A 233,136-nucleotide genomic window follows, 5' to 3' on the forward strand; every position below is an offset into this window, starting at 1 on the left:
GCAAGTATATGAAGTTACGCTGCATGCCAAAAATTTTTGCAGTCATATATTTGTTGATCTCCTTAAAGATCCATTATTGAAAAGAGGTTTGCACGGTATTTCATGAATGTCATACTATATACGCGAATTTAGTAAAATATTTACAAAGTTATGCAGGTTTCAGTTACTGGAGGTTCACAAATTTGGTTATGCAAACTTTGTGAGGCCCACAAAAAAATGTGTGATCTATATTTTAGAATTTGCAATATCAAGAGGTCCACAAATGTGGTTATGTGAATTTAGTATAGTATTTGCCAAGTTACACAAGTTTCAATTATGAGATGTTTGCAAATTTGGTTATGAAAACTTCATGAAGCCAAAAAAAAAAACATGTGAATCTACATTTTAGTGAGAGTTTGTGATACCAGAAGAGCGTACCAACATATTGCACAAACCTCAAGAGGTTCGCTTGTGCGAAGGGTAAACGTCCTAAAGAAATTGAGCATTTATAAATTTGAGCATAGGGCAAATTTAAAAAATTGTGGGGCATTTTGGAAAACATGCTATTTTTTGTTGTACAGTACAATCATTTTTCGAAAAAACTAGGCCTTGATCGTTAATAGTAGCTGCACCAAACGATAGAGTTGGGCCCAAGTAGTACAATCGCAGGCAAGACTTCTCCTGTTTGCTCAAAAACACAATTTTTTTTCTTGAGAAAATCATGTTTGGCAAGTTCGACGAGGTTGTATGGCAGACCCGTTTAGTTTTAAAAGCCTTTGCTTGGCATGGAAGGCTGTTGTATGTTTAAACAAGGGACAGTTTGCCTTGTGTTGTTGGTAAGGGTGTCAACAGGTTTGGTTTGACCCGAACCCAATCTGTACCAAATTCTAAAGGGTTAGTGTTTGGTGATAAATTCGATTAGAATCTGGTTCAGACATGAAGGGTCCGGTCATTATATAAAGCTGGGTATGGTTTGTGAAATTTCATACCAGACTTGAGTCTTACCCAAGTTTTGGTTAAGACCTGTGAATTTTCAATGTAAAAAGATAAATAAAACAAATTATTTTATCACGTAGTATGAATCGGGTCTGGCTCATGTAATCCTTATAGGATTCGGGTATGGTTTTTCTTATGATAGACCCTATTGGACCTGGTACCATCACCTCAACTTAGATCCAGATTTGAACCTGAGTCTGAACCAGACCCAACCCGTTGACACCCCTAGTTATTGGTCTTCTCAAAATGAAAAAGTTTATCAAATTTAATAAACTTTTAACGTCTAAACACACACACACAGTCACATACACCGATACACATAATTGCACGAGTGAAGTTTCACTCATCCCCTATCTCATCTCCCATCTTCATACCCCTATTAAATATTATGATGGAAGTTGTTTTGATCAAATCTGATTCAACAAATTGGATTGAGCATGATTGATTTAATAAGAATCAACCCTTGGATTGTATTTTCAACAAAAAAAATATAATTTTTTAAATCACAAAATTTTATATCTTGTCAACCATTGATTTTTTACTCACCAAAATATCCTGCACACAAGTCGGATTTTGGTGATTTAAATGTTGATCTTCACTAAATGAATGATAAGATGACATCCATGGAGTCCAATTTGATCCAAACAACTTGCATCAATGAAATCCCAAGAAGGGGTATGAAGATATAGATGACATAGGAGATGAGTGGATCCTATTTGCATATACATACCCTTGAGTCCAATGCGCTCAAGCTTACACATTATCTGATTGAGTACGTCTCTAGATATGATCTCTCTCACTCATAGAGCTCAATTGTAAACCCCTCCAACGATTTCGTCAGAGAGAATAACCGTTAAAAAAAAAAAGAGAGACGGTTCCCCATTTAGGGAAACTGCCTTCGATAAACTGAAAAGGGGTGAGGATAAACCTCACCCCCAAAATCCGCGTGAGGGGGTGAGGTTCATCCTCAACCCCTCACCCTGCGTGAGGGCTATAAAAACCTTAACGCATGCCCTATTCCCCCACCCTGCATCGAGAGCGAGAGATAGAGGAAGTAGCAGAGAATGAGGGAGAGAAGAAAAAAAATCGTAGGGCACTTACCAGATTTTGACGTCGACGCTGAAGTAAGCTTCTATCTCTTATCCTTCTCCTTCTTCTTCTTTGTTTTCTTGTTTTTTCGATGGGTTGAGGGTCGTCAGCCATGACTGTCAGCGAAGCTGTAGAAAAGAAAAGGTGTGTGTGTGTGTGTGTGAGAGAGAGAGAGAGAGAGAGAGAGGAGGAGGAGGGAGTCGGCCGACCAATGTCGATGGTTGGCCCCTCTGCCACAAGAAGGAAGGAGGGAGAGGGCCGACATCGGCCGACCCTCTGCATATGTAAAAACAGAATAGGCAGAGCCCCTTCCGCTTTTAGGTTTTTACGGGGGGATCTTCTCGGTTCGACTGTGACCTAAACCGAACTGGGTCGGTCTGGGTCGCACCCAAACCGAGCCAACTTTAAAAAAAAAGTCAAAAAGGTTCAGGTTGAGTAAGTTCATAATGAACTAGGTTTAGATCTGGTCAGTTCAGATCGAACCGGTTCTAGCCAAACCAGTTCAGGTTAAGTTGGTTTAGACCAAATCGATTTGGATCAACCCAGGTCAGACCAAACTGGTTCGATCCAACTAGATCTCGGTCCTTAGTTCGGATCCAGTTTGATCAGGATCAGACCAATTCTGGATTCAGTTAACCTAGACAGACCCAATTAGACTCGAATCCAAAGAGATCTGAGTCTGGATCTAGACCAACTCTTTTGGATCAAGAACAAAACTGGATCTGATTTGGATCAGTTTTAGGTCCAGATCACAATTGAATCTGATTGGATCAGTTCTGGATCTAGATTAGAACTGGGTCTAGATCCAGTCAAACAGTTCTGGATCCAAATGAGTTATGGATCTGAACCTAGTCAGACAACTTTGAATCCAGATCAACATTGGACCTGAATCGGGTTAGGATTATTTTTGAATTTTAAGAATAAAATCAAAATAACTAAAATACCTTTAGGTGTACTTGAGATCTATTTTGATAAAATGAATGTAACTTTGCACCCCGAACTCGAAATTGAGTGAGGTTTGGTGCGTTGGACTTGTATCACGAAGAGAAGTCTACTTGTATATTGGTTTTGATAAAATTAATGATACAAAAATTGAGGTTTTATGAGTCAATTTGAGAGAGGTATTTTGGTAATTTTATGAGAATATAAGAGATTTTGTGCATTAATATGAATATACTTATATAATGACTAGATTCTACTGTCAGAGCATCTTGAGTCTCGATTGTGACTAGAGCACAATATTTGTACTTGAGGTAAAGGATATTATAAGTAATTTTAGATGTGAATAAACATTTTTACGTTGCATGTTGTTATAAATTAATATGAATAGCATGATGGCTTTTAAGTGTGAAAATGATATGCATAAATTGACCATGCATGATATTATGAAATGATTACATACATATGTTAATTGTGGAATACATGTTAGTTGTTGTATGTCATGCATGTTAGAAAGATTATTCTTGTGATAACATATCTATATGATAAACTTCTAATGACATGCATTGTGATGAGATTGTATTTAGACTTGAGTCTCATTATTTATTCTATTCATGTTGTATGAATAGATATATTGAGATTAACATGCATAACTCATTAAATCCTGGAAGTGACGACCTGTGATAAGAGCTATCTGGTTCACAACCAGAGTGCAGTCACTATAGAGAATAGGCCACCGATGATTTAACGATGTGGAGACCCTACATCGTTGCGTGCTTATTATGAGATAAGTGTGAGTCCTAATGTCATCATGAGATTAAAGAATGAGATATGTCATGATCATTTCACGATATCACTCGTGAGAGAATGAGTGAAATACGAGTTTGAGAATGTGAATCTATGTATTGAACTTAGCCTATGACTTAGGGGTACACTCACACAGTGGTTGGAAACTCTAGACGACCATAGATGGTTAAGAATCATCATAATTAAGATATAACATGAACTATACCAAGATTGAGATTGAACCTGACCTCTCGGTTAGTTACTGACAATTTTTTTTTGTTTCATTGTAGTGCCTGGTGGTCCGAGGACCACTGAGAGTATATAGTTCATTGTCTGACCAACATATAGAATTGAGGTATTCTACGCGGGTTGCTATGCCCATAGACGACTATGACCGTTATAACCGACCTAGGATTAGTTTGGTGTGACAGAGTGTTTAAAAGAGTTAATGAAAGATAATTAAAATATATAAACTTGTGTGGTGTGTCAAAAACTAAACTCAGATTAGGAGCTTAGAGCTCATTACAATTGTAAGTTTAAATGTTTACTTATAATTATTTCTTACTACGTTATAGACCCACCAACCCCCTATTTAATTACAATTGTAGGTTTCAGGCACACTAGCACAGACAGAACTTGATCGACTACTTCGACAGAACACTTGGTAGTTTTTACTTTCTTGTCATTAAACACATATGTAATTGTTATCTTCTTTTGTTATGAATAATGAACAATCTATTGAAAAATAATGAAAAAAGAATGAAAAAAAAATTTAACCATGTTTTCTCAGTATGAACTCTATACACTTTCCCTCTGAAAAGTAATATCAACCGAACTCGGACTCTCGAGGTCCTAGATCGGGGTGTTACATCAATGATATTCAATCATTTTTCTCATAATACCAATCCAACCAAAAAGCATGTGAGTAGTGAAGTGGAAGCAGGAATTTGATTTCTTTCCAGTTTGGGACCATAGTTGTTTACTTCCCCATAATATGAGTTTGCTTTGCAGCCTCATAAAGGGCACAACTATTATCCAAGAATGTTAAAACACAGTAAGCACAAGTTGATAGCATGGTTTTTGCAGCCAGAATTTTAGGTGGTGGTTGTGCAATTTTGCACTCTTATCAAAACATATTACTTGCCACTAAACAATTAAAACACTGAAAATCAACCAAAAAGCCTAGACACGACACTGGTGCCAACAATAGTCAAGTTATAGTATGCAGTAACATCCAACCCAGTGCCAAGCACTAGTTGTGTTCGGCAATTTGAGACGCATCCCAAGCCCAAGCATCTGGTCCACCGCAGATGCGGTTCTGCAACTGCTCCATGCTCATAGTCTGCTGCATTGACATGCTACCATCTGATTTAGTCTTAATGCTTGAATTATCACTCTCAGTTCCAATGGTTGCAGCTCCAGCTGCTGCTGATATACCTTGATAACTGTCACTGTCAAGCACTGCTGGGATGTCAAATGGCCGACATAGATTCCAGGAGCTAAGTGGTGGGGTGAGGAGGGTTTGTTGCAGAATCTGCTGGTTTACAATGTCGGCAAGAGGTCCTCTGGCAACCAACTCCTGTGCCATCTTTACCTGAAAATATGATGGAACACGGGGGGGGGGGGGGGGGGGGTGTCAATTGCATGAACAATTACATCATTAAATTGTACCACCGATCATATGACATAAAAAGAGAGCATCTCCTATGGAGCGTAAGGTGTTGTGGCCCTAGTTGGATTGTGCACATATGGGGGATCATCTAGAAATGGGCTTGCAGGGTTCAACTTTCTATGGATATGATTTTAAGCGAAAAATCAATTTACTAAAGTGAAAACCTAAGTTGATGGTGCAGCTGTGTAGCTATTTCACATGGATAGGGTCATTTTTTATGAAGTTTCTAGTATGACTTGTATATAAGGAGATACGGAATGAGAGTCAAAATGGAGTATCTGTGTGACATAGCTGGATAGGGTATACTCATATTGATCATGTTGGTGATCCCAACCTAAAAACCTACATTCGCATAAGATAGTTCTCTAACCTAGAAGCCACCTGGTTTGAGTCAATCTATGTACGTGTAGCAAGCTGGGGAATAGCTCCCATGGGATTCTAACCCTAGTAAATTCATATTTACTTACTATACTACACCTTTTACTTGGGTCTCTTTAAGAGACCTACATTAGATGGCTGTCAATAGCATGAAGTTCCATTCCATATGGAATTGAATGGTTCCGTGTGCCAAATATTTTGAAAAACCTTCTGCTTAAAGAGAAAGGCCAAGAAGGAGCCCAAAAGCTGGAAACTTAGAGTAGGCTCGTCGGTTTTTCTGTGTCCGAGTGATGGTTGGGCAGGTCGCTTCAGAAACTGATGATCCAGATCACTGCAGGTGACATGCTTTTATAACAGATGAGCAGGCCATGATTTCAGGGGCCGCATCATAGTGATATGAAGTATATCATATGTCCAGACAAGCAAGGGATGACCAGTCGATGTCATGTGATATGCTGGTTAGCTTACCATGCTTATGTGCTGTTCATCTACAGAAATCAATAAGTTCATGAACTTGATGCTCTCAGCTAATTGACTTTTATAGAAGAAAGAGAAGAATAAACAGGTCTCATAATGAATCATACCGTTGCTCTTAAGGCTTCAACATCTGACTTTAGAACATGGTTGTTGGTCGCTGCATTTTCACATTGCTGGCTGATTTCAGTCAGTTGCTTGTATAATGACGAATTCTCACCTCTTAATTGATCCACCTGAACAATTTGTTTACAAGTTGAAGAATTAGAGGCATGCATACATTCACAAGGATCAAAGTTAGAGGAACACACACACCAGAGGAAGAGGGTTAGCATGACTAGACTTATTATGACAGGTACTATTTCAGATGGCCTTTGTAAACTACAGTAGAATCTATAGTAGAATCATTGTTTCAGTAGTTACAATTACTAATGGATGCTCTGACCGTTTCACCAGCTAATTCACACTAGTGTTTGGAGCATCCTCATGAACGAACTTTAAGACTCTTAACTTGGCCCAAGTGCACATATTGGGTAACAAAAGCTCGGGTAACTATGTGACTGATGCTGACATGAACTGACTTGGACCAATACAAATAAATCTCATTGAACATTATATCTTTGACTCTCACCTACGTAAGTACATTGAAATGCATTCTTGACCAACAAGTTTGCTGATAGAATGGTGTTAGCTCAATGTACCAAACTGATATCATTAATTAATCCTTTACTGCATGACCTGTTTACTTGATTAACATAATAGAATTGCCTTCTTTATTCAATATATTCAATTTCAGGCACATTGTCATTCACATTATCCATGGATCAGGTACCAGACGAAAAAAGTACAGAAATTATCTACCTGTAACTCCAGTTCAGTTAAATGTGCTTGCTTTCTTCTTCTTGATCGCCTAGCAGACTCCCTATTAGACACCATCCTGGGCAAGACAGCAACAAAGCTACAATAAGCATCACACATGTATGACATAGGTATTCTTGCAACAAAATCTAAAATTTTTATGTCTTTTTAGTTTGTTAAAGAGGCCATTGCTAGAAATTCTGTTGTTTCTTGATGGCCTTGAGATTAAGCATGAGGCTGTGTCTACTTTCATTTACACTAGACAATTGCACATATATCAGAGGCTATTTTTTTTGGGAGATCATACATATGTGCTACCTTTCCAATATCATTAATATATATCCTAGATATCTGATCACCAGTTGAAATGAAGATGAAAGTTATAGATACATAAACATGGATTTATACTATGATCACATATTTCTATTTGTGTTTGAGGTATACTTTCCCATTACATGAAATGAAAATCCATATTATGATCCAAAGATTGAAATAAATTGATGAAATTGGATGACATCATATTTAGACAATTTTCATTTTTGTTGACCTAAATTCATTTTTGAATGGATTTTTATATTCATATTGGTTTGTACTTGTTAAGACTTCTAGTCTCCTTTGTTTTAGATGAATGATTAATAGGTGGTACATGTCCAAACCACATTTAACATCCTTTAGCTAAGCCTTTTATTTCCTTAAGCAGTAGTAATTATGTGTGCTACAAAATTGACAAAAATAAAATGGCAATGTGAAATGCAGGTTCCACTTTGCTGTGGTAAATGAATCAATAACAATTTACAGGGAAACAAAAAAAGGCTTTATTAAACCTACATAAGCCATTTGCGAAAATTGAGAGCATCCAAGCTGCACAGACAATACAATCTTGGCCTAAGAGGTATGGGATAAAGATGTGATCTATTATAGGTCAGTAAAGTTGACGCTGGGAACAGAAACAATGGAGGAATTGCACTTGCCGTCTCATGTGTTTCAACTCATTGTTGCCCATGCTTTGTTCGCTTGGCCCAGCTTCAGTTTCCATGTCATCATCTTCATCGGACTGCTCCCCCGAGTTCTTGCATCCATATGTTAAATCACTCACCATAGATGCTGGACCTATAACAACAGAACACATAAACAGGTCTTTTATTTTAATTAATGGCTGGGTCTCTGCAGGTATAATAGGTATCCATTCATATCACTTAAGCATAAGCAGCCATCCAACTCACATATTGAAGACTCAAGCAAATACATGTAGGAGTTATTAGGGAAGACATGGAAGATCCATATGACAACCACCATAACCATTTGCATTTTTGAAGCAATTAAAACCTGTCAATCTAAGTAATTGGAAGAGAGGTGAGCTTTTGTTTAAACATCTCACTATTTCTTTGTTTCAGGGTTGCTTTACATCTCATCCGCGCAAGCCAAATTGTTCTTATCAAATCTGTTTTCAATTCTATTCCTATCTATTGGATGGTCTGCTATCAGCTACCCTGTAAAATCATCCAATCTTTGAATTGATCGTGTGAAATTTTATGATGTGCTGATATTGAGAAGAAAGCTCAGCAATTCCTTAGCTGGGATGAGGTGTGCCAACCAATTCGTGGACTTGATGACATGAATTTGGGTCCTTTAGCAAGACTTGGTTGGATCTTAGCTAATGAATCTGACAATGAATGGTGCAATCTTCTGCATGTCAACTTCTCTTTGGTTTTGTTGGACTCGTAGCATTGTTTTGAGAGGTTGGCAAAGTATCAAAGCTTCTATTCTCATTATCGCAAAAGCCTCAATTTGGGAAGTTTGGTAATGGTTAGAAAAGTGATTTCTGGTTTGACCCCTTGATTGGCCAGTATATCTTAATCTCCTGCACACAATTTAATTTTACTATAGGATTTCTATAAAGAGTGTTGCAGAGTTAAGCTACCAGATTATCTTGACGAGTCCCATCAGTATTAGTATGTAACATGGACACTTCTAAAAGAGCAACACACCGGTGTCACACTCGCACCGATGAGGGTGAGACACTTGAACATGGTTTCTTTTGTTTCAGGTGAAGTACCGAGGTCCATTTCTATTTGAAAGTGGATTTGGTTAACCTTAACAAAGTGTTAATGTTCTGTGTCGCACCCTCGCACCTGCACCTATGTGACATAGGTGCATTATTGTAAGATCAAAAGTAATTTCTGCAGGCTATCAGTTAAGGATTTAATTACCAACACCCAAGGGACTCTTTTAGGGTCAACAAACTTGTATGGAGAAATGCTCAATTGTTCTTCACAATATCAACATGGGATTTAACTCATATGCGTGCAAGCAACCTTCCTTTAAGCAAATTCATATGGTGCAAATATCCGTGATCTGCAATCACCTTGAGATTGGCAATAATATGAAGATTATTATCACTAGACAAATTAAAAAGAGTGGGTTTCTCTATCCCTAACCGATGCTACTAATGCCTAAAGCAGAACGAATCTATAAACTGTAAAAGAAAACAATAAAAGAAGAACATAACACAAAACCAACACTTTTATAGAGGTTCGGCTACGTCCTCTTTTCTCTTCTCCCTCTGATGTTCAAAAGGAGAGAGAGAGAGCCCTCCATTAAATAGATTTTCTCAATACAAAATGTGGATCCTTGATTTTAGGATCAGATTTCATACAATGGGAAGGGTTTCCAGAAACTGAATTTGGTTGTAATGAATAGCAGTTCTTCCCTAATCTGAAAGGGTCTGTTTGAGAAATATGATCTGGCGCCTCTTCATGAGTTTCTGTTTGTGTAACAGAAACGTGACCTATCACACCTTTATAATTATCTTTAACATTTCCCCTCAAGCCAATCTCCTCAAGATTGAGCTTGGATATGAAGTAATTGAATTGAGGACCGGCAAGAGCCTTAGTAAAGATATATGCGACCTGTTGTTCAGATGTGACAAATTTTACATCTAATTCTTGACTAGCAATTTTTTCCCGAACAAAGTGATAGTTTGCAGAGAGATAAGTGGCTCCCAAATTATCACACCACAAAGTAGGTCTCTGATTATCTCTTAATCCTAATTCATGCAAAAGATGCTTCAACCAGATCACTTCTGATGCAGCTCCTGCTAGAGCTTTGTATTCTGCCTCAGTAGAAGATTTTGCAACAGTTCTTTGTTTGGATGAAGACCAAGATATAGCTGATTGGACAAGAAAGGTAACATATCCACTGGTAGATCGTCTGTCATCTGGACATCCTGCCCAATCTGCATTTGAGAAAGCGGAGATCTTGAGATTTGTTCCTTGTGAAAAGATAAGACCATAATGGATAGTGCCTTTGAGATACGTAATATGCGTTTGACATATTTCCAATGTGTTTCGGTGAGATCTTGCATGAATTGGCATGCTTTGTTTCCGACATACATTATGTCTGGACGAGTAAGTGTAGCATACTGCAGAACTCCGACAATACTTCTATAGAGAGCTCCATCTTCTAGTTTTTCCCCATCATATTTGGATAAAGTGACTTTGCTGGCTGCAGGAGTTCCAATAGATTTGCATTATGACATATGAGCTTTGGCTAAAAGATCAAGAATATATTGTCTTTGAGTCAATATGAGTTGATGTTCCTTTTTGATAGCCTCTATTCCTAAGAAGAAATTTAGAGGTTTGAGATCTCTGATGGAGAACTCTTTTCCAAAATCATTCACCAACTTTTGAAGTCTTGAGTTGTTCCCTGTGACAATTATATTATCAACATATATCAAGACATATAAGCTGTCAGTAGAATTCAGTTTAATAAATAGAGAGGGATCTGATTGTGACTCATGAAACCTTTGTTTAACAAGATATGATTTGAGCCTTTCGAACCAAGCTCTAGGGGCCTGTTTAAGGCCATAGATAGCCTTGTTAAGCTTACAAACATACTGAGGACAAGAAGCATCTTTAAAACCGGGAGGTTGACTCATGAGAACCGATTCTTTAAGTACCCCATGAAGAAAGGCATTGTTGACGTCTAATTGCCGTATAGGCCAGTTCTTAGCTACAACAATGGCAGTGATTGTTCGAACTGTAGTAGGCTTTACAACTGGGCTAAATGTTTCTGTATAATCAACCCCTTCTTGTTAATTATATCCTTTAGCAACCAATCTAGCTTTATATCGGGCTATGGTCCCATCTGAGTTTCGCTTGATTTTAAAAACCCATCTGCATCCAACAATGTTATCTGATTCAGTTGGAGGAACTAAGACCCATGTTTTGTTACTGTGAAGAGCCAAGATTTCTTCCGTCATGGCTTGCACCCAATTAAGGTTAGACGAAGCTTCAATATAATCACTTGGTTCTATAATTTTTGGATCATTTTTGTGAGCCAAGAAAAATTTTGGTCTTCGGGTTTCATCCATGTTTCTCATAATCATGTGGTGTGTCCGTGTGGATGGTTCTATTTGCAGATCGTTCGCAGATGAGAACATATGGATCTCTTCTTCATGCAATGATGTAGATTCATCTTCTAAGGGTCTTTCATCAAAAAATGGGTTTCCTGCACTAGTGAAATCAGATTTAGAATCAAGCATATTTGGTAAGACAATATTAGGTGCTTCATTGAGTTGTTCTTCTTGTTGCCTGACAATAGGCGTAGAGGAGTCTGATATAGGATCTGATGCTTGCCTTTGTTTGATCCACTTAGATATTTGTTGTTCTGTAAGAGGTTCCCGAGACCCTTCAAACAAAAAATTTTCATCATAAAAAATGACATGTGATATAAAAATTCGCTTTGTCACAAGATCTAGACATATATATCCCTTGTGTTGAGATCCATATCCCACAAAAACACATGGTTTAGATTTAGGCTCCATTTTGTGTTTTCTATAGGGTACAAGAAGAGGGTAGCAAGTACACCCAAAAACTTGAAGATCATTGTAAGAAGGGATCTTTTTGAGAAGACGCTCATAAGGAGTTTGTCCCTTTAAACTTTGACTAGGCATTCTGTTTATGAGATGTACTGCGGTTCTAAAAGCATTAACCCAAAAACTAAGATTTAATCCACCATCATGCTCATTCCGGTTTCAACATGTCTATTTTTACGTTCTACCACATCATTCTGTTGAGGAGTATGAAGACATGTGACCCATCGTTGGATTCCATTTTTTGATAAAAATGATGAGAAATCATTACTCATAAACTCTCCTCCTGAATCAGAGTGAATTTTTTTTATAGCAAATCCTACTTGTTTTTCCACTATAGTTTTGAAAGTTTCAAAGCACGCTTGAGTGTCAAACTTAGTTTTCAGAGGAAAGATCCATGAGAAGCGTGAGAAATCATCAACAATTAACAAGAAATATATGTATCCTCCATGGGATTGATAAGGGGCTGGTCCCCAAAGATCAACATGAAGAAGTTCAAGAGGATGGGAGGCATGGAACTCAACATGACTAAAAGGTAACTGATGTGCTTTGCAAATAGAGCAACTAGAACAAAATAAATGTTGTTTGGAATTTAAACAACGATCAAAATAAATCAACTGCTTATTTTTTAAAGACATCATAACTTTATAGCTGGGATGACCGAGTCGACAATGCCAAATCTCGGCATTCCTTTTATTTACTCTTTCAACTAAATTTGCTTCATGTTTGTCTTGGTTCTTCCATTGATAGAGCCCATTGCTAGTTTTTCCTTTGTGCAACACATTCCCTGTCTGAGAGTTCTTCACGGCAAATAAGATGGATGAAACTCAAAAATGTAGTTATTGTCCTTAGTAAAACGAGTATCTGAAAGTAAATTTTTTGTGATAGCAGGAACATGTAGAACATTTCTTAAAATGAAGGACTTGCTGTTAGAGGGAAGATCCATAGTACATCTTCCATTGATGGCAACTGACGACCCATTAGCAACATTAACCCTGTCTGAACCATTGTAGTTAGAGGTATCTCGCATGTTGGCGGCATCTGCGGTCATATGATGTGTTGCTCTTGTGTCCGGATACCAAGCAGAATCTTCACTATTGTTCATGGACCATGCCGCAAATGCTTTAGGAATATCATAACATTGTCTTGCTGTATGATTTCGCCGCCCACAATATTGACAAATAACTTGAGTTTGATTCTGAAAATTCTGATTTCTATTGAAGGTTTGGCTACCACCTTTATAATCACTTTGATATGAGTGATTATTAGATCTGTTTCGACCTCTTCCTCTATTATTATTCCATCGTCCTCGTCCTCTTTGGGACATAAAAGCAATAACATTTGATTGAGTTGATTCTTGTTCAACAGTTTTATATGAATCAACTCTTTTTTCTTAATTAAGCAACAAATCATAAACTTCAGAAAATGAAGGAAGCGATTTAAAAGTTGTTACAGTTCTAACAAGACTTTCATAGTCATGTGATAGACCATTAAGAGTGTATAAGGTAAGATCTTTATCAGAAATTTCTTCATTAACAACACCAAGAAAATCTGAGAGAAATTTTACCTCTGTGAAATAATCAATCATAGATCTCGAACCTTTCTTTATATTTTGCATATCCCGTTTGAGTTGTAGAATTCTCATACTTGAAGATGAAGCATAGGACTGCTCCAGAGTGACCCATGCTTCCCTAGCCGACGCAGTTCGAACAATTCGGCTAAGAATAGCTTCACTAACTGTTGCTTTGATCCAACTCAAAGCCAGCTGATCAGCCTTCTTCCATGTTACAAATTCTAGATTAGGCATCTGTTTCCCATCAATAGTTATGATGGAAGGAGGAGCTTCGAAAGAACCATCAATATATTTAACCAAATCTTAGAAAAACATCACAGATTCAATATGTGACCTCCATAGCAAATAATTTGTTTGATTTAATTTGATAGATACCAGACTAGCTACGACATTCCATTGAACCGCTCCGGTATTGGATGCTCCAGTTGCATATGATGAGGCCATGATCAACGGATAACGGAACTGTTAATCATGTTCCAGTTGCTCGTGATGATAGCAGCAGCAACGTCAATGGTGCTGGAAGCAGAGAGAAGAAGAAGAATACAAACCTTCTCAAATCCGAAGATCAGTCTTCAGATTGACTTTGATACCATGTAAAAGAAAACAATAAAAGAAGAACATAACACAAAACCAACACTTTTATAGAGGTTCGGATGAAGCCTACGTCCTCTTTTCTCTTCTCTCTCTGATGTTCAAAAGGAGAGAGAGAGAGACCTCCATTAAATAGATTTTCTCAATACAAAATGTGGATCCTTGATTTTAGGATCAGATTTCATACAATGGGAAGGGTTTCCAGTAACTGAATTCGGTTGTAATGAATAGCAGTTCTTCCCTAATCTGAAAGGGTCTGTTTGAGAAATATGATCTGGCGCCTCTTCATGAGTTTCTGTTTGTGTAACAGAAACGTGACCTGTCACACCTTTATAATTATCTTTAACATAAACCATCCTTTTATGCAACGCATCTTGCTGTAACTATGTGGAAGCTGATATATTCATTTTCAATAAAATGCCCATTGTCACATGGATGCGGATGCGGGAGCAGGACATGATGCAGATTCTCTCGGTACAATTTGATAATTATCAGTAATTAGGACACAGGGACACGGCTAAACAAACACATAGATGTATGTATGTATAAAACAACAATTATAAATTGCTATAATTAGGAACATCAAATAAACTAAAATTGAAATTTAATGTAATTGAAGACAATAAAAAAATTTAAGTGAATGTGACATAAGTAAATAAGATTAAAAAAAACAGATAAAGTTAATGACACAATGTTGACTCTGTGAAACTAGTTTGACTGTGCCTATGAAGTATCATGTCGTGTTCATGAAGTATCCGAGTGTAGTATCGATACATGATATGCAAGCTAAGTGAAGTGTCCTTGTGACAAAGGTTTATTTAGCTTTGCTAGTTTCCTTCTGAATTTCTAGGGAACAAAGTTTTGTTTCAGAATAGCCATGAACCTAAGCAGTTGATGCTTATTGATCTGGTGAATGTAGTATTGATAACCATCTAACTCGTATCCCTGAGTAAATCACATCCACTCACTATAGAAAATTATAATTTTTGAGTTTCCACTTAAAACTACCACATTGTCTAGCCAACGTCCTCAGACATTGAAGAGAACAACAAAGCATCAAGGTATTAGTGGCAGACATGATATGCATTTCCAATGTTTTAGAGAGTGATTCTCAGAGCTGGGAGTTTGACACTGACACTGTTACGGTAACACCTAGCTCAAAATTACCAGATCTCCATAGTAGCTTATGTTAAAAGAGAGCTATATATAGTATTTGGTAAAGATGGGTAACTGGAATATGTTTACCAGCAAAACATGTTTGCTGGTATGAACTGAGATTTTCATAGTTTTTTTTTTATTTTTTTCTAAAATTTCACTGTATAGATGTGATCTAGATGCTTGATTTTATAGAAACACTCTTGGATCATCCGATTACCATGTATAAGAAGGATCTTTTAAGGGTTGAAAATCAATGACTCAGAATTTTCATAAATGTTCAAGCACAAAACATCGCATTTCTCCATCCGATTACAATGATCCAACAGTTGATTCCTAGCAAATGGACCACGCCGAATGTATCTGCAGGGTTAGATTTGCAAAAAAAACATAGGAAATGCCTAGTTCATACCAGAAAACATGTTTTGCTGGTAAACATATTACAGTTTCCTGGTAAAGACAAACTAAAAGCCAACAAATGAATCAGTGAAAACCATAGCATTTGGAACTAAAACTATGCAACATTACTTGAGCCACTGGGAACTGGAGAGGGAGACCATCCGAGCCTTGAAAACTGTCCGCAGCTTGAAAAGTTGTCCATAGTACCCTGGCTTCAAAAATAACAACAGGTTCTTACAACTCTCAGACATCGAATGAACATAGCATGATATTACGCACAACAGCAAGCTACAGATAAGAGGAGTCTACTTGAATTGTGCTGACTAAGCCCACCTGGATGGGTCATGTAAGTAGGGCTGGTAGACGAGCTAAACAAACTGAACAGAAGGTGTTCAAGCTCAGCTCATTCTTCTGGTGAGCCGAGCTCGAGCTGGATCATTTACAAAAGGAACACATTTCTCAAAATTAAAGAATTAAAAAGAGCCAAGCTCAGACTGGCTCATTACAAAATAAATACATTGTTTCAAATCTGTAAGCAATAGAATATGAACTCTAAGCTTATTGCTTGCAAGCCAAATACTTCAGCGATCCACAGTTTGTGATATAGAAATATATGTGAAAGATAATCACTAATAGTTAGTGAGTCGATACGAGCCAAGCGAAACACCTGTTTCTTCTGTTTAGCTTGTGAAGCCTATTTCATGAGTTCGAACGAGCTCTTATAAGCTGACATGAGCTGCACTACGATCGACTCATCTGGTTTTGCCCCAAATGTAATTCCATCCTTCCCCCTTGACTCAAGTAAGTTTCATTCATATGTTCCATCTTGTCTGGAATCTGGATGGATTTTAGAAGACTCTCCAAAGTTGAAGGTCTATGGAACCTACTTGGCTGAGACCCTGGACTGCCAAAATAACACGTCAAGGACTTAATTTCTGGTTTATGAGTGCACCTAGTCGGATGATCATTGCTCATTCAAAGAAGCAACGAGGAGAAGGGATGAAAACAATGTGTAGTGAGATCCTGGAAGATATACACTAATAAAAGATCATCAGCTTTAAGTCCTTGAAGTGAGTACTCTAAAGTACTTGGTGATTATATATATATATATATATATATATATATATATATATATATAGAGAGAGAGAGAGAGAGAGAGAGAGAGAGAGTAGCTGCCTGCAGCTTACACTAAGCGACATGGGGCGGAGGTTTCTGAGTTATTTTTCTCAAATCTGACCATACAAATGCTTTTGGCATGGTCGATTTGCTAAGAAATGACACTTGGCTAGTCTTTGTTAGATTATTTTTTAAGCCTTGAATATTTTTGATATTTATAAAAAATTTACACCATAGATTTTCAAACATTACAAAAACCTATCTGGACGTCGGAATCGAATGATGCAAGAGTCCATTCCTATAAAATCCAACTCAGTACGGTCAGATTCGAGAAAAACTTAGAAATGAACCCTCTTCAAAAGCCTCTTAAGCAGTGGTAGGCACGGATAGGAGTAGGCATCTCTCTCTCTCTCTCTCTCTCTCTCTCTCTCTCTCTCTCTCTCTCTCTATATATATATATATATATATATATATATATATATATATATATATATATATATATATACACACCCATTTGATGCAAAACCGCGTGCTAAATAGGCTTTTCGGGCTTTTTCATTTTATTTTAAAATTCTGACCTTACGGATGTGATCTATGTACTTGACTTTATAGGGATTGTTAAAATGTAAAATTGTACATATATGTATATATAATAATATTATATTATTATATATATATATAAATACATTTTTAATTTCTTTCTTTTCTGTATTTTTTTTCCTTTATTTTTATTTTTTGTCTTTATGTCATCTAGTTCAGTTTGAACTAGAATGACTGTTGCTAGTCAAGTCCTGTCCAGACTTGACTAGCAATAGAGCTGTTGGACTGACACAGTCCAACAGCTCTTAATAGAGCTGTTGGACTGACACATTCCAACAGCTCTAAATAGAGCTGTTGGACTGTGCCCAACAGCTCTATTGAGTCCTCTTTCAGCTGTGTATATAAAGGGGTGCAGCCCCTCTTGTATTTTACTCCAATGCTTCTTAAGCAATTGGTTTTTCATATCAATAAAGAATACATTTTTATTTTTATTTTGTTTCCAATTATACCCTTTTTAAGGGTTATGCTTTAGTGTCATTCTTGACACTTGCTCTTGTTAATCAAAGCTCGTGTTTCGAAGATCCCCATTTCATTTCATGGTATCAGAGCCGCGGAAGTACTAAATCTTGAGGAAAAGCTGCCTCGGTTTCCGTGCCCGTTTGCAAAAGTGTTCGCCACTTGAAGAGAAGTGTTTTATCACTTCATTGGAGAAGATTTCACATCTTGTTGTATTGTTTTTTTTTCTTTCTTTCTCATTTTCCTTCTTGTTTCTCTTCTATCCCTATTCTTTCTCTCCTTGTAATCGATGGATGACAATGATAAAGTCACCATCATGCCTATGAAACTAAGCGATACGAACTATGTAACATGGGCTTCAATCATGAAGCACCATATATGGGGAAAAGGCTTATGGGGGATTGTGGATGGTTCCGATTCGGAACCTAAGCTATCTCTTACTAAAAAGGAGGGAGATAAAGACGTCCCTCTATCGGAAGAAGAGAAAATCAAGGCTATTGCCTCATACGAGAAGAAATGGAAAGAATGGAGAATATCTCATGCGAAGATAATGTCATGGCTTATCAATAGCGTTGACATTAAAAAATGCTCATGTCTTGCCAAATTTGATCATGCCGATAAGGCATGGGAATACCTTAAGAATATGTATTCCCTTAAAGATATTGCACACGTGTGCAACCTCCAAGAAAAAGTTCGAATGATGACACAAGGAGACAAAACTATTCGTGAATATTACAATGGGTTGTCCGAACTTTGGGAAGAACTTTCCCTTTTAGAACCAAAGTGGCATTGTGCCGAAGACATCGAGCTTCGTCAGAAACAACTCGATGTTGAACATTTTTACCAGTTTATCACTGGATTAAGGCCGGAATTTGAAACCACTAAATCGGCCCTACTTCACCGGGGAAAAATTCCTTCTATTGTTGAAACTATTGAAGAGTTAACAATGGAAGAAAATCGTCTCCGGAAAGGTTCTTTAAAAATTGAAGATGATTCCGTTTTAGCCGTGTCTAGACCAGGGAATCATGTTCGATCATATAGGCCTCCTCACTTTAACCGACAAAATGGTGACTATGATAAGAAGAAAGTTATTTGTCATCACTGTCATGAACCGGGACACTACAGGCCACAATGTCCCAAACTTAAGGAGCTGAGAGAAAAAAGAGCTGCAATTGCTGGATCGGAGCCTAAAGATCAGGATGCACCAGTTTCCCTGGCCCAACTAATGGAGATCCTTCAGCCTCTCATCAAAGGTGCCTCTTCCTCATCTGAAGCTTCAACCGGCGCAGCAGCCTCATCTTTTTCTGATTTAGGTAAAATTTCTTGGCTTCTTGACTCCGGTGCATCTTTTCATATGACCCCAAATAATCAAAGTCTATCCAAATGTGTTAAAAATAAAACAAGTGTGTCAAAGGTCTTTACTGCTGATGGGACTTCTCTTGAAATAGAAGGAATAGGAGATTTTGAAAAAATTTATAAAACAAATTTTTTTTTTATTCCAGAAATTAGACATGTTCCCAAATTAAATTTAAATCTTTTATCTGTATCTCAAATTTCTGATTATGGGTGTAATATTTCTTTTTCTTCTCATGGTTGTTGGGTACAGGATCGCCAGTCAGGCAAGCTGATTGGGGAAGGCCATAGAGAAGGAGGACTCTATTACATGGATTTTTTGGAAATGCCGAAGAAAGCTTTTTGTTATAATATTCAAAAAATAGAGTTGGAACTGTGGCATAAGAGACTTGGTCACCCACATATAGCCAAAATCCAACATTTTCCAAATCTAGGGAAATTTTGTAACTCTGAATCATTTGATTGTAAAGATTGTATTCTCGGCAAAATGAAAAGATTACCATTTCAGAACAGAACCTTTTTCTCTTCAAGACCACTTGAATTAATACACTCGGATGTTTGGGGTCCTGCACCAGTAATTTCTAAAGGAGGATTTGTTTACTATGTTATTTTTGTCGATGATTTCTCCCGACATACGTGGATGTACTTTCTCAAACATAAGTCTGAAGTATTTTCATACTTTCAAACTTTTTCATAATATGGTTAAAAACAAATTTCAAAATGATATTACTATTTTTCGCACAGATTCAGGGGGAGAGTTTTTATCCACAGATTTTCAAAATTATCTTAAATTGCATGGCATCACACATCAAAGATCTTGTCCTTATACACCTCAACAAAATGGACTGGCAGAACGAAAACATCGCCATATTATAGAAACCACTAGAACTTTATTAATAGCAAATCAAGTCCCTAAAGACTTTTGGGCAGAAGCTGCCTTAACTGCCACCTATCTCATTAATAGGATGCCATCTTCTTCGTTACAAAATATCACTCCCATTGAAAAACTTATGAACATTTCTCCAGACTACTCTAGATTAAGAATATTTGGGTGCAAATGTTTCATATTTACTGACAAAAATGATAAACTTTCTCCTCGTGCGATTCCCTGTGCCTTTTTAGGATATGCTGAAAACCAGAAAGGTTATAGATGTTTTGACTTCAAAAATAATAAACTATATGTGTCTAGAAATGTTTTCTTTCTTGAAAAGGAGAGCTTCTTTGATTTTAGAAAATTAAAAGACGTCACTGAGTACTCCTTTTTGCTAGATCTAACATCAACATCTGATGAATATGACCTTGATTGTAACTTTGATGATGATCCAAGAATTATTGATCTTAATGTTGAAAATGAAGAAGTTCATAGAGATACTAGTATTCAATATTCCAGGCGACAAGAGTCTAATACTCCATGTGCACTTGAGAAATATTCTAACATTCCAACTAGACAATCATCCCGAATCTCGAGGCCTCCAGAAAAGTTTGTATCATACGAGTCTTTCTCACCCACATATAGGGCAGTTATTGCATTAATTCACTCATATGAAGAACCATCCACATATTTTCAAGCAAAAAATGATATCAAATGGATAGAAGCCATGAAAGTTGAATTAGATGCACTTGAAAAGGCTTCTACATGGAATATTCAAGATCTTCCTCCAGGGAAGAAAACTATAGGATGTCGATGGGTTTATAAAATTAAAACCAAGAGTGATGGTACTCTTGAAAGATATAAAGCCCGTTTAGTAGCCAAAGGTTATGCCCAAGAATATGGGATTGATTATGAAGAAACCTTTGCTCCGGTGGCTCGTATGACTACTGTCCGAACCTTAATTGCCTTAGCTTCTATCAAAAAATGGTCTATTTTTCAAATGGATGTCAAAAATGCTTTTTTAAATGGAAAGCTAGTTGAAGAAGTATATATGGAACCCCCTCCTGGTCTAAGTATTCCTAAGGGTAAAGTCCTTCGCTTAGAAAAAGCTCTTTATGGACTTAAACAAGCACCAAAAGCTTGGTATGATAGGTTTAGTCGTGTTATGATTGATATTGGTTTTCAATTCTGTTTAACTGACACTGCTATGTTTATTAAGAATTCTGATGCAGGGATCATTGTGCTTCTTCTCTATGTGGATGATATGATCATCACCGGAAGCGATAAACAGGGAGTTGAAACAATCAAAACACTTCTTAAATCTCATTTTGAAATGACTGATTTGGGCTTGTTGAGATATTTTTTAGGCATTGAAGTTGCTTATTCTCCTAGAGGATATTTATTATCTCAGACTAAATTTGCTTTTGATATTGTTTTCAGGTCTGGTATTACTGGTGATAAGAAAGTTGACACTCCAGAAGTTGTTAATGTTAAAATGAAGATTGATGATGGAGAACTTCTTGCAGACCCTACTCCTTACAGACAACTTGTCGGGGCACTTTCCTATCTATCCATTACCAGACCAGATATAGCACATTGCTGTTCACACAGCAAATCAATTTCAACATGCTCCTACTTATGTTTATATGAGAGCAGTCATGCGTATTATCAGATACATCAAGTCCTCTCTTTCACGAGAACTTTTCTTATCTTCCTCCTCTTCTCTTGATTTAATTGCATATACTGATGCTGATTGAGGAGGTGATCCCAATAACAGACACTCAACCACTGGCTTTTTGTGTCTTTTTAGGGGAATCATTGATCTCGTGGAGGTGTAAAAAGCAGCAGAAGGTATCTCTCTCATCCACCGAAGCTGAATACAGAGCCATGGCAACCACGACCATGGAAGTAGTTTGGCTCCGACGACTGCTTGCTGACATGGGAGTTGAAGCAACAAAGGCTTCACAAATGTGTTGTGACAACAAAAGTGCGATCTATATTGCCAGTAACAGAACATTCCACGAACGCACCAAACACATCGAAATGGATTGTCACTACGTCAGAGAGGAATATCTACACGGGATAATTGATCTGCCATATGTCACTTCAGAATATCAGTTAGCAGACCTCTTTACAAAGCCTCTCGCTGCTCCCCGATTTCACTTTCTCTTAGACAAACTTTCGCTCATTGTACCGTAAGTTTGAGGGGGAGTGTTAAAATGTAAAACTGTACATATATGTATATATAATAATATTATATTATTATATATATATATATAAATACATTTTTAATTTCTTTCTTTTCTGTATTTTTTTTCCTTTATTTTTATTTTTTGTCTTTATGTCATCTAGTTCAGTTTGAACTAGAATGACTGTTGCTAGTCAAGTCCTGTCCAGACTTGACTAGCAATAGAGCTGTTGGACTGACACAGTCCAACAGCTCTTAATAGAGCTGTTGGACTGACACATTCCAACAGCTCTAAATAGAGTTGTTGGACTGTGCCCAACAGCTCTATTGAGTCCTCTTTCAGCTGTGTATATAAAGGGGTGCAGCCCCTCTTGTATTTTACTCCAATGCTTCTTAAGCAATTGGTTTTTCATATCAATAAAGAATACATTTTTATTTTTATTTTGTTTCCAATTATACCCTTTTTAAGGGTTATGCTTTAGTGTCATTCTTGACACTTGCTCTTGTTAATCAAAGCTCGTGTTTCGAAGATCCCCATTTCATTTCAGGGATCAGCTCTTGAAGCGCCTGATTCCAACATATGGGTGGGTTTTTATAAAGTTTGAAAAATCAACTGTCCAAAATCTGTATAAATTTTTTAGGCTTCAAACATCATTTTTTTCGTGGAAAACACATGATCCTGTGGATTCTTAGTAAATCGACCATGCCTAACACATTTATAGGGTCTAAACCGGATAAAAAGCACCAGAGAAACTGAAAAACCCATTTAGCACGGGTTTAGCACCAAATGGGTTTAGGACTGACCAAGGTTGCCAAACTAGGAAGCGAAAGCGGGAAACGATATGGGAAGCGGAAGCGAGAAGCAAGGCATTTTAAAATTTATACGAAGCCGGAAGCGAAGTTTCAATTTAAAAGTGAAATATGAATAAAAAATGAAGCAATATGGAATCAAACAAGAAACAAATAAAAACTAAAATAAAATTGATCATTCTTATATTAAAAGAGTTAAATTTTTGTTAAAATCTAACAATGATGGTTACCAATTTAAAGAAAGTACATGAAAAGTGAGTGCGTGAGAGAAAATACATGAAAAAGAAAGAAACATGAGAAAAATATATAGTTTGCATAGACCAATGTGCATGAGAAGCATAAAAGCGTGGGAGAATCGAGCTTTCCACGAAGTTTCGGAAGCGAGTTTCCCACCTACCTAAGAAGCTTCCTGTAACAACTCTGGAACTGATTATATATATATATATATATAAACACCAAGAATCAAACAAGAGAAGCTACGACGTGACATATAGAAGAGACCCTCAAGGTAAGTTCCACCATGCTTGACTTACCAACAAAATAAAAGGAGTACTTTTCGTGCACATCTTTAACATCGGAGGATAGATCTATCAGGGCTTGACTTCAAAACTCACTCAGAGAGTGGTAAGCTGGCTTGTGAAAATCTCAAACCATGTGGTATAGAAGGGGGAAAGCCTTAGGAAAAGAACAACCAGCTTCACAGGTGTCGGTCAAACAAGAAGATGACTTTTGTTTGATTATAACTCGAGGATAGGTAATCATTGTTTAATTATTAATCTCCAAAATGTTTAAAAACAAAACGGGATACGATTATTCATTAAAAAAAATAACAAACCCCTCGTAATTCACTTTCCAAAAATGACAACTATATCCCGAAGATCGACTCAGTAGATCTCTAGTTAGATCACTCAGCTTGATTATTTCACTATTCAACTCTCGTACCATTAATTCATCAGCAAATCTCAATTAAATCACTCGCTTAGATTATTAGTTGATCTCAATTATGAGCTAAACGAACTAATTAAATCGGAAATAAACGGGAGAGAGAAAGCTCACCCGTTCGGAGGGTTTCTCGGGGAAGAAAGCGCTAGGGTCGTCGCCAGCGGGGATCTTCACGGCCTTGATTCCGACGTCCCCGTCGGGGCCCTCGCCCTCGCCCTCGTCCTTGTCGCTCATGCATAAGAAGGCCTCGAAGTTTAGCTCCGACTCGCTTCTCTTCATCCCTTGGAAGCTGTCTCCGGCGATCTCGATGGCATCCGGCACGCCTGAGTCGGCCGATCTCCCACCGGAGATCGGATTCTGTGAGTCATCGAAATTCCGGCCCATACTTGTCCTCTCTCTCTTGCAGAAGAGACGGGACACCGATTCCTTCGTGAAGAAGACGACGAAGGCGAAGAGTAGGTGAGAGAGTGAGGGTGGTGGGAAGGAAAAAGACGGAGGCCCGTTCTTTCCTCTTCCGAAATTGTTCTCCTTTTCAGTAGCTAATTACGAAAACGCCACTTGTTCACGTGCCTCCACTGGTCTTAAGTGCAGGAGACATTCGAAAAGTACTTTTTTTCATGCCACGCTTGGAGCAAGGACGTCTCACCCACCGTTAACATCAGCTGCAATGTTGTGTGAAGACCCACGGCCCCGTGCAGTGGAGGAACCTTGGCCGCTAGAATGGTGCTAAGAATTCCATTCTCATCAGTGTCAAGCTCCTTGGGTTGGGTTAATGAGGCCCAGAAATAAGCATTTGCTCAGTCTAAGCTCGGTGACTCCCTTGGAGCAATGAGAAAGTGACCACAAGCTTAGGTCTCTGATCCCAAGGATAGTTTTCCTGTCCATCAGAAAGATGTGTTGTTGCACCTCGGGTGTTGAGTGTTCCTCCCAGGAACACGACCGTGCGTGTTTCGGGGTCTCTACTGAACGCGTTATGTGGTGCTCAATGGGATGTACAGGGAGCCGTGCAGGCCTGCATGATGTATGGCTCCCCGTACACCCTATTGAGCGTCATGCGGCACTCACTGGAAACTCAGAAACACGCAATGTAGCTACAGTGCATGTTTCTGGGAGAAACATATAACCTGACCCCCTCACTATATGCTGTCATGCTCTCCCACCTGACATATTATTTCTAAAACATGAATTGTAACAAGGTGCAGCAGTATATAAATGTTGCACCGTTATTAATCTAATGGCGAGATGGACTCCATCATGAATGTGTTGTCCCCGCACACATGTCACCATTACAGATATATCTTTAGTGGTGACATTATCTCGCCATTAAATATTGTGAATACAACACTTTAGCGATAATATTTAATGACCAAATAATATTGTTGTTAAAGATAAATAACAGTGATATATAAATGTCATTGTCATAGAGTTTACTCTATAACAATGACTTTGTATATCACTCTTAAAGATATGTTTTTAACGAAAACATGTGTGGCCATTAAATATTACCGTTAACATTTTTACGGTAATATTTAACGTCCATAGAATAATGGTGACATATACCAGTATTGTTGTGATAGGGTTTACTCTATAACGACGACACACTACAAGAAAAACCCTGATTAACGACGGATATTTGTGACAGATTTTTTTTATCGCAACTTAGCGACGGACTTAGCGAGAGAACATTATCCGTCGTCAATCTTTGAAATATTTTTGAAATTACCGATGGTACAAATTCTGTCTCAAATCCGTCCCTAATTATCGACAGATCGGCGACAAAAAATTTTCGTCGCAAAAACTGTAGGAAATTAGTGAAGGCATTTTTTCGTCGCTAATTAGCGATGGAAAAAATCCCTCACTAATTCTGTCGCTAATTTTTTATTTAAACCGTCCCACCTAAGGCGCAAAATTTTCCCTCTCTCTCCCGTTCGAAATTTAAACTGATGTTTGATTTAAATTGTTCTCAAATAAGCGTTCTTGTGAGCAATTTCTCTGCCTCCGTCTTGATCTTTCCCTTCAGCCCCATCGGATCCCTGGCGTCGAGGAGGTCAAGCGACCACTGGCAAGGCTTGTCGAACGATCCTGCTGGCCGATGATCCCGCTGGTCGATGAAGCGAAGCTTCGTGCTCGCTGTCGTAAGGCTCGCTGGACGATCCCGTTGGCCGATGTCGACCGCTGCGACGACCATCGAGCCGTCGCCCAACTCCAACGCAGCAGAGGAGGGCGGGGGAATCTCGATGAAGGGCATGCGGATAGCGGGGCGGACGCTGTACCTGGACATGCAGGCGACATCGTCGGTGGACCCGCAGGTGCTGGACGCGATGTTGCCCTTCTTCACTGGCCGCTTCGGCAACCCCTATTCCCGCACTCACCTCTACGGCTGGGAGTCGGATGAGGCAGTCGAGCGCGCCAGGGAGCATGTCGCTTCCACGCCACCTACCTCCCTGTCGGCTCCAACGGCCTCCTCGACCTCGACTGCCTCCGCAACGCCATCCGCCCTGACACCGGCCTCATCTCCGTCATGGCCGTCAACAATGAGATTGGTCCATTCCGACCTCTGCGAGTCCCAATTGAAGATCTTAGGGCTGAGGGAGTACGGCTTGCTGAGATCCGGTGGTGGGTCATCTTCCTCCTCCTCCGCCGCCGACAAATCGGTCCAAGTCTGGCCTATTGCTACCGGAATACCGCCCGGTAGGGAGCAATTTTTTTTATTTTTTTTTTTAAATTTAGCGATGGATTAGTTACGGATATTATCCGTCACTAATTTAAAATAGCGAAGGACTCACAACGGATATTATCCATCGCTAAATTAAAATAGTGACAGACTCGCGACAGATCATTTCTGTCGCTAATCCATCACAAATTAGCGACGGATAAGTTTTGTCGCTACTTAGCATCAAAAAATTCATGATGGAAACTATCTGTCTCTAATCCGACGCTAATCCGTTGCTAAACTGTTTAGCGATGGATTAGCGAAAGATTTAGGTCATCGATAATCCACAGACTTCTTGTAGTGACATGAAATATCATTGTTATAGGTTTTACTTTATAACAATGACCACTACAAGAAAATTGTTAATTAGCGACGAAAATTAGCGACAGATTAGCTAGAGATAGAATCTGTCGCTAATTCGCGACGGATTAGCGAAGAAACAAATTTTATCGCTAATCTGTCGCTACTTAGCGACGGATTAGCGACTAAATTTTTTGTCGCTACTTTTTATTACAAGAACACCATTTTAGCGATGGATTTAGAGAGGGAACTCTGTCGTCGCTAATCCGTCGCTAATTAGCGACGGAGTAGCGACAGTATATATTCCGTCGCGGTTTTTGTATTTTGATTTAGCGACGACTTAGCGACGGAATGTTTCCGTCGCTAAGCCGTCGCTAAATATCGCGTAAATCCCTAATCCCATCCCTCTTTCTCTTTTTCCTGTTTCGCTGTATTGCTCCCGCCCGCCGCCCTCTCCCTCCCGCCGCCCGTCGGCTCTCGCCACCGTCCGGCCGCCGCCGCCTCGCCGGCGATCCTCGCTGCCGACCTCCCTGCTTGGCTAGCGGCTGCGCCAGGGACCCCGAGCACCGGCGACCCGCCGCCGACTTCTTCCTCCTCCCTGCTGTTCCTCCCTGTGGCTGCTGTCGGGAGGTGTTGTCTCCCCTTCGCCGGCGACTCGCAACCGGCGTCCTCAGCCGCCGACGACCGACGATCCTCCCTGCAGCCACCTGTTCGCCTCCGCTCTGAGTTCCGGCGACCCAGTGGCCCCCGAGCTTCGCTCCAGGTCTCCCCCTCTCTGCTGTCGACTGCGCCGGCCACCGGCGACCTCGCCAACCGCCGCTCCCCGTGCTTTCCGGCAGGGGGGTCGACCCCCTGCGTTTCCGGCAGGGGGGGTCGACCCCCTGCCGGAAAGGCATGGGGGGTCGACCCCCTGCGTTTCCGGCAGGGGTGGTCGACCCCCTGCCGGAAAGGCATGGGGGGTCGACCCCCTGCCGAAAACGCAGGGGGTCGACCCCCCCTGCCGTAAAGGCACGGCAGGGGGTCAACCCCCCATGCCGGAACTGCCTTTCCGGCAGGGGGTTTAACCCCCTTCCCTGCCGGAAAGGCAGGTGGTTTAACTGGCTAGGTTGAGATTTAAAATTCAAAAAAAAAATTAATTATAAAAAAAAAATTCAAATCGAAATCAACTGGCTAGGTTGAAATTTAATCAACTGTGGTTAGTTAGAGTATTTCATAAATTTTTATCAATTTGTTAGTTTGTTCTAGTTAGAGTAGTTCATAAATTTTTATCAATTTGTTAGTTTGTTAATGTCTACTGGTAGTTAGTTTTACTTCAATTTGTTTTCTTGAAATCTGGTTAGTTAGAGTATTTCAATCTATTAGTCTTTTATAATTATATTTTTCTTAGATAGATTGGTATTTAATGTTCTAACAATCAGTTAGTTAGATTAGGGCTATTTGAATTCTTTATGATAGTGGTGGTTAAACGGAGTTCACATCTTTTCTAGTAAACTAATTGATTGATTTACTATTCCTTTGCTAAGTAGTTCAGATTAGAAATTATCTATGACTTTATGTTAGTCGACTGGTTCAACATGTTATAGCTGGTTTGTTAAATTAGCATCTTCTAGTTAGATTTGGCTTAACATATATATTATTTTTCTTTTCTCTTCTTTCAATTAGTTAGAGTTGTTTTAATTTGTTTTAATTTTTTTAGTTAGTGTTTCATCTTGTTTCATGATTAGTTAGTTTGTTACTTAATTTGTTTTGTTTTTGTGCAGATTTTTCAACGGAACCAACTCGTGCTCGGCCACCTGTGGTAAGTAAATGACAAAAACAATGCAAATCGGGTAAATACCCGTGGTGAGTAAGTGATGCAAACGTATCACATGTTATTTAATTTATTGAATGCAACACTTTATTGTTCACACACTCACTTAGTTGTTGATATCTAGGACTGCTTTGTTGGAGTTCGGAGATCATGCTGAGCATGATTTTAATGTAGAAATATGGAAGTGTTCTTATTTTTGGAGTACGGAGTCCATGCTAAGCATGGTAGTAGTTAGTGGGATATTGAAGTGTGTTTGCTGCAGGTACATGTTTGCCATTTATTTGATATGAATGATTATGATGTATTGCAATGTTTGATGTAATTGTATCCATGCTTGCATGTAGTTACTTTCAATTTGATTTTGACTTCCATGTGAAATTTTATAATAAAAGCATGCTTCAAATGATTGTATCATGTCATTAATAGTTTGCACATGAAAATATTAAGTTATCAATGCATGCATCAAAATTCTTGTTATTGTTTGACATAGTATATTGCATGATAAATTTGATATTTTCTTCATCGTAGCATTCTGATTGTTTTTTTCTTAATTCGTTAGGATACTATTCGTAACATCATGCGACAGAATGACTGCAAACCGTGAATGGATGTACCGTAGGATAGTGGACAATGAGTTATCGCATGAATATATGGATGGTGTCGATAGTTTTATTGAATTTGCAACGGCGAGTGTCAGTACGGTAGATCCCACAGGTCGGATTAGGTGTCCCTGCAAGATTTGTAAGAATAATCGATTTGTAGAACCTCATGGCGTTAGACATCACCTATACAGGAAAGGTTTTGTGAGTGATTATCAGAACTGGGCGTTTCATGGAGAAGAATTTAGAAACGATTTTGATGCACGGGTGAATGTGGTGCACGATAATCCATATACGAATTTGATATTTGATGCTGCAGGAACAGAACTGGGTTCTGCTATGAGTTCTAGTGATGTAAGAACTGTCGTAGATGAAGAATCACCAAACGATGCAGCTAGTAGATTTTATGATTTACTTAAAGATGCTGATGAGCCACTTTGGAACGGTTGTGAGAGTCACACTATCTTGTCTGCAGTTCTTCAACTAATGAATTTGAAGTCCGAGTATAATTTGAGTCAATCATGTTTTGACCGTTTGTGCATGATTGTGAAGAGTATGTTGCCTAAAGATGAGAAATTGCCACAAAATTTCTATCGTGCGAAAGTTATGGTCAACGCTCTAGGTATGGGTTACAAAAAGATTGATGCTTGTCCAAATCACTGCATGTTGTATTTCAAGGAGCAGGAAAACGACATATCATGCCCGTCATGTGGGCATCCTCGGTTCAAGCCAAAGACAAGAGGCAATGGTAGCACGAGATCAAAGAAAGTTTCATACAAGTCGCTCCGCTACTTTCCTATCACTCCTAGATTGCAGCGATTGTATATGTCTTCAAAGACAGCTAAACACATGAGATGGCATGCAAATAAAGTTCGACACGATGAAAACAAGATCACGCATCCTGTTGACGCTGAAGCTTGGAAGCACTTTGATCGTACTCATCAAAACTTCGCAATGGAAGTGCGAAATGTTAGACTCGATCTATGTACAGATGGATTTAATCCATTTGGGGGTAGATCAACTCTATACTCATGCTGGCCAGTATTTGTAACTCCATACAACCTTCCACCAAGCTTGTGTATGAAACGTCCAAATCTTTTCTTGTCTCTGTTGATCTCTGGTCCGACCTCACCTGGCCAAAATCTTGATGTATATCTAAGGCCATTGATTGATGAATTAAAAGTACTGTGGGATGACGGTGTTACCACGTATGATGCCCACAAAAAACAAAATTTCAACATGAAGGCCGTTGTTCTATGGACAATCAGTGACTTCCCTGCATATGGTATGTTATCTGGTTGGAGCACACATGGGAGGTTGGCTTGTCCGTACTGCATGGAGGATTCCAAAGCTTTTAGATTGAGGCATGGAAGGAAGCCTTGCTGGTTTGATTGCCATCGTCGATTTCTACCCAGCGATCATCCGTTCCGACGTCAAAAGAATGCATTTACAGCAGGCACAACTGAAATGGAAGGTTCATCCTCAAGATTGTCTGGCATAGAGATTTTAAGAAGATTGCGATACTTTCCAGATGTATTAACAGATGCCCGCAGTCCTACACCCTTCCGTGGATTTGGGAAGGAACACAATTGGACGAAAAAATCTATTTTTTGGGAACTACCGTATTGGCCGACCCTATTGATACGACATAATTTGGATGTGATGCATGTAGAGAAAAATGTGTTTGATAATGTGTTCAATACAGTAATGAATATTAAAGGAAAAACGAAGGATAATCCGAAGGCCCGTATGGATTTAAAATTAATATGTAAAAGACCAGAATTGGAACTCAAAGAGTATAATGGCAAAGTACTGAAACCAAAGGCGAAATACGTGCTCGGACCTGATCAAATAAAACATGTATGTCAATGGTTGAGACAACTGAGATTTCCAGATGGATATGTCTCTAACATTGCTCGGGCTGTGAAGATTGACGATGGACAGTTATATGGGTTGAAGAGCCATGATTGTCATATCTTTATGCAACGATTGATACCCCTAGCATTCCATGATATGTTAGACAAACCTATATGGGGTGTATTGTCTGAGTTGAGCGGATTTTTCAGAACATTGTGCGCATCGGAGGTCATTGTATCAGATGTAAAGAATCTCGAGGACTCTGTCATCACCACTGTTTGTCTGTTAGAAAAGATATTTACGCCAGCATTTTTCGATGTTATGGAACATTTGATCATACATTTGCCATATGAACTAAGGGTTGGTGGCCCTGTGCAATATCGATGGATGTACCCATTTGAAAGGTATATGTTTTTTTATATTTGTCTCTTTAATGACAGATATTTAAAATTTGAAATGTATATTCTTGTCAGATGCATGTTCGACCTAAAAAAAAAGGTTCGTAATAAAAGCAAGAGTAGAAGGCTCTATTTGTGAGGCGTACACTTTAGAAGAGATTTCAAATTTCTCATCTATGTACTTCGAACCTCATATTTCAACACGTTACACATGCCCGCCCCGTAACGATGATGGAGAACAAGTAACTGTAGCTGACAAGCTGTCGATATTTCAACGACTTGGGCATGCATTTGGTAGTTGCCGATCAAGGCTATTGACAGATCGAGAGCAAGATGCAGCACACATCTATATTTTTTTTAATTGTTCAGCGATCGACCCATACATCGAGTAAGTATATGTATATGCAACTCAATTATAAATCCTTATATGTATGATCAGTTACAAGAAGATGAGTTAGCTGAAGACAGTGATTACTATCAATCAGATGATGTCTGTGACTTCGCTTATGGTCACGATGTTGCGCATGATATGCATGTCATATCTCCATTGGCTGATGAAACATTCATAGAGGAATGTGATCCAAATGATGTACCAAGTGGATGGGCAAACAATGAAGAAGAAGAAGAAGAAGAAGAAAGTCAAACTAGTGACGAGGAAGAATTCTCAAGCTAGTGAGCAAAATCTTATACTACAAACCTCTATTTAAATGCATTGTAATACTTGATGTGAGTTGTATTGCAATACTTGGTGTGAATGATTAAAAATTTTATTTCAATGTATTGTAATACTTGATACGAATGATTCGAATGCATTGTAATACTTAATGTGAATGATTTCAATTATCTGAATGTATTATAATTTATGCAATTAACGAATGATTTGAATTAGTGCAATACTTGATGTCAATGATTTGAATTATTTGAATGCATTGCAATGCTTGATGTGAATGACTTGAATGCATTGTAATACTTGATGTGAATTATTTGAATATATTGTATGACATATGTTATTTGTTAGAATATGGTTCGTGGAGGTTATAGTGGTCGCTCATCCAGTAGTAGCCAGGCTCAACCTTCATCTTCACGGGCTCCTGTGATAGGTATATCATATAACTAATTAGATGCTTGATTAGTTCAAATGCACATTCTGAGAACTTGGTGTGTATTTTTTTATAGATGATGTTGCGCCTGTACACGACCCACCTACACCAGTTGATCGCACAAGTCAACAGCCAACACAGGAAACATGGTCTTCTCAGGCTGGCACAAGAAGACTCATTCGAATAGTATATATCGATAATCGACCATAAGTATTTTGTTTTCAATTATTGCATATCTTTTAAATATTTTATATTGATATTTACTGTGTAACAATTCATGTGCAGCACGAGGTTTGAGACACAAGAAGTAGTACGAGAGATTAGGAATTCACTTCTTCAACATCTACCAGGACCAGTTGCTCAATGGAAAGAGTACCCAAAGGAGGTGTTAGACAGATTGTGGTCCTTATTCATGGTATACAGTTGTTCCTCATAGTTAATGTGTTTCATATTTAATTTATTTAAGCAATGTCTACTAACTTTCTGAAAATATTTGTAGGCTTCGAATCGCTTTGCAACTACGGTGGAAGAAAATGATGCAAGGAAGGTGTGGCAGAAGGTGGCTGCCAATCGATTTGCAGACATGCTGCACACTATGAAGACTGCAGCAAAAAAAGCATCTGGCGTAGTAGATGATCCATTACTGTGGAAGGGTCATGGTCCTATTACTATCAGGAGAGATTACTGGGATGAAATGTGCGATATGTGGGCGGGAGATGCATTTAAAAATCGCTCTGCGAAGGCTTCACAAAATCGATCGAAGATGCCCGAAGCCCATCTACACACAGGTGGATCTAAGACATTTGGGAGCCACCTAAAGAAAATGGTAACTCATCAATATATAATATTAATTTTATAAGTATTGTTGCAAATTTGTGTACTAAATCTTTTGTCATTTAACTTCGCAGGAAGCAGAAAAAGGAGGCAGTGTACCATATAAGGATGTGTTTGTAGAAACACATAAACGGAAGACCACGGGAGTCTTCGTATCAGAGAAGGCGAGAACGACAACGGTATGTATTAATTCTATTAATAATCATTGCAATATATATGCAAGTCATCATAATGTTATCATTAATTATTAATGAATACTTTAAACATTATTTTGTAGGAGGCATATGAGCAACAAATGGTAGAGCGATATGGCGAAGACGCTACTCAGCATCCATCATTTGATCCTACAGCATGGGTGACTGCAGCAGGTGAACCCAAAAAAGGTCGCGTGTTCGGGTTTGGGAGTAATATGAACACTTCACCAGTTATTGGTTCTTCCAGTTATGGCTCACCAACTTCTTGCGCCGACATAAGCTCCAAGCAGCCGACTATTCTTTCCGGTGATGATGTACGCGAGATCATTAATGAATCACTGAATAACTACTTCCAATACACTGTCGCCCCCTTTCTCCGAAATGAGATCAAGGCCGCTGTTCAGGATAGGGGATCTTCGATTCCAGGTCCCTCTCAGGTATAATCACATATATAGTTTTTTTTACTGTCTTAAAGCACATCTGAGCATGGTAGAATCACATATAGAGTTTTTCTAGATGCCTTAGAACACATATGAACATGCTATAATCACATATTCAATTTTTTTACTGCCTTAGCACACATATAAGCATGATAGAATCACATATATATATATATATATATATATATATATATATATATAACTTTTTGTCTGTCTTAGAGCACATATGAGCATGATAGAATCACATATAAAGTTTTTTTGATTGCATTAGAACACATAAGCATGTTATAATCACATATTCAGTTTTTTTACTGCCTAAGAACACATATGAGCATATTATAATCACATATTCTGTTTTTTGACTGCCTTAGCACACATATGAACATGCTATAATAACATATAGAGTTTTTTAACTGCCTTAGAACACATATGAACATGTTATATATCATTTATGATAGAATCACATATAAAATTTTTGGCTTTGCCTGCCTTAGAGCACATATGAGCATGCTATATTCACATATTCAATTTTTTTACTGCCTCAGCACACATACGAGCATGATCGAATCACATATATAGTTTTTTGCCTGCCTTAAAGCACATCTGAGCATGGTAGAATCACATATAGAGTTTTTTTATATGCCTTAGAACACATATGAACATGCTATAATCACATATTCAATTTTTTGACTGCCTTAGCACACATATGAGCATGATAGAATCACATATCGAGTTTTTTTATTGCCTTAGATCACACATGAGCACATGATAGAATCACATATAGTGTGTAATTTATTTCATTATATTTTGTTTATCAATACTGACTGTTCTTTTCTTGTGTAGGCTGCTAGCGATAATCAGGGTAGTGGAGCTGAAGGGACAGATAAAGACAATGAACAAGAAGACGCACAAAATCTTGGCGATGATTAGAGGACTGTGTTGAAGAAGTTCTATTTTTTTTATTTTTCCTAATTGTAATTGTTGAATTGTAAATAATTAAACTTCTTAGTTTTAAGGTGGAACGATTAATTATTATAGATACTTGTTATATGAATTTTTTTGTGTGGTTTGTTTTTTATTTACAGGAAATATAAATTGTACAGGAAATATAAATTGTACAGTTCTCGGTAATTAATTTTTAAATATTTTTTTTTGATTTTTTTTCGTTTTTGCGACGGATTAGCGACGGATGATTCCGTCGCTATTCATATTAATCTAGCGACGGCTTAGCGACGGAATTAAATCCGTCGCCACGCCGTGGTCGTCGTTTAGTACCGGCGGATTGGCGACGGAATATAGCGCTCGTTATTCCGTCGCAATTAGCGACGGACTTGGCGACGGAATTATTCCGTCGCCAGTTAGCGTCGAAATATTTGCGACGTAAGCATACTGTCGCCGCGTTGTCGCTAATCCGTCGCTAACATGGTTAGCGACGGATTAGCGACGGAATGTGGTCGTCGCTAATCTACTGCTTTGTTGTAGTGGACTTTTATGTCAACCTATAAACAATGATATTTATGTTATTGTTACAGAGCCTATAATTAGGGCTTGATGAGTTCTTTTTAATTTTTTTCTTTCTTTCTCTCTCTCTATCTATATATGTATCTATCTATCTCCTTGCTCAGGTGACAGTTTGACTGCCTCCTCCCTTCTCTCTCTGCTCGGGTGACTGTTGCACCACCTCCTCCTCCCTCCCTTCTCGGGTGATGTTGTTGAACCAAGGACCGGTCCTCTTTCTCTCTCTCCCATCGATGGTATGCATCTCTCTCTTTATGTCTCACACTCTCACTCAGCCTTTTTTTATCTCTCACTCTCGATTTCCACTGAAAATGAGCATGATAAACAATCTAACGATTCAAATATATCATAAAAAACTACAAAACCATGGGGCGGAATGAGATGTACACTGATAACAATGAAAGACAAGAGAAGGGGAGAGAGGGAAAGAGAGAGAATGATAGAGAGGGAGCAAGGGGTAACTCTTCTACCTCTTCCTTTTTTGTGTTCCGTCACCCCTCCTTCAGAGAGAGAGAGAGACTTGGCCAAACTTGAGGTGTGGTATTTGACGTGTGATTCATTAAGGGAATTGCCTGATTCTATGGGTAACATGAAAAATCTAGCCAAACTTAAACTTTGTTATAAAAGCATTGAAGAGCTTCCTGATTCTATTAGAAACTATCAAATGCTCAGGCATTTGATCTTAATGGATTGTGAACAGCTGAAAGCTTAAACAAACTTTAAAATTTAGTTGTGCAACGTTGCAAGTCCATAAGAAGAATGCTTGACTTTATTAATTACATAGAAAACCAATCCCAGATTGACATCTCTAGATCTAGCATTGAAATGCTTCCCAACTCCATAGGATTTCTTAAGAAGACGGAGAAGATATATATATATATATATATATATATATATATATATATATATATATATATATATATATATATATATATATATATATATATATATATAGGAATGAAAACCTCCCCAATAAAAAAAATTTGATGTTTTTTTTTTTAAATTCTGACCATACAGATTTGTTCAACATGATTGATTTACTATAAATCGATACTTAAATCATGAATTTTGAATTAAAAAATGGTATTTAAATTTTTACACTTTTTATTTTGAAACTTATAAAAACCTATCCATGCATTAGAATCAAATGCACCAAGGACTGGTTCCTATAAAAACAAGCATATAGATCACATTTGTACCGTCTATATATTGCCCTCCTTTTTTCTCCAAGTACATCTCCCCCTTTTCTCTCTCTCTCTATCTATCTATTTATCTATATATATATATATATATATATATATATATATATATATATATATATATATATATATATATATAGTTTATGCAAATATATTGAATGTGAGCTATATCTAAGAGAACACAGATAGATAATCCATAGCTTGTACAATAATGTTTAGGAAGCTATAATACGACATGACTAGAAGTTCACAAGTTGATTTCTACAAAATCACGATGTTGCTTCTTCAGAATTATGAATTCTCGTAAGAGGACCTGAACACGAATCATAGTCCTATCAAATTTGTGTTGTAAATGAAATTATGTTTCATACACAGTCTCACGGTGAAGAGTGTAGTTCTCAGAACAGTGGGATAACAGTTACATGTGAAGCCGATGTAGGGCGGCTGATGTAGACTATTATGGTGTTCTAAAAGATATTATCAAATTTAAATATATATGACAAAATTGGGTGTACACGTTTAGATGTAATTGGTTCGATAATAGGCACATACGTAAGGACAAATACTTTACATATGTCAACATGTCTAACACAACATACCAGGAGGATACTTTTATTTTAGCCTCTCGATCTATGCAAATATTTTATATTAGAGATCCCACAAAGAATGAAATGCATATAACACAAAAGATAATACAAAAAAATGTGTACGAGATTCTATCATATTTATCTGAACAGAACAAAGAACATGACAATGATGCGTAATAGGAGGATAATTATGAAGGGGTTGATTCATTATCCCTCTACACCATCGACGAAGATTCTATGTTGTTACACTGAGATGATTTAGAGGATGACTGATAAATATACCAAAGTGTAATTTTGTAAAAGACAGATTGTAACTAAATCCAAATATCATCACTACAACTAGACTGACTTTTGTGCATCAGAAGCAAATCAAGCAACAAAAGGCTTCAGTAACTATCAAGCCTAGTATGACGAAAGACTTCATACCTCGAGAGCTATCATATGAGGATAAGTTTTTTATTTCCTAATTTTTTTCATATAGTATAGTATCAAATTTGTTTGATCTAATATATTCTTAATTTGTTGTTTACAGACTAAAATAGATGGTTAGAAACCGACGACAAGTGCATTCTATAAACTAATGGATCGTCTTCGTACCTTCAAAGCTATCATACAAAGGTAAATTTCTTATTTCATAAGTTTATTTTTTTTCAAAAAATATAATGCTAAATATTAATAGTATATATTTATATTTGAATTGATGTTTAAAGTGTATATTTATATTTGAATGGGTGTATGTTTGAGGAGGTTGAAAAAATATATATTTATATTTGAATGTATATGCTTGAAATATCAATTCAAATATAAGCATAAATATAAACATATACGACTAATGTATGTTTATATTTGAATTGATGTTTGAAGTATATGTTTATATTTGAATGAATATATGAAAATAGATGTTTTGTTAATATTATCTTTATATTTTTTTAATTCTTATAAAAGTGCAAGAAAAGATGAAAGCATTATCGAGCCTTCAATTGTAATGTGATTAAAATAACTGTAAGTTATTAGACTGAATTTTCATACTGCTATCATTATCATTAACATTGTTATAATTGTTTCTTTTTATAATTGTTTTTGAATTATCATATTTAAGTGTGTAGGTTTAAGGAGGATATAGGAGAGGGGTTTGAAGATGATGTATGTTAATTTTTTGAAGTGTTTTTATCGTAGGTTTAGAGAGAATGTAAGAGAAAGAGTTGAAAATTATATATGTTTATTTTTTAAAGTGTGTTTGTTGCAGGTTTGGAGAGAATGTAGGAGAGAGAATTGGAGATGCTGTATGTTTGTTTTTTGAAGTGTGTTTGTTGCAGGTTTAGAGAGGATGTAGGTAAAATGGTTGGAGAGGATGAATGTTTGTTTTTTGAGAAGTGTGTTTGTTGAAGGTTTGGAGATGATGTATGGGAGGGGGTTGGAGATGATGTATGTTTATTTTTTGAAGTATATTTTTTGAAGTGTATATTTATATTTGTTGTTTGAAGTATGTTTATTTTTTGAAGTGTAAATTTGGCTGTTGTTACTCAATTAAGGCAAAAAATTGGTGACCATTTTTTGTCGTCATTTAACTTATAACGGTGATAAATAGGGCAATAACGGTGAGAAAAGTCGATGCTAAACGCTATTGACCCTCATCCTTATAGTGAGATATGGTAACTGTAGATACAACAGTCTAAGACCAGTATGAACAGGTTTTCAATCCAAAATGAAGTTTTTTCCCTAAAATAAGGGGTGGACATCAGGCCAGCCTTATAAGAGCCCAAGTGGCCTGACCAGTATTGAGGCCCAAGCCTGGTCTGATCCAGTTACAATCAGGCTCGGGTTGAGTCGGGCTGAATCCTTTAAACCTGACCCAGTAAATGGGTCAGGCTTGTTGGGTCCTATGCATTTTGGACATGGCCCCAGGCCGAATAGTATAATCTGGCCGGGCTCGGCCTGCAGATTGGGGCCGAGTACCCGAAGCCTGACAGACCGCCAGGCCCGATGTTTTACCTATAATAAACAAAAATAAATAAATTCGTCGTAGCATTTTTGTAAAATACCAAAGATTGACTCGGCATTTTAAACGTTACAGAAATTGTTTGTTGGGTTGTTTTTTTTTAATAACTGGAAAAAATATCTCTATCACTGAGTTTATTTATGTAAAATTCCAAATCCTCCTTGTCCACCAAAGAGTACACCAGCTTTGACCTCCCAACAAGCAACACACATCTTTGAGTTTTGAACCCGTGACGTCTCGTCAATTTGCTGAGGTTCAAAGTTGCCTCTAGCAGATAATTAGAGACCTGGTACGTACTTATAAGTAAAGCTTGTCTTTTTTCTTTATGGCTATGTTTTTCATTCTGACTCGTAATGATATTAAAATGCAAATATTATGATTTTATCACAATATTTGCCTTTTTATCGTCCATTCTTCAGAAAAATAATGATTTTATTGTTCTCTTCTCAGATATATTTTTATTTTTTAATTATTTTTGCTAACATTTTGATGATAAAATGCGGGTTACTATGATAGTTATGCTAGATCCTATATATATATATATATTCCAAACTCCCATCACAACAGCTAGATTCCAAACAACCACTGCCATGTTAGTTTGACCAAGTTGTTGCCAAATAGACAAACTTTCATACGAGTTACTAGTTCTTAAACTGGATCTATTTTGGTTATTTGGATTTCTTGTATTTATTTAATTTGGATTTTAGTTTAGGATTTTGTTTTGAACTTTATTTTATATAGGATCTATCTTATATCCATATTGATTCTTGAGTCATGTTTGGATTATGATTTCATATGTGATCTATCTTAGATCCATCTTAAGATTATGGTTTCTAGGGTTTTCTTTTTTTCATTATAAATATATATTGTAAGGAGACAAACAGTTAGAGATGAATGAATTATGAGCGCTTTTTGTGATTTTCTTTCAATTTTCTACCAATTTCCTGCTTTTTGTAGTTTTCTAGTTTCGTAGTTGCCTTAAAGTGCAGATTGGTGCAGGGTTTAAGAGTGACCCTAAACTAAGATTCAAATTAAATAAATCCAAATAACCAAAATAGATCAAATTAAACCATTTTTTTTTACCTTGGTTTTGTGCTCCATTCCTGCATCACAAAGACACTTGAACTTGAGGATGCTTGGCGTGGATTAAACTCAAAAAAAACATTTTTTTTGATATTTTGATGTAAAAATTACATTTTTATCAAAATGGAACTTCAAACATTAACAAATAATATTAAAATATTGTTCAGACGTGTCTCTGTCTCGGTGTCCATGTGTTTGAGTGTGTCCACTCGTGTCATCAGGAACACCCCCAAAATGGCATGTCCCTATGACAGTCTTAGACAATGTTGTGAAAATTGATTCAGTGGGTGAATCCGCTTTTACGGAGACCAAAATTGACACAAATTGAATTAAATCAAGTCAATTTTGAAATTGAATCATTTAATTTTTTTTATTTTTAATAAAAAATCAGAAAAATAAGAAAATTCAAGAAAAAATGAGAAATTATGTATATGAGCACTGGGTATGCACATATAAAGATCATCCATAGAAGGCTGTTCTGTTTTGGTAAACTTTGATTCAGTAAAGTTGATCCAGACTTATGTGTCTCACAGCTACTAATTAAGAATATGAGAAGCACCACCAGACATGCCAGTGCCAGTGGCATTCTGTTATTTATGGCAAAAGCAAAGGCATTCCAGAAGGCACGGGATAAATGGGAAGGGAATGGGAATGCACTCACTTTTATAATGATGCTGGAATCCATGAGCAAGCCCTTCTCTTTTCCTTGGCCCTTTTTCCTCATCTTTCTGTCATGTTGACGAAAATGCCCCTTACTTTAAAATTTTACCTAATTGTCCTGCTTCTGTTACAAGCAATGTTGTCATTGTCAGTATCGGTATCGGGCCTGTATATTTTGGCCAACGATTCAGGTGAATGGGCCAATACCGATACTCAAGTTAATCGTTCTTAATCAGTCAAAAAACAATTAAAAATATTACATGTCAATCAAAACGTGACATGTGTTAAAGCCATTAAAATAATATTTTAAAATAATATTTTAAAATAATTTTAAGTATTTTTATATTTATTAAAAAATAGCCAATTCAGGAGTGAATCATATCAATTTTTTGCTGATACTATAAGTATAGGCCGATACACACCAATACTGATAACATTGGGTACAAGGGCCTTTTTTTTTATGACAAGTCTCGTCGATGATTGGGCTGCATCTCAAATCCTCTTCTCAAGGGGGTTATAGCTCCTGTATTTTTACACAAAGTCAAGGAATCTGGTAGGGGTCTGCCTAACCCCAACTAGACTTAAAAAAAAAAACCCTGCCAAATTAGTTTCACCAAACTCTAGCCCAATTCTTTAATTAATGTGTCACCTATCATGTTCCAAACAGAGACTTTTAAACCAATGGAGTTTTACATTAACAATGTAAACCTTGTTATAAGTCACCTTCAAAGTCCCAAGGTCCCATTAATGGTCAACTAAAGACAAAAAAATGGTCACTTCATCAGTTAGCCTGCTTACTATCCATAGTACTTGTGTTGGCGCAAAACCAAAAGAGAACACTACTTACCGAAAGTCATCATCGTCAGTCCAGTCTAAGCTTGCATAGACGTTGGTGGTTGGCGTTTTCCTCAGTCTATCGGCATTTTCGATGAACCCAAGCCATCAAGTCGAAAGGTGAACAGAACCCTTGAACCCAATGAGAAAGAGATCACCTTGATAGTTCTCATCAAGCTACCATAAATCTCTATATATAGTGAGAGGAGAGTGGAGGTTACATGCATGTGAACCTCTCACATTCCCATATTGAATGTGAGCTCTTCACATCCACGTAACAACCCCTCCACTTTAATTGCAACTCTTAGTGTGACATGTGTCAAACCAGGTTACATTTGGTTGGACCTGCTTCAAAAGGTCAAATATTCTCTCAATTGACCCATTGACACGAAAAAACACATAATCGAGGTTTTTTACCGTTATCTTGATTCAATTTTCATGTATGTTTACATGTTATTCTGTATCACAAGAATAAATCATATGAGTCATAGAGATGAATACCTTTATATGCAATATCATATTTTCATGCACTATAATATTATTCAATTTTAATGTTTTAACATGTTAAGATTACCTTTATGAATGGGTTGGTCTCTAACCCATTATATTAGTCTTTTTAATATTGTTATTATGATATTCTCTCTTTCCAAATAAGAGATATTTTACACAGAATCAACAATGTATAAAACCATAGATAATCAATTTAGTTTCATAAATATGATCACATATAACCATAATGTATTGTCATACATTAGAAAGAATCAAATAGATCCATCCCCATTACATATTGAGAATATAATCCTGGTGCTAAGCCTTTAGTAAGATGATCCACAGTCATTTCCTTTGTACTTATTGTATCAATACATACTAAATTATTCTTAATCACTTCTTTAACAACAAAGCATTTTAACTCCATGTGTCGACTCGAGGTGAAGTTCTTATTGTTATTCAAGAAGAACACAACAACTTTATTATCACACAAGCTCTTTAGTGGTCTCTCAATAGAGTTTACTATACCAAGACCCATAATAAAATTTCTGATCTATATGACCTAAGATTAAGTTTTTTTTTTAGCAATAAATTCTACCTTCATGGTATGAGCTACAGCTTTCTTCTTCTCCATGAGATGACATCACCAGCCAGTAGGAAGACATATACAATAGTAGACTTTCTACTATCGATACATCCTCTTAAATCTGCATCAGAGTATCCAACGACCTCTAGATGGTCAATTTTTTTGTATGTCAACATATAGTCTTTCGTTTCTTGTAAATAGCACATGACTTTCTTTGTCGTCTTTCAGTGCACAATGTCTGGATTAAACTAATATTTACTACACATACTTCCGCAACATAGATAAGTAAAATATGTTGTGAATTCGAGGCAAAAAAGGTATCAAAGTCAGTCTGTATGTTGTCTGACCAACTCTCGCGAGTATCTCGAAGGATCCAATATACCTTGGATTTATTTTTTCTCTTCGACTAAAATGCATCACTCCCTTAAAAGGAGATATCTTCAAAAATACATGATCAGCTTGTTCAAATTCTAACTCACGACGTCTTTAGTCTGCATAACTTTTCTATCTACTCTGAGCAGCCAGAAGACGTTCTCAAATAAATCTCACAGAGTCTGTCATCCGCTATACTATATCAGGCTCCAACAATCATTCTTTCCCCGACCTCATCCTAACACAAGGGTGTTTGACACCGTCGACCATATAGTGTCTCAAATTGAGTTATGCTTATACTTGCTTAAAATCTATTGTTGTAGGCAAACTTCATCAAAGGTAGAATATCATTCCACGAGTCACTATACTCTAAAGTACATGCACGCAACATGTCTTCCAGGGTCTGAATGATTCACTCTGACTGTCCATCTGACTGAGGGTAAAATGTTGTGTTCATCTTTAATTGTGTCCTCATAGCTTCTTGAAAACTCTGTCGGAATCGTGACGTGAACTTCGAGTATTTATCAGAAACTTAAGGTTGAAAATACAGTACATTGTAAGTTGTTGAATTTTCATCCCTCATAAAAGACACACATTGGAAAAAAACTTGATCGAAAGACTGGTTTCAACTAAGCCAAACATGCAGACGACATTTGGAGGGTCAAATATGTAAAAAAAAAAAACAGAGTTTTTCACTAGGAGGTTTGGAGCCCATGAAGGCAACAAACATTATCCCTTATACATAGATTATTTGTTTATGTATGGTTTTTAACGGCCTAAAGTTTTGCTTTGAATCCAGATACCATGTATTGATGTAGTTTTGGAAGATAATGATATAGCCAAGGCCATCGTTGAGTACGTTACCAACTCTGCAACTGAAAATCTTGTACTGGCTGCATCAAACAAAGGTGGTTTCTTAAGGTAATTTCTTTATTCAATTAGTTATCGTGTTAGTAGTAACCACGTATGAATCTTATACACTATAAACACAGCTACGAATACGTGGATACGTCCTGGCATGGTTATGTAAACATGACCAAACTTCTAAATTGTACTCCTTTTTCTTGAAAATGGTTTATGTTTTTAAGCACCTAGATGCATATATTCACTGTCTCAGCTTAATAATATGCTTTGTGCTTAATCCTTCATTCATGCAATACACCTGAATTTACAAAATTAACAATTTGCTGGCAGAAGATTTAAGAGCACAGACATTCCAACTACTGTTTCCAAAAGTGCACCGGATTTTGCACTGTATACATCATTTCCAAAGGCAAGATCGCCTCTGTTCGGTCAGCTGTGAGGCCAGCGCCATCGATCCCACGGCAACCTCCCACTCCCCAACCAAGTCAGAAGCCTGAGCCCATGGCCATGGAGACCAGATCTCTAACTAGCTCAAGACAGGTTCTGTCATAATTTGTTTTTTTGTTTACATTTTCCCAGAGTTTCACTATTCCAAAGTATTGTCTTTCATTTAATCAGATTAGATGACTTTTTTTTTTCTTTATTTGAATTTTACAGCTCCTAGTGAGGGCATGGATACAATCAAGTATGCATGGTATGTTGTGTTGTTGACATTCAGTTGGTCTTTTTTGGAAGTTCATATACACAATTGTTATGGAAACCACAAACAAACGCTAAGCAAAAACAAGATAAAGAGAAGAGGGAAACAATAGAAGACGAGATTGGTTCGGCACTCAGACCTACGTCCATGGGCAAAGGAGAAACAAAAATCCACAAGAAAGATGTGAAGGCATACAATATCAAGATACAAAGTTCTCAAATCCCTAATCCTCAATACACCCGAAAACTCTCAAGCCCAATGCTCAAAAGAAGCAGCTATAAGTATGGCAAAAGAATAATACCCTAGCCGGTACAAAAGAAAAATTACAAAACTAGTCAGGTCCATACCGTGGGGGCTCCACCCCTGGGAGAGGTTTGTGGTGGGCTCTGGTCTCACACCGCCTCTACTACCACCATAAACCTCATTCAAAATTTCCATTGTATGGTCACAAAAATATTTTCAGATAGGATCAGATCCACAATTCAAGATACCCACAACAATTTGTTGAAGACATTGCAAGAGTGCAAGCAAGCTAAGACCTAGTGGCTAAGGGGTTTAACACAACCAATAAAAGCAAAGCATAAGGTTCATTTGGATCACCACTCAAGTCCCTGTGGGCTCAGGCTAATTAATTGGCAATATGTCCTAGCTAGTTGCCCCTTGGCTCAAGATAGATAACCCAGTTATCACATGACTTGAAACTTAGATTGGCTATGGTCTAATTGTCATGAGACTCAGTTGTGTCTTTCATTATCAATAATTGGTTGAGTCATAAGGTAACCCAGTTGGACTAATTTTTTGGCGAACTTAGAATATAAATCAGTATGGAATTGAATTAAACCTTGAGAAGCATTTGAACTTGTTTTGGTGCAATCAGGTCTCCATTCACCAGAGGAGGGAGAAGCGCAGGTGGACGTTGCCGGAGACCGACATATCCTTTGTTAGTAGCAGTACACACAGCACAGAGAGACTGTCCCTTTCATTGTATGAACATCTTGAATCAACAGGGCCTTCAAGGCTATCTAATGGCCACCGCAGTATTGATGAGGACTCCATGTCCTCTGATTATAATAGAAGCTTCAAATCGCCGTTCTGTCACCCTCAAAAGTCTATTGATTACAATGCTGTTGAGATGGATCATTCCTATGTTTCTCATGGCAGTGGCACTTCTTGGTCATCACAGATGGCGGTGAGTGCATGCAACAGAAACAGAGTAGAAACAGCGGAAGAAACTTAGTCATTGCTCATCAACTCTTTCCTTTACATGAATAATGTGCTTTGGTTTTCATTTTATAGGAGGATGTGGAAGCTGAGATGAAGAGATTGAGGCTTGAATTGAAGCAAACAATGGATATGTATAGTAACGCATGCAAAGATGCACTATCTGCAAAACAGAAGGTACATAGCAATCACACAGTCAGTGTTTCCAATTGAGCAAGCAATTCTAGCACTAAAATTTTTGGAGATAAGCACAACTGTGTTAGGAAGGACATGCTTGGCAGGTTACACCAACTGTAATTTACTTATAGAGATAAGTTACTATATGACATCATCCTTATGCAAAGTGGAGTGAGTTTCATCAACGTCAAATATCAGAGAGCAACCAAAATTTTCATTTTCTCTTGTTTGTAATCCAGGAGTATCTTTCTAAACATCTTGTGCAACCTACATGATGTGGCTTCTTTTAGCTACTTCAAAAACACTTACTAAACAGTCAGTTGCTCTAAAACAAATTTTCCTGTGAACATATTTTTAAAAATATTTCAAGTGGTAGGGAAAAATGATTTATCAGTTTCCTTTGAAAGTATGTATAAAGTATAATCTATAAATAAATAGTTAAATACTGTCGAGTATGGACGGACTTCAAATGGTGCACGACAAAGGCCTAATTGTACAACTTATATGGAATATATTGGCAGTCTTGAAGTATCAACTTGATAATAGTCCTTTGACAAATGAATTTAATTTTTTCTTTTACTTGAAAAATAATGGTAATTATCAGTCGCCATGGTAATGGTAGCACTAAAAGTGCATGGCATTCATAGAAAGGTTTCCTTCCATGATACTTACATGCACATCATTGTGGTCATGCATTGGAATAGGCACTAGAACTCCATCGTTGGAAATTGGAGGAAGAACATATGTTGGAGGAGGCAAGGTCAGCTGAGGAAGCAGCTTTAGCCCTTGCAGAGAAGGAGAAGGCAAAGTGTAAAACAGCTTTGGAGGCAGCAGGGGCCGCTCAGCGGATAGCGGAACTCGAAGCACAGAAGACAGTAACTGCAGAGATTAAAGCACTCAAAGAAGCAGAAGAAAAGAGGAAGGCATTAAATGTATTAGTGCACACAGACATTGGATACAGAAGGTACACCAATGAAGAGATTGAAGCTGTTACAGAGTTCTTCTCGGAAGCAAGAAAAATCGGAGAAGGTGGATAATGGCCCTGTGTACAGATGCTATTTGGACCATACACCGGTTGCAATCAAAATTCTGAGACCTGATGCAGCTCAAGGGAGGGCACAGTTCCAACAAGAGGTAATAACATGCCATTGCTGATGTCTTTTCTTTGATGATTTCTAGTGCTAGGGACTGAAAAAAGGAGTGTTCTTAGTACGCCATTATTGAATTTTGAACTCATTTCATATGTTTTATCATATCAAATCAAAATATAATTGCAACCATCAATTTGGTGCAGGTTGAAATTTTGAGTTGTATAAGACATCCCAACATGGTTCTGCTTCTTGGTGCATGCCCAGAATATGGCTGCCTTGTCTATGAGTACATGGCCAATGGCAGCTTGGAAGATCGTCTCTTCAGGCGAGGAAACACTCTGCCTCACTCTTGGCAACTTCGATTCAGAATTGCAGCAGAGATCGCGACCGGCCTGCTCTTCCTGCACCAGACCAAACCAGAGCCGCTGGTCCATCGTGATCTTAAGCCAGCAAATATCTTGCTTGACAGGAACTTTGTTAGCAAGATCAGTGACGTCGGACTAGCTAGACTTGTACCCCCCAGTGTAGCTAACAATGTGACTCAGTATAGGATGACCTCCACAGCCGGTACATTCTGTTACATTGATCCAGAATATCGACAAACAGGGATGCTTGGCATAAAGTCAGACATATACTCCCTTGGGGTCATGCTACTGCAACTTATCACAGGAAAGCCACCAATGGGTCTAACACACCATGTCGAATGGACAATCGGCAATCGACAAGGGGAGATTTGCAGATATGCTGGATCCAGTAGTTCCTGACTGGCCTGTGGAAGAAGCCTTGAAATTTGCTAAGTTGGCTCTCAAATGCGCAGAATTGAGGAAGGACAGGCCTGATCTTGGCTTAGTGGTCTTACCTGAGCTTGATAGGTTAAGAGATCTAGCAGAAAAAAGCATGATGCCTTATATGTTGGGCGGAAGTGTTAGTGCCAGTGCTTCTCCTAGCCATAGCATAGCTATGATCCGCCAGGTAAACTTGAAGGGAGCTGCCATTTTATCTTCCATTGAAATAGTTATTTGCTTATCGTTATTAGACAAGCCATTTTTTTCTTTTCTTTTTTTCTATTAAGCAGTTCAGATTCAGAATAACTTTGGTGAAACTTCAAAATCTTCATTCAAACATTGGTGTGCATATACAAGCACCAACAAACATATCGGAACTTCTTCAAATGAAAAATCATGTCCCATGCTTCAAGGATTCAGTAGTTCAATTTTTTGTTACAGTTTTTGGGTAGCAGGATCATACTTTCTTGGTCTTTTTTCCTTTGCAGGAAGTGATTAGTGATGCATCTGGATATACAAATGAAGAGAGTTTGAAGAGCCATTCAAGCATATCATCCTTACCTGGAAGGAGAGCTTTATAGAAATAGAGGAAAAGGATGCAATCTACCAGCCAGTTTACCTAGATTTCATGAGGTTGTTACCTAAACTTGAAGAGACAAATGACTCTCTAACCTGTCAATTTTCATCCCATGTTCACCAACCAACCAGATGAATTGAGTTGCTCTGTAACTTGGCTAACTTTGTTTGAGCATCTGTTTAAAAGAGAGGATCCCTAGCTTAGCCTAAAATGTTGCATATGTACTTGATCATGTTGGAGCAATTCATGGGAACTTAGTTGTATATATGTCTGCAAGATTGTTCACAGGGCATCAACTTGGTCAAGTTAATGGAAGAAACTTGGTTTGGCATGTTGTTGAATGAGATGAATTGATGGACACAACCAGAATGTCTTAGCTACCAACTTTGTTGAATCTCCATTAGTTTTAACTAAGTTGGTTCCTAAGGACACCATCAAGGCTCATCAACTCCACTTAGTAAGGTGGGATTATCTCACTGTTTTCTTAAATATTTAAAGCTCCTAAAAAGCTAAAATCTACCAATGAAATTCTAGCGCATAAAATCTTAAAATTTGCACCTTTATTAGTTTTTCTTTTGTAACAGCTCAACCCGGGACATCTGGAGTCCGGGTTCGTAGGTATTACTTTCCAGAGAGAAATACCAAAGTAGTGCACAGAAACATAGCACCAATTTTTTTTTCTAAATAAACAATCATCAATTAATGTCAAATAAATAAATCTCACACAAGCCACAAGGGCTACATCCTCTCAAGTTCAATAAGTAAAAAAAAGGAAACTGCTCTGTCACAAGATGAAGCTACCTACGTCTTGAAGAAGGCTAACAACATCCTAACACCAATTCTCGTCTCACAAAGTCACCTAAAACATACAGTTGTAATAATTATAAGAATGAGTCTACAACTCAGTAAGAATAAATTACAAGCAAAATAAACTCAGATTTACATGTGGGCTCTAAGCTCCTAGTCTTATTTTAGTTTTCAATCACACAACATGTATATGTTTGTGCCTTTTATATCCCCTAATTTCTTACTCAATTCTCACAAGTTAACTGGTAATAGCAACCACTCTCTAATGCAGCTGAAGAATCACAAATACATGAAATCATTCATGGCATCATGACTAATTTACATGCATTCATTTTATAATAAAAAAATATATTTCTAATATGCAATTGAAAAATCAATAGAACACAAATATGATTTCAAGTAAACATGATTTCATGTAGTCTAATTCATAAATACATCAGCATACAATGTATTATTAACTAAAATGCTTCATTTTTCTTACCTCGAATGCAAACATTGTAATCTAGTCTGCAGTCAAGTCTCTCATAGCTACAATAGTAGAATTTGATCATCATACAAGTATATTCGTATTAATAAACAAATATGCTTTATCAAAATACTCATCTTAAGGTGGTCTAATAGACCTCGATTTTTGTGTCATTGGTTTGTTCAGAAATATAGGACAAACAAATTTTTCTCTATGACACAAATCCAATGCACCAAACCTCACTCAATTCGGAGTCTATGTGCGATGTTATGCCTATTTTACTAATATGATATTGGGTTATACAAACAAGGGTAATTTGGTTATTTTAACTCACTATGGTCTAAACTCACTCAACCCTAGTCAGATCACGCTCGGTCTGAGTTTAGAATGTTGGGTTTACTAAACCTAGTTTGGACTCAACTAGGTTTGGGTTCAAACCCATTTGAACTCTCTAAATCCCATATCAGATCTGCTCAATAAGTGATGCTGATTCATATCTAGTTTGGTGTAATTGGTCTAGATCCGATATGTTCCAACTGAAAACAAACTGGGTTGGTTTAATTCTATCCCAGTCAAAGACAACCTGAATTGGTTCAGTTCAGTTTCAGTTAGAAACATATTGGACTAAATCCAGTTCAGTTCTAGTCAAAGAACAGACTAGACTGGATTCTGTTTAGTTTTAGTCAGGATCCAAAACTAATCTAGTCAAGAACAAACTCGATTTGATCCAATTCAGTTCTAGTCCGAATCTAGAACTGATCCATCTAGTTGCAGACTGGATCCAAACCTAAATCTGATTTGGATTCATAAATGATCCATCTAGTCACAGACTGGATCTAGACCCAGTTCAGTCTGGGTTTGGTCCAACCTGAACCAGTCCAAACCAACTGGATTGAACTGGACCCAGACCCAATCCGGTCCAGTTCAATCCAAACCCATCATAAGGAAACCAAGACAGGGTCCAACCCGACCCTTCTTGGTTCTCTTTTTTATTTATACTCTCCAGATTCGGCCTGGCTAGACCCAGACCAAGTTGGTCCTTAATTAGGCTCGACCTGGTTTGGTTCTCTTTTTTTTTGAGTTGGTTCGGTCTGGGTCTCACAGACCAACCTATCAAATCTTGAACAGACTCGACTCAGTTTGGTTTACACTATTGGATTCTGGTATGGATCCAGTGTGACCAAATGGGTCTCACATGGAATCCAATGACCCACTTAGTGGGCCATTGAGATATACACCACCAGGATCATGGTGAGGCTCATCAACATATTTGAAAATTCAATGAGACAATTAGGCTGGATAACGACTACCCATAGGAGGTTAAATTCTCCAGCCCCCTGCCTCTACAGGATAATCTGAAGAGGTTCAAGAAACCCTAGGGGTCGTTAATCACTTCCCTAAAAATACGCAGACAGCCATGGCTGCTGGCCTTCTTAAAAAAACAAGAGGGAGTTGCTTACTTGTGGTGGCAGTTCTTTCCATTGGTGATGCCCCGGCGGACCTCCTCCCTCTTTCTCGTACTCAACCCCCTCAATCTCTCCCTCTTTTTTTATCCTCTGGGTGGGGTAGAATGGTGCACCATGAGAGTCCTCACGGTGAGTAAGGATAAACCTCAAACCACCCGACGATCGTGAGGGGGGGGGGGGGGGGGGGGGGAGACCACCTTTGACAATGGGGGAGGCAGTTCCTCATTTGGGGAAACCATCTTCCCCATTTTTTTCAAAGTTTTTTTATGCTTATCTCTCTCAACCTGGCTGGGGTTCGAGCCCACCCAGCTCAGTTGGGCCGGATTTTACATCCTTTTTTTTTTGAAATAAATGACAAAATATACATGATTGAACCAATTAACATCTTTCCCATATAAAAAAATCAAGAGATAATCACGCGGTGTTGGAACCAATGTCAGTATTAGTGCGTATCGACCGATGCATATCATATCGCCAAAAAATCGATACGATATTGACCTGAATGGGCTATTTTTTAATAAATATAAAAAATAGCTTAAAATTAATTTTTTAATATTATTTAAATAGTTTTAACACGTGACATATAATATTTTTTAATTATTTTTTGGTCGATTCAGAATGACACTTTAGTATCGGTATTGGTGGTATTGGCCGATACACTATGCAGGTCCGATTCCGATACTGACAACATTGGTTGAAACCATAATACACTAAAGCAGATCACAGGTCATATACATCTTTTCCTTTTATTAGTTTCCTTTTGTTTTTTTCTAGAAAATTATGTCCCAAAACGACATTAGATAATCATAAGAAAAGGGGTGAACTAGTATTAAATCAGCTATATGGACAGGTTTGTCATTGGGTATGCAAAATTCGATGATAAGACTTCATTCGGGCCTCCAACTCAGTTCTGGCCACGTAATCAATAACCGTGAGGGATCAATGAAAATGTGGTGGGCTTAAAAATAAAAAAAGTACCTTTTAGGGTGCAACAGTTCAGATCAGGAACAACTAAATACATAGGGATTCGAAACAATAAAAAAAAGGACAAAACCTCACTCCTTAATCTGACCCATTTGCAAAAGTAGTCTATGACTACATCCGGCTGCAGTTTGGTCAGCTTTTGAGGTGTGCTAAGCTAGGACCCATCAACAGGTTTGGATTGAGACCTCTTAGCTAAACTTTGTATTTCAAACTTGGACCTTTTGGAGTGAGTTCAATCGAATGTGACCCGGTTTGACACAGGGCACACCAAGAGCTGCAATTAGAGTGGATGGGTTGTTACCTGGATGTGAAGAGTTCACATTGAATATAAGAATGTGAGAGGTTCATGTACCCTTACACAGACTCTCTCTCTCCTCCCACTATGTATAAACAATTATGATAGTTTGATGAGAACTACCAAGGTGATCGTTCAAGGGTTTTACTCACCTTTTGATATGACATTTTGGGCTTATCGAGGGCATTGATGGGTTGAGGAGAACGCCGACCACCCATGTCTAGGCAAGCTTAGATCGGACCGACGAAGGTGGCTTCCAGTAAATAGCATTCTCTTTTAATTTTGCGCAAGCATTGAGTCATGGGCCCACTCTCCATGCTACCGCTGCACGTGTGGGTGCATCGACAGTCAGCCCGTACTTGTTGGAATACAGGTTTTAAAGCCCCTGTTAAAGTCGGTATCAGCCAAACTTGGGCTGGTTGTTACTTTGCCGGTATGATGAACCTGACAACTGCAGCTGGCCGGCGGCGACCGACTGTTGCCAATGGCGGTGGAGGCCGGCCGCCTGAGGCAATCACTCTTGGCTGTGACTATAGGTATACGTCGGGGTTAGGGGGCATAACCCTGTTTTCACAACAGAGTTGTCGGACGATGACTGTTTTCGATGACTTCCATTCGTCAGAGTCGGGCCGTCACTGGCAGACACCATGGCAGGTTGGCATCGGCATCTATGGCTGACCATTGGTGGCAGCGGCTGTTGCAGGGGATAGCGGGAAGGGGAGGTACATTGAAAAACCAGATTTTTTCGGTTTTCCAGGGCCACAACCTGGCTCCCATTGCCGAAATAGAGTCGAGGTCGACGACGGCCGACCCTTTAAGGCCAACCATCGCCTGTGGTGCCAGTGGCTGGTCCTGGTGGCATCGGGTGTGGTTTAAGGGAACAAGGGCATGTTCCCTAATGGTGGCTTTCCACCGCCGCAACCACCGGCGGAGGCCGCTAGGGAAGAGTGTGTAAACCCTCTGCAAACAAAAAAAATACGAGCTTGAAGGTTGGTTGTAGGGATTCCACTGTGGCCCGACTGGGGTGGGCGCCCGTCTGAACCCGATCCTAGGTTTCCAGGTGGATTGGGTCTCTGTCATTTCGGGCGGAGGGGGACCCAATCCAGACCCGGATCCATTGTTTGGACCGAGTAGATTGGGTCTGCACCCGACCTGGTCAGCACCCAATCTGGACCCAGACCCATTGTTAATTTGGACCAAGTGGATCGGGTCTACACCCAAACCTGTCAGAGACCTGATCCGGACCCGAACCAATTAGGGGCTTTGGGTCTGTGTTAGGACCCGATCCGGTGAGGTTTGGTCTAGGGTTCAGACCCAACCCGGGGTTCCGGACAGACCAAGTTCGAGTCTAACCTATTTGGCCCGATCCAAAACCCGGGACTCGATTGGACCGGGTATGGATTGTGGGATCCAACCCAATATCCGATTTGGATTTGGACCGAGTTTGTGGGTAGTGTCATGTGTACAAGTAAACATGCAACTATTGAAATAGGGATGTACCACAATTTTATACGAATCACATTAAATATTCTCAACATTCAATTGAAATCATTGTACCACAATTTCAATTCTAATAGACATGTATCACTACACATTAAAAGCAAAGATTTAAGTTTGGTAACATTGTACCACGAGTCCAGTAACATACATCATCTTTCGGGTGTACCCAAAACTCAAGAAATTCAGTAACATATATTGTATTTTAGGTATACCAAGAATCCCAAATTTTAATTAAGAGTGTTTACATCAGTTTGTATGTTAATTGGTACGTGTCACAACACCTCACAGGAATATTGTAATTCCAACCCGCACTCAGGTGAAACCAAATGACAACACGTCTGACCTAGTGCGAATAAGACACACGGACAATAATCCACAAACCACAGGCTCATGTTCACCAAACACTCTTTCATTAAATGTCAAGTCATTTTGACAATTCAAATGTACATGACTGTGTCATGTCATTTTATAAATTTTGCCAGATCTTCTCTAGCACCATACGGTTTCGACAAAACCATAAATTCATTTCTGAGTTTTAGAAATGCAGAGCATTCTCCTTCAGGGTACAATTGATTTAACATTGACATTAATTGATATTCCGATTGTGAACACCTTATGTGAATTCTCAAAACTTGAGATGCGATATGAGAGTCCATTCAAATTTTTCTCCTTCAACTTTGCATGTCTCGACATATATAAGTATATATATATACATATATAAGTATATATATATATAGTGCTTGACTTACATAGATCGGGCTATACAGACCTCCTTTGGTCTATTCATGTACCTATCCTGAATGGGAGTTAGGTTGTCCATCGTAGCAATTTATCGATTTGCTTACTCATTTGTTATTTTTCAGTTATAATTTTACTGCAGCAAGTCCATGACGGGCTATAATCCCACTAATGATACCAGTCGGTCACTCGTTCACTAAAGGTGAGTATCGACAATGACAACAACAATCAAACCGGTTAACCATCTATTTTCCTTTTTATTTTGAAAGGCAACGACAGACCCCATTGAGACAACATATAGTGTTGTTCTGGTCTACAATTTATTTTTTTGCAACACATCGCACATGCGTGTTGTTTGATAGTCAAGCTGGGGTTGCGGCAGACCCCATTGAGACAACATGATGTTCAAGTCTGCAACACCCATCAAAACACAATATATATTTTTTTAAACAATAAGCTGGGCTGCGGCAGAACCCATTGAGACATGTTATTCGGGTCTGCAGCGCCCAACACAACACCATATTTTTTTTGAAAGGTAAGCTGGGTTGTGGTATAACCCATTGAGACAACATGATGTTCGGGTCTACAGCGCCCAGCACAATATATTTCTTTGAAAGGCAACTTGGGCTGCAGCAGAACCCATTGAGACGGTTGTTCGGGTCTGCAGCGCCTGGTACAATATATTTTTTTAAAAAGGCAAGCTGGTAGAACCCATTGAGACAGTTGTTCGGGTCTACAGCGCCCAACACAATATATTTTTTTTGAAAGGCAAACTGGGCTACGATATAACCCATTGAGACAACTATTCGAGTGTGCAGCGCCGAGCATAATATATTTTTTCTTTTATTTTGATAGTCACAAGTCAGTTTACATGGGTATATGTTGAAGCAACCAATTCATGGTTTACATACGAAAAATCAATATACCAAAATGTCTCACAATGACATGAAATGACAATCATTTTCTATACACGGTTTCTGATAGTATTATGACAAAAATCAATGTATACAATCATGAACAATATATCCTACATTGTCATCACGTATGCATTGTTATCATTAAAATGAAACAAATCGATGTACATGGCATGAATTGTTTATTAAACATGAAATTGAAATTCCAAAATTAAGTCATGAATGACACTTAGATCTACAACATCTCAAACTCATTGAAACGAATTTTTCTATCTCAAAACACACGCATATAGTTGCGTTTTAAAATCATACGATAAGACCGATATTGCATACAAATTTTTTTTAATTATATCAAACAGTGAGTCACGCTAGATGCTTGTTCATGTCTATTTTATATTGTTTTTCTTGAATCATAACTGACATACCCTACCTCTAAGCAACACATTCGGATATATCTAGATCTATATATATTTTATTTTCTTTAGAAAACTCTCATCTCAACACATGCACATCAGATTGGCTTTTGAACAAAAATACATGCTTCATCAATGTTTTCTTTTGTCCATCAATAATACATATGCTTTTATAAAAAAAAAACTAGTCCTTATTCCATAATACTTTATACATATATTTAAGTGAATCCGATATAAGGTTTATGCTATTGATCCCACGGTTTTGGAGTGGGTCGATGCATAAACCAAGACATGTTCCAGCATCACTCTGTATGCTACACGTTATTCACCTATCTACGGTTGGTTTGAATGATGATCAGCCATGTCTATAACCTACGACTGAATTATGTATTTTCATATAGATAATCGGGCAGTAGGATGAATACGTGTATCACACATCCCTACGCACACACATAGAAAGAAAGTATGTATCAAACCCCTCATATGTTATCCAATATGAAGCAGTCGAAGTACAACTGGACTTGACGATGGAAGAGAGACCAGTAGAGATTATAGACCGCCAGGAGAAAATACTTCGGAGTAGGACAATTTTGTTGGTGAAAATGCGGTGGCAATATCATAGACTGGACGAGTGACCCTTTGAGCCTGAGACCGATATGCACAAACATTACCCACATTTATTCGTTATGTTGTAATTTCATAGACGAAATTCTTTTAAGAGGGTAGTGATGTAATATCTCTTAAACTTTTGCCAAGTTATATATTAATAAACAATTTTTTTTAATCATATATGTATCTTGTTACCTATATCAATAGAATGTTGCTTACTCAAGCTGGTTGTAGTCTGACTTTTTATCTTTTTCATTTTCCAAGGAAGCCAATGAATTGCACATAGCATATTACGAGCATCGTTGTGAACAGAGCCATGAGATCAAACCTTTTGTAGTGCTACGGATCTCTAATGAACTTTATGATACATGATTTTTAATTATTCATGTAATAATGTTAAACAATTATTTTATTAGAATAGTATGGAATGATATTGAAATGACATAGAATTCTTTATTATCATTTGTAACTCGCCTAATTTATTTAACCGAAGGGTTAATAAAATATTCCGTTGTGATTAAAAAATTTTATTCCAAAATTTTTGAGTTAAATATTTGGGATGCTACATACAATATCTTCCTCTTTTATAAAATGTGCTAATGGCGCTTCCTTTTGTCTTGTTTCAGTGAAACAACCATAATATTCATCACCTCTATCAGACCTAACTACTATTATTACTTCATTATATTTTTCTACTTTTTTCTTGAAATCCTTAAAAACTTGAAAGACTTTAGATGTCTCAAATAATAAATAGAGATACATATACCATGAGTAATCGTCTATAAAGGTGACAAAATATTTTTCACCTGTGTTACATGTGAAAAAAGGCTCGTAAACATCAGTATGCATAATATCTAATTTTTCATCGATGTATTTGGCATATTTCTTATATGTGTTGGATTGTTTAGCTTTTATGCAATCAATATATGGTTTTATATCCATGAAGTTAAGGGATCTCAGAATCTCCTCTTTCATAAGTCTTTGGACTCTCTCTTTCGAGATGTGTCCTAACCTTCGATACCAAAGCAAATATTATTGATCATTCTTTAGGCCACATTTATTGTCAATCATTGTATTCTCAATGAAGCAAGATTCTTGGATTTGAAATTTGGTTTTAAATGATACAAATTATCACACACATATGCAAAACCAAAAAGAATAAAAATTTTAACAATAATAAGCTTGGAGTTTTCAAACTTAAATGCAAAATCAAACTTATCAAGTTTTAAAATAGAAATAAGGTTCTGGATATAGGATGAAACGTGAAATATATCAACCAAATCCAAATTGAATTCAAACTCCAACACGACTATGTAGGTTCCAACGTTCTTGACATGCAAACACATCATGTTTCCTGAGAACATGCTTCTTTCATGATTCGTTAGTTCTCTTTTGTTCAAAAATGCCTGCAAAGAGTTGACAATGTGCACTGCAACACCAAAATCAATCCAGCAACAATGCAATAGAATATGAATTAAATTATACTCATGAGATACTCATTACCTTTATTCTCAAATATTTTTTTATGCTTCAAGCAATTCACCTTCTTATGTCCCTTCTTCTTATAGAAGAAGCACTTTATAGAATAACCGCTACTCTGAGAGTTGAAACTCTCCCCAGAAGTTTTCTTCTTGTTATTTTTCTTGAATGAACCCTTCTTTGCCCCCGACCTATACTTTCTCTGATGAAAAGTCATATGTGGATTCAACACTTTCTCACCTTTCAATCTTTATTTCTCTTCAACACACTTAGTCAAAAGGTCATTGAATGATTATTCATTATTATATGTGTTGTAAGAGATCTTGAAGGGTCTGTATTCAGTAGACGATAAGGTCAAAATCAAATAGGCTAGAAAAGATTCTGAAATGGAAAACTTCATGTCATTCAACTGAGATGCAATATTTTTCATTTACAAAATATGCTATCGAATGTGACTTTCACCAGAATATTTCATAGACATCAATATGGATATCAGGGTACTGGCCCTAGCCTTATTAGAACTGACAAATTGAGCCTCAATGGCTCCAAGGAATTCCTTCATTATCCTGTAGTGAGGGATGATGTCTTTAATGTTCTTCATCACTCTTGATTGCAAAAGCAACATGCTAAGTCTATTTGAGTGATCCCATTTCTCATGAACAACCTTTTGATTGGGTGTGCTTTGCTCTGTAAGAGCCGAAAGTTTGTTAGTTCTAAGAGTCATATCTATGTTCATGTAACCTAGAGCGAATGATACTATTTTTTTCAATCTGAAAAATCGGATCCATCTAAGATGGGAATATTATTAGAACCGTCAATGATCAATGAACCTGGTACTGCAAAAACGAAATGAAAAGACCATATAAATACTCAAACGTGACTCATGTTGAAAAGATAAAATTGAGATCACTTATTATTCACTTTTCTAAGACAAGCATAATAGGGTCACTATCGTTTCACTTTGGTGGAAACGATAATATTCAAAGTTGATTAGACTCCTTAGTTCTCAAATAATTAAATTCAATTGATGAAACTAGCAGATCATGTGATTAGAGGCAATTTGGCATTATATATTTGGGCATGAACATGCTTTGTGGGCTAGTATACGTGCCTATTATCATACCGTGTGTAAATTTGAAATACAATGACCTATCTTTGGGTAGAATCATTGTTTCATGGTCACACACAATCACAATACCGAATTTTAATACAATTTAAAGAATCATCAATCAACACAACTCAGATCACTTTGATGATTGCATGAGTCAGTTAATCGGGATCTTTTACCATAAACATATTTGTATTATAGAGCATACCCATGCACTCATGATAATGCATGTATATTCATGACAAACTATGTATAATAACATCAAAAACACAAACTCATGTTGCATCTCAAATGCACAAATAAAATTTTAATAAAACACATCATATATGTCATGAATTTAGTAATAATTCACGCTTAGCTAACACAAAGCAACATCAAATGCATGCAAAAGTCATGAATCCATGATAAAATTACACATAAAAGTATGATTAAGATGACAAAGACATGCTTTTATAGGTAATACCCAGGGTCTCCGTACTGAAACCAATAAAAAAGTACTCTAAACTGGTCTGAAATGGCCTCAAACCGGTCAAAAAGGTCTCTGGACCGGTTTGAAAACGGTCAAACCAGTCCGATACATGTACTAAAGCATATAAACCCCTAAAAATGGATGAGAAAACCCTTGTTGTTTCTTAGATACAAGACAACATAGTCTCCTCAGAACCGGTTAGAAAAGTTAGAAAAGGCTCTAATCCGGTCCCAAAATGCACCGTATCGGTCATGAAACTAGTTCTGCACCTTAAAAAGGGTAGGATCCAGTTTCATACATGATCTGACTTAGTTCGGATCCATGTTCAGACTTAATGGGTCCTGAGTCGGATCTCATGAACCAAACCCAATCCGAATCCAAACCCGATTCAAAATGGATCCCAAGTTGGATCTCATGACCCAAACCCGGTCCAAATCCAAACCCTATCCAAACCAGATACTGGGTTGGATCTCATAATGCTGGTATATTTTAAGGTTAGAAAATGAATTTTCAATTAACGCATTAGGTGAAAATCCCTATGTCACGTAAAAAAGTATAGCATCAAGCATTTGATATTTCAAAATTAATTCCTGGATTCGTTTTATTCACCCGAACAGTTTTTTGAAAAACCATTGTTATCCTTTCATCTCTTCAGATTTCTCCATTGAAGATTTTATTACGAATGGCACCAATTTGTGATATCGATAATTTTTACAACAGTATGAAGAAATATGACTTTAGCAAAATCTAAAAACTGCTGGTAAAATCATAATCTGATCTCACGTTCCAATCTTGCTGTATGAACACACTTTTTTCGTGCAGGCCCAACCTTTGCTATTGAACCACTAGTTAGTTTAGTTAATTCTAGAGCTCACCCCTGCCAGACTCTGAAACATCTCTCTCTCTCTCTCTCTCTCTCTCTCTCTCTCTCTCTCTCTCTCTCTCTCTCTCTCTCTCTCTCTCGCTCTCTCTCTCTCTCTCTCTCTCTCCGGTCTTTCTAGTGGATTAGTGGCACAAAACAAAAAGTGCCTCTAAGGTTTCTTGATGGAGTAACATCTTATAATTTATTAGTCTTTTTTAAGACTAATTAATAAGAGGCCGTGCAATTCCCAGGAGAATGAAGCAAGTCAAGCGAGGCGGGATTGAAGCTCCATACGACGAGAAAGAACAAAAATAAATAACAATGATTTCATCTTGAGAGACAATTTTATCAGCAATCCTGTCTTTTTTCTGCTTCGTTGTGTTCGAATATTTTTTTTATTTTAAGTGAGATTTTTCCAATGGCAACTAAGAAAAATGAACATTTTGAAGATCTCTCCAAAAATCCATAGCCGTTACTGGTCAGGGCGCAGATCAGGTCATGCTGAACATGAGCGACTTTGCTCATGCTGACATCGTGGCCGTCTGTTTGCATTTTGGATGAATGACACGTGGTTTTGTTGACTTTTGAACTTTTTAAAATGCAAATCGGATGGCCACGATGTCAGCATGAGCAAAATCGCTCATGTTCAGCATGACCTGACCGCTTCCTACTGGTCACTGTCTTGGGCTTATCAGGCGCATCAATCAACTCAAATTTACCATAATATTTTATATAGATAACCAAAGGGTAAATACTGGCTACTAATGAAGGTACGGAACTAATGAGTAGAAATCACTGTTTTCTTTTTTTTAGATCAAATGTTACTGTTTGTTTAGTAGGAAGGGGTCCAAAAATCAACAGCTACAATGTGCCAAAATTTCATAACTCAAAAGATCACATTTTTACATCAAAAACCATGATCCAAGGCTTGATCCTTAGCAAACAAACCATGCTGAGCACATCTATGTGGTTAGATTGAGTTTGCGCCTATGATTTCTAGCTCATTAGTTCCGTACCTTCATTACTTGCCAATATTTACCCATAACCAAATGCCTATGGCCTAGAGCTCAAAAACGAACATCAAATCTTGAACAGAGTCCGTAGAAAACATGAGACGGTATGGAAAAATTCAAGTTTGAATGGCACACCTCAGTTCTTGCCATCTCTAGTTCATCTACTAACATCAATGAGGGTGGTATTCAGGATCAATAATCAAAAGATTCCTGTACTGCAGCAACAATATGAAGAGAGCCAGTAACGACGATAAGACCATGACTATCCTCTGTTCTACTTTTAAGCAGTGTAGATGCTAAAGTTATCGGCTTCTTCACGGACTCGCTTTCACATCCCACAAAACACACCACATTTTTGTCAACATTAGAAGGTGGTTGATTCTCATGCTTAATCATCCCCAAGTCCTGAAAATCTATTTCCAGTTTCTTAGCTGCCTGCACCCATGCCTCCTTTAATGAAGATACTGGAGTCGAGCGAGACTTTGCCCCAGCAATACTGACTTCTGTGAAGATCACAATATCCGGTCTAACACCTGAAAAAATCCAAAATCAATTTATATACGCATGGCTGCCGTCATTCCTTTGCTACTTTCCTTAAAGTAAGAAATATAGTACACACAGAACAAACAATAAACAAAGTATTGCACTGATATTGCCAAATGATTGAATGCAGCAATAGCGTCTGAAAAAGCTGCCTGGCATTTGAAAAGGTGCAGATTTGCAACCCAAGAAAGTAGCACAGACTTTAAGGTATGGTTAAATTTTTCATGGCCGTAACTAAAAGATGTCCATCTTCATGGTGATCTCAATAAATTCCATAACTGTTCTGGCCCTCAGAAACCACCACATATAAATTTGTTGCAGAAAACATTTACAAGCTATTAATGTATGCCCATGGCCTTGGAAATCAACACCTTTACCACAATTTTATAGCAAATTTAAAAATAAGGTAAATTGATGCATTGTCACCATAATGGGCATTTCTTAGTTCTATAAGAGAACACATAGAAAGCACCATGCATTTCTAAAGTACAGCTAATAAATTGTCATCCACTAAATAAATTAATCTATTCAATAAAATTATAGTGACAATTAATCCATCAAAACGGTTTCATTTTTAAGTTTGTTAAGTGCATAGATTAGTGATAGATATGCTAATATCAATGAAAGACCATATATAGACAATAACTCCCTTGAGATTCTCACACTTACATGATCTAGAATAGTATGTAACCATGTGTTGATCTGTTATTATCCTCTATAAATATATAACTGTCACAGAAAAAGTGTATATATGTCTAGACAGCTTAACTTCAAAGTCGCAGAAAAAGTGCATATATATCTAGACAACTTAACTTCAAATGCATGTTGTAGGAAAAGGATGAATCTGAAATACAACAAATAAGTGGGGGTCTATCCAAGTCTCCGGTCTACCCCACTTGTCTAGATGAACTCATGACCACACTAATGCAGAGATATCTAATGATTCTAATATATCCATTGTCAAAAGTGAAAAGCTATGTCACATGGGTGCGGGTACGGGTGTGACACGGGTGCGGAGCAATTTTAAAAAATTTGGACATGGGGACACGGCTATATATATATATATATATATATATATATATATATATATATATATATATATATATATATATATATATATATATATATATATATATATATAAAAGATTGTAAATTTTAAAGCAAAAATAAAAAATTAATTATGTTGAAGTAACAACACCAACTTACCAAATTATTTTTAATAAATGGACAAAAATAGACTCGGTCAAAGTTGACAGAATCCAAAATGTGGACGGACTCAGCCCCGGTGCGTTGACTGAGTCCGACACTTAGTTGACTGTGTCCAAAGCCGCACCCGTGTCGGGGCGTGTCGAAGCGGGTGCACCGGCCTTTTAGCCGAGTCCGTGTGACTTGGGTGAAAAGCCTTCAGTTGTCTAACTCAATTCAGAATGGATTCATCCAAGTAGGGTCTGCAAGGCTTAGTTGATTACTCCAGCCTAGAAAAAACCAACATATACAGAGTTGACATATTTAAGAAGCATTCAATTTAATGATCACAATACATATACAAATAATCTAAATTTGTAGGGTTCAATTTTTTGTGTTTTGGGATCGTAGTACATAAAACACATTGACATGCAACCCTACCTTTGAAAGCTTCAGCTTCACCTTCATATGGACTTGATGCATCAATTTGCATGCATGAAAAGTTCAATTTAGCAAATCAAAAAGCAAGTCACATTTTATATATACATTTTCCTAGATATCTTGGTCCTTGGATTCACATTTATTACAAGTATGGAAAGTTTAAACCCAGTCCACAAGTCTCCTAGAAGATCCACATGAAGATGCTCACTTTGAGACAATCTATAAGTATAATTTGTTAGTCATTTCTTTTGGGTTTTGCTTGTGCTCTCTTCTTTCGTTAATTTGTTTCATTGTAATAAAAAAACTTGGTGTAAGGCTGTAATTAGCAATGTTCTCAGAAACCTGTATCAATTGGGGCACAAATTTGAGAGTCCTGGTTGTGTTTATGATTATCAACAGAAAGAATTTTCTTCTTGCTATAGCATACAAGATATTATTGGATATTGCTAACCAATTATGGGTGCCACGGTGTAGTCAGGCAATCTCTGGAATGTCTGTGCCCAACTGTTCATCATGATTGGTCATGCAAGGAGTAAGTCCTTACCATCAAAGAATCCATGGAGTCCATTGTGTACTGAAAGATGTGACAATGAAAAACAAAGCCAGCAGAAGCAGTGAGGAAAAAATTACCTGACAAAAGCTGGTACGCAAAAGCTGAATGGTCTTTGTCACTTGCCATAGCAACCACTAAAGCTGACTTGTGATCCACCTGTGTCATCTTAATCATGTTTGCTAAACCCACAGCAGACGCTTCAGTGTGTGCTGGAAGATCATTTCAAGTCATCAGGAAAGTTCAAAATTGAATGAAAAAATATAGATCAATCTGTTTAGCACCATACCTCCATCAACCAGTACAGAGGTTCCAGAAATCCCTAGCAACTCGACCTCTTTGTGTGTAAGAAATTGGGATCTCCCAAGCAAGAAAGTATCTTCCAATCCAGCACGGATGGATTCATCAGATATGTCCCATCCTAGCATTTCAAATAGTATCAATAAGAATGGTAGTACCAGCATTTCAAAAAAGAAAGAATGGTGGTACCAACACAGAGATTACACTCATTTCCCCAGTGATATACTTCTAGCACTGCAAATAGAAATAGCTTAAACTGATAAAAATGCATTGTTGAATATATATATATATATATATATATATATATATATATATATATATATATATATCGAGAGACTCTTATTTATAAAACATCCTCATGGGTTAAAAAAGTATATGCATGTGTTTGTTCAATCTGAGCTTACAGTTGCTGTAAAAATTGATGACAATAAAATCAAATTTTCTGGTTAAAATTGACTTTATCTAAAGCAAGACTTTCAGTGACTAAAGTTACTAAACAATGATAAATACACCTATAGGTTTAGATTAAAATGTTATATCAATTTCTTATCCATGATTGATAAAGTCTCTTTGAGATCAAGGAATAGCAAAAAGACCTTTTTCTTCCAAATCTTCATCACTGTATGGATAGATCTCATTGTGAAAAAACCTATATGCACATGGAAGACAGCTTGATTTCCTCTGTTGAAAATTTGTGGAGAGAACACGAGAGAAACTGTGGACATTTCGCAAAGTTGCATAATGTGTGTGCATGTGAACATGTAGTTTGAGAGAAATTATAAAGCAATTAATTCTCATATATGTTTTCCAATTTAACATCAGGTGGTATATTAAAGTAAAAAATCAAAGTGTATTTAAGGCAGATACACATGTAATGAATGTGACTACCTTTTTACAACAAAACTAAGGCTCTGTTTGAGAGCCTTGCATTGGGATGAAATCACCATTTTCATGTATTGCCAAAATATAGTGCTAGAGGATATAGTTGCCAAAAACATCCTCTTATGAATGGTGTTGAAATGTGGTGTTGGGGCTGCCAACACCATTTCCAATGCATTGTTTTGACAAGACCACTGCTCCCAAACAGCAGAAAGCAAGAGAGCACATTGGGGAAACCGCAATACACCTCTGTTTCAAAGTTACCAAACAGAGCCTAAATGGCCTCACTAAATGTAACCATTAGACAGATGTACTATTGATTAAGATAACATCCTCAACAGTCAAAACTAGCAGTTGATTTAACCTTCTTGAAGAAAAGCCTCACAAACTATAGGTCCAGATGGTCAGCTTCAAATGTACGTGAACTTACTGAATTGATCATAATGGTTGAGGTCTAATATTGTCCTCATCAGACAACTAATTCAAGAGACAAGTTCTCTTGGGCTTTGATTGAGCAATTGAGCCTCACAGAGCCTGGCCCAAACCGTGTAAAGCATTTGAAACTCTCAATAGTCATATTCCATCCTTTAGCCTCATAGCTGTTTAGAAGAGTACAGGATTCATATAGAAAGAAGAAATACTTTTCAACCATCTAGAAGAGAATAATAAGGAAGCCCTTTAGTTATACATAATGCATACTTTAATTCAAGAGCGAAGAACAAAATAAAATACCAATGTAGGCAACAAAAAAGGAGAAAGATAAGCATATCACTATTCAGGTGTAAGTATGTAAACAAAGTAAAATACTCTTACCTCTTAAAAGTTCTCACCTTGATTGCGCAGAAAGAGTGCAACACAAGTAGCTGTAACAGCATTTTGAAGCTGGTGGCATCCAAGCATTTGCAACTTAAGATCAAATAATTCAATGATCTGCATACGAAATAGCCATACTTTTTCTTAAGATTCCCAGTGAAGACAGAATTATGCTTTCAAGGCAGGCCATTAAATGTGATTACAACACTTATACAGTGATGCATTTATACCGCATTCATAAAATCAAGCTGTGACTGTTAAAATAAGCACAGACATACCATCTGCAGGCCTAAATGTCTGATGACTATATCACATAATTGATAAAATTTTCCATCTTTGGTCAAAAATCCCTTTAAAATGCTGCGCATTCCAGTGTCAGATGCAGAGACTAATGGTGAACCCATTATGGCAGCTTTCTCACGAAGAATTTGCTCAATATGTGGTAGAAATGGACCACCAATCACTACCTGATCATCAAACATTAAGAGATCAGGATAAAGATTTTAAACATAAAAAAAGGACTACTCCAAGAATCAATTAAGTATTACAATAAAAAATTCAGTGGAAGGAAAAAAAGGATTTTGGTAACCTGAAGATTTATAAGAATATATTTTCATGAAGAACACAGCAATTGGCATTACGAGGAAATCACCAAAAGTTACCCACACAAATGAAATATAAATCCAAGCTGTAAAAAGTATGGGCAATGTGTGTAGACAGGTCCAGATGGTTACTTCATATAGCTACCTGCTTTTGAAATAACTCCTGTTGCTACATAAATTGATGAATTTTTTCCATGGTCATGCACCACATAGAGTCATGGACTAATGATTAGTTTTCAGATAATTGAGCATGATGCATTGATGCCATTTCACGAACTTGTTTATATTTGAATTTGTTCTAGTTGATAGATGACATGTAAACTAGTATTGGGAGTGTGCCATACACATGCAAGGGAGAAAGCAAGGGGGAAATGGAGAGAAGGCTTCGCTGCACATGCAACACCATAAAATTTAAATCAGGAAACTTATCTGGATCTGAATTTAAACCCAGCGAGCTAGATCCTCGACACACACCCTCAAAGTATGCATGGGTGACAACCATAGTGTAACACTTGTAAATTTTATCACCTAAATAGACTTGAATTTCATGGTCAAAATGTGGTATGAGAATATTTTCATTTCTATTCTTTTTATTTAAATTGGATCTCGGATATCTTGTTCAGATCTTCGATATTGGATCCTGGATATCTTATTTGGATCTTCGATATTGGATCCTGGATATCCTATTTGGATCTTGATATCAGATCCCTGATATCCTATTTGGATCTTTGATATTGGATCTTGGATATCTTATTTGGATCTTCAAAATTGGATCTCGGATATCCTATTTGGATCTTCAATATCGGATATCCTATTTGAATCTTTGATATTGGATCCTGGATATTTTTCAGATCTTCGATATCAGATTCTAGAAACCTTGGTTGGATATCCGATACTAGATCCAAAATGCGTTGTTTGGATCTTTAACATCGGATTTCCAACATCTTAGTATAGATTTTACATCGAAATTGTAATGGTCCAATTAAAATTTTAATGTTGGATCCATATCGAAAGTTTGAAGCTCTAATTTTAATACTAGAAAATTCGGATCTTTGGATGGACCCGGATACTCCATACATGAATCCAAAAACATAATGGATCGCGGATGCCCGTGTAGAAGATCCAAACTCGCGATCTTTTTTAAAGCACACACTATCACGCGTGAGGGCCATGGCGAAATTAAAAAAAATAAAATAAAAATGGGGCGTTATACGTGAAAGGGGTTCATTGTTGAACCCTAATAACGTGATACATAAAATGAAAAAAAAAATGTGAAACCCAAAAAGAAAAGGAAAAGTGGGGGGCGTGAAAACCCCTATTCACGCAATGGGGGGGAGAAAAGAGGGGAACCGACCCCCACCTCTCACCCACGACCCTTCTTTTTCCCCATTTCTTCTCCAACCTCCTCTCACGAAAACCCTTAAAAGAAAATTCCCAGTAGGCGTGAACCACTCTCTCCTTCACCTCTCCTTCATCTCTCTCTCTTACACGGTCCGGTTAAAGGCTTCACGAGATCACGGCGGCAGGAGGAGGAAAACCAGTGAAAAAATGTAGGATTTCTATTCTGTATTTTGTTTAATGTTCAAGGATGTGGTGCTCTGCATTTTCAAGATGTTTCTGAGTATGTTCTGCATTTTCAATACACATCTAAATTTGTTCTGCGTTTTCAATACACATCTAAATGTGTTCTGTGTTTTCAATACACCTCTGAATGTGCACTGTGTTTTCAAGATGCTTCCGAGTATGTTTTGCGTTTTCAATACACATTTAAATGTGTTTTGGGTTTTCAATACACCTCTGAATGTGCTCGGCATTCTCAATATGCATCTGAAACTAAAAGAAAAACAAAAGATTAGAAACCTGCGCAATTTGCTATGAGGCATGATTTTATTTATTTTTGTCAGGATGATTCTGTGCCAAAAACATTCCGTCGTGTTTCTGCTAGGGGTCCTGCATTTTCTTTTATGTACAGAAACCTGGTGTTACATTAAAAAATGTATGTGTTTTATGTTTCATTAGATGGTTAATTTTTTTGTATGTTAATGGATATGATCACTGCAGCTGTGTGTTTTTGCTTTTGCTGGAAATCTGCAAATACACCTGATATGCATTTCCAACATTGGGGAAAATTTTGATACGTGTGTTTGACAGTGAAAAAGATATAATATGTTGAAATCATGGTATCTGCGTGTTTTTGTTTTTTATGAAAACTGCAAATAAACCTAATATGCATTACCAGCCTAGGGAAAATTTTTGATATGCGGATTTGGCATTGAGGGAAAAAAATATATAATAAGTTGAAATCCCTACATCTACATGTTTTTGCTTCTGATGATAATCTGCAAGTTTATCTGATATGCCTTTCCAACATTAAAAAAAATTATAGGCTTAATAATCTAATACGTGTGTTTGACAAAAAGAATAATCACGTAGAAATCCCTACTTTGCATGTTTTCGGTTTTGATGATTTTTTGTATTAAGGATACAACAACAACAACAACAACTACGCTTTCATCCCAAAACAATTGGGGTCAGCGATATGAACCAAAAAAGAAATTCATTTTGGGTCTTCCACATGAATCCTTTTCCTCCAATCATTTCTATCCAACGCCATGTCCTCGGTGAGGTTCAAAGCATTCATATCCTTTCCTATCATCTCCATCCAAGTCTTCCTAGGCCTACCCCGACCTCTTTTAACTAATATATTTTCCCATTTCTCCAACCTTCTAACTGCAGCATCATTAGGCCTTCGTCGAATATGTCCAAACCACCGTAAACGATTCTCTCGCATCTTATTTTCAATGGGTGCAACACCTACCTTCTTACGTATCTCTTCGTTCCGAATCTTATCTTTTATTGTATTTCCACACATCCATCTAAGCATCCGCATCTCAGCTACACTCATTTTTTGAATATGATGTCTCTTGGCAGCCCAACATTCCGTACCATATAGTAAAGCGGGTCTAATAGTCGTCCTATAAAACTTTCCCTTCAACCGCAATGACATTCTACGATCGCACAACACTCCAGATGCACTTTTCCATTTCATCCACCCAACCTTTATTCTATGATTTACATCTCCATCAATTTCTCCATACTTTTGAATGATAAATCTCAAATATTTGAAACAATCATCCACCGGTATTTCTTGCTCACCAAACTTCACTACACTCCCATCACTACTTCGTTGCTTACTAAACCGACATTCCATATATTTTGTCTTACTCTTACTCAACTTAAAACCTCTTGCTTCCAATGTCCGTCTCCATAATTCTAATTTAGCATTAACCCCAGCTCTAGACTCATCAATCAAAACAATATCATCAACAAACAACATACACCACGGCACATTTTCTTGAATTGATCTCGTAAGCTCATCCATCACTATAGCAAATAGGAAAGGGCTTAATGTAGATCCTTGATGTAACTCAACCGTTATAGGAAAATTGGTAGTCACCCTTGCATAAGTGCGGACATTTGTTACTACTCCTTCGTACATATCTTTAATTATACTAATGTACTTGAGAGAAACACCTTTCTTCATCATTGTCCACCAGAGAACATCCCTAGGTACTCTATCGTATACCTTCTCCAAATCAATAAAAACGATATGCAAATCTTTGTTCCTCTCTCTATTTCTCTCAATAAGTTGTCTAAGAAGATGTATAGCTTTCATAGTTGATCTTCCAGGCATAAAACCAAATTGATTCTCCGATATCATGACAACCTTCCTCAACCTATACTCAATCACCCTCTCCCAAAGTTTCATAGTATGACTCATGAGTTTTATACCACGATAGTTTATGCAATCTTGTATATCACCCTTATTCTTATATAGAGGCACCAAAGTACTCTTCCTCCACTCATTAGGCATCTTATTTGTCCGCCAAATCTTGTTAAAAAGATTTGTCAACCATTTTAAACCTTTCTCACCCAAGCATTTTCAAGCCTCGATAGGTATACCATCTGGGCCAACTGCCCTTCTTGATTTCATTTTCTTCAAAGCCTCTGCAATATCTTTCTTTTGAATCTTGCACATGAAGTCACGATTTATCTCATGAAAAGGAATGGAGAAGTCTCCAAGATCTTGAGCATGACTATCATTAAATAGCTTATCAAAATAATCTTTCCATCTCTCCTTAATCTCCTCATCTTTGACTAAAACCCTTTGCGTTTCATCTTTGATACATCTAACCATACCCAAATCCTTCGATTTCCTATCTCTCATCTTTGCAAGCCTATAAATATCCTTCTCGCCTTCTTTGGTATCCAACTTGTCATAAACCTCCTTATATACCTTAGCCCTCGCGTTTCGAACAACTTTTTTAGCTTCCTTCTTTGCTATCATATACTTCTCCAAATTCTCATTATCACGACTCTTACTTAGATTTCTATAACACTCTCTTTTAACCTTAATAGCTAATTTGACATCCTCGTTCCACCATGATGTATCCTTACCTAGTGGTGCACCGCCTTTAGACTCACCCAATACCTCCTTAGCTACTTTTCTCATACCACCCGCTATCTTATTCCACATTGATTCTGAATCCTCCTCGAGACACCAATCAACTTCCTTAACTACCTGCTCTACAAACATTCCGTGTTTAGCTCCTTTCAGTGCCCACCACTTAATTCTAGGATCTATCCTATGTCTATCCCTTTTGCGGCATTGTCTAATTCTAAGATCTAAAATTAAGACTCTATGTTGTGTAGCTACACTTTCTCCTGGTATAACCTTACAATCGATGCAACAACCCCTATCTCTCTTTCTAAGTAGGAAAAAATCTATCTGACTCGTATTAACCCCACTTTTAAATGTTACTAGGTGAGACTCCCTCTTCCTAAACCAAGTGTTTGCTAAGATCATATCATAGGACAAACAAAAATCTAAAATCCTTTCTCCACTTTCATTTCTTTCTCCTATACCATAGCCTCCATGGATATTCTCAAATCCATCCCTACTAATGCCTACATGTCCATTAAGGTCACCGCCGATGAAAAGCTTTTCTCTATAAGATGTCTCTTGTACTACTCCATCTAAATCTTCCCAAAATTGATGCTTAATGGAATCATCTAAACCTACTTGAGGTGCATAAACACTAATAATATTAATAATATCCGTACCTAATACTAATTTAATAAGTAAAATTCTATCACCCTTCCTACGGACCTCAACTACATTATCTATAAACTGACGACTCATAACAATCCCTACTCCATTCCTATTCCTATTTATTCCTGTATACCAAATCTTATATCCCCAAGGTTCTATCACTTTAGCTTTCTCACCTACCCATTTGGTCTCTTGAAGACATAAAATATCAATCTTTCTCCTACACATAACATCTACTAACTCTACCAACTTACCAGTTAAAGACCCTATGTTCCAAGTGGCTAACCTAATTTTATGGTCTTGGACTAACTTCTTTACCCCCACCCGTCCAACAAAGTGAGGGAACCCTTGCCTATTTGACACCACACCCGGGCGCCGGTGTGACGCGTCGCTTCTGGGCGACGACCTAGCAACCCTTGCACATTTATCACTGCCTCCGGGCCTAGAGAGTACAGCGCGTCGCTCAGTAGGGAACGCCCCAACGAAATTCTCATATTGGTTCATTTTCATAGGATATGACAAAGTTTTTATGCTGGCTGTCACAGGCCTACCGCAACCCTCCTCCTTTATCCGGGCTTGGGACCGGCAGTGTATAACTACACATTTTTGTATTAAGGATATTGACAGAAATTTATTTATGTTAAGATCCATAACAGGATATAGATGTATTAAGCCTAATGACAGTTTTGAATTTTTGTATTAAGCACATTGACAGAAAGTGATCTCTGTGTTAAGTTCCAGGGCAGTTTTGATTCTTTTGGTATTAGTTTCAATGACAAAAAATTTATTTTCAAAAACCAATTTCTGCAGTTAGTTCAATGATAATTTTTAATTGCTATGTTAAATGCAATTACAGTTTTGAAAGTCGATCTTGAGTACTTTGACAGAAACTGATATTTGCATTTAATTCCATAACAATTGGGATTAATATCTATAATATTCTTAATAACAGTAATTTATCTTCAAGAATCACTCTCTACAGTTAGCTCAACAATAGTAGTGATTTTCCATGTTAATTGTATTGACAAAAATTATTTGGGATTAAGTTCAAGAACGGTAGATTTGCTTTGTTAAGTTTAATGATGGTTTTGAATTTCTACATTAAGTACCCGGACTGAAAGTGATTTTTGTGTAAGGTTATTGATAAAATGTTTTCTGTGTTGAGTCCAATGACAGAAATCGTTGACTGCATAGTTATTAAACTTGGTGATTTTAATATTGGACTCCATGGTTAAAAATCTATGTTTGTATAATTAATTTTTAGTTCTTGCTTATAAGACTTGTACATTATACACGATACCAATAGTAAAATCCTGTTTATAAATACTTTAATGCGAAGGACTGATTGTACATGCCCTGCTCATATAAGTGTTAAGTTCATGATTGAGTAATCATAGAATTGTGCCTTATGAAATTACTGTTATGAAGTTTTACAATTACTTTTAGGTAATTGACTTGAAAGTGAAACTTACCTACAATTCTCAAAGAATAAACTCATAACCGAGCTTGCGGGTCGGTTTGGTGCTCGCAAATGAATTGCCAAGCCAAGAAATTGAGGGTTCCACATTGACACCTCGAGTTTTGTAAAGTTAATACATAAGTAAATGTATTTTTTATATTTTTGCCTGACTAGTTTAAAGGTACCAAGGCACTCGTGCTCGATGGTTTAAAGGTATTGGAGTACACTGAGTGGGATTGCACGAATAAATTGTTATTTGGTAACTTACCTACATAAAGTGGGAATATTTGGGAACAGCTACTTCGGTGGTATGATTTGTTACTTATGTGAGTACCTGTAACATTGAGCGACTGGGTTTCAGTCATGTAGAATCCCTGAGAGGTCAGGTAATAAAATTTATAAGAAAAATAACTCACTCATACTCGGGCTTACCTTGGATAGGGTAGGTGGTACACCTGGAGACGTGTTGTTTTGCTTCGAGCGGCAATGGCTCGTTGGCCCCCAGTCCTCGGAGTTAGGGGACCCGGACTACCAATTTATCCTAGGTGGTAAATTCAAGTTTTTCTGCAGAAGTTAAAGATGCATCATGTTACTTTGACCTTTGGGAGGTTTTCTCGGTTATTAGACCACTCCCTTAGGATTTCAGTTTCAGTTAGATGCTCGAATTAATAAAACACATAGCATAACAAACCCTTGAGTGCTCTTTTCTGTTATGGTTGCCTCGGCTTGCGAGTACCTACAGAAAAATTAAAAAAAAAAACTTAACTTCATTATAGTATATTCTTTGTTCATGTGGAACTGGTGAGATACTAAGACTGAATATGCTTATAATGGACCATGTTTATTCATATTTCAAAAATGAATCATGACATTGATTGTTTATAGTGACATGCAATTAGTTAAGATAATGAGAATGATTGTTTTGTTAAATTTCAATTGATCATGACATGATATGTCATAGTTTAATTATTGAAAATTCATAGTATCATATTTCCTTGTTACAATGAACTTATAAACAAGTATAGAAATTCTACTGCTTAGACTGGTTATAGTCCGATCCAATTATTTTATCATTTTTAGGTGAAGAATAGATAACACAAAGTGATTGCAAGATGATATAAGGACCATGATGCACGAATTTTTGATGTTCCTAGGACAACCTGATATAACTTAGTTATTTTCATTTCTGCTTTTATTATGATCTTAACATTTTAATTAATGCTGAATTTTATTAGTAATGGAATGGATAGTGTTGCTTTGATTTCCCTGTAATGTACCCGAGATGTTTAACCAGGAGTGGATTGAGTTGTTCCGCTGTGTTTAAAAAAGAAATCCTCAAAAAATTGGTTAAGTTTCGGGATGTTACACATAGACAGTTTGCCTTTCAATAACCAATGGTGATAGGTAGACAGTAGCTTCAAGACTAGATCTGCAGTTTGATCCTCTCTCTCAAATGAGAAGAGGTAGAATCTCTTGGTCTTCCAGTTTTTTTCGCAGAAAATGTTGATTCAGCTCTGCATGCTTCATTTTCCTATGCTGAACAGGATTAATAGATATAGTCGTTGTACTTCTATTTTCACAAATACAACAAAGATCTACTAATGGGCTGGTGTAAAGTAGAAAGTAAGTGGTTAATCCATAATATTTCTATATTGATTGCAGCCATAGTGTCTGCATTTGTGCTAGATCTCACAATTGTCCTCTGCCATTTACTCAACCAAGAAACAAGATGAAATCCACTATAACCTATTACCGATCTTATCATGCCCCAAAACAAACCCATGATCATGTCTAAAAATATGACTATTGAGTCATTCATTTTCTTTTGTTGAGTTTTTTTTAATAAAATAAACCCAATAGAATCTTAGGAAAAAATCAAGAATATGAACATTACATGGCATAACTGTTAAATAAATATAAATAAATATATATATATATATAATTACTCCAAAATACCTAATAGGGGTATTTTGATCTTTTCACAGTGCAATATAAGTTGTGTATAACTTATTTAGGTTTTTTATTTTCTTAATTTTTATTTTTCTCCTTTTTTATTTTTCATCTTATTGGGACCATTAGGGGCCCCACTTGTATAGACGTTGGGGTCCCCAACGGTCATTAATATGCCGTTGGGGCTCCCTAATGATCATTATATTGGGAGCCCCAATGGCCTCCCTTAGTCTTCTTCTTCCATTATGTATATATAGGGGTCTTTTCCTTCATTCATGTATGGGTTCTCACACTCTCTTAATAAAATTATTTCCTTTTAGCCTTTTGGCATTACCCCTTTGTGGGTTTATATATTTGCACTTTATGTGCATGTAATTTCCCTTTTGTGGGTTTATGCATTTGCACTTTATGGGCTTGTGTTTTTTTGTCCATTATTGGACCTTCAAGTGTTATCACTTGTTATTTGTATTTCCGCCTATTTCCTTACAATAACATCCAACTCTATTAAATAGCACAATTTTAATTAAATTCCTCGTTACAAGTCAAATTATGACCTGCAAATGATTACAATGCCTTTCAAAAGATAAACAGATAGATTGCCGACTAAAATGTAGGTTAAAAAGAAAAAAATTTGCAGTAACTTGAACGACATATCTTAAACAAGGGTTTTAAAGGCATGAGGTATAATGAGGTGCTTTTGAAAAGTATGAATGAGATGTTTGAGGTGTAATGAGGTGTAAACCTCAATATGTTTAAGGTAAAAATATAAAAAATATACAACTACTAAAATAGAGTATTTCATTAACTATAAAGCATAAATTCACAACAACCATCGGAAATAATCACAAACAAGAAAAGATCTATATTCCAAGTCTTTACTAAATGAAATGGATGATGGGTTACAGGCAGAGTTACAAGAAGCTTCATAGATAGGTGGGAAGCACGCTTCCTCGAAACTCGCTTCAGAAGCGCAAAACTTCTCGCTTCCGAAACTTGGTAGGAATCTCGATTCTCCCACGCTTCTATGCTTCCCACACATTTCTACCCCACTTCCCTACATGATTTCTATACGCTTCTCTCACGCTTCTTTTTATGTTTTTCATGTGCTTCCTGTTAAAATGTATACTCAAAAACATTATTGTAAGTATAAATATATATACTTATATACATAGAGATACGTATACATATGTTATATGTATACGTATCTCTATATATAAGTATATATATTTATACATTTTTTCTATTTTTACCCGAAAAGGGTATTTTAGTCCTTTTACATTTTGCGCATATTTCATTTGGAATATGCTGTAATTTTTTCCTTTATTTTTTAATTCCTTTTATTTTTATTTTTTCCTTTTTGTATTTCCAAAAAGGTGCATTGGGGGTCTCCCCAATAGAGTTGTTGGGGAGCCCCCAACGGTCACAATTGTGACCGTTGGGAGCTCCCCAACGACTCCTTTGGGGAGTCACCTCTTGCACCTCTCCTTTCTTGTATAAATAGGGGTGTTACCCCTTGTTGTAACATAAGCTTGAGAGTCTCAAGCATTTGCTTTTATTTATGAAATACATGCATTATTGCATGTTTATTATTTATACGCTTTTTGCGTATTTTGTTAAAGTGTTGTGAGAGTGCTTTCGTGCACTTCTTTTATAAAGTATTTGTGCTTGTATGCGTATTGTCTCTTTGTAGACAATTTCACATGGTATCAAAGCTCGGTTGGTGATTGAAGATCGTGGGATCCTCCCTTGTTCGAGTGCCTCGAAAACCGTGCCTTCAGATCTTTAGAGATTGAAGTGGTGGATCTTGCTTCTCAAATATTTTAGAAGGATCTTGTGCAAACTAGAAGTTGAAACATTGTATTGGTACGCCTTTTTTCTCCTTCTCTTTACGCATTAATGGGTGAGAAAGAGTCTCACTTTGCCCTTGGCTTCAAGTTGAATGGGTCCAACTATCATATTTGGGCCGGGAATATGGAGGCTCACATAAAAGGAAAAGGATTGTGGGGTTATGTGCAAGGAATAATTCCGGAACCGGAACCCAAGATAACTGTAATGGACGGAAGTGAAATCAAGATTCTTGAGGGAGAGGAAAGGATCAAAGCTCTTGAAGAATACTCCAAGAAGCACGACGAATGGGAAATGAAGAACTTCAAGATTCTTTCTTGTTTCTTCGCATCCGTCGAAACAAAGATTAATGCCAACATTATCAAATTCAAAAAAGCATCGGAAGCTTGGCATTATCTCGAGAAAATGTATACATCAAGAGATCTATCCCATAAGTATTACCTTCAAAAGAAGGCCCTCTCCCTTACTCAAGGTGAAATGTCTATTAGGGAATATTTTGCCGATCTTTCCTCTATTTGGGATGAGCTCTTTATGCTTAAACCAAAATGGAGTGGAGAGGCAATTAAACTCCGCCACAAGCAACTTGAAGAAGATAGTTTCTTCAATTTTTTGAATGGGTTGAGACCGGAATTTGAGCAAATAAGGTCATCACTTCTATCCTCATTTACTCCTCCCTCTCTTGAAGATGTTCTCACCAAATTAAGTGGTGAGGAGACTCGTATGAGTTTATGTAAACAAGGATCAAGTGTTCTTATGGTTCCTTGTAATCATGAAAAAAACAATGAGGTTAATGTTGTATCAAGACCCGGAAATAATGTAAAGACCTATTGTCTTCCTCATTTTAAATTCCAAAATCAATGAGGAGATGGTGGACAAAGAGGAAAGAGGGACTATAGCAAGACTATATGTCATTTTTGTAAAGAACCGGGGCATATCAAGCCCGTATGTCCCAAATGGAAGAAGCTTCTCGCTATGGCCACCACCGGTGCACCACAAAAGGAAGAGGCATCATCAAGTGGGTCACTCTCGTTGAACCAAATAATGGAAGCCCTTCAACCTCTTCTCAAGGGAGCTACATCCGGTGCCGCCGTGTCTACTTCTTCCATTCCAGGTAAAGTCTCTTGGCTTTTGGACTCAGGTGCATCTTTTCATATGTCCCCAAACATGTTTTCACTTTCCGATTATTCAAAAAATGTTTCTCCGTCCTTTGTTTCCACTGCGGATGGAACCTCTCTTGAAATTAAAGGAATAGGTAATTTTGAAACTCAAGATTTTTTTATTCCAAAAATTAGATTTATACCTAAACTTAACTTAAATCTTCTCTCTGTTTCTCAACTCTCGGACCATGGCTGTGATATTAAATTTTCACGTGATAAATGTTTAATACAGGATCGCCTGTCCGGGAAATTGATTGGGGAAGGCTTTAGAAAAGGCGATTTATACTATATGGAATCTCTTCAAGTTTCAAAATCTTTTTGTAATGTTGCCCGAAACAAAGATATAAATGTGTGGCACAAAAGACTTGGTCATCCTAATATCATCAAGTTATCTTATTTGCATTTTGCAAAGGACCTATGTAAAAGTTCTTTTTCTTGTAATGATTGTATTCTCGGAAAAATGCAAAGTTTACCTTTTGAGCAAAGAACTATGTTCTCATCTAAACCCTTTGAAATTGTTCATTCCGATGTTTGGGGACCCGCACCTGTTGTCTCAAAAGGAGGCTTTTCTTATTATGTTATTTTTGTGGATGATTTCTCTAGATATTCATGGATCTTTTTTCTTAAATTCAAACATGAAGTTTTTTCGTGCTTTATAACCTTCCATTCAATGATCAAGAATCAATTTAACATTAACATAAAGATTTTTAGAAGTGATTCTGGAGGAGAATATCTCTCCAACCAATTTAAAATATATCTTGAAGATCACGGAATCATTCACCAAAGATCTTGTCCTAAAACCCCTCAACAGAATGGGTTGGCCGAAAGAAAACATAGGCATATCATTGAGACCACTAGAACCCTTCTTATTTCCCAAAACATCCCTAAAAATTTTTGGGCTGAAGCAGCTCTTGCTTCTGTTTATCTGATAAATCGCTTGCCTTCTAGAATATTAGGAAAAATATCCCCTTTTGAGATTTTATATAAACTCGAACCGGATTATAATAGGTTACGAGTCTTCGGGTGTAAGTGTTTCATACTTACGGATAAGAATGACAAACTCTCTCCCAAGGCTATCCCCTGCACTTTTCTTGGATATTCTGAAACTCAAAAGGGATTTCGGTGTTATGATCTTCGAGAAGATAAGTTATATGTCTCTAGAAATGTAACTTTTTTGGAAAATGAAAGCGGATTTGAAAAAAATGTTTCTCAACAAGAAAATTTTGATTATTCCTTCCTTTTTGACTTATTGTCTAGTAATGATGATACATCTAGTGATGATGATGTATCATCAAACCATGATGAGGACATTGAGGGTGATGTCGAAGAGCATAACCAACAAGAAGGCAGGATTTCAAGTGATCCAATAACATACTCACGCAGAAACCAAGACACCTTTAGAAGTGCTATTGATCAATATATTGAACTTGTTCCTGTTCTCGATCACCGAAGATCTGAGAGGAATAGGAGACCTCCCACTTGTTTTGTCTCCTTTGATTCCTTTTCACCCCGATATAGGGCTTGTCTTAGTGCCATTCATTCTTATTTTGAACCAAGAAATTTTGAAGAAGCAAAAAAATGTATAGAATGGCAAGAAGCTATGCAAAATGAACTTAATGCTCTTAAAAGGGCTGAAACTTGGGATTTCCAAACTCTACCCATAGGAAAGAAAACTATAGGCTGTCGATGGGTTTTTAAAGTTAAAACTAAGAGCGACGGATCCCTTGAAAGGTATAAGGCTCGCTTAGTTGCAAAAGGGTATGGGCAAGAGTATGGAATTGATTATGAAGAAACTTTTGCTCCTGTAGCCCGAATGGTTACAGTTAGATGTCTTATCACTATTGCATCTATTAAAAATTGAAATATTTTTCAAATGGATGTGAAAAATGCCTTTTTAAATGGTGATCTTAATGAAGAAGTGTATATGGATGCTCCACCTGGCATGGAGATCCCTAAAGATAAAGTTCTTCGTCTTCGAAAGGCCTTTTATGGTTTGAAACAGGCCCCCAAAGCCTGGTATGACAGATTTACCAGTGTAATGCTGGAAAATGATTTCTCCTCATGTTATACTGACACTGCTCTATTTACTAGAAAATCTAAGGCAGGGATTGTAATATTATTACTATATGTTGATGACATGTTAATTACAGGTGATGATGTTCAAGGAGTCAAGGGTATTAAGTCCGTCTTGACTTCAAAATTTGAGATGTCAGACTTAGGTTTTCTGACATATTTTCTTGGAATTGAGGTTGCCTATTCGCAACGTGGTTATTTTTTATCTCAGTCTAAGCTTGCTTGTGAGATTATTGACAGATCAGGAATTTCTGATGACAAAGTATGTGAAACCCCTGAAGTTGTGGGAGCAAAAATTAAGATTAACGACGGTGTTCCTCTAATCGATCATATTCCTTACAGACAGTTGGTAGGTTCTTTAATGTATCTCAGCATTACTCGACCCGATTTGTCACATGCTATACATATCGCCAGCCAGTTTCAGCATGCTCCTACAACCGTTCATATGAGTGTTATGTTTCGCATCATCAGATATTTGAAGGGAACGGTAAGGGAGTATTCTTATCCTCTTCTTCTGAATTAAAATTGATTGCTTATATTCACTCAGATTGGGGAGGTGACCCTAGTAACCGTCACTCCACCACTGGTTTTTGTATTTTCTTAGGAGAATCTTTGATCTCGTGGCGATGTAAAAAGCAACAGAAGGTCTCCTTATCATCCACTGAAGCTGAATACAGAGCCATGGCATCTACCACCATGGAAATAGTATGGATTCGACGTCTTTTGGAAGATATGGGAGTAGTTGTCAAAGAACCAACAAAGCTATGCTGTGACAATAAAAGTGTAATCTACATTGCCAAGAACCACACATTTCACGAGCGAACAAAGCATATAGAGATGGACTGCCATTATGTCAGGGAAGAATACTTGAAGAAGGTCATTGATCTACCATACGTGACGTCTGGGTATCAACTTGCGGACTTCTTCACAAAAGCTCTTTGTTCGCCTAGATTTCATTTTCTTCTTGACAAACTTGCTGTTATCACACCGTAAGTTTGAGGGGGGGTGTTAAAATGTATACTCAAAAACATTATTGTAAGTATAAATATATATACTTATATACATAGAGATACGTATACATATGTTATATGTATACGTATCTCTATATATAAGTATATATATTTATACATTTTTCTCTTTTTACCCGAAAAGGGTATTTTAGTCCTTTTATATTTTGCGCATATTCCATTTGGAATATGCTGTAATTTTTCCCTTTATTTTTTAATTCCTTTTATTTTTATTTTTTCCTTTTTGTATTTCCAAAAAGGTGCATTGGGGGTCTCCCCAATAGAGTCGTTGGGGAGCCCCCAACGGTCACAATTGTGACCGTTGGGAGCTCCCCAACGACTCCTTTGGGGAGCCCCCTCTTGCACCTCTCCTTTCTTGTATAAATAGGGGTGTTACCCCTTGTTGTAACATAAGCTTGAGAGTCTCAAGCATTTGCTTTTATTTATGAAATACATGCATTATTGCATGTTTATTATTTATACGCTTTTTGCGTATTTTGTTCAAGTGTTGTGAGAGTGCTTTCATGCACTTCTTTTATAAAGTATTTGTGCTTGTATGCGTATTGTCTCTTCGTAGACAATTTCACACTTCCTTTCATGCTTCCCGCTCACTTCTCATGTAATTTATTTAAATTGGCAACTATCATTTTTAAATTTGAGAAGAATTTAATTCTTACACTATGAAATCACAAAATTTAAGAATAATCATTTTTATTTTAGTTTTTATTTCTTTCTCATTTGATTTGTATTTTTCTTCCTATTTGATCCCATATTACTTCCTCTTTTATTCCTATTTCGTTTTTAAATTGATTCCTCACTTCCCGCTTCTTATAAATTTTGAAATATCTTGCTTCTCGCTTCCGCTTCTTGTTTCCCGTTTTCGCTTCCTAGTCTGGTAACCTTGGTTATGAGTAGACTGTTGGACCTTCGACTATTCCCTTATAGTGAGGATTTCATGCACAAAGAGGCCGAACCTATAAGCTCCAGCTGGATCAATGTTATGTAAAACACATAGTCATCATGTATCAAACATTTTCATGATACTTCCCAAGGTTAGGCTTGGATCCACAACATGGTTAGGATTATGCTGATTTATTACATACAATTTACTTATTTAGTTCATAAATTTAATTTTGATTTTTTTTATAGATAGCTTTATCATTGAGCTACTATTATAAGCATTTCCATTCTCACTATGTATGATTATAACTACTATTGGCAAGTACAGTTATCTTTTTTGGTAAATATAAAATAAACAACCAAGATCATAAGAGAAACAGATAAAGTTAGGGATACGATGTTGACCATGTTCAACACAGGTTTTTATGTTCATGAAGTGACGTGGTGTGTCTACTGTCATATTGTGCCCACACAAGATACACATGCTAAGTGAAGTATTCAGTGACATAGCTCAATGCTATTAGGGGGCTCAATCAAAGAACAAGCCCACAACAAGCTGATGTATATTGCCTCAATCTTTTCTCATTTGTTCTCATCGTCTAGTGGCATATCCCTCCCTTTATTGTTGACAAAAGTGCCCCTCAAACATTGTTGTCAACAGGCAGGCATTTGTTTTATTATCCATAGAAACTCTGAGTCTATAGATAAATACTCTTTTCATCCCACTCCTTGATGCCCCCTGGAAGGCCTTGTGAATATTTTGTGATGGAAACAAAAAATTAAAGACAAACATTCTTGAACCTATTTAGGATTATTAACTTGCAGTTGAACCCCTCCATTGGCCCTACCTTTTCGTCTCTCCATGTCTGAATCTTTTACTCTCCCTCCACAAGACCCTACTTGTCTTTCTTGCCAAAGCCATGATAAAGAAGCATTTTATTTTCCTTTTTCATATAAACAAGCCTCCCTTTCATGAATGATTTTCAATGTTATACACCATAGTGAGAAATACCGACTTCCTATGCACCACACCAGTACCTCAAAAGGAGGTGCTCCCTATAATGCTAATGGTGGCTGCCCATTGCATTATTTCAGGAATAGTTAGGATGCAAAGAAAGTTTGACCTCTAGAAAAACTATTGTATATAACAGCTAATGCAAATGTAGGAATAAAAGAATCCATACAGCTTGTCTATATAATCACAAGACACATTTTCCAATACAGTAATCAGGAAAGCATTAATAAACCAACCTTGTCAATTTACTGAAATTTAAATATGCAAAATTCACATAAATATTCACCGGGCGTCCTTGTTTGATGATACCAGACTTTGCTATAGCAATGCTTTCCAAGGAACCTCCCAGTGCACTCAAATGTTCCTCACCAATTGTGGTTATAACTGAAGCAGCAATACCAGTGCCATGTAGAACGTTTGTTGCATCACGTGCTCCCCCAAGGCCCGCCTGTCATCCAAGAGAGAATATAGTGATGTTAGATTAATTCATTAGGCTTCTACATGACATGGTCAGTGATCACATAAAGATAAAAGGGATCGAAAGAACAACCCTATTCCAGAAGAAACTCTATCATAGAAGAACTAGATGAGAAGATTCAAGTACTCATGGGATATATCACGTAATGTATGTACAACTTGAAAGCCAGACCGGAGCTGTAAATGGTATGAGATTGTAGAAACAAAGGAAATTCATTAATTATTAGCACAAAAGTAATTAACTTTGTGTTTATCCTCATAAGGAATAAACTAAACTGTGTTGAAGAAGAAATCAAAATGTCAAAAGCACAACAAACGATGCAAAATGAAAAAGAGAAATCTACATAATGCATAAAGAAAAGGAAAAAGGGCATCAATGTTGTCACCATCATAGTCACAAATCTCGCCGATATATTAAATTTCTCGCAAATTAAACACAATATAATAAAAAAAGATATACGTAAAAACTTCTTCTTTATCAGAAGTCATTCAATGCTGAGTTGGCATTGGGTGACGCATGTTGGCAGCATTGGAATGCTACATGCTTGCCTTGCACGGTACGATAGCAAATCCTTATGGGGGGGGGACCCTCCTTTCATAACAGGTGAGAGGGCCCTCCCGCCCCTACTCCCTTCAATATGAGACTATTCATGCAGCCCATTAAACTCTAAAGATTGTATCTTATATGTTATTTTCTTGTAAACTTTCCTCGTCTCATTAACTAAGCCACCGTATATTATATGGTATTTTGTAAAATGCCCCTCACCCCATTGCTCAAACTACTTTATGTTGTATAGTATTTTCATAAACACCCTTTACATCATTTCCAAAACCACCTTCTCTCTCTCTCTCTCTCTCTCTCTCTCTCTCTCTCTCTCTCTCTCTCTCTCTCTCTCTCTCTCTCTATATATATATATATATATATATATATATATATATATATATATATATATATATATATATATATATATATATATATGTGTGTGTGTGTGTGTGTGTGTGTGTGTGTTATTTTTCAACTTGCCGAGATTTTTTCAAATTTTTTTTTGAGAAAAACTCACTTTTTGAAAATCTCCCGAGATATTCCCTTGCCGAGAATATCTCGAGAACGAGATTTGTGACTATAGTCACCATAATATGAATACAAAAATGAGATACAATAGATTTTGGTTTTGACCCAAACCAACCAACTTTTTTCAATTCTTCAGTACTGCTCAGATCTGGACTGTGCCTTAGTAGGGTATTTTTTACTATAGTTACAAATGTAGATCTCAGCTATATCGGCGAAATCCTAGGATATTTATAGGTTTCAATAAATCTCACAAAAATCTCAAATTTTAGAAATAAAATGAAATAATTGAAAAAAAGGATAAAACAGAAAATATGTATAAACATAAAAAATATGAAGGATTGCACATTGCAGAGAACTCTGTATAAGTTAAAGCCAGCTCACAAGCTTGGTTCTCTCATCTAAGTGATTTTCTCTAGTTATTGGGTTTTACAGGGGCCAAAACTGATAGTTTTCTATTTATATTAAAAAATGAAACGTGGTGTATATTCTCATTTATGTGGATGATATCATAATAACTGGGAACTCAACTGAATATATCCAACAACACATATCCAAATTGGGAACTGAATTTGCTCTAAAAAATCTAGGTCCTCTTCACCATGTTCTTTAGTATAGAAGCTACTCATACCAAACATGGTCTTGTATAGCATTGACACCACCTTCGTTTGCAGCTACTGGATCTAAATTTAATAATCCTACATTGTATAGAAGTATTGTGAGTGCCTTGCAATAGGAGGCCACGACTAGACCAAATATTACGGGTGGGCAACGTCCAACTGGCCCGCTAATGGCCCAGGCCAACCGGGCCAGGCTGGCCAATTGGGAAATCCTTGGCCCACAACCCGCCCGTTAGGCCTGTGGGCCTAATTGGATCTGGTCAGGTCGGGCCGGGCAGGATATATATACATAAAAATTCACACACACACACACACACACACACACACACACACACACACACACACACACACACACACACACACACACACACACATATATATATATATATATGTGTGTGTGTGTGTGTGTGTGTGTGTGTGTGTGTGTGTGTGTGTTCAGGCCAAACCAGGCCCAAATTTAGATGCCCAGGTCTGGCCCATGGCGGGCTGGCCTACGGGTTACCCAGCCCATTGCCTGTGAAGACTATTGTGTGCCTCCGTTTGTGTGTCCTTCTGCACAAAGAAAATAGAGAAGAAAGAAAAGAATAGGAGATGAACTGAGTTCGTGCCCTAGCAGGGACGCCTCTCTTGAATATATATTAAGTGAGAAAAATACATGACAAAATACAATAATACCCTTTTGGTATGAACTAATTTACAACACAGAGAAATACCCATAATACCCTCACGTGTATTTCTAACAGCCCCCCCTCAAACTGTGCATGGTTGTTGAATGACCATGGACAGTTTGCATTTAAGAAACCAATGACGTAAGGATGAGAGGGCTTTGGTGAAGAAATCTGTCACTTGATCCTCACCACGGATAAACATCGGTTGGATCTCTTTACTTTCTACCTTTGCCCGCACAAAATGTTGATCAATCTTCACATGTTTCATTTTTCCAAGCTGCACGGGATTAGTGGCAATGGCTACGGCACTCCGGTTATCACAATAGAGAAGTGAGAGATCTTTTGGCATAGATTAATCAACAAGTGCCTAGTCCACAAAACTTCGGTTGTGACGGCTGTCATAGCATGGTATTTTGCTTCTATACAGGACAGGGCAACGGTCTTCTGTGTCGCTGACTAGACCAAGAAATGAGGTGTTGTCCCAAAAAGATTGCATAACCTATGACAGATCGTCGGGAAGAAGGATCACTGGTCCAATCCACATTTGAGTAAGCAAGGATAACAAGATCCACCCATCATGAAGGCTAGGAGTGTGCCTCTTATAAACCAGCCCATCATTGATTGTGCCCTTCACATAACACAGAATCTGTTTTGTTGCTTCCATGTGACTGTGCCGAAGAGACTGCATAAAACAAGAGACTTGATTGGTAGCAAATACCAAGTCAGGCCTCGTAAAGGTTAGATACTGGAGGGCTCCAACTAGACTTCGGAACTGTTCGGGATGAGACAGGAGAGGGTCCTGAGGGTTATTATCTACAAACTTAATGCTGACTGCGGTGGAAGTAAGAACTGGTTTACATTCTACCATCCCAAAGCGAGAAAGGATGTCTAGAGCATATTTTCACTGAGATAGAACAAGAGAACGGTTTTTGTGATCAACCTCAATACTGAGAAAATACCTCAAGTCTTTCATATGAAACTGCTTATTAAGCATGGATTTCACCTCAGTAATTTTGGTTGCATCACTGTATGTAATAACAAGATCATCCAATATAGACAAGAATGATGGTAATGTAAAGTTGATTTGAATGTACAAATAAAGAATAATTACACTAGCTTCGAACAAAACCAAAGAATCGAACAACGGCACTAGAAGTCTCAAACCACGCACGAGAGGCTTGCTTCAGACTATAGATGGCCTTTCGTACGCGAAGAACCATGGTCTTGGGATTAGCCTCGGGATACCCAGGGGGTGTTCCACGAACACTTCTTCATGTAATGCACCATGTAGAAACTCCTTTTTTACATCCATCTGACTAAGGTTTCATCCATATATAGTGGCTAGAGAGAGAACCACACGAATAGTACCCATGCGCACAACAGAACTAAATGTCTCATCAAAATCTAGGTCATGTTCTTGAGTATACCCTTTTGCCACTAATCTTGCCTTGTACTACTCAATGCTACCATCAGCCGTATATTTGATTTTATAGATGCAGCGAGATCCAACAATATTCTTATTGATAGGCTTGGGCACTACTTCCCAAGTATCACACTCATGAAGCGCTAAAATTTCATCGATCATGGCTTCAATCCATTTGGGGTGATGCCGAGCTTCATGATAAAATTTGGGTTCTTGATCAGAGTCAAGGGTTGCAGCAAAAACATGAAACTCAATAGAGAAAGAATTATAGCTTACCCAAGAGTGTGGTGGATGTCTAACTCGAGCAAACGGTATAGGCTGATCGGAATGAGAGACATGTCCTAGCTCAACTACAGCAAGGGATGGATATTCTGATAATAGAGGAGGTATGTATTAGACGGTGTACTTGTTTTGTATTTAAGTTTGGATCCAGATCCGGATCCAAACTACTTGTATGTACCATGTCCACAACATAATGGCATACTTGTAAATACCCTCAACTTGTCAGGGTTATTGTGAAGGCTATGTATTAGGGCTTTTGCCTATATATTTTTGGTTGCATGTGTTATGTTCATATTGACTCTTCTCTGCGAAACAAATTTCAGGTTAAGGCATCCAAGTGTAGATTTGTCGGATATGCAAATCACCACAAAGGGTACAGGTGATCCTGACAGCAGACGAATTAAGATATCTAGGAATGTAGTTTTTGATGAAAATGATTTTGGAGATGGAGAATATGTTTCTGCTCAAACCAATATGAATGCGCTATTTTATGATCCATGGCTCAGTGCAGAGCTCTTCCTTGCAACCAACAATGAGTGTTCTTCTTCCTGTGCTCAATGAACATCCTGTCAAGATGAATACAGTGGCATACAGGAACTTGAAATAGAACATCCTCCAGAGATTAACAAATTTGTTGGGCAAGTTTATAGGAGAAGAGAAAGGGACTCACTCTTGACTTTGGATGATATTGAACAAGAAGAGCCTATGTTTCATCTATCCAACGACATTACTTCTCCAATTTCTAATACAGTAGCAATTCTGATCAGACGATCTGAAAAAGCTCGGCATCCTATTGAAAGGTGGGTTAGTTATGAGAATTTCACCATGGATTTTCAGTTATTTTGTCACAGATTGAGAAAGAGACAGAGCCTAGACATTTTCATCAAGCCATTAATTCCAAAAAATGGATTCAAGCTATGAATGAAGAGATAGAAGCTTTGTATCAGTGTCAAACATGGACAGTTGTCCCTCGACCTCCAGATAAAAATGTTGTTGGCTCACGATGGGTCTACAAGATCAAATACAAACCGGATGGGAGTGTTGAACGATACAAAGCTCGTCTCGTAGCAAAGGGATTCACTCAAGAGTTTGGACAGGACTATGATGAAACTTTTAGTCCAGTTGTGAAAATGGGCACAATTCGCATTGTTCTTTCATTGGTTGTAGATTATGGTTGGAGAACAAGTCAGCTAGATGTGAAGAATGCCTTTCTTCATGAGGATTTGAAGGAAGAAGTATACATGGAACAACCGCCAGGATATACAGAAGGAGATTCAAAGGAGTATGTATGCAGATTAAATCGAGCACTTTATGGACTGAAACAAGCATCTTGATCTTGATTTGAGAGTTTCTCTTTAGAAATTCAAAGACATGGTTTCTATCAATCGCAATTGGATCACTCCCTCTTTATTCTTCGAGGTAACGAGTTTACTACCTTCTTGTTCATATATGTTGATGATATAATTATTACAGGAAGTAGTGAGAATCATGTTCAAGAAACTAAAGATTTTCTGAGTCAAAGGTTCAAAATGAAGGACCTTGAAAACCTTCGGTACTTTCTTGGAGTAGAGGTGGATAATCAAGGAAATAAACTTACTTTGACCCATCATAAATACACCGTGGATCTCTTAGAAAATGGTGGAATGAAAGATTGCAAGCCTCTTGCTACTCCTAGTGTGCTTAACCAGAAACTAAGTGTGCAAGACAGAGACTTGTATCATGATCCCACCAAATATCGGAGTCTAGTGGGAATGCTTCAATATCTTACTTTTACCAGGCCCGATATTACATATTCAGTTAATCAAGTTTATCAATTCATGCATGAGCCAAGGACGGGATACATGGATGCAGTAAAAAAGATATTGAGGTACTTGAAGAGTACTGTTGGAGATGGACTTTTGTACACCAAAAAGCAGATCCATGAATGTTGCTCATGACATCATTGCTTATTCAGATGCAGACTGGAGCGGAGATCCTGATGATCGAAAGTCAGTTTCAGGGTATGGCGTTTTCATTGGTGTCAATCTTGTTTCCTGGAGTAGTAGAAAACAGAAAGCAGTGGCTAGATCTAGCACAGAAGCAGAATACAGGGCGATGGCTGCTGCTACAGCAGAAGTAACATGGACTAGATATTTGTTAACAGAGCTAAAAGAGCCGATTGCTAGTCGTTCTCTCTTTTGTGACAACCAAAGTGCTATTCAAATATCTCTTAATCTCATTCATCACAGCAAGACCAAGCACATTGAGATTGATCAGCATTTTATCAGGTAGAAGATTGAAGAAAAAGATATTGAGCCCCATTATATTAGAACAGAAGACCAAGTGCTTATTTGTTCACTAAAGGACTCACAAAGTGTCGTTTTTGGTTTCTAAAGAGCAAGTTGTCCATGATCCAAAATCATGCACAACTTGAGGGAGACTATTAGAGAGTGTACTTGTTTTGTATTTAAGTTTGGATCCAGATCCAAATCCAAACTACTTGTATGTACCATGTACACAACATAATGGCATACTTGTAAATACCCTCAACTTGTTAAGGTTATTGTAAAGGCTATGTATTAGGGCTTTTGCCTATATATTAATGAAATAGGTCACGGTTTCTCATTATAAAAAAACGTGACTCATTGCAGCCTCTCTCTCTTCCTTCTCTTAATTTCTCGTTCGCAGGTTCTGGAGAAAACTCACAGTATGGCAGCAGCATTAGGAGTCGGTTCACTAGTAGGGGGCTAAACCATATCTTCCTTGGGAGCATTATGATGACACATGTGATACATGTGTAGATAAAAGGTGAAAGGAGTACATTGTTGTGAGAAATTTGATGATACACTCAAGTTCATTGCAGCCAGTGTTATCAAAAATGCGCCTTGAGGCGTCGCCTTGAGGCGAGGCCCTCTGCGCCTCAAGATGCCAGCCTAAGGCGTGAGAAGCAAAATAAGTTTACTTTTATTAATCAGTTTCAGTATTTATTAGTTTCTTTATTTATTTACTTTTTATTAGTTCCTTTCTTTTTATATGTTAATCTCATATATTTTAACTTTTACAGGTTAATCTCATATTATGTAATCAGTTACAGATTCCATTTATGTAATCAGTTACAGATTCTAGTTATGTAATCAGTTTCTTAGTTACAGATTCCAGTTATGTAATCAGTTTCTTAGTTACTTTTATTAATCAGTTTCAGTTTCTTAGTTACTTTTATATGTTATATTTATTAGTTTCTTTATTTATTTACTTTTTATTAGTTTCTTTACTTTTTATATGTTAATCTCATATATTTTAACTTTTATAGATTAATCTCATATTTTTTAGTACTTATTTAAGATTTTCTATTGCTTATTGGTTGTTGCTTTATAGGACATTATATTTTTCAATTATATGATTAGTTTTCCAGTTATGTAATCAGTTTCTTAGTTACTTTTATATGTTAATCTCATATTTTTTAGTACTTATTTGAGATTTTCTATTTCTTATTGCCTGTTACTTCATCAATAAAGCATTTCTTTATTTATTTGTATTTTTAGATATTTTTTTAGAATTTTTTTAAAGTTTTCAAAAAAAAAATTGAGGCTTACACTTTACACCTGGCCTCAGTTTTTGGTGGAGCCCCTGGCTATGCCTCAATGCTTTTCACAACACTGATTGCAGCATTATGATCAATACATGGGGTTGATAATGAAGGCTTTGGCTGCCCATCTGCTGATGACTGATCTGGGTACCATGTGACTGTTGTTGACCAGAATATTGATGACTGTTCGTGTGAACTGATTGGGCTAATGTGACTGCTGTCATTGTTGGGAGTATCAAACTCATTCTCATGAAATATAACATGTCGTGAAATAATCAATTTACCAGTAATGGGATTATAGCACTAGTATCCTTTATAAGTATCATAGTATCCAACAAACTTGCACACTTGGGCCTTAGGTGAAAATTTATCTCTCAACGAATCGTGAATATACACGAAACACTTACTCCCAAAGGTCATTAAGAGAGAGTAATCAGGTTGCTGCCCATGAATCATAAAGGAGAGTATTCTCCGAGAAGAGTAAGTGGCATTCTGTTGATCAAAAAAGGTAGTTGTGTTCAAGGCCTCGGTCCACAGACTCAACTGAATTTTAGATTCATCCATAAGTGTGAGTGTAGTTTCGGATATGTGTCGGTGCTTTCTCTCAGTCACCCCATTCTGCTGATTGGTTTGTGGACAAGGCAACTCATGTTTGATCCCATGATCATCAAGATAATTGGAAAAGGCTATTAAGACTGACTGGATCATTGTGCCCATTACGAGTTTGGGTCTGGACCCGAAACCCATGTATTTATCTCAAAGTCATTGTACTGTTTGTATTGGGTCTGGATCCAATATAACATAATGTAATATCCAGACCCAACCTGTTTTCAATATAAATATAACATATAGGGCCCGATCCCATGTGTTGAGGATCGTACCACTAGTTGTTGCAGCCTCTCTCTCTCTCTCTCTCTCTCTCTCTCTCTCTCTCTCTCTCTCTCTCTCTCTCTCTCTCTCTGGCGTCTTCTCCCTCCTTTGCATCAACCCAATGTCGGTGGATACATTCTTTCATGGTATCAGAGCGGGATCGCATCTGACTTCAGTTCAAGGGCGGGAATCCAATTCCATAAAGTGTCTCAAGAGATTCGTCCTCTGTTCCAGGTTAGTAAAACCACACACACAAAAAAAATCTTTTGTTTTCTCTATCGTTTCTCTCTGTTTCCTCCATCAACACTCCTTCCTTCAAAATTGATTTTTAATTTCGATTCTTCCATCTATTTTTTTTTTTTTTGGATTTGCTTCTCTTCTTATTGATTCTTTATTTCAATTCAATCTTTGGGTTTTCAAATCTGATTTTGTTCCAAATCTGTTTCTCTTCTCTTCCTATTGCAAAAAAAAAAACTTTTTTACCCACCTTCATCGTTGATTCTAGATCTGATTGGTGCATCAGATCTAATTGGTGCAAACTCTGTCTCGCATTAATATCAATTCTGACGTGAACAGTCATCTTACAGAACTTCTTGATTTTCAAACTCGTATACCCAATTTTCGTCAGACCTGACGTTACAGTTTTGGAGTCTGTGATAGATCTGTCGAGATTCTGACCAGTACAAATTGTGCAGTCCACTAAAGGTATTAGAGAAACAGTGACCCGTATTTAAAAAAAAAAAAAGGGCGTGAACTCCGATTGCTTCTCTAACTTGTGGGATTGTCTTGCTGATATATTTCTTGTTCTTCTCTTCAATTCCATTTATTCTTATTCCTTTCATGGATTCTCCTTCTCTTCCATCTAGCTTCCTTGGTCAACTTATTTCCAAAAAACTCACCAACTCGAATTACTTAACTTGGAAGAGGCAAATATTGTCTTTTATTAGGAGTTTGGATCTCTCTGGATATCTTGATGGATCTATCCCTACACCATCAGAGTTTGTTTTGCAAAAGGAGAGAGATGATAAAGGGGAGGTTTCCAACAAATTGGTTCGTAATTAGAATTCACAGTATGGAGGAGAAAGGATCGGGCGGTTGTGGCATATATTACCTCTACTCTTTCTCAAGAGGTATTAGTGGGCATTCTCGATGAATGCTCCGCTATGGAGCTATGGCAGAGGTTGGCGCAAACCTATTCACAGATTTCAGAGGCCAGAATTCTACATTTGAAGAAAGAATTTCAGCTCTTAAAGAAGGAAAACTTGTCAATTACAGAGTACATGAACAAAGTCAAGACCATCACTGATCAACTAGCCATGGTGAGTTGTGAAATTCCTGACAAAGAAAAAGTTCAACAGGCACTAAATGGTCTTGGATTTGATTATCATATGCTAGTCACATCCCTCATATGCCTTCTTTCTTTACCAAGTTTTGAGGATCTTCGCGCGAAGTTATTATAGTATGAAGTTACCATTTGAGGAAAAGATATACACTCCAGCCACCATGACGTATTGGTTACAGAGATGATGACGGGATGAGGACGTGGAGGCTTTCGAAGTAGACGTGGACAGGGAAGGAATAGTCAAGGAGGATGAGGATTGTTGCCCACGCCCAACATGTCACCTAATTCTTTCTCAAGGAATCAGAGCTCTAGAAACATATCAACATGTTTTCAATGCAACAAAAGGGGGCACATCAAAGCTAACTGTTGGTACAATCCACAGAACAAGGGAAAATTCAATGGTGCAGGATCCTCTCACAGAGGAAGAATAGGAGAAGACTCGAAGGATAATGTGAAGAATCTTCTGATATCTGCTCTTTCAAGTTTAAGCTTCAAGCAGAATGAGCAAGGAACCTGGTACATTGATTATGGGGCTGCAGCACATGTGACAGGTGATGTCGGTAAGATTTTAAAACTTGTTCCTTATCGTGAAAATTTTTATATTAAAACAGGAGATGGTACTCTTCACTCTATATCTCATACTGAAAATGTTAACCTTCCACTCCCTAATTCTTCTCTAAATTTGTCCAATGTCTATCATTCTCCAAGTATTGTCAAGAACATTGTCTCTGTCTCTAAACTTGTTGATGATACTAATTCTTCCGTTGAATTCACTTCTTCTTCTGTATGTGTCAAGGATCTTCTCACGAAGAAGACGCTCGTTGAAGGAGAACGACAAGGAAACATGTATATCCTCAAGGAACTTCCTTCTTCTTCTGTTTGTGGTGTTTTATCAAATTCATCCATCATTTAGTCAATCCAGCCAGTGTCGTCCAAAGATTGTTTTAGTTTATCTCAGTGTAATAAGCCAGAGATTTGGCATCGTCGTTTGGGTCATTGTAATGGTTCCTTCATTAAGAAACTTGTGTCGAGTGGACTTGTTCCAGAGTTTAGTCCGAGTGTTGAGTCTGTTACTTCACTTTGTTCCAGTTGTCAACTATGCAAGAGTCATGTTCTTCCTTTTAATTCAATAAATCAAAGAGCTTCAGTACCTTTTGAAATTGTGTATTCTGATGTTTGGGGTCCTGCCCCACAATCTTCTTTATCTGGTAGTCGCTACTACGTAACATTTATTGATAGCTACTCCACATATACTTGGATTTATTTTATGAAACATAAATCTGAAGTGTTCAAACTCTTTCGTTCATTTTTCGCTTCAGTCTGTAATCAATTCTCGTCTAAAATTCAGCATTTCCAATTTGAAGGAGGAGGTGAGTATCTATCAAAGGAATTTACTGAATTTCTCCAAGATAATGGAATAAGTCATTGCATATCTTGCCCACATACACTACAACAAAATGGTGTGGCGGAAAGAAAACATCGGCACATTGTGGAAAGTGCCTTGAGTATATTGTATGACGCTCACGTTCCCGTGAGTTTGTGAACTGAGGTCTTCCACTCAGCTGTGTATATCATAAATCGTCTACCCATAACACACCCAACCTTTATCCTATGATTTACATCTCCATCAATTTCTCCATACTTTTGAATGATAGATCCCAAATATTTGAAACAATCATCCACTAGTATTTCTTGCTCACCAAGCTTCACTACACTCCCATCACTACTTCGTTGCTTACTAAACCAATATTCCATATATTATGTCTTACTCTTACCCAACTTAAAACCTCTTGCTTCCAATGTCTGACATATATTAAAAAAACAATTTTCTCAGCAATTTTTTTTAAGTCTGAAAAATTAGACCAAAATGATCCTAGGTGCGTTGACCGCACCCGCGTCGCGTCGCATCGACGCGGGTGCGGCACCCTGCTAGACGAATCCCTGTGACATAGCTCTATAAAGAGTCCTAAACACTCTAAAAAAATAAATCTTGAAATTAATTAAAATTAAGTAATCATTTATTTATTTATTTAGTATTTATTAATAAATAAATACCTAGAAGCTTCCAAAAATTATATTAATGAACTAGAACACTTCTAAATTTATTTTATATGGGTTTAAGGGCTCTACTTAGAGTCTTAAACAATTTTCAAATTAAATTTTCGGAATTAAATTAAATAAATAAATTATTTATTTATTTATTTACTAATAAATATCCAGAAGCTTCCAAAAATTACTAAATTAACTTGAGAGGCTTCTTAATATTAATTAACTCCAATTTAAAGGTTTCTAATGAATTTAAAGTTGGAAAATCATTGGGTATGGATTTGGATTTGGATTTGGATCTGGATCCAAAATCCAAACTCATCTCAAAAATCCAAATGGGTCTTGAGATGGATCAATACCAGATTAATATGGGTCTTGGGTAGAGTCCATATCCATATCAATTTGGATCAAATCCATCAGATTTGGTTCGATCCAAATCCGGATCTGAACCGACAAACTGCTCAATTTTTTAAAAAATGTGATTTTTGAGTCAACCGTAGCCCGAATCAAGGAAAATAAAATATCGTTACGCTCAGAATTTTGAGACGCATCCAACGATATATAACTCGAATTTTGCTTTCGAAATTCGCCCAAAAATAACCCAAATTTCGCTTGAATTTAAAGGTCAAAAATAAAACTTTTTCTCACGCTTTAAGTGGCTCGTTTAGGCCTTGACAATGAGACCTGAGCCAAGCCCAGACTCCAAAGCATCGGCCTAAAATCAAGAATCTACCAATTTTTCTTCTATACTTAGCCAAATTTTCAAAAATCTCAAATTTAATTAAGTGTGAAAATACGCGATATTACAACAGGTTTTTCCGGTGATAGTTTTTTTTCTCATATGTGAAAAAAAAACTTATTTTTTCATCAAAAAATCATGATCTAAGAGTCGATTCTCACTAAATCTAGCATGCTACACACATCTAATGGTTCAGATCTATCATAAGACACTTCAAAACTATGGGGCAGAATGGGGCAAAACGAGAAATGAGGCCTAATATGTGCAGTTCTCATCTATATATATATATATATAAGAGAGAGAGAGAGATTTTGGATTTCTTTAAAACTCTTATTTACATGTGATGTGTTTAATGCTCAATCTGAACCTGTAGATATGTTTATAATTGCTTACTCACTAAGCAACATGCCTTGGACTGAATTAATTGAGCAAGAAATAGATAATATTTTAAAAATAATAAATAGTATTTTTTGTTTTTGCAATATTTTCAAAATGTGGGTGATATATATAATATATATATATATATAATTTTTTATATTTTTGCCGCACCCCCGCACCCATGTGACATAGGTCACAAATTGGTTGAGAAAGGAGGAAGTGAGTGACCGAGAAGAAGAAGACATTGAAACAAGAGAGAAGGTAATGCGATAATGACCCAAAACAAACAAAACTAAATATGAATCTGGTAAAGGCCCAACCAAAACAAAGTATGAATGTGAAATAACAAAGCTGATCCCATTTTTTTTTTGGGATAGTTGGATTCAGAAAGTTGTATGTAGTTCGATGACTACTCGATATTTTCAAATGTTAAAAGAGACTTTGTTGGGCCCAAAATTTGATTTGGGTTTAAGAAAGGAAAAACGTGAAATAGAAGGAAGGTGGGTATTCACGCTGAGATTTTTGGATTCAGATCTGATTATGATCTGAAATAAAACAACTCTGAAATAAAGGCTGATGTAACGAATTAGGTAGAGGAAAAAAAATAATATGATTAACGATTAAATCAACTTGAAATAAATAAAGGAAACGATGAGGATTTAGAGACGTCAAATCATATCTGATTGAATCAGATCAGATTTGACGTTACTGGAATAGGGTTATGAAGAGAAAAGGGTATGGTCTGACGTGACCAGATCTGATTTAGCAAAGGGGCAAGAAAAACGATGAGATCTAATCTAGTATGATTAGATCGATTTTGAAAAGGGGAGAGATAAGGAGATCTGATTGGATGTGACCAAATTTGGAATTAAAAGAAAGGAAGAAGAAGAAAATCATGACCTGATGGTTGTGCCTCGACCCACTCTGATACCATGTGAAGACTGCTGTGTCCCTTAGTTTGCGTGTCCTGCTGCACAAAGAAAATAGAGAAGAAAAGAATAGGAGATGAACTGAGGTCATGCCCTAGCAGGGACGCCTCCCTTGAATATATATTAAGTGAGAAAAATACATGACAAAATACAATAATACCCTTCTGGTATGAAATGATTTCCAACACAGAGAAATACCCATAATACCCTCGCGTGTATTTCTAACATTGCCCACCTCTACCAAATATTGTGTTTGTTGTCAATAGGATTTGTCAATATATGCATGAAACCACAAACATTCACTGGGTTGATGTGAACATTGTGAAGTGTATTCTTTGTCATCTCAAGAGTACCCTATACTATGGGTTAATTATCAAACCATCAACTCACCAAATTCTGTCGACCTATTTAAATGCTGAGTGGGTTGGACACTTAAATGATAAAAAATCCACAGGTGAATATGATGTTTACTATGGGCCCAAATTTAATATCATGGAGCTCTCAAAAGCAACCTATTATATTCATGTCCAGCAATAAACCTGGGTATAGAGCATTAGCTAGTGAAGTAGCATCACTTGGCTACGATTTCTTCTTTAGGAACTTGGAATAGCCCTATACCAGACTCCAATTTTGTGGTGTAAAAATGTTGGTGCTTCATATCTGATAGTGTATCCATTGAACTTGAAGGGGCCTGTTAGAGAAGCATCAAAACCCAAACCATCTAAGAAACATCTAGATCCAACTAAGGAATCAGACTCGTCTGTGGAGGTGTCCAAGTCAAATCAAATGAACAAGTTACCAAATGAAGTTGACACTACCAAAACAGCTAGGAGACACAGATATTATCAATATAGCTCAACATTAAGGAAGACGAGGAAAATCCTACAATTAAGGGATTGACTTGGTAAGATAAGGGTGACAATATGAGAAGTCTAGATACATGCTTAATTACTTATGCTTATACAATAAAGCAATTAGAAATCAATAATAGCAACTTGTTGATAAATGGTAAATTTGCCAAGTGTGTAATTCCCATACAGTATGGCATTTCAACACCATGTAAATCTGTTACACAAAAATATATTTATTCTCCTCTCATCCTCTTAATTGATTTAACTGAGAGAGAGAGAGAGAGATTAGACTCCCATGGACCTAGGTTCATACTCAATTGAACCACATAAATCGTGTGTTCATTTTGTGTGTGTGCTCTGTGATTGTTGACTCCTTTTTGTGAACATATCATGCATGCAACCTTTCCATTCATGAGTTCCTTTGCACTGAATCTAGTTTAGAAGATGTCATTCTGTATTCTAGGGTTAATTTATTTGTTGGTAGTGCATCAAATGCTTCTATGCCAGAAGAAAATAAGGGAGCCACTGAACTTGACAGGGATTTCCAATTTATTATATCTTTCCAGAAAATTTATTGTCCAGATACCTTGCACATAAGTCCTTATTAAAAGGCGGGTATAATCAGGTGTTCATAAAGCAATGATATCCAAGCAGTTTCAATCACTAAGTTTGACTATTCAAATGAATTAGTCTTCATAATAGTTGAATTTTCCTGAAGGGTTTCAAGGAAGACAAATGAACAACCACATTTAGGAGCTACAAAGAAAAGAGGCAAAGAATTATAATCATGCAATCAAAATAAAGAAAGATAAGAGCCTACCTCAACCACTGCAACGTCGACTTTCTCTTGGGCAAACAGTGTAAATGCCAAAGCTGTCAGAACCTGAAGTTCCATTGTCATTCACTCCATCAACCATATCAGATAAAATATTTCCAGAAAAGCATAAATCTGAACAACAATAGAATGGCGAATGAAGTGAAAGGACATGGGCGACTCAATGTTCCTAACATTCTGGGCCACAGGTGAAAAGTGAACTTTTTCTGCAAAAAAAACTGCAATTACACTTTAAAGGAATATCAGAAACTCAAAGTTATGATTGTTCATGAAGGCTCTGACGAATGACATATTTGTCTCAAGTTGGTGTGCATTGCAAAGATATAGAACAGAAAGTCGAATGTGCATTTAAATGGATGTGATTTGGAACAAATATATCCCCAATGAACCTGAGATATTCAGAACACTTTTGCAAGGGGCCTACTGTGGACATAAAGAAAAGATAGGACCAGATCAATAAGTATTATGCATTTGGAGCAAAAGTTCACTCAGTAAGAAAGATTGATAAATCGCTGAAAATGCTATAAGTGTAATAGTTCAAAGGTCAGTTACAACATTGTCAACTAGCAATCTGTACCTCAAAGTGAGTGAGAGATCCTTTCTCCAATTGAATAGATTGATCAATAATACTTTTAACACCATAGAAAAGCTTATTAAGAGTGTCAATAGACACTATTTCTCCATTTTTGCCAAGTGACATCCGCTCTCTTATACTTCGCAAATGTGGACTGTAAGAAAGAGAAAAAAGAAATGATAACCTAAAACTACTCAGACCATCAATAGATAATAAAAACTATTCACTCAATATCAATAATGAATAACTAAAAGAACTTTAAATATATTACAGTTCAGCATTTTAATGGCCATGACAAATTGAAGCAAGATCCCCTCATAATGAGGGAACTTGACAGTTGTCAACATCCTGGTTCATGAATCTCATCGCATGCCAAGCATCAAAAACATACACACACTCACATGCATTTGTATGTACGCATGCATGTATAGTGTACATATGTATATGTGTATGGTTTGTGGATGCAGGCATGCATGTATGAAAACAGATATCATCTGCAAGAGAAAGAGTCCAAGGATGGCACATGTCAAGCACAAGCATGACTTACAAGAATTGTGAATTCCCATTACCTTTCATAGATAACAATAAATCACAGGGGTGGAAGCAAAAATATTGATTTGCCTGCTGTCTATTTCTCTTCCAATCAATCATAAGGGTTAGAGGCATGAACATGTAATGAAATAGCGGAAAATGCAAAAACAATGACACTAAGGGCTTACAAGATCACAATCACAATGTGCATAAGCACAAGTCCACTAGGGGACAATACAATAACCAACAAAGGGCAACAACAAAAGCACTAAGTGCATATAAAACATTAAAGAACTAAATAGAAAAACACAAAACATAAAAATATTTACCTTTATTGAGCATAAATGCTTAAGAGAAACATTGAAAAATGAAAGGAAATAAAAGCCCCTATTTATACACATACAAGAGAGAGGGAGACCTCAATAGAGCTGTTGGACCGTTCCATCAGCTATATTGACTAGTCAACTCTATGTTAACTAGTAAAAAAAGAACCTAACAACTATATTTGGTATTTGACCAAATAATCCTTATAAAAACAGAAAAAGACAAAAAGAAAAGAATAAAATAAAGTATTAGTTTTCCCCTAATGAGTATTTACCAATTATATCATTTATAAATAAACTATATATACATATATATGAATATATATATACAATATGAACCAAAATATATATGCATGAAAATACATATATATACATGTACAACTTAACAGAACATGCAAAAATGAAAACAGCAGAATCAAAAAAAATATCTGAAAGGAACATTTGCCAATTACAGAAAGATGAAAAAAGGGCATTGAATGCTTCAAGTGTTAAGATATATAGATATGTTGTATATATTTATTTATTTATACATATATATCATGTTTATTGTTTTGCAATAGGTTATGCCCTTTAGGGGTATTTTGGTTATTTTGTACACTTGTAATAGGTTCTGCCTATTAAGGACAGATTTGACCTTTGTGTTAGTTTTCTTTATTTTTGTCTTTTTATTGGTATCTAGGGATTTTTGGCCTTTTAGACTATAGAGTCGTTGGGAGTTCTCAACAACTATATTGGGGCTCCCTTGGCCCTCCTATGTTGTATATAAAAAGGGATCTCTTGTCCCTATTTTCTTTAATGTTTTACTAAGCATTCGAACTCAATAAAAATTTATTATTTTTATGTTTTGGATTCTTTTGTGTATGCCCATTGGTGGCTCTTATGATCTTATGTATTTGCCATTGAATGGCATGAGTATTGTCCTTTTGTGGACTTGTGCTTTGCCCTTGATGGCTCTTTTGCATTTCTCTTGCTTTCATTACATGGTATCAGAGCCAAGATATGACCATCTTGGTATTTGGCCTTTAACCATGGATTCAGGATTCTTTGATCGTGGAGATAAGAGAATCTTAATCTATCTTAAAAACTTTGTTTATTTTTTGCTTTTGTTGTCTATCTCATGCATTTTGTATGAGAAAGCATTTTCTTAATGTTTTTTTTAAAGGAAAATTATTAAAAAAAATTGATTGTTGTTCTTTCGAAATCTCTTTGAAATATTCTTTGTTTCTTGGTTGATCATAAGCACATGATTAAGTGCTTTTGAATGTTTATGTTTTCTTGTTTTTTCAAAATTTATTGTGTTTTTATCCTTGTCTTGGACTTAGTTGAACTCGTATTGGTGTTGTTTCTTTCAATCTTGTTAAATAGTTTAAAATGATTTGAAATATCTTTTTTAACTTTGTATTATGTTTTTGTGTGTTATTTACACGTGATCTTACGAGATCTTGCTTAACTTGTGTTTGATTTTTTTTTCTTTGACATGCTCTTGTGTAAAACCTAGATACTTTATGTATTTGAGAAGTATTAATATGTGGTTGGTTCTTAGTGATCATGAGTATCTTGTTATTTTTGTAAATTTGGATTTATATACATGATTTTTCCCTATAGATATATGATCTTTGTGCCCTTGAGATTTTTTCACATTAATGTTTGAGTTTGTTTATTCGATCATAAGGTTTTGAGCATGTTTTCTTCATGCATGACTTGTTCCTTATGGAAACTATGCACTATCCTTATGTAATTTATGTAACTCTTCTATGAGGTTTATGAAAACATTTTAATCTACTTTTTAAAGATTATTAAAAATATTTATCTTATTGTGTGCTCTCTTGTTGGCCCTTGTGATTGTGCTCATTTGTGGCTTGTGTTTTTACCCCTTGGGAGGTATTTATGACCTAAGTAGTTTTGTGAGTGCACTTATCGCACTTGAATTATTTATGCCCTTAGTGGCCCTTTCTGCTTGTCCACTTTGGATTCTTTGGTGGACATTTACTTGTATATTGTCATATGATTGCATTTATTGCATGGATCTATTAAAATTATTTGAGGATTCAAATTCTTGTTGTTTGACTTGATTTGAAAATTTTATTATAAATTGGTTCTTCTTTCCTTCATCCTTGGAAAGAGATTTTTCAAGGTTTTCCTATTGTCTCTTTGTTTTGGCTTAGTCCATCTCTTTTTTATTCGTAGTATTCATTATTTTGTTCAGCCTTTCCGAGGTGAGTTGTGTGCACCTCAGTATTGTAGAGCCAGAGATGTTTGTTAGGGTGAGTTGTGTGCAGCTTTTTTTTTTGTCAGTTTAGATTGTCAAGTTATGAGTGTAGTATTGGCACTTGTTTTGGCTCTGACTAACAGTTGTTTAATCTCTAGTTCTATGAGTGAGTTGTATCATTCAAATGTTTATATGACCCTTGTTGTTTATTGGATGCTCCTATTGATCTTTATTAGTGAGGGCTCAATTGTTATTCGCTTGTGACCATATTGGTCCTTATATATTAAATCTCATAATATTCCAAAATTTATTGCTTTTTGCCTTGATTTGAATATTGTTTTCAAATTTGCTTTCTTAATGACATCAGTTTGTTTTCATTACAATATTTTTACCTCTTTTGTTTTCTTCAATCTTCCCTCTTATTTAAGTGATTTTTCTTTGGATAAGAGATTTTGTTTATCAATTTTACAATCACGTATGTAGTGAGCTATGTAGTGAGCTACGTGAACCCGTTACAGTTGATTGTATTTTTTACAATTTTACAACCATTTGTGAGGTGAGGTGTGTGCACCTCTTTTGGTCATAGTTGGTAATTATTGTTAGTTTATGTAATGCCCCAAAATGTCGAACTTGTAATCTTTTGGGAGAAATTTAAATGCTTGCCAATCAATCCTTTTTCAGAGTTTAAAATAGCAGTTCAGCGAAAAAATAGTGTTTGAAATAATAAGTCAATCGACCTTAGGCGCATTACAGGCGAACTTTCCTTTAAAGAATAGATTTGTATTTTTATATAAGTATTGAAACCACATAGATTCAAAATAAAGTTTTCAATAATTAAAGTTTATACAAAAGAGAAATTTTCAAAAGAAACTCTTATGCAAAATTTCAAAATGTGCTCAAGAACGAAACATCAAAGAAAGAGTGGGATCTTGATATCGTCACGTCATCGCGCAATCGTCTGTAGTACCAACCTAATCATTAATTGTACCCCATGAAATGGGTTAGACTTATAAAAATTTGATAGGTGCATAGATATCAAAATTCAGAAGAAGACGAACATATGTGTTGTTCCTTTCGTGATGTGCAGTTCAGAATAAGTAAAATGAGCATGATAATCTTATTTCGATATTAACTGTCCTGATGGCACGCACAGGAGAAACGTAAAAATAAATGAGACTGCCCGAGGGTTTGTTATTCTATGTATTTTGATGCCTCGAACAACTAGATGAGTCCGCTCCTAAGAGGACGACCAATGACCGAGAGAATTCTCTAGAGGCTACTTGTTCAAGGGGATGCATCTGAACTTCTTTAGAAATCATTGAGATCTACCACCTATGATAATTTTTGGTAGTCCAGTCGCCTAACTTCGATAATTGAGGACACTGAGTCATTGCAACTCGAGGAGCGTAGTTGTTAACAACTTGTCCATCGGAGTTTTTTATCATCTCATCCTCTCTCTTGACTGAACCAAAGAGACGAATGGGTATGTCAGGTTCTTTTTTTAACTGACGACGCATTCTACATGCTCTGGTCTTTCAAACCAAATCGAGCATCTTGCATGTGAAAACGATCATCACTATTTATTGATTTTCTTTTAATCACCGTATTTTCACGTTACAAGGTTACCATAAACCTCATGTCCAATCATCATAGTACTAACATGTCGTGCATGTATCATAGTACCACTACGATGAGAGGGATATCGGTTTCTCGAAAAGAAACCCCAACATTTATTTAAAATTTTCAATGTTCCATGCTTTAGACCAGAGAATATTCGAGTCATTTTGGATACCAAAGACAAAGATTGGATGTACGTACCACCTAGAGCTACATAGTAGATGCCTTTGTTACGCAGGTTTGAGGGAAAAACTCGGTTGCAAATACGCAAACGCCAAATACTTATTTTGTTTTTTCGAGACAATGAATATTACGAGCTTAAAATCTCGCATGTGAAATCCTTTTTAAAAATAGAAACTTGGCGAGGATGCGCAAATCTGTGTCTTTAAATGCACACGTAATCTGAAGTAGGCAGGAGTACGCGAAACTATGCCTTGTAAAATTCTATATACGTATATAGAATACATATATAGTAAAGCATAAGTTTGTGCACATTACAGCGCCGCAGCAAAGTAAATGACATAAAGCAAGGCCCGATGTGCGAAACCACACATCGAGCTAAATAAATTGCGTAAGCGATAACCGATTTAAGAAATTGTACATTAGCTAAATAAACTGCGTAAGTGATGCGTGATGCACGATGTACGAAATCGTACATCGGCTAAATAAATTGCGTAAGCAGTAGCCTGTGCACACTATAGCGCGGCGGCAAAGTAAATAACATAATTTAAATGGACAAGAATATGCAAAATTGCATCCTTGAGTTAAAGGCATATATATATATATAAGTTAGAAGTACTCTGTCATTTGTTCTCATATGCAACTTTCCCCTACCTCAGAGATGGTTTGACTCGCTGACGATTCTGAGTGTATGCTCTTAAAGGCTTGTGATTTGGTAAGTGTATCTCGTCTATTGTGCCAATGTGGTGCACTAAAAGATATTGTATTGCGCTGCAAAAATAACAATGCAACAAACTTAATTTAACAGAATAAGCGACACTTGTGTCGCAGAGGTCGAACCCAAACCGAGTTCGTGCCGACCGGATCGAGCCGGGCTTGGATGAACCGAATCAAACTCGTGGCACACAAGTCTGCTCCGGTTACGGGGCAGACTCGGGCTGCGCTCGGTGATAGTCGAGTTGGGTCTGGCCCCCAAACAAGACAGAGAACCGGGCTGGGCTCAATAGGCCGACCTAGGGGACAGCTGCAGCAGGATGTTGTAGCTGTCACCAAAAAGAAGAAGGCTGACGGCCATGCCACTGACGGAGGCAGTGGCTGCCACGTCTGCCGAGAGTCAAAGGCCCCTGCCCGCCACTAGTGGCACATCAGAGGAGCGAAACTAGAGCCCAGCTCAAGTTCAAGAAGACAAAAAAAAAAATGAGTGTCGGCAGGGGAGGTTGACAAGGGAGTGGCCTCAGCCACCCCCTATCGGTTGTCCTACCAAAGCCGCAGCAGCAGCCTATGGCTGCTGAATCGAAAAGGAAGAGGGTGTTGGGAACCCTCTGTCGTGGTGAGCCAAAGCCACCATCGCAGGTGGCACTGGTCTGCCGGCAACACAAAGAGGAAAAAAAAAAGGGGAAGGGTGCTCGGCACCATCGCAGGTAGCTCTGGTTTGCCGGCAGCACAAAGAAGGAAGAAAAAAAGGGAGTTACAGAGAGAGACGAGGAGCGGGAGGCTCTAGTGAGCCTGCAAGAGAGAGAGAGAGATTTGAGAGATAAGAGGGATATAGGAGAGAGAAATTCGGGTACTTATAGTGAGAGGAGTGGCGGGAGGTGGTTCCAACGAGGGATGTCGAGAGGGGTGAGGCATCGGGTGTGCCGACGACAGGAAGAAAAAGATGAGGGAGACGAGAGGGTCGGGGTCGGGGATCTCCAGCATACGAAAGAGAGGCGAGAGGGTCGACGTGACTCAGGCGAGAGTCAAGAGTCGGGGGGTTCGGGTGTTTTAAAAAGAAAACCCCTTTGTAAGGGGTTTAAATAGAACACGAGAGGGGGGGTGTTCTGCGACTCGGATCCGTGTTGGATCCGATCGGATCCAACCTGGATCTAAAACATCTTTTTTTTTAAACCACAAGCCTTACAGTTTAGATCAATGTTGTCAGACTAGGAAGCAGAAGCGAGAAGCAATGCATTTTAAAATATATAGGAAGCAGGAAGCAAGAAATAAAAAAAAGAAATATAATAATTGAATGTAAATTAAAATGAAACAAACAAAAACTAAAATAAATGTGACTATTCATAAATTTCATGATTTTTTAGTAATAAGAATTAAATTTTTAACAAAATCTAAAATCGATAACTACCAATTCAAAGAAAGCACGTGGAAGTGAGTGAGAAGAGAGAGAGAGAGAGAACACATAAAAAATATGAAATGTTGAGTAAAAGAACATATAAGAAGAATAGATAAAGCGTGTGGAAAGCATAGGAGAAGCGTAGGGGAATCGAGGTTCTCATCAAGTTTCGAAAGTTAGGAGCATCATGCTTCTGAAGCGAGTTTCAGGGAAGTGGGTGTCTCACCTATCTAGGAAGTTTTCAGTAACTCTAGTTTAGATAGCCGATATTGCTGGTGAATGGTTACTAGTATGGTTATTATTGACATTTGTATTTGATCTCTTGTCCTATGCGTTGATACACTTGAATTTTGAAGATATTGAGTTGGAGGTCAAAGAGGTGATTAATGATATTTGCAAATATCATTTCTCTTGTTATATTTTGTGCAATGTTGTAAGTATCGTATCGTATCACTGTATCGTAAGATATGGTATAGTACGATACATATCGTTACTATAAAGAATATTGATATGTTACACACTCGTATTGTATCTATATCACTACTATCTTGTGTATCATACGATACGAGGTGTATCGTACGATATAGGGGTCAGCGCACTAAAAAAGAGGCTGAATCATAATTTTTCAGTTTTGGATTTTAAAGACATAATTTTTCAGTTTTGGATTTTAAAGACCTCTTAAGAGTTGACTCCCCATTTGTGTATAAGCCAATAGAGAGGTATCCACGCACCCTAAGACTCGTGACATCGATTTGGGGGTCGATCCGTACACAAGAGATGGCTTTTGCAGTTTGCTAAAGTAAAAGTTCATTTTCACCATTTTTCCAATCAAGGAAGTGGGTTAAAGTAAAAAATCATTATTATAAGTAAAATTACAAAGCTACCCTCCAAAAAAATTTTGCATGCAACCCCCACCAACTTACCGCAAAGTTGGATCCGTGAAAATTAGAGATTTATATCAAGGTAAAAATCAGGCTCCACACTCCTCCAAAAAAGATGGGATCAGATGATCCGGCATGGCAATGGGACACTCAAGTAATAAGTGAAAACTGATTGAAAATCGAGTGCAACTGTTGACATGATATTTTTTTTATGTAATATAAAAGTATGAGTCTTGTGGCATGTTCTTAATTACAAGATATTTAATATTTTGCATTGTTCTTGTGAGATAGTTGATGTTTGATGATGTCTTATGCACCTTATAGAGACATAAATGCTTCATATGTGATTTTATGGTTATATTTTGTGCAATTCATTTTAGAATTTTTGACAGTTTTTTCTGATTTTTCATGATTTTTTTTTAAATGTTTTATTAAAAATTGTGTTTTTTTACAATACGATACGTATCTTAATTTGGGCCCGACCAATACGGATAACGATATGATACTTACAACCTTGGTTAATATGCATGTTGTTGTGTTTTGCTTATTATAATTAATTATTCATACCTTTGTTTGAAATGTTTACCTAAGCCTTTAGGACTCTATGTATCCATAATTGTCTATATCTTCTTGATATTGTATGTCTAATATGTACTTGTCTTTAGACTTTAGTAGTCAAAATTCTTCTATGATCAATATTTATCTTTTTCTTGAAAAATATGTTAATTTTATGATTATGATTGTCTAATGAGAATTATTAAAAATTGTTTTGAAGTATATTCCTTGTGTCTCTTAATCACTATTGTGCCTTGCTTGTATTGGTGGTAATTTTTATAAAATATTAAAAATTATTGCGTAAAGTTATTTTTCTTAATACTTGCTTTTAAAAGTGGTTAGTTTATTTTCTACTTTTATGTTTTGTTGGCACACTTAACCATCCTCTCTCCATATATATATATATATATATATATATATATATATATATATATATATATATACTTTAATTTGTGTTCTTGTTCAAAATATACTTTGAATCTATATACATATAATCTATAACAATTCTTAATTTTTGTCATGTTAAAACTCTTTCATTTTCTCTTAAAACTATTTAAGTTAAGATATTTTTCACTGTGTAGTTGAAACCTTTGTTTTGTTCTCTTCGCAGGTTCTATGGGTTGAGAAAGTTTTTTTTTTTTTTATACATCATATCATGAAGATGGAGATAGCCGATGAAGGCATTTGTGGAAGATTACCAATGAAGACTTTCGAAGACTTGTATTTACAAACTTTCAATTAACACACCATAAGTTTGAGGGGCAGTGTTAAGATATATATATATATCATGTTTATTGATTTGTAATAGGTTATGCTCTTTAGTGGTATATATTTTGGTCATTTTGTACACTTGTAATAGGTTTTGCCCATTAAGGGGCTAGGGATGCACACGAGCCGAGCTTGGGTAAATCAAGCTCGGCTCGGACAGAAATACCATTGTGCAAGTTCGGAGGCAAGCTTGAATTATGTTGTCCAAGCTCGGCTCAATTCCGTGCCGAGCTTGACCGAATTTCAAAAAATGAATTAAAAAAAAAACATTGTTTACAATTTTCACTGGGCGTGATTCCAAAAAACGAATTCATAAAAAACATTGTTTACAATTTTGAAGGGGTGAGATTTCAAAAAACGAATTAAAAAACTTTGTTTACAAATTTCATGGGGCAGCATTTGAACCCACCACACCACCACCAAAATAGCAGGTACAAGCCTTACCACTAGGCTAGGCTGTACTTTTTAGAATTTAAGGACAACAGAAACTATAAATTATATATAAATACTTTACAGCTGGATTGCCTAAAATAGTTAGTGGTGGGATTTACACAATTGAAAATTTCGAAAAGTAAAATGCACATTTACTCAGTCACGGGATTTAAACCTTCCACCTTTTGATAAAAAGTGCACAGTCATACCCATTAAGGTAAAGAAGGTTCTTGAATCACATGACCAACAAATATATACATAATATATATTACCTGATCGAGCCTAATCAAGCTTAATCGAGTTCAACTTGATCAAGCTTGGCTCGTTTATCTAAGTCGAGCATGGTCTTATGTTCAAGCTCAGCTCATTTATCTTAACGGACAAGCTCGAACCGAGCTTAAACAAGTCGATCCCCGAGCTCGTTGTGCATCCCTATTAGGGGCAGATTTGACCTTTTTGTTATTTTTTTATTTTCTTTTTATTGATATCTAGGGGTGTTTTGGTCTTCTAGACCATAGAGTCGTTGGGGCTCCCCGATGACTATATTTATAGCCATTGGGAGCTCCCAACGACTATATTGGGGCTCCCTTGGCCCTCTTATGTTGTATATAAAAAGGAACCTCTTCTCCCTATTTTCTTTAATGCTTTCCTAAGTATTCTAACTCAATAAAGATTTATTATTTTTATGTTTTGTGTTCTTTTGTGTATGCCCATTGGTGACTCTTATGATCTTATGTATTTGCCATTGATTGGCTTGTGTATTGTCCTTTTGTGGACTTGTGCTTGTGCACTCTCTTTTGATCATTATATGCCCTTGGTGGCTCTTTTGTATTTTTCTTGCTTTGATTACATCAAGTTGTGCCACATGAAGAACTATTTCAACAAAACCAAGGTCATTCTAAACATTCAAAACTACAGCAAGCAAGCTGTGAACATGGTGAAAAAACATGGTCAATGAACACTTCTTACCCTTGCTGAAAGATGGGGTTGTTCAATAGTGACAAAATTAATCATTCCAACTATCATCAAAAGGAAGATTTCATAGAATAGTGCATCTAGATGTGGTTCTCAATTACAGAACAGAATGCAACTCCATTTGAAAATAGTACCACGACAAGTGCATGAAGAAGCAACCTTCAACCTATCCCCACATCATAGCCCCCGGATAGTTTTTTTTCTTTTGAATATGTCCAAAGGGGAAAAGAAATACAAGTATACATGCATATGTATGTGTATGACATATCAAAAGCCAGGCTTAGAGAATCCTTCAGCGCAGAACCACTCCATGTGGATATGCAGGTTTCAATATGGTATCAGCAATCTCCAAGCCCAGATTGCCTGGTAGTTGGCATACAGAATTATGCCTAGCTCAATATGTATCTCGATATGGTTAACCATGGAAAAGACTAGCCCGGGATCTGGATTTACCATACCCAGCACAAATTTGACCCACTGCCAGGTATAAATATAAGCTATGAAAAGTATAGGAAATTATTTAGGCTATTTAAATATAAGATGAAACATGCCACCCAACTTATCCTACTAATTCTAATTATTGAATGCAGGATAGACAAAATATTTAATTGAACTTGATATATAAACTCATAATAGACATTTATTTCCTATATGGAAGAGAAGAAATATATAACATGAATGGCAAAGAACAATAATCATCCGTTTGAACCTCTTTCTATAGGTAAAGTTGGAAAAACCAAAACGAAATTACACACAAACATAAAAGCAATAACCGTGGAAGGTGAAGTCCGCTTCAAACATTACAAACAAGAGAACAGTAAAAGAGAAAGGTTCCATCAATTTCGTACCTAGTATAACAACCAACACAGTATCCTTGTTTTCGTAATATATTAGAGATAAAATGGGCCGTTGATCCTTTTCCCTTGGTACCAGCAATGTGGACAGCCTAAACGCACCACGAATCTAGTGAGTTAGTTTGAGGGGAGAGAAATTCAGCAAATTCGTGTCACCTATTGTAACAAACAGAAATGGCACATAAAGATTCAAGCAGCCTAGCAAGCAATACGGTGAAAATTGGTCTGCAACAATATTAAACAATTTCTCGAGAAAGAAAGAATCTCAGCAACAACAATGAGCCAATGTATTTCCATGGATAAAGAGATGAACATAAGACACAATCTTTATGTGGGTGAGTGAAAAAATCAGCCTTTGGATGTCATCGGAAAAAGCTTTCTTTTGGAAGCACTAGACATAGTGATGCTCTGATCTCGAGTGGCACCTTAAACTCGAGATGAGGGTTGCCAAGGGAGCAGAGCAACCGCCTCATCCTGCCCAAATCGAAGCCGTCATCGGAATCGGTGCCGGCTCCTTTGGGGACGCCCAATTTCTCGTAGTCTTTGAGAGAGTCTAGGTAATCCACAAATTCCTTCAGATGGGGATCCTCCGAATTGGCGGAAAACCATCTTATTCTGGGTATCCAATCGCGGTGAGGTGTCGTTGAGGAGAGAAGGGTGTTGATTCTTGAGGTTCGAAGCAGGATTAATTGGTTGAAGTTCAGGAACGAACCTCCGGAACCCCACCGCATGGAGAGTGTGTTGGTGGTATAGCAGAAACTTAGAGAGAGAGGGAGAGTTTGTGCGTACAGGGCACGTTCTTTTTTTAAATTTATAACCCGAAGACACTGCACCACGCTGGCTCTGCGTACTTACCGTCGTCGCGGCAACAGCTTAAAACTCATAGGCTTTTGGGTCCGAATGAAGTCACGTATATAAGTATGTGGGGCTCGTATATCCGTGTATTGACACCACTTAGCATGGGAGTCTAATAAGATTGCAAAGACCTAAGTACTTTTTTTTTTGTCATTTCTGTCATGAAAGGATGATTCAAGAAAAAAAATGGTGAAATGTTAGTTTAAAAAAACAAAAAAAATGTCTTTTATTTAGAGAAAGAAAATGTTAACTCTTTAAAGTCTAAACATTTCGTTTTTGCCCTAAACAGTTAATGTTTGCACAATCTGTTATAACAAGAGCTCTATCTGATGATGCATCATTTATTATCGTCTGTTATCATCGAAATACCCTTTATCGGCATTTGCTATCATCAAAGCACCCTTTGTTGTCATTTACTGTTGTCGGAGCAACCTTTGCTATTGTCTGCTACCGTCGAAACACTCTTTGTCATTGTCTGTTGTCATCGGAATACCATTTACCGTCATGAAAGCATCGTTGTCACCATCGGCTGCATCTACTTTTTGGGTGTTTCTCCTCCATTGTCGGATTACCAAAACTTGTAGCGTTTCGGTGAGTTTCGTCTAAGGTTTCGTTGTGTAAATAAATCGATTTGTAAATCTAAATGCTAAATCTTATAATTGGTTGTACTATTTATCCTAAATAACACTTATTTTCATACTGAAATAAATTGTTTTGTACATATTCACCTTTCGGGAATCGAAAAATAATTAGCACGATTTGTTCTTATGAAGGCCAAACATTACAATGAGATGTACTTATGAAAGTTACATTTCTACAACGATTTATACGTTGGAATGCAACAATGATTTATACATTTAATGCAATAACGGTTTATACATTCGATGCAGCAATGATTTATACGTTTGAAGCAGTAGCGATCTGTATTTATGAAATTATCACAATTTGTACTTAAGTTTGCTAAATCGTACAACAATGTTTACTTATGAAGCTCAGACATTACAACAATATGTACTTATGAAGGTTGTGATTTCTACAATAATTTGTAAGTTTGAAGCAACAACAATTTATACATTTAAAGCAGTAGCGATGTGTATTTATAAAGTTACCTCGATTTGTACTTAAGTTTGCTAAATCTTAATTACAACGATGTTTACTTATGAAGTCAAATATTGCGATGATTTGTAATGTTGGTGATTGTTTAATGAATGTGATAATTTGTAATAATATATACTTGGGGAGGTGGTTGTAACATATAATAATGTGGTTAATTTTATGTGTTGTTCAAGTTAGCAATGACTAAAGTTCATAAGACAAGAAAGCCTACGTCGTTCAATGAGATGACTATTGAAAAAATTATATGTCAGTCTCATATATATGAGTGTTATGAAATGTACCAAAATATAATGAAGAATGAGAATGACAAAGAGAGAGACAAAGCGTTGGAATTATATAATGTGGAGCATTATCCATCAGATATTGAGGCTGAAGAGCAAAGGAAGAAGGATGAGGAAGAACTAAAGATAAAGAAGAAGAAGAAGAATGACAAAGAGAATGAAAAGCAAAGGAAGAATGAGAAGGAGAATGAAAAACAAAGAAAGAAAAGGCAAATGAAGAAGGAGGAGGAGGAGAGAGAAAGGCAGAGGAAAGAGGTGGGGGGGAATAAAAAGTAAAGGAAGAAAAGGCAAATAAAAAAGGAGGAGAGAGAAAAGCATAGGAAGAATAAGGAGGAGGAGGAAGAGAAGGAAAGACAATTGAAGAAGAAGGAGAATGAAGAAGAAAAGGAAAGGCAAACGATGAAGATGAAAAAGCAAAGGCAAAGGCAAAGGAAAAAGCATCAGGATGATGAAGAAAAAGAAAGGCAAGGGAAGGAGAAGGAGGACGAGAAAGAGAAGAAAAGGCAAAGGAAGGAGGATGAAGAAGAGAATGAAAGGCAAAGAAAGAAGAAGGAGAAGGAGGAGGACGAAGAAAAGGAAGGAGAATGAAGACAAGGAAGATAAGGAAAGAGAAAGGAAGAAGCAGGAGGAGGAAGAAAAGGAAAGGAAAAGGAAAAAGCAAGAGGAGAAAGAGAAGAAAATGAAAAGGAATGAAGAAGTAAAAAAACACAGGAGGGAGGCAAATGAAGGAAGAAGTATAAAAGCAAAGTAGGGAGGCGGCAGAGCAAAGAAGCAACAAGAAAGGCAAAGGAGGAGAGAATGAATGGGTAACAAGAAAAGCAAAGGAGGGAGGAAGAGAAGTGAATGATGGAGTAACAAGAAAGGCAGAGGATGGAATAAGGGGATGAAGAAGAGAAAAGTGTGACCAGGTACGTAAATCGCTCATGTCTGTCATGATTTACTATGATAAGTATTATTATGTATAGCGATTATTGTGATAGTGATTACTATGTATAGTGTTTACTGTGTATAGCAATTACTATGAATGATTTATTGTAATAGGTATTATTATGTATAGTGATTATTATGATAGTGATTACTATATATAGTGATTACTATGTATAGTGATTACTGTGATAAGTATTATTATGTATAACGGTTATTGTAATAGTGATTACTATGTATAACGATAATTGTGATAGCGAGTGTACAACGATTATTATATATAGTGATTATTGTGTACAGCGACATGTAGAAGTACAAATAAGACTAATTTTGATTTTATATAAATAATATATTATTTTATGTTATAGGGAGGTCAGAAGAGAAATAAAACACTAGGTGAAAAGCTCAGAGGGTGGTGTCAGTGGCCTATAGTTCTGTCGTGGTATGAACAACTGAGTGAATATCAGAAGGATCAATTACGAAATATGCACTTTGGCGGCCTTCTAGACCAGCATTATTTTGAAACATGCTAGAACACCATGACCTACCTGGTAAATAAGTGAAATCATAAGACAAACGCATTCCAGTTTGATTCTTTTGAGATCACCATGACTAGGGGTGGCAATCGGGTCGGGTTGGCGGGTCAGGTCGGGTTGGCGGGTCGTGTCGGCAGGTTGGTGGGTCAGCATACTTCAACACGAACCCGGATTTTTTATTAAACAGGTCGGCTGTGATAAACATGGTTAACCCGTTTATTAAGCGAGTAACCCGACACGACATGGTTAACCCGTTTAATAAATGGGTCGGGTCGGGTAAACAGGCTGGCGCATTTAAGAGAGTTTTAGGGTATCCTCTCCAAACCCAGTTCCTCCTCTTCCCTCTCTCGTCCCCATCTATGATGGCGTCGGCGATCTTGGGAAAATCCCATCTTCTCAGGAGAGTGCATGCTTCCCCTATGTCTTCCTGTCACGGTGTGGCCACCAAGTCTTGGAGGTCCTCGTCCTCCTTCTCAACCGTCGCTCATTCGCGGCCCTTCAGATTTCCCCTTCGTTCCCTTGTGGCGCTGTCAAAAATCATGCAGGTTTTGGTGATGGACGTGAAGTGCTTCTCGACCAGGCCGACCACTTCATCCCTCAACGATTCTTCGCCCAACTGGAGCAATCGGACACCCAAGGATACGATTATGTTGGATGGGTGTGATTTCGAGCATTGGCTCGTCGTCGTGGAGCCTCTAGAGGGAAACCCCACCAAGGATGAGATCATTGATAGCTATATTAAGTCACTCGCTCATGTTCTTGGGTCGTACGTTTCTTGCTTTTTACTCATTTTGATTCTCTCTCTCATCTTGTGGCTTTCTTTTATGTAAGGGGAATGGGTGTTTTCATATTCTCGTTTGTGTTTCTTCTTCTTGTTGGTGCATTTCTATTTGGGTGTTCTGAAAAGAAATGATGACAAGGAATGATGGGCATTTGTTTATAAGTTAATCTGTATGCTTTTATCTGTAAATTCTGATATACATTCCATAATCTAGTTCTATGGCAACCTTTTTTTTTGGAATGAGATAATTGTTCGATTTTGGAATAATTGTTTGAGTTCGAGTAAATGGGTTGGCGGGTCGGGTTCGGGTAAGCAGGTTGTCCCACCTGCCTAACCCATTTATTAAACGGGTTAGACAGGTTGGCATACCCCTAACACGAACCTGACCCATTTAATAAACGGGTTAGGCGGGTCGATCCATTTACGACACGAACCTGTTTAAGCCAAACTCGGCTAAGAAGTGGGTTGGCGGGTTGTGTCAGATTTTGCCACCCCTAACCATGACCCTAGAAGATATGGTGTAGATTATGGGTCTTAAGTGTCATAGAAGTGTTGTCCTAGCACGTGATTCAAACTATAATGCAAGGGACAAGTGCACGACCCTTCTAGGAATATCGATGGAGGATTGAGGTCAATGTATTGCTGGTGGAAGCAATTCCACATCGATGAAAGTTTTTTCTTTCTGTAATAAATGAAAAGGCTGGTCCGCTACATGTGCATCTGAAAAGCTGACAAAGAGTTGTGCAACTTCCTTCTTTATTTTTTTTGGACTTACTTTATTTTTTTATTTGTCTTGTCCAATGTTAAGTTACCTGTTACTACAGTTTTTGAAAGACTTAGATGAAGTCGACAACTATGCATGGGGTGTTGCTATGCTTGCATGTTTGTACAGTCAACTTTACCATGCGAGTAAGGGTACAAAAACTGTCAGAGCGTTTTGGCCATTTGTCTAGGTAATTGTTTATTACATATTTGGTAGTTGTAGACTAAAATCGTTTAACGTTATAGTCTTACTAATATATTGATTTTGTAGGCCTGAGCGTGGGAGAAAATTGTCGCCTTGTGTCCTCAGTGTGGCTCTGTGATTTGTGGTTTTCTCAAAATCTGTCGGTGAACTACAATAAATGTCAAGGAAGATAATGCTAAGTTCATTTTAGATAGTCTATAATTAAATGAGGTAAATAGTTTAAAATCATTAACAATTGTTTCATTATTCATCATTCATTAGTATAAATCATTGAAATGTTTAGCACTCTTAAGTAATCATCGTTGTAGGATTTTGTCTTCGTTAGTATAAATCGTTATTGCATTAACATTCAGTAGTATAAATTGTTCTAATGTTTAACATTCTTAAGTAATGATCCTTACAAGATTTTGTATTCCTTAGTATAAATCGTTATTGCTTTAACATTTAACTTTCATTAGTGTAAATCGTTGTAATATTTAGCATTCTTAAGTAATGATTGTTGCAGGATTTTGTCTTCATTAGTACAAAGTGTTATCATTTTAGCATTTAACATTCGTTATTGCAAACCATTGTAATGTGTAGTGTTCATTAGTGTAAATCATTTTAATACAAAGCATTCATTAGTAACAATCGTTATAATATATTTAGCACTCGTTATTATAAATTATTTTAATATTTAGCATTCATTAGCATGAATAATTATGTCTATACCTAAACCATAATTTCCAATGTACAAGTTGTGTAGAGACCGTATGGAGATGGGGAGGACGAAAAAGAAGAGGTTGTTGCTGAGGCTGCGAGACTGCATGGCTGCAATATTTGGCTGTTTAGCAAATATGAAGCCGAGTTGCAGCATGATAGTCGAGTTCTCCTACAAGCTCGCTTAGGACAGTCTACCCTAAAGCAGTCTGTGGAAGTGAGAAGGAAGATAAATAGTAATGGGGACAGGAACGTGAATTGGCACGAACGCTTCAGGAAATAATTGGATAGCTGGTACAAATGAGGTGTTTGTGCCATAACATATGTTTATAAAGAACGACAATATGACCTCAACTATTTCAAAAATATTGGAAACCCAAGCGTTGAAATATGAAGATTAAGAAGAAGCAACGTGGAAATATTGGGAACTCATGCATCCCTTCTTTCCCCCATCATGTTGTCTCCCAGCATAGAAAAAATGTCCATCGTGTCCCATCGGCTACAACAATGATTCTCTTAGTTGCAGTACATCTTGATGAGCGAAGACAACTCACAAAAAAAAAGGTAGTCTCTGCCACAAGGTTAGAGATGTTGGAGAGGGAGAATAAGGAGTTATGGAAGCAGGTGAGGAATTTGGGGAGATAAATGCAGACATAAAATGGTACGCTGGTATAGATGATTACTAGTGGTTTCAATAAGATCGATGGAACCAAGAGGCCACCAATAAAAGAGAGTCTGCTAAGGAAAAGAAAGAGACGATTTGTATGTCATAGTTCATCTGAGTTGTCAAGTGACACTGAATAATCATTATGTGATTTTTTTATCCTGATAATTATTTATTGTAATTGTATAATTTTTTATGTAATTCTATAATTCTTTTTTATAATGTGACATTCTATAAATGTATAATTCTTTTTTTGATAAGTGTAACACACAAGTGTCACTGAACAAATCGTTGCAATGTTCATCCTTCATAAAAAAATTTAAAGAAGCGTTTAGCGTTGTGTACTGCAGAAATTATGATTTGCTTTTACGAGCTATCTTTCCATCACAATTTACACAATGATTGATAAAAGGCTGAAACAATTTGTACGTATGAAGGCTACGTGCTATCACGATTTGCTTGATACTGATTGGCTTGCAACCAGTTATAATTCTTTGTTATAACGTAACATTCAATAATTATATAGTTCTTTCTATAAGAGATCGTGACTTTTTTATAGAAGTGTTCTATCACGATCTGTACAGCCACAAATATAAAGCGACAATGATTTATCCAATCACGATTTGCGTTTAAGAGCTTTGTCTAAGTGATATGTTTTGTCATGATTTACACAATGACTAATTCATAAAAGGTAGAACAAAAAAATAATAAACAAATCAACACGATGTTTAGACTTAGTAAAGTAAAGATCGATGTCATTGTTTCGTTCACAATAAGATTTACAACTTGATACCGATTTAAGTAATAGTTGCAAATCAATTTCACTGTTTCATTCATAATATTTTAGTAACAGTTGCAAACCGATATGAGCTTTGTCTATGTAAACAATACGTCCTATCACAATTTACAAAATGACTGATTCATAAAAGACAGAAAAAAAAATAATAAATAAATTGATATGATGTTTAGACTTAGTAAAGTAAAAATCGAGGTAACAATAAATAAATCGACATAATGATGGATAAAAGGTTGAAACGATTTGTACGTATCACGATTTACACATTGACTGATTCATAAAAGGTGAAAAAGAAAAATAATAAACAAATAGACACGATGTTCAGACTTAGTAAAGTACAAATCAAGGTAACTTTAACGATACAAATCGAGGTAACTTTATAAATACAAATCGATTTCGTTCACAAAGATATATTGTTGTTGCGGTAACTTCATAACAACAAATTGATGTGATTTACAACCATATTCATTTACAAAAGTTATGAGGTTTAGGGTTTAGGTTTTAGGTTTTTGGGTTTTAAGGGTTTAGGGTTTAGGGTTTTAAGGGTTTAGGGTTTTAAGGGTTTAGAGTTTAAGGTTTAGGTTTAGGTTTTAGGGTTTAGGGTGTAGGATATAGGGTTTAGGGTATATAATTTAGGCTTTAGGGTTTGGGGTTTGGGGTTTGGGGTTTAGGGTTTAGGGTTTAGGCTTTAGGGTTTAGCATTTAGGGTTCAGTGTTTGGGGTTTAGGGTTTAAGTGTAGGGTTTTACGGTTTAGGGCTTAGGGTTTAGGGTTTAGGATTTACGGTTAAGGGTTTTAGGATTTAGGGTTTATAGTTTAGGGTTTAGGGTTTAGGGTTTAGTGTTTGGGTTTACGGTTTAACTTTTGGATCTATCTAAATTCTAAATGAATCCTACTTAAATAAATAGATTTTGGGTTCATTTGATACCCAAATAAATTTAATTAAAGTATGTATATATATAGTAGTTTAGATTGAGTTTGGATTTGATGAGAGCTAACTCGGTCTCACAACCAACCGAATCCAATCACTCCCCCACCTAAACCCAACAATTCAATCGAATGCATCCCATCCCACCAAATTCGTTCGAATATCCTATTGTGATTTGCCTATTCGAGCTTTGTCTATGTGAACGATATGTTGTATCATGATTTACACAATGATTAATTCATAAAAGGCAGAAAAGAAAAACAATAAACAAATCGACACGATGTTTAGAGTTAGTAAACTATAAATTGAGGTAACTTCAATGATACAAATCAATTTACAACTTGATACCGCTTTAAGTTTTATATTAAAACAATATTTTAGTAACAGTTGCAAATCAATATTAGTAAATCCCTATATTACATATCGATATCGTTCACAGAGACAAACATCGACATATCGTTTAGGGTCTAGAGTTTAGGGTTTATAGTTTAGGCTTTAGGGCTTGTGTTTTTAGGGTTTAAGTTCGAGGTAACTTCATAAATACAAATCGATTTCGTTCACAAAGACAAACAAAGACATATTGTTGCTTTAATTAATGCGCAATGTAATTTATTTGCGCACGGTTTTAGAAAACAAGCGCTATGTAAAATGACATTTCTTTTATAAATGAATGACACATCACACAAGTTCAAGAGAGTGTCGCTTCACTTTGTTTCGTCAGTAAGGAACAAATGAACCGACATTTTCTTTATAAACGACGTGTTCGTGGGTCAAATATATAACCTGCTTCATCGCAAAGCGGGTATCAATATCGAGGAAGGAGACAATGACAACTACATGGCCAACGACGATGATTCAGGCATATATTTTCTAAACCTCATGACGAGTTTCTTCAAAATTTGTCTCTTTTATGTCGTATATTCGATTTGTTTTGTGTATTATAGTAAGGAATTGCAATATAGTGCGACATATCGTTTATTGAATATTCTGTTAAACTCAATGGAACATCCACAAAAAAGGTGCTCGAAAACTCAGCAAAGGGCTCCAAGATAACATCAACTAACTGCAAGATGAATTTGCAGAAGGAAACACTAACAATAATTTTGTACGTATGAAACCACTATCAGTTATATATTTACGTATGCCATGAGTATGTATGTTAAAACATGCATATTTGTTGCAAACAGACTATATACGATTTCGTCATGTATATTCAAAGCAACGCAACAACCAATACTAGACGCGTCATCACCTCTTATTTCATTGTATATTTGTTCTCTTATATGTTTATTTTCTATTTTGATTTACTCTTGTTGCTTCGTGTTTTAACCTTACTATTATCACTGTTTCATTCAACAAAGTTTCATCCTTCAACTGCCATATGCCATTGGATTTCAAGATGGACTATAATGTTGGGGTAACAATGATCATTGCAGAGACTTTTGGTCAAGTGAAAAGGTAAGTGAAGAAACCTGTTGCCCAAGATATTATATCGATTTAAGACATTGTTTTGATTCTTAAAATGAATTTGTATGTTGATTTTAAGCTATCAATATGAATTTCTATATCGATTTGTAAGATATATTATTATCGATTTACAGATATAGATTCCTATATTATGGCAATCTTTTGAGCATTGGGTCTTATACGTGATGGATTTATGAAAAAAACAAATATGGTGATACAACTCACTGGACTTGCACATTGGTATACAACGTGACATTATTCATTTGGTAAATTTCTATCTATAAGTGTATCGTATCTTGTACGATGACCCAAAATTTACTTGCTTCTGCATTAACCACATGAGGGATTCGCCAAAGACGTCTTGGGTGTCGACATTGGCGAGTGGAGGTTTCACTGCACACACGATGCTCCTTTACAAAATAATGGCGCCGATTGTGGCGTATTTGTAATAAAATATATCAAAGCAATATACAATGGAAAAGAACCTGATTTCAATGTTGTATGCGCCACACTTTAACATGTTTTATTATCCTATATTATTGGGAAATCAATTTATATATTGGTGTCACATTACTTTTTTGTTGCAGAATGATATACTTGGATTCCACACAGAACTATGCAAAAATTTCACGAAGTTTCAAATTGAGGAAGAAAAAAAAAACTCAACCGACAAGAATACCTAGAAGCCAATGAACGACGCGACCCCCTCAGAAGTAATAAGATGTATAGAGATTTCTAACAGATTTTGTAGACTGTATACACATTTTGTAAGATCGTGTATATAAATTATGTAAATATCTTTGGGTTGAAATAAAAATTCAATTTTACTAAACGAGTATAAAAATTCATGACTACAAATCGACGTGATTTACAACCACATTCATTTACAAAAAAGACATATCGATATCATTTATAAAGACATATCATTGTCGCAGTAACTTCATAAATACAAATTGACGTCCTAATAATTATTTTTTATGATTCTATAATTCTTTGTTGTAATTCTATAATTCTTTTTTTCAATGTGACAATCTATAATTCTTTGTTGTCTTATCGTGATTTGCTTTTACGAGCTTTGTCTATATGAACCTTATGTCGTATCACGATTTACACAATGAATGATTCATGAAAGGCGGAAAGAAAAAACAATAAACAAATTGACACAATATTTAGACCTGTTAAAGTACAAATCGAGGTAACTTCAATGATACAAATCGATTTACAACTTGATACTGATTTAAGTTTTATATTAAAACAATATTTTAGTAACAGTTTCAAAATATTAAAACAATATTTTAGTAACACTTCATAAATACAACTTGATACCGAATTGTTTTTTATAGAGGAAGTGTTCTATCACGATATCTTCTGTCATGATTTACACAATGTCTGATTCATAAAAGGCAGAAAAATAAACAAACAAAGCGACATGATGTTTATTGATAAAGTACAAATCGAGGTAACTTCAATGATACAAATCGAGGTAACTTCATAAATACAAATCAATTTCGTTCACAAAGACAAACAAAGATATATCGTTGGCGCGATAACTTCATAACTACAAATCGATGTGATTTACAACCACATTTATTTACAAAAAATATGAGTATTTAGGTACAATACATCATGACCAATGGTTTGACTTAGATACAATACATGACCATCATAATCAAAGAAAACATACATCATCATCAGTATCATCCCCACGTCCAAATAGTGATGAACTTCAAAGGCATAACATTCAGAGAAGATAGAGTTGCAGAATGTATGAGATCTCATCATCATTGATATGTTTCTATAGACAAACAAGATGGAGCCCGCACAACTGTAGCATATTTTTCATGAAATATATCAAAGATTAGGTAGATAGTCTGCGAACGATGGAGGGTTCGGTGTATAGAGATCAAATAGATGGTCATCAACATCACCCTCTGCTTATCATGCAGAATATTTGTACTTGCTATGGTATGGTGACAACGATTGATGATGATTATAGTTGTTATATTCTGCGTAAACTTCGATATACTTCATGACAAATATGCCACAGTCGTATGTGTCATGAATATATCGATGTATATATAGAAGATAACCACCACAATCATCGTCGAAGATTATCAAAATCTTTCCTCATGGCCTGAAATAACTAGGTTATCAGCATCAAACCCCATCTATCAAGCACAATTAGAAGTAACACAGAAGAACAAAGAAGAAAGAAAAATACAAGGAAGAAGAAGAAGAAGATGAAGACGAAGGAGAAAAAAGAAGAAGAAGAATGAGTTGCACTGCCGCAGAAAAGAGGAAGAGAGGTTAAATAGATTAGTGTTTTAGACCTAGACAATGGGTCAGGTCGGGTAGGGTTTTATATAGAATAGGGTTTTACACAGATCTATATTAGGGTTTTACGCACGTGTATACAAATTGGCACAAATTTTAGACTTAGTAAAGTAAAAATTGAGGTAACTTCATAAATACAAATCAATTTACAACTTGATACTGATTTAAGTAACAATTGTAAATCAATTTCACAATTTCGTTCATAATATTTTAGTAACAGTTGCAAACCATTATACATGTGAAGGCTACATAAGACAATGATTTGTATATGTAAAGGCCAGATGAGAATGATTTGTATTTAAACTTTTACCTTAATTTGTAATAATGTACAGTGCGATTTTTATCCAGTTTTGGTCGACATAAACGTTATTGCGTAAATCGCGATAAGACACTACATGGTACCATGATTTATCTACAAAATAAATCACCCTAAAGGTGATTTACTAATGGTATAAAAATTAAGCTACAATGATTTAACAACGATCATGCACAGGTAGTAAATGTAACTCATCGGTGTGGTTTACAACCACAAACGTGTCAGCGTAAGCAATTTTATACTAGCAATTTATCAAATGAGGGAAGTCAGTAAATGCTATATTAGTAAGAACCCGTTATTATTAATCATCATCACATGTTTAGAATTTATAAATAAGAATTGCACTAAAAGAAAAAAAGTGTTCTATATCTACAACGATTTTATATATGTGAAGACTACATAAGACAATATTTTTTACTAATAGTATAAGCACTGAACAACGGCGATTTACCAATGGTATCAAAATTGTAGCTCTGTAAGCTAGACGGGACAACGATTTATGCATGTGAATGATACATATTACAATAATCAAACATGTTAATAAAATCAAATATAATTATATAGCTGAAAAATTCACACACGATTTTTATGTTTCATTGCTCACTTTTGAATTGAAATTGAATTGAGCCTATCATGAAACAGAACAATATAAGACACTACATTAAGTTTCACAAGAAATGAAAACGTCCTCTCAACATTGATTACATACCAAAAGACTTGTAAAACTGATGCTATCGTTCTACTCAAACTGGTCAGAAGGATTGAAGGTTCCAACGTTGTAGTGCACATATATAGAGTATTGTTGCATGTTGGAAATTACTTAAGATAGATATTGATAAGCTGCACGTAATGCAAATTACATGAGAAGCAATATAATATATTACATACCTGTTCATGCGAAGGGCTTGGTTGTTTTTGCTTAAGGGTTGACTGTTTCTTAGACATTTTATTGTTAACCAATTCTAGTGCACCAATGGTCCTCCAACGACTATGATCAGAGACAGGTTTACTTTTTATACCCTTCGTTAGTTGAATTTTTTCATCATAATCTACAACATTGACTCATGACTTGTTGAAGATGATGTTTACGTTTCAATGCAACTTCTCATACAGGTCATGGGAAGCATAATTTTCACCTTTATTGTTCACTCTTATTTTCTTGGATTGGTCTTCATGAGCTACAATAGACTGGTAGTGAATTAGATGCACATTTTCAAGTAACTCTCTTGATACTTTTCTCCTGCAACATGCATAAGTGACCTACATAGTTGTTGGTAATGAGAGGCTATGTGATACTTCTCATCAACACCAGATGGACTGACATTATCTATATCCAGCAATTTAATCTTTACTTGTCTCGTCCATCTTCGTATTAAATATGACTCAGGTATTTTTTGTATCTTCTCTTGATTAAGTGCCTTTAATGCATGACAACATAATATACCTTTCAATTCATACACTTTGCACGTACATTCAACTATTTTGTTGTCAACATTGTATGTAACATGTGCTTCTTGCCTTTTTGGATGCTCTTCACCCTCCCATACAATATGATATTTGTGCATATTCTCGGTTTGCATGCATCCTTCTATGTTGCAATTCATAACATGTATAACCTCCTTCTTAATACATTCAAATACAGTTAGTGTATACAAATATGCAGGTCACATAAATAATTTCATGCCCAAAGTAATAGAGCGTGTATTGAAGCATTTCACATCTTGTTCAAGCTCATTCTGTCTAAGACCGTCTACAAATAATTTATATTGTTCCATGAAGCGAAACATTGTTAAACATGAATACAAGGTTTTCTTCAGTGTGACATGCATAGATTTAGCTCTTTGTGTGCTTATCATACCTACACAAAAGTATTGTCTTATATATGTCAATGCTCACTTCTCTTTGTTTGTATATAAATTTTCTAACCACACACAGTCTTATCTGAATCATTTCCTCTCAATTAGACAAAAATGTGACATTTTCTACGCTCTCAAGTATACACCTTGTAAACTTTTTATCAAACCCTGTCTTTTGATCAAATATGTGTCATATATTCTTTACTGCATTTTGAAAGATATGTCACAAACATAGGCGATTATGTGTATCTGGCCATACATAAGACACTGCAACCGTAAATGTGTAATCACCATCTGTAAATATAGCATCAGGGTGCTTCCCATTCATTGCCTGTGTAAATACTTTGAACAATCACTCAACGCTTTCCTTGGTCTGGTCATATAAAAAAACACTGCCCAATATGCAACTTTGTGAGTGATGGTTCACTCTGACAAACTGCGCAAATGACCACTGTTCAATATTAATGTTCACTGTTGTATAAAAAATAAGTATATCATTGAAGCACTACAAATCTACTCTTGACTTTGAATATGCCCAAAACATATTCACAGCATATCCATCTTCATCCAGTTGCATTGAACTAAAGAAACCAGGGTCATTGTTTGATTTCTTCTGTAGGTATTCAACCAAACAACATATTCTTCTATTCTTCATGTTATTTGTCAATCTTCTTTCTCAAGTGGTTTCTTAGATCCATAGGTGTGAATGACACATTCTCGCGACCACCATCTATGTGTGTGCACAAATTATGTCTTTCTTGGTGCAATGCTGACACTATCAGCTATTTCAGCAATTGCAGCATGCGCTTCAGTTACTTTACGATATGACATTAACATTGGAGTCATAAATGAAGCTGCTAATTCATGGTTATGATCACTGATTAAAGTATGAACAAAACATTTCTCATTTGATAGTTATCTTAACACCATTCTTGCTGGACAACCACATCTTGAATTTGGCTTGCTCATTGTTAGATTTACACTTGACTTCTTTCAACCTTTCATAGAACAAACATATGTCTTTCTCACCACAACACCCTGTGCATTTTTTGACCAAGAATACCTTCTTACACTCAAGCCAAGTTTTAAGGCATAATCATTATAAAATTTATATGCATCTTCCTTATTATTAAATTGCATTCCTTGTATGAGAACATAGTCAAGTGTACTATCATGTACATTTCCAGTGCCTGCACCTTTATCAAGTGTATTGTCATGATCGTCTACCTCATTAGCAAATTGCATTTCTTCTGTTGGAACATTCAAGTCAATAGTGAATCCAATGTTTGCACCCTTCTTATCATGTACATCATTAGTGCACATGTACACTTCTTTAGGTGCATCATTAGTACAAATGTTCAGTTCTTCATAACTTTCTAATGATTGAGATGCATCATCTTCACTGCAACCAAATGATAAGCTCACCACTGTTATAAGCAAGATATCAACTTGCGTTAGCCAACACATATGTTTACTACGATTTACTCAAGATGCATATAACAACGGATATCGATTAGTTAAGCAAGTCAAAAAAACAATTGAATGAATCATAGTATAAAAGTAACAACGATTTGTTATTTGCTTATACTATGCATTGAGTTGTTATTTACCATGCCAATAAAAGAAATTATTTATCATATATGTGTGTTGACAATAGTGATTCACGTGACAACGATTTAATTATATATACGACGTTGTGAAGCGATTTCAATAGAAATCGCTAAATGGACAATGATTTGAATACACAAATTGCCGCTGCAAGCATGCAATAATGTATTTATGCACGCACACGTTTTAAGATCATACTACAAATATCTTACAAATTCATCCTAAAAAATATATAATATATTACAAATCGATATACTTATCGCATAATATATTACAAATCGATACGACAATTCAGCATAATAGCTTATAAATCGACACTACAAAATACATAATATCTTACAAATCAATATACATATCGCATAATGTATTACAAACCGATACAAAAATTTAGCATAATAGCTTACAAATCGATATTAACTAATAAAACAATATCTCATAAATCGGTAGTATGTTACTATAATCGCGATTTGCGTAACATTGCATATACTGAATGAATGAACGATACCGGATGGGGTAGAGACCCTTACTCGCATATGTAAATAAGCATTCTTGTCAACAAGTCTCAGCATCCTATAAATATCTTTAATTTTTCAACTGTCAAAAAGACAAAATCTACATGCAATAACAAAACAACGCCTTAATGGCACTCACGATGACATATGTTCTTCAACAATAGCATGATGACATGGAAAGGTACTCACAATGCCTTAATGACACTTGTTGAAATGTTTGTGCATTATTATTTTTTTCCATACTGCCTAACTAAAATGAAGAAGAAGAGAAGATTGTAAAAAGAGATGGTCGCCAAATGCCCCTATGACGTCCACTAATGATCAAACCAGTCGATCGATTTATAGTTATCTCCACGAGGTAGGAACAAACTCAGGAATGTTTTGTAACACAAGGCACGAACGAGAAGGCGACAATGTGTTGTAACACAAACTAAAAACCAAGGTGGGAACCTGTACTTGAGACGACGATAAAGGGTGTTTCGGCGGCAACATACGACAACAAAGGGACGACAACAAAGGGTGCTCCGGTAGCAACAAACGACGATAAAGGGTGTGTCGTCAAAGGGAGCTCCTGTTACAACAGATGGTGCATCATCAAAGGGTAATCTGTTGACAACATAGGAGTTTACTGCTTAGGACGAAAACAAAATGTTTGGATTTTTTGAAGAGTTAAGATTAGAACTCCCTTTTCTGGATGAAGGACATTTTTGTCCTTTTCTTGAACCATCATTTCATGGCAAAAATGGTGGGAAAGGGTATTTAAGTCTTTGCAACCACACTGAACTCCAATGCTAAGTGATGTCGACACACATGGGGATACGAGCCCCATGTGCTTATATATGTGGCACTCATTTGGACCCCGAACATGCACTGTAGCAAACCCTGCGTCTTCGAGGGAGAACACACAACACCCTATCGTCTTACGCAGAGAGGCGACCCAAATGAGATTTGACTACTCGTCTAGCAGCCACGACCATCCCGCTATGCCAACTCCCTTGGGCTTGTTTGATCCTTTTTCTCCGCACGATTTTGAACTGAAAAATGACACTAGGGATGGGAGATATAAACAAACTAAGGATGTGGCCAATGGGCTAAATGAGTCAGCCACATCCTTTTTACTCAATAAATTTTGTTTCACCTCCTCCTACGGTTAGAACGGTGATGGGAGAACATTAAAGAAAAAGTTAGGGAAAGGGTGTCTCGACTCTCTCTATCTCAGCTAGGTGGTGAGAGAGTAAGGCCGACAAGGTAAGGTGGCGAGTCACTGGCACCGACGGTGAAATTGCCAGTGAGGTCTCTTTCCCTTCATTCTTTTCACTTTTCTTCTTTCTTCTCTTCTTCGTTCCTCTCTATCTGATCTCTCTCTTTCGTTTTTCTTCATCATCTTAGTTCTCCATTCTCTTCTTTTCCGTTTTTAGTTTTTTTATTAAGAATTCAAATCAAATCTTTTAAATTAAATTTTTTGTAGTTATTTTGATCAGTTTTTTCTTTTATTTTCTTTGATTAGGGCTTTGAATCAAAAAGTTTAAATTAAGGTTTTTTATAGTTAATTTGATTACAATTTTTTTTATTAAAATTTTTAATTAAGGTTATAAATTAAAAATTTTAAATTAGAGTTTTTTATAGTTAATTTGATTAAGGTTTTTATTTGATTTTCTTTGAATAGGGTTTTAAATTAAATTTTTTAAATTAAGCTTTTTTATAGTTAATTTGATTAGGGTTTTCTTTGATTTGATTAGAGTTTTTTTCTTGATTTTCTATTAATAAGGCTTTAAATCAAAAATTTTAATTAAAGTTTTTTATAGTTAATTTGATTAGGGTTTTTCTTGTATTTATGATTAGGGATGGGTTTGTTCTTTGATTAGGGTATGAATTAAAGCTTTGTTATTTAATTTTATGGTTTATTTTTTTTTATAGTTTAAAGTTTTTTGGTTTATTTAGGATTTATTTTCTTCCATTTTAAGGTTTTATGATTTAATAGGGTGTGAAATTTTGATTTTTATGGCTAACTTAATTTTAGGGTTTGATATTTTTAAACTTTCATAATTAGATATAATATAACATTGATTAAATCATTTATATATCAAAAAAAGATTAATTACTTTTTTCTCAAATTATTCAAATTTTAAATATTTTTTTAACTTTTAAATACAATCAGAGATCCATATCCTAGACTAAAATCCATAATATGTTTGTGAAAATAGTCATATGGTTTCGAATCGTTGAAACTAAAACAAAGTTATCTGATATATTATTCGTGTCTTCATGTTGTGTGCATACAACATAAAAAAAAAGTTGAACACAGGGCACAACTTATCATATAATAAAAACAAACATTAACTTAATACAGTTGTTACATAACATGAGTTCGTTATGTTTTGTTTTGTTTAATCTTAGACGACCATCAAACAAGACAGGAAAAGTAGGAAAAAATCTCGCAAGAAAAAAAATTTGCTACGATAAATAATGAGACAAGTGAAATTAGAAAAAAAAAGTACAATTTTTTTCAATCGTTTTAAACGAGAATTTTTCTAAAAAGTATATTTTTTTATATACAAAATTCCTCCGAGTAGAATCTTTCATGTCAAAATATTTCTCTTGGTGATGCTGAGCGGGCTGAGATGGGGCGGAGACGGAGAGGCTGAGCCCCTCGTACTCCAGTGGGTGGGATTGACCAGCAGCACCGGGCGGGCCGGCTTGTCACCGACAAGTTGCGGGATCGTGTCGCGAGCCAACCGGATGAACTGGTAGTTGACAAACAGCATCTTGGCCTCGAAGTGTCGCATGATGGTGGCCACGGAGTTGGCGTCCCGGCGGGTGTTGATGGTGTTAAGCACCGCCCCCGCCATCAGGACGATGAAGTGCATCTCGTAAAGCGCTGGGACATTGGGGGCGAGGACCCACACCACGTCCTTGTTGATGTGGAGAGAGCGAAGAAAGGAGGTGAGGCGTCGGCATAGACGATGGAGGTCCCGCCGTAGATGATGGAGGTCCGGTCGGCATAGACGCCGGCTGCCCGTCGTAAGAATGTCATAGGGGTTAAGGGCACGTAGTTTGCGGTACATCTGGGTAGCTGGTCCATTTTCTCTATAGAGATAGAGAAAGAGGGTTGGTGTTTTTTTTTTGTGCAGGCTAAGGAACGAAGGATGGTGGTCTTGAATTGAGGGGCGTTGTTAAAGGGATGAAAGAGGAGAGTTGCGTAGCTCAGAGTCGTGGGTATGGTGTTTGATGGATTCCGAGGCGGGTTACCTTCCCCTTTCTTCTATTCCCTTTTTAAATTTTTCTTACTTTACCCCACTAATCCTTCCCATCCCCATCGTCACCGTCCACTTCTTAAGGAGGATGGTAGTGGTGATGATTTGTTGGAAAGAGAGTTTTTCCAACGCACAAACAAAGCAAAAATTTCTCTTACTTTTTCAGTTAGTCTTTTCTCATGCTACACAAACATGAAGAAAAAATCTTTTGAAAACTTATCGTATCAAAACTTTTAGGAGGCAAAAATATTTTTCCTTTGAGATCTTTTTTTTGCTTTCAAACGTACCCTTAAATAAAAAAAAAATGTTTGTTTATGTAGCATGACAAAAATCAAATAGAAAATATGAGAAAAAAGACCGAGTTTAACAGCTGAGAGAGAGAGAGAGAGAGAGAGAGAGAGAGAGAGAGAGAGATGGTTTGAGCATACCAAAGAAAAAGTGAAAAGAGACCTAAAAATTATGGTAGATGTTTAACGATACAAGCTGGGTTCTTAGAGAAAAATAACCAAAATAATCTCAAAACCATGCAAAAAAAACATTTTTTTATAATAGCTAAAGTTCATACATTCATTGACAATAATCGTTACCATCCAAAAGTGTCACAAGTACATGAGTAGAATAATTAGAAAATGTAAACTGAAAGTGTGGTGAAGTATGATGCAGTTGAGTCAAGTCTACGATAAGCTTCTATTGGTAGCAGTCCTTGAACGTACAGTTGTAACTAAGAGAGCAAATGAGTCTACAGCTCAATAAGTTTCCATTTACAAATTAAACATGATCGTTACAACTGTAGTAAGCTCTAAGCTCTTAATCTTAATTTAGTTTGTTAACTAAGCACACATGTTTATGAATTTTACTCTCTTTACTATTCTTTATCATCATTCTGAAAGTAGACATTCATATTCTATTCTAATCGTTTATTCAAGAAATAGTCTCCTTGGGCGTAGTGACCCATATAGACAATTCAGAGTCTATGTGTTAGTCATACATATGAATCACTCACAATAACATAGTTCAAACTGACCTAGACTATTAACACAAATACTACAACTGCTCGTCGGTTGCAAGCCAGGAGCCACAAAGTGCTTATCAGTAGCTAGCCGAAGAGCTCGAGTGACTATACATGCCCTCAAGGTACTCAAAGAGTTATACCTGACCCCAAGGTGTCAATGAGCCAAACCTTCCTCCAAGGTTTTGTGGTTCATGCTACATCCTATAAGTGTCTAATGGACAATGTTTTAACCCTTAAAGGTCACCTATGAACTTTTAGGCAAATCTCAAGGTACGAACAAGGTACACACCCCAAATGATACCCTAGACCATGCATCACCTAATAGAGTTTCTTATCATACTCTTTATTGTTACCCTATGCACATTATTATTTTAAGTTTCATTTCTTAAAGTTAGTGCCTTATACAATCCTCAATGTATGTCAATTAACTACTTTTAACATATATTCAAATGTCATATATTTAAGGATAACAACCTACCACAAAGTCAATTCATTAAATCATGACACTTATAATGTCGCTCCCAAGGCATAAGCATGACATTCGCAGGACGACTCTTATCTCGAAACTCCGAAACTCTACACACATTTTTCAAAGTCATACATCAGTCTTTAATAATATTTTTACATATAGTAATGTCATGATTATCTCCACATAGGATGCATTCATAATTTAAATTGTATCATAAAGCAAGAAACATTTTACATGTATCATCATATTTAAGCATAATGTATAACATCAAGGTTATGGATTCCTAAGCATGCTAAGCAACTTTTTATTCAAAATAAAATAAGACTAGCATACTTAAAACACATGGAATGCAGGATGCCTAAATTAATGAGCATGTATTTTATTTAACTAAAGAAAAATTTATAAATGTTCACTTACCTGAAACACTTAAATTCTAAATTCTAAGGAATACATTTACTCTTCTCGCAAGTTTTGATTTGAAATAGACAAATATCTCGTATCATCATTTAAAGTCTCGTCATTATAACAAATTATGAAAATACCCCTAGGCTTTAATGCCAAACTCTGACTCTTTTTTCTCAAAGTTTGTCATCATATTCTCTGTTAATGGATCTTACTCGAAGAGAAGAATTCAAGGATCCAAAAATCACTTGAATCCAATATCAGGGTGAAAAGTTATGTCCCATTTACCAATCAGGCATATTAAGGGCAACATAGTCTTTTTACTCTTCGACCATCTTTGGGTTCATGTAAGTTTTTTCTGATTCATTTTTGTCTTTACACAACACCTAATTCGCATTCACTATAATTCATATTTAGTTTAACTAGATCTTTTGATTGAATTTCGGATCTAGATCCACTCTTATTCTAATGCGAATCATTTAAGTTTTCAACTATAAACCTGATTGAATCTTGGATCATGTATGCATGATCCAAACTTTTTCGTGATGGTTTGATATAAGTATGGCATCAACGATCGAAAAGACTTGGATTTGGGCTAAATCTAACTAGATCCAATTAGTTTTAGATCCTCTTTATTTACATGAGATCTGGTTTAAGTTTGAATCTAATTTAGATCCAAACACGGATCCGACTCATATTGAAAAAATTGAGGTCTTCACGATCTCGATTTTCACCCCGCTCTGTGTACATATCCATATCCGCTTGCACACATACATATATGAATATATACGAATTTTATACATATATCTAAAAGAATTCTTTTTTTTTTCTTACACATGGTCGACTCGTTCTAGACCGAGTCGGTCTAACCCAATCATTGGCCCGACTCGATCTGGATCGAGTCGGTCTGCCAACAACAGACCCAACTCGATCTGGACTGAGTCGGTCTGCTGAAAGCAGAACGACTCAGTCTGTCCAGACCCCCTGCCTTCACCACTGCTATGAGTGGTAGGGACAAGGTCCTTCCTGTCCCTGCGACTCTGCAAGTCGCCGGCAACTGCGTGGTTGCCTATGCCCCTTTTTTTCAAAAGAATGGGGAAACGATACTTACCTGGTTAGCGGTGGCATCCCTCGCTGGAGTTACGCCTTCTCCTCTCTCTCTCTCTCTCTCTCCTCTTTACCAAAATTGACGAAGGGAAGAGAGAGGATCCATGGCTTCTTATAGCCACGGATGAGAGGTAGTAGTTACCTCCCCTCACCCCCCTCTTGCCATTTTTAAGATAAGTGTTTCCTCCTCTCTCCCTTCCACTTTCTAAATGTGGGAGAGAGAAAGGGTAACGCCCTCCATTGAGGGGTGTTTCTCGATCTCTTCCTCCCCACTTACCATATGTGGGAGAGAGAGGGGTAACGCCCCTCAACCTCATTTACCATATGTGGAGAGAGAGGGAGGGATAACCACCCCTCCTCCCTCTGTAACCGACCCGCCTGTTAGGTTATGCCTACCTGGGCGGCGTTACTGGATGGAAGAGAGATGAAGATGAAGGAAGTTCTTCTGGCAGCCCATAAGATGAGATGGGTTGTGAATAAATGGTTGCACTAATGCAAAAAGAAATTTTGATAGTAAAAAATTCACCCACCACCCAAGGTGGAGGAGAGAGAGATGCCAATGGGTTATAAAGGTTTAAAACAACATATTTACCGCTGTCAACTTGTCGCAAGATTTTTTTGGCATGTTTATCCGTAAAATATCAGAATATATATATATATATATATATATATATATAAAGATAAAGATTATTTACTTGTTTAGCCAGAGGGCGTGTTAATAAAGAACATAAATATAGTGACATGAAATTCCTTGAAGAAATTTGTGAGACACATCAACACTAAATTAGGCATACCCAAATACTTGGACCTTTTGTAGATTCTGGTCCAACAGTGTCCTGTCTTTTTCCAATTTTTTGAGAAAATTTTGAAATGACATATTTTTCGCATATTCAAAATGCACCTCCTAAAAAATATTCAAAAGATGCCAAAATTTTGTTTATGCAAATAAAAAACAAAAATATTTTGAACTTAACTGCAATTATTACCAACCTATCTTGCAGATAATACAAAGATATTGCTTTTTATCCTCCAATAATAATATAATATATATTTGAGATTGCTACAAATTAAATGCCAAAATCATCTATGGGTTTTTCTAATTAAACATATCAAAGTCTAGACATGCATTTTACAAATTTTCATACCACAGGTGCACTTTTGAATTATGTTGATAGCTTTGGTTCCAATTTGAAAACGAAAAATGATTGCATTGTATGACAAAATATGATGCATTTTCTCAAATACCCTAAAATTTTTGAAATTTGTCTATTGTTCAAAATCACAAATATAAAACTTTTAAGACCTTTTTACCCTTTGCACATGCGAACCTCACTAAAGTCGCATGATATATATATATATATATATATATATATAGTTTCACAAGTCGGCTAAGGCAAAACCTCACTTAAATTTCATATTCACATTTTTTTTTGCAGTCTTACCTTAGTAAAATCGCACATTTTATACTAAAGTTGTTGGATACTGTTGTGAACCCCCTTTTTCTTTCTTTAACCATCACTTAAATGTATGTTCACGCCTTTTTTTTGTGATCTTCAAAAAGCACAAAAACAAGTTTTGTGAACTTTCTTATGATCATAACTTTGCAAATACCATAGTAAAATCACATATTTTATACCAAAACCATTGAATACCTTGCAAACCTCTTTTTTATAACCCTCACTTAAATGTATATTTGAGTTTTTTTTTTTTGCGGTCCTCACAAAGTGCACAAATATAACTTATGCGAACATCCTTTAATCATAACTTCATACATAACAGAGTAAAATTGCATTTTTTTTTATAAAATTACATATGTAATTTTGCAGAGATGCAAATATGATACTAACTATGGACTAAAATCCCATGTTTTATAAAAAGATTAGATATTTTCTTATTATTTGTTGTGAAATTCTAAAAAATCACAACTCTTGGTTATTGTTTGCAATAATTATTTGAGTTCCCTAAAATCTCAAATCCATCATTTTCGTTTATAATTGACCTCCTATAATTCAGTAGACATTTATACCTTTTACTTCAACCATTCAAGTTCATTCCTTTTATATCAGTTCATGAGACATTTTCATCAAAATTAAGCAGCATGATAACATGACACGCTTTTCAAGTTGTGTGATGAGGCTACACGAGGAAAAAAAGACTGTTTCATTGATTGAGAAATGGAAGGGAAAAGAAGAGAAAATTACTCCTTTGTGAAACTGTGCATTTCACAGTTTTCACTACAGAAAATGTGGGAAAAAAAGCAGAAAACACCATTTAAAATTTTCTTTTATTAAATAAAAATATGAGATTCATAGACTATAAAATATTAGACACGTCTCTTCTCCTGTCCTGTAACCTACAACACTCCCAAGCTTCAATTACACACAGCCAACCAACTGGGACCACAAGGGAATCACTGACAGGACACTCTCCAATCACAAGAAAATGGAAGGACATACACCTAAATGCCCAAAGAATCTAAAAGCCCGCTGAAAAATCCACTCAGATAGTATCATCATCCCGACGGGCTCATGGTCCTCCGGCCAGCCCTTGCGGCATGTACCATTCACTTCCATGTGACAGCAGTATTGCTCAAAATAATGCTGGCAAAGACGGTATGATAGTCTTCTAAAACAATCTGCAGACGTTGAACCTGCTTTCCTCAAAGCAATCCAGCAAGCAAGGCACCAGGGTCTGTCATTGCTGCAGGTGAAGGAGGCTGTTGGGGAACTGGTGCTGGAGGCATTGGTACCGGCGAAACTGCAGGTACGCTGATCAACTGCTCTTTGATGAACTCCTTCAGCCTGTACCAGTATCATGAAATAAGTACCAAGAGAAAAGTCATGCCAAGAAAATGTAGGCACAGCTTGCACATACTCAAATGTTAGTGTTGGATCTCCTGAAGCCACTGTCATTCGCAATTGGGTCCTATCTGATGGATCTGTTTCAACTCTTATCTGAAGTGCATGATCAAAGCTGTAAGCTGCATACTGATGCACCAAAAAGCTTCCAAAAACAAGAGATGGTTTGCCTCTTACCAAACAAAGCATAGCTCGGATTGCCTCGGAGAAGAAAGTAGTGCATGCAACCAGGTTGTTTGGATTTGGATCCTGCATAAGAGAGCTACCATTTATATCCTGATTCAGAGTGATGCAACAATCAATATCACCAAATGGACCAACATACCAATGCAGGAGACACTGCCAGGTGGAAGCTATTGAATAAGTTGGCCATTTCAGGAAGCAACATAGGTTTTACACCTTTAACCTGTGCATGTAATGTCGTAGCATATATCAGTACAAACACTAAACAGTGTTAGCAGAAAATCATCAAGGGTGAACCAACATTGTGAAAAGAAGTAAAAGCGGACTTGGCGATGGCAGTCATCAGGCACGGGTTTCAGCTATTGATTACTAAAACACCCTTGAACAATACTTCATGTTCTCCTTCTTACATTTTATACCCAAAAATACCGCCACTGTACAAAATAGTTTAGTTTATTTTTTCTTTCTCCTACTCGTCCTTTCCTCCTTATTTCCTATGTAACACAAGTATTAGGTACTTCAAACTATCCAGTGCACCCATGTCCATGCTGGTACTTTTGTGCTGGTGCTGGGTGCCTTTGAGTACTGCCACATATACACCTACTATGTAATATGTAGGGTACACCTATATCAGTGATATTTTGAAAATATCAAGATAATATCATCAAAAACAGGTAGGCTGGTAATATCGGCAAAATATCACGATAAGTAATGAAAATATTGCGATTCTATCATGATATTTTTGTAATATTTTTGAAAAAAAACCTTATTTTATATATTTTAAGCCAATCTTTGTAGTTTTTTTCTTTTGTATTTTAAATACTTCCCAAACTTATTTCCTTATATTTTTGCAAGAAAATTGATACAAAATCTATTATTTTCTTGTCTTTCTTATTATTTTTTATATTTTTTAAATTCCAAAACTCGAGATTTTCCCAAGAAAAAAAACAATTTTTGAACATCTCTCTGAGAAAAACCCTCACCGAGCAATTACCTGGAACAATGTAGGCGGTATGGTTTCTACAAATGTTATACTTACTAAATCTTTGTTATATATTTAAGTACAGCATTTATTATGCACAGGTGATGCAACATATAAAACCAGCTGCACCCTTCTTTTGTAAAACACTCTTGCATGCTTGTACCAGCATCCGTATCACAGTGTCATAGTTTTTGCATTATTTTATTTTTTTTCTATTCCTTCCTTATTTATTAACTTTTTCTCTCCCTTCCTGTTTTATTAACTTTTTATCTTCCTTTCCATTCCTTTGTTGAGTTAGATGAAGATTTTTCACATCTGAAGTCCTAACCAACGAACCAACCAAAACATGGATTTTAGACTCGCATCTCTTTCTCACAGGATACTCTCAGAAAACAACTCAAGCATGGCGTGAACTTTGTAAAAATGTCAAAAAATGCTTTTTTCCAATAAAATTGAGGATCATGGTACTTCCACAAATGTAAATATTTGTGGGAAATTTTCAGGATATGATGAAAACTAACATCTTTAGATTTTTTTAACCCCATAAAATTTTCCAATGTTCTAAATCAAAAGAAAGTGCAAATTTTTTCCAAGGTTTTGAAAAAACCATGATTCTATTTGGTTTTTAACCAAACTAAATAAAATTTGCTAGTGAGAATAGCCTTGCTTTTTATACAAGATTTTACATTTCTGTTTTAAATTAAGGGTTTTAAGTTTTTAACCCCCACCAAAAACAAAAGGATCGCATTTATTCATGTTCTTCACGTTGGCAATATCTCAAAATATCATGACATTTATGTTTGAACCGTTCATTTAATTTAAAGTTAACACCACAATATTTTCAATGTATCAGTATCACCAATATCTGTCACTATAGATCTCATTACTATGATTATTTATATTTATATCTATTTAGACATCAATACCTGCCAGTTATATGAATGTTAGTAACTTAGTACAAATCCAATATTCCTTAATAAGGGTGCTTGTTGGTCCATTTCTTATCACACCAAGTTTCTGCCATGGCTAGAGGGAAGATTCACCAGGAGATAAGTAAGATGAGCCAGGCGCCAGCAGATTGGATCGCAGAGGATTGGAATGCAAGGAGTTGCCTATTTCTAGGAGTGACAGGGATTTCTGTATAACCAAACCACCGGTCCACTAAAGAGAAACACCCCAAAAAGGAACAGCATCAACCATGTATAGGAAGGGAATTCTAAGGAATGTGTAAAATAGTCAATTCTAATAGTACTTTTCTGAATCAATGAGCAATGCTACAACAGGAAAGACTCTATAACTACACTGTTGTACATTACCGTTAAAGGGACAGCTGTCAATCCCGAATTGGACCAACCTACTACATCCCATTCTCTAGCTGGCCAGAAACCAGTATACATTAATTGCCTTATACAACCAAGTGTAAAGTGCTAGGATATATATATATATATATATATATATATATATATATATATATATATATATATATATATATAGAGAGAGAGAGAGAGAGAGAGAGAGAGAGAGAAGGTGATAGCTGCTAACCACTTTTCTAGCTAACCGGGCTTTTGAAGGGGTTTTCCATGTTTTCCCTTAAATCTGACCATACAGATGTGTTCTACATGGTCAATTTACTAGGGAACAACACATAGATCATGCTTTTTCGATAAAAAAAACATGAATTTTCAAGCCTTGAATATTTATGAAAAATCTTAGACCATCGATTTTTAAACCTTATAAAAACCTACCTACGTATCAGAATCGGATGATTCAAGAATCGATTCCTATAAAGTCAAGCATGTAAAACACATCTGTACGGTCAGATTTAAGGAAAACATGAAAAAAACCCTTAAAAAGCCTGGTTAGCTGGCAGTTAGCTAGAAAAGTAGTTGGCAGCTACCACCTTCTCTCTCTCTCTCTCTCTCTATCTATCTATCTATATATATATATATCTGTGTGTGTGTGTGTGTGTATTGTTCCACAATTAACAACTCTAAGATGTTATGATTACTGATCCCTGGCATTTATATACATCTCTCTCCCTTTGAGTCATGCTCCCATGTCTCACATTTCAAAAGGTTTTCCACGTATTCAAACCCATATCCATGCAAGACAGCTTATATGCATCTCTGTGTGATAGAGCCTAGATATTTAACTACTGTTGATATCACAATTTGTGAGATCAGCAAATTAAGGCCATAATTCAGATACACCCAAATTATAAGCTGAAACTTGATTTACAGTTACTTTCTTCTATTAGAACAGAAATATGGACAGGAAAAATCTTTACCACTTCCTGAAGCTTCAATGGTGGTCCTGAAAGAGACCTCCATTGAGGGAAAAACTCTTCTGCAGTCATTGATATGGGCTGCAGAAATTTGTTCAAAACAGCAGGAAGGCGTAGCTTCACATTGACCTGAATTTAGTCAAAGAATAACAAGAGATAAATCAATCAAACAAATCTGCTCATGGTTAAGAAGCACAATGACCAAAGAGGTAATTTTTTAGTACCATAGAGGCAGCAAACTTATAAGAGAAATCAAGAACAGCTACATCTCTGCTTGCATGAAGATTTACAACTTCAAGTGGGCCTTGCACCTGCCACAGAGACAATAAATCAGTCACACACACACACACAGTCATGAATTTTTTAATGTATCTTACCTGTGATCTCGGTGGAATCGTTTCAGGAACGACTGAGAGTTCCAGCTTCAGATGGGATGGTGGCAATATAAGAGCATGAACTGAATTAAGAGGAGAAGTATTTTTGTTTCCCAAGAAAAGTACAAGGCGTCCATGATGAGCATGCCACTCTGCTTTTATGCCAATCTATGACAAGAAATAAAGATTAGCATGTCCACAATCAACATCATCCATTAAACCAATATGGATCTCACATGAACACTAGATGATAATGAGCTTATCCAAAGTGTTCGGTGGACTACCTGAATGTAGGGATCCTCATATAACACACCACTATCTTTTAGGCATAAAGCATGAAATCTTTCAGAAATATTTCCAATTGGCTGCTAACAAAAATTTGATGGCATCAGTTAGAAATCAAAAGCACTGTTACAAATCATCTGAAGCAGCTAAGAGCTGAAGAGTTTACTGTTAGCAATAACAAGAAAGCTGATACAGGGTTCAGGAATTAAGACAACCACTAGTACCAAAATCACTTATTTATTTTATCACAAACAAATGGATCTTCAGCTCTCAAATCTCAAAGTAGAAGGCCAAACCAATTTATGCACAAGCCAAGAAATAGGTTCCTCAAACTCTGAAATTCACAAGTTTTGTCAGATATATGCTAAGAAAAAGGTTCTTAACCAAATTTCAAAAAGGGAAAATTCATATAAATGTACTTAAACAGCTTTCCAAGCTAAAAGCCCCTTATTTGTATTCTGGTACAGGTTCAGCATACTCATGAAAGCAACCAGAAAAAGTTAAAAGAACCTCTTAATATTATATATTTAAGATCAGCATATTTGTATTCTAAAGGGAGACCCGCAAAGTATCTAACTATGACGATGTTTGAATTCACTTTGCACGAGATATGCCTTTTACTAGAAGACTTTAATACCACTTAGATGTGTCTGATAAACATGTAGCTTTATGGTCCTAATGTTATCAAGACCGTCATTACAAATCTTGTTCACAGTATTTTCTTAGAGAAAATCCTGCAATAAATAAAAAATTACTTCTGGCAAAATATTGGGAAAATCTCAGTTAACTTTTAAAATATAAAAAAATAAAGAAAAGATTAAAACTGTGATTAAAATCAAAATAATGACATTTGAGAAACAGATATAACAGTGAATTTCATGCGATTTCATCAGGAAGTTCACAGTTCAATGTCTGGGAATATTTGTCACTATGATCAATACATTGGATAAGAAGGTTATGAAAGAGCGCAAAAAAGTGAACAACATATTTTCACCTGAGTTCTGGAAAAGGCATGTGGTGGAAAGTAATGATTATGAGTCAACAAAACTATACCTGAACAGTACTTGATTGTTCACCAAGAGTTGCAAGAGCCAGTTCATCCACGGTGCTTGAAGAGGTCTCCAATCCCAAGATTAGATTTTGATCAGCAGTAACAGAAGCATCAGGAGGACCTTCAATTGCAAGCGGGCCCAAAAGATCACCAAGGAAATCTGGTGAAGGGGTTTCTGGTTGAGGATCTAATTTGCTTGCAGTTCCATTCGCCTGCGTCATCCCTTGTACTGTCAAAGTGGTATCCTGTGATTTTTCAGAAATCACATGATCATATTCAGATGCAAGTGTGGGACATTTACTTTTCACATCAGATTTGCAATAGAAAAAAAAATAACCACCAAACAGCCCCGACCGAATTATGGTTTATAGGAATCTTCACAGGTCCATAAGATGCAGATCCATTGGCAGGACGTTGATCGGTTACAACCAATGCATTTGAGGTCTGCTGCTGACTACGTAATTTGATAGCACTTTGTTCAGCAGCATCAGCTTCAGTGTCTTCTGCTTTTTTAAGCAAGGCAGACTGATTTTTATGGCAGTATAGTTAGCTCTCTAGTAATAAAAAACCACCTAGCAGGAGGTTGGTTATTTTCCAGGTATAATATAATTTAAAGAATATTACAACCTGTCGTTCAGGAAACTTGGGCATTTCAGCCAGTATGTCCATTAAGGCTGCACCTTTACGACTTAGAGCAAAATATTCAACAGCTCTTTGTTGTATCTCTACATCAACATAACTCTCATATCTGAAATATAATAGTTATCATCATATCTCATTGAATTGTGAAGATGTTCATGATAACTAAGAGCATATTTAAGTAAAGCACCCGCAACAACCTAAAACTGATATGCACTACATTTTGCAGAGAAGGGTAGCTCTTACTTGTTGAATATAGCCCAAATTTGATTCTGCAATTCTTGATCAGGAGGTTGTGTATGCATTAGTATCTTAGCATAAGTGGAAAGAAGTATTGCAACAGTAGGTCCCCTGTAGAGTAAAAAACAAAGGGGGGTAAAAAGAAAGTAAAACATCTTGCAAAATGTACAAAACTAATTCCAATATAAGATATCTTACAAGACAGTGGGAAGCTTTTCATTTATCAGACAGAATATCTCCTTAGGACTACAACCAGGTCTTCTAGCTAGAAGGTGGCCATACTCTCCAAGGAGATAAGCACTAACCTGCAAAAAATAGATTTATTAGTTATGCTCAAAGCTAAAAGATGGATAGTTTGGAACCTAATAAAACATAAATATGACTACTTTGGATTTTCAGTAATTGGATAGAAATTTTCACTGTTTGTCATGTGTCCCACTATAATATTTGCATAATAAACTGGATAATATCTCACAGAATCCATTATTTATGCAACCAAGTTCTGTAACAATACATGCAAATCTGACTAAATTAGTCTTTCAGTAATTGAAAGCAACTCTAAGTGGCAACTATAAGCAGGAATCAATATGGTATCTGCAAAAATAAAATGGACAAATTATTATGAGTTTCCTCATGCAATTTGCAACTGATAGCTGTATGAGATCTGGCAAATAGTTCCAAGAGGCCCTGGCCAAAGAAGGAAAGCTGAAGATAAATTTTTAATAGATCAGACTACAAATTATGCAGTAGGAACATGTAAGCATTATAAATTTTCTGAGAAGTAATCGGGGAATAAGATCACCCAAAAAAATTGAAGGTACAAAAAATGAATTTATTATAAAAAGTTAGAGGTGACGAGCCATCATCAAACAGCATAGTACCAAATCAGCTATATGTCAAAGCAGACATTTGATGAGCCAATCCATGAACAGCCAGAATTCAGCCATGACACACAGGAATAAGTTTCAGTTTGGATTTGTCTATGTAAAATATAAGGTGTAAGGATTCTTCCCTGAACAGTCTATGGTTCCTCTCTAACCAGGTGAACCATCATGCTATCATGATCCACCACTTCCACACCAGTTTCCACTTATTGGAGTTCCTCATGGTCTTAGGCCCCAGCAGGAGATCCCTAATACATGAACCTTCTGTTAAAATGTACCCATCAATTGTTGTAATTAGATATATTTTATATATATAAAAGATGATACATATATATATATATATATATATATATATATATATATATATATATATGGTATATATGTATATGTATCCTCCTATTTATATATATAAAATATATATTTTCCTTTTGTTTAGCCGTAGGGGTATTTTAGTCTTTTCCTCTGTTTTACGCACATTCACTTTATGAATGTGATTGTAATTTATTTTATTTTTCTTTTTCTTTTATTTTTTATTTCTTTTTTCTCAAGTACCAAAAGGTACCTTGGGGGGCCCACTCAAATAGACGTTGGGCCCCTTCCAACGGTCACATTTGTGACCGTTGGAGGGGCTCCAACGTCTATGAGTGGAGCCCCTCCAAGGCTCTTTTTTGTTGTTATAAATAGGGGCTCTCCCCTTTGTATTTCTTACTTCTTGAGGGAGCTTATGCTCCATTGTAATGGGGTTTTTACCCCTTCTCCATTATTCTTCAATGATATGCAACTTATGACTTTATGTCATATTTTTCCCTTTTTATGGGTTTTATGTGTTAGCACATTATGTGCTTATGTCGTTTCCCTTTAATGGGTATATTTGCACTTCACGTGCGTAGATATGGGTTCATTATTGAACCCAATGTATTTCAAGTCACTTTCTAACATGGTATCAGAGCGAGGTCACGATGGGTTTGTCCTTTGGTGCAACGGAAAGCGTGTCGCTCAAGAAATGGTGAAGTATTCATTGCTCTTCCTAAAGTATTATGCTTTTGAAGTTATTCGGTATGTATCCCTTTTCTTAAAAGTATTATGCATTTGAAAATATGTTTCTTGCATATAGTTTGTTCATTTAATGGTCATGATAGTTGAATTATTTCTTTTCACATTTCGTGTGCTCATATATTTTGAAAATATCTCCTTTTAAATTTGGTGAAATCGTTTGTTGTCCAAATATAAAATTCGTGTTTTTCGAACTACTCATCGCATATAATAGTAATTTATGTTTTTAAAAATTACCTTCAATTATGTGAGATTTATAGTTCTTATATAAATATTTCATGATTGACCTATAAGTTAACTTTTAAAAATTATATATATGATTTCTTGCTAAAATAATGATCTTTGCTTAAAATTTTTTAACTCTCATATGAACCCTAATTTGATTCGAGTTCCCCTCTTGATTATGGATTTTAGTGCATTTTTGAAAAAATTGATATAATCATTATATGAGAATCTCTCACATCTAAAATCTTTGTTGAATCCTAAAGTAGTTCTTGTTAATGATGACTTATAAGAACTCCTAAAAAGTTTTTCAATGTTTCTTTTTTGAAAAATTATCTATGATAAACCATTAGGAAAGATTGTTTTAAAAGGAATTTCCCACATAGAGTGCATAGTTCATCTATTACATCCTTTTTTGGTATAAATGATTTCATTTTTCATCCTTATAAACTTGTTGGTTTGTATTTTTCATAAGGTTTCGAAACCTCTTAATAATATCTTTAAAGATGCCTACATTGGCCATAATATGGTTTTCTTTGTCCTCAATTGCACTTATCAAGCATGTAATTACATAATTAAAATTTGAGAATTTCAAGCATTGCTCTTTTTATAAAGTGCATACTTGCTCACTTTTGTGTATTTTTGTATTTTGTGCACATTTGCTTCTCAAATATTTTGCGCTTGTATGCATTCCCTCTTTTTTATGATATACATGCCTTAGTGCATGTTTGTTTACACCTTGGTGTGTATTTGTTCAAGTATTGTATGAGTGCCTTCGTGCACATCTTTTATAAAGCCTTGTGTGCTTACATGTGTATTGTCTCTTCGTAGACATTTTTTGCATTATGGAGCCTTTATGCACATTTCTTTTGTGAAAAATATAATGAATTTAGATATTGAGTTCTTGTTAAATCATTGTAAGTGCTTATAGCACTTTGTATGTGTCCGCATATCTCATCACAATCAAAGAATATTTTAAAATTGTTGTATGGGATTTAATTCCAAATCTATAAATTTTCAAGTGTTTTTTGAATATTCTTTCCTTGAGTATTGTGTTAAAGCCTTCTTTGTGAACCATTACGGTTCTTATGATTTCTTTGATTAAAAGCTTCATTGTCTTGATGAATTCTTTATGTTGTTGTGTTTGTTGCTTAATAAGTCTTTTTTGGTACAAGACTTCTTTTGAAGATTAAGCATAATTCGTGTTTATGCAAAATTGTTTTGATGGATTATATTGGACCTTTGATTCAATTTGTTAATCGGTCCTCTTGGTAAAAACTTTTATTTGGAAAATGATTCCTTATGTGGTTACTGCCCTTTTGTGGCACTTATATTTGTCCATCACATGTTATTTAATGCATCATTTATTTGGCCTTATTTTTGTTATATTAGAGATGTTTGTCGAGGTGAGTTATGGGCACCTCGTGTTGTATCATTTTAGATTGTCCACCTTCCATATTATAGATGGTTGTTGAGGTGAGTTATGGGCACCTTGGGACTCTAAAATGATTTGTTATTTGATCTCTAATTATGAGTGTGTCACTCATTTTTTCTCTTGTGGCCATTGATATTATGGATGCCTCTATGTAAATATAATGGACATATGGTGTTTGAAACCTTAAATGTTTTAAGGTATATTTAAAATCAAGGTGTTTTGGGATTATAGCCCAACCTTTTATTTGTTTAAGAATCTTATGAGTGCACTTGCACATTTGTGATTTCGTATGTTGTGCTTGTTGTGCACATGTGTTGTGTTTTTTCACAAGTGTTCTTGGTGTGTGTATGTTCACACATTTGTTCTCAAGAATATTATTTTATCGATTGTAGTATCTTGTTGAAGATACTTTTTACATGCATTTATTCCAAAATGTTATTGTTATGAGTATTCTTTTTTAAAAAGAATATTGTTTCATTCGAGGTTTTATTTATATGTTGTCATTACAAGCTTTATTGCCTCAAAAGTCCTTTCCTTTTATGCCCATTATCTAAGTGTCATCATATGTAGACAAGAATTTTATTACACCTTCGTGTGTTTTTAGCCCTTTGTTGGCTTTTGCTCTCTTGGTCTAGTAGCTGAACACACTTGTCTTGAGTGATCTTATATGTAGACAAGACACGTTGATTCACAACATCGTGTGTGATCTTAGTCCATGTTGGCGTTTGTGTTCTTGTTCTAGTCGCTTAGATGTATGCCCATGGTTGGCTTATTTCACTCATTTCAAGTGCCATCTTATGTAGACAAGAGATATATTATGTTTTAGCCCATGGTTGGCTTATTACTCTTGTTCTAGTAACTGAACATACTTGGTTTTAAGTGCATTTTTACGTAGACAAGAGATACTTTTTAGTCCATGTTTGAATATATTCTCTTGCTCTTGTCGTAGATGCACTTATTTCAAGTATTATTATATGTAGACAAGAGGTTCGTTTACACACCTTTGTGTGTGTCTTTTGCCTTTAATGGTTTTATATTCTTGATCTAGTAGCTTATACACTTGATTTATGGGTTTTGGAGGACTAATGAGGAAGTTGTTTGTAATGAATAAACTATTATTGAAATTTGCAAAATTCCATTCATGACTTGTGTTTTTCAAGTAAATCATCTTTTTGATATGCATATCAAGTTGATTTCTTAGCATTTAATCTATATATTAAGTGCTTATGGTTTTTGCCACCCTTATATGTAAAATGTTTTTTTTTATTAAGTGTGACTTTCATAAATGTTTTTAAAAAACCTTGTGAACTCTTGGGTTTATTTTGCCTAAAGTATGCTTGGAGACTTTGTTTCTCTTTTTTGGATCTTCACTACATGTTTGAAGCATGTTTTAGTTCTTTGAGTATCAATTCATATTATGATTCGTATATGCATATGCTCTTTATGGCCTTTTTTGGGCTCTCATTCAATAAAGCATATGTATGTTATGCCTCTTCGTAGGCTTCTTGTGGTATCCCTTAGTGGATCATTTTGTTATTCCCCATTATGGGGGTTATATTTGTCCAATGGTTGACCTTATGAATGCATTATGCATTCTTGTAATTTTTGCATAATTTGCTTCCGCTCATTTTGTTTTAACATAATGTATGATTTAGAAACTTTAGTTTTCTAAATTTTTCGTTTCATACTAAAGTAACTATCATATTATGCATAAATTTTGCACCTTGTTAGGAATGTTCCTTTTTGAGTAAAGTGCAAAGATATTGTTTACTTGTTCTTTGTTGTTTTCTTTTCTCAGGATCTTGGAGATAGAACAAAGGGAAGTACCCTGGATGGTTCGGGAAATGGGTTCATCATTTGAAGACAATTGGAGGAAGGCTATTTCAAGTTTCATTGCATCCTTGCCGAAGCCTCTTGGAGTCGCCGAAGCCTCGTGGAGTTTTGCCCTTTTTTCAATCTTTTCGTTTCCCTGCAAAGCTTGAGGGGGGGTGTTAAAATGTACCCATCAATTGTTGTAATTAGATATATTTTATATATATAAAAGATGATACATATATATATATATATATATATGGTATATATGTATATGTATCCTCCTATTTATATATATAAAATATATATTTTCCTTTTGTTTAGCCGTAGGGGTATTTTAGTCTTTTCCTCTGTTTTACGCACATTCACTTTATGAATGTGATTGTAATTTATTTTATTTTTCTTTTTCTTTTATTTTTTATTTCTTTTTTCTCAAGTACCAAAAGGTACCTTGGGGGGCCCACTCAAATAGACGTTGGGCCCCTTCCAACGGTCACATTTGTGACCGTTGGAGGGGCTCCAACGTCTATGAGTGGAGCCCCTCCAAGGCTCTTTTTTGTTGTTATAAATAGGGGCTCTCCCCTTTGTATTTCTTACTTCTTGAGGGAGCTTATGCTCCATTGTAATGGGGTTTTTACCCCTTCTCCATTATTCTTCAATGATATGCAACTTATGACTTTATGTCATATTTTTCCCTTTTTATGGGTTTTATGTGTTAGCACATTATGTGCTTATGTTGTTTCCCTTTAATGGGTATATTTGCACTTCACGTGCGTAGATATGGGTTCATTATTGAACCCAATGTATTTCAAGTCACTTTCTAACACCTTCTGCTACCTCCCTTTGTGAATCTGGCCAAAAGAAGAGAATAACAGCTGGAAACTTTTGCAGTACCAGAAAACTGGCCAGATGACTCCACCTCATAGCACATAGAGCATCGGATAACAATCAGAAATCCGTTCAACTTTTGCTTAAGCTGGGTATTAACCTAGTCATCTGAAAGTTCTCACTCTTGGCGAGAGGCCCTAGCCCCACAAAATATACTTTGGAAAAGATAAGGAAAAAGGTTAAAAGGCCTTAAAAGATGCAATGGCTTAATCATATGAGGAAAGGCACAAAACCTTGAAGCAGGAGCTACAGAAGCATAATTTGTTCTGCTTTTATAACAAAGTAAAGAAAAAAAATTAAGAAAAAGACGTGTGCTGTTTGTTTGGATCTGAGATAACCTGGACACATATTTGTCATTTTTTCAGTAGAAACACATTTACAATAAAAAAGGAAAAGCTTTTGAAGGGAAAACTAACTAATCTTCCATGGCAGAAGGATCTGTGAACCACATATATCCTTTATCATGGAGCACTGTGCTGTGATTTATGGACGACAAGGCATAAACTGTGAACCACACATGTCTATCAAGATAGACAGACTGCTGGTCCTCCAAAGTTGGAAAACAGAAAGATGAAAAGCACAATGTCAAAAAAAAAAACAAGAATGTCTTCTGGTAATAATAGTTGAACAAGGAATTATAGAGATTACTGCAGCTCAACAGCCTAACAGAATCAACCTTAGAAGAAAAATTAATACAATGATCAAATTGGTAGGCAGGATCTTAAAAGTTGCAAGCAAAGTCATTTTTTTCTTAAAATTAATGTATGTACATGCTCAACTTTTCTGATCAGGTAAGTGTTAAGAAATATGTAACATGTCCCTTTGTTATTGTTGTTGGTTTGTATACACCAAAGTACACACACCTAAGTGTACTTTAGGTATTTTCTTTCTTTCCTTTCATGTAGATTTGATTTGAGTTGTATTCAGGGTATACTTTAGGTATACCTTTTATGTAAGTTAGGATAAGTATACTTATATGCTAGAATAGGGTTCTTTTCTTTCATTTTTATTTTTCTGTATTATTTTTGTATTTATTATTTTATTGTTTTTTGTAAGCGGGTCCAACTAGCTGTTGGATCAAACTAGCCGTTAGGCTAGTCTAACAGCTAGTCAAACTAGTTGTTAGACTATCCTAACGGCTAGTATGTGGCTGTTTGTATATATATGAGGCTTATGCCTCATTGTGCTTCTTGAGAGAGGATCACTGTACATATTGTGTGTCTGAGTGTTTTGTTGTAAGATTCATAAGTAATTTTTGTTTGTTTTATTATTAATAAAAATTATGTATTTTATTTGTTGGTGTTCTTGTGAATAATATAAACGTGTTAGTTTCTTATTTATGGTTAAATGAGTCGCCGCGTTTTACTGGGAAGGATCGAACCATGGGAATGAATCTACAGGACTATCACCTTCTTTGGCCAGATCTTCCAACCTTTTCACAGGACCATATGTTTTTCCATCATCCAATCCACAACAAATCGAATGTATATATGATTTGGTTCCTCTTTATTTGTCTTTCATTTGTGTCTTGGATTCTGTGCCACTTCTTGACAATAAGAGAAGGCATTCCTTAAAGAATTTTTAGGAGCAAGAACTCCTCAGTCAATAGGCACACAAAAAATAAAAAGAAATGATTTGATATTCATAATTGAGCTATAGAAAGAACGATGCAAGAGAGAAGATGAGGAAAACCCTTAGAGAAGAAAACTTCATTGTAAAAGAATGAGGGATTACAGCCAATATAGGGGTCAGACTGTTAAAACATATGTAATAATACCATAATACCCGATAGGGGTATTATGGTCATTTCACAAAGTACCCCATAGGGGTACTTATTTTGTTTCTCTTATTTTACTGTTTTTTATTTTTCTTTTTATTTTTTAATATGTATTTTTTGGATACCGAAAAGGGGCCCCACAATGGAGTCGTTGGGCCCCCAACGGTCACATATGTGACAGTTGGGGGCTCCCAACGACTCTATTGGGAGCCCCTTTGGTCTCCTTTTCTTATAAATAGGGGGAACCCCCCATGTATGTGGTATTGCTCTTGAGAGCTCCTCTTCAATAATAGTGATATTATTTTTCATGTGTGTAGCCTTTTAATAAGGCCCTTTGTATATTCCTTAGTGGATTTCCTATTTTGTGCTTGTTGCACTTGTCCGTGTGGGACATAGTGAATGCTTTAGCATTCTTGGCTTCTTCCGCTTATTTCATTACATGGTATCAGAGCCATACGATCTTCTAAAAGGTAAAATCTTGTCTCTCTCTATTTCCTTTCTTTCTCACATCTTCATTGTGTAGCAATGGAAGTCAAGATCGATCTATCATTCAAACTCAATGGAAAAAATTACATGATGTGGGCATCCGCAATGGAGAATAATCTCAAAGGCAAGAAGCTTTGGGGTTATGTAATGGGAACCGTTCCGGAACCCCAACTTAAGCTCACAAAGATGGAAGGAGATCAAGAGAAAGCACTTGAAGGCGATGCTCGTCTCAAGGCCATTGAAGATTATAATCATCAAATGGAAGATTGGGAGAGCAACCATGCAAAAATCCTAGCATGGTTTATGAATAATGTCGAACTCAAGGTATGTGCAAATATTGCAAAATTCCGCCGGGCAAATGAAGCTTGGTTTTTTATGAAGGGTATGTTTACCCAAAAGGATCTTGCAAGAGCTTATTTCTTGCAAGAAAAAGTAAGAACCACAAAACAAGGTGACATGAGCATACAAGATTACTATAGTGCTCTAAATCCTTTGTGGGATGAATTGGCTCTTTTAGAGCCTAAATGGGTATCTATAGAGAATGTGGTTCTAAGACAAAAACAAATGGAACAAGATAGATTGTTTCAATTTTTATTTGGGCTTCGTCCCGAATTTGAACAAGTGAGATCCTCACTTCTCCATAGATCCACGTTTCCTCCCTTAGAAGAGGCTATTGCCGAGATTACTCAAGAAGAGACTAGGCATAGCATGGGTAAAAGATAGAGGAAGTTCTTGCCGTATCTAAACCCGACAATCATGTTAAAACATACAAACCACCTCATTTTGGTAAGCAAGGGAGTGGTGGAAGAAAAATGATTATATGTCACCATTGTTATGAGCCGGGACATATTAAACCCGTTTGCCCAAAGCTAAATGGGGCATTCAAGCCAAAGGTGGCTTCCGTTGAAGAATCCACCACCAAAGAAGATGACGGCAAGAACGGGAATCTCAAAGATACTCTTGGGCAAATCTCCTTGGCTCTTCAACAAATTCTAAAGGTCACTTCTTCCACCTCCGGTGCCGCCATTGCCTCATCATCACCTCCCGGTACGTACTCTTGGATTTTAGATTCCGGAGTCTCTTTTCACATGACTCCTCATGAAAATGCATTAACCAATGTGCAGGCCAATTCAAAATTATCTTGTGTTTCTACGGCCGATGGAACTTTTCTCAAAATAAATGGTATTGGAACTCTTGATTCTAAAAATATTCAAAATTTTCTTGTTCCAAAAGTTAGAATAGTTCCTAAATTAAATCTTAACCTCTTTTCCGTTTCTCAAATAGCCGACCATGGATGTGAAATATCTTTCTCATCCCAAGGGTGCTTTGTGCAGGATCTCCGGTCCGGGAAGCGGATTGGGCAAGGCCATAGGAAGGGAGACCTTTATTTTATGGATAACTTAACACTTCCAAATACCTCATTTTGTACTTATGTCCAAGACAAAAATATTGAAACTTGGCATAAAAGACTTGGACATCCAAGTTACTCTAAAATGTATATTTTTCCTTTTGGAAACAAGTTTTGTAAAGAAAAAGATATCAATTGCAAAGATTGCATTTTTGGAAAAAAGAAGTCTACTCCTTTTCCTATTAGAACTTTTGTGACAACAAGACCTTTTGAATTGGTGCATTCCGATGTATGGGGGCCATCTCCGGTTTTATCCAAAGGTGGTTATTCGTATTATGTTACGTTTATTGATGATTATACTAGATACGTATGGATTTATTTTCTTAATGCTAAATCAGAAGTTTTTAACTTCTTCAAAGAATTTCATGCAAAAGTTCAAAATCAATTTCAAAGTCAAATATCCATTCTTAGATCCGATTCGGGTGGAGAGTACTTATCAAATGATTTCCAATCACATCTAAAACAACATGGCATTTGTCATCAAAAAATTTGCCCAAGGACTCCTCAACAAAACGGTCTAGCGGAGAGAAAACATAGACATATTTTAGAAACCACTAGATCCTTACTCATTTCTAAAAATATTCCTAAAAATTTTTGGGCCGAAGCCGTGTTGACCTCCACCTATTTAATCAATAGGATGCCATCTTCAAAATTGAATAATATCTCTCCTTATGAAAAACTTTTCAATATGACACCCGACTACAATCGTCTTCGTATTTTCGGGTGTAAATGCTTTGTTCTTTTGCATAAAAGAGATAAATTGTCACCTAAAGCAATAGAATGCGTATTTTTAGGATATGGTGAAAATCAAAAGGGCTATAGATGCTTTGACTATAAGAACAATAAATTATTTGTTTCCAAAGATGTGACGTTTTTAGAAGATGAAAATGGATTTGAAATTTTGGAAAAACCAAATGAAATTGATTATATGTTTATCAATGATCTTTTAGAAGACTCAAATGATGATCTTTTGAGTCATCCGGAATCTTTAGAAAATACTCATGATAATGATGTATCACCAACTAATGGTGACAATCTCCAAGTATACACTCGGCGTGAGGAAGCACAACCTATTAGTGCTTTAGAAAAATTTTTGCGGCTTAATGAACCCCTAGAAGAAACCTCTCTTAGGCGTTCTTCTAGAGAATCCATTCCACCAAATAGGTTTGTCTCATATGAAACTCTCTCACATAAATATAGAGCTTGTCTAATTGCCTTGCATTCTTACTATGAACCTTCCCACTATAATCAAGCAAAAAATATTCCTCATTGGGTTGAAGCAATGAAAGTTGAACTAGATGCTTTAAATAAGGCTAAAACTTGGGAAATAGTTCATCTTTCTCCAAATAAAAAAACTATAGGATGTCGATGGGTCTACAAAGTCAAAACAAAAAGTGATGGTTCCCTAGAACGTTATAAAGCTAGATTAGTTGCTAAGGGATATTCACAAGAATATGACATCGATTATGAGGAGACTTTTGCCCCCGTGGCTCGCATGACAAGTGTTAGAACTCTAATAGCAGTAGCATCATCTAAGAAATGGCCTATATTTCAATTAGATGTTAAAAATGTCTTTCTTAATGGTCAGTTGAATGAAGAAGTATATATGGACCCTCCGCCGGGAATTAATGTTAACCAAGGTCAAACTCTTCGGTTATTAAAAGCTTTATATGGTCTTAAACAAGCCCCTAAGGCTTGGTATGATAGATTTAGTGCTATCATGTTAAAATTGGAATTCCGTTCATGTTATACTGACACTGCGCTCTTTGTTAAACGTGCAGGTAATAGTATCATCATCCTTCTGCTTTATGTTGATGATATGATCATCACTGGCAATGATGAAAGTGATATTCTTAATGTTAAAAATATGTTAAAACATAATTTTGATATGTCTGATCTGGGTTTTCTCAGGTACTTTCTTGGTATAGAAGTAGCATACTCTCCTCGAGGGTATATACTGTTACAGATGAAGCTTGCTGCAGACATATGTTCCAAATCTGGGATTTCAGATGACAAAAAGGTGGAGACTCCCGAGGTTATCAATGCTAAACTACGACTGGAGGATGGAGTTCTGCTGGATGATCCTACGCCCTACAGGCAACTCATAGGCTCCCTCACCTATCTGACTATCACCAGGGCGGATATTGCTCATGATGTGCACTCTGCAAGTCAATTTCAGCATGCTCCTACATCTGTGCATATGAGTGCTGTGCTCCGGATCATTCGATACATCAAAAATACTTTGACTAAAGGGCTATTCCTATCCTCAATCTCTTCCTTAGACTTACTGGCTTATACTGATGCTGACTGGGGAGGAAACCCAAATGATCGAATCTCAACTACTGGCTTTTGTGTTTTTCTAGGAGATTCGCTAATTGCTTGGAGGTGCAAGAAACAACAGAAAGTCTCGTTGTCTTCTACTGAAGCAGAATACAGGGCTATGACAACCACTACAATGGAGCTTATGTGGCTTCGAAGTCTTCTTCAAGATATGGGAGTCGAAATTACCGGTGCTTCGAAGCTTTGTTGCGATAACAAAAGTGCCATCTATATTGCCAGCAACCACACCTTTCATGAAAGGACTAAACATATTGAGATGGACTGTCATTATGTACGTGATGAATATCTTCGTGGGACAGTTACACTGCCATATGTCACTTCAGAATATCAACTTGCAGATTTCTTTACCAAAGCCCTGCCTGCTCCTCGCTTCTTGTTCCTTCTTGGCAAACTTTCGGTCATTCCCCCGTAAAGTTTGAGGGGGGGGGGTGTTAAAACATATGTAATAATACCATAATACCCGATAGGGGTATTATGGTCATTTCACAAAGTACCCCATAGGGGTACTTATTTTGTTTCTCTTATTTTACTGTTTTTTATTTTTCTTTTTATTTTTTAATATGTATTTTTTGGATACCGAAAAGGGGCCCCACAATGGAGTCGTTGGGACTCCCAACGACTCTATTGGGAGCCCCTTTGGTCTCCTTTTCTTATAAATAGGGGGAACTCCCCATGTATGTGGTATTGCTCTTGAGAGCTCCTCTTCAATAATAGTGATATTATTTTTCATGTGTGTAGCCTTTTAATAAGGCCCTTTGTATATCCCTTAGTGGATTTCCTATCTTGTGCTTGTTGCACTTGTCCGTGTGGGACATAGTGAATGCTTTAGCATTCTTGACTTCTTCTGCTTATTTCATTACACAGACCCCCCTTCACAGTTTCACTAACAAACTAATAAAAATTGGACACTAATGGACCTCTGATTTCTATTCTACAGTTACACTAAAGTACACAAATCCCTTATAACTACATGTATGTACATGAGAGACAAAAATATACATATTTCATCATTCTCCCTCAAACTTAAGATGATGCTAACAGGATCATTCCGAGTTTGGAGAGGAATGTTCTAAAATAAGATGGTGGAAGTCTCTTTGTGAACACATCAGCAATATGCTCCTTGGACCCTACATGTAATATAGAGATAATCTAATCTTCATAGGCACGCCTTGTAAAGTGAATCAATCTCAATATACTTTATTCTCTCATGGAACTCAAGATTATTAGCAATATGAATTGCGCTCATGCTGTCACAGTGTTTTCTCATGAATAAGAATACAAAGGTCTCTCAGCAGCCATCTAATCCAAATAAGTTTTGTCGAGACTTGAGCCATATCTTTATACTCTGCCTCAGCTGTGGATAGAGTTAACCTCTGTTGTTTCTTCCATAAAATCAATGAGCTCATAAGAAACATACAAAATCCATATGTAGATAGTCCATCTCTAGTAAAGCCCCCAAAATCAGCATCACAATAGGCTCTAAGTTCACAAGAAGTAAAAGAGGAGAACATCTCATAGTGCATAATGACTTTGACATACCTGATTATCCTCAGTACATAGGCAAGATGCACCGATCTTGGTGCACTCATGAGCTGGATAACAGCATGAACAACATAAGAAATATCTAGCCTAGTTATGGTTAGGCATATGACTACCAACCACTTGTATAAAACAGGATCATCATGTTAGAATTCCACCTTGGTACCTGTATTGAGAAAGGAGAGAGAGAAAGAGACGAAGAAAAGGATACAAGAGGGGGCTGCGGCTGTCACGATTTCTGTATAGAAATCGTGACCTAAAACTGTGCATTTATATTTACATTACAGAGGTATGGATCCGGGTCTGGTGTATCCAGACCCGATTAATAAAAAGGTTTACATGGCTCGGTACATGGCTCGGGTCCTCTGTACATAATCTTTACATGGATCGGGTCGGATCCTTTGCACCTTTTTCACCCCCCTTCAAGTTGATCATGGTTTTGAACCATGAACAACTTGCTTTTAAGCATCCAAAAACGATCCTTTGTTAACCCTTTGATAAATATGTCTGCAACCTGTCTTTCAGTACTGACAAACTCAGGCTCAATCTCTTTTTCTTCAACCTTCTGTCTCACAAAGTGTTGGTCGATCTCAATGTACTTGGCACGACTGTGATGTACTACTGGATTGAATGACATGTTGATAGCACTTTGGTTGTCACATAGTAAGGTAGTGTGAGAGATCTTTTCTCCTACAGTTAGTAGATGCCTGATCCATGTGACTTCGGCAGTAGCAGCAGCCATGGATCTATATTCAGCCTCAGTGCCCGATCTATCAATAGCTTTTTGTTTTCTATTGCTCCAAGAGACTAAATTTCTTCCAATGAAGACACAATATCCTGATGTAGATCTTCGTTCGTCAGGATCTCCTGCCCAGTCTGCATCACAATATACAGTAATTTCGTGCTCATCTTTGCCATATAACTGTGGTGAATATATCAATCCATCCCCAATAGTCCTTTTCAGATATCTAAGGATCCTCTTGACCGCTTCCATATGTCCAGTACATGGTGCATGCATAAATTGAGACACTTGATTGACTGAATAAACAATATCAGGTCTAGTGAATGTGAGGTACTGTAACATTTCTATTATGCTTCGATACCTGGTGGGGTCATCACACAGATCGCCATCATGAGCGCTAAGTTTTTGATGAAGCACACTCGGAGTTCCTAGAGGTTTGCAGTCTTCCATGTCTGCCTTGCTGAGAACATCTACGGTGTACTTGTGCTGAGTGAGTGTCAAGCCATGAGCCTGGTTATCAACTTCTACACCAAGAAAATAACGTAGAACTCCAAGATCTTTCATTTTGAACCTATGACCTAGTAAGTCTTTTACTTCTTGGATGTGGCTCGCAGAGTTTCCTGTGATGATAATATCATCGACATAAATTAATAATAGAGTGATCACAGGCTGACTTTTAAAAACAAATAATGAGTGGTCCAGCATACAACAACAACAACTACGCCTTCATCCCAAAACAATTGGGGTCGGCGATATGAACCAACAAAGAAAATCATTCTGGGTCTTCCACATGAATCCTTCTCCTCCAAGCATTTCTATCCAATGCCATGTCCTCGGTGAGGTTCAAAGCATTCATATCCTTTCCTATCATCTCCATCCAAGTCTTCCTAGGCCTACCCTGACCTCTTTTAACTAATATATTTTACCATTTCTCCATCCTTCTAACTGGAGCATCATTAGTCCTTCGCCGAATATGTTCAAACCACCATAAACGATTCTCTCTCATCTTATTTTCAATGGGTGCAACACCTACTGATCATGCATAATATTTGCATTTTATTAATCATTATTTATGCATGATCTGTGTTAAAATCGCTCTAAAAACCCATTTTTATTGTTAGTTCTGAGAAATCGCATTGAATTAAATCTTATCAGAAAATCAAGTTTTCAAAGCATTCCCTACGGTTTTAGTATTTTTATTAGATATAGATTTTCTTAATGGTAGATTAGTTAGCTTATGTTTGTATTAGCTAATTTATAGTTTTTAATTAGTTTAGGAAGTTTTCTGTTTAGACAATAAAACAGGTTTTACTAAGGTGGGTCTTTTTGAAAATTATTAAAAATATTGGACTTGTGTTGAAAAATTTGCTTTAACCTAATATTATATTATAAATAAGATACTAAAGCTCAAGAGAGGCGTTTTTTCCCTAGTTGGAGTTCACGCCTCTCTCTCTCTACCCCCCTATTCTTGCCCTCTCCTCTTCCTTTCCTCCTCTCTCTCTCTCCCTTCGGCCGGTTCTTCTTTCCCCTCTTCTTCTTCCTCCCTTCTTCTTCTTCTTCTTCTTCTTCTTCTTTCTAGCCGGCAGGTTCCTCTTCTTCCTTCAGCAAAAGGGGGGCAGCGTGATGATCTGATATGGGGAGAGACCGTTCTTCCTTCAACCAGTCCAGCCGAGTCCACCATCGGTTTGTTTCCTTTCTCTTTCTTCCCTTATGTTACTGTGTGTTTCTCTTTTCTTTTCATAGTGTAGTGAGTTGCATAGCATTGCATTAGCATACTACATCTTAGATATGCAAAGCATATGTTGAGCATCATCTGAAAACTTTCAAAACAAAAAATCAGAAAAGAAAAAAAATAATGTGTCATTTTTTTATATTAGCGTCTGCTTAGTGCACAATATTTTATCAGCAACGTTCTTTCTTTCTTTCATTATCGTGTCTTAGAATAATTAATTAGTATGTAAGTTGGTGTTGTCATCTGCGAGGCTTACTTCTGTAAAGTTAGTTCTAGTTTTTTGTAGCCTTTTTCACATAGCACGTGAATTCTTTTAGTAGGCAAGGTTTAACTTGTGTTCGCTTAACTGGTGTCCTTTGATTTAATGCATTAATAATTTTTTTATAGCCGTAATTCTTAGTTTGTTGTCACTATAGTTATTAGATTTAGTTGTTGTGTTGCAAAAGCATTTGAAGGTGCATTGACATTGCATAAGTTAGGTCTTGAGGCTGAGTTACTTAAGTTAGAGTAGTACAGAATTAGTACATTGCATTGCATTAGTGGTTTCATGGTTTACGTATTTTTTATTTTTTTTTACATAATCCGTTAGTTGCTTCTTAGTTAGATTTAGGGTTGTTTTTCTTTTTCTTGTTACATAGTTGAAATTTATTAGTGCAGATCGTTATTGTTTTGTATTGATTCATGTTTTTAAGTTAGTGATTTCTTAGTGCTGGATTATTCATGGGTAGATTAGTTAGTCTAATTTATGATATTTTTTTAGTAATTAGTTAGTTAAAGTTGTTCAAGTTGAATTCATAAATAGTTTTTAGTGTACACGTTGATTCTTTCCTATTCGTAATTTGTTAATTTGTTATGCTAATGTGTCTTCTAGTGTAGGCAGTTAGTGAGTTTGATTCTTTTTACTGATTTCTCATTTTAGATTTAGTTTAGCTTCCTTGTTGCTGCTGCGTTTGCTTGATTTCTGTTTTGCAGGGAAGCGTTGGATGTGCAAAGAGACCATTTTTGTGCCCCTGAAGAGCCCTCCGAGGTCTCTAAAAGGTACCCTTAGACCCTCAAAAGTGCCCTCAAGGGAGCCCTCAGAGGACCCTGAATCAAACCATACAAAAGTGTTCAACCTGGAAGGGACAGAAAGGGACCACCAAAGCCTTAAGCACTGAAGACTCTTGCTTTTCTTTTTAGACTAGGCTTTTATTTTATTTTATTCAATTCATTGGGTTGTAATAAGGCTGTTTTTATTCTTTTATTCATTTAAGCCCTCTGTGTAGGGAAACACTCTTTAGTTATTCTTTAATTTTTTTTTTGGGCAATAAAGAGTAGCATAGTTGTGTGTGTTGAATACAAGTATCTCCCGTTCCCTGAGATCGACCCGGACTCCACCACTCGTGCGAGCCGGTTTTTATATTTTTGGTGTCTGGCTTTCATTAGATTTTCATTAAAAATATTGTTTTGAAAAGGGTTTTCCAAAAACTCACACCACCTACCTTCTTACGTATCTCCTCGTTCTGAATCTTATCTTTTATTGTATTTCCACACATCCATCTAAGCATACGCATCTCAGCTACACTCATTTTTTGAATATGATGTCTCTTGGCAACCCAACATTACGTACCATATAGTAAAGCGGGCCTAATAGTTGTCCTATAAAACTTTTCCTTCAACCGCATGACATTTTACGATCGCACAACACTCCAGTTGCACTTTTCCATTTAATCCACCCAACCTTTATCCTATGATTTACATCTCCATCAATTTCTCCATACTTTTGAATGATAAATCTCAAATATTTGAAACAATCATCCACCGGTATTTTTTGCTCACCAAGCTTCACTACACTCCCATCATTACTTTGTTGCTTACTAAACCGACATTCCATATATTCTGTCTTACTCTTACTCAACTTAAAACCTCTTGCTTCCAATGTCTGTCTCCATAATTCTAACTTAGCATTAACCCCAACTCTAGACTCATCAATCAAAACAATATCATTAGCAAACAATATACACCACGGCACATTTTCTTGAATTGGTCTCGTAAGCTCATCCATCACTATAGCAAATAGGAAATGGCTTAAAGCAGATCCTTGATGTAACACAACCATTATAGGAAAATTGGTTGTCACCCCTCCACAAGTGCGGACATTGGTTACTACTCCATACATATCCTTAATTATACTAATGTACTTGAGAGAAACGCCTTTCTTCATCATTGTCCACCAGAGAACGTCCCTAGGTACTCTATCGTATGCCTTCTCCAAATCAATAAAAACCATATGCAAATCTTTGTTCCTCTCTCTATTTCTCTCAATAAGTTGTCTAAGAAGATGTATAATTTTCATAGTTGATCTTCCAGGCATAAAACCAAATTGATTCTCCGATATCATGACAACCTTCCTCAACCTAGACTCAATCACCCTCTCTCAAAGTTTTATAGTATGACTCATGAGTGGTTCAGCATGGAACGTGAAAATCCATGTTTCTGAATCTCTGGCGAGAAGCTATCAAACCAAGAGCGAGATGCTTGCTTCAGACCATAGATAGCTCTTTTTAACCTGCACACATGGGTTTTACAATTTTGTTCTTGATATCCAGGGGGTTGCTCCATATATACTTCCTCCTTCAAATCCCCATGCAAGAATGCATTTTTTACATCAAGATGACTCAACTTCCATCCATGTTCAACAGCCAGAGAAATGATAATTCGAATCGTTCTCATTCTTACAACCGGACTAAAAGTCTCATCATAGTCTTGCCCTGCTTCTTGAGTGAATCCTTTTGCTACAAGCCTCGCCTTATATCGTTCAATGGTTCCATCTGGCTTGTACTTGATTTTGTAGACCCATTTGTATCCGACAACATTTTTGTCAGGTGGTCTGGGAACAACTTCCCATGTTCCACATTCATGCAAGACTTGCATTTCATCATTCATGGCTTCTACCCATTTTATAGAAGCGGCTGCCTGATAATACATGATGGGCTCTTCGTCCTTATTGATGGCAGTTAAAAACAGTTGAAGATCCAAGGAGAAGTTGTTATAGCTAACCCACCTGGCAATAGGATGTCGTATGCAGTTTGATTTTCTGACCTCAAGGGTATGAGAAGGAGTAGGATTGGCGACTGAGACATAATCTGAATGGCTTGATGTTGTCGGTTTCTGTCTAGAATAGACAATGCCTTTGTATCTACCCGGTACTTTCTCTGCATTCTGTGATCCCGACGTCCCAGTGTTCTCAAATATCTCTTCTTCTTGCTGCACGCAATATGAGGAACATGCTTCATTGGAGCCAGCAAAAAGTTATAAGCTCAACCAAGGATAGTAAATTTCAGTTGACATATTCGTTGCGTCGGTTCCGTGATCAAAATTTTGTTCATCAAAGGCAACATTTCTTGAGATTCTGATGCGTTTGTTGGTGGGATCATAACGCCTATATCCTTTGTAGTCATATGCATATCCCACAAATCTACACTTTTGGGCCTTGTCCTGAAACTTGTTTCTCAAGGACTGATCAATATACACAAAGCATACACATACAAAAACACGCAGATCATGATAACTAGGATGCGCTCAAAATTATCACATGCACGGCAGAATGGAAAGCTTCTGTCCATAGGTTGATGGGAAGATTGCTGTCATGAAGCATACTCATGGCACTTTCAACGATATGCCTATGTTTTCGTTCAACAATCCCATTTTGCTGAGGGGTGTGAGCACAGGACACCCTTCTTCCTATTTCGTTATTTTGAAGAAAAGAAATAAAATCACTGGATGAGAATTCCCCACCTCCATCACATTGAAAAAATTGAATGGACTTAGAAAATTGATTTTTGACAAAGGAAAGAAAATTTTGAAACAAAGAGAAGACTTCTGACTTATTTTTTATGAAATATATCCAAGTGTATCGAGAATAGTTATCAACAAAGATTAGATAGTATCTGCTCCCAGATCTAGAGGCAATTGAGGCGGGTCCCCATACATCAGAACAAATTATCTCAAAAGGTTTTGAAGCTCTCTTATTAATGGAATGAAAAGGCAATACATGACTCTTGCATGAAAGACAACTAGAACACTTGTGACTGCTCTCATCCCCATTGAGACTTTCTTTTGGAATGAGATTATTAGAGACAAATTTCTCAATAAAATGACTCCCACAATGTGCTAATCGACTATGCCATAAGAATGGCTTATTACATTCAGAAATACTAAAAACATTAGCAGAAGAGGATGAACACGACTCTAATGAAGGCTTCGAATTCAGATGAACAGGGCGAACAACATGACATGGAGCTTCTTCAAAAACATACATATTGCATCGTCTCTTTCCTTCAGCGAATGTTTCCCTCGTGCGTAGGTCCTAGACTTGCACAGAGAAGGGAGTGAATTCAACTGAAGCATTATTATCATCAATAAGTTTGGAGACAGAGACAATATTTTTCTTAATGTCAGGAGCATGAAGAACGTCAGAAAGAGTAAGAGTGGAATATGACATGGGAATGACAGTTTTTCCAACATGAAAAACAGGATGGTGGGATCCATCTCCAGTGACAATCTTACTTTTTCCAAAATAAGGAGTAGGGTTAGAAATCTTACCTGCATCACCTGTCACATGAGTCGCTACCCCTGAGTCGACAAACCAAGTGCATTCATCACTCTGCTTCAATTTCAACTCTGACAAGGCAGATAACAACAAATCTTTAATCTCTCCATGTAACTCCGGGTCATTCATAATACTGTTATCGGGTCCCAAGCTTTTCATCTTTTCCACTTCCAAATCCTGCAGTCCGGAGGCTATATCTAAGTTTGCATTCACATCAGGAATGCTACACTCTACTACAGAACAAAGGGGATCATCCAGTGAGAAGCTAGGACTTGCAAGCACTTGAGAAGCAATGTTTCTGACATTATTGCTGCTATCAAGAGTTTCCACAGGAATACTGGATGCACATGATGTACAATTCGCCTTGATATGCCCCTTTTTGTTACAAAGGAAGCAAGTAGGGATGGATCTTGATTCCTGCGCATGAGCTAACATATTTGGAGTGGGAAGGAGACTACGCCCTCCGTGTCCACTTCGCCCTTGTCCTCCTCGTCCTCGTCCTCTACCATAAGTCACTCCTGTGGCAAAAACTTCTTGAGAATTTGTGTGAATGTGAGATTCTTCAGAGAATCCTTTCAGAGTCATCTCGTACTGGATCAATTTGGCTCGTAGCTCATCAAAGGTAGGGAGAACAGGAAGGCACAATAGTGAAGTGACTATCATATTGTAGTCAGATCCCAATCCACTCAAAGTTTGTTGCACCATGTCATTGTCACTTACGGCACATCCTATAACGGCAAGCTGATCTGTGATGATCTTTATCTTGTTCAAATATTTCATGATGGTCATGGAGTCTTTTCTTAGCAACTGAAATTCCCTTTTTAGAAAAACCACCCTTGCTTGAGAAACTTGTGAATATGTCTGAACCAGTCGTTCCCAGAGTTGTAGTGTTGTACAATTGTCGGGAATGACAACAAGGACCTCTTGAGACAGAGTTGAGGTGATGTATGCAACAACTGATTGATCTTTCTTTTCCCAATTGAGAAATTCTACATTTTTGATATATACGATCGAACTCGCCCCTTGATCATCTTTCTCTTCTCTCGGAACAAATTCTTGTGGGACTGGAGTGGTTCCATCCAGGTGACCTAAGAGACCCTGGATCCTTATAAAATGAATAATTTGTCTCTTCCAAATCAAGAAGTTTGAGGTATTCAACTTTTCAGAAACGAGTTGGTTGAGAAAACTTGAAGAAAGATTTGGATTGAGAGGAATAAGGATCCATAAAGAGTAAAATTCAACAAGAGTGTTCACAAAGTGCAAGAGTTTTCACGAAATGCTCAGCCTTTTTTTTTTGCGGCTGTCAGATTTAGAGAATAAAGGGACTGAACCTTTTCCTGAGCACTCCAGAAAACTGAGATTGACGTGATAAAATAAACTTTCCCACGTTAAATATATTTTCAGACAAGTAGCAGAAATAAGAATCAAGAAGGGAACTACACAGTAAACATATATTTGAATGTGCAATAGTAGGTGCGTGGAGAAGATTGGACAGAGGAAGATCGAACAGACAATAGCAATAAAGGTAGGTCAAGCAGGCAATGTCAAAAAAAATGAAATAGGGATCGTGATTGGTCTGGTGTTTCACGTGAGTCGATTTCAGCGATTCACGTGAAACACAACCACTCCTTTTCACGGTCTGGGTTCACGTGAACATGATTCACGTGAATCTCAGATCCAAGAGAGAGACAAGCCCACGTGAGATGTGGGTACACAAAAACATTCAGGAAAGAGTAGAAGAATGAGAGAAGAAAAAAATGAGAAAGAGTAGAAAAGGGAGAAGTGAAAAACCTCAAAACTCCGATTGTCGCACCTGACGGAAACTTTTTCTGGCCCTTAGACAGATCTCGACTCTGATACCATGTTAGAATTCCACCTTGGTACCTGTATTGAGAAAGGAGAGAGAGAGACGAAGAAAAGGATACAAGAGAGGGCTGCGGCTGTCACGATTTCTGTATAGAAATCGTGACCTAAAACTGTGCATTTATATTTACATTACAGAGGTATGGATCCGGGTCTGGTGTATCCAGACCCGATTAATAAAAAGGTTTACATGGCTCGGGTCCTCTGTACATAATCTTTACATGGATCGGGTCGGATCCTTTGCACCTTTTTCACATCTAGTGCTCTTAATTTTGCATTCGCTTCCATAAGAGAATCCACTCTCTTAGTATCATCAACACGTAGTTCTTGTGTTTCTGTTCCTCCAACTCGCTTTATTTTTTATGAGACTCTCTCCAAAGAATTGTGCATTTCTGGTCCTAATTCATTCTTATGTTGAGCCTAATTTTTATATAGATGCAGTTTCCAAAGAAGAATGGCAGAGAGCAACGGTTGAAGAGTTGAGTGCTCAGGAACGAATGCAAACTTGGGAACTTGTAAAACTACCACCTGGGAGAAATGTAGTGGGATGCAAAAGCAACTTGAATTGCATCAACAAAACCAGTATCTTGCATATTCTTCCTTCAGGATCAGTATATCCTTGAGGAAGCTTCATGTACACTTCTAAATCTACATTTGAGAAAACATTTTTCACATCTAACAGGCATAAACTCCAAGACTTAAGAGCAGCCATTGCGAGCAAAGTTCTAATAGATATCATGTGTGCCACTGTAATGAAGTAAGCGAAAGTACAAGAACAAAAGTCACGAAGGGCATACAATAGCACAAACACAATGTGCACAAGAACAAGTCCACAAAGAGCCAACAAAGGATAAAAAGAGAACAAAATATAAAAATAATTTTTTTATTGAGCAAATGCTTAAGCACCAAACATTGAAGAATAGAGGGGGGAACAAACCCTTATATATACAACTAAAAGAGAGTAGAGGGAGACCATTGGGAGCTCTCAACGGTCATATTTCTGACCATTGGGAGTCCCAACGACTCTATGGTCAATTTGACCATAAAGCCCCCAATGGCATTTTACAAAAAAGGATAATAAAAACATTAAAAAAAATAAAGAAACTGTTTATTACAGTTTTATAACTTTTATTACATATTGTAAAAAGACAAAAATACCCCTATAAGGTATTTACCTATATAACTAAATATATGTATGTATATATAGATATATATGTACATGCATACATATATTTTAACACCCCCTCAAACTTACGGTGAAAGAACCGAAAGTTTGTTAAGGAAAAACATAAAACTAGGCGCAAGAAGAACTTTGGTGAAAACATCCGCAAGCTGGTACTCTGACGTGACATACGAAAACATAATAGTTCCTCTCAGATATCCATCCTTGACATAATGGCAATCCATCTCAATATGTTTGGTATGCTCATGGAAGGTGTGGTTGCTTGCAATGTATATTACACTCTTATTATCACAACACAACTTCGAAGAAGTTGAAATGATTACTCTCATATCTTTAAGAAGATTTCGTAACTATACAAGTTTCATTATTGTTGTGGTCATTGTCAGATATTCAGCTTCGATTGAAGACAAAAATATATTTTGTTGCTTCTTGCACCTCCACGAAATTAGAGAATCTCCTAAAAACACACAAAAACCTATAGTTGAGATTCTATTATTGGAATTTTCTCCCCAATCAGCATTAGTATAAGCAAGTAAATCCAGAGAAAATCTGAGAATAAAAAAAGCCCTTTTGTTATAGTATTCTTAATGTATCTGATAATTCTTAACACAACACTCATGTGCACAATCGTTGGAGCATGATGAAACTGAATGACCGAATGAATTGCATGAGCTATAACCGGTCTGGTAAATGGATAAGAAGGTAAGTGCTCCAATTAGTTGTTGATAGGGTGTAGGATCTTCAAAAATAGTCTCATCTTCAAGTCGTAACTTAGCATTGATCACTTCTAGGGTTTCTACTTTCTTGTCATCTAAAATGCCACAGTTAGCACAAATGTCATCATCAAGCTTCATTTGAGACAAAATGTACCCCTTGGGAGAGAAAGCAACTTCGATGCCTAGAAAATATCTCAAAAAACCCAAGTCAGCCATGTCAAAATTATCTTTTAAAATATTTTTAATATCTCTAACTCCTTGTTAGTCACTCCCAATGATTATCGTATCAGCTACATAAAGTAGAAGTATGATTATTTTAGTACCTGTATTTTTAACAAAAAGAGATAAAAACCCAAAGAAGACATGACACTACTAAATCTATCATACCAGGCCTTTGGGGCCTATTTAAGAGCATACAAGGCCTTCTTTAGTTAAAAAATTTTACCATTTTCAATATTAAATCCCGGTGGAGGGTTCATATAAACCTCCTTATTTAATTCCCTGTTAAGAAAAACATTTTTTACATCAAGTTGATATATGGGTCATTTTTTAATGGATGTAACTGCTACGAGGGTCCTGACACTGGTCATTCTAGCTACTGGTGCAAAGGTTTCCTCATAGTCAATCCCATATTCCTATGAATATCCTTTGGCGACCAACCTAGCTTTAGATTTTTCTAGGTCCTATCACTCTTTGTTTTAACCTTAAAAACTCATCTACATCCTATAACTTTCTTTCCTACGGGTAATGAAGTTACTTTTCAAGTTTTAGCCGTTTTATAGAGCATCTAATTCTACATTCATTGATTCAACCCAATATGAAAGATTTTTAACATCATTGTAGTGTGATAATTCATAGTAGGAATATAAGGCTATTAAACAAGCTCTATAAGTTGGTGTCAAAAGTATCATATGATACAAACCTACTAGGTGGGATAGAGACACGATTGGATCTCCTAAGTGGGGTTTCTTCTATAAAAAAATCATGTATATATTTTTTTAAAGCACTTAGAGGATCCCTTTGCTCACATCGGGTATACACTTGTATTAGTTTATCAATAATATTATCATTACTTGATAGTGATTCAACATTCTCAATATTAGAATGCCCATCATTATCACTATTATCACTCAAGGAATTATCATTCGAAGAAACATCACAAGAGGTTAAATTCTTCTTGTGGTAAGAAATCAAATAAGTTATAATTTACTTCCGCTTTTTCTTTAGTAATCTCAAACCCATTTTCATTTTCTAAAAAAGTCACATCCTTAGAAACATAAAGTTTGTTATTTTTTAAATCAAAACATATAAAGCCTTTTTGGTTTTCTCCATAACCCATGAATATACATTAAATGACTTTTGGAGATAATTTATCTCTTTTATGCAAGAGGACAAAACATTTGCAACAAAAAATTCTTAAACGTTTATAATTGGGGATTCTTATAAATAGTTTTTCATTTGGAGAAACATTTTGTAGGGATGATAAGGGCATTTTATTTATCAAATAAGTTGATGTTAGAACGGCCTCGACTCAAAAACTCTTTGGAACGTTTTTAGAGATAAGTTGAGTTCTAGTGGTTTCCATAATATGTCTATGTTTTCTATCGGCCAACCCATTTTGTTGAAGAGTTTTTGGACAAGATTTTTTGTGACAAATCCCATTTTGTTTCAAATAATTTTGAAATTTATTGGAAAGGTATTCACCACCCGAGTCGGATCTAAGGATGAAAATATTGTACACACTATACATATAACTAAAATAGAGTAAAGGGGGACCATTGTGAGCTCCCAATAGAGTCGTTGGGAGTCCCGACGACTCTATGGTCAATTTGACCATAGAGCCCCCGATGGCATTTTATAAAAAAGGATAATAAAAAATAGAAAATAAAAAAGAAATAAATTGTTTATTACATATTGTGAAAAGACAAAAATACCCCTATAGGGTATTTACCTATATATATATATATATATATATATATATATATATATATATATATATATATATATATATATATAACCACATGAACAAATGTCTAAGTAAAATCAATGTCATATTGTTGACTATATCCCTTGGCTACTAATTTGGCTTTATACCTTGTGACTATACTTTTTTTGGAAAGAGTAGATAAAGAAGAAATTGTCTTGGAGTAAAGTTTGGGTCCTTGACGCATAAATTGTGACTCTTAATATTGTGTCGATTGAGTTTTGTTTATTGGGATTGTTGGGTCTGCATTATATTTACTGGTTCTTGGTTATTTAGTTGTGGTACTATTATTTTTGTGCAAACACTTGATCTGTAGTTTGGGGGTTGGAGAGATACGGAGAAGAAAGACTTTATGCATATCATTCCTATCAAAATGGATGGGACCATTCTGTAGTTTGGGGTTGGAGAAATATGGAGAAGAAAGACTATATTCATATCATCCCTATCAAAATGGATGGGACCAACTATTCCTACTGGGTTGATGTTAAAATAGTTGTGAAGGGGCTTGGATATGGTGGATACCTAGATGGGTCTAAGAGAAAGCGAGAGAGCGATGTTGAGGATTATGAGATTGACTTTGGAGAATGGGACATGGATAATGTCAAGGTTAAATCCTGGCTATCGAGCTCTGTTGAGCAAAATATTGCTCTAAATATTGTGAAGTTCGAAGAGGATAAAGAGGCAGGAGAGCAAATCTATAAGCAGTCCAACTGGGCTTGTAGATATCAGTTCACTCAAGGTCTCAAAAACTTGAGGCAAGAAGGGGAGTCAATTCAAGCCTACGAAGTTTCAACAGTTATGGGATGCTCTTAATCCTATGCTTCCGAATGTGAAATGTAGGAAATGTAAGAAGTGTGGGAAATGTAAGAACCTAGAGGCTGAGGCTAAAGACCAACAACAAGTCATTGACCATAGCATCGCTTTGTGCACTGAGTTTAATAGTGTGCACGATGGGATTCTGCATAGAGCATTTCTCCCCAGCTTTGTGCAAGCGTTGGATGAGCTAATGGCAGAGGAAACCAAGAACAAGGCTCTAGGTGTGAAATCAGCTGAAGAGACTGATCTGGTTGTATTTAGGCATCAAGGGGGGAGAAGTGGAGGTACAGGTGTGGTAGATTTGAAGGTTTTAGGTTTGATATGAGCTCAGTCAGGTGAAATTACTGTAAAGAGCTTGGGCATATGAAAAATAATTGTCCAGCTCTTAAGAAGAAGACAAGAGCTTTTGTGCACTCTTCTAGTGAATGCATTGTGAAGCCTAAAGAGGTGCAAGCTGTTAGTGGTGTCCAACCATCCTCACCTACCTTGAGTAGCGCTTCAGATATCTTGTTAGGTGGTCGGACTATGGCGCTTGAGCGTATTCAGTAGGAGATTCAACAACTCAGCACCATTAGCCGTTGTTTTTCACTCCACTTTTCCTTCCTCCTCCTTTGGTATTGCCTTTTTAGGTATCTTTGACAGTTCTATTGATTGGCTAATACATTTAGAGGGTGTTTGATCGTGCAGGACGCCGGAGCCGCGCGGGACGCTACGGCAAACAAACGTTGGACGCAAAAAATGTACATTTTTTTTTTTAGTTTTTTTTGTCAATATGTCTGCATATATGTCTGCTTTGAGAATACAGTTTTATACTTCGTAAAGGTAACCAGATCATTGTTTCCAATCGAAATTTCAGCTTTAACTGGAATACCTGAACATTTTTTTTTTATCCTTAGGACATTTCATCATTTCCACTATAACAACTCTCTACACTTTCTGATCCCCTCTTTTGTATATTCAAGACAAAATTTTCATTATTCCATAGTCATACATTAGTCACCAATGTCAGCTGGATTTTGGAAATATGGTGATTTTATCATAATATCCTCAAAGGCTGATGACCTACTAAAAAAAAAAAAACCTTTTGTATATTTAAATTGAAATTTTCACTATTCCTTGAGGCAATTAAATCATGCCTCTTTCCCCTGTTGCAACCACATCAACCCACGCCTTTCACAACATTTACATTGTTCTTGGCGTAATTGGGGAGGGGCTGGAACAATGATTCATCGTTCCATGGATGTGACAGACAAGCACGGTAACGTAAAATAAATCGAGCAAGGTGCTGGGCGGGGGGGGGGGGGGGGGGTCTACCATTTCTCTCTCCCCCTCTCCCTTTTCTTCTTTCTTCCCCTTCTTCGTTCCTCGTTCTTCTCTGATTAGGGTTTTAATTGGGATTTTTTCTTTGATTTTCATTGATTAAGGCTTTGAATCAAATTTGATTTGATTAGGGTTTTTTCATTGATTTTCTTTGATTAGGGATTTGAATCAAATGTATTTAATTAGGGCTTTTGATATTTAATTTGATTAGGTATTTCCTTTGATTTTCTTTGATTAGGGCTTTTAATCAAATTTTTTTATTTAGGGTTTTTTTAGTTAATTTGATTAGGGCCTTTGTTTTTTTAATTTTATGGTTTATTTTTCTTGTAGTTTAGAGTGTTTTGTTTATTTGTGGTTTATTTATTATTTATTTTTTTTGCATTTTTGGGTTTTATGATTTATTTATGGTTTTTGTATATAAAAATATGAATTTTTATTTTTCTCAAATTACCCAAAATGCAAACATTTTTTCGTACTTGGATCGAGTTTGAGATCCATATTCGGGGCTAAAATCCATAATTTTTTGACAAACTTTCATAATTAGATCCAATATAACACCAACTAAAGCATTTATATATAAAAGAATATCAATTCTTATTTTTCTCAAATTACTCAAATTTTAAACAGTTTTTGGTTTTTAGATCTATATCCACATATTAAACACTCATATGGTATGGCAGATCAAGTAGTACGATCCAAAATGAAGTTATCTGACCCATTATTTATGTATCCAAGTTATCCACACCATAAAAATCAAACGCCGGATATAAAGAACACAACTTCTTGTACAATCAAAACAAACATTGGACGTAGAACAATTGTTATAGACAGACAAAACATGTGCTATGACCGTTATATTTTGTTGTTCCATTCAATCTTGGACAAGCAATCAAACACATCCTTAGGGGTCTCATGTCACATGACAACTCATGAATCCATTCTAGCCAGTTGCTCTCCATGCAGTGGTTCTATTCTTACTGCATATGGTTATTTTAGACTTATCTCTAAGATTCGATCGGTTATCCCTACTTCTTGTCTTGGGGAAAAATTGAATGTTTCTCAAGTTTGTCATGTTCCCTTACTTGGTATAAACCTCATCTCTCTTGGACAGCTAACCAAACTTAATTGCATTGTTACCTTTTCTTCACTTGACTATGTTGCACAAGATTAACCATCAGGGAGGAGGATTGGGAATGGTCATAAGAAAGGAGTGTAAAAATCAGAGTTACCAGTCGAGGAAGCGGGAGCGGGAAGCGATACGGGAAGCGGGAGCGGGAAGCGAGGCACTTTCAAAAATTTAGGAAGCGGTGAAGCGTGGGACCACTTAGAAGAAAATTCCGAACCGTCTCGGAAACGACCTAGGAAGCAAACCGGAAGCGACCTAGGAAGCGAACCGGAAGCGAGGGGAAGCGAAAAAAAATGAAAAAAATGGGGGAAGCGAGGGGGAAGCGTGGGGGAAACGTGGGGGAAGCGCTTCCCATAAAAGGGAAGCGCGCTTCCCAAAAAAGGGGGACGCTTCCCCTCACGCTTCGGAAGTGCGACGTTTCGCGCTTCCGAAGCGCGCTTCGGGGAAGCGCGCTTCCCCTTTTGCCTAGGCGCTTCCGGTAACTCTGGTAAAAATCTCTATAAAAGGAGATTTTGTATATAAACACAATGCTAGAAACACGAAGTGTGCACAAAGGCACCAAGGAGAACTCTCACAAGTGCACAATGGCACGGATACACATGCACAAAGATATAAAAAATAATCTTCAATATATTGGAACTTCAAAGAAGCTTTACAAAAAGCTTAAAGAGCATAAGGGGCAGCACCCCTTATGTATACAAGTTGGAGAAGGAGGGGGGGGGGGGGGGGGGGGGGGGCGCTCCAAACCTCCAACATATACATGGAGCCTCTCCAACGGTTATAAATATAACCGTTGGAGGGGGCTATAACGTCTACGTTGTGCCCCCCCCCCCCCCCCCATGATACAAATTGAATAAAAAGGAAAAAATAAAAAGAAAATAAAAATTACAATCATATTCTCAAATGAGAATATGCATAAAAGGGTAAAATGACAGAAATACCCTTATCGGGTAATTAATATACATATATATATATATATATATATATATATATATATATATATATATATATATATATAAAAGGAACATGACATTTTAACAAGGAGACCTCTACTACCTAGATTGGCTAGATATGGTGATGTAGAAGGGATCAAAAGTTGTTTAGGAGCTGCAGTTTTGAAGGATTTTATGCTATGACAGCAGCAGCTTGGTCGCATTTCCAGTTCTTGGCTTTAGTATCTTTTGTCCTCCGATAGTTTTAAAAAGTTCAGTGTGTTTGTGTCCGAGCATGTAAAAAATTATGAAAATTGTAAGTTGGCGAAAAGTCATGCTCAACCTTTTGGGTCTATGATAATGGAATCAGATAGAGCTTTTGATCTTGTACATTCTTATGTTTGGGGACCTTCATCAGTGTTGTCTAAGGGAGGTTCATCTTTGTTGCTTTCATGGATGATTGTACAAGATACACTTGGCTTTAATGCATGAAAAATAGAAATGAACTCTTTGAGTTTTTTAGAAAATTTTGTGATGATTAAAACTCAGTTCTCCTCTAGAATTAATGATTGAAACTCAGTTCTCCTCTAGAATTAAAATCCTTCGCTTAGACTCAACGGGAGAATATATTAGTTGTATGTTTGAGGACTTCTTGTAGGAGAAAAGTATTGTGCATAAAAAATCATGTCCTTATACGCTTGAACAAAATGGTGTTGCAGAGAGAAAGAACATGAATATTCTTGAAACTACCAGGGCCCTCATGTTTACCAGTCATGTACTTAAAGTCTATTGCTGTACAGCTATGTCACATGGGTGCGGGTGCGGGTGCGGGGATTCGGCACTTCCAAAAAACCCGGGTGCGGGGGTGCGGCAGGGGCAAAAATGTCAATATATATATATATATATATATATATATATATATATATATATATATATATATATATATATATATATATATATGGGGGGGGGGGGGGGTCGGGGTTCCCCTCCCTTACGAATCGATTTTTTTTAAAAAAAGCAGCTGTCTGCTGCTTTTTTTTTAAAAAAAATAGAGCAGCTGACAGACAGCTGCTGTCAGCCAGCTGACAGAGTTGCTTTTTAAAAAAAAGAATCCAGCTGCTGTCAGCCAGCTGACAGAGCTGCTTTTTAAAAAAACGAATAGCAGCTGACAGCTGCTGTCACAGCTGACAGACAGCAGCTGACAGACAGCTGCTGTCAGCTGCTGTCAACAGTTTCTTTTTAAAAAAAAAATCGCAGCATAGGTGATAGGGCAAATTTTAAAAAAAAAAATCCAAAAAAAAAATGGACTTAAATGATCCTGGGTGCGGTCAACGCACCCAGGATCATTTGACCGCACCCGCACTCGCACCCGCGTCGAGTCGCGTCGACGCGGGTGCGGCACCCTACTAGCCGAATCCCTGTGACATAGCTGTACAGCAGTTTATCAAATTAATCGAATGCCATATGGAGATTAAAAGGCACATTCACCTTTCACTTTCCTTTTTTTTTCAGGATAAGGCATAAAAAAGGATACATCTTCTTCACTTTTTATTTCTTTTTTCATCTGCTGAAAGGCATATGCTCCATAAACTGGAAGTCTGAAAATCCAAATTTTCCTATTAAACCCCAAAATACAACATTTCACAACACAAGGAGAGAGTTTATCCTTATATCTCTCAGGTAATAATACAAAACATGTACAACCAAAGACCTTCAATACATGGTCTCAAACAAGTCCGAGGAGCGTGGTTCGAGAATTTCAATTCAACATTCAAATCATTGGGATTCGAGCAAATTCATCATGATCCAACATCGTTTGTGTCATCATCAAACCAAGGGAAATGTATACTTCTTTTATACGTGGATGATATGATTGTTACAAGGGATGATGTTCGAAGATTGAAGACGGCAAATGTATTTGAAATGAAGGATCTGGGGATCTTCAAGTATTTCTTAGGCCTTGAGGTGGCATATTCAAGAAGGAGAATCTATTTGGACAGCACTATAGAAGAAGAGACTATACCACCGACACCAAAAATCACTGTTACCGTCACCTCTATGCAACCAAAGAAACTTCAAAACTCCACCAAATTGACAAATCAGGCCAAAAACCAACTTCTGATAGGTTATCTATACAAAAATGACCTAAACACAGTAAACTAGGGCTATCCAAAACTGTAGATAATCCCAAACCGACAGAAAACCCAAACTGGCCTCTAGTTACTGCCCTTTTCAGAAAATCACAGAAAAAATCATTACAAATCCAAATCTTCAGAGACGGGCCTGATTTTTTATCCAAACTTGCAAAATTAAGCTTGCTCAAAAATTTACCTCAATCTAATGAAATTTCCCTGATGGTATGGTCAGTGTTAATGTCAGCAGCTCGAATCTCGAGGCAGTCCTTCAGTAATCCAGAATGGGGTCATTCTTCCAGGAATATCTTCTCACAGACCCATACAGCTAGAATATGGATCTGAGAACGATGCAAGAGAGAAGATGAGGAAACCCCTTAGAGAAGAAAACTTCATTGTAAAAGAATGAGATATTACAGCTAATATAAGGGTCCACCCCCTTTCGCTAACAAACTAATAAAAATTGGACACTTATGGACCTCTTGCTTTGACTTATATTCTACAGTTACACTAAAGTACACAAATACCCATATAATTACATGTATGTACATAAGAGACAAAAATATACATATTTCAACAGTTCACACAGAATTAGAACAGTGATATCAGAAAATATTCTGTGTATAATTTTGGTGCAATAGATATTGCAGAACATTGACTCAGAGAATGAATATGCTAGCAAGTGGAGATGTTTTATTCTTTCGAATAAAATCCTTCCTCCTTTTATTTGAAGAGACCCTTTTCAGCACGATTAAGGCTTACAGAGTTACTATTTTCTTCTCTCTTTTTCCTATATCCTTTTATCTCCAATTTTCCCTGATATTTTCTCCCTTCTCTGTGATAACTTAGTTTTCTAAGGGCTTGGAAAAGTCTTCTACATGTATATCATGTACACATTAGATGCATGTTTCTAGTCAAGTATAATATGCAAGCCTCTCATAAAAAGACATTGATTCTCCCCTAAGCATCCTCAGTGAAGCATCTTTCTTGATAAAAATTCAATGGAATGAAAAATACAGTAGAATCACACACCTTGACCATTGTCTCATGCAAGGCAGGCTTATCAAGATACTCTCTGGCCTTTGCGGCTGCATATGGCTGTATAAGATCAATGCCATCAGATGCTACACCATAGAAATCTCTAAAAAATTAATGTGGTTCAGAATGCACCAATGTTAAACACAATAAATCTTAAATGTTAGGACCTGCAAGTCTTCATTGTTTGTCACAAACTGAACCACACGATACCATATGTCATCACTAACAAAATCACCTGCCTTGTCAATCAACTGAAGAATCACATCAACATACCTGTAAAAATATGTGGACAACAAAATCTTAGATATCCTGAGCACAACCTTAACACATGTATTTAACCATTCATTGATGAAACAAGCATAATAAGAAACCTTCAGAACAAAGCCTTCTGACCACATAATACAAGCATAAGGACATAACAGAAGAAGCAATTGAAATGTATATGAAAATTAAAAAAGCACTGGACAAGTGTGTTAAATTATGTATCTTATATATATATATATATATATATATATATATATATATATATATATATATATATATATATATATATATAATCTTTTGTAATACCCACTAGGGGTAAAACTATCTTTTTTACTCATTCACGCCCTATGTAATTTTCTCCTTTTTTACTTTTTCCTTTTCTTCCTTTTTCTTTTTCTTTTTTTCCTTTATTTTCTTATTTCTTTTTCCTATTGGAAGGGCCCACCTTAAGGGACGTTGGAGCATTCAACAGTCATATTTATGACCGTTGGAAGGGCTCCAACGTCCCTTTGGGAGCCCTTCCAAAGGTCTCCTTTTGTCTATAAATAAAGAGGGTTTTCCCCTTTGTAATTCAAGCTTCTTGGAAGCTATTCATGAGTGTATATTTTTTCTCTCACTTTTGTGTGTATACCACTTTTTGTGGTTTATTGTATCATTGCCCATTAGTGGCTAATTGTTTGTGTGTGTGCATTTGCTTGGCTCGTGGAGATATCACATCTCTCTCTTAGCACTTCATTTCATGGTATCAAAGCAAGGTTATGAAAGCTTCATTGGATTCTTTTGTTGACAAGCAATATCTCTCCTCTCGCTTGCTTTCAACATTTCTACTTCAAGAATGACCGACAAGGATTCAAAAATTGATCTCTCAATCAAATTAAATGGGACAAACTATCGTATGTGGGCGGTCGCCATGGAAAATAACCTCAAAGGTATAAAAAATTGGGGTTATGTGTGTGGAACCATTCCGGAACCACAATTGAAACTCACTAAGTTTGAAGGCAACGAGGAGAAAGCCGTAAATGAAGAAGAAAAGGACAAGGCTATTTTTTATTTCTCCTAAAAAATGGAAGATTGGGAGAGTAAGCATGCTAAAATATTAGCATGGTTCATAAATAATGTCGAACTAAAAATTTGTGTCAATCTTGCCAAATTCAAGAAAGCCAATGAAGCTTGGTTTTTCATGAAAAGGATGTACACGCAATGTGATCTTGCTAGACACTTTTTCTTGCAAGAAAAAATTAGAGAAACAAAGCAAGGTGATATGAGTATTAGGGACTATTATAGTGCTATATCCTCTTTATGGGATGAACTTGTCCTTTTTGAACCTCAATAGGAAGGAAATGCTATTGTCATGAGGCAAGAGCAAATGGAAAAAGAAAGATTTTCCAATTTATTCATGGGCTTCGTCTCGAATTTGAGCAACTAAGAGGATCCCTCCTACATAGGGCTTTCACTTCTCTTAGTGATATTTTAGCCGACTTATGTCAAGAGGAGACTCGTTTGGCCTTAAAAAGGGATGTTGATGAGGTCCATGCCGTGTCTAGACCCGGTAACAATGTAAGACCATATAAACCTCCTCATTTTTTGAAAAACAATGGTGGTGGAGGAAGAAAAATTATTTGTCATCATTGTAATGAATCAGGCCATATTCGACAGGATTGCCTCAAGCTCAAAAAGAAAGTGTCTTTCATTGAAAAGACTTCTCCAATCTCAAATGAAGATTCAAAGAAAGATGGAGACATTAAGGATTCAATTACACATCTTACCGAAACTCTCGAACAATCATAAGGATGAACTCCTCTACATCTTCCACTTCCAGTGTCGCCATCTCCTCTATTCCAGGTATGACTTCTTGGATTCTTGACTCGGGTGCCTCTTTCCATATGACTCCAAATGCATCACTTTTATCAAAACCAAGTCTTAATTCTTTTAAGTCATATGTTTCCACGGCATACAAAACATCTTTAGATGTTGAAGGAATTGAAAACCTTGAAAAAATTTATGGTCAAAATAAAGAATTTTTTGTTCCAAAATTATGAATTATTCCAAAACTTAATTTAAACCTTGTTTTTGTTTCCCAAATCACCGATTTTGAATGTAGTGTCTTTTTTTCACCAACCCATTGCTATGTGCAGGATCTTCAGTCCGGAAAGCGGATTGGGCAAGGCCATAGAAGAGGGGACCTATACTATATGGATTTTTTGTCATTACCATCCAAATCTTTTTGTAATCATGTTCAATCTAAAGATATTGAGACTTGGCACAAGAGGCTTGGACATCCTAGTATCTCCAAGTTGTATATCTTTCCTTTTTTGAAAAATTTTTGTAATACAAATACATTTACTTGCAATGATTGTATACTTGAAAAAATTTATTTGCTTCTGTATTCACATAGTAGTTTTGTGTCAAAAAGACCTTTTGAACTTGTGTATTCTGATGTATGAGGACCGACACCCGTTATGTCTAAAGGAGGCTATTCTTACTATGTTGTCTTTATTGATGACTTTACTATATACACATGGGTGTATATTATTAAAAATAAATCTGATGTCTTCTCTAATTTTAAAGAATTTCATACTCTTATGCAAAACCAATTTCAAAATAATATAGCTATATTTAATCTGATTCTGGAGGTGAATACATGTCAAAAGATTTTCAAAATTACCTCAAACTAAATGAAATTTTGCACCAAAGATCTTATCCAAAAACTCCGCAACAAAATGATCTTGTAGAAAGGAAACATAGGCATTTAATTGAGACTACAAGAACTCTTCTTGTCTCTAAAAAGGTTCCCAAAAATTTTTGGGCCGAAGTTGTTATCACCGCAACATATCTTATAAACTGTATGCCCTCTTCTTCTTTGAAAAATGTTTTCCCCTGTGAAAAATTATTTAAAATTACTCCAGATTTTAATAGACTAAGGATCTTTGGATGTAAATGTTTCGTTCTTGTCCAAGGACAAGACAAATTATCACCAAAAGTTTTTGAATGTTTCTTCATTGGCTATGGTGAAAATAAAAAAGGTTATAGATGATATGACATTCAAAATAATAAATTTTATGTTTCCCAAAATGTAACCTTTCTTGAGGAACAAAATGGTTTTGACATTCAAACATCTAAAGAAGACATTGATTACTCATTCTTATTTGACTTAGCACCTAGAACTAAGTCCCAAAGTGAAATTATTTGTGATAATTCTTGTGATGGTACTTTAAATCACAATGACAATGTGCCATAACATATTAATGATTCTCAAAATGAGAATCCTAATGATATTAATGTGTATACCCGGCGGTTAGGAAATGAACATGAAACTGTGTTTGAAAGATATTCCCAAGACTTTTCTCTAGAAGAACATGTTGAAGATAACCAACTTAGGAGATCCTCTCGTAATAGTAGACCACCACAAAAATTTGTGTCGTATGAATCCTTTTCTCCTAACTATAGAACATGTTTTATGATGATACATTTGTATCATGGACCCTCCACATTTAAAGAAGCTAAGGACCATCCACATTGGATTGAAGCTATGAAAGTTGAGTTAGAAGCACTTAATAAAGCCAAAACTTAAAGCATTATAAGTCAACCCTTAGGAAAAAAGGCTATTGGGTGTAGATGGGTATATAAAGTTAAAACCAAATGTGATGGAACTCTCAAAAGATATAAAGCTCGGTTGATTGCTAAAGGCTACGCCCAAGAATATGGGATTGATTATAAAGAAACTTTTGCTCGAGTAGCTAGGATGACTAGCGTACGAACTTTGATTGCCTTAGCATCTATTAAACAATGGCATATCTTTCAACTTAATGTTAAAAATGTCTTCTTAAATGAAAATCTATCCGAAGAGGTTTTTATGGATCCTCCGCCAGATTTTGAAATTGGAAAAGGAAATGTTCTTAAATTAAACAATGTTCTTTATGGTCTTAAACAAGCACCAAAAGCTTGGTATGATTTATTTAGCAAAGTAGTTCTCGATAATGGTTTCTCTTATTGTTATACTGATACTGTTTTGTTTGTTAAGACTTTAGGAAAACATATAACAATTTTGTTACTATATGTGGATGATATGATCATCACTGGTAATGATAAGAAGGATATTGAGCTTATTAAAAATATTCTAAAAGAGAATTTTGATATGTCTAACCTTGGTTTTATAAGGTATTTTTTAGGAATTGAAGTTACATACTCTCCAAAGGGGTATGTCCTCTCTCAGATAAAGCTTGCATTAGACATCATTGATCGATCGGGGCTAACAGATGAGAAGAAAGTGGAGACTCCAGAAATGATAAATGCCAAGATGAGAGCCAATAATGGCACACCTTTAGCAGATCTCACTCATTATCGTCAGTTAATTGGGTCTCTAACATATTTATCTATCACCAGGCCCGATATTTCTTATGATGTTCATAGTGCAAGCCAATTCCAGACTGCCCCTACTACCATTCGCATGGCGGCAGTCATGAGGATTATCCGATAGTTAAAGAGCACCATAACAAAAGGATTATTCTTACCCTCATATCTTAATTTACTTGCTTATACTGACTCTAATTGGGGGGTAACCCTGATGATCGTATTTCCACAACAGGTTATTGTGTGTTTCTTGGAGAGCCACTTATCTCTTGGAGGTATAAGAAGCAACACAAAGTATCTCTTTCTTCTACAGAGGTTGAATATCGAGCGATGGCTACAACCACCACTGAAATTATCTGGTTAAGAAACTTGCTTAAAGATACTAGCGTTTCATTCTCCACTCCTTCGAAGTTGTGTTGCGACAACAAGAATGCTATCTACATTGCCAATAATCCCACCTTCCACGAACGAACAAAGCATATTAAAATAGACTGCCATTATGTTCGTAATGAGTTCCTTCGAGGTACCATTCAACTTTCATATGTTCCTACTGAGTACCAGCTAGCAGACTTCTTCACCAAAGCTCTGCCATCGCCTCAATTTTACTTTCTTCTTAGCAAACTCTTGGTGATCTCACCATGTGTTTGACGGGGGGTGTTAAATTATGTATATATATATAATGACACATATCCATATATATTACATATATATGTCTATGTGTCTATCTACATATATATATATATATATATATATATATATATATTCTTTTGTAATACTCACTAGGGGTAAAATTGTCTTTTTTACTCATTCACGCCCTATCTAATTTTCTCCTTTTTTACTTTTTCCTTTTCTTCCTTTTTCTTTTTCTTTTTTTCCTTTCTTTTCTTATTTCTTTTTCCTATTGGAAGGGCCCACCTTAAGGGACGTTGGAAGGGCTCCAACGTCCCTTTGGGAGCCCTTCCAAAGGTCTCCTTTTGTCTATAAATAAAGGGGTTTTTCCCTTTGTAATTCAAGCTTCTTGGAAGCTATTCATGAGTGAATATATTTTTTCTCACTTTTTTGTGTATACCACGTTTTGTAGTTTATTGTATTATCGCCCATTAGTGGCTACTTGTTTATGTGTGTGTGTACATTTGCTTGGCTCGTGGAGATATTACATCCCTCTCTTAGCACTTCATTTCAAAGTGAAGGTAAGAAATCTCTGAACTTTTTAAGAAAAGAATATTCTATCTGAAGAACAAGAACAGATTCATTAAAACTCATAGTTTCCCCAAAGAAAACCATCAGAGAAGGATTTCCTGAACTTCACAATCCACAGTTTAGTAGGTAAAACAAAAATAAAGAACTTTACCATAAGAGGTCTGGAGCAAATTTCTCAGCAAGTATGGCAGCCTTCAATGCCAACTCTTCACGCATTGCAAAGTCTGCTGTGTTCAGATACTGAAATCAAATGTAGAACAATATCAATATGATGCTACTTCAGGAGGAAGGATGAACCTAGGGCTGTCAATGGGTCGGGTACCCGAACCCACCAAATAACGAATTGTCGGGTTCGGGTTTTGTCAGGTCATGAAAATGGAATCCCAAATGCGGACCCGGATAATTCCAATTTTTTTTACTGAAAATACATATAAAATACTCGTGTCGGGTACCCGGCATAAATCATATAACCCAAACCCAACCCACAAATTGTTTGGGTCAACCACAATATTATTCAGGTCGGCATTTTTCATGCCCATACCGGGGAATTCAGGTCGGGTACTCGATACAAACCCAACCCATTGACAGCCCTAGATGAAGCCCCATCACTAATTTTATTTTGAAATATCATGATTCTAACAGAATTTTGACCTCGACAAATAAGAAACAAAAATATTGCGATATTTTTTAAAATATAGTAAACCTATATATATATAGGGTTTATGTTTGGTACAAAGGATCGTACCTACAATCTAGCTTGAATCTCACCATGTGAGTTGTTTTAACACAATCTAACCTCATAGATGCGTTCAGCAAGGTCGATTTAGTAGGAATCGACTCTTGGATCACGCTTTTTCGACGAAAAAACATGTTTTTATGAGTCAGGAAAATTGATGCCTTTGTAACCGTTGATTTTTTTATCACCAGAAAAACCTGTATACATGTCGGATTCCGGCAATCCAAAAGTCGGTTCCAACTAAACAAAATCTATAGATCACATTTATGGTGTTAGATGTGAGAAAAAAAACCAAACAAAGGGGTTCCGCCCCATTTTCTAGGTTGTTTGCACATACAAACGACTGTAGCAAATCTTTACCCATATATACATACACACACATACCATCCAACATGCATGATCCAAGTGTCGATTTCTAGTAAATCAATCATGTTGAACACGTCTATGAGATCAAAATTTCAAAAAAAAAACTACTGGAAATCCATTAGCATGTTTCATTTAGCACCGTGCCCATTTTGTAGGTTTCCATTTCCCTATATATATATAATTAGCATGCCATTATGGCAAAAGTTTCAGAAAAAACCCAGAGACTAGTTTTGAAATTTTAAGACATTTGAATTTTTAAAGCAAAAATTAAATTTTTTCGATAATTTATGTTGTTATCCAGAAAAAAGACCCGGCCTGCAAAACTTCACTTGATTTGATTCAAAAACCAGATCATTGACAAAGTTCATAAGATTTGGGGTATTTTTTAAAAAAATTTTATTTCAAAATATTTGCAAAATAAAGATCTCATTTTTTTTAAAAATAATGATTACTATTCATTAATAAAAATGAAATTATCACCCAAAATCTTGAAAATAAGTGCCTGTCAAGACGGATTTCACAAGTCCCCAAATCAAGAGTTCATATGTATCAACAAGAAGGGGTGTTTTTGGAATAAGGACAGTGAGTATTTTTTAATGTTAAAAGCTGTTAGAATTATCTCATAAGGGTAAATTTGGACATATTATATTGTAAAATAGAGAAGAGGGAGCTTGTGTTAGGGTTTTAGTATTTATGAAATGGCAGGACTCAACCCAACAAGAGAAGGAAAAAAAAAGGAAACAAGAAGAAAAAAGGAAGGTAGTAAAAGATAAAAAGAAGAAAGAAAATAGAGAGGAAGAAGAACAAGGGAAGGACGAGGATCATGACATTTATTATGTTACTTATTTTTCACTTTTGGGTCCTCTTTGTTAGGTTTTCTCTTTTTGTTTAGTTTTCATAATTTTTTTCAAATTTTCTAAAGCTCCCAAGATTTCCATGTAATTTTCCCAAGAAAGACCACTATTTTAAGTCTCCCAAGAAAAACCTTGGCCTCGATATAGCCAACAGCGATACTGGTGACTATGGCATAGAGTAACACTATTCTAAAATCCTCAGCCAGAAATAAATTAAGTCATACCTGCAGTAGCTCTTCGACTATGTCCTTGGCATTTGTAATGTCGCACATTCCATACAATAAATCAAGAGCCCGCCTTCTAATACTGCAAAATTCATAGCAAGAGGTCGTATACGATGCAGCAATATTCATAGTTCACTTAAACAAGGTCAACTTAAAGGATCAGGTTTAGATGCTTTGAACTTCAGATAGCAAACATCACACAGAGACAACCTAGCAGAGAAATTTCTAGTGATTGAGTCTACATAAGCGTAGAGACCAAAGCAATCTGAGAATGATGTCTAAAATTCTGATCATTCAAGAGTACTAACTTCCATTTTTAACATGTAAAAAAACACAAATACAACAGTTGACCATTAAAGCCACAACTACACAAAGATCTTCCCAGAAAAATCTGCAATTATCCATATAAAATTGACTGAAAGAGCTGTCTCTTGATCTCCATAGTGGGCATATCTCATTCAATTTGCCAAAATTTTTAAAATTTATACTGGATACACCATCTTGTATAAAATAAGGGCATCGAAGATGCCATTTTATCCAACTGATTATTCAGAGAGAAAGGAGACAGTGAACTCCATGTTTCATAAATAATAGGCAACCCCTAGCCTTAAACTGAGCCCTCCACGGTCCATGAAGGGCAAGTGTGAAGAAAATCTTGTCTGTGATAGTTTTGACAAGGTCCACAACTACATCTTGGGGCTAGTTATCCCAGAAATCACACTTCCCAGATTTTCTATGAAAAAGGATGACAATGCCCTCATCATGTTCCCAGCTAATATGGGAACTAAGGGCATGTTTGCTTTGGTCACAGGTGATGATGAACAGTCACAGCTGAGAAAGCAGAAGCTGTGATTATTGGTCACAAGGTCAATCTTGTAGCCAACTTTCACAAGATTCAAAGCAAAAAAAGTCGCAACTGGAAATCACAATCACAACTTGTACTTTTCTTATGTTCTAACTTTGAGAAAGTAATGTGATTGTGATTTAAAATTACAAGGCATTGCAAACATATCGTAACTCGTAAGATTCTGCACACTCCTGTTGTTTCCTTTAAGGATGTGAAAGAAATTGAATCTAAGAGCAATACACAGGTTAGAATCTAAAGAATTCACCAAGAGTTTACCTGATGTCAGGATCCTTCAGAGATGCAATGATCTGGGCTTGATGCCTTTTTATGCTATCATGTACGTCAGTTACCATCAACATTCTTGTCATGTTTTCCTGCAATTAGTAATGTACAAACACCATTAGCAACGTCTTTTACCATTTGTGATAGAGAAAATGATTAGAAGTAACTCTAACTCCCTAATGTAGTTAAATTCCTTGTCGATAAGTAGCAAGACCTGCATGACATTCTAGGAGCTCTTACCAGGCCCAGATATCGGATATTTGGTTCACGGACTGCAATAAACTTCCCAAGCAAAGCAACACACTGAGACATCATCTCTTTTTCAGCATCAAGGTGCATGACCTAAGATGTGATCAATAAAGATATTAAAAAATATATTCATTTGTGAAAAGATGCTATGCTTTGTATATCCCACCTAAAATGTCAGTTTGTTTTAGATACCAAAATAAATAAAGATGATAAGGAAGCAAATGAAAAATTACGGAACAAATGAGAGGTGACAAAAGTATTAAACATAAAACTAAAAGAAATAAATACGTTTGAAAAAACACAAAAAGGACTTGTAGATACATGGAGGGTCTTCATCAAGCATATATCAACAGCATTGACATGGCAACTAGTTGCAAGAAAAGAAAATTAGAACTATTGAACTGTAAGGCATAGACAATCAATTGATTGAAGTCCAAAGAGAGGAGTATTCACAAAATCATATCAGTTATATCAGATCTGACTACTTAAATCAAATTTGGGCAATGGAGCGTAAGAACTTGCTTCAAAATAAAACCTACGGCAAAATCAATACAAAAAACTTAAATCAGCAAAATCTTTCTAGTTCGGTATCAAACAGATTTGACTATAAATGGGAAATAAAACAATCTCTCAAATTGCTCAAATGCATTTTCTTTTTTCTTTGTTTGTACATTTTTCATGTTGTTAAAAGAGATCCTTAAAATAATTTATATTTTTGTTGTGTTACACTTAAATTATGAAAACTACAATACTTCTACAATTTTTTAATATATTTTATTCCAACCAAAATGGAGCAGTCCAGTCCAACTTTACCAATTTAATACAATTTTCATCATAATCATAAATCAATTAGGCATGTTAATTTTTGAAAATTTTGGCAAAGAAATGTCTATTCATACCAAGCATCATATAGATAAACACACAGCAATAAAAGAAGACGCCTCCCTAACTTACAGACTCAGATGCACCCAGATACACATGAATGAATCAAAACCAAGATGCAACAAAATCACTAAACCAAATGTAACAAACATTGAAACATTTCAGCCCTAAACTTTCAAAACTAGAAAATTTTCCTTAATGATATGAAAAAATGCATCAAGATTTGAGACACTAAAAGAACACACTAAAAAATTTCATGAATTTTTAGAATATAAAAAATAAATAAAATTAAGAGCTCACCAGTGCAAGAGCCTCAAATAGTACTGCATGTGAAGCATTATTCTTGTTTACATTTTTTACAACATCAGTACCCATCAAAATACGCTGAAGAACCTGCAACCAAATAACAATAAGATGCATAAATGTTGTCGATGTAAAGGAGCATAATGCTAATATTGAAATAATGCAAGGACATACCTCAAATAAAGACCTCCTTGTGTTTGGATCTTCAATTGTAGGGAAATACTGAAGAACCCTCATTGTCTTCACCTGATCAAGGAGACATGATGATTCATAGTATCAAGGTGAAAATTCAGCTTAAATCCTTCTCTTTGAATAATTTTGAATAAGCTATGTCACATGGGTACGGGTAGGACACACCCTCTCATTTTCCTTAAGAAGTTTTTCTTTGGTAACACCATCTTCTCCACAAATAGATTTAGTGATAATAGGATGAGGTTCTGATAGGGAACCATCAACATATTCCCACAAATCTTTGTTAATCAAGATCCACTTAATAACAGTGGCCCACATATTATAGTTTTTCCCATCAAATTTGACGGGAACAACCCTAACCACTTCCTTTTCAGTCATCGCACCAAGAAATGATAGAAGAAAAGATGTAGAGAGAGAAGAGAAAAAAAAAAGGAACAATGAAGATGAAGGCACACTTCCCGATGCAATGAAGTTCATGATCTCTCGTTCCTCCTTCACGTATTCTTGAATGGATTCTCCTTCATTTCAAATGTACCTCTCGCTTTGATACCATCTATGATACCCAAACACTCCATTTTGCCCTCCGTACCCGTGTCGACACGCGTCGACACCCAGACACGCCATTTTACCCTCCATACATACAAGTTTGTATTTAATTTATAATTCTATTTTCAGTTTATAACTTTATATTTTAGATATAGCATATATATTTAGATTATATTCAGCTTATTTTGAATTTATTTCATATTTATGTGATATTTAATATATATATATATATATAATATATAATATGTCATGTCCCCATACCCACATTTGTTGGAATTGCCACATCGTACCCTCCATACCCATACCCGTACCCACACCTGCACCTGTACCCACACCTGCACCCATACCAGTAGTCGTATACCAAGTAATGAAATAAGCAAATAATTACAAGAGTGCCTCTTATGGGCTTACAAGAACACTAGCAAAATGCACAAAGACCTCTTATGGGTCAATACAATATTACAATCACATAAGCCACTTAGGGGCCAACAACAAACATAAAAGAATATAGCACCTTATTGAGAGAGAAATGCTTAAGAAAGCATTAAGATACAAGAGGGGTTCTACCCCTTTATATAGACAAAGATAAGAGCTAGAGCCTTGGGACCCTCCCCAACGGCTAGAAATAGAGCCGTTGGGGAGGTCCCAATGACTATCAAAAAGGTCTTAAATGCCCTTTAACTTTAGCTAAAGGACACTTATGTAAAATAAATAAAAAGACCTAAAACAATTTACTGTTGTGCCCCTAATGGGCAGAGCCTATTACAGCAAGTGAAATGATAAAAATGTCCCTAATGGTTACCTATTGCATCAATATATGTATATATATATATATATGAGTACAAAACACATGAAGGATAAAGTATATGTATATTAACAGGTTTTCCATGTAGAGAAAACGTGAGGTTACAGCCCCAACTTGTTTTCTCTCTATCTCCTGCTGAATTCACACACCCCTCATTGAGGTGTTAGTGACACACCCCTACAACTAGTGCCAGAGGTGTATCATATCATTTTTGGTTTTTATCCAATATGTGTGTTATCTACTTTACAACACTAAATATAGCATGAATTGACCACAAGGGAGCATAATTTGTAAGCGGGAAAGAAAACTATATCAGTTGATGACAAGACATAGACGTTTATTTTGAGAAATGCACAAGGGGCAGATAAAAGAATCATATGCCGCATTATTAGTTTACCATGTCCTATCATAACTCATCTTTCTCTTCTTAGCAAGTTGTAGGCCCAGCAAGTCAGAGAAAAGGTCAGATGCAAACCACTTCTCCATCAAGTCCACAAACTAGATAATCTGAAAACTGATGGATAGACATGTTGCTGATCATTCTGCCACAGGGATGTTAAATAATAATTTAAGTCTACACCCTGCATGACCATTTTCTTCCACAAGTGCCACTTGGATTCTGCAACTATGTGTACAACAATATTTTCTTCTATCAGTTGCATATTCAGTGGCTGAAACAGATCCTGTGCCCTAGCCTCATAAAACTATGTTAAACTTCAAACTAAAATAGGCCTACAACTTAAGCCAGTAGAATGTGCTCTGAGGTGCTGGATCAACTTGAATGCATGGACAAAGATAAAAACACTGAAAGAGCTTCTGATTTCAAAAACACCTATTAAAATATATCCCTCAAAAGTTAGAAAGAAAAAGATCACCCCATAGGATGCTGTAATGAGATCAAGAACTTTCCACACACCTCAAACAAGAGGCAAATACAAACCCACACAAAGGGGCAAAAGGCCAATAGCCACTTAGGCGTTTAGAGAAATAACCACAAGCACAATAGTCACTTAGGGGCTTAGAGAAATACACACAGCCTAAAAAATGACTTTATTGAGTATCAAATGCACACAAAATGCATTAGGAAATAAGGGGCACAAGGCCCATATTTATACAAGAGATGGAAGTAAATAGCTCCCACAATATAGCTGTTGGGAGCTCCCAACGGCTAGAAATCTAGCCATTGGGGAGCCCCCAACTAGGGATGGCAGTGGACCGGGGGAAAGCGGGGCCCCGCCCCGCCTCGCCCCGTTTGGACCGGGGATGAAGGGTATGAAACGGGGATGGAGGCGGGGACGAAGGTTAAAATCCATCCCCGTCCGGGGATGGACGTGCACTTTTCCCCGCCCCGCCCCGTCCCCGCCACGATCCCCGCCTCATCCCCGCCCCGACCACTTTTCCCCGCCCCGCCCCGCCCCGCTTCATCCCCGTTTGAACCGGGGATGGAGGACATGAAACGGGGATGAAGGCGGGGATGGAGGATAAAATCCATTAAACAGAATGCACATTATGCCCCAAACTAAATATAAAATAAAGGAAATAAAGAAAACTGTTCCATATTACTTTGTTCCTATTACAAGGTCAAAAAGACCAAAATACCCCTAAAGGGTAAAATATATTACATGCACAAAAAATATATATGCATTGGACACACACACACACACACACACACATATATATATATATATATATATATATATATATATATATATATATATATATATATATATATATAATATGTATACATATATGTATATGAACATAGAGAGAGAGAGATATAACACTTATATTCTAACAGATGCAATGATACTACAAGAAAACTGGTCTAAGAAACAAAGCAGTCAAATTAAAGCTGACCCCAATGATGCAATAAATGAATGGTAAACACAAAAACAGAACAAGGCTTCCTAATACCCCCAATGTGCAACTCTGAAGCCTGTGAAAAATCAGGCTTCTGGCCTTAAACAGAAAAATGAAATGGAGATATAATTCTTAAATAGCAAGGTAGACAAACCTGCAGCCATGGGGATGGGATCCCATAGTATGTGTACTCTGGTGGGACATCTTGATTTCTAGCAAGTCTCTCCAAAATCTTTACGCATTTTGGTAAGCAGCTCCAATATGCATCATGATTGTTTGCAACCAAGGCAACAAGGAGGCTCATAACAGCTGTGAGAACACCAAGATCACGTTCATCAAGAAGCTGAGTCATTCTATCTGACCTGAAAAGCAAAATACCTATAAATGCATGTTGTGGACATAAAAGAAAAAGGTATCATCAAATTAGAGGCATATCCCCACTTACCATCCATCTACATTTACAACATCTGGATTCTTCCTATACAAGCGCAGCAGACATAATGCAGCCTTTTTTCTAACAAGTGGTCTGCAGCTACTAGAAATCTAAAATGGAAATTCAGTAATAATATACTGTACCACAAATAATACATAAAGTAACATAAACATGATATATCTTACGAGCAACTTTTGGACGTCAGGTGCTAATGATTCAGCAAACTCCCTCCCGCCAATGTTTCCAACCTGTACAGATCAGTTGGAGAGTTTATCAACCAACAGAAACCAATGTGAAACAAAATTAACCCATTAGAATCAACCTGCTGAAAACTGTAAAGAAATGGCCTGTAAGGAAATTCATACAAAAGAAACAAGACAATGAAGTGTAACAAAATAATTGAGGAAAAATAGACTATGTTCCAATCACAACTATTAAACAAGATACGTTACACTACCAAAAAGAGAAAGCTCTCAGAACACACTCTGATTTTGAAAGTCATAAAGATGTAAAATATGCATACTTAACATGTAAAATCCATTTTAAAAAAAAATGGGTTGGACCCGGGTCGGTCCTGATCCGAACCGGGTCATCTCACCCCTCACGTGCCTTTAAATAGGCATGAGAGGGGGGAGGGTTTCCTCATTCGCAGAAACCCTTGATAGAAATCATGGATTCCTCCTGTCGTATACAAGGTTGAGCACAGGTTGAAGGGAAAACACGTGAGAGCTGCGGAATCCTTTTTTTTTATTAGAGGCTTATTGGCTTCTCATTAGATATAGGATGTTACAATTACTAGGGTACGAAAATACCCATCACACAACAAGAGGAATTTATAATATGCCATTAATGAACTTAATGAACATGTGCTTAAATGTGTAATTTAAATAAACGTGAATTGGGTTTGGATCCAATCGTGAATGGTGACTGCTTTTCATCCTCCCTCAAGTTGTACATGGTTTTGAACCATTAACAACTTGCCTTTCAACATCCAAAATTTGTCCTTGACAAGCCCTTTGGTAAACAAGACAACAACTTGATCAACAGTCCGAACAAATTCTGATTCAACTTCCTTCTCTTCAACTTTTTGTCTCACAAAATGTTGATCAATTTCAATATGCTTGGCACGAGTGTGGTGGATAGGATTAAATGACATGTTGATGGCACTTTGATTGTCACATAAGAGAATACACTTAGATATCGATTCTCCTACTTCTGTCAACAGATGTCTGATCCATGTTACTTCAGTTGTAGCAGCTGTCATTGATCTGTATTTAGCTTCTGTGCTCGACCTGGCACTAGCCCTTTGTTTTCTACTGCTCCACGAGACAAGATTTAGGCCAACGAAAACACAATATCCTGAGAATGACCTACGCTCATCTGGATCTCCTGCCCAATCTGCATCTGTGTAAACAGGAAGTTCATGCATGTGACGTTCATTCATAGTCTTTCTGTACAAAAGACCATCCCTAATAGTTCCCTTCAAATATCGGAGAATATGTTTAACAGCTTCCATATGTCCAATATGCGGTTCATACATGAACTGAGATACCTGATTGACTGAATAGACAATATCAGAGCGAGTAAAGGTGAGATATTGAAGCATCCCTACTATCTTGCGATATCATGTAGGATCATCATACAAATCTCCATCTTGGGAACTGAGTCTCTGATGAAGTATATTGGGCGTGCTTAGAGGCTTGCAATCTTTCATACTTGTCTTGCTTAGAATATCAATAGTATATTTATGTTGGGTAAGTGTCATGCAGTCAATAGTTCTGTCAACTTCTACTCCAAGAAAATATCGCAGTTTACCAAGGTCCTTCATCTTGAACCTGTGAATCAGGAATTCTTTAACCTGCTCAATATGTTCATTACAGTTACCTGTAATGATGATGTCATCTACATATATCAATAACAAGGTAACTGTGTCTTTACATTTGAATATGAAAAGAGAATGATCAAGAAGAGATCGACTAAAACCATATTTCTCTATTTCAAGAGAAAAACTGTCAAACCAAGATCGAGAGGCTTGCTTCAAACCATATATAGCTATCTTTAATCTACACACATATTCTGTAGAGTTTCCTTCTGCATACCCAGGGGGTTGCTCCATGTAAACTTCCTCCTTTAGAGTTTCATGTAGGAATGCATTTTTTACATCCAGTTGACTGATAATCCACTGATGCTCAATAGCCAATGATAGTATGATTCGAATAGTGCCCATTTTCACAACCGGACTGAAGGTTTCATCATAGTCTTGTCCTTGCTCTTGGGTAAATCCCTTGGCAACTAGTCTAGCTTTGTAGCGCTCAATAGTACCGCCTGGCTTATACTTTATTTTATACACCCACTTGGACCCAACCACATTTCGATCATGTGGTCTGGGAACAATCTCCCAAGTGCCACATTCATGAAGAGCCTCCATTTCTTCATTCATAGCTTCAATCCGTCGCTTAGAATTTGCTGCTTGATAAAACGTGGTGGGTTGATCTTCCTTACCTAAAGAGGTTAAGAGTTGGAAATCCACAGTGAAATTCTCATAACTTACCCATCGATCAATAGGATGTCGAGGTCGAGTGGATCTTCTGGGAACGGATGATGGAGTAAAAACAGAAGAAGAATGCATCTCCTGATCAGAATTGGGGAGAGTCCCCTTCTCACGTCGAGAGTAAGCAATGCCTTTATACCTTTCGGGAGGCAAGAGTAGATCTGAAATGACACTTTCCTGAGTCCTTTGTATAGCATCGAACATGTTGCCCTCAACTCTTTGATTACATTCTGAAGGACAAACATCACCAACAGTAGAAAAGAGATCAGAGTTCAACCAGGGGTGATAAACTTTAATTTCAGGAAGAGTGTTAACATTGTGGTCAAAATTCAATTCATCAAATACAACATTCCTAGATATTTTGATACGCTTGCTCACGGGATCATAGCATCTGTACCCTTTATGATCATCAGCATACCCAACAAATCTGCACTTCAAGGCCTTATCCTGAAACTTGTGTCGCATTGAACTGTCAACATGAACATAACATACACACCCGAATACTCGCAAATCATGATAATTTGGATGAACACCATATAAAGAAAAGTAGGGTGATTTGTTTTTCAGGATATTCATGGGCAATCGGTTTATGATATGAACTGCTGAATGAAAAGCCTCTGCCCAGAAGGTAACTGGAAGGTTACTATCATGCATCATGCTCATTGCACTCTCGACAATATGGTGATGCTTTCGTTCAGTAATCCCATTCTGTTGAGGTGTATGAGGGCAAGACACCTGTCTATGTATTCCATTTGTTTGGAGAAAATTAATAGTCATTTGAGGAGAATTCAACCCCTCCATCACATTGGAAACAAAGGATATTATCAGAGAATTGATTTTGAACAAAAGAATGGAAAATCTGAAATAACTTGAATGTTTCAGATTTACATTTCATAAAGAAAATCCATGTATACCGAGAATAGCTATCAACAAAAATGAGATAATATCTAATGTCAGAGGGAACTGGGGTCGGGCCCCAAACATCAGAACAAATAATTTCAAAAGGTCTTGAAGCTCTTTTATTAATAGAATGAAATGGAAGAACAAGACTCTTACATTGAAGACAACTAGAACACTTTTTATCATTGACATTTAAACTTAGACTTGACTTGGGAATAAGGCTGCTTGAAGCAAGCTTTTCAATAAAACGACTACTATAATGACCTAGACAACCATGCCAAAGATTCGACTTATTACACTCAGAAAGACTAAAAACATTCTCAGGAGGGACTAAAGAAGAAGATGATGCGAGCTTCAAGGTGGAAGGATTCTCTTGGAACATGTACATATTCCCTTGTCGTTTTTCTTCAGCGAATGTTTCCCTCGTATGAAGGTCCTTGACACGAACAGAAAAATGAGTAAACTCAACTGAAGCATTGATGTCATCTACAAGCTTAGAGACAAAAACAATATTTGTCTTGATATTTGGAGCATAAATGACATTTAAAAGAGCAAGAAAAGAAGTAGACATAGGAATGACAAAGTTTCTAATGTGAGAAATACGATGGTGAGACCCATCTCCAGTGACTATACTATTTCTACCAGCATAAGGAATAAGAGTTAGGAGCTTACCAGCATCACCAGTGACATGAGCGGTTGCACTAGAATCAACATACCAAGTGCCTTGATCATTTTGTTTCAAATTCAATTCAGCTAGAGCAGATAATAACAACTCCTTGACTTCACCACTATTCTTCAATTTATCTGGCCCTTTGCTGGTCCCTGGTTGTTTGCCTTTATTTTGAGGATTAAACCAGCAATTAGCTTTGATATGCCCCCTTTTGTTGCATAGAAAACAGGTGGGTATTGGTCTTTGCCTCTACCCATTGGGTGGAATATTGGGTGTAGGTAGTATGCCACGACTTCCTTGTCCATTTCTTTCTTGAACCCCTCTTTCCCGAAAATCAAACCTACCACGTCCTCATCCATAGGTAACTCCTGTGGCAAGGACATCGTGTGCTCCAATTTGGGCATGAGTATCTTCAGAAAAACCCTTCAAGGTCATCTCATACTGTAAAAGCTTGGCACGAAGATCTTCAAATGTAGGTAAATCTGGCAGACACAATAAAGATGTAACCATCATATGATAATCCAATCCCAGTCCACTCAAAGTTTGTTGAACCATATCTTTGTCGCTAACTGCGCATCCCACGATGGCCAACTGATCTGTAATGGTCTTCATTTTGTTCAAGTACTCCATGATAGTCATGGAGCCCTTCCTCAGCATTTGAAACTCTATCTTTAAAAATAATACTCTAGCCTGAGAAACTTGAGAATATGTCTGAACCAATCGGTGCCATAATTGCAGTGTGGAGCAGTCATCTGGAATTGCCATAAGTACTTCCTGTGATAATATAGAAGTAATATAGGCGACCAACGCCTGATCTCGCTTCATCCAGGATACATACTCTGGATTTCTAACATAGGTAATAGAAAGATCTCCCTCACCATTCTTTTATTGTGGTATGAACTCTGGAGGAACAGGAACAAAACCATCCAAATGTCCAGAAAGGTCCTGACTTCTTATGAATGGTATGATTTGTCGCTTCCAAGTTAGGAAATTGGAATTGGTCAGTTTCTCAAACATGAGTTGACTAAGAAAGTTTGAGGAAAGACCAGGCTGAGAGTGAAGAAAGGAGTCCATATTCTATCAAAACCAAAAAGAAATAAGAAGGAATAGGGAATAAGGGATGTAATAAAATTCAGTAACTATTGAATTGTAATAAAATTCAGAACAGAAACTTAATATCAGAGAATTCTGCTCCCACCGTCCTTTTTTTTTACTCAAGGCAGGAAACCAGAACTATGTAGTGAGAATTTGTTCTAAATTAAAACTCAATCAAAGGGGCATGTTACCTTGGAAATAATGTATTTTCTTTAAGAACATGAGAGAATATAGGCAAGCAGTGCAAAACAGATTACACAGATAGAAAACAAGACAGATCTGGGATCACTTCTAGATCTGAGTCCGATGTGCCCTCAGGATGCAAAAGAATATGACGTGATCTTATTGAAGCTTTGAAATCACGCAAAGATCAAATGATTCAAATCCGATCTTGCATGATTTTCTGAAATTGTTAATATATAAGAACACGTGCAGCAGTGAGACAATATGGAAACGTGAACAGGAAATCAGCAAACAGAGAATCTAAGATGAGAGAAGAGAAATACGTTGGGTTTTGTATGAAGGAGGAACCGTAAAGGAGGAACACGTTACTTGAATGATAAGAAGAATAAAAGAGGAAATCGGTAAGAAAAGAGGTAGAAGAAAGAGAGAGCTATAAAAGAAAGAAGAAGATCTAGGAGATGAGGAAGATTTACCGTTCATAAGAAGATCATGAACCTTTGGATTTGGATCTGATGCTCTGATACCATGATAGAAATCATGGATTCCTCCTGTCGTATACAAGGTTGAGCACAGGTTGAAGGGAAAACACGTGAGAGTTGCAGAATCCTCTTTTTTTTATCAGAGGCTTATTGGCTTCTCATTAGACATAGGATGTTACAATTACTAGGGTACAAAAATACCCATTACACAACAAGAGGAATTTACAATATGCCATTAATGAACTTAATGAACATGTGCTTAAATGTGTAATTTAAATAAACGTGAATTGGGTTTGGATAAGATCCAAACCCAGTCGTAAATGGTGACTGCTTTTCAACCATCCCCCGCCTCCTCTCTCCCCAACCTCGACACCCCCCCCCCTCTCACCTGTTCGCATTTCCAGCGAGCTCCCCTCCGGCGAGCCCCATCTGGCAACCCCCCTTCAACCTCACCCTCTCTTCCCGTACTCCCTCCTGGCTCCCCTCTTCCCCTCGCTCGTCTACCAACGCCGACTTCGATGCCAACGTCGGTGACCTCCAGTTACGCCCCTAACCCCCCTCTTCTTCTTCTTCTTCTTCCGTTTTCTTCTTCGTCTTCCTTTTCTCTTCTTCGGCAGGGGTGACGCCCCCTGCCGTCTATTTTGGGTCGGTCAGCAGGGGCAAAGCCCTTGCCCCAGTCCTTTTTCCTTTAGCAGTGGAGGGGCCGAGCCCTCTCCCTACCTTCTTAGAATATGAGGGAGGGGCCCGGCCCCCTCCCTGTTCCTTTTTTCGGGGAGGGGTCGAGCCCCCTCCCTGTCTCCCTATTGTAAGGGTTACGAGGGAGGGGCTCGCTCCCTCCCTATTTTTCCTCTTCGCAAGGGAGGGGATGAGCCCTCCCCTTGCCTCCCTCTGTGTTTCAGCCATCGGGGAAGGGGTTGCGCCCCTTCCTTGTTGACGATAGAAGCTGGAAGGGGCGCAAGCCCCTTCCCTTCTCTTTTTCCTTTTCTGGCAGACAGGCGGGCAGGGATTGCGCCCCTGCCCCTTTCCTTTTTCAAGGCAGGCCGGTGGACAGGGGTTGCACTCTCTGCCCCCCTTCTTTTATTTCCTTAGATCGACCCCTAGCGAGGGTTGACGCTTCTTGCTCTGCTAGAGTAATCATTTCTTGTTTTTCGCAGCTTGCACGATGGATCTCGCTCGCGCAACGCAGCCCGAACCCTTCGTTACTTACACACGAAGGCGAGCGCAACCTCGAGACTCCCCAAGGTAGGAGAAAGTTGCGCAATGGACTTTGGACGAACTGAACTAAATTAAAACACTAAAAATGCAAATTAAACAATTATATATATATATATAATAGTACACTTTTAAACTCAAGGATGCAATTTTGTGATTCTTGTCCTTATTACTTTCAGTCATTTACTTTCACTGTCGTGCTTTAGTGCACAGGCTGATTTCCTTTACACATTTATTTGGCTTGATACAAGGTTTCGCGTATCAAGCATCGCTTTCTGTTATTTACTTTCGCTGTCGCGCTTTAGTGCACAGGCTATTTGTTTTTTTTGCATTTACCTGCTTACGCATTTGTTTAGCCGAAGTACGGTTTCGTACCTCGTGCATTGCTTTGTGCATTTACCTGCTTACGCCTCTTTGCTGGCACGTTTTAGTGGTAGAGGTATGATTTCGTACCTCGCACACCGCTTATGCATTCTTGCGCCCAATGCGCGTCTTCGCACCTTATCACACTGCCTGGTGCACGAGCTCACTTTTCCATGATAACTTACACAAGCATAAGTTTAAGACGAGCGAAATCTATTTCGCTTGTTTGTTTCAAAATGACACAAGCAACACTTATGTATTCCGATTTTTAAAAAAGGGATTCCTTAAGCGAATCTGTTTTGCCCAAATGTGTAGCCATGATGAATTGGATTTTGAAAGTCTCTGTCGTTGTGAGTTTGCAACCTAGTCTCTCAAATCGACGTATTTGGGAGAGAGGTTTTTTACTACCTCTGTTGCGTATCCGATACGACTTGGATAACCCCAGGTTTATTGGTACGAACATGTGTTTGGGTGGGATTCTTTTGAGAAACTCATGTCTTGTTTATCGAACCAGTATCGAGCTATGCGCTGCATACATATACTATGATAAACGGACGAGAGATCAGTGGCGATCTCATAGCGTGCAAATAGCACAAGTGTTTTACATCAGTTTTGAAAGATAAAACTTGTCAGAGGAGTTTTTGTATTACATTGCATCTTTGTGAGACTTTGTGTTGGGGTTCCCTTTTTGTGAAACCTATAACCCTTTCGCCGTAGCATACTCATAGACATGCGAGCCATGTCAGTACTACAATGATCGCATGAGACGGTCATGTGACCTTGAATCGTGTTAATGGCATAATGTTGTAATCACATAAATAGTAATAACTTGCCTTCACCGGCAAGATGCTCGAGTTGGGTCTAACGAATCACAGCATGCAGAATGAGTCTTCAGTTAAATAAAACCTGAAGCGCTCATTCGACCTGTTATTTTTTGTCAAGAGAGAGGATGGGACGGTACAAAAACTCTGATGGACAGGTTGTTAACTATGTCACACGGACTCGGCTCCAAGGTCGCCGCACCCGCGTCGACACGGGTGCGGCTCGAACTCGGTCAACCCGATCTTGGGTGCGGTCAACGCACCCAGGGTCATTTTGGTCCATTTTTTGGAAAAAAAAATTTGATTTTTTTTTTAAAAAAATTTTCTGAGCTACAGCTGTAAGGAAAAAAACCCATCACAACTAAAAAACCTGTACACTTTCAAGTTTTAAGTACAGAATGGGCACAACTCAAGTTTTTGTGGTTTTTTCCTGTATGAAGAAAGTGAATTATTACAGAAGAAAGTGCCCAAAAGTGAATTATTCCTGTATGAAGAAAGTGTACAGAATGCCTTCACAACTCATCACCTGTCCCCTAATGGGCACAACTTTGACCGAGTCTTATATATATATATATATATATATATATATATATATATATATATATATATATATTTTTTTTTTTTTTTTTTAATATATATATAGCCGAGTCCCCGTGTCAAAAATTTTTGAAATTGCGCCGCACCCGTGTCGCACCCGCACCCGCACCCATGTGACATAGGTTGTTAACAACCGCTCCTCGGGCAATGACTCGGTATCCCGAATCATCGGAGTTAAGGGATGGGACTACTAGAAATTATCCTAGGTGGTAAATCTCACTGTCTTCTGCATAAGTAGGATGCATCCGTTTGTCTACATATGCCTTTGGAGAATTCTCTTTCGGTCACCGACCGTCCCCTTAGGGGCGGACTCAACTAGCTATTCGGGGTATTTGAAAATACATGGCATAATAGACCCCCGAACTAGTCTCAGTTGTTTTTACGAATCGTGCTTTGCGCATACCCGCACGCCAGCTAAGTATCAAAACAAAAGTTATCTTATTCATTTTTTGTTTGCTTTATACTATTTGTTAATTGTTGTTTATGCTAGTTGTAGCATTTACTTGTGTTGATGAACTGTTTATGCTAATTGTAGCATTTACTTGTGTTGATAAATTGCTTATAGAGTTTCTCACTTGTATAAACTAATGAGCATGATAGAATTAAATAAACTTAATTTTGTTCTCTTTTATCCTATTTGTGCACCTACCAGTTTTTCATGAGACTGACCCATTTTATGGGCATAAGTGACGAATAGGTTGTGAAACAGGCAATGGCATGATTGCGAGATGGTTCGACATCCCATTGTTTTGCTGTCAGCTCGCATCCTATACTTTTGGGTTTTTGGCAAGGGTTTTCTTCGAGAAAACCAAATTTTGTACAATCAGATCTTATTCTAAATGCAAAGGCTTATTAAAATGTTGGCAAGTCGCTTCTATGTGAAAATGTGGATTTTTATGCTAACGCGCCCAAGGTTGTCAACTTGCCTTTCATCTTTCTTATTCAAAGAAAATCGTTTCCGTTGATATGTTAAACAAAACTCTTTCAAAAACTCTGATAAGAAAAGAATTTTCCAGCCTTTTGAACTCTTAAAAAAGGTTTATAAGTTTGAAATTTTGGGGAATTACATAACATGCATATTTCCTAGTTTGTTGGGGGAGGAAAAGTCAATACTGTACATTATCTACTATGATGAACAAGAATGCATAGACAAACTCCCATTATTCAAGGCAATGAGGCTGGTGCACTGGGGTTTATCACAGAAATAGAATCAAACACAACTTAGAGTTAATATGCCATATAAATTGTTACTCTTAATCTTTTTTCTTGTTTTTTTTATCAAATTTGTGATGTTCATGCTTGCTTTTCAAAACTTAACCATTTTTACTAATCTCACTTTTGGCCACTGACTTAGAGATCAATATTTATGCATCCAGATCTCTTTTCATGACATGTATCAAATAAGAAAGGGAACCTCAGCCATAACTATGGTAGTATGGTTAGTATCTCCAAATTTTCTTCAAGCAGCGAATTCTAGATCCTATTGGAAAAAGTGAAATTGGAAATTGCATCACTAAATGCAAAAGGGACACTAAAATAAGTAACTACCATGGGGATGGAGAAAATAAAAATCATGCAAACTTCAGACTTATATGTTCTAAATTCCAAGGTTGTCAGACTAAGAAGCAAAAGCGGGAAACGATAAGAGAAGCTTCTTGGAAGCAAAAAGCGCGGCATTTTAAAAATTTTAGGAAGCAAAAAGTGAAGCATTTTAAAATTTATAAGAAGCAAAAAGCGAGGAATCGATTTGAAAGTGAAAAGGAAGCAATATGAGAATTAAAAACCACTTAGAAAGCACATGGGAAATGAGTGGAAAGCGTGAGAAGAAGCACATGAAAAACATGAAAAGAAGTGTGAGAGGAGCATATAGAAAACATGTACGAAGCATGGACGAAGCGTGTGAAAAGCATATGAGAACCGTGGGAGAATCAAGATTCTCATCAAGTTTTGGAAGAGAAGAATATCGTGATTCCGAAGTGAGTTTCCGAGAAGTGTGCTTCCCACCTATCTAAGAAGCTTTTGTTAACTCAGATAAATTCCAAACAATAAAAAAGGTACCTTACATAATACATTTTTCTTGTAACATGGGTAAGATGCAAAAGCTTTAGGACAAATCCATAAAGATATAGTCTTTGCACCCCTCATCCCCTCCCTCCAAATCCATAAAAAGGTACCTTAAAGATATAACATGGGTGATATTTGCGAGACAGATAAGAGATTCAAATTAATTTCAGGGATATATCTAACTTCTGAGATAAAAAAATGGATTTTTGAAGATTTTCAAAACATCCTATTCCTTTTACTTCAAGAGACGTTCCATCGGTTGTAAAAACCTTTGACACACTTGAGTTATTTTTAAGACATTCAGATAGATTATTAACATTTGGGGTCATGTGAAAAGAAGCACCAAAATCTAAAAGTCAAAGAAAGTTACCTGAACCGGAGAAAGATGCAACAGTTGCTTCAGTTGAGGCTTCAGTTGAAGAGGATACCCCTTTGAGAAGAGGTTGAAGGATTTTCATCGGTTGAGTCATAGATACAAGTGCATCTTGATCTTTTGACTCGGATTCAACAGATGCAACTATTTTTTTTCTCTTCTTTTTAACTTTGGACATTGAGGCTTATAGTACCCCGGTTCATGACAATGATGACAAATGACTTTTCTTTTATCAAAATCATCATTTTGCCTTCCAAAATGATGTGGCTTATAAGTACAAGTATGATTCTCCAGTCTAGACACAGCTAAAACTGAGTCATCGTCAACTTTTGGTGTACTTTTTCTAAGTCTATTTTCCTCCATAGTCAGTTCTTCTATAGTATCAACAATAGAATGAATTTTTCACGATATAAAAGGGCCAATTTGGTGGATTCGAACTCCGGCCTTAGACCATTCACAAATTGATAGAAATGTTCCATATCGAGTTGCTTTTGGCGAAGCTCGATATCTTCGACACAATACCATTTGGGCTCAAGAAGAGCCAACTCTTCCCAAAGTTTGGACAAGTCATTATAATATTCTCGAATAGTTTTATCTTTTTAAGTCATTGTCCAAACTTTGTCTTGTAAATTGCACACATGTGCAATATCTTTAAGGGAATACATGTTTTTTAGGTATTCTCAAGCCTTATCGACATGCTAAAACTTAGCTAGACTAGAGCATTTTTTAATGTATACGCTATTGATGAGCCATGACATAATTTTTGCATGCCCTATCATCCACTCTTTCCATTTCTTTTCATAAGTGGCTAACGCCTTACTCTTCTCTTCCTCTGTTAGAGGAACCTCTTTATCACTCTCTTTCTTGGTAAGAGATAGTTTAGGTTCTGAATCAGAACCATCCACTATACCCCATAAACCATTTTCCCAAATATGGTGCTTCATAATCGAAGCCTACATTATATAATTAGTATCATTTAGCTTCATAGGAATGATGGTGATCTTATCATTGCCATCCATCTTTTACAAGGGTAAGAAAGGAATAGGTAGAAGGAAAGAGAAAAAAAAAGAGTAGACAAGGGAATAAGAGAGGATACAAAACCAATTTTTTTTTGTAGCACAAATCCGCCTTTTTTCAAACAAATCTTCTTGAGCCAAGAACAAGGTGATGAAACACCTTTTGTAAATGTGGCACGAAAATCGAGGCGAAAGCACTTCAAGATCTAAGGATTTTGTAGCTTTGATACCATGTAATAAAATTGTGGTCTTCAACAAATGCACGAATAACTCACAAACAAGTGTCTATTGGAGACACTACAAGCATGACCCTTGAAAGGGTATAAAAGGAAGAACACTTGAAAAATAAATAATACTTTATTCGTGCACAAAATGCTTAAGAAAGCATTGTTATTTACATTGAAGGGGTTCACCTCTATATATACAAAAAAGTGGAAGAGAGAGGAGAGCTCATTTTGAGCTTTCCAAAAGAGACGTTGGACTCTAGTCCAACGACTCTTATTATAGTTGTTGGACTACAGTCCAACAGCTATTTGATCAAATATCTAGTTCCTATTGAACTAGATGTTAAAAAAGAAAATAAAGAAAAATAGAAAAAGAAAATAATAAAAGAAAAAATATAATAATATATATGTATTACAGTTTACATTTTAACAGAAACAAATATATTTATTTACAATCATGCATAGGTTTTGAGCCTAATGAGAAAGTATGCTAGTGGTGTTAAATTGATTCGTAGTGCATTTACTAGATTTGCTACAAATTTTTTAGTAGTGCAAAGGTCAGTAAAGAATAAAGCTACACTTAAAAAAATATTTTCATCATATGATTGGAATGCATATCCACATGCACAAAAAAGAAAGCCAAGAGAAATTGTAGATATTGTATTTAGGAGTGAATTATGAGATTAATGTGCGAAGTTATTGAGAATAACTATACCTTTGGTGAAGGTCTTTTGATTGGTTGACAGCGAAAACAAACCAGCTATGAGTTATCTCTATGAGGGCATGAATAAGGCAAAAAGACCATTAAAGATAATTTGAAAGAGAAAAAATTTTTACATACCTATATGGAACATCATTGATCATAGCTGGACTGAGCAACTTCATCAATATTTTCATGTTGCAACATACTATTTAAATCTTGCATTTAGATACTCTCCTACTTTTAAAATGGGTCTCCTACTTTTAAAATGGGCAGGGAAGTCAACAAGGGACTTTTAGATTGAACCTTGATTATAAGGTTCGAGATTAAATTCATAAGAAAATGAAAACTTATGATAATGCATTGTATGATATTGGGAGATCTGCAGCAGTGTGAAACTGTACCACAATGCGTCCAGGTAATTTATTTTGTGTATTTCAATTTTAATTTCAAATTGTTATTTAGTTAGGATGTTTTGTATGATTGTATATCGGTTATTGTCTTATAATTGATTTCTCATTTTTTTTCAGACATGTGATGGGCAAGTTTGGAAGTGATGTTTTAAATATGAGAGATTTTGTCATTCACATTTTAAGTCAAACATGTAGTGCAAGTAGATGCGAGAGAAACTAGAGTGTCTTCAAGCAAATCTATACCAAAATAAGAAACAGATTGGAGCACAAAAGTCTCAATGACCTCGTCTACGTTCGCTACAACTTACGAACGAGGCAGAGGTATATAAAATTGTAAAGTTTATTTGTCATTTTCATTCAAAACTCAACTAATTTTAATTTTTTTATTTGATCTTTTTAGGAAAATCGAAAAGTTATTAGCAAGGAGGCACAAAGAGCAATTTGATCCCATCAGTTTTGAATATTTTGATGAATTTGATGCATAAGTTGAAGAAAAAGCATAAACTCATTTGAATGAAGAGGACATTCAATGGATTAACATGAAAGGATCACAAGAGGTAAATGATGAAGACCCCACGTATCTTGGGAACGATGTGGATGTCGAAGAAGAAGAAAAAGAAAATAATAAAGATGATTATGATTATTGATGTATCATGTATTTATGTTTTATTAAAAAACTTGTTCTTGTGCGATATTTTTGTGTATGTAATATGAAAATATGACTCTTGTAGTATGTAATAGAGACATAAATGATTCATAATGTGATTTTATGTATATAGTTTGTGTAATTCGTCATTATTTCATGTGATATGAGTTTTTAGAATTTTTATTAATTTTTTTCTGATTTTTATTTTATTTTTCTTGATTTTTTAAGATTTTTTAAAGATTTTTTTAAATTTTTTATTAAAAATTTACGATACGATACGGTGTTACTATTGGGTCGACTGATATGGGTAATGATACACTAAAAAACTTGGTTTTTGGTGCTGGACTATTTCCCCTGTTGAGAAGTATGGTTGCTAAGTTGGGAGAATGAGTTGGTGAGGAAAGGAGAAGAGATAAGTGTTGGGAATTGCAAGTACTCAGCTGGGTGTTGGAGTGCTGTGCAGGAGTGACCCTCAGCCTTGCCTGAGCGTCTCCCCTGTTTTGAATAATCATATCACCCTAGCCATAGGGAGTTTAGACCTGAAATTAGGCCCACACATTCACCTATATATTGCCTACAATTGGACCAATTTTTGGGATTTTTAAACCCCTCTGCTGAGAATTAAAATTCCTGTATTGAGCCCTGTTTGTTAGTCCTGTCTCACCCTGAACCTATCCAGACACCCAGAAACCGCCTTCAAAAATTCACCCGACCTAAACCCTTGGGAATTTGCTCCTCAAATTTTGACCATACCTACACCCAAGGTGTTACCCAGAACTGGTCAAATTTTCAGGATTTCTGGACCTTTGTCCTGTGCATATAGGTTCAGATCATAGATTCTGATCTGGGTACAGAATCCAATGACCATGAATGGGTCTAAGTTTTCTTTTTCTAGTATGAACAAACAAAGAAGCAATTAAGGAGAAATAAAAAGAAAAAGAAGAAACAAGGTGATATTCACTCAGAAAAGATGCGCAGATTATTTGGTCTCCTCATGAGTCAAATGATTCGGACGTCATCAGTTACAGAAGTACGACTATTGTGTAAATAAAGTAAAAGATAATTGTATCACTTTCCTTTCACTATTGTGTAAATAAAGTAAAAGATAATTGGATCACTTTCCTTTTTCCTTTAAGAAGATGAATAGAGGGCAAGGATGCAATTAAAGGATATATGAAGAAGACAGAGACAGCTCTATGTGAAAAAGAAGTCCAGTCTAGATCAGATGCTCCTGTGCTGAAGAGATGGAAATGCACTCCAGTACCATGTCAAAAGAACAAGGAAGATATGAAGAAAGGCATTATGCAAGAAATTGTTCCAAAGCACTTGGAAGGCCACTTTTGCATTGTGATTAAATAATAAATAAAATATTCTTAAGTAACCCAGATGTATCACACCCTTGTCAAAAAAGAAAGAATAAACCAAAAAAGATTATAATTAACATGCACCTTTCTGTGCCTCTTCCAATCAAGAAATGGAAATAATTTAAGGCTGAAACAAAGAGACACAAAGCAAAAGACTTGGTTTCATTAAAAAGTTAAGGTGGTGTTTGGTGGTACATTTTGGGAGAAATGCATTTGAAGGGAGCTTCATCTCACACATGTTTTCCCCCAAAAAAAGCATGCCAACTCACAAATAAGTAAGCTGGCAATGATTTATCAAACAGATAAAATTTCAAAACATGGCAAATTTTGCATGTGTTGTATCCAATATGCATTTCAATTGTCCAGCCAAGCACACCTTAAACCTTCCTCCTCAAAGATAACCTAGTTCATTGACTTCATTCCTATGGTAGACAAGACAATGAAAATTTGGGAAGCATTAAATACTTTGCATGATTTTCTTTTCCTTGTTTACTGAAATTTATAGCAATGACCAGATAACCAATAATGAGGAACCCAAAAGAAAATAAAAAAATGCAAATATCTTTTATCCAAGACCTTGATGCATTTGTGAAACATGGTCAACTTCAGACGGACAAATTAGACACATTGTCTTGGGAGAATGGATGAGATATATCAAAATACAGCTTGACTACAGGGTTGAATGATTGCCACAACTTCTCAACCAAAAGATAAACCATCATTCCGATTTAACAATTAATAAAAGGTACAAAGAAAAAGAAGTATCACAGAGTAAAGAAAAACTAAAAGCACATACCATGGTCAGGGCCATGCATTGGAAAGTCTCATTCCGTCCAATTATGTCATTGCGAACAGCGTTTATGACCAATCTCAAGAAGTCATGATTTTCATTAAGCAAGCATGATGTTACGATATAGCCCACCTGAAAGCATTTTAGCACAAGTTAGTCTACCAAGCAAGCTAGTAAGTGGAATTAATTCATGTAAGATACCCAGCTGAGTTATTACAAAATGCAATCTTACAATAACGCAGGCATGTAAATAAATTACCATAGGAGTGATTCATTAAAAAAAAAACATAGGAGTGAAATCAACGAGCAAAGCATGGAACAAAACTTTCTCCGAAAGAATAAACTTCAAACAATCCAATGACATTAAATATTGATTAAGTCATGAAACAGACCAAATGATCAGTATGAAACATCAATGACTACAATATTTGAAAGGAAAACCAAATTGATTATAAGAAAATAAACAAGCTTACACATAGAGCACTAAAATAACATAGGTCATAGAATTAACATGCCAAATGTTGATTCCCGAATCCCATGAGGGAATCATACTGTCTTCCACTTAAACACCATCCACTTTCTTCATAGAAGAATTTATTTGCATGTAATCAGGTGATATGCAGAATTGCCAAAATTAGAATGTTTAAATCAATAAAAGATGATGTTGAACTTAGTCCATGATGTTTCCTACTTAAACATGTCATAGAATTAACATGTCAAATGTGGATTCCTGAAACCCATGGGGGAATCATATTGTCTTACACTTAAACACCATCCACTTACTTCATAGAAGAATTTATTTGCACGTAATCAGGTGATATGCAGAATTGCCAAAATTAGAATGATCAAATCAATAACAGCAGATGTTGAACCTAGTCCATGATGTTTCCTAGAAAATAGACTTTTTGTAATTTTTAAATGCAAACAATCAGGTTATTCTCAAGAAATTGAAAGAATTATATCTTGCTTTTGTTTTCCCAATTCAGTCATGTGTGAAGCTTTTCAAAATTTGGCATAAGCCTCACTTTTCTAGTTAGACCTGTAATGGACAACTTAACCAAGAAATTATTTTACAATGTTTTGACTTGCTATGCCCAATTCTCTGCTTTTCTTATGCATGTAAGGATTTAAAAATTAACATATATGGTAAATGTCCAGACAAAATGATATAATTAATCAACCTAGGCCAGTTATACTACAACAGAATTTAGCCATAGCATGAAATTTTCCAGTTTTCAGCCATCATTACAAGTATTTTGGAAAAATAGAAGCCAACTATGCAATCTCAATGAACTGCTTTTAAAATTGATCCGGTATCAAGGCCAAGCAGTCATTCTAATGTATATGCCTTAAGGTCCCAACCTCTTGGTATAGGATGAAATAGCAGTACATATCATCTACAGAAATCCATATTGTCAAATTTAGGAATGGCAGTGGACCGGGGGGAAACGGGGCCCCACCCCGCCTCACCCTGTTTGGAATGGGGATGGAGGACATGAAACGGGGATGGAGGTTAAAATCAAAACCTGTGTGGGGATGGAGAAGGGAATGGACTTACGCTTTCCCCCGCCCTGCCTTGCCTCCCCCCGTCCTCGATCCCTGTTAGTAAAATGCTAAAATACTATTTTGGGATGACAGTGGACTGAGAGGAAACAGGGCCCCACCCCACCTCGCCCCGTTTGGACTGGGGATGGAGGTTAAAATCAAAACCCGTGCAGGGATGGAGGTTAAAATCAAAACCCGTGTGAGGATGGAGGCGGAGATAGAGGGAAAAATTTTGAGAGGGGTTGGGGGTGGAGACCTAGTCCCCTGCCCCGGTCCACTGCCATCCCTAGTCAAATTAAAAAATCAACTGATTTCTTCTTTCTTCTCACTATAAATGAGTTCATCATATGTACAGATACTATGAATCAACAAATCCACTTTTTGGGTAAAGAAACACAAAAGATTTAGCTAAAAAAAGATTACAGAGTTCTCATGTCCAATTCTAGAAGGCCTAAAAAGTGGTACATTTTCAGTAACTTAATCAAAACATAAGATTTAAATGCTATTGTTATATATGGATATGGAAATATTGGTGACGAGAATCCTCAAGGCCTCTAATTCCAGTTTTATATTAAAATGCACATGGGGTCCTGCCACATTTTCAATGTCTGTTGCTGTTTGTTATTTGTTGAGGAAGCTCTTTTGTCTTTCACCAATAAAGCATTACACCTTAATCCCTTCAAATTCCACGGTTCACTTGCTTATGTGGACTTAAAGCAATATGGTTTTTATCTAGCTTTTCATGTGTTTCAAGGTACATGCTATTAACATTTTGGTATTCTGAAACTTCAACATGGTACGTGTTTGGACCAGCGTATGTATTGTGTTCTCTCTCCATCTGCATCTAATTGTAAAACAATTACTATTTATGCACTAAAGGTTTTGTCTTCCACCCATGACCAATACACAACATGTTATAGTTCTTTTAAGTTCAAATAATCCTAACTCCACATATCAGGGTCTTTGAGCAATTGCCCTTGTGTCCTACAAGAGGTAGGAACAGGCTGGGCTGGGGCTGCCCATGGCCTAGCCTCTTCAGGCCAGGCTTAGGCCAGGTTCTGGGCCTCAGCGAAAGGTCAGGCTAGGCTTGACTAGCATAAAGCCTGTTCAACGGGCTTATCAGCCTTTCCGAAAAATAAACACGGTCCAACGAGCTCGGCTTGACCCATTGCCTGACTTCATATCAAGGTCACAAAGCGTGAGCCATGGGTGGCTCAACCTGTTTGGGGCAAGCTGGTTTTAGGGCTTTGGCCCGACTCTTTGGCTATTGGTAGACCGGGTTTTACCGGGCTGCAGCCCATTGAGCGGTCTCGCCAGCCTGTTGCCCACCCTGCCTCAATCCACAACCACGGTTACTCTAGTTATTATATTTGTACATATCATACACAATGCATATACAAGCAGTTTACAAATTGTCTAGGAAAAAAAAACATAAACTAAGCTTGCCTTAAATCTTGTTGACTTCATAGCTCTCTTTGGTGTTTGGAGATAATAGCTTCATTAACAGTCAATGTTAGTGAAAAGGATAAATTTTCAACTTTTCATGCCTGGTCTATGGCCCTGTAGTCAATCCAATCAGCAGATTCAAGGGACATTTAAGGCAATGATTTTGAGAATTTTGGAGATGTTTTCAGGATTTATCATGTTCAAGTAACACCTCTCACTTAAAGTATATCATCCATTTATATGTATAGTTTTTAGGAAATATAGATTTATTCAAATAAAAAAGGAAATATATAAGTGAAGAGTTGTCACTAGGAAGCATAAAGAGAACCTACAAATTGCCTTAGTGCCTAATCGTTTAATCCAGAGAACCCAATTCAAGATGTATCAGAGTTAGGTGATTTCAGCGTCGTCGCGCAAGCAGTAATGTCCAATTGCAACTGAATATGTACGAAAGCCTCCTTTCTGTCCTTGTTTTTGTATATGAAATTGTTGCACTCCAACCAAACATACCAGTATACCACCAAACAGAGTGCAACCCCCATGTCTACACCAATTGCCAATTTCTATTAAATCAAAGAGAAGCATGCCCCAGTAGGAACTACTAATGCAAAATTTGCTCCTTAGGTGCACTACCAAATCTAGCCAGGGTAGGAGAAATGGGTCCCCAACAAAGGGATAAAACCAAAAGAACCGTGCCATGATGATCTAGTCAACATTCTCACACAGGTAGCAAGCTGCCAATTGGACACCTTCCTTTTCAAGTTGGATTGGGTACTTACATTATTCAAAGACACCAGCCACGTGTGGTTTCTAGCTCTAGGGGATGGGCCAACACCCCAAATAACATGTTTAGGGAACCAGTCCATGCTTGGTTGCAATAGTACCTGATAGATGGGTGCAACAGAGAAATCTCCATATTTAGTGTCTGACCACTTGATTCCATCTGATTGTGCATTAGGCTTCCAATTCTTGAACAGGCCTAACAGATTCAGACAATCCCAGACTTTGTTTTCTTTGAATATAGAAAGTATGGAGTCTATGGACCATTCTTTGTTGGGGTTCCAATAGTCACAAACCCAGAATACTGGACCTCTAGCTAGTGCAAAAAGAGAAAATAAACAGTATACCAAACTGGATTGATCACACCAAACATGTCCAGAACTTTATCTGTCTACATCACCCATTTTAACACTTGTTAGAGCTTTGAAATATTGTAAAACTAAGAGACAGCATTGCTATATACCTAAGAGATTCTTCCACTAACTATTTGTTTTCCACCTCCATAGCTGGATAGAGATTTCTTATTTGGCATTTACTAATTTAATCCGGATCTATGTTTTTGTGCAGATCACCCTCACCATTTGGCTCATAAAACTTTATTCATTTCATGCAACTGGATTAACCCAATCCTTAATTCCTTAAAAGGTGATGTAACCTGCTTCCAGTCTATGTCACATGGGTGCGGGTGCGGCGCAATTTCAAAAATTTTGGACACGGGGACACAGCTATATATATGTATATATATATATATAACAATATATCCAGTGTGTGCATATATGTGGATATTGTCCTCTAACGTTTGGCACCAGCATGAGTGTTTTTACAAACTTTGCAAATTGTACTTTTGCCCTTGCAAACTTTTTTTCTGGGGCTTATGTTTGAGACTCATGCTATATATATATTAAAAAAGTATATAAAAAGATCATTTTTTTTGTTTTTTGCCCTAAAATGAACAAAAATAGACTCGGTCAAAGTTGACCAAGTCTATAAAGTGGACGGACTCGGCCCCGGTGCGTCGACCGAGTCTAACACTTGTTGACCGAGTCCGGCCCGTGTCCGAAGCCACACCCGTGTCAGTGTGTGTCGACGCGGGTGCGTCGACCCCCTATCCGAGTCCGTGTGACATAGCTTCCAGTCAACCAAAGCACTCTTACCATAGTTAGGCTGCGCTTCCAAATGAATATTCACAACATTTTATTGATTTGATTCTCAATTTTTCAAGGGATTATGAAAATAGACATCAAAAAAGGGGCGATGTTGGCTAGTATGTGCCTGATTAAAATAATTATATCGGATAACCAGAGATAATTTGTTGTCCAACTCTAGAGCATTTTGCTAATGGCGTTTTCAACTGCAGCCCAGTGAAAATCATTTGACCCACCCTCCACAAGCGACCAACCCAAGTATCTAATGTGTAGATCCGCATATTGGAAACCGAAAATGCACTAAGCTGCCTCTTTGATTTGTTGACTTGAGTTGAAGATAGTGACTGCACATTTCCTCTCGTCAATACGAAGGCCTGAGGTGGTGGTGAAAAGTTATAACAGCAACCAAACTCAAACCACTTGTGCCACTGACACCAATCCAAATATAAGCAGATCAATGGGGAATTGTGATACGCATTATCGGTCAATCACCGAAAGCAGCACTCCAATAAACTCAGATCCCTTGCTTTTCTAGTATAACTGCCAAACCTTCATTGGTAATGTTGAAAAGGAGAGGTGGATAGCCTTGTAGAAGCACCAGAGAGATTTTTAAGGGTTTACCTTCTGCCCTATTTATATTGATGGTTAGGGATGTGCTATAAATTAGATTATGTATCCAGTCAATCTATTTCCCATTGAACCACATGATCGAGTAGGTAGACCTAGCAATAGGGGCATTTCTTTTATGAGATCTGCACACTTTTCAATACAGAAAATTCATTTCAGTTTCCAGTTATGGTTGATGTGATAGCTAGCATAAGGGCTGGTAATAAGATGCCCTCTTATTACGCATTGAAGCGCAAGATTCTGAAGCAAGTAGTTGTAGACATTAAGCAATAACGTAGTGAGACCAGAGAGTCTTAGAAGACTACAGGCTACACCATTATGGCAGAAGGAAGGTGGACAAGTACTGAAATATGGTAAACTTTTTGGTTTCTTATCTTAAGGTAATGTTTTTAAGATCTATTGAAATACCAGACAGGTCTAAGACGGTGAATAAGTCAGTCGATATATTTACTTTGGTGGTGAAGAAGGTTGTACATTCTAATGTGGACCAGTTTATTACCAATAATGTAACAAATTTCAAAGCTACTGGAAAATGGTTTAGGATCACTATAAAAGTTTTGTTTGGTGTCCATGTGCTGTGCATTGCATTGATCTCATACTCAAAAACATTGGGAAGATGGATGGAGTTATTTATGTGATTGACACATACAAGAAAATGACAAAGCTTACATATATTTGTTCATAAAAGCTAAACTTGATGAAGAAATTCACCAGGGGAGCTCAGTTGAAATGACGTGCATTGACAAGGTCTGCTACAAATTATTTGACAGTACAAAGCCTTGTCATTCATCAAGCCAACTGGTGTTGAGATGATAGAAATGATATTTGCTTTAGAGTTTTGGAAGGGATGTAGTATGTTTTGAAATTGTACCACTTTGGAAGTGTTGAGGAAAGTAGACACTAGACAGTGATAAGAGGCCCGTTATGCCTTATTTGTATGTTGATATGGACAAGGCAAATAAACATATTAGAGACAACTTCACAGGTAAGAAAAAATACTTACGAGTCGGTTTCAAAGATTAAGAGATGGACTGGCCAACTTCATCAAGGCATTCATGTTGTTGCCTATTACTTGAAAGTTGAAACCCTCTATCAAATTCGCCGCCCACATATGCAGAGGATAAGAAAATGAGGAAGGCTATCTAGAATACCAATGAAACTCTAATTCCAGATGAAAAGTTGCATGAAACTGTTCATATAGAGTTAGATGTGTAACCCTCTATCAAAGAACACAATCCATTTGCATAGCATGTTGTGGCCAGGTATGCATTTAAAATGTATTGTTATTATAGTTAATTATGTTTTCATGTGTTGTAAGCCTCACTCTTATGAATTATAGGTTGATATTTTGTTACATTTTGTTTAGTTTAAACCAGTAGTGCGGTGGAGATGCTCTCACATTGCCCATATTTGCTTAGCATATATTGAGCCAGGGGCGCAGTGATAGCAGGTGCGAGAGAAATTGGAATTTTTCTTAGCGCATTCACACAAAGAAAAGGAATATGCATGAGCACTCAATCGAATTATCTTATATTTGTTGCCTATAACATGAGATTGAGGCAAAGGTAACAATTAAAATATATTCTATTGAATTTAATTTATAACTTTATTAGCTTTTATATTGGTATATATATATATATATTATAATTATTATTGTTTGAATGTTGTGGACAAAGACAAAAATAATTGAAGAAATGCCATGTTGCTACAACTCTATTAGCATTGACAACATTGACATATTAGATTAGTGGGTGGAATAAGAAACTGGGCATACCCAATGATGACGCAAATTGGTGGCAACTGGAAGTTGAACTTAAGAAGGAAGGCAGTGATTATGCTGGCTAGAGCTAAAGAAGGAGCGAGGGGATGACTTAGAAGAAGAAGATCCTCTTATTATTGCTTTCATCATGATTGATGAATTTAGGTAGATTTGGACTTTTTATTTTATTTTTTTATTTAATGCGACTCTTTAATAGTAAATATTTTGTTTTGCTAGTTGTCACATAAAGTTTAGTTGTTTTAATAATGTATATATATCATTAATAGGTCATAATACTTATATTTTATTTATTTTTTATGATATTATATGATTTTTTCTAATTTTTTTACTTTTTGTGTTTTTATTTTTGCATATTTTTATTTTATGTTACTTTTAAATGGTCATTTTCTGCATCTCACGATACAATACGACACAGTATACACCATAGTTACTGGAAGCACCCTTAGGGATGGGGAAGAATGCTTCCCTGAAAGTGCACTTTTGAAGAGAAGCGTGGGGAAACTCGCTTCCATGTAATGGGAATGTGCTTCCCCCTTTTTTCTCAACTTGCTTTCTTATTGCTTCCCATTCGCTTTCCCTTTGTTTCCCTCTCGTTTCCGCTTTGTTTCCCACTCGTTTCCCCCTCTCTTCCCCCTTGTCGTTTGTGTTTTTTATATTTATTTATTTATTTTGTTTCTCACTTGTTTCCTTCATGTTTCTCTTTTTGCTTCTCACAAGCTTCCACAATCACTTCCAAAGTGAATTCTGTTTCATGCTTTATGCTGCTTTTTAACACTTGCTTCCCCACTTCCATGTTACGCATTACTTCCTGTATCCATTTTGGTTCCTGGTAACTATGGTATACACCCATATCCCTGTCCCTTCTGATAAGTTCCAGTATGCTTTCTATGACATTGCTTCTTAAAAGTTAAAACTAATTTATATTGTAGAGTCACCTTTCACATAATATAGAAGAAAAGAAGATTATTCAAAATCAATACATATAGAAGAATACCAAATAAACTTCTTAAAGCTAACTTATACTTTAGAGTCACTTTTCACAATGTATAGGAAATGAGAAGTTTTCAGAGCAATACAGACAGAGGTGTATCATACATATACTATACATAATTTTCAACCCATTGAGATGTCAAATTTGGGTTTTGCACTAATATAAGCAAGACAATCCAAGAGATATAACTAAGACAAACAAGAAACATGTTACCTGCTTTTCTGGATATTTTCCAGCAGATATCAAGGAAACAGCCTCCATATGACCAAAATCTACATCATACCCAAGCATATAGATATATAGCATTTTCCACACATATTTCTTCTTCTCATAAGGTGTCAAACCCTATAAAAAGGAAAAAGAGATACAAGTTATAATACAACATTTCTAATGCTTTTTGTGGCATTTAAAATATAAATAAAAAAGGAAGACCCACAACATGCATGCGCACATACGACAAAGAAGTCATGGAACTCAAGACAATAAATTGAGTTGTTAATAAACCATAGTTACTAGAAACTACTGTCTCCTTGGAAGGTCTCATCCATAAAAAGCTACTTCTAGACCAAGGGACTTCTAAAGCCCATTTCACAAGACGGTTCATTTCCACAATAGGAATAATACATCCAAAAACAATATATATGCTCCCAATATTAAGGAATGATGGGCAATATGGATGGAATGCAATTGTTCTACTTAATGGACAAAAGTGGATCTATTTTCTATAATTTAGACACGATGATATGGACCTATTCTTTTTTCAATTTAAACACAAAAAGGATATTTCTATTTTCATAATATTGAAGGCCTTTCAGGTAATTTATTTCAGAATATATCTACAACAGTACAACCAAAACCATTAGACATTTTCTTCTGGTTACAAGAAGAATGCATGTGGTCATATGCAATGTACCTGCTCTTGGGTATTTTAAATCAATCGCTTCTTTTCAATAATGTTAATGTCCACAACACTATAGTTATTGATGATATCATAGGTTTTTGTCTTTTCTTCTCATGGATCCACTTCGTAAGGTGTTGATTTTATTAGAAATCAAGTACATGGCCTACCCATGATCTGGACAAAAGTATTTATGTAATAGTTTTTCTATCATGAAGATTCCATGGTTTGCAACCGACATATATTGTGCCTATCAATGTCACAAGTCGCTTTCCAGGGAAATTTTGGTGAATGACAATCTCATAATATTTTGGAAAAACTGCTTTTTCTGGAAAAATCAGGAAATACTGATATATAAAAGTATAAAAATGTAAAACAAAAAGTAAGAACGTAAATAAATTATAAATAGCATGAAATTATTACAAGAATCCCCTTATATGATACTTCCAAAATAGGCAATATTTTCAAAATATCAGCAATATTTGTGACATAGATATCTAAACCCTAAACCTGTCTTTTATGGGCATTAAGGTTTCTTATGTTGTAGAAGATATATAACTTAGATCCATAGATTTTACATCAAATTTCATTTGTTACTTTCTGCATACTATTTATTAAGACCAATGTTGTATGGTATCGTATTGTACGATACGTATCGTACAATACGGTATGTATCGTTACTATGGGCAAAAGCGATACAATACACACACGTATCCATATTGTATCGTACGATACAATCCGATACAGAGTGCACCTCGATGCACTTTAAAAAGGGCCAAAACTTGTTTTTTATTTTTGGGGTTTTAAATACCTCTTGAGGGCCGACTTCCGCATTTGTGTAGAGGCCATTAGAGCGGTATCCACGCACCCTAAGAGTTGTAAGAGCGATTTGGGAGTCGATCTGTGCACAAAGGAAAGGGCTTTGCGGTTTGCTCAAATAAGAATGCATTTCCACCATTTTTTTCACTCAAAGAAGTGGTTGAGGTAAAAAAATTCTCTATTATAAGTAAAATTACAAAACTACCCTAAAAATCGTGAAAAATAAAGATTTATATCCAAGGGAGAACTCAATATTCACACTCCTTCAACAAAGATGGCATCAGATGATCCGGCATGGCAATGGGGCACTCAAGTAATAAGTGGAAACCGATTGAAAATCGAGTACAACTATTGTCATAATATTTTTGTTTATGTAATATGAAAGTATGAGTCTTGTTGCATACTCTTAATTGCAAGATATTTAATATTTTGCATTGTTCTTGAGAGAGAGTTGATGTTTGATGATGTCTTATGCAGCTCATAGACATAAATGCTTCATATGTGATTGTATGGTAGTATTTTGTGCAATTCATCATTGCTTCACGTGTTATGACTTTTTTAGAATTTTTGTTATTTTTTCTGATTTTCATGAATTTTTTGGAAATTTTGAAAAAAAATTATTACAAAATTATGATTTTTTACGATACAATACGCATCTTATTTTGGGCCCGATCGATACGGGTAACGATATGGTACTTACAACCTTGATTAAGACATTAGTTCCAATTTCCAACTAACATATAAATAAATTTGAGATGCATGAACCAGGTTTTCCTTTTATTGGAAATGCACCATTAATTAATTTTGTAATTAGACAGTAGGAAAATAAGGGAAAAAATCTTACAGGTTACACAAGTTGTATAATATTGTATTTATGATATGTATCAAGAATCTAGGTAGCGCTCTTGGACTGAAATATTAAGATCGTGTAGTAAAATTTTCCTTAAAATAAAGGTTCATATAGTAAAATAAGTTTGATTCTTTTTATTCTGATATCTAAGAGCTTTCTAATTCTTTTCATAAACTCCCCTTAGTCTTCTCCCACTTCATATTTACCAACTCCTAGGCTGATTCTCAACTCCACTTCCATCACCATCAACTTTGGCATGAACTAAACAGTCATGTCAATCATATTAGGTGTTATGTCAAATAGATGCAGTCAGATAAGGATTGAAAGAAGAAGCCAAAAACCTGAAAAAAGACTCCAAGACTCTGTTCAAGAGACAGGCACCACATATGACCATTACGTACAGGAACAAGATAGGCTACCAGCACAGGCTGTGCACAAATCTTGTGACTTGTGATCTGTTTGCGTAATGTTGCCACAACACAATTTTCAGTCTTAAGAGAGGTATTTTTATGGGATTAGTTCTTTAATATTTATATATTCATAAAGGAAAAGCTACTTCCAAGGTCCAACAAAAACAGTGCAGGCTCTTGCCCACCACATCTCTCCGATGACACCAGTAATGAGTAGCATTCTTTCTTTTCAGGTATCCTTAAACTGCAGCATCAACCATTTACAAATGAAACAATTATGTGCCCCTAGCCAAATCCCAGCTCTTTGGAAAGACACACTAAGCAGTTCCCACAGATGAAGTATCCTTCCATGATTTAAAGACTAAAGTTTATAAAACCGATCGAAGGTGGCGTAAGGATCAGAAGAATCCATATCCACTCTGTAAATGAAAATTCCTGCCCATTGGCTAGAATTAGAGGATAATCTACAGTTCATTTTGTAATGTTGGTCCTAGCATATCCGTACAAGGTGATCAAAAACTATTTCTGAGGACTGCTTTATTGGAAATGGTCATGCTCCAAGATAATGTTCCAAGTCACAAAAATTAATTCAAACAAAAAAAATAAAAATAAAGTAAACTCCAAAAGTGTTTCCAGACAGAACCAGAGGCAATCTACCAAGACGGCAGTATATAGACCAACAAATTAGAGTGTATACAAGGTAAAAAAACAGAGAGATTATTGGATTGACAGCAAAACCAAGTCTAAATTACAATTACAATTGAATGGCAAATTCAACACAATGGCTAGACAATAAAGGACCCGATGGTAATCCATAGACAGGTGATAGGGATGAATTACTAAATTTTCTACACCAGTTAATTGAATGACGAATACTAGCTCCAAATGGAACTTTCATGTACTGAAGTCAGGCATGCTCAAGGGGTAAACCACTGAAGATGATAAACTACAACGCAGTTGTCTGTGCTAAATTGCTAATCAGTGAATCGATGCTGTTCTTTTTCATCATAATAAGGAGGAAAGTGCAACAAATAGAATGCAGCAGCAACAAGGATACTAGAAACTGAGACAATAACCATGACCTTAATCATGTCTCTGGTATCTGGATAAATTGGTAAGAATACATCCTCAATGAAGCGTGTGCACCCATCCATCTAAATAAACAGGATATATTGGGGTACCATGTTCGCTATCCAGGTAAAATAGTACACCTGAGGACCCCTAAAGGAAAGAAAGAGGTTCATGAGAATTTCCAGCACAAAACTAAATGTGCCCCCTTTCAACGGCGTGAATCTCCACGGTCGAAAAGTATCAGTTGGATACCTAGAACACAGCGGGTGGTCAGCCACTGCACTCAAGAGATCACCCCATCCTATGAAGTGCAATCATCAAAGGCTCTCTTAATACTACACTACCAATCGCATCATGCGAGATCACAACTCACAGACCTTCATTAATGTATGTGATAGCCTTCCCACCCACGTACATCTTCGCAATAAATTCAAACAATGAGATAGAAGATTGGATGCAGAAATTCCCCACTTCCACACTCGGGAAAACCCCAAAAGGAGCATACAATCAAATGTCTCGAAGCAACCCGAATTTCTCTCTCCCATTTCAAGCAAGATCAAACCACTACATAAAGCCACTCAAATATTAACAAACAAACAACAATTCTGACCTCAGAAAACAGAAATCCGCTTGAAAAAACGTAAATTTAGTTTCGAGCCAAATCTCGATTTCCATACAATTCGGTTGAACGAATTAACCAACTGAAACGAGGTCCCAGAGAAAATCGAACGCACGATCTCAAGACGGTCCTTTTTGAATAAAAATTGCCACGATTGATCCACACACAAATCGGATCAACGACGAAAAGAGAGATCGGACGAAACACCGGAAATGGACGGGGAGTCCGCTGGATGAGAAGACGCAGGAAACGAGGAAAAGAGGGGGGGAATCAGAGTGAGAGAGGAAAGAGAATCCCTAACCTTCTCGTTCTTGAATTTGATGCGGATGTTGCCGAGCTCCTTGTCGACCCTCTGCCGTTCTTGCTCCTTGTTCTGGCAGTTCCTGATGTCGCTGATGAAGACGGAGAGCCCCCTCATCCCAGACAACGACATCGCCTTCCCCCCACCCTTAGATCCGATCGATCAGACGGCTATCAGAGACTTGAGTGAGAGAGAGAGAGAGAGAGCCTGGATCGTGCCTTCTCCCCCCGCGTGGTTACAGAAAAAGAAGAAAAAGAAGAAGAGGCGACTCCCCTTTGAGTTCTTGACTGGAATGGAGAAGGAAGGTCCCGAGTTCCAATCCCACGGAGAATGCCTGGGATGGCAATCCCAAAGGCCAAAGTAAGGGGTGCAAATGGGTTGGATACTACACGAATGGTTGGGTTTGACCTAGACCTTACCCATACCAAACCCTATAGGTCAGGGTTTGTGTGATAAAGAAGAAGGCAAAGGATCGGGTTGGTATATGGAGTAGGGTATGATTTGTAAAATTTCTCCAACTCGAGTTCTGATTAAGACACATGATTTTTTCAATATAAAAAAGATAAAATGTGTTATTTTACTGGGTCTGATTCATGTAAGACCTGGGTATGTTTTTTCTTATGGCAGGTTCCATCATACCGGAGTCTGGACCCGGTATCAACACCTCAAAATCAGATCCGGGTTTGGATTCTCTTGGGTCCGAATAAGATCCGACCCGTTGATGCCCCTACCCAGGGCGCTACTGATACTGAATCCGAAATGCTCTGATCTGGCCTGATGGGTCCGGATATCAATGGAGAATTATATTACCAAATCCAGGTCGGACTAGTTAAACTAACTAACCGGATACCCATATTACTGTAGTACAAAATTACAACTCACTTTCTGAGTACATCACCTGCAATATTTTGAAATACTGTTTTTTCTCGAGAACGTCTCACGAAAATATCAGCAGCTATAAAACATATTTCTTTTTTTTTAATATCTGCAAAAAATACAAAACTTGTAAATATGCTGAATAATGGTTTTATCATGTTAATAAAGTGAGTCAAATATGTTTTTTTAAATAAAATACAAAAACATGAAGAAAAAAATTGATACAAATGTGTCACTTTTAGTAATATCCTCTACCAAGTAAGCTTGGCAAGTTGAACATTAACGATAGGCACCTGGCTAGGCTCAACTTGTTAGTAAAATATATATTTTAGATACATTTTTGCAAAATAATATACATAGAACACATCATTGAACTATTTTGTTAGCAAAAATGGGTTTAGTGGTAAAATCTTTTTACTTATAGCTCTGAAACGACTCCAAAAAATGTATTTTTCCTATAAAAAAGCCAGCTCGAACTCAACTCGTTTAATCGGGCTCATGTCTGATTTCTACCATGTTAAAATCTTCTTAACCTATATGATACGCTTGTACTTTGGTTAATAATTTTTTTGTCTTTTAGCATCACATGGCTTTGTTTTAATTGTTTTACTTTTTTATCATAACATAGATATTTACAATAACTTTTAATGAAATCTTTTAGCTCATACTGATGTTTATAATAACAGGCAATCTTGACATATTCTTTGATTACACGTATTGTGTATCACTATTTTCTGATATTGTATTTCATTATTACCTTTTGTTTGTACAACAAGGTATTTTAAATTCTATTTTTCTTGGTTGCTTTTAAAGATAGTGGGACAGTGTATTTTATATCAGCCTTTCTATAAGTTATTAGATGCTTATCCTTATGTTTCTGTAGTGGTTACTATTCCTTCAATTACTGCTATATTACTTATCATTTCATTATGATTTATGTCTAAAACTTGATGTAAAACTTTTAACTTTCTATTATTTGTTCAGCTTTTTTGTTTTTCAACTTGTGCTATGTCTGATAAATTTATTTATATCATCTTTCAAATAATCTATAACAGTGTTTATAGTTGCAAATACTGAAGCTAAAGATCCTTTATTCTCTATATCGGTGATATTTCTTATCTCTTTTGATTTTCCAAATAAAGAACAATACAATAATTATTCAAAATCAATCGTAGAAGATATATATCACCTTAAAAGTCATACAAATCAGATAATGAGAATGGTAACCTTCGACTTTCCAAATCATTATGCGTTTGTTGTTTTGTTCGAAGCAGGTTATATGTTTCCCCCCGAAACACGCAGGTGCGTGTTCTCGGGTCTGAATGAGTGCCATGTATGTAAGCATGTGGGGCTCATTTTCTTGTGTGTATATGCATCACATGGCATCGGAGTCTGGTGCGTTTGCAAAGACTTAAGTACCCTTTCTCGCCATTAGAGCCAAGAATCGACGTTTTGAGTAAAGGACAAAAATGTCCTCCCGTCAGAAAGGGTTAAAATCATCATCATTTTTGCCCTAAGGAGTAAACTCATCTGCATTAATAGGAGCTCCTCGCAATATGTTGCCCTAAACATTCTGGATCACCCTTTGACGATGCACCATCTGCTGTAACAGGAGGGCGATGCAACCTTTGTCATCGGAGCACCCTTTGTCATCGTTTGCTGCCACCGGAGCGTAGTGGGAGCATCGTTGCCACCATCGGCTATATCTACTTTCTAGGTGTTTCTCCTCCACTGTCGGATGAGCAAAACTTGTGTCCTAAAAGGTGGGTTTTGTGTAAGTTTTCGTTATATAAACAAATCGATTTGTAAATCTGAATGTTAAATCTTACAAGTGGTTGTACTATACATGCTAAATAACACCTATTTTTGTACTGAAACAAGAGTCGTGAAAGGCAACAATATGTACTTATGAAGGCTAAAATTCTACAACGATTTGTAAGTTTATTTGATAAATTTATTTATATCAACTTTTAAATAATCTATAACAGTGTTTATAGTTGCAAATACTTCATCCTTTATTCTCTATATCAGTGATATTTCTTAGCTGTTTTGATTTCTCAAATAAAGCGCAATACAATGTTTATTCAAAATCAATCATAGAAGATATATATCACCTTAAAAGTCATAAAAATCAGATAATGAGAATGGTAACCTTCAGCTTTCCAAAACATTACTTGTTTGTTGTTTTGTTGGTCAAATTGCTATTGTTGACTTGTTAATCTCACTTGGCTATGTTGTATAACCTAAAAAAAATTACTATATCAAAATAGGGTGTTGGATCTGATACCAATATAGGGGAGGTATGTGGTGGAATAGTGGAAAAGAGAGACGAAAGATAAGGAAAGGAAAATTAGAGCAAAATCAAATCAGACCCTCATCTTATAGAGCCAAGCTTCTTATTTATAGCCAAACAACAATATATAATGGACAAAAACTTAAAACCTTCTTTTACAAATGTAACTTTACATAACGAGCAAAGACTAAAAAACTATGAAAAATGTCGTAACAATGCCAATTCAATATAAAGATGTCTTCTATAATAAGAAAAACAAAGGACATGACAAGTTTGTTAGTCATTGTGATGGTTGGCATCTCATATTTGTAAAAACAACTTTTTAGTTTTTTGTCTATTATGTAAAATTACTTTTGCAAAAACTATAAGTTTTTTTTAAAGGATATTAAGAGTCCAGTATCATCGAGGGGTGACAAAGATTTGTTGTTTCCATAGTATATTTATGTTGACACAAAAAATTTTATGGGTTCCCAACCAAAATCGGTGTTGGCCCTGACACTCTGAAGACACCACATTGACTCATCGAAAATGAGATTGTTTATTCACATTCCAAAGATTTCACGTGATGCCCCGAAAATGAGATTGTTTATTTTACTAAATGGTGATGGTGGGTAGGTACCGTGTGTGGAAGAGGGAGTCGTTGGGTTGAATGAAGAAAAATGGGAGGAAGGAGCCCCCTAAATAGGGGAGGAGAGCAGGCCAAGCATTACCAAATGGCAATGCTTGAGCCAAAACATGGTAAGCCCCTTTTCCCATGTGTTAAGGGGCTTACTACGTGTGAGGCTATTTTAAAAACAAGGGACTAAACCATGTGCGCCATTCTTGGGGTGTAAAGAGGTGGATCTGAATCTTGGGTAAGATCTAAACCCATATCCATTGGATCCAACCTGATTTAATTTTGTTGGTCTTTAGTTAGTTTTAGACTTCTAGTTAGTTCAGGTTAGTTACCTTTTTACTATTACATAGGAACCAAGTTTGATTTTAAAAGAAACCATTTATATATTTATCACCTTATCTCTTTTGGTGAGTGCTAGGGCTGAATAGTTGAGATCAGTTTTGGGTTGGAGGGTGGGTTGGGTTCCTTTTAAATATCTTGGTTTGCCACTATTTTCAGGGAGGTTGAAAGCTGAGTATTGCGATCCGCTTATGGAGAAACTGCAAAGTAAACTGGATGGTTGGAAATCGAGGTACTTATCCTATGCGGGTAGGATTTGTCTTATTAAAGATATTCTCTGTAGTTTACCTGTGCTTTGGCTTTTAGCTTTTAAAGCAATTCCCTCTTCTATTACCTTGAAGCTTGACCACAAGTTTAGTCACTTTCTATTGAGTGGTACTGAAGAGAGCTCAAGAGCCTATCTTCTTAAATGGAAGGATATATGCAGACTCAAGCTGGAAGGTGGTGTAGGTCTAAGGAGAGTCACAGACTTTAACTCATCTAATCTTGCTTTTCTAGTTGTTAAGCAATTACAGTTAAGTATCTTTGAGTAACGTTTTTGAGTGATAAATACTTGAGGCCAAATAGCCTTTGGTGTTTCAACTCAGCTTGGAAGGGGTTGATTAGAGGATGGCAACACATTAAGCAACTTGTTCAGTGGCATGTTCGTAGTGGGTAGAATGTTAGGTTTTGGACAGAGTTGGCTTTATGAGTCTCTGGTTAATGCTATCAGTGGGGAGCAGCATGGCTCTGTGATATCTGATCTCAGGTTATCGGTAAAGAATGCTTGCAATAAATATTGCAGAAGCTCTGTTTAGTAAAGAATGCTTTCAATAAATATTTCAGAAGCTCTGTTTACGAGCAGTTGATACCCAACTGTGCGCCTTATAGGATGCGCCTTATAAGAGATGGTATTTCATTTCTGTTTCTGACTAATCATTCTGGAGAAATAGGGAGGCTTCTACTGTGACTAGGAAGGACATGGAATACAGTCCGATCCAGCTCCCCTGTAGTTCCCTGGAGAAACTGGATTTGGATTAAGAATCATTATCCTCATGCCTGTTGGGTGCTTTAATTAGGTTGTAATGGGCGGCTGTTTAGGACAGAATTCAGGGGTTTGGTTTGTGTATTGTTAACAGATGTTACTTATGCCAAAATGATGTTGAAACTCTACGTCATCTTCTTGTCAGTTGTCCTGTATCTAAACAGTGTTGGGATTTTATTCTAAACAGGTTTGGGAGATTTTAGATCTGAAAAAGTGCTGGAGGTTTACTTTTTACCTAGTTATTTGGAAGTTTTGGTGAATTAGAAATGCTGTCTCTCATGATTCTGATGTTTACTCTGTTGGGAAATGCATCACAGAAATCTGGTTTTGTTGCAGTCAGATATTGGTTGAAATTCAATGTATTTCTGTCAGATTGGAAGCCTCCTGACATTTTCCAGTTAGAGTTTCAGATTGTCTGTTCTGGTGCATCAGAGTGCGCATTGCTTTTGCCCTTTGTGATGCTGCCGGTTTTATCAGGATGGTTGGTGTAATGCAGAATTGGTGTAAATCTGTTGCCGGATTTATGAGAAAATTTACCTTTACCACTAGTCCTAGGAAGCTATGCTACCAAAATTATGGGTTAATTAATGAAAATTAAAAAATAACTAATGCATAAAATTCAGAAAATAAACAAAAAATTCAATCCAGCCACTCCAATTATTTATTAGTGTAACACAAAAACCCTAGATCTATTTTGGATCTGAGGTGGATCCATTACATTAAAAGATTCAATTCTAAATAGAAACCAAATAGAAAAAATCTAACTAGAATTAGATTCAAATGGATCTCTTGGACCCACATGCTGCTTCGTGCATCAAGAACCAGTTTGATATCCTTCTGCCTGTGGCTGATGTGTTGTCTGATATGCTGAATGATCAGGATCTGGCCGGTTATCATTTGTTGGTGTTGTCCAATAGTTCTATTTGGATTACTCAGATTAACGCAGCAATGAATAGACACAGGGGTGCTCTTAGGAGTGAGATCGTTCAAAAACTCTCACTGCTGCACTGTTGTTTCAGGAAGCAGCAGCCTGATTTTATGCTGTGTAAATTGTTGGATAGTATTTCTGTAGATGCATGGAGACTATAGGCTATGGAAAGATAAACCCCCTGATTAGATCTGGATGCCATCATTCAGTAAGGGTACTGTTTATTTTGAAGGGGATTAATAAAAAAGAAGAAAAAACTTTGACAGGTAATTAGACAAATGGTCATTTTTACAAATGGATTTTTTATAAGGGAATTAAGTTGTTTTAATATGAAATGATCCAATAAGACTATGAACCTAATTTGTTAACAGTTAGGCAATGGAGTCCACACCCGAACTCAAGTCTAAACTGAATCAGACTAGATTACTTCAAGTGCTCAAATCCAACCTGCATCCGAGTTAATTAATATGCTAAGTTTTATATATATATATATAGAGAGAGAGCAATGGTAATATACCCCACTCATCTCTGCCCGAGCCTGTACCCGATGTTTTTTTTCTTTCAAAAATCTGACCTTAAGGATGTGTTATATATGCTTGTTTTCATAGGAATCGACTATTGGATCATGCATTTTGGATGAAAAAACTGTTTTGGAGCAACGAAAGTCTTTAAAAATTGTAGACCGTTGATTTTGGAACCTTATAAAAACCTATCCACTCATCGGAATCAAATGATCCAAGACCTAGCTCCTATGAAAACAAGCACATAGAATGCGTCTGTAAGGTTAGAATTTTGAAAAACATCAAATTTTAAAAAAAAGTCCATTTGGTGCCGGTTTGAGTCTCTCTCTATATATATATATATAATGAGCTAGAAATCATATGTGCAAGTTGTATAGACTCAAATATAACCTCATAGATGTCTTCAACATGGTTTGTTTGCTAAGGATCAAGCCTTGGATCATGCTTTTTTAATATAAAAATGTGATCTTTTGAGTTATAAATTTTTGACACATTGTGGGCCATTGATTTTAGGACCCCTTTAAAACCTAATTGCTTGTCATAAGCTGATCATTCAAAACAAATTTTCTAATAAACAAACCATGTAGATCACATCCATAACATTTGATCTACAAAAAGTTAAGTGATTTCAATTCATTAGTTTCTTACCCTATATATATATATATATATATATATATATATATATATATATATATATATATATATATATATATATATATATATATATATAGTGGTACTAGCTTATAGGGGAACCTTAGGAGAAAGAGAGAGAGGAACCTCAATATAGGCTCCATGGGATGGGCGAGGGTTGCAGGGACAGAGAGAGCTTTGGCAGGATCTATGTTGATTCTCTCATTGCATAGAGGGAGAGGGGATAGAGAGAGAGAGGGTGCAATCGAGCACAAAGTGGGAGGGGGTAGGTCGGGTAGAGAGAGAGAAAGAGAGCCATGGGAATGGGGAAAACACAAGGAGAGTGAAGGTTTATATATGGGGCAGCATCGAAGATAGCTTGAAAGCCGAGCCGAGGATGCTGGAGATAATAAGGGGCAGCGGAAGATGGAGATGGAATATCTTTCTTGTCTTGAGTGCCTCGGGTAAGAGCTTTTGTTTGCATTTCTTCGAAGAACTACCGCTTGAAAGTGTCACGGAAGATGTTCCCCTCACTCTGCCGAAAAAGTGCATTTTCTTTAAGCACCTACCACTTTTTTTCTCTTTCTCTCTCTATAAATAAAGGTTGTTTGCTTTATTCTCATTACATATTAGAACTTCCATTTAGGTATGTACCTCAGTGGTTTGACTTGGTGGAACCTGTAGGGTTAGGCATGTTGCATGTGACTTGATAAGATTATGGGTTACACATACTTGTTAAAGAGTTGATGCAAGTAGGGTAAACCAAAGTAGGGTTGGTTGGTGTCAAGTTATAGATGTCATATTTTCACAGGAAATTTTGTGGCATTAAATTTGGGTAAAAAAAGTTGGCTCGATATCATTACTAATGATCGACTATTGCATGGGAACAAATGTGGCTTTGAAACGTTTCTCCTTTCCAACTGCTTCAATGTGTGCATTCCTCAGTCTTTTTATCGAGGATAATGATACAAATTAGTCTGTTTTGTTTTCTCCATTTTGAAAGTGAATTGTTGGGACAATAAGATTCGGGGGGGGGGGGGGGGGGGGGTCGTGTTAGCTAAATGCAAAGACAAAGATCATTTATATGGATGCACAAAATTTCATTTCACTACAACAAAGTAGTAGATTAGCGACGACCACATTCCGTCGCTAATCCATCGCTAACATGGTTAGCGACGGATTAGCGACAACGATGCGACAATATGCTTACGTCGCGAATATTTCGACGCTAACTGGCGACGGAATTATTCCGTCGCCAGGTCCGTCGCTAATTGCGACGGAATAGCGAGCGCTATATTCTGTCGCCAATCCGCCGGTACTAAACGGCGACCACGGCTTGGCGACGGATTTAATTCCGTCGCTACGCCGTCGCTAGATTAATATGAATAGCGACGGATGGTTCCGTCGCAAACACGAAAAAAAATTAAAAAAAATTATTTGAAAATTAATTACCGAGAACTGTACAATTTCTATTTCCTGTACAATTTATATTTCCTGCAAATAAAAAAAAAACCACACAAAAAAATTCATATAACAAGTATCTACAACAATTAATCGTTCCACCTTAAAATTAAAAAGTTTAATTATTTACAATTCAACAATTACAATTAGGAAAAATAAAAAAAATAGAACTTCTTCAACACAGTCCTCTAATCATCGCCAAGATTTTGTGCGTCTTCTTGTTCATTGTCTTTATCTGTCCCTTCAACTCCACTACCCTGATTATCGCTAGCAGCCTACACAAGAAAAGAACAGTCAGTATTGATAAACAAAATATAATGAAATAAATTACACACTATATGTGATTCTATCATGTGCTCATGTGTGATCTAAGGCAATAAAAAAACTCTATATGTGATTCTATCATGCTCATATGTGTGCTAAGGTAGTCAAAAAATTGAATATGTGATTATAGCATGTTCATATGTGTTCTAAGGCATCTAAAAAAACTCTATATGTGATTCTACCATGCTCAGATGTGCTTTAAGGCAGGCAAAAAACTATATATGTGATTCGATCATGCTCGTATGTGTGCTAAGGCAGTAAAAAAATTGAATATGTGAATATAGCATGCTCATATGTGCTCTAAGGCAGGCAAAGCCAAAAATTTTATATGTGATTCTATCATAAATGATATATAACATGTTCATATGTGTTCTAAGGCAGTAAAAAAACTCTATATGCTATTATAGCATGCTCATATGTGTGCTAAGGCAGTCAAAAAACAGAATATGTGATTATGATATGCTCATATGTGTTCTTAGGCAGTCAAAAAACTGAATATAGCATGCTCATACGTGCTCTAAGGCAGGCAAAGCAACTTTATATGTGATTCTATCATGCTCATATGTGTGCTAAGGCAGTAAAAAAATTGAATATGTGATTATAGCATGTTCATATGTGTTCTAAGGCATCTAGAAAAACTCTATATGTGATTCTACCATGCTCAGATGTGCTTTAAGACAGTAAAAAAAACTATATATGTGATTATACCTGAGAGGGACCTGGAATCGAAGATTCCCTATCCTGAACAGCGGCCTTGATCTCATTTCGGAGAAAGGGGGCGACGGTGTATTGGAAGTAGTTATTCAGTGATTCATTAATGATCGCGCGTACATCATCACCGGAAAGAATAGTCGGCTGCTTGAAGCTTATGTCGGCGCAAGAAGTTGGTGAGCCGTAACTGGAAGAACCAATAACTGGTGAAGTGTTCATATTACTCCCAAACCCGAACACGCGACCTTTTTGGGTTCACCTGCTGCAGTCACCCATGTTGTAGGATCAAATGATGGATGCTGAGTAGCGTCTTCGCCATATCGCTCTACCATCTGTTGCTCATATGCCTCCTACAAAGTAATGTTTAAAGTATTCATTAATAATTAATGATAACATTATGATAACTTGCATATATATTGCAATGATTATTAATAGAATTAATACATACCGTTGTCGTTCTCGCCTTCTCTGATATGAAGACTCCCGTGGTCTTCCGTTTATGTGTTTCTACAAACACATCCTTATATGGTACACTTCCTCCTTTTTCTACTTCCTGCGAAGTTAAATGACAAAAGATTTAGTACACAAGTTTGCAACAATACTTATAAAATTAATATTATATATTGATGAGTTACCATTTTCTTTAGGTGGCTCCCAAATGTCTTAGATCCACATGTGTGTAGATGGGCTTCGGGCATCTTCGATCGATTTTGTGAAGCCTTCGCAAAGCGATTTTTAAATGTATCTCCCGCCCACTTATCGCACATTTCATCCCAGTAATCTCTTCTGATAGTAATAGGACCATGGCCCTTCCACAGTAATGGATCATCTACTACGCCAGATGCTTTTTTTGCTGCAGTCTTCATAGTGTGCAACATGTCTGCAAATCGATTGGCAGCCACCTTCTGTCACACCTTCCTTGCATCATTTTCTTCCACTGTAGTTGCGAAGCGATTCGAAGCCTATAAATATTTTCAGAAAGTTAGTAGACATTGCTTAAATAAATTAAATATGAAACACATTAACTATGAGGAACAACTGTATATCATGAATGAGGACCACAATCTGTCTAACACCTCCTTTGGGTACTCTTTCCATTGAGCAACTGGTCCTGGTAGATGTTGAAGAAGTGAATTCCTAATCTCCCGTACTACTTCTTGTGACTCAAACATCGTGCTGCACATGAATTGTTACACAGTAAATATCAATATAAAATATTTAAAAGATATACAATAATTGAAAACAAAATACTTACGGTCGATTATCGATATACACTATTCGAATGAGTCTTCTTGTGCTAGCCTGAGAAGACCCTGTTTCCTGTGTTGGCTGTTGA

At 36.6% G+C, this 233,136-nt stretch overlaps 3 protein-coding genes, 1 long non-coding RNA gene and 1 pseudogene across 4 annotated transcripts; 2 read left to right on the forward strand and 3 right to left on the reverse strand.

Annotated features, from left to right (window-relative positions):
- Window positions 1-4,866: 4,866 nt before the first annotated feature.
- On the reverse strand, window positions 4,867-24,508 carry LOC149833782 (bZIP transcription factor RISBZ3-like). The gene is made up of 6 exons (XM_090009854.1): window positions 24,213-24,508; window positions 15,892-15,970; window positions 8,143-8,281; window positions 7,175-7,250; window positions 6,424-6,549; window positions 4,867-5,383 (listed from the first exon to the last, which is right to left on the reverse strand). The coding sequence occupies exons 1-6, from the start codon at window positions 24,480-24,482 to the stop codon at window positions 5,042-5,044; spliced, it is 1,032 nt and encodes a 343-aa protein (XP_089865980.1). The 5' UTR covers window positions 24,483-24,508; the 3' UTR covers window positions 4,867-5,041.
- A 4,360-nt stretch (window positions 24,509-28,868) lies between these two features.
- On the forward strand, window positions 28,869-33,022 carry LOC149833783 (uncharacterized). The gene is made up of 3 exons (XR_016432480.1): window positions 28,869-28,909; window positions 32,794-32,875; window positions 32,952-33,022. It is a non-coding gene; the product is annotated as an uncharacterized LOC149833783 (long non-coding RNA).
- A 5,903-nt stretch (window positions 33,023-38,925) lies between these two features.
- LOC149833784 (U-box domain-containing protein 35-like) lies at window positions 38,926-49,089 on the forward strand (annotated as a pseudogene).
- Window positions 49,090-62,130: 13,041 nt separating this feature from the next.
- GLA1 (Folylpolyglutamate synthetase family protein) lies at window positions 62,131-112,916 on the reverse strand. Its single transcript, XM_090009855.1, has 10 exons — window positions 112,569-112,916; window positions 112,138-112,235; window positions 100,712-100,862; window positions 100,120-100,182; window positions 84,327-84,488; window positions 67,198-67,386; window positions 66,937-67,036; window positions 65,217-65,348; window positions 65,008-65,139; window positions 62,131-62,741 (listed from the first exon to the last, which is right to left on the reverse strand). Exons 1-10 carry the CDS (start codon window positions 112,872-112,874, stop codon window positions 62,401-62,403), a joined length of 1,674 nt encoding a protein of 557 aa, XP_089865981.1. The 5' UTR covers window positions 112,875-112,916; the 3' UTR covers window positions 62,131-62,400.
- A 24,380-nt stretch (window positions 112,917-137,296) lies between these two features.
- Window positions 137,297-222,405, reverse strand: LOC149833786 (AP-2 complex subunit alpha-1-like). The gene is made up of 27 exons (XM_090011018.1): window positions 222,078-222,405; window positions 217,323-217,454; window positions 208,802-208,927; window positions 192,520-192,582; window positions 192,347-192,444; window positions 192,056-192,263; window positions 188,673-188,744; window positions 188,496-188,588; window positions 187,305-187,406; window positions 187,059-187,156; window positions 185,936-186,017; window positions 183,907-183,995; window positions 178,109-178,214; window positions 177,936-178,001; window positions 144,121-144,227; window positions 143,929-144,033; window positions 143,671-143,791; window positions 143,398-143,568; window positions 143,046-143,288; window positions 141,992-142,072; window positions 141,711-141,875; window positions 141,558-141,644; window positions 141,337-141,462; window positions 138,210-138,290; window positions 138,062-138,133; window positions 137,901-137,980; window positions 137,297-137,827 (listed from the first exon to the last, which is right to left on the reverse strand). Exons 1-27 carry the CDS (start codon window positions 222,207-222,209, stop codon window positions 137,686-137,688), a joined length of 3,048 nt encoding a protein of 1,015 aa, XP_089867144.1. The 5' UTR covers window positions 222,210-222,405; the 3' UTR covers window positions 137,297-137,685.
- Between the last annotated feature and the right edge of the window lie 10,731 nt (window positions 222,406-233,136).

This window comes from Nuphar pumila, chromosome 6 (genome assembly GCF_984573655.1).
Source record: "Nuphar pumila chromosome 6, dmNupPumi1.hap1.1, whole genome shotgun sequence".
Taxonomy (NCBI): Eukaryota; Viridiplantae; Streptophyta; class Magnoliopsida; order Nymphaeales; family Nymphaeaceae; genus Nuphar; species Nuphar pumila.

What these genes read in the sequence shown, in the direction of transcription:
- LOC149833782 (XM_090009854.1), bottom strand. Translation starts at nt 24,482, where the DNA reads ATGGGCCGGAATTTCGATGACTCACAGAATCCGATCTCCGGTGGGAGA. An exon ending in TCCAGTTCCCAGTGGCTCAA is followed by an intron (nt 8,282 to 15,891) that starts GTAATGTTGCAT and finishes CTGTTGTTATAG; the next exon opens with GTCCAGCATCTATGGTGAGT. An exon ending in GAGTTGAAACACATGAGACG is followed by an intron (nt 7,251 to 8,142) that starts GCAAGTGCAATT and finishes TGTCTTGCCCAG; the next exon opens with GATGGTGTCTAATAGGGAGT.
- GLA1 (XM_090009855.1), bottom strand. Translation starts at nt 112,874, where the DNA reads ATGCGGTGGGGTTCCGGAGGTTCGTTCCTGAACTTCAACCAATTAATC. An exon ending in TGTGTTGGTTGTTATACTAG is followed by an intron (nt 100,863 to 112,137) that starts GTACGAAATTGA and finishes TCTTTCTTACAG; the next exon opens with TCCACATTTGCGAAGTATAA. An exon ending in TCATCAAACAAGGACGCCCG is followed by an intron (nt 67,387 to 84,326) that starts GTGAATATTTAT and finishes TTTGATGATCAG; the next exon opens with GTAGTGATTGGTGGTCCATT.
- LOC149833786 (XM_090011018.1), bottom strand. Translation starts at nt 222,209, where the DNA reads ATGTCGTTGTCTGGGATGAGGGGGCTCTCCGTCTTCATCAGCGACATC. An exon ending in GTTGTAAATGTAGATGGATG is followed by an intron (nt 192,264 to 192,346) that starts GTAAGTGGGGAT and finishes TTTGCTTTTCAG; the next exon opens with GTCAGATAGAATGACTCAGC. An exon ending in TAGTCGAAGAGCTACTGCAG is followed by an intron (nt 183,996 to 185,935) that starts GTATGACTTAAT and finishes ATTTGATTTCAG; the next exon opens with TATCTGAACACAGCAGACTT.